This window comes from Monodelphis domestica, chromosome 3 (genome assembly GCF_027887165.1).
Source record: "Monodelphis domestica isolate mMonDom1 chromosome 3, mMonDom1.pri, whole genome shotgun sequence".
Lineage (NCBI taxonomy): Eukaryota > Metazoa > Chordata > Mammalia > Didelphimorphia > Didelphidae > Monodelphis > Monodelphis domestica.
Window position 1 is genome coordinate 40,214,780 of NC_077229.1, and position 288,358 is coordinate 40,503,137.

General features: G+C 43.9%; 1 protein-coding gene and 1 long non-coding RNA gene across 8 annotated transcripts; both read left to right on the forward strand.

Moving 5' to 3' along the window:
* Nucleotides 1–6,480: 6,480 nt before the first annotated feature.
* On the forward strand, nucleotides 6,481–183,789 carry RBM19 (RNA binding motif protein 19). Of its 4 annotated transcripts, none has more exons than XM_007489996.3 (25): nucleotides 6,481–6,651; nucleotides 12,432–12,614; nucleotides 13,802–13,921; nucleotides 14,731–14,769; nucleotides 15,264–15,456; nucleotides 16,775–17,004; nucleotides 17,420–17,482; nucleotides 18,420–18,498; nucleotides 19,001–19,072; nucleotides 19,501–19,704; nucleotides 22,182–22,312; nucleotides 26,394–26,512; nucleotides 28,765–28,861; nucleotides 30,679–30,789; nucleotides 34,375–34,575; nucleotides 35,387–35,507; nucleotides 46,095–46,270; nucleotides 47,536–47,596; nucleotides 50,935–51,014; nucleotides 52,205–52,260; nucleotides 54,501–54,617; nucleotides 109,491–109,596; nucleotides 129,239–129,359; nucleotides 149,197–149,323; nucleotides 182,970–183,789. In XM_007489996.3, exons 1-24 carry the CDS (start codon nucleotides 6,616–6,618, stop codon nucleotides 149,289–149,291), a joined length of 2,811 nt encoding a protein of 936 aa, XP_007490058.1. In that variant the 5' UTR covers nucleotides 6,481–6,615; the 3' UTR covers nucleotides 149,292–149,323; nucleotides 182,970–183,789. The 4 variants fall into 4 exon arrangements, with proteins under 4 accessions (XP_007490058.1, XP_007490061.1, XP_007490059.1 ...); XM_007489999.3 differs by lacking the exon at nucleotides 182,970–183,789 and adding an exon at nucleotides 169,031–170,160 and having other exon boundaries at nucleotides 6,486–6,651; XM_007489997.3 differs by lacking the exon at nucleotides 182,970–183,789 and adding an exon at nucleotides 149,502–149,733 and having other exon boundaries at nucleotides 6,486–6,651.
* Nucleotides 183,790–219,516: 35,727 nt separating this feature from the next.
* Nucleotides 219,517–236,763, forward strand: LOC103105872 (uncharacterized). 4 transcript variants are annotated; one of them, XR_008917309.1, is made up of 4 exons: nucleotides 219,517–219,666; nucleotides 221,193–221,328; nucleotides 221,439–221,500; nucleotides 236,366–236,763. It is a non-coding gene; the product is annotated as an uncharacterized LOC103105872 (long non-coding RNA). The 4 variants fall into 4 exon arrangements; XR_008917308.1 differs by lacking the exon at nucleotides 236,366–236,763 and adding an exon at nucleotides 233,134–233,500; XR_466012.2 differs by lacking the exon at nucleotides 236,366–236,763 and having other exon boundaries at nucleotides 221,193–221,338; nucleotides 221,439–221,582.
* Nucleotides 236,764–288,358: the final 51,595 nt, after the last annotated feature.

Sequence of the window (288,358 nt, forward strand, 5' to 3'; positions counted from 1 at the left end):
GACTTGCCCAGGGTCACACAGCTTGGAAGTATCTGAGGCCAGATTTGAACCTAGGACCTCCCATCTCTGGGCCTGACTCTCAATCCACTGAGCCACCCAGCTGCCCCCCCCCCCTTACCTCCCTTTTCGATCTACAAATGAGAAGCATGTGGTTTTCTAGAGCTTCAAGGGAGTAAGGTCTTAAGGATGTCCTGGCAGCAGCTGCAGATGAAAGAAATGATAAAAAAAAAAGTAGTGATAATCTCAAAGTCCAATTCATTGCCTGTGTAGGGGCCAGAGGGGAAGAAGGCCTTCATAGGGAAGTAGGAAAATACCAGCTAGGGTGATATCAAAAAGGAACTTTGTGTGCCTGAAAAACAGCCAACTGGACTCTAGTAATACCAGTGAATGGGTCAGGACCCTGGACAGAGTGATCCAACTAAGTGCTAAGAGTTTATGATGGGGCAGCACAGGGCTACAAAAGATGGTTTCAGTTGAAACTACCATGATGACTAGCTTCATAGCTGAGCTCTAACCTTACCTTCTGGGACTGCTTGGGTGCCCAGGTTACTCACCACTAAAGTCACCATGAGTGCTTGCAAAATGCACTGGAGACATGAATGCTTTCAATACATGTGCTAATATCATTTCATAACAAAATGACAAACCAAAGGCTGGAGCTTGACCCTGCCTTTTTCTGTCAACATATCCTTCAGCTTCAAATCACATAATGCCATATTTGTGGCCAGTGAAGGCCAATCAGAAGAAGTAGTTTTAACCCTAAATCTAAATTGGATGAAATCATCAATGAAATCAGGGAGATACTTAAGGCTAAGGAGGGGAAACATGAAGAATCTCAGTTTGTTGAAAATCTCTACTTAAGACAGAGCACAGTGCCTGGCACAACGTGGACACTTAATAAAAGTTTATTGATCTACTGTCTGAGATTATATTTTTAAGTGAATGAATAAAACAATGCTAATGCCTCAAAATGATTTTCAGAAGGAGATGAGTATACTTTGTCTTGAATTGTGAATACAGACTTTTGAATTTAATGGCATGAGGTATGTAAACAACCAATTATATGAAACTAGTGTAACTCCTAAGTTCTAAACTATCTCCTGACTTCTAGTATCATATCTCCAATTACCTATTGGACATCTTTAACTGGATATCTTGTAGATATTTTAAGTTCATCAAGTCTAAAAACTGACCTCATTATCTTTCCATTCAAATCCTTCTTTCTTCCTAATCCCTCTATCACTGTCAAGTCTATAATAATAATGATGATAATGATAATACACATCCTCACAGACACCCAGATTCATAATCTAGGTATCATTCTTGACTGTTCTTCCTCTCTCACTCTTTATATTCAATAAACTGTCAAATCCTATCATTTGTATCATTGTAACATCTCGATCCTATCCTACCTTTTCTCCTATGACATTGACACCACCCAATATAGGCCCTTATAACCACATTCCTAGACTATTTCAGGGAACACTGATTTCTCTGCCTCAAGTTTCTCCCCACTCCAATCCATCCTTCACTCATCTGTCAAATTGATCTTACTCAAATGTAAATCTGATCATGTCACTTCCATACTTAAAAATCTTCACTGGCTCTCTGTCTTCCTTTTTTTTAACACTGCATTTATTTCTTTTCCTTCTCTCCCCCCCCAACAAAACCCTTTTGTAGGAACTATTCATTAGAAACTCGTTACCACAGAAATAAAAATATAAACAAGTATACAATTTTACATTAGTAGTAACATATGTACAAATTCTTTACATGTTTAAAAAAATCATGGGGTCCCAGAGTGGGGATCCAATATAAAGTACAGGGTCCAATATAAAATCCTCTCTGGAGCTTTTAAAGACTTTCAAACTGGCCCCTTCCTGCCTTTCCAGCCTTCTTACATCGGTTCTCCCTTTCCCTGAATTCTGTGATCCAGTAATACTAGTCTTGCTGTTAAGGAATACAACATTCCATCACATGACTTGGGGCATTTTCACTGGCTCTCCCTCTCACTAGAATTCTCTCCCTCTCCACTGTTGCCTCCTGGATTCCTTTTCCTAGGGTGTAGTTCTTGGGTGGCTTCCCTAAGCTCCAGCTAAAGTCCTTCTTTCTATATGAAGCCTTTACTTTCTTCCCCTTTCATCTTAATGCCTTTACTCTAAGATCATCTCTGATTTACCCTCTATGTAACCTCGTTAATATTTGATTGCTTTCTTTCCCATTACACAGTGAGTTACCTGAGAGCAGGAACTGTTTGTTGTGGTTGCTTTTGTTTTCATTGCACTTCTATTGCTTAGAACATTTCCAGGAACATAGTGAACATTTCATAAATGCTTGTGGGGTCAACTTGATCTCAACTGAGATATCATTTGTTCTGACTCTTGTGGACAAATAAGAATACTCTCTCAGTATCTGACAGCATAAAAACACTTCAGGACTGATGTACAAATAACAGGATATGCAATGGTCATTACCACAGTCAATTCCCTGGGAGGGAAGGCGGAGTTAGTTATCTAGGAGGAATGACAGTTGTCAAATGCTTCCATAGCAGAAAGAACTTAGGAGAGCTATCAAAGATCTGTGCAAAGGAACTGGAAGATTGCATTAATATCCAACTGGGACATGCAGGAGGAAATCTGAATGATACATTGGCCAATAAAGGCAACAAAAAGGAACACGTTAAATAAAATATAAAAACATTTCAAATATTTAGAACAAAAGCATATCGGGGGCAGCTGGGTGGCTCAGAGGATTGAGAGCCAGACCCAGAGATGGGAGGTCCTGGGTTCAAATCTGGCCTCAGACACTTCCCAGCTGTGTGACCAGGTGCAAGTCACTTGACCCCCATTGCCTAGCCCTTACCACTCTTCTGCCTTAGAACCAATATTGAGAATTGATTCTGAAATGGAAGGTAAGGGTTTAAAAAAATGTATCTATTCTAGATTCCCTTAAGCAACAACTGAAAGCAAAAACCCCACAAAGCTTTACAAGGAGTCAGAGGACTATAAAGAATAAAATAAACAATTTGTTATCAATTAAACATTCTGTCTTGAGTATAATAATAAGAACTAATACTTGTATAGCACTTTGAGGTTTACAAAGCACTTTATATGTGTTATTTTATCATCACAACCTTGTGATAGAGGTGCTATTTTTGTCTCCATTTTACAGATGAGGAAACTGAAGATGAGAAATGTAAAGGGGTTTGCCCAGCTACTGTCTGGAAAAGGATTCAAACTCAAATATTTCTGTCCAAGTTCATCATTCTGGCCATCACATCACTTACAAAAACCAGAGAAAAGAGAGGATTACCAGAGTTAGACCATGTGAAAAATTTTGGTCACCTACAGTATAAGGCCCCAAGAAGTGCAAAACAATCATGATTCAAGTTGGATTGAAAGATAGAGAGTTATACATAATAACAATAATAATAATAATATAATTTATAGTGTTGAAGTTTACAGCAATTATAAATAATATTTCATTTTATCTTCACAACAATCCTCAAAGGAAGCTTTGTTATTATCCTTATTTTGTAGATGAGAAAACTGAGGCAGACAACAGTTAAATGACTTAGCAAGAGTTGCTCTGCTAAATTGAGACTGGATTTAAATTTAGCTCTTCCTGACTCTAAGGCTAGTGCTCTATCCACTGGGCCAATGAATTGCAAAAGTTATGTCAAAGAGTGTGGGTGGTGGTGGTGATGGTGATGATGAAAGTTAGCATTTATGTAACACCAACTATTTGCAAGCATATATGTGTCACTGGATGAAATAAGTGAAAGTGGTCTCCCTCTAGAAGGAGCCTAAGAAATGGCTAAGATTGAATCAGAAGTCCCCTTATGTGCAATACCTTCAGCATGGAAAGAAGCAGCTTGGCAGTGGATAGGGCATGACACTTGAAATCAGGAAGACCCAAGTTTGACACTGAATATCTCAGTGAACCTCTCCCTCCCACCTTCCCCTGACCAACCAATTTCTTCTTGGGAGCATAACTGGAGTCTTCTATCTCCATACTACTAGTTCTTGAATTTGCTGAGTCTAACTGGTTCACTGAGTTTATTCAGGCCCCAAAAGGTTTAGCCAAAACTCTCAACTGACCTGAATAGACCAACTCTGAAATATGATTCTAGTCCATCCAGTCAAAGACATCTATATTCTCAAAGTCTTTTCTTATTGAGTCTAAAGACTGATGGAGTGGTTGGTTGATTAATTCAACAGAGATTCTTCTGTCATGTGTTTCTGTGTAAATACCAGTGGAATAACACAGGGATCCACACAACAGGAGGTAAAGAAGACCTTGGGAATGCCAGGAGGACACTTGGAGGAGAACATGTGGGATGAGAACTATTGGATGGGTCACGAACTGCAGGGTTAGAGGACCCATCTCCATGGATGAAATCATAGATTTCTTAAGACGTATGATTTTTTTCTCTCTACCTAAATGGAAATCTCTCTCTAGTCAGTGACTGGATTTGATATCTTTTGTCTCATCCAGGGTGCAAAGAATCGTCTCTCATAGAGACAAAATAAAATAAATCAACAGATACATTTCTTGCATGGGATATTCAGTCTTTCAGGACTGGCATCATCTTGTGTAATATCTACTTACTCTGATGGAGTGGGAAGTATGCCAGATTGAGAAACAGTAACAAGGAGTGTTGGGCTCTTATTCTGACTATCTTTGTAACTAAAGGCAAGTTATTTTTGAAACTTAGGGCCTCTGTTTCTTTAAATGGTTGGTCTGTTACAATGGAATGGTTGGACAATATGTGTCTAAGATCTCTTCCAGCCTTGCCCAAAGTTAGGCTAATAAATATCTATTGACATGGCTCTTGGGGGGGTGGGGAGTATCCCCATGCTTTTAAATCTAATCTGCATTAATAATAGTTTCTTAAATCCAGATAATCAAGAATTAAACAAGTCCTGATTTGCAGCAATGTCAGTTTCCAAGGTACAAAGATCACATTGAAAATTTAACAACCAGCTCTTTCAGCTGGTGAGATCTGAACCCAGCAAACTCCTTGGCTCTGACGTTCTGTGTTTCTATGGTCCCTCCCAACCCTAACATTATCAGCCCTAAGGCCCCTTTAGGCTCTGAAATTCTCTAAGGGTTTTCCTAGCTCTGACATGCTAAGTTCTGGGGTCTCTCCCAGCTCTGATATTCTCTGTTCCAATACCAGAACCTCTCTTAGTTCTAATATTCTATATCCAGTAGTCCTTCCCAGATCTGACATTTTATCTTCTTTGGTCCCCTACAATTCTAAAATCTCCACTTCCACTCCCTACTCCACCTGTTTCTGTCCTCCTTTTCTCTCTCCTGTTTCTCCCAGCATCTCACCTTCCATCTGGCCTGTTTCTCTGGTTGAGGAGTTAATTGAGCCCAGGTGCTCCTCCTCATGAGCTAGGGTGTTACTGGCACGGGGACTATCACATGGGTCTGGATTATATTGGATCTTTCTCTCACATATAATTGGAGAAACTGGCTTGAAGGGATTCTGCCACTCCAGGGCAGGCTATGTTGGTGGATGTATAGTTGGCTGGGGAGGGAGTAGAATGACACTCAGGGAATGAGGGGGAGAGGAAGGGTGTTTGCTTCCCTGTTCCTAATATGTTAGAAGCCAGCTCGACATTGAATAGACTTAGGAAATAAAGTAAGTAAACTGTTCTTCATTGCTTCCACATAGAAGTATGCCAGAGTGCCAGAGCTGGGAAAGACCTCAGAGCATGGTCTGACAATCAGTCAGCAAACATTTAATAAGAGTGCCTGGCACATAGTCACCACCTAATTAGTACCTTCTGACTTTGTAGCAGACCTTGAGCTAAGTGCTGGGGATAGAAAGAAAAGTAAAACCAGGCCTCAAGAATCTTCCATTCTACTAGGGGAAACAATGCCTATCTAGGTATATAGATACATGGAGTGCTTCAGTCACAGCTGACTCTCTGTGACCCCCTTTGGCTTTTTCTTTACAAAGTTCCTGGACTGGTTTGTTATCTCCTTTCCCAGCTCATTTCACAGAGGAGGAAACTGAGGCAGCTGGGCAAAGTGACTTGCTCAGGATCACACAACACCCAGAACTGATGTCTTCCTGACTAAGAGAATATGTATAAAGGGCTTTGAAAACTTTAAAGAATAAATAAGTGCTGGCTTTTCTTTTCTTTCTCCTTCCTTCTTTCTTCTCCTCCTCTCTTTTTAGTGTTCTTGTTGCTGATAATTAAAAAAAGGGTTCGGGTCCAGCAATCTCAGCTCTACTCTCAGCTCCTACGTCCTCTTCTCAACCTGCTTTACGCACAAGTGAGACCGTTGCTCCATTAGTTTTAGCTTGTAACCACGCGCCCTCTGCTGGTCCTGCCTCCTCTACACACCCTCTGCCTCAGAGATTCTACGCCTGCGCAGATGCAGGTTCTTCTGGGCCACTTCTCGGCTCTACCCCTTCGTGCCCTGGGGGCGTGGCTTTCTTGTCTCTGTCACGCCCGCTTCCGGCAGAAGCGGGACACGTGACTGCATTCCGTGCGGAGTAAGATGGCGGCGCCCAGGGAGATAGCGTGAGCCTGTTGTGGGAAGCTCCGTTAAGACCAGAGTCATTGCCTTTGCCTAAATTGGAAGTCCGTCGCCATGTCCCGACTGATCGTCAAGAACCTACCGAGCGGGGTAAGCACAACTCCGGGGGTTCCCTTAGGGACCATGGGAGGATTCAGGATGCAGGGAGAGGTTTCATCTTGTAACCCACGTTCAATCTTACTGCGCCTGCCTGCAATCTCGGACTTCTCAAACCCATCCGGGAGCCCAAAGACCTGGGTTCGAATTCTTCCTTTGCCTTTTACTGTCAGGGCAGGCCCTTTCTTCTCCTTCGGTCTCAGTTTCCTTGGCTGCAAAATAAAGGGATTATACTTGATAGTCTCTGAAGCTTCTTTCACCTAGGATCTGTTCACTTCAGCTACCTCTGTAAAATGAGAGGAGGGAGTTGAACTAGGTGTACTCGGAGATGACAACACATTACCAAATTTACCCTGACTGAAGGCTCTTTCTGATGCCCTCTGTAGCCCGGAGTGATTGCGAAGTAGGCATTTGATTAAATGCTTGGTGATTGATTGCCCAATTTAGATAGTCATTAACACAGCCCAGGTTATCTTAACTCCAAATCTAGTAACTGATCAAACCTTTTGTTCTGATTATCTATAGTTAATCTTGTATTTTTTTGTACAGAATTTTTTTTTTTGGTCTTACCTTGTCTTTCTTCCCCCGTCCTCCCCCTCTCTCATTAGATGCTGAGCACCTCTGGGGTTAGGATTGTCTTTTTGCTTTACTTTGTGTCTCCAGCACTTAACTCTGTGTCAGGAGCTTAATAGGTTAGGGTTAGAATTAGGTTAATAGGTGCTTAATAAATCCTTGTTAACTTGATAAAACAGGTTTTGCCTAATTGTTGTTCTTTGCTGGTGTTGTTCTTTGCCTGTATTGTAGACTATTGTATTTGCTGAGATTGCCCAATCTACTCCTGTCAGTTTTGTCAAAAGAATATAATCTTAAGAGCAGGAGGCATATTTGTCTTTCTGTATCCCAACATAGTACAGTACCTATCACCAAATAAGGGTTTAATTAATGCTGGATGATTGGTTGATACAAAATTACATGTCTTGGATATTAAGTATCTACCTCATAGGATTAGTGTTTTATAGAAATGTAACTTTGTATTACTACCTTTCTCCCATCCAAATAACTCTGAATCCAACATGGCAGAATCTAGAGTTTAAGAGAAATCTTCAGCATCATTTAATCCAGTACATCATTTTATACAAGAGGATACTCCTGAAGATGACTTGATGAAAAGTCTGCTTCCATTAGTATAAGGTGCAGGCTTGGATGTCAGGAGTCTTGACTGGGAATTTTCTCCTAGTACTTTGGTTCAAATTTCTATCCCAGCCCACTGACTATGCTTTAATTCAAGACAAGAGTTCTCAGTGCTTCTCAAACATCTCAACCATAAGAATAGAGGGGAAGAAGGGCAGAGAGAGTGGATGATTTGAATGATGAAAAAAATGCTTTTTATACCTTTGGGGAGACATGATGGTGGGTCCTTTGGCAGAATGATGGTGCTCTGTTCCTGTGTCTCAGAGAGTTCTTTATCTCTTCTTTTGATTGGTCTCTGATGGGAGGAAAGCATCTTATTTGGGATCTCTTGGACATCTCAGTGCATTTTCTAGTGACAGTTTAAAACAATAAGGTGGATTTGGTTATTTCACAGATGTTCAGAGTATCATCATGTGAGAATAGCTGGATTTCCCTGTACAGATGGTTGAGGGTTGGGAGAGTTTGCCTACCAGGGACACAGTTTGAAGTCAGGCCACTTTCTATCTGTCAAGTATTCCCCATATCTTCAAATCTCTCAGCCATGGCTTCGCTAGGAGTCACAAATGATATTCCAGCCTTACATTCCTGGACCTACCTGCTGCCTATCGGGAGTTCTCAGCTAATGTCTAGAGGAGAGGGATGATACATAGAATATTAGGTCTAGACCTGGCAGAGACCCTGGAGATGATCTCATCTCATTGTGGCAAACTTATGGCACACATGCCAAAGAGGGTACATGCCATCACCTGCCAGAGGTCATGGGCTAAGCTACTCTCCTCCCCTTTTCTCACATCTGTGACAAGGAAATCACTTTTAAAAGACTGATATATATTAATTTAAGGTCGCCAAGGAATTCAGCTATGTAATTCCTAAATGAAAACTCAAGTCAGCCGTCAACCTTTTATGGAGTTTTAATTACAAACAGGAGGAAGAAAGGAATTAGAGATAGAGAGATAGAGGTAGAGAGAAAGGGGAGAGAAGGGAATAGGGCTTAAATACCCCTTCTGTTTAGGCTGGGCCAAAAGGCCCAAGCCCTTAGATAGCTGGGGCAAAGAAAAGAGATCAGTCCCTATTACTCACGTGACCAAAATGGAGAAACAGTCTCAGAGGCCCCCACTTTCAGCTTCCTTCAGAGCAAGCTTCTCAGAGCACACACCAACCACACTGACCAACTTCTCAACCACCTCGAGCCTTCCGACCCCCCTATCCTTCAGGAAACCCTCCAAGTTGCCTCCCCTCCGTTCTCACATCTACCAATCACCTGTCCATCAATTTCCCTGTGCCAATGGAGGCTCTAGCTTAACCCAGGACCACCCAGAGGCTTTGCACATGTCTGTTGAAGGTCATATTTTCAAATAATTAAATCTTTGCTCCTTTGCTACAGCCCTTTCTAAATCCTGTTAACCTGAGTAGGGTAGAGATTGGAATAATTAAATTTTGATCTAGGCTGCAGCTCTTACTCAATCCTGTTAGGACTGAATAGGGTGGAGATTGATTCCAAGTATCTCCATTGTATCAATTCTAAAATCAATCATGACTCAAAGAAATTCCTGTTCTATGCTTAAGCATAGGTCAAAGTCCTTTCCATTGTTCAGCAAAAGGTTTCTGTCCTAAAGTAATCTTAAGAAGGTAGGAGGGGGAAACTCTCATGCCAATGGGGTTCACATTCCAATAGCCAAGACCTACTATCAATAGGGAATTTTTCAAGTATGAAATTTCCCAATGGTGAAATTTCCAACATTTATAAGTCTAAGGAATTTTAAGGTTTACACATCACCTGCCCCTTGGTAGCCCAGTGGGAGCTCTTCTTCCCTCCTCTGTCTGGGGTAAGTGTCTCCACTTCCCCAACCCCCAAACAACACTCCATTCTGCATTGGGGAGGGGAGGCATTAGGTCTCTAAAAGATTTGCTATTATTGATCTAGTCTAGTCTCTCACTTTACAAATAAAGAAACTGACCCCGACTTGGCTATGGTATTATGGATCCTAAGAGTCAGAATCAATATGCAGATTTAGTTCCTGGAACTCCAAAGTCAGGAGTCTTCCCATGCCCTGTATTAGAGTCTAGGGGTGGTACTAGAGATTTGTAGCCTAAAGATCATGGTAAGCCAGAAGTTCTGTGACCTTGTTTTTTTTTTTTTAATAATTTTTGTTGTGATTGTTCAATTGTCTGACTTTTCATGATCACATTTGGGATTTTCTTGGCAAAGATACTAGAATGGTTTGCCATTTCCTTCTCCAACTCATTTGGCAGCTGGAGAAACTTGGGTCAGCAGGGTTAGTGACTTAATCAGGATCACAAAGCTAATAAGTGTCTGAGGCTGGGTTTGAACTCTCAGATCTTCCTGACTCCAGGCCTGGATCTCATCCACTCTCCACCTAGCTGCCCCTGAACTTGTTTTAAAAAAAATTTTTTTTTTGACAAATGCATTTCAATAAAATTGGTTTCCTTTACAATTCTGGGTATTTCATTTCATGCATTTAAAAGCTTTCTTAGTGTCATAAGTGTCTTCTGTTATGGCTTGAGCAATATGGAAATGTGTATTGCATGAAAGCACTGGTATAACCTATATCAGACTATTTACCACCTCAGGGAGGAGAAGGCAAAATCTGATCCTAAAATGTCAGAAGACAATTGTCAAAAACTGTTTCTACATGTAATTGGAAAGAAAAAAAATGAAAAACCTATAGGGGCAGATGATATCAAGGAAAAAAATGTATAAAGAGAGTCTTGGGATACACCTACAGTTATGGGGCATAATGATGGCAGTGGCGATCTAGCTTATGGATAGTTGGGCCTTGCCAGACCATAAGTGAGGCCACCCCTACCATCTGCCTGCTCAACTTCTATTCATGTGCTGCTGAGCATCAATGAAAGAAGTCATACCACTGTCTATACCCACTGAGTTCATTACAAATTGATGCTATTTATTTTCTGTTTTTTAAAAACCCCTTCCCTTCTGTCTTAAAATCAATACTAATTATTGATTCCCCAGCCAAAGAGTGGTAAGGTCTAGGCATGGACAGCATCCACAGGCCAAGTGGGGAGAGGGATTTCAGAGTTGAGGACAGTGTAGAATTGACCTGGACCATTATACTATTAAAGGGGAGTGAGACAGTCACGAGAATGAGTATTAAGACTAGGTTTATAAAGAATGAGGCAGTGACCAAGGTGGTAGGATAGAAAGTTGTGGTCCAAAAGAGGAATTTCAGCTTTCTGGATCATGCAGTTATAGATAATTAATTATGAGTATTCTGGGAATTTGTCTCTGAAAAAGAAGAGAGAGATGGGAAAAAAGCTCCTGGGGTTTCCAGGTTCCAGTGAAGATTAAGGTTAGCTGAAAATACAGGTTGTTGGAGTTGAGAAGGTTGCTGACAGGGGAGGCCAACATATTTTCAGGTCCCCCAATATGTATATCAGTGTCCCTAAGGATTGGGGTGAAGAGAAAGACTTTGAGCCAGGCACTAAAGTTCTTGAGAAAAAAGGGAGAATGACTTGAGGCCTGGTAAAGAGGAAAGCTTCTGGACGTGACTGTAAAGAGCGAAGAATATACCTACTCTTCCTCTTGCACCAACCTGTCCAGAGTTGGGAAAGAAGAAGACCCAGGGACTGGAGAGCAGCTAAGTGGCATCTGCAGGGAAAGGACTGAGGGAAGAAGAGCTCAAAACATTGTCTTGTGACTCCAAACCTAGTGCTTTCCCCCCTTGACTTTAATGTGTTTCTTGGTATCAGATTTTTAAAAACGCATTGGAATTGGATGTAAATGATATGGGCCTGCTAGAAATGGGGTGCCTATTACCTTATTGTAAAATTTGGGTTGAGTGTTTGGTCATAGGCTATATGTAGACCAATGTTAACATTTCTAGCCTTTGTAAGTGGCTGCTGGCTTTTGTATCTTTTTGTTAACTTTTTATTTAGCCTTAAAAAAGGAATTGTGTTTATTTATGGTTTTTAAAATTTGTTGATATTATATAATGCTATATGTATAGTTCATGTCTTTCTGAGTTTCTAAACTTTTTCTGTGTCATCTGCAGCTTCCACAAAACTCCCCAAATATTCCCATTTAATTTCTCATGCTGACCCACAATATATCAAAACCACATTGGGGAAAGTCATGTTGTGGAAAGGATATCTGTATTCAAAGTATTGGGGCGGGGGGCACATGGGACAGAAAGGATGATAGATTGTCCTGCCCTGTTATGTGATAGACATGCAGTCAAGGATCCTAAGTCTTTTTCCCACTCCCATCATTTTCCTTGTCATGGGACCTTATTCTCTTGAGGAACAATGCAGAGACCATATCTTCCTCATTGAGCTAATGTGGTCTAGTGGGTAGGCTTAACAGGTAGAGTGCCATACTTGAAGTCAGGAAGTTCTGGGTTCTAATCCTACCTCCTGACACTAACTAGTGGCAGGACTGTGCCCTGATCTCTCAGAGCCTCGATTTCTTCGTCTATGAAATGATAGTATCCTTCTTCACTCACAGGATTGTTGTAGGTCTCAAATGAATCTGTGGATGGAAAGTTTTCTGTAAACCCTAAAACACCATCAAGAAGTCAGACATTCTATCCTCTCTCTCTTAGATGAAGGAGGAGCGATTCCGGCAGCTATTTGCCGCCTTTGGCACCCTCACTGACTGCAGCCTCAAATTCACCAAGGATGGCAAGTTTCGCAAGTTTGGCTTCATTGGCTTCAAGTCTGAAGAGGAAGCCCAGAGGGCCCTGGACCACTTCCACCGGAGCTTCATCGACACAGCTCGGGTCACAGTGAGTTGGTGTGGGCTGCTGTGTAGCTCCTTAGAGAGCCCTACCTGTGAGCTGTTCAATAGGCTGATTCCTCATTTCCCCCACTGGTCATTCCAGAATCCCCATCAGGCTCTGAGGAAGTGGACCTGAATTTCCCTCTTTCAGATGATTCCCATATCATTCACCTGAACTTCTGGGTCCTAAGCATGTTCCTTTATTCAGCAAACATTTTTTAGACCCTTTTGTGTACCAAACTCCATGGAGAAACTACAGTGTACTTAAGCCCAAATCCTTGCCCTCATGGAGCTTAAAATCATACCCCAACAAGAATAACTGTGGTGACTAGTAATTACAGAAGATATGCTTTGGGTTTAGATGGGATGTGTTATTCCTTGGTCAATGGAATTCCCTCTATTCATGCAGGGTGGCACCTTTTCTGAAACTTAGAGGGTCAAAAGATCACATATTTGTCACCATAGGGTATAAATGGAAAACTGGAAGAGATCTTAGGGGCCATTTAGTCTTAACCCCCTCCCCCCTTTACAGATGGGGAAATGACTTGCCCAGGGTCATATGGCTTAAGTAAGTGGCAGAGCTGGAATTGAACTCAGGCCCTCTGGCTTCAGACCTCTATAATATTCTTAGGGAGTTACCAGGGGCATTTCACATAGGCTCCCACTGCCACTGTATCTCAGAGGCAGGACCTGAACCATGTCTCCCAGCCTCCAGGGCTGGCTCAATCCACTTACTCTACTATGCTTCCTCATAGTGAAGTCTAAAGAATTATGAAAGAAAAGTTCTTTGTGATATTTGAGGTTTCAGTGAGCCCAGGCCAGCATGACTGGAAGGTTGTACTAGTAAAGGAAAACCCCAACTATCTGCTGTCACAGTAACTGACTGCTGTTGCACACCAGTATTTTGTGGACTTGGTTGGCAGCAGTACTTGCTATCCCTAATATCACATTGAGCGTGCTTACTGGATGTCTCCAATCTTTGATCTAAGAATTAGTTCATTCATTCCTTACCTTTTGCTGCTGCCTCAACATCATTTTCCTAGTTTTTGTCCTGGGTATCTTCCCCAGTCTATAGTTGTGTGTGGGGAGTCCTGGCAGGGCGCCCTGTTCTCAGGAGGTATAGATTTTAAAGATTCCCTTTGTTTTCCTCACCCCCCCCCCCCATCCTTTCCTCCCTCCCTCCCTCTCTCTCAGGTGGAGTTCTGTAAGTCATTTGGAGACCCATCTAAACCTCGAGCCTGGAGCAAACACTCCCAGAAAACCACCCAGCCAGGGAAGCCTGAAAAAAGCCCAGTGGCCCCTGACACTAAGAAAGTAAGGACTGTGACTTCCTTCTTGTGCTTAAGAATTGTCAGACCCTGACTGTCCAGAGGGAGTATGTGAGATGATAAAGGGGCTTGAGGTCATACTATATGGGAATCAGTTGAAGCAGCTGGGAATATTTAGCCTAGAAAAAAAAAATCCTCAAGGAGAACAAGAAAACTGTTTCCAGCTCTTATGGAGAAGGGGAAGGGGATAGATTTGTTCTCTCAGGTCCCAGAGGGCTGGTCTAGCACAGTGGGTATAAGGAGAAGCACATTTAGGCTTCAGGTCACAGAAAACTCCTTAACCCTGATCCCTGCCCTACAGTGGTCGGGGCTACTTTGGAGATGGTAGTCACCTCCAAGTGGAGTCTTCATGTAGAGGCTAGCTGACTACATGAATGTCCTGCAGAGTGACTGTCAGACATGATATAAATGATCTCTGAGGGCCATCCCAACTTTGGAATTCCATGGTTCTGTGGCTTAACACTGCTTAGCTGGAAACTTCAGAAGGTAGGTAGTGCAGACCCAGATTAGCAGTTGCTAGCCTGAGAGTAATGTGACTGGGGATCCTGGACAGGAATTCTCTGCTCTTGGGTTATTGGCCCAGTGTGAGGGGAGTGTTACTTTTGCCAAGCCGACTGCCCCTCATATAAGGGAAGGCTGTGTTGGAAAGAGGAACTTGACTAGGTCTTAGTCCCATTACTGAAGTGGTATTTAGGAACAGAGAGTTCTAGAACAGAGCAGTCTAGACCAGTGTAATCCACCGTCCATGGGTTAGGTAAAGCATTCATTGTTATCCTCCATTCCTTCTATTTTTAGGACAAAAAGAAGAAAAAGGCAACAGGAGAACTGGAAAAGGTGAGTGTGGTCCATTTTTGGCAAGGGAAGGGGAAGCATGTGTGTGAAAGACAGGGACTCTAAAGGGCACATTAAAACAGGACGCTGGCTCACAGGAGCAGCAGAGGTAAGATCAGTTAGAAACTCTAGGTCATTTTCCTCTCTTATTGGTCTTTTTTTTTAACCCTTACCTTCTGTCTTAGAATCGATAGTAAGTATTGGTTCCAAGGCAGAAGAATTGTAAGGACTAGTCAATGGGAATTAAGTAACTTTTCCAGGATCTTCCAACTCCAGGCCTTCCAACTTCCAACTCTAACTCCTTTATTCACTGAGCCACCACGCTGCCCCCTCATTGATTCTGAGCAACTTCTTGGTGCCCCTTTTGTGGTCAAAGGGGCTGTCAGAGTCAAAGCTCTGACTTCCTTAATGACTAGTTAAATGACCTTCTTACCTTTAGAGGGATTGACACTGATCTACTTCAGACTCTGACCTATCTGTCTCCTCCATCCCAATAGCTAAAGAAAGATGCCGAGTTTCAGGAATTCCTGATGGTTCACCAGAAGCGAACACAGGTGGCCACTTGGGCAAATGATACTGTGGGGGTGGAACCAAAGAAAGAGAAGACCAAGAAGAGTGATGACTACTTGAATTTTGATTCTGACTCAGGGCAAGAGAGTGAAGAAGAAATCGATGATGAAGACTCTGAAAGTGAGTGTGCCTGTGTTGTGTGCCTGTGTGTGTGCATGCACGCATGTCTGTACATTGCTGCTGATGTGATATAGAGCTCATGTCACCAAAAAAGACTGTGTCCAGATACTCAAGGGAGTCCTCGCTTGGCCTCAGGGCATTGTTTGGCCATGTTGTTCAGAGAACAGAAGGCAGCTTCTTCCATCTTACTCATGATAGATTGTGGTCCCCACTGGTTCCTCAACAGTTACAAAAGTCCTTGATTCCAAGCAGCTGGTAGAGCTCCACCTGGAGATAACATGGCCCAGTGGAGCTAGGAGACTTGGACATAGGCTAAGTTCTGCCTAGGTGGCCATGTGTCCTGGATCCCAGCTTCCCTATTCAAGAAGGGAAAAGCTTGTACTAGATAAGCCCTAAGAACCCTCCTTCTCTGACACTCTCTCTTTTTAGCCCCCTCCTAGTCCTGAAACTCCCTGTTTTAAGGTCTCTCCCAGCTTTGACTTTTCCTGTTCTCAGGCCCCTCCAGCCCTGACATTCCCTGTTCTAAGCCCCCTCCAAGCTCTTACATTCTATGTTCTTAAACCTCCTCCAATTCTTACATTCCCTGTTTTTGGAGATCTCTCCCAGTTGTGACATTCTTTGTTCTAAGATGTCTCCTGTCTCCTCTGACACTCCCTATGCTCAGACTCCTCCAGCCCTGACATTCCCTGTTCTAAGCCCCCTCCCAGCTCTGACATTCCCTGTCCTAAGGTTCCTCCTGTCTCCTCTGACATTCCCTGTTCTCAGGCTTTTTCAGCCTTGACATTTCCTGCTCTAATAGACCCATATTCCACTCTTGACACAGTCTTGACAATATTCTTGTGTCCATTCGAGCCCTGGAATTCAATGGTTCTTGGCCCTGCTTCCTCTCCTCAGTGGGGAATGCTCCTACCTCTGGTGGTATCAGTAGAACAAGACAGGAGCAGAGATCCTGCAACTCCTGAGGGCCAGATGCAGCATTTGTCCCTGGGCTTCTGGCTCAGATGTCTGCTTTTCTTCCCACTGGATCATAGATGGCTGCTACTGTGAGCTGGAGCCCTTTTATCTTCTTGGCTTTGGCTCCTATGGCACTTCAGTGGGGCACAGAGTCTGGAGTGCTTTGAGCTCTTCCAGAGATAAATTTGGGGAGGTTGTGGGGGAGGTCATCACATTCAACTCATTTTACTGATGAAGAAACTGGGGCCCAGCGAAGGTAGATCAGTTTGCCCAGTCACAGTTTATTAGCATGGTAGGCAGGGTTCCTGACCTAACTCTAGGGGGCTGCTCTCTCCCTGACACACATCTCTTCTTCTCTGAACAGAAGAGAGCCCTGCAGTGAAGGCCGCAGAGCAGAAGGAGCTTTCTGATATGGACTACCTGAAGTCCAAGGTGGTGACAGCAGATTCCTCAGAGGAAGAGGAAGAGGAGACCAGTGAAGATGAGGCAATGGCTTGTGATGAGGAAGGCAGTGATAAGGAAGAGGAACAGCCAACACCTGGCCCAAGGGGCTCCAAAACTGGACCCAAGCAGCCCAGCCAAGCCCAGGGAGAGGTGAGGAATGCCCTGAGCACAGCAGAGGGAGGAGCAGCCCTTGGAAATCATGAGCCTCTGTTTTTATTTTAGAGAACTTAGAGATGGCAGTGACTTACCCAAGTCACACTGCAGCAGGAACCTGGTTTGAACCCAGGTGCTCGTTCCCTCCAAAGCTTCTGCAAGGGCCTTTTTGGTGCCTCCTAGGCCCTTGTGGCCCACATCGAACTGGGGAGCCAGGACCTACTACAAGTGGGAGGCTCATCTCCTGAGGCTCAGCCTTCTCCTGATTCCTATGTATCTGAGCCTCCTGCTGCTCCACAGGCTTGACCCATCCCAGACTTCCTGGTATTCAGCATCCTTGTTTCCAGCAGGGTTATTCGATCCTGGTACAGGGTTTCCATTTCACCTCCTCTTGTCCTTTGTGGCTATTCAGGTGACTGCACCAACCACAGCTTACACAGTGAAGCTCCGGGGAGCGCCCTTTAATGTCACCGAGGTGAGTGCTAGCGGGAGTCTGGGCTTTCTGGGCCTCCCTCAGGATCTTTGGGGCAGGAGGGAAGAGGGACTGATGGCCTCTAGGGGCTTAGGAGAACCAGAGGACCAGGATAATGCCCCCAGCTTACCTTCCTTCTTAGAATCAAGTCTGTGAGTTGGTAGAAAGTAGAAAAGCAGTAAGAGCTAGGCAATGGGAATAAAATAATTTGACTAGGGTCACATAGTTAAATTGCCCAAATTTATAAGAGGATCCCTTTTGTTTACTGATTTTTAAAATCACAGTTTGTAAAAGTCTAACCCTTTCTCCAAAACACCCCTGAAAGATGCAGTGAGGTCAGAGGAGTTATGTGTTCTGTCTTCTGACCATTTGGAAATCAAGTCCCAGGGGCAATTAGTAGCACAGTAGATAAAATTCCAGTCCCAGAGTCGAGGTTCTGGGTTCAAATTTGGCCTCAAATACTTTCTAGCTGTGCAATCTTAGGCAAGTCATTTTAACCCCCATTTGCCTAACCCTTGTTGTAAGAGATTTTTTTTTTTTAAAGGGAAGGGTTCATGTTAAGGAGTTAAGGCCACTCAGAACTGTAATTGGAAATGAACAAATCTGCAAAAATGAATAGAAGGAATATGAGGAATGAACAAGTCTGGGTGCTGCTCTAGGGTCAGGAAAGTTTTAGCCTATCTAGACTCGAAGGGACCTGGTGGGGGGAGTGAAGGAAGAAAGGAAAGAGGTGAAGAAGGACAGACAGACCCCATTTCCAGCTATTCCAGTGGGATCCTGCTTCCCACATGTCCTTTGTCACCACATGGAATCTACAGGTTTTCATCAGCCCAGCTTTCAGAAGCTCATCTCGTAGATACTCATGTTTTCAGCTTGCCTTGATTCCTTGAATTGAAATGATCTAAAATTATTTCTAAATTTTTTTCCTTTCTCTTTCCAGCAAAATGTTAGAGAATTCCTGCTGCCTCTAAAGCCCATGGCAATCCGTATTGTAAGAAATGCTCATGGGAACAAGACAGGTAATGGCTGGGCGGCTTTGGAGTGAGGTTAGGAGCCAGAGATTGAAGATAAAACAATGAACAGGAAAAATAAAACAGGGGAAGTAGGGGGGAAAAAGAAAACAAGAAACTATCCCTTGTGCCCTGTCTATGTTTGAGTAAATCATTCAGGACAGGAGTGAACCCCCACCTTTGTCTTCACCTGCCCCAAAATGCCTTTGAAAACAGTTGGTCACCCAAGTTCTCAGTGGCCATGGGACAGGGGATCGACCCAGGAGCTCCCTGAGGCAAATTTTCTCTATCAGAAGAGGTTGGTACCTTCCCTACAGTCAGAACCACTGTGGTCTTTAGAGAGCTGACCATAGCATTGCCAGGTAAAGTGACTTACCCAGGGTCACAAAGTGCACGCGCGCGTGTGTGTGTGTGTGTGCGCGCGCGTGTATTTTGTGATTACAGGGACACAAATACATGTCCACACCATGGCCCTGAGGGGACCTCCATCATCCACTTTGTTCCCTTTCAGGTTATGTCTTTGTCGATTTCAATAGCGAAGGGGATGTGGAGAAAGCCTTGAAGCGCAACAAAGATTACATGGGTGAGGAGGGTCTGCAGCCCCTGGCCTTCAGAGCAGGGAGTGTTGGGGCTGGGAGGAGCCTTTGATCTCTCCCTGGAGATCTGGAAACTGAAGCCTAGATGTGGGGAATGTCTTGTCAGAGGCCTTGACAGCTGGGGAGTTCCTTAGAGCCAGGATGAAGGAGAGCTCAGGCCGTGGTGGAGACAGTGTCAGGTGGCAGCATGAGGCCCATTGTCCTGGCGGGGTCACCAGTGGCCCTGGGGACCCTTCGTGGGAGGGGGATGACCAGCCCTCATGTGGCCACCTCTTGGTGCTTCAGCCTCCGTACTCCCCTCTGGCTATTCGTGGTCCCCAGGGCCATATGTCCCACAAGTTTGTCCTCTGTGTCTCCAAGATGGGGAGGTGGGTCCTAGCATCCTCTCAAACTCCCTCATTTCTCTGCTCCAAAGGTGGCCGCTACATTGAGGTGTTCAGGGAGAAGGGGACCCAGGGGACCCCAACGCACCAGAAAGGCAACCAAAAGGCTTGGCAGGGCCGAGAGCTCAAGGAGGATGAGGAGGAGGAAGACCTGGCTGACTCAGGGAGGCTCTTTGTGAGGAACCTGCCTTATACCAGCACAGAGGAGGACCTTGAGAAGCTATTTGCCAAATATGGTAAGTACTTCTGGCTCAAGTTTGCACCACAAACTCTCCCTCATTTGTGGTGCCAGACCCTTGAGGACAAAAGTCTGGCTTAGGAGGTCAGCCTGTGCCTGGACTTGGCATCAGAAGACCCAGAGTTATTAGCCTTTGACTCGATTCCTTGTTAACCATGTTATCTTGGCCAAGGCATTTGTCTTTTAACCTTTACTTTCTTTTTTTTTTAATTAAAACCCTTACCTTCCATCTTGGAGTCAATACTGTGTATTGGCTCCAAGGCAGAAGAGTGGTAAGGGCTAGGCAATGGGGGTCAAGTGACTTGCCCAGGGTCACACAGCTGGGAAGTGTCTGAGGCCAGATTTGAACCTAGGACCTCCCGTCTCTAGGGCTAGCTCTCAATCCACTGAGCTACCCAGCTGCCCCCTAACCTTTACTTTCTGTCTTAATATCAGTTCTAAGACAGGCAAGGCTAGGCAATTGGGGGTAAGTGACTTGTCCAGGTTTACATAGCTAGGAAGTATGTCTGACCCTGTATTTGAACCCAGGTCCTCCCAACTCCAGCCCTGCCACCTTGCTATTCCAATAACTTGTTTCCATGTGTCTAAATTAAGGGGAAAGTATATTTTCTTGTGAGAAATGCGCTTTATAAAACTTTAAGCTATATGCCGTTGTGAGGGATCATTATTTTTCTCAGGGCCTCAGTTTGTCTATCTGCAAAATGGTGTTATCTGCATAGCTTTCCTCTCTCACAAGATAGTTTGGAGAACCAATGGCATGGAAAGAAGGCCAAAGGGTGGGTGCTCAGAAGCCCAGGGATCCTGGGATCGCAGGGTCCTCCATTGAGTGCTAGAAAGTCCTTCTGAGACCCTTGAATCCCACTCCTGCATTATCCACAGGAGGATATGGAGGCCAAGAGAAGAAGGAGTGATCTGCCTATAGTCATACAGTAAGCAAATGGCAGAGCTAAGATTAAAACCCAGTACTCTTGATTCACAAACTAGCACCCTCCCCCTTAGACCAACCCCCACTCTCCTGCTCCGCTTCCCGCTGTGGGACTTTAGATAGCTCACCTTCACTTGCCTGTTCTGATTTTCCTCATATGGGAAGTGAGGACTTTGGGTCAGCGCTTCAGAGTCGGCAGGCTGGAATGTATTTTGTACCTATATGTGTTTGATAAGTCGGAGGGCCTGGGTTCAAAATTGACCTCAGATGCTTCCTTGCCACGTGACCATGGGCTTGTCACTCAGTCCCAACTGTTAATCTTAAAACAGAAGATAAGAGTTTTACAAAGAGCCTGTGGTATGCCAGGCACCATGCTAAGAAGACCATCCCTGCTCCCAGGGAGCTCTAATAGCAGAAACAAATGCAAAGAGCTCTGGATGGACAAGCTGTAAACAGGATAAACTGGCCCTGTATGGGATTGGGAAAAGCTCTCGTAGCAGGTGTGATTTTAGCTGGGCCTTAAAGGGAATCCAGGAGAGCCAAGAGGCAGAGATGAGGAGGGAAAGCATTCTTGGCATGGGAAGCAGTTGGAGAAAATGCCCAGAGTCCAGAGATGGAGTGTCTCATACAAAGAACATCAGAATGGTAAAGTTCATCAGATTCATGAGGCTATTGTCTCTGGCCTAGATAGGGGCATGCCATGTCCTCAAATAGCTGAAGCCTGAGGAAGAAGGGGTTGACTTGTTCTACTTCACCTTCCCTAGAAGTTAGCCTGAGGAACAATGGAGGGGAAGTATAGAGAAACAAATTTAGGATAGATAGATGAAAGAAAAGTACTCCTAATGGTGATGACTGTCCCAGAATACAGCAGACTGCCCAGGCTGAGGTAGCCTCCCCCTTCCTGGACATCTTCAAGCAAAGGGTAGATGAAAGCTTGGTGGGGAGGCCAGAGAGGGGATTCCTAGTATGATCTGAGCTGGACTCCTGGACCCAAGGTGCCATTCAATGCCTGGGTTTTATGAAACTCAAAGAGCTAATATGGGACCAATGAAAGGTCCTGCTCTCCCAAGAGGTGGTTGAAGTTTCATAACGGGCCATTAAGAGAAACTTGAAATCAGTAACAGCATTTAAACAGAACACTTTCCCCATAGCTGTCCTGTGTAGTAGGTAGTACAATTATTATTATCCCCATTTTATAGATGAAGAAGCTGAGGCTCAGATTACTTGCCACACAGTGCTAGAGGCAGGATTTGTACTTGGGCCCACCAGTCTTTTTCATGGAGCTCCTATTGGGGTATACTTCATTAACCATAGAAATTAATGTTATAATAACTATGTTCTCCCATGGCCTGGGTCTTGATTTGGAAAGGGTAGCCTGCCAGACGTGGTCAGAGAAATCTTATTGGGCTGGGTAAACTGAGGCAGAGTCTGGTTTCCAGCATTCTCATAAGTTCACCAATAGCCCTCATGAGAGGCTTCCCCCAGGGCTGGCTCCTAAAACACAGGCAAGATGAATGCCCTCCAGGACCATACCACTTTTACTCTTCCAGGTCCCCTGTCTGAAGTCCATTATCCCATAGATGGTCTGACCAAGAAACCGAAGGGCTTTGCTTTCATCACCTTCATGTTCCCTGAGCATGCAGTTAAGGCCTATGCAGAAGTGGACGGACAGATCTTCCAGGTGAGCCTCTGTCTGGGGAAGTGACCCCCACAGGTGCATTGGAGAGTTAGCCAGCCAGTTCTAAGAAAGAGTTCAGCTAGTCAAATTCTCATCTTCTCTGGTCTTTTTTAGGAATTGGGCCTGTTCTTATGGGCTAAAAAGTTCCCTCAGCAAAAGTTCTACATCCTTGAAGCTCGGTTCAAAAAGTTTGCCCGTTTCAACTCACACAAACATTAGTAAGGTTCAGTGCAGAAACAGGGCATTCTCTTTCACAGGGTCTCTAAATCCTGTGCAGTGAAAGATTTATGGACCTTCATATGAAGAACTCCTGAATCTTGTGTGAACTTTGCATAGTCTCTGAGAGGCATGATCTTTTGTGCCTCTGCAGCTCCCTCAGTTTGCATTGGTTCTATATTGGTCTGTTTTTCCACCATCACTTTCTCTGTGCAAATCCCTACGGTCAGAGCTGTTGTTCTTACTGTTTTAGTATCCTTGTTCTTGTCTTTGTCAATGTCATTGTTAGTCTCTGTCATAGAATCTTTCCCCATCCCCAGTTTCTCCATCTTTGCCATAAAGTCCTGGCACATGTCTGTCATGGTTGCCATCTGTGAGAATATTTTGTCAAGTCTGGTATCCAAGTTGTTAATGTCACCCTTGCCCAAGATTACTTTAAATCCTTTTCTAATTGTTGTATTAAATTGCCAAATCATCATGACAGATCCATATACCACTGGGAGCATTGTCCACAAAGCTGTCATTTTTATTTTCACCTGCTTGCAGTATTTTCCAATATTCATGGCTGTCCCCAGGAAATCATTGAACATGGTTAAAATTGCCCCAAAAAGCAAGTAGTTACCAGTGAGTCAGTATCACTAGTACCCGGCCAGTCCAAATTATTTTTGATACATTCTGTGTCTTTCTATGCCCAACCTTTATCCAGATATTATTCAAGCCTCCCCCAAAGGAAAAAAGATGTCTGTTTGAATCTCTGTATTATAAGCCCCTTCACTGCTATGTGTTTGTTCAGAGTTCTGTGCCCAAGATGGCTGCTCCTCCCAGTCTCTCTCAACTGCCAGTTGACTGTTGATGATGGAGTCTTGTTCTTTGTCCAGCTCACTGGGGTGCCACTGTAATATAGACCAGTAAGGGAGGTTACACTCCCCTACACTGATGAATTGGAGAGAGGGAGAGAAAAAGGTTGAGAGAATGAGAGGGAAGAAGAGGTTGATCTTCCCCTCGGTGAAGACAAGCTCAGTTTCCCTAAGGGACAGAGTATGTCTCCTCAGAGAACTGGTTTGGGAGGTAGAGATTAAAGACTGGAGGAGAGGTTTTAGAGAAATGACCCACTGCTTCCCTTCTTGGTCTTAGCTGTTGTTGAGAGATAGGATAGACATTCCTCTCTCTGGATCTTCCCAGTATTCCAACTCCCACTTTCCCTTTGAGATCTGGGTTCACTCCCCAACCCTAGTCTTGAGCTAATCCTCCTCTTTGGGGAGAGGTATGATTCTCCTCAATCTTCAATCCCCTTCTTTGATGTCAGAAAGTAGGCAGACCTGATCTATACAATAACTCTTTAATGGAGAATCACTCAGGAAAGGGGAAATAGGAGGCTTGGATAAGGAAAGTAGGTGGCAGAAGTTCCTAAAAACTGGCAGATTAACCCCCCTCCAAAAAATCTTGGGGTCCAGACTTTAAGCCTTGACCCTTTTTCTGGTCAGCCACTGGTTGTCCCTATTCTTGAGCTAATCTGGTTATGCTAAAGTCAGAACAATTGGGGAGAGAGGTGGAGAAAATCCTTGGGAGAGAATTTCCTCAGTAGATGGCTTTTTCCAAAATCCAATCTACTATGTTGAGTTGAGTTGAGCAAAAGATTTCCAGGGATCGCTAGGAAGTCATTGGTTTCCAAAGGGGGAATCTCCAGCCTTTGAGACCTTCTGGACAGGCTCTCAACTGAAGGACTGGAGTTGAAGTGGCAGTTTCTGAATTCCCTTCAGCCTCTGTTCTTTCCCTGGAATTCTGGGTCTCCTCCATTCTGTCCTTCCCCCACATGTGCTGTTCTTGCTTCATTGGATCTAATTCTCTCTTTTGCCATTTCTCCTTTTACATATTCCTTCCCTCTTACACAGGCAGCCCCTGGCCTTGGGCCCATCTGGGATTGTGGCCTCTCTCTTGCCCCTCAGGCATTGCCAGGTGTTGTATCTGCTACTTCAGCTTCATTGGTCATGTCCTGCCACTTTCCTGCACTCTAAAAGTTTCCACCCTGGTCCAAGCCCTTCCTGGCTTCTCCCTGATTTCAGCCCCTCTTTCCCCTCTCCAATCCATACTGCCATACGCATACTGCCATGTTGGTTTTCCTAAACCACAGACCTGATCTTCTCCTCCCCAACTGAGGAACTTTCACTGGCTCCCTGTTCCATCTGGGACAAAGCACAGAGCCCTCACCTTAGCATTTGAAGTAACCCATAATGTAGTTCCTACTTTTCCCAGATTTATTTCCAACTATTGCCCTTCCATTGCCATCAGACTGGACATACAATTCTCCATAACTGACATCCCATCTCCCACTTCCACTCCTTCGTGTAGATGTTCCTCCCATATCTGAAATTCATCTCTCCATTCCTACACCACATATAAGTCTATGGTAGTTTTTTAGTCATTTTCGGGCAGGTCCAACTCCTTTTGACTCCATTTGGGGTTTACTTGGCAAAAATATTGGAGTAGATTGCCATTTCCTCCTCAAGGAAATGATTCAAACAGTGTTAGTGTTAAGTAACTTGCCCAGGGTTACACAGCTAGTAAGTGTCTGAGGCCGGATTTGAACTGACACCTTCCGGGCTCCACGACTGGTGCTTTATTCGGTAAACCATCCAGCTGCCCTTCAAAGCACAACCCAGGTACCTGCCCCCTCCTCCTCCAGACCTTTCCTTATCAACATCCTCATTGTTGCTTTCCCCAGTATGAGAGTCCTCTCTGTTGACTTCTCTGGCTACACATTTTATTCCCTAGAACTGATGTTCTCAAAATATATTCCAGGAATCCCTGGGGTTCCTCCAGACCCTTTCAGGGGTTCCAAGAAGTCAAAGATGTTTTGATAATACTTAGATCCTTTAAATTCTAATATGGTAAATATTAATAACTGTACCTCACACAAAGTGGGCAGCTACATGGCTCAGTGGTTAGAGCACTGGGCATAGTCAAGAAGTCCTGAGTTCAAATGTGACCTCAGATACTTATTAGCCATGTGACCCTCAGCAAGTTACTTAATCCCATTTTTCTCAGTTTCCTCATCTGTAAAATGAGCCAGAGAGGGAAATGGCAAACCACTCCAATATCTTTGCCAAGAAAATCCTATAATGAGGTCATGAGTCAGACACCATTGAACAAAGCAATCCACATAAGCAAGAGTTCTTTTAGGTCTTTAATAGTTTTTAAGAAAGGGTCCTGAGTCCCAGAAGCGAGAGAACTGCTGCCCTAGTAAAAGGTTCATAATCTGGAGGACAGAGACTTGGTTCCTTTTGGTCTTCTTGACTCTGTATCTCATCCAAAGTAGTCTTCTTTTTTTCTTTTTAATGTATATTTGAATTAAGTTGAACTAAAGCTTGCATCAGTCTCTTGAAAAGTGATGGGCAGTAATGACCTGCCAGGCCACTCCCTTTCTGTTTCCTAATATGGAAGGTCTCTTAGAAGTTGGAGACATGTGGTCCCTCACTCCTTCCATAGCAACTTAATCCAGTGATCTTCCCTGGAGAGGCCACTGGGAGATGTGGGCAGACTCGCCTTAGAAGCCTTCTCAGTGGTGACACTGGGGGCAAGACACCGCTGCTGGAGCCCATTCCCTCATTTGTACGATGGGGATGTAGTGGCGCTTCCTGGAGAATGAGCCTACCTCTCATGGGTATTGCAGCTCCCATGAGAAGATTTTTGTAAGTCAGGGGCTTTGTGCATGTTAACAGGCAATCTAAATATCTGATTGCCAGAGCATAGTCAGGACGGTCAGGATGAGGTAAAGAAGTGTGCTAAAAAACCTCCCGGTGCTCTTGGGGGCAGGGGCTAAGGCATTGGGTTCACAGAGCTCTCCCTAAACATCTCTCTTTCCCATTAGGGCCGGATGCTCCACTTGTTACCCTCCACCATCAAGAAAGAAACCAGTGAGAGCTCAGACGCAGTGTCTTCTTCCTACAAGAAGAAAAAGGCATTGAAGGACAAAGCCAACAGTACCAGGTCCTGGTCTTTACTCTGTCAGGGTTTCTGAGGGTGGTGAGGTCCCCTGGCACAGAGTGTTAGGATTAGATCCTTGAAGACATGGGTTCAAATCCTGTTTTGTTTTGTTTTTAACTAATTAACCTGAAAAAATGTTTTTCTGGTTACGATTGATGTTTTCTCCCTCCCCAGGCCCAGGGTTGACAAGCAATTCCACTGGGTTATACATAAATATATTATCACTTGTACCCATTTCCATATAAGTCATGTTCGTAAAAGAGCAATCCTTTAAAACCAAAACCCCAAATCACATGCTTATGTAAACAAATGATAAATCATGTGTTCCACAGTTCTTTCTCTAGAGGTGGATAGCATTCTTTCTCTTAAGTCCCAAAGAATTGTCCTAGACTGTTGCATTACTATTAGTAGCAGATGAGGTCCATTTTAACCCTGCTTCTCTGATCCTGTAGTACGTGACAGACAGGGAGGGAAAGCTTAGATGTGGGATGTCAGAAATATTTTAGCACTGAGAATAAAAAGATCCCTCGCTCTCCAGCTCCTGGGCTAAAAGTAGATCAAGGCAGTCAGAGCACCCTGGGCAGGGTATCAAAGGGTGATAGTTCTTCTCTTACATCCCATAGTGATGACCAGGCTATGAAGGTTCCAGCCCCCTCCCCATCCTGCCTCGATTCTCCCAGTCTCTCTTGTCTCTTATGTTGTTCATTCTTTTCAGTCATATCTGACTCTCTGTGACTCCATTTGGGGTCTCCTTGGCAAAGATACTGGTTTCTCATTTCCTTTTCCATCTCATTTTTCAGATGAGGAAACAGAGGCAAACAGAGTTAAGTTATTTGCCCAGGGTAACCCAGCTAGTAAGTGTCTAAGGCTGAATTTGAACTCAGGAAGAGAAGTCTTTCTGCCTCCAGGCCCGGTGCCCTTTCCACCTCGATACCTCACTGTTGCTTCTAGCATCTCAGGGAAATGCAGAGTCAGATGTTAACTTGCTGTTGCTGTTTGGTGCTGGAAAAGCCTGTGTTGCCATTCTGTGCCTCATTTCTCCCTTCTGTAAAATGAAGGAATTGGACTCATTGGCCTCAAAAGTCCCTTTTGCTTGTCCTTCTATAACAGTGGGTTATATATCTCCTCCTGGAGATATCCTAGGGAAGGAGGGCAACAAGGAAACATGAGAACATGGAGGTTGCTCTCCCTCGTCCATGGTGGAGGGTCAAAGCCAGCCACAGGCCACACAGCACAATCCAAATCCAGCTCTAGGCCAGACGGTGCCAGGTTGTTAACGTGGTGGATCTTTGTGATCCTTTCTCGTGTTTGGATGAATGATGCCAAAAGTGGATGCGGAGAAGCCAGGAGCATCCTGGGTGCCAGTGGAAAGGACAATCTGCCTTGGGAGGGGGAGCTTTAACTGAATGTGGTGGGAAATTCCTGGGCTTCTGACCGAGTAGTGGTTCTTAACCTGAACCTTGCCTAAAGCCACATAGGTGACAAGATTGGAACACAGGTGATTTGGTGATTTGACTACTAACAAAAGAATTATATTTTAATATATTAATAAAATGATAACTGTGAGCATATATGCAGCCATTGAAACCTTGCAGAGGCAAATCCCTCATTTTATAGGTCTGAAAACTGAGTTTGAGAGAGGTTAAGGGACTTTCCCAGCATGCCACTGCTAGTCAGTAGCCGAGGTAGTCTTTGAACTCTTGCTTTCCTGACTCCCAAGTTCAGAAAATAGCAGTTATGCTGCCATCACACAGGTGGTAACGAAGTTTAAACCCAAGTCTTGTGGTTCTAGTCAGCATTCTTTGCATTATACTAGCTGTTGGGAAGTTTTGTGATTTTTTTCCATGGTTATTCAGTTTGTTTCACAAAGGCAGGACTTGAACTCAGGTCTTCCTGACTCCAAGTTTAGCCATCTATCCACTATTTCACATTCTCTGTCCTCTCAACTCTGAATTCATTCAGATAAACATCTGCCTCAGACACTGCCTACTCCAGGCCAACTAAGTGAATCTAGACCCGTGTCTATAAGTCGCAGATTTTACAGAAAAATTAGAATTCTTGGGATGAGTTAAAATTATCCCGAGGTTGCATGAGGAGGGGTTGCTGGTGTTCCTGGAGGTGGTTTCCCCTCATTCAGCCTTCATAGGCTCTTCCCTCAAAAGGAAGAATGCTTATGTTCTTCCCCTGGTGGTTCTGCTTTCTTAACTATCTTCCAGTTGACATGTGATTTCCTTCTCACCCTTCCATCTCCTCAGCTCTCACAACTGGAATACGCTCTTCATGGGTACTAATGCCGTGGCTGACGCTGTTGCACAGAAGTACAATGCCACAAAGAGCCAAGTGTTTGACCATGTGAGTGAGAATCCTGCAGGATGAGCACCAGCCGTGTAGGCCAGAGCCCCAGGGCTCCGCACGACCTCTGGGGAAGGGAATTGGCGAGGACTGGCCCAGGGTACAGAAGCTAGTCATGGTCACGATTTGTACCCTTGAAACAGATAATTCTGTAGTGGTCCTTGTGAACCAAACATCAGACCTAGGTGTTATTAAGGCCAAAACGACATTTTTTGCTGGTCTGTGTAAGGGATAAAAATCAAAGGGTTGAACTGCCCTGGCGTTACTCCAACAGGGCTCCAGAAGTCCCAGCCAGAGGACCAAGGGGTCAGTTAAACAAGGGTTTTAGCCACAAGGCCTCCTCCAAGATGAGGGGCCCCTGCAGAGGCTAGTATCTCTCAGAAAAAGCCAGGAAAGGAAGTCAGTCTTTTTCACTCACCCATGTGGTAGTTATAAGGGAAAAATCCAAGAGCTGTCCAAGGTCCCAAGCTGGAGCTCCTTCAAGATCAAGTTGAAGGCAAAAAACCTCACAGGAAGTTTTTGTCACTTTTAAAGACCCTCCTTTCGTCACTTCCTGTGCCTTCCTTCCAGCTTTGTTTAGCTGTAATTAGGACTTTGCTTAGGACTGCCCAGGGGGTGGTCAGTTGATTCTGATTCATCACCCACTATAGCACAAGTGAGTCACAGACCTCCCCATACTTAAGGATAAGTGGAGTGTATATATTTCAGGTGTTTAAATCTAAATATGGGCAGGGGAGAGTTAATCCCATCTTCACACCTGTATTGCTTCTAAGGCAGAAGAATGGTAAGGGCTAGGCAATGGGGATTAAATAACTTGCCCAGGATTCATAGCTAGGAAGTATCTGGGGTCATATTTGAACCCAGGGCTTCAGTTCTCCAGGCTTGATACTTTATCTACTGAACCACCCATCAGCTCCTACTTCATTGTATTTTTTTAAAACCACTTTTGTGGCTCCACATTTATATTCCTCCTTATTCAGTGAGCCATCTCTTATAACAAGGACATTTTCACTTTTTAAATTAATTAATTAATTTTTTTTGAGCCCTTACATTCTGTCTGGGAATCAATACTGTGTATTGGTTCCAAGGCAGAAGAGTGGTAAGGGCTAGGCAATGGGGGTCAAGTGACTTGCCCAGGGTCACAGAGCTAGGAAGTGGCTGAGGCCAAATTTGAACCCAGGACCTCCCATCTCTAGGCCTGGCTCTCTATCCGCTGTGCTACCCAGCTGCCTCCAACAAGGACATTTTTTAAAAAAAGGAAGAGGAAGAAAAAACATGGTTGTATAGAGAGCCAGATCTGGAGATAGGAAGTTTTAGGTACAAATGTGGCCCCAGACATTTCCCCAGCTATGTGACCCTGGACAAGTCATTTAACCCCTTTTGCCTAGCCCTTGTTGCCCTCCACTCATAGAGTGTTATTAGGCCAGACAATAAGAGTTTGGGGGGAGAGAGGGAAGAAAATGAAAGAGAAGCAGCAACAGTTCAGTGGTTTCAGAAGTCAAGCACATCTGACAATTGATGTGATATTCCACATCCATGGGCAGTCCCCACCTCTACTTGGGAGTTCTTCTCTGGGGCCAAACTTGGTCATGAGCATTGTCCAGCTCAGCCCCTCCGTTTCCAGTTGAGGAAATCAAAGTCCAGAAAAAGTCATGATTTGGTCACACAGGTAGGAAGTAGCAGAACCAAGATTTGAAACTCCAGATCCATTGATTCTCCAGTAAAGAGCCCAGATTGTTCCAGGGATGGCCGTGTAGGATTTTTGTCTGACTGGTTTTATGCCCTTTGTGATGTTCATCCTGTCTTCCCCTCTCCAGGAGACCAAAGGCAGTGTGGCTGTGCGGGTGGCCCTGGGGGAGACCGAGCTGGTCCAAGAAGTTCGTCACTTCCTGATCAAGAATGGTGTCAGCCTGGATTCCTTTAGCCAGGTAAGCTGGCATCTGGTGTACCCTGGACTTTTGGACCCTAGACAAGCGGTGTCAAACCCAGATAAAAACAAGGATCCCTGCCGCCCCTGAGCAGCTCAGGAAACCACAGCAAGGCCAGATTATCTGTGCCTGCGTGTAGTTTGATTTATTCGGGTAAATATTCTCCAGTAATATTTTAGCCAGGTTCAGGCCACACTCAGGGCTGGTTTGGGCCCAACTTTGGTGCCTCTGCTCATGATAACCTGATTTAGTGATTAGAATTGGAGGAAGAACAGAGTTGCTGCAATTGGTCCAAGGATTCGACACGGCTGAAGCTACCTTAAGATCCCAAGATGCTCCACCTGGCCTCAGATAGTCCCCGCCAGCCCCAGGCTCCAGGCAGAGGAGGTGGGGGGGGGGGGAGAAGGGAGGGCAATGGTTGCCCCTGAAATACCCCCCAACTGTCCCTTTGGGCATCCTTCCTTGTTATAAATGTCTAAAATTTCTGAGTCCTTGTTCCTCTCTTCCTAGAAACTGCCTTTCTTCTCAAAAGCCCAAGATGGTGCTGGATTTTCTGACCAATGTATCACTCTGTTGACTTACTTTGAGCTTGCAGTCCAGTGACACCCTCAGATCCTTTTCAGAACCACTGCTTTCTTTCCATACCTCTGCTGTCTGTTTTTGTCACTCACTTCCATTCAGTTGGTCCATAGACTGGGCTAATGACAAGATTTCTTCAGTTTCTCCTTTCTTGGACCATCACCCAAATGCTCTCCATGATGCGTCCCTGCTCAGTTGCTTGTTTGTTTTGTTTTTAAAATCCTGCTTTTCTGTCTTAGAATCAGTACTATGTATTGCTTCCAGGTAGAAGAGTAATAAGGGCTAGGAGATGGGGGTTAAATGACTTGCCCAGGGTCACACAGCTAGGAATTATCTGCAGCTAGATTTGAACCCAAAACCTCCTGTCTGTGGGTAAGGCTCTCAATCCACTGAGGCATCTAGCTGACCCTTTGTTTTTATTCTTTAACATCACATTTATTTGTTTCTTTCATTAAAGTTCCCAGATATACCCCTCCCTCTCTGCACTAAAGAAGGCATCATTTGAACAAAAAAATGTATATATGAATTATGTCTTGCTAATTTCTATTAGTTCTTTCTCTGGAGGTGGACATTATTCTTTAAACAGTATTTCTGTAACTGTATATAATGTTCTCTTGGTTCTCATTTTGACCTTCATAATTTCATGTGGGTCTTTCCATATTTTTTTAAATTAATCTGTTCTTTATTATGGCTCAGAAATATTCCATCACAATCATATGCCACAATTTGTTTAGCCATTCCCCAATTGATGGACATCCCTTCAATTTCTAGTTCTTTGCCACCACAAAGAAAGCTGCTATCAATATTTTGGAACATATAAATTCTTTTCCTCTCTCAGTGATTTCCTTGGGAAACAGACCCAACAGTAGTATTACTGGGTCTAATGAGAGAAACAGTTTTATAAAACTTTGGGCATTTTATAAATACTATGGGCCTAATTACAAATTATTCTCCAAAATAGTCGAATCAGTTTGCAGCTCCACCAACAGGGTATCAGTTTCCCCATTTTTTCACATTCTCCTCAACATTTGTCATTTTGCCCTTTTATCCTTTTAGCCAATCTGATAGGTGTGAAAGATAATATCTCAGAGTGGTTTGCACTTTAATAATTTATAGCATTTTTCCCCCATTTTAATATTTAATGCTCTTAACCCTGTCTTTTACCTGTCCTGGTTCTTCTGGAAAAAAATGTATCTCCATAACCAACTTTTATCCCACCACATCTCAGTGATACCTGAGTCAAATTTGTCCCCTTGTGTTAGGCCCTCTACTTCCTCACAATTTCTGCCTGAACCCTGGGCGTGAATACACCAGTACTTACAGGAGACCATGGATTCCACAACATAGGTTTATTCTTTGAGGTTACCGGCTATTTTTCTTCTCTCATCTTCCTGCTTACTCTGTCATGTCCAACTTGAGGAATATAAAGAAGCAGTCTTCTTCCTCCCCCATTTTTTCTAGTTTAAAAGCCCTCTTGATTTGATTGACAAGACACACCCAACAAACACATTCCTCCTAGCCTTTGTTACAGGCACTCTATCTCAGGCCAGGAATCTGTACAATCTCCATTGTAAAGTATGATCCAGAAATCCAAACCCCAGACAGCACCTTCTTAGCCAGCTATTCACTCCCCAAATTAATTTTTCTCCCTCATATTCCTTGCCTTCATTGGACTAAAATGAGAAAAACACAGTCCTTGCCTAATCATTTTCAGTTTCTTCCCCAAGACTTCATAATTATTGGTCACATTTTTAGGTTCCCTCTGGCTGTGTCCTTTGTGCCCACGTGAATCACCAAAAAATGAACAGTTATCCTTTTAAAAAAATGCATTTACCATCTGTCTTAGAATCAATACTAAATATTTGTTCCAAGGCAGAAGAGCAGGAAGGGCTCAACAATTGGAGTTAAGTGGTCACTCAGCTAGGAAGCATCTATGGCTGGATTTGAACCCAGGACCCCCCACCCACCCTCATCTCCAGGCCTGGCTCTCAATCCTCTGTGGCTGCCCCTTCCCTACTGCTTTTTTCCTGGTCCTTCTTAAGTCTACTTTTTCAAGTTGTACTTTTTAATCCTCCTTGTTTTGTTCTTAATCCTCCTTTATCCATTTATTTCTTCCTTTATTATCTTTGATCTCTTATAACCCAGAAGTGGGATCTGGGACAGTCTGGGCCTGCAAATTGTTCTCTTTCACGTTTTCTTTAATTTTTTCTCCTCCAGTTCAACATCTGACCTACTTTATCCTTCCAAACTCCTATGCTGACCTAGTTCACTCCTGCAGCCCCCTCATTTTATGGGTGACAAAATGAATGCCTACAAAATATAAGGGACTTGCCCAAGGACACACAGGCTGCAAGCATCTGAGGCAGGATCTGAACCCAGGGTCCCTGCCTTCAGGACTCTTTCCACTATATCATGTTGTTTTCCAGTGTCTGGACATGATATATTAGAGATTAAAAGTGTAATAAGAGTAGCTCACATTCATGTGGTGCTTACCGTGTGCCAGGCACTGTGCTAACTGCTTTATAGTGACCTCCTCTGATCCTCATAGCCAACCCTGAGAGACAGGTGCTCTTACTCTTCCTGTATCACAACAGGGAAAATGAAGTAAAGAGATCAAGTGACTTGTGTAGTCACATAGCCAGTAACTATCAGAGGCAGAATTTGAACTCAGGTCTTCCTAACCCCAAGCCTGGTAATCTTGCCTATACCTCCTCACTGCCTCTGGAGCAGGAGGGTCAGAGCCTGGAGGGGCTTAGAGAAGGGGGTCAGCACTTGAGGGGGGGCTTCCTCCGGGCCCCTTTCCCCACCACTCAGCAGCCCTCTATTAGCCTGGAGTGTCCTTCCACACAGCCTTCTCAGGAGACCTCTGCACGGGCCCACTGCCCTGGCTGTCTGCAAGACCTTGTCTGGGGGTTTCCAGGGCTTGGCCGGGGGTGGGGGGCCTCAAGTCTCAGCCTGCACCTGCCCCCTGGCGACCCCGTTAACCTCTCCGTCCCCGTCCTCCAGGCTGCGGGCGAGAGGAGCCGGTCAGTGATCTTAGTGAAGAACCTGCCGTCAGGGACGAGGCCCTCCGAGCTACAAGAGCTCTTCGGCCGCTTCGGCAGCCTGGGCCGGGTGCTGCTGCCCGAGGGAGGCATCACAGCGATCGTGGAGTATCTGGAGCCTCTGGAAGCCCGAAGAGGCTTCACCAGCCTGGCCTATTCCAAGGTAAGGGCTCCACCCCGCCCAGAGAGCCGGCCCAAGGAGGACGGTGCCCAAGAGAGCACCAGGGGCCTTGTCCAGGGTCACTCAGCCGGAAGCATCTGAGGCTATAACCTCGGACCTCCCTCCTCCAAGCCAGGCTCCATCTCCTGAGCCGCCCCCTGCCCCCACAGAGCGTAAGGTTGGCCCAGCCTACACGGCCTCATGTGGGCACGGTTCACCCAGGGACCTAGAGGCTGTCATGCCTCTCATTCTACCGGTGGGGAAGCTGAGGCTCAGAGGCAAGTCGTTTGCCCAGAGTCCCAGAGCCGGGGTGAGGGAGGGAGGTCAGAGGAAGGATTTGAACCCAGGACTGTCTGATCCCCACATCAGGCCCATGTAGCACACTGTATGCCCAGGTGCTGTAGTGGGGATGACGGCAGGTGCCCCGGACATCTTTACACTAGCTCAACCCTAACACCTCCCGCAGGAGAGAGCCCTAAGGAGAAGGTCCTCAGGGCAGAGAACCAGGCCCAGAGCCGGAGCCAGGAGGTTCTAGATTCAAACGTGGCCTCAATCCCTTCCTTGCTGTATGACCCTGAGCAAGTCACTGGACCCCCTCCCCTCCCCCCCAAAGTCTAGCCCTGACCACTCCTCTGCCTTGGAGTCAGAAGTCAGGGCTAAAAACCTTAAAAGAAGAGGAAGAGTCTTCCCTCCTGCATCCCACGGCCCTGCTGGGCTCTGGGTCCCTGGCCGCAGCCTCCACTCAGTTCTGGACTCTACACTGACCACCCACTCGCCTCGCTCCTTCCCAGCATCCGCCTGTCTCTCCTTACAGTTCCATGATGTTCCCCTGTATCTGGAATGGGCACCTATCGGGGTTTTCTCCAGCCACCCCTCCCCGAAGAAGGAACAAGGAGATGAGCCTGGAGGGAAGGAGGCCACTCAGAGTGAGGCTGGTAAGAATGGGGTCCTCGAGCGCTCCCTGAGCTCCAGCCTGGCATAAAGGTCCCCAAGTCACTCATTCACATTCCGTCTCCTTCCCCCTCCCAGGCTCCAATTCTGGGATCCCGCTCAGACCCGGAATGACCCCAGTGAGTCAGGGAGCCTCCAGGCCCTCAGAGTCATTTATCCCATCACCGACAGGCCACAGCCTGCACAGGCTTAGGGGGCCCTGACTGAGGCCACACACCTGCCCCAAAGTAGAAGGCGCTGGGTTGGGCACCGGGCTGTCTCCTGCTGGTGTCAGTCTCCTCCGAGCAGCGGTTGGGTTCGATGCCTCTGAGGCCATTTCCTGCTCCGGACCTACCGTCCTGTGACTAACAGTCACCGCATTTTGTCTTGGTTTTTAAACCCCTTCTGTCCTAGAATCTACACTGTGTATTGGCTCCAAGGCAGAAGAGCAGTAAGGGCTAGGCAATGGGGGTCAAGTGACTTGCCCAGGGTCACACAGCTGGGAAGGGTCTGAGGCCAGATTTGAACCCTGGACCTCCCCTCTCCAGGCCTGGCTCTGTCTATCCATGGAGCCACCTGCCTGCCCCCAAACAGTCCCTGTTTTTAAAGAACTTACACTGTATAGGGAGGCACAAGTCTACTCAGGGTGTGAAAGCTGGCTTGGCCCCTGCTATATGAGAGGCTGTGTGTGAGAGGACATCAGATTCTGGTCTCCTGCAAGAGAGTGAAAGTCAGAGATGTCCTGAGGTTGTGAGTGGCGGGAACTTGAGGCTTGCACCCTTCCCCCTCCCAGGAAGAGGGTGGGACTGACTGTGAGACATGGAGTGTCCAGTGAACAGATCCCCTGAGGTCCCCCCGCCACTGGGGCCAGCCTCAACTCAGAGCTGAGGAGGTGGAAGAAGAGGCAGGACTGAGACATCCCTCCTCCAAGCTATGCTCACTTGTGTGAGCCTGTGTGTGTGTGACTGTGGGCGCCTGTGTGTGTGGCTATGTGTGTGACTGGGTGTATGACTGTGTGTGTGACTGTGTGTATGTGTGTAACTGTGTGCATGACTGCATGTGTGACTGTACAGCTATGTGTGTGACTTGGTATGTAACTGTGCATGACTGTGTGGCTGGGTGTGATTGTGACTGTGTGCATGATTGTGTGACTGTGTGAGCCTGTGTGTACGTGACTGTGTGAGCCTGTGTGTGGGTGTGACTGTGTGACTGTACATGACTGTGTGCATGATTGTGTGACTGTGTGAGCCTGTGTGTGCGTGACTGTGTGAGCCTATGTGTGTTTGATTATGTGTGTGACTGTGTGCATGATTGTATGTGACTGTGAGCCTCTCTGTGGGTGTGACTGTGTGACTGTACATGACTGTGTGCATGATTGTATGTGACTGTGTAAGCCTATGTGTGGGTGTGGCTGTGTGGCTGTACATGACCATGTGCATGATTGTGTGTGACTGCGTGGCTATGTAAGCCTATGTGTGTGTGGCTGTGTTCATGACCACATGACTGTGTGCAGCTATGTGTGTGACTGTATGACTGGGTGCGTGACTGTTTAGCTGTGTGCTTGTTTATGTATGACTGTGTTGATGACTATGTGCATGATTGTATGTGTGACTATGTGCGGCTGTGTGTGATTATTTGCATGATTGTGTGACTGAGCCTGTGTGTGCATGATTATGTGTGACTGTGAGCCTCTGTGTGGGTATGACTGTGTGACTGTACATGATTGTGTGTGGCTATGCATGGCTGTGACTGCATGACTATGTGTGTGACTTTGTACATGGGACTGTGTGTGGCTATATGTGTATCTGTGTGACTGTGTGTGTATCTGTGTGACTGTGTATAGCTGTGTATCTGTGTGTACATGACTATGTATGTGTGACTGTGTGACCCAGCATATATGCATGTGTGTGTATATGTTGGTGACTCTGAGTGTATGTATTTTCCTTTCCCCAAAGGGCCAGGAATATGTTTTTCTTTAATCCTCATGATGGGGCCGAGTGCGAGTGGCTCTTTGAACAATTGGGGGGCAGGGTAAGACGGGCTGATCTCGTGGATTGCGGGTCACAAAGCGGTGTGTGTCTGTGTTAATTTCAAGGCCCAGTGCGTCCCTTGTGCGGGTGAATTCCCACAGCTCTGATCTCAAGGACACGGTCTTTCTTCTACGTGTATAGCCTTCTCCCCCGCAGCCCCTCCACTTTCTGCCCTTCTTTCCCTACCCCCGGCTTTTTATTATCTCCTCCTGCCAATGAGGGGCCCAACATGCTGGTTCTGCGAGGAAGGGTGAAGGCCAAGGAGGTCTCGCCTCCATCCCCATGGCCCCCAGTCTTCCCACAAGCCAAAAGGGAGTGTATTTTGCTGGTGGATGGTGGGTGTATGCAGGATTATTTTTTTAATTATTTTTTTCCCCTCCTCTGAAAAGCTCTCCTGTTCTGTGCATCAGTCCTGGGGGAGGGGGACAGCTTGTTTTATCTCCCCATAACTGAGACCCTCACCTCCAGATAAAGGGCTCAGAGTTGGGGGAGGTCGTGGAAAGCTGCTTGCAACTGATAACGGTCTTTTCTGTCAGCCCTGGGCACAGAGCGCCGGGGAGGCGGCAGTAAATTCCTCAGTCTGATTACAATACCACCCCATGTGGCTGTGCGTGACCGCATTTCATTGTGCTAACTACAGATGGAGGCATATTTTCCAGGGTCTCCCGAACCTCCCCCTCCCCTGCCTTTCTCACACATACACACACATCCTCTTTAAATCTTCCTTCTGCCTGGTTTTCTTCTTTCTGGTACATGATGAATTTGCTGGCAAAAGGTTTGTGACTTGAAAACTTTAAAAAAAATTTTTTCTGCTACTTTACCCAGGGTAATTGCCCCCCACACACACACACTTCCCTCCATCCTCCCTCCTACTTTGGCTGGGAACAGGCTGCTTTGAAAATTGTCTTTCCTTGCATTCTCCAAGCTCCTCAGTCTCCTTCATTCACTAGTTCCAGAGGCACTGGCCTGATCTTCTTGCTTCTGGGACTGTGGCTTCTTTCAGAGATTAGCTCTTTAGGTATAATCCAGGCAACGGTTCTTTTTGACCCACCAAGGTAATTCCTAAGTTGGGCATCTCTGCCCTTCCCACCAGCATGCAGCAAGGGACTCTTATTCAGGAAGGAAATTGGGAGAGATCTGTGGGAAGCACCTTGGCTCTTCCCATTGGGTTTTCCCTATCCTTGGCACAGGAGGCAGTGAGGTGCAGGGAAACAAGTGCTAGATTTGGAGACATAGAACCTGGATTCAAATCCCAGCATTTCCCCTTGCTGAAATGACCCTAGGAAAGTCCCATCTTTAGGCCCCATTCTCTTCATCCATGAAACAACAAGGCTGGACTACATGGCCCTTCAGGTCCCTGGTTGCTCTGAGTCTATGATCCACTGACGAGGAGCGATGTGACAACTTCTCAAAGCCTTTCTAGATCCAAAGCCTATGTTCCTTTGATCAATGAGTTCAAGCGTCTTCATTCCCAATTCCCCATCCCCAAGGAGGCCTTGATTCCTTTAGCATGTCTTCTATGCTGCCTACCATCATGATTCTTAGAGATCAAGCATTAGAACAGTAGTAGAGTTCTGGGGCTCAGCAATAGATGATTTAGAGCCAGAGGAGCCCCTAGAGGTCATCTAGTCTAAACCCCTCCTTTTACAGATAAGGAAAGTGAACCGTGGAGAAGATTTGGCCAAGGTCTCACAGCTTATAAGTGGTAGAGTCTGCATTCAACCCAGATCCTTTGATGGACCTCCTCCCACTCCCCTTGCCTCCTTCCAGGACTTCCTTCCAGCACTGCTTTTCCATTCATCTCATTCCTTTGTTCTTTCTCTTCCTCTCCCTGGAAGGAGCTGAGCTTGGGAATATCTGATCAGAAGCGCCTCTTGTTTCTGGTGAGCCAAGCCTTTGGCAAGTTGTGGTGGACATTTTGACCAAAGTCAGCATGTTGTAGAGATAGAAAGGTGTTTGACGCCTTCAAGATCATCTAGTTAAAGACTTTCAGGGTTGGAGAGGACATTGGTAGCCACTTGGTCCAGCTCCCTACCTCAGCAGGTATCTGCAGCATCCCTAAAAAAAAAGGGTTCATTCAAAGGGCCCCAGTGTGGGGAAACCCACTCTTCAGTATCCTGTGAATTCATTGTTTCAACCTGGAGGTGGGGTGCATTCCCCAAACTAACCCTGATTACCCATTCACCTTTATTTTATGGTCGAGGAAATGCCCAGCTTGAGGCTCTGATGTGATGGCTCTCTTCCAACTTGAGGTCTTCTACAGGAGACTTGACACTCCCGCTGGACAGAGTGGGCCATGGAGTCCTGGCCATGCTAGGAACAAGCCAGATTTCTGACTTGTGTTAATTGTGTTCTAGGAGGGTTGTGCTGTCTCTGCTTTAAACCCAAATGTCACGCTAAGGGCAGTGCTAAGAAGTAGTTCCCTTGGGGAGGAGCGAGGCAGTGCTCTTTGGTAGTGTTGGGTGCTTGGATGAAGTGAGGACACGGCAAGGACTTTTCAGCCAATTTACTTATTGAGTCTTCTGCCTATAGCCCTCGTTCTCATACTTGTAGAGATCATGGGACTCCTCTGGACATGTTCATATACTTCATACACTTTTAGACCTAGAACTATAAGGGACCCCAGAGTCCACCTAGACCAAACCTCCCATTTTACAGATTAGAAAACAGGCCCAGAAAGATGATAAAGTAGCTTTGTCATGGTCATACATCATCAGAGACAGGATTTGAACTCAGGTCCTCTGACTAAAAAGCCAGCAGGTTTCTCCATTGGATCCCATTGGTCTTCTTCCTCCGTCCTAGAACACCTACTACTGCCCCTATTTTGGTGTGTGGGGGGGGGGGGCATCTTGCTTTTCTGGGTTTCATTCTTTCTACCTATAAATTGGGCTCAGCCTTACCAAGCATGGTTGCCATGAGGACCTCCTCCTCTTTCACTCCTTGATTTTTCTATTTAGAAATCTCTGAGTCCATGGTGAGCCTGATCACTGATACAAATATGCAGTCCCTGAGGTTTTTCACTGCTGCTTACAATTGTTAAGATCCTAGAGACTGCCCCTCCCCTGAAGAGATTTCACAAGCAGGAAAGTGATTTTCACATTTTATCAGCGTCCCTCATTATGGTGTAGGGGTGACCCTGGGCTCCCCAAGGCTTGGCCCCCTGGAACCCTTGCCCTGTTCCCAAACTCTAGAAGGGCTAATTAAGCTGGAAAGACTTGGCGTACAAGGCTGTGGTAATGGACCAACCTGACACACTCATCTTGAGTCTGGCCAGAGTAATGAACCTGGCCCCTAAGGTAGGGAAACCTTGAACCTTGCAAGAGAGGAAGCAGTGCTTCTGGTTTTATTATTTAGAGAACCCCAGATAGTGTGGTGCAGGGCCTAAAGATCCGAGCCTGGAGTCAAAAAGGCTTGGGTTTCTGTCTATCCCACATCATCTATGGGGCATGGCACTTAACCTCTCTCTGGGAGCCTCAGTTTCCTCATCTACAAAATGGGGATGATGAAACGTGAATTATTTATTATGTACTAAGCTTTGGGGTATTCGGGTACCTCAGGGAACAGAATGCTGGGCCTAGAGTCAGGAGGCCTCTCATCTTCTGAGTTCCAATCCAGCCTCAGACACTTCCTAGCTGGGTGACCCTGAGCAGGTCACTTAACCCTGCCCACCTCAGTTTCCTCATCTGTCAAATGAGCCGGAGAGGGAAATGGCAAACCTCTCTAGGATCTTTGCCAAGAAGACCCCATATGGGGTCACAGAGAGTCAGACACAACTGAAATGACTGGAAAACAATATAAAGGTCACATCTAATCTTTTTCATCACTTCATCTCCTGCCTCAATAACTCCTGTCTCTCTGACCACCAACCTGACATTATCATACATAGAGCACTTTATAGGCCTTAAAACACCAGAAAAACGTGAGCTATTATTCTTCCATCTGATTTCATTGTAGGTTTCTGCTGCCTTGAGTAACTTGTTTTAAAATCACTTAAGACAGTTATGAATTCTCATTCCTTTTTTCTACATTTGGATTCCTACTATAAATGGCTTTGCTGGAGAACCCCTTATGGGGCAAACTCTGTGGGACTGGGGTGGGTGGGTGGGGGTCAGAGAGAGAAGCTTTTATGGGAAAAATGCAGATTTTCTCTCCCCCCGCCCCCCTCCCTGTGTGTAAATATATATGTATTTATACCTTTGAGGCAGAGAGATGGAAGGCTGTGTGCTCAGCTGATATTAAGGAGACAGCATTATCACTGTTACAATTTCCAGTAAAGGATAAAAGGGATGTTTCATGACTAAGCCCTTGAAGATTAATTAGGACTTGGATGTATTAAGTTTGTTTTTTAAAGGACGGATGGGGGTAGGGGGTGCTCTTCAAGAGAGAATTCAGTTGGCTTGAACCCCCCCAAGAAGCCCCTTTCATTCTTATCAAGGTTTAAAATGGCATTCCTAAAGGTGTGTGCAGGAGCCAGGGCATCTTCCTCATCATCTCTGGGATGGCATTGCCTGACATCCCTTAAGGTTAAACTAGGACAGGCCTGGGGACCTGAGAAACATCTTTCCCCTTATCTTGTTGGACCTGGCCTCTACTAGTGCCCCTGAACTGTGGCCATTTGGAGTCTAAAGAAGAGGAAACACACTTAGCTGTCCAGAAACAATCCCAGAACACATATGACTTGGTAACTGCTCCTAACTATGTTTTCTGCAGTTACTGGGGCCTTCCTGCCTCTACAGGGAAGACCATGCTGGTCTAACCCAGATGGAGCAGGGGCTGAGTTTCCTTGGGAAGGTTCATGATGATTGGAACTGGGCAGGGCAAAGAACAAGAAAGATTCCCTTAGCATCAGGAAAGTAGATGTCATTACTCCCTGGATTGTCATCCATTTATGTAATCTCTCTTGGAACCTCAATTCTTTTGTGATTTATATTAGATGCCCAGAGATTAGGACTCCCAGGAGTCACAAGGACTTGGTTCTTGTTCTTTCTTTCCACTAACTCTGAGTGACCCATAATGACCAGTGATTCCTTGTTACCAACAACATCAAGTACAAAATCCTTTGGGTTTTTTTTTTTATTTGTTCAGTTATGTGTAGAAATAATTTTTGACAATTGGTTTTTGACATTTTCAAATTTAGATTTTCTCCCTCCCCATGCCCAGATGCTGAATAGATATAGTTTTCCCATACTTTCATGTGCTACAAATTTATGTGTTGCTCATTTTATAGTAGAAGACATATTACACATTCAATAGAAATCTCATGAAGGAAAAATAGTGGAAGATGCACACTTTGATCTACCTCAGCCCCCCAACCATTCCTTCTTTGGCTATGGAGAGCATTTTCTTCATGATTCCCTTGTGGTTATCTTGGAGACTTGCTTTGCTATTAACATTTTAGTCCTTCACAGCTGATCATTGTGTATTGTTTCTGTGACCCTGTACAGTGTTTTCTTTGTTCTGCTCACTTCACTTTGCATCAGTTCATAGAAGTCTTTCCAGGTTTTTCTGAACTCATTCCATTCATCATTCCTTATGGTGCAGGATGACTCCTCAGTTTCCAATTCTTTGCCTTTTCAAAAAGAACTGCTAAAAATACAAAATCCTTCGGTTATTAAATCCCTTTGTAGCCTGGCCCCCTCCTGCCTTTCCACTCTCCTTATTCCTTACCCCCCAACACTTACTCTTCAGTACATTGACACTGACCTTCTGGCTGTTCCTAAAAGTAGACTCTCCTTCCCTCAACTCTGGGCTTCTCCTGAGGTTGGTCACCATGCCCAGAACACTCCCTCTTTACCCTGGCTTCTTTCACATTCCACCTAAAGTTCCACCTTCTGCAGGAAGCCTTTCCTAATTCTCCTCAACTTAGTTTTGTTTTGGGAACAGGGAACAGGTCATTCCTTTGCCAGAATCTATACAAAGTAATTACTTGGGGGTATCCAGAAAGATCTTGTGTAGGAGACAGCACCCACACTTGGAAGGGAGCCTGGGGTTTCAAGTTATAGAGGTAAAGAGTGAGAACATTCAAGGCCAGAGGCATAACTTGCATTCAACACTGTCCCTTACTGTCCCCCATTTACACTCATGAATAACAATAAAGACTAGCATAGACTGGGGTCCCATCCCCTGGTTTTCCCATGATAGTAGTCATATCTGTTGACAAACTAGACTTTTGTGAACAAGAGCTGGCCATTTCAGTGACATCCCCAAGCGCCTTTCCAATTGAATCAAGCATTGTGTGATGATGGTTTGAATTTTTCAGTGGATGCACCTGACCAGCCCCTCAGCCAAGTTTGTGATGGCCACCAAGTCAGACAGACCTAGTGAGGACAGTCCCTTGTTGGGTGTCCTTACAGCCACTGGGGTGTCCACACAAAGGCTGGGCAACCTCAGTATGTTGTAGCAAGGACCCCTTCTGGACATGAGGGGGACTCAGGGTTAGTTACTAAGGTTAGTTCTACCTTGGAAGTTAGGTAATTCCATGACCCTACTCTGCCAGTCAGTCTATCCACCAAGCCCACAGCAACTAGAGATAATAGAGGCCCAAAGAGACAGAGACAAAGCTTAGACTTCCTCTTGAGCCCTTGTCAACATACTGCAGCATGCCTGGTGTCATTCCCTCCCCACACCTCCAGCCCCAATACCACCTTTCCTTATGCCTCAACCAAAACCAAGGGGCAGCCCATAACAATCCATGTGAATAGGGACCTGGGGCTTTTTTCTTTTTCATTTAGAATTTCATATACACCAAATAAAATCAGAGCTTCCATATCCATAAAAGAACAGAAGGAGGATTGTACAGGAGCCTGCTGGTCTTTATTATGTATAGCTTTTTAAATAGATAAGTTCAACTTGTAGCTTTCAAAACTTCCCCACTTGTCTGCTTCTTTCTGGCTTTCCTTCAGTTTTTTAAAAAGATACCTCACTTGTCTCTGTCTCTCTCTGCCTCTGTGTCTGCCTGCCTGTCTGTCTCTCTCCCTCCTTCCCTCCCTCTCTGTATCCTTACTCCCTCCCTTTCATCTTTCTTTCTCTCCTCCTTACTTATCCTCCCCCTCTCTTGCCCCTGCCTATCCTGCTCCATAGTTGCTCAAAGTTCTTTCAGTGTTGTTTGTGTCATCTCTTGCTCTCCTGGGTCTGTCCCCTTCCCTCTGTAACAATTCATTCAGGTCTTCCTGGGCTTCCCTTTTGTCTTTGGGACAGTGGCATTCCCCTGCAACCACACACCGTGATTTCTTAGGTCATCATCCCCAGTATGTGGGTCCCCTCTTTGCCAGCACATGAAGAGCCACACTATAAATAGGTACCTTCCTGTGAGTTTGCTCCTCTACTCTACTTTATTTGGGGTAAATTTTATGGTTGAACTGAATATATATATTTTTAGTTGGTCACCAGGGATTTAAATTCTAAATCCCAATGAAATACTCAAGTCAGAATGGAATTTTTATGCTGGTTCATTTACAATAGAAGGAAGAAATTAAGAATGGGGGGGGGGGGGGAAGGAGGGAAGGATAGCTGCCCCAGCCTGGTCTGAACCCAGCAGGAGTTTGGAGGCCTCAGCCAAGGGGCCTTTCCAGAGGCTGGTGCCTCCAGAAAAGCCAAGGAAAGGGGAGTCGGCTTTATCACTCACCGTGTAATCATCTAAAGGAAGCAGTCTGAGGTCTCATGCTCAAGCTCCTTCACAGTTGAGTTCCATGGCCAAGTCCCTCTCATAAGAAGTGACACAAAATATATAGGCAGTTCTTTACATCACTTCCTGTGTTTCACATATGCCAATGGTGGCCTAAACTTGGCTTTTGGATGGGGGAGGGGAGTGTCAGTCAATTTCTGATTTGTCACTTGCTAGCACCCTAGGGTCATAGACCTTCCCCACACTTAATCCTTAAGTGGCAGTGTATATATTCCTGGTTGCTAAAATTTTAAAGACTAAGCAGGGTGGAGTAAATCTAAAATTTACACTTTGGGAGATAGCATTAAGGGGGGGGGGCAGCTGGGTGGCTCAGTGGATTGAGAGCCAGGGCTAAATTTGGAAGGTCCTGGGTTCATATATGACCTCTGACACTTCCTAGCTGTGTGACCCCGGACAAGTCACTTAACTCCCCTTACCCAGCCATTACCACTCTTCTGCCTTGGAACCAATACATCGTATTGATTCAAAGATGGAAGGTGAGGGTTTAAAAAAATTTTTCAGGGGACATTTTTCTGGTTGTTCTCCTCCTTTGCTCCCCATCATTCCACTCTTCTCCCTTTATCTCTTAGAAGTAGCTATAATTCTTCATTGTCATCCTTTTGTCCTTGGTTTCTTTCTTTTACTTTCACTACAGTTTGCCTTAGTCCTAGATAACTAGTAATCCATTCCTGAAACAGGGCCCCTGGCCTCCCTAGGAAGGTTTGGGGAGCGAATGGGGTGGGGGTGGGGGGTGGTCCCAGAGCTTCCCTCCAGTCGATTTAACAAGCTCCAACCCAAGCCCCTTCCTACTCAGCCCACCTGGACCCCCAATCCCCTGCCATTCACCTGCATTAACCCCCTGACCACCCTAACACTGATCTCCATTGGGTTGGGGCCAGGGCCGGATGGTGAAACCACAGAAGAGGCAGAGAAAAGAGCAGCAGTGGCTCCAGAAAAGAAGCTGGATGCCCCAAGCGAGGAAGACGATGATGACGATGATGAGGAGGGTCTACCCGGGTGTACTTTGTTCATCAAAAACCTCAATTTCTCCACCACAGAGGAGACGCTGAAAGAGGTGAGTCATTGATTAAGGAAGGGAGGAAGAAGATCCATTCAGCGCTATCAGTTCATAAGTTCCCTGTCACAAGAAGGCTTCAAGCTACAGCTAGCCAAGCTCATCAGGCATGTTGTCAGCAGGATTCCTACAAAGTCAGGATAGAGATGAGGCTTCCCTTCATCCCACTGCATGATGTCTAAGCTTCAGTTTGTTCATCTGCAGAACAGGGAGATGAGAGCAGATGGCCTCTGAGGCCCGCTCCATCCCCCTGCCCAGAACCATGTAGTTCTGCGGGTCCCAGGCCTCTCGTCCTCAAGCCCATCCTCCATTGAGCTCAGCCAGACGTCCCTCTGCCTGGCATTCCCCACCGCCCAGCCCACCCGCATGTTCTTTTGGTGCTTTGGAAGCTTTGCAGGGACCTCCCACTGTCCCCAGGCCTTGGACAACTGGCTCTGAGCCCAGAGACTGACCCCAGCTTGCCTGGATGATGGCAGCTTCAGACCCCCCAGCCCCCAGAAGCCTCCCCTCATTCCCCTGCCCCTAGCACAGGAAGACCATGGCTCAGGTTCCGGGGGGCGGGGGGGGGGGGCAATGTTGGGCCAGAGCAAGCAGGATTGGAGAGGGTGCTCTCGCTCCCCTTCACACCACCACTTTCTTCCTCAACCCCTCCCCATACACATCCAAGCCGGGCATGGGGCTAAGCATGAGGGATATCAGGAACCAAGAGGGCGTAGTGGTCCCCAGAGCCCTGGATCTGAAGTCAAGGAGACTCAAGTTCAAATCCAGATCCAGAGCCTTACTAGCCCAGTGACCTTGGGCAAGGCACCCAACCTTTGTCTGCCTGAACATATTCATAAAGAGCAGAAAGACGATGGAGATGGCAGTGGCAGCAGCTGCTTGTGGCCTTGTTGTAGGAGTGAAGGGAGCCCGCACTGCTGCTTCCTCCCTCTTCCTCCTTACCTCCTCTCTGGGAATCACCAGTCACTATTGATTCCAAGGCTGTAGAATGTAAGGGCTGGGCAATGAGGTGACGTGACTGGCCTAGGGTCACACAGCTGGGAAATGTCTGATAACCCAGGACCTCCCATCTCTAGACCTGACTCTCAATCCACTGAGCCCCCTGCTGCTGAGCTCCTCATTGTTGTTGTTGTTGTTATTGTTATACCAGTGCCAGGGCTCTGCAGGAGACTTTGGGAATCTCAGCAGTCCAGTCTGTTTCTCACAGACTCTTTGGGTGGTCTGGTCACTGTGGGAAGGATCTGAGATCAGACTCTCTCTTCTAGGCTTTCTCCAAAGTCGGGAAGGTGAAGAACTGTAGCATCTCCAAGAAAAAGAACAAAGCAGGTAAGCCTGGAAGCGGAAACCCATTCATTGGGCTCCAGGGGGTGCCTTTTGGTCTCTTTTAAAGGAAATATTCACTGGTTGAAACCTTCAGCCTGTCATCATCGGAGGAGGATGATGGTGATGACACAGTGGAAGAATTAGTATCTTTTCTTTCCTTTTTTTACCCTTACCTTCTGTCTTAGAATCAATACTATGCATTGGTTTTCTAGGCAGAAGAGTGAGTGGTAAGGGTTAGGCATTGGGAAGTAAGTGATTCAGCTAGTGTCCCACAGTTAGGAAGTATATTAGGCTAGATTTGAACCCAGGACCTTCTGACTCCATTCCTGGAATTGTATCTACTGTGCTGCTTACTTAGCTGCCCCAGAATTATTTCTAGGTTCCCTTCATTCATTCACTGTGACCCTAGGCAAGTCACTTAACCCTCTCTTTTGCCTTGGAACCAGTACACAGTGATGATTCCAAGACAGAAATTCTGGGTCAAATTAACAGGACTGAGAAGAGAGGGCTTGGAGGCCCTTGGAATAGACCGCCTTTCTCAAAGTATTTCATCATTGAAGGGAGGAGAGAGACATCCCTGGTTTTTGTTTCTAATTTTGATAGCTATATTTTAGCATAATCTTTCCTCTTTTATTTTGTGTGCTGACAAACATCATTCTGAGAAAAACTCCCCAGGCCCCACTCAGCTGGAAAAGGAGTCTGTACCCCAAAACCTCCCGGCCTAGCTCTTAGTGCCAGGGAGACTCCCATGGAATAGGCCAAGCAGTCCACAAGTATTGGGCACCAACTGTGGATAAGGAATAGCCCTCAGGCTGGGGATACAGGAAAAGGGGAAACAGATTGCTGCCCTGCAGTAGCTCCCACTTTAATGAGACAATGGGTGCACTGTAGGGATGAAGAAGAGCTCCTGAATTTGAAGTTTCTTGCTTGAGACGTGGGGAGGGCACAGGGAGAGCCCTTGGGATTTCCCACATATTGGCTGCTCAGGGCTGCCTCATGGGGATTCTTGGTTCAGCATCTCGGGGGAGCCTCCCCTGAGGCTGTGTTGTGTTTCTGAGTTAGTTCTTGTGTCAGTTACTGGGTAATTAACAGTCATTTGGGCCACTTGGCCAGGCTGGTTCTGCACAGGACAGTCTCAGAACCTTTCTGATCCTGGGCCTGTGACGAGCATCCTCAGCACCATCATGTGGGGCATGAAGTACAGGGTGGCTCTGGAGGAGGAGCAGCATTCTCTGTTCTGGAAGAAGCTTCTGGCTCTGGGCCAGGCAGATAAACGTGAATGCCAGCCCTGGGCCTCCCAGTGCTTACATTTGCCTTGAGCTACCCACATCGAGCAGTGAGCCTTTGTTAGTGATGTTTGGTCACCTCAGTCACGCTCCGTCCGGTGGGCGTCTGCAATGACGGGTCCTGGTGGGGAGAGACCTGGCCTTTGAGCTCAGTGGTGGCGGCGGTTGTTATTTGATGTTTCGGTCCTGTCTGACTCTCCTTGACCCCATTCATCGTTTTCTTGGCAGACACGAGAACGGTTTGCTCTTTCCTTCTCCAGCTCACTTTGCAGGTGAGGAAAGGAAGCAGACAGCTAAGTGACTTGCCAAGGGTCACTAAGCTAGTGTATATCTGAGGCTGGATCTGAGCTTGGGGCTTGCTGATGCCAGGCCCGGTACTCTGCCCGTCATACCCCCCATTAAGCATTCTTGTTTTCCAAGCATCATGCAGAGACATTTACAGCTTCATCCCAGCTTGGACAAGGGGCTGCCTCATGGAGCTTAGTGTTTCCTCCAGGAGGAGACAGATCCTGGACACCTTGGATGTGCTCTTCACCCCCCCCCCCTTCCTCTGGCCCCTTCCTCTTTTTCTGGTCTTCATCCACACAACTCCCCTCCATGAACTGTGGGGTCCAGACCTCATTGCTGCTTCTCGAACCAGAAGCTCCCCTTCCTCTGCCATCACTGTCCTGGCCATCTCTTATGCTTGATAGACTCTCCCTTCACTTCTGGCCCTTAGGATCCCTGGCTTCTGCATGAGGCTCCTCTGCTTCCCCCAGTGGTGGTCTTTCCATCAACTGGGGTGGGGAAGGCACCTTTTTTTCTCTGTACTGAGTATTAGTTCTAAGGCAGAAATGCTAGCAAGAAGGCCTAGACAGTTGGGGTTAAATGACTTGCCTAGGGTCACACAGCTAGAACTGTCTAAGGCTAAATTTGAACCTAGGTCCTATCTCTAGGCCTGGGCCTCTATCTCCTAAGTCACTTGCCGCCCCTGATCATGAAGATATCCTATGACTGCTACAATAGAGAAAGCATTGGGCCTGGAGTTAGGAAAACCTGAGTTCGTATCTTGCCTCAGACATTTAATAATCATGTGACCTGTGCCTGCCTTGGTTTACTCATCTGTAAAATGAGGCTCATGCCAGCACCTTCAAGGGTTGTCATGAAGATGAACAGCCTTAAAGAGCGCTGTCATAATGAATTCTTCTTCATTTCTACAGTGCACCCATTGCCTTTCATTAAAGTGGGAGTTCCTGGAGGGTTGTTTCCCCTTTTCCTGTGTCCCCAGCCTAAGGGCTGTTCCTAATCCACAGCCAGTGCCTAATACTTATGGATTGCTTGGCCTATTCCATGGGAGTTTCTATCTCCCTGGCCCTAAGAGCTAGAGGTTATTAAACATAGGCAGCCAATTTCTTTGTCTTGTGTTGTGTTTTCTCGTTGTCTTCTTTCTCTCCTGGATGCTAAGCTCCATGATGGACCTCCCCGACGAGAGCCTTTACTTGGGCCTGGGATGAAGGGAAGGAAGGGTAGACTCGAGCCTCAAACTCCCAGCTAACTTCCCCAGGGGGCCAAGCCAACCAAGCTTGACCCCTGCTTACTCAGGCAGGCATCGGAGAGAGGGCAAGGCCTTCCCCACCTACCTCCCCTCCTTCCTGTCCCCCCCAGCCAGGTGCCCCTTTCCTCCCCAGCATCACAAGTCCTCAATGAAGAGTCTTTGGTGGCAACAGGACAGATGCAAAGACTTCTTATTTCTGTAGACAATAGCTGTGATCTTCTAAGTCCTGGGGCCCTGCCATCTTGGGGGCTGGGTAAGGGGCCTTGGGTCAGGTTTGGCCCCTCTCCTCCCAGAATCATTTCTTGTCTTAAAAACAGGAGTTTTTTTCAGGTGACAAAAAAATTTTCTTGTCCTCAGAAAAATTTTCAAAAAGAAAAGGTACCCGGTCTGGGGACTGAGCCAGATGGCTTCTAACGAAGGTGTTCTAGACCCCTATTTGTTACTTCTCCTCTCAGTGCCTCACTGTTCTTATCATGGAATATCCACCTGAGGGTTCCAGTCATCCCATCTCTCTCTTCCAGGTGTGTCGCTGTCCATGGGCTTCGGCTTTGTAGAGTACCAGAAGCCAGAACAGGCCCAGAAAGCCCTCAAACAGCTCCAGGTAAGGAACTGCCACGACCTTGTACCTCAGGGGTTTTTCCGCAGATGGGGCTGGGGGTTGGTTGGCAGCATCCAATGGGGAGGAAATATGAACTCAGAGTGGGGTGGGGATCCCTGAGAACAGGCAGGCTCATGGTCACAGCCTGTCCCCCAGCCAGACCTGACTTGCCCACAGGAGAGCCCCTCACTGTCATCCTTAACCACCCACTGCTTGTGTGTTGTCTTCTCATTGCTGGGCTGGGGTGGAAGATGCCTTGACTTAAAAGCAGAAGGTCCAGGCTCCAAACCCAGTTAGACGCTTCTAACCGTGAGACTGAGACCTGGAGCTGTACTCTGTGGGCAGAGAGGGCTCCCTCAACCAAAGACCCTTCCTCTGGACCTGGGGCAAGTTGGTCCAAGTCTGGAGTGTGGACTCTCCATGGGAGGAGGCCTTGGACAGGACAAGCATAGCGTGGTAGAAGGAGCTTGGCTTTGGAACTGAAATCATTGTAATAGCAAACGCTGTTGCAGCCCTTGCACAGTAGTTTCTCATTTTAACTTACAAAGACTCAGTCAGGTCAGGGCTATCATCCCCACTTTACAGTTGAGGAAGCTGAGACTCAGGGACTGAGTGACTCTCCTGGAGCTCTTGCGTAAGATGGAACTTGAACCTGAGTCCCCCTGATTCCCCGCTCTCAGGCTCTACCAATATGGGCCCAGACCTGGGGCCCATTGCTTCCTCTCTGAGCCAGGCTGCTTTTCCTCATCTGTAAAATGATGAGGTTGGACTAGAATGCTCCCTGAACTTCCTTCTGCTCCTAAATCTTTTTGACTTCAGATAAGGCTGGAAGGGGAGAAGCTACTTGACCGTGAACATTCTCCCCTTAGTCTCTGCCAGTCCCTGTCTGGAGCTGGATGTCGAGGGAAGTAGCAGGGGCAGGAGGGACATAGGTTTTCCTTGGCCAAATGCCTGAGCAGAGCAACCCTTGGCACAGTCCCACAAAACCAGCTTTGTGGGAGAAAAAGCAGACGTGGTTCCCTTAATCCTCAGGCTCTGCTCTGGCCCTCCACTTGGGCAGTGAGTGATCCCTTGGTTTCTCTCCACACTAACAATCTCACCATAGACAGCTCAGGCCATTCTCCAGTAAACAAGGAGGACTGAGATGAGGGTTTCTGAGAGGACAAAATAGTCATCGGGTCTTCTTTTCCCAGGGCTGCATGGTAGACGACCACAAGTTGGAAGTGAGGATTTCTGAGCGGGCTGTTAAGTAAGTGTTGTTCCTACCTTCCTCCCCACTGTCCCCAGGCAGGCCCTAGTGTCCCCCTTTATCCTCTCGTACCTTCTAGTGCCCTCCTCTAACTTCTTGTACCCCCCCCAACCCTCATTCTCCCTAGTGTCCCCCTCTGCCCCCTGATACCTCCTCCATCTCCCCCTCTACCCTCCTACCCCCTCATACTCCCTCTACCCCATAGTGCCCCTCTCCTACCCACAGTGCTTGGCCCTTTGTCATTAAGTATGTGTGTTCCAAGCACACGTTCCTGTGATAAACCGGAGCCGTTCTGGTCCGTTGCATAAATGCCTGATACACATTTATTATAATAATGGGAAACATTCGAGGGGAAACGTTCCCCTAATTGCATTGGTCTGGGCACCGTAGGGGCCGGAGCTGAAATGAGCCGTATAGGGGCATAACCTGCCAGTGAGTGGGAGGTGGGGCAGGGATAGAGGCAGATCTGGGAGCCGAGCCTAAAGGTGGCAGCCAGGCCTTCAGTTTATAGGCCAGTATACAATATTATCTCATTTGAGTCTCAGAACCACCCTGGCAGCAAGGTACCATTGTCATCCCCTTTACAGCTAGGGAAACTGAGGCAGGCAGAAGTTTAGTAACTCACTGAGGAAGTGTCTGAGGCTGGATTTGAACTCAGGAAAGTAAGTCTTCCTGACTCCAGGCCTGTGGCTCTATCCACTGGGCCATCCAACTGCCCCTCACGCTAGTGATAGCTCATCTTTGTATAAGACTTTAAGGTTAGCAGAGCACTTTACACATATATCGTTTGATCCTCACAATGACCCCAGGTGCTGTTATCACCATTTTACAAAGGAGGAAACTGAGGCAGGGTAAGTCACTTGCCTGGGGTCACACCTCTAGAAAGTATCGGGCTAGCATTGAGCTCAGGAAGGTGAGTCTTGCTGACTCCAAGCCAGTACTCTATCCACTGAAAAACCTTGCTTCATGGCAGGCAGACAAGCAACAGACTTGGAGTAAAGAGCCCTAGCAATATTCTGCCTCCAGTACTTAGCTCATTGATGATGGCTGGCCAGGCTCTCAGCTTGTTGGGTCTTCCCTTTCTCAATCTGTAAAATGAGCAGTGGACAGCCTGGCATGCTGGATGGAGAGCCAGCCTCAGGATTAGGGGTCCTGGATTCCAGTCCTGCCTCTCATCCATACTGGCCACATGACCCTTAGGCAAATCACTCAACCCCTTCATGTTGCCTCAGGGAAGTTTTCTAGGATGGCAATCTGTGATCAGGGTGCCAACTTGCATTCCTGGAGGGATTCTCCTCACTTGGGCATCCCCCATCCCAGTGAAATTTCACATGCCCTTCCCATTTCCTAGCAGAAAATCAGACAGTGACTGCTCGTCCTGAGCTCTTTGCTCCCGTTAGTGCTTACTTGCTCCAGACCAGCAAGCCTCTGCCCATGCGACAGTGCCCAGTGGCAGGTAGAAGCTTACCCGCTCTGGGAGGGCAGGAATCCCGGGTGAGCACTTACCCCCTCTCAGCAGAGCCCAGGAGCACTGGTGCCAGGCCTTCCCTGGAAGAAGCAACTTTAGGATTTGGCACAAAGCAGGGAAAACCCTCCTTGTCCTTCCACATGAGGAGCTTGGGGGTTGTTGTCTTAGCCACACAGCCCTCTCTACTCCTCTGAAAATAAAGAGAGGAAAGGATCTGGCAGGGCTCTCTTCCTTGAACCCCCACAGGGATTCTTCAGATCTTCATCCTGAAAGATGTTAGCTCACTGGGGCAGCTGGGTATCTCAGTGAATAGAGCACCAGGCCTGGAGATGAGAGATCCTGGTTTCAAATCTGGCCTCAGATGCCCTGGGCAAGTCACTTAACCCCCATTGCCTAGCCCTTGCCCTTCTGTCTTAGAATTGTTACTAAGATAAAAAGTAAGGATTTAAAAAAAAAAGACATAACTCATGTCTCCAAATGATATGGATGTCATCCAGCCACCTATGATGGGGGAGAGGACAGAAGAGCTTCTTCCTCCCATAGACCCAGTCTGCCATAGTATAAGGGGAGGCCTGGCAGTCTTGCTCCAGCCCCAGAGGTCTCCAGGCTCAAGCGAAGCCTTTGTCTCACCTGAAGTGAGCCTGCGTGTTGGCACTACCCACCTGGTTTGGGGCTTGCCTGGGAGGCTGCTCCAGCAGGGGTTTGGGATGGGGAAGGAAGCCTTAAGCCCTTCTTCTGAATGATCTCAATCCTCTCCCACTCGATTCACTAGGCCAGCCTTGACATCAGCCCGGCAGAAACAGGTGGCCCGCAAGCAGAGGACATCTAAGATCTTAGTCCGCAACATCCCGTTCCAGGCCAACGTGCGGGAGATCCGAGAGCTGTTCAGGTAAGGAGAGCACCTGGCCCACCCCTGCACCGCCTGGCCCAGACTCCCTGGTGCAGAGGCAGCAGGGTGGCAGGGCCTGGATTTCCTCGTCGCATTTCTCCAGTATGATTTTTTTAAAGCATGTTTGCTGCCCTTGACCTCTCCTTCATCATCTCAGAATCTATTTCCCACAGCATCAGGCAGAAAGAGGCCTGAGCTGTCCCAGGGTTCCAAGGGGTTCTTGGACAGCTATGTCAGGAATGAGCATTCCTGGGGCTCCTCTTTGGAGGGGGCCAGTTATTGTAGGCTCTCTGCGAAAAATCAAAATGCTTGGGGTAGGATTCGAGTGATCAGCCCCCTCGAGTTGATACCTTGTCTCCAGAAGGCCCCTGCCCAAACGTGGGCTTCTTGGGAGGGGTCCATCCCCCCTAGAGCTCCCCTGTTAACACCAACTCCTTCATTGGTTAGTGGTCACTCACCAAGGCCAAGAAGCATGGGGAAGTGTGATGACTGCGGGAATGAGGAAAGAGGAAGGGCTGGAGGACAGCGGGGGGATGCTGCTCAAAAAGGAGTTGGATGGGAGAGAGAGGGTCGATTCTACCCAGGGCTAAAAGTCTGCCGAATGAGAAGAATCCAAGTAATCAGGATGAGGGTGCTGATGAGGGGGATAACAGCCAGCCTTTGTGGGGGGATTCGGAGATTTGCAGAATGCTTCCCATGTAGTCTCTCATTTGATTTGAAATTTAGCATATGTGAATTAAACACACTTGTTTAATCCAGAGTTGGCTGAGATCCCCAAAGCCACAGACCATGAAGATAAATTAAGGCTGTATCTATGTCAGCTTGTCAGGTTCTGGCAGAAAGCAGTGAGTCACTCAGCATTTATGTAGTGCCTACTGTGTGACGGGTGCTCCATTCCATGCCGTGGAGTGGGCAGCTTCTCCTGGCAGAAGGCCTGTCTCAGTGCCCTTTATCGAGCCCCCACAATGTGTGGAGCATGTGGCCCTGGCAGGGCTAGCAGACCCCTAGACCCTGAATCCTCTTGGGTTTGAGCTGGAAATGATGTCGAAGCATCCGTTCCAGCCTCACGCAGGGTCTAGCAATCATACAACATTTAGATAAGATGTGGTTTCTTTCCTCCTGGAGCTTCCCAGCCAGGGCAAGAAATCTGAGCTTTGTTACTTATATTTTCAGAACAGTGAGGGCCGGGCAGTGGAGTTCAGTGACTTGCTCAGAGTCACACCTAGCTAGGAAGTGTCTGAGGTCAAATTAGCACCCAGGACCTTCTGTCTCTAGGCCTGACTCTATACACTGAGCCAACTAGCAGTGCCCAGTTCATTACTTTACATATGTCAAGAATGACCCAGATGGTGGCCTGGCTCCAACAGGGTGGTTATCTTGACTCCTGGGCTCCTTATTCTGCTGCTCCTCACAAGCACACCATGAGGAGAATGCTATCATCTGCATTTTGTAGAGCAGGGAAACAAGCATTTATTAGGTATCTGCTGTATCTGAGATGTCATGCTTGGGGCACAAAAAAAGCTCAAGGACTGACTTTCCCTTGGGCACAGACTGGATGGTGGCATAGAGCACAATAGTGCATTGTGCACCAAGCTTGGGTGCAAATCCGGCCTGAAGACATGTTTCTCTCTGTGTGACCCTGGGGAAATCACTTCCACCTCCGCCTCAGTTTCCTTATGCATAAAATAGGCATAATTATAGCACCTACCCTCCAGGGTTTTGTGAGAATAATAGGAGATGAAGGTTTTCTTATTGCAGTCCTCAAAGAGAAATATAAGTGCTATAAGTGCTCCGTGGCAGCCTTGGAATTGAGGTCATTGTGTCTCCAGGAGTGTGGCCATTATGCCTTAGAGAGGTTTGGGAGGCCCAGAAAGGCTCATCCCCTTCCTCCCAGTCACACAGCGAGTGAGTGTTGGGGTGGGATTTTTGAACCCAGATCTTCTTGCTTCCCAGGCCAGCCCCTCTCTCTGCCTGGTCTCTGGGCTTAGTGACATCCTCATCACTTTAGATACACCGGCTTGTTTCCAAGCAATTCCAATCCCAACTTCAGAGTAGGTGTGCAAAGAACAGTGCGCATTGTCCCACCACAAGGACCCTTCCCCTTCTGTGCATACCTGACGTACTTCAGTGATCACTAGCCCAGAAACAGAAGCCAGCGATGCAAAAGACAAAGGCTTGATCCTGCTGAGACACCTCACACACATGCTCTCTTCCTCCTTCCCTCCCATTGGGGTAGTGTTTTTGGTAGATTATCTCCTTCAGCCCCTGGAAACTAAAAGCTTCCCTTTTGTTGTTGTTTTCCCCGTTATCTGGGAGCCAAGGCAGTTCCCAGCACACAACAGCAGGGGACACTCTTAACCTTCTCAGGGAAGGAGATTGCCATGGATGGAGCGCAGTCGGTGCGGTTCAGACAATACCACTGGTCATTTGGCCTGGGAAGACTTCTGGTTTTAGGGGAGCTTCCTCGTTCCTTCCCCAACCCAGGCAGCTGGAGCTCCCTCCTGCCTCAGCGTCAAGGGACAGTTCTGCTATATGCCAACCTACAAAAACTAGTTTTCTAGCAATTTGGAAATTCGTAAGGTTTCTAAGAGACTGCCTAGTCTGATAATAACAGCAATGATGATGGTGTTAATTATTCACCAGACTCTTGCTCTCCTTCATAAACCAACAAATGAAAAATCTCCATACTACAGATAAAAGCCCCCAAATCTTCTTGAGAACTCGGCCAATAAACTATACTGACTGTACCCGTGTGTCCTCACAGACCACAGTTAGCTTCCATCACCTGGACACCATATTGATACATAAAAATTTTAAAACAGCCTTTTATATAGATGTTGACTTTCCAAGCACTCCCAGCATCTCATCTCTGTGGCATGAACAGATCTCACAGCACAGAGACCCAGCAGAAAAAACCAGAACCCAATGGGATAGGAAGTGTGGCATGTATCATACTCATCAGCCTCTCTTTTTCTGAAGCTGTTCCAGAGATGCTTTCAGCGAGCCTGCAGAGGATCAGCATACATCCTAACACTTTAATTCAGTAACAAAAGGCAGTCATTTTATTTTCCTGAATGATAGTCCTCCAAATATTGGCCTTTTTTTCCCCTTTTTAAAACCTTTACCTTCCATCTTAGAACTGATATGCATTTCGGTTCCATGACAGAATAGCAATAAGGGCTAGGCATTTGGGGTTAAGTGACTTGCCCAGGGTCACACAGCTAGGAAGTATCTGAGGCCAGATTTGAACCCAGGACTTCCTGACTCCAGGCCTCACTCTCTATCCACTGAGCAACCTAGCTGCCCTCAAACATTAAACGTTTTTTTTTTTAAGTGGAATAACAGCCAGCCCTAGGATCATTTATATCAGAATTGCATCAAACATGAGACATGAATGTACTAGTTCCCATGAGAGGCAGTGTGGCATAGTGAAGTACACTGAATGTGGAATTTCTCCAAGTCCTCATCTATAGTATGAGGAAGTTGGAACAGATGGTCTTTATTCCCCATTCAAGTCTAAAAACCTCTTCCTGCTCTTTGACCAAATCCTACCTCTGTCCATGGACAGATCTCTCTGTGCCTTGATTCTCTCATCTGAAAAACTAGGGTATTGGATTCAGTCACCTACTCTAAACCTATGAGAATACCAACATTGATAATAAAAGCAGACAAGTAGCACATAGGGCTTCAACAAGATTCCTGAAGTGCTTTATATGTCTTCTCTCTTACTTCACAACAGAACTAAGCTACATTTGTTCTTGACATTCATTTTTTAATTTTAAGTTTCAAATACTCTCCCACCCCACCCACACCTACTCCACCCATTGCGAAGGCAAGCTAGATTGTACCCATTGTTCATGGGAAGTTGACGTAGCTACTTCCCCCGAGCCCCCTTTTTTATAGTCCTAGCCAATATAGTTCAATAAGCCTCCTTATATGACACCAAAGATAGAGAAAACACAAAGGAGTGTCTTCTTCCCAAAATATTTAGATTCTGCTAAAGTTGGGGTGCAGCCTGTCAACAAAGATATATCATTATTTGAATAAGAGGATGTTAGAGAACTAGGAGGATTGGGAGCGGCTTCCTATTGAAGATGGTACTTGTTGTTCATGTCTAACTCTTTGTGACCCCATTTGGGCTCACGGTCACCCAACTAATAAGTTTCCAAGGTCGTGTTTGAACTAAGGAAGATGAGTCTTCCTGACTTCAGACTGCCCTGGTGGAACATGAGCTGAGATTTAAAGGAAACTAAAAATTCTAAAGAATAGCAGGAAGGGAAAGAGTACCTTCCAGGCCAGGGAGTTAGCCTGTGCAAATGCAAGATCAGAGAGGTGGAGTACTGAAATCCCCTTAACTCTAGTGTCTTCCCTCTGTTGATTATTTACAATTTCTCCTAGATGTGGCTTGTTTGTCCATTCTTGTTTGCATGTTGTCTTTGCTATGAGACTGGGAGCTCCTTAAGAACAGGGACTCCCTTTTTCTTTGTATTCCCAGTGTTTAATCTAGTGCCTGGTGCATAGTAGGTGCTTAATAAATTTTTATTGACCCACTGACTGAGCAGCAAGCTGATCAGTTTGGCTGGCACAGAAATTGCATGAAAGGGAGTAATTAGCCAAGCAATGATCCGAGTTGGCTTCATGGTGTTAGATATAAACAGCCATCCTATATTGGGTAGAATTAAGAATGAGAGGCTCAGGTCAGCTCTTTTACTTCCTCCATCTGAAATACTTTTGAAGTCTTGTACAGAAAGTGGAGTGTCCTTTTGGGTATGTCTTCAGGGAAAGTATTCAGAGCTAAATTTCACCCTCTTTTTCCAAGTAACAAACAACTTTCATTTTGTTATGGCTAGAAAAAGGGAATGCCATTGGTTGAGTATTTGGTGGGATACATTTGAGGACTGTATAGACTCCTTAGATGTGTCCTAGAATTTGGGGACTTTGGGTTATCTGGTCATGTTCTATTGAGCATCTTGCTCCTTCTTTAAAGAGGAGATAGTTATGACTTTGCGATGGAAGTATACTTAAATCAAATTATATCCTTCCCTTCTTGGAAGGATTGTCAATGGCTGTGTATAACAACTTCATTTATCTCTCTTTTCCAGAAGGAGGGCAGCATTTGGCTAAGGTGATCCTTGCCTGTGTGTCTCTGTTCCCAAATTCTGTATGGTTTTTCTTGACCCAATACCTAATGGGACCACAGTGGCCTTAGGAGTTAGGAGACATGGATTCTTTCTTGGCCACTGACTGGTTTTGCCATTTTAATTAATTTATTTAACTTCTCTGAGCCTTTTTATCAAGGATAATGGCCTTAGAGTTCCCTTCCAGCTGAATCTTTAATGATATATGTGTGTTACTGTTTTAAAAGAATGAAGTCCTGTTCCAATATGTGTGTGTATGCATTGTTGTGTATATGTATAAAAGTGTATGCAAGTATATTTGTATAAGTAGATATATATTTACAAATATGTTTACAAAAGGAATTGGTGTTATTGTATTTGTGTGTAGAGAGAGAAGGGAGGGAGAGAGAAAGGAGGAATGGAGAGAGGTGGAAGAAGGAGAGGAGGAGAGATCCTCAGTCTTCCCAATCTCTGGATTGGTGAATCAGTCCTTAATGTTCTTTAGGGTTTGAGGTGATCCTCCAACCCTCTGTTCTGAGTTAGAAGGGACTAGATTATTCCATGTTTATGCCATTGCCTTCAAGCTTGGAGATTGCTTTTCAAACTCTGGAACTCACAAAACAGAGGAGGGGTCTGGTTTTTTTTTTTTGGGGGGGGGGGGGTTCTTGGTCAAGAGAGGCCAGTGTGGATTTGTTTTTTCCTTCTGGTTAGACAGGTTCCTATGGAATTCCTGGAACATGGTTCCCCTACCCCAACTAGTAAAGTGTCCATGATGATCAGTGAAGTGGGAAGAAGCAGACGGTGGTTTAGAATGTCTCTTTGACAGATAATTACATGTTTTTCTTCTTTTCATGGCATGGTTGTTTCAGATTTTTCTTCCTTATAGGTGTGAACCACCTGCTAGGGGTGTGAATGACAGAGTTCACAACAGGTGGCTGAAAGCCTTAATTAAGAGACTTACATTTTGCTTTTCCTAGTCTCACCTGTGCTTCCCTTCCCTCTCCTCCCTGCTCTCCTTCATTCTCCTCCTTCCTCTCCCTTTTCTCTCTTCTTATCTCTTTCCCTTTGTCCTCCCTTTTCTCTCCCCTTATCCCTTTCTCCCTTTCATCCTTCTCTCTCCATTTCTCCTTTCTTTGGCTGCTTCACTTTCTGATCCTATCATCTCCCTCTTTTCCCTCTTTCTCTCTTCCATTTTTCCTCCTGTCTTTCCCTTCTGTCCTATCTTCCTTTTCTCCTTTCATTCTTTTTCTCCTTTCTTGTCCCTCCCCTCTCCATCCTTCTCTCTTTTCTTTCTTCCTTACCTTTGTTTTTGCTCCCTTCCCCTTTTCTGCCTTGCCTCCTTCCTTGTCTCCTCTTCCTTTGCCCTTTGCTCCCTAAATCATGCCCTTTTTCCATTGTTTTCTCAAGAGTGTCCAGGGGCCAACTCCCCACCTCATCATCTACTGAGAGATTGACTTTGACCTTCCAACAATCACTTAAGCCTTTGTTCTGTTTTGTTGGAGGGACTTGGAGGGGCAGCCGCATCCTGTGGATCTGTATTTGGTACTTAAATAAGGGGGACAGATTGTCTTCTGGAGAGCTGTTCCTTGGGGCCAGCTGTGCCTGGCATTGTCATGTTGTGTTGGAGATAGAGCCAGAGCAGTCGGTGCTTGTCTCTGCATCCCACTGAGGGTGTGTGGTGGTATTAGGACCATGAGAGGAACTACTATGATTGTGAAAAGGAATTGATGTCAGCAGTGAGAAAGACCATTGGACCATTGTGTTTTTTCTTTTTTTTTTTTTGTGGGTGTGTGTGTGTGTGAGAGAGAGAGAAAGAGAGAGAGAGAAAATAAGAACACATACACATAACACACAACCTCTGATTCCAGACTGAGTGCACCGTGTACCATAGATATAGCCACTACTAGGGTGAAACTATATACTGTGTCACATTCTGTTTCTGCTTTTATTTCTCATGTGACTTTGAGTCCCTTCTTCCTAGGCCCCAGTTTCTCATCTATTAAATGAAAGAATTGAAACCCAGCTAATAACATCAAAGAATTTGAGCTATGGAAGAGCCCCCAGTGGCCATCTAGACTCCAACCCAGACCTAAACAAGAATCCCCAGTACTGTTTCCATGGACTGTGGTCATCAGAATTCCCTATCTCCCAAAGGAGTTCTTTGGTTTGGTTTGAGATCACTCCAGTTGTTAGAAAGTCTTCTGTTTTATCAAGCTTCAATTTACTCCTTTGACCATTCTTCCCATTGCTTCTAGTTTTGCCCCCTAGAAACAAACTGAACAAGTCCAGCCTTTCTTCTACATGGCAGTCTTTCAAATGAGAACTTCCATGTCACCTGAAGCCTTTCTTTGTCCAGGTTAAATATCTTCCCTTCTTTTAGCCCGTCTAGATCTCAGGCTTCTGCACATCCCGCTTGCTCTCCTTTGGACCCTCTACTCTGCATCAGTGTCTTATCTGAAAATGTGGTGCCCAGAACTGGCCCTGACTGTGAACACTCAACTTTTTAGCCTAAAGCAAAGGACACTGCCACTAAGATCTCACCTCCCTGGTCTTGGACACTCACCTTTTAATGTACCCCCACTGCCATATAGAGTTTCACTTAAATCTCCAGATTTTTTTTTTAACTTTGCCTTCTGTCTTAGAATCAAGACTAAGTATTGATCCCAAGGCAGAAGAGCAGTAAGGCCTAGGTAGTGGAGGTTAACTGACTTGCCTAGGGTCACCCAGCCAGGAAGTGTCTGAGGCCACATTTGAACCCAAGACCTCCCATCTCTAGGCCTGGCTCTCAATCCACTGAACCATCTATCTGTCCTCCTAGAGCTTTTTCAGAACTACTATCTAACCATGTCAACCTCCATCTTCTACTAAGGAAGTTAATATTTATAACCCAGATATGGACTTCACATCTCCTATCTCTATTCACTTTCACCCGCGTGGATGGTGCCTCAGTTATTTGTCCCCAATGTGCTAGTTTGACAAAATTTTTTTGAAATCCTGACTATAATCCTGGGTTAGCTGACCACCTCTGTGTGTTGCCATCTGTGTATTTTTATAAACATGCTGTCTATTCTTTTATTCATATCATTAGTAGAAATGTTGACCAGCACAAGACTGAGCACAGATTTTGGGACACTGCATTAGAGACCTTCTAAATGGACATTAATGGCATTTCTTTGCATCTGTCCATTAAACCAATCCTAATTTTGCCTAATTGTACTATTATCGAGTTGACATCTCTCCATCTTTTTCACAAGAAGAGCTAAGAAGCCTGTTCACATGATTTGTTAAAACCTAAATGGAGCATATCTACAGCATTCAGTCTAGTCTACAATTCTATTAATCCTGTCAAGAAAAGGAAATGTTATTAGCTTAACTTGCCCTGTGTGCAGCCACACTGGTTCTTTGTGATCACTATTTCCATTTCTAAATGTTCACTAACCATCCCTTTAATAATATGTTCAAAAATTTTGCCAGTCATTAAAGTCAAGCTCACTGGCTATTGTTTTTATATTCTAGTCTCTTCACTTTTTGAAAATCTGAACATTTACCTTTCTTGATCTAATGATCACGTAAGACTCTCTCTTGTCCAGATCTGTGTATAATCTAAGTTTGCTGCATCATAATCTAATGCTTCAAGAGTTATTACTGCAGAGTGGAATAAATGCTGGAAAGTTTGAGTCATTTATTAGCTGTGTGACCTCTCTGGGCCTCTATTTCCTCACCTCTAAATGAGAGGGGGTTGAACCCCCCAGGGGCTCTGAGTTTCTGAGATTCTTTGACTTAGTCCTCTTTCTTTCAGGAAGGGGTTACTGGATTCTTTTTTTGGGGGGGATTTGTCACTTCCTGAAATTCAATGTTTAGGCTTTTTAAAAATCATGATTTTTAAAAATCATGAACTTTGTTCATCCTTTATGTTCCTTTATGGTATGTTCCTTTATGGGATGTCGCCAAAGCCCCAGGATGACCAGCTGAAATAACCATGTGTCCTTTCAGAGATTTGGAGTTGGAAGGGGCACAAGTTCCTGTACACATGCTCTTTGATATTTTATAGCAAGAGCTGTAAGTAGTCAGTCATTCTGGGCATAATTGGTCTTTCCAAGGTGATCATAGATTTTAAACAGAGAAAGGTCCTTATGTAGCTCATATGGTTTCGGTCTTTTCTCCATTAGTACAAATCAAAACCCAATTCATGCCTGCCAATCAATCAATCAATCCTCCTATAAACTCACCATGGGTTCTGTCCAAGGTGCTGAAGACCTTCCTTTTTGAAAGCCAGCACTTCCTCACTTTTTTGATACCCCTTTCCTGGCATCCATCCCTCTCAATTTTTGAATATCTATTGCTATCATGCATTTCCTTGATGATGCTTTCTATTCTGGTTCTTCTTTGGAGTTCCTCAGTGGTTCTGTGATGCAACAACTCATACCCACCATGTGCCTCTCCATCCTTCTCTGCATGATCTCCATTTGTTCAAGGAGATAGAGCCTTTGTTTCCAGAAGTTTAGGGACCCTAAAGGAGCTTAGAAGTTCACTGAAGGCAATTTAGCCAACTCTTGATGATGATTACATTTAAATAGTATTCATGGTGGCCTAAGCATTGTGCTAAGTGCTTTACAATTATCAGAGTCAATCCTTACAATAATCTATAAGGAAATAGAGGGAGGCAGAGGGCAAGTGACTTTCTCAGGGTCACACAGCTGTTAGGTGTATGAGACTAAAATTATCAGTATAAAATGCAAAATAACACTTCAATTCTTGTCCTCCATAATCACTTCTAAATTTCTCTTGACTACTCTGTTTGCATTTTAGAGTTTCTACTTAGCTGTGTACTCTTCATGAGAAAACCTTTGAAAGTCCTTTATTGTATCAATTGTCCATTTTCCCCCAGGATTATATTCATCTTTGGAAGGCAGCTAGGTGGTATAGCAGATAGAGCGCCAGACCTGGAGTCAGGAAGACCTGAGTTCACACCTGACCTCAGACACTTACTAGCTTTTTTACTCTAAGTAAGTCACTTAACCCTGTCTGTCTCAGTTTCTTCATCTGTAGAATGAACTGGACAAGGAAATGGCAAACTATTTCAGTATCTTTGCCAAAAAAATTCCAATTGAGGTCATAAAAAGTCAGGCATAACCAAACAATAATAACATTGCAGAGTAAGTTATTCTTGGTTGTAGGCTTGTGTCCTTTGTCTTTGGGGATATCAGATCTCCTCTTGTAGAAGAGAATCTACCAGGTGTGGTACTAGGATCTGTTTCTTCCTAAATGCATTTAGTTTTGATTTGGTTCGGTTTTTTCTTTGACCTGACAGCTCTGGATTTTGACTGTCATTCTGTGAGTTTTCATTTGAGGGTTTCTTTCAGGAAGGGGTTACTGGATTCTTTTTTGGATTTATCACTTCCTGAAATACCATGTTTAGGCTTTTTTTTTTTTAGTCTAATTTTTTTAACTTTTGCTTTCCATTTTAGAATTAATATGGTATATAGGTTCCAAGGCAGAAGAACAGTGGTGACTTGCTCAGCATCCCACAGCTAGGAAGCATCTGAATTCAGATTTGAACCTGGAACCTCCTGCCTCTAGGCCTGACTCTCAGTCCACTGAGTCATCTAGCTACCCCGAGTCTAATTACTTTTAAATTATTGCTCTGTGATCTATTTTTCAGGCATTTGTTTTTAATCAGGTAGTTTAGTTTACATTTTGTCTGGGTTTTTTTCTCCCAAGTTTTTTATTTTGTCCTTATATTTCTTGACTCTTTTATGAAGTCATTGATTTTTGTTAGCTGTTTTCTGGTTTTCAAGAAATCCATTCCTTGGATAAGGTTTATCCCTTTCTCTTCCAAGCTATTTTTTTCCCCTCCTTCCAATGCTTTTTTTCAAGAGTGTTACCTTTGACTTCATTTCTTATAGGTATTTATGTAGTCTTTATAGAAAATCCATTTTTTCTTCAAATCTCTACTTGTAGTTATTTGGGGGTTATTTAGTCTGTCTTTCTCTTGGGGATTCTCTAGATTTGCAATACTTTTAAAATAAGTTTTTATTGATGTCTTCTTTCTCAAATCATCATCATCATCCCATGTGTCCTTCCCCATCCCTTTCCCAGATAGCCATCCCATAGAGCAAATAGTATTTGATCTGCAATAATTTATTGACACTGGTTGGTGTCTTCTTCGATTTCTTTCTCTCTCCAACTTCAGTTCCTAAATCAAGCTTTCGTTCTAAGGCCAGGCTGTTCTGTGCTGTTGGTTGGGGTGGTTGGCTTTTTTCAGATTTAGGGTAGAAGGAGTCACTTACTGTAATTTTTCATTACATGTCTTGATCAGCATTTGATCTGGTACAAATTTCAAGGTTTTGCTAGAATGACTGTGGAGGAGCTTGCTTGTCAGTTCCTGTTCAAGCCAGAAATCTTGGCCAGAAATCTGGAACAAGGATTGGAACCCAAAATTCTTTGCCTCCTCTTCAACTTCTCAAGCTCTTAAAATTCCATCTCCTCTCTATAGTGTAATCTGTCCTAATTAAAAGAGCTATAATGCTTATTGTTTGACCCTCATGCTTTCAGCTAAAATATGGCTCCTCCAGAGATCCCTAAGGAGAATACCCTTTTACCTGACCTCAACATTAATGTTAAACAGCCAACCCTTTCTCGTGGTAAACTCAGCTCAGATATAAACCATACAATCAACAGATTCAAAGCTCATTTAATAACAGCAATAACAACATGTATGTAGGGCTTTATATTTTGAAAGCACTTTATAAATACTGTTTCATTTTTATTCTCAAAAACACCCTTGAAGTTGTTCCCATTTTACAAATGGGAAACAGAGGCAGGCAGCAGTTAAATGACTTGCCCAGCTAGTAAATATCTGAGGATAGATTTGAACTAAGATCTTTCCTGATTTCAAAAAGCATTATGCAATGGTTTGTGCTAGGGGATAGAGGCATCAAGGCCAACCTCCAAATAGTTACCACAGTTTACATTCTGCTGAGTGATGCAGAATACAAATAGGTAAGTAAATACCAGGCAATACAAGGAGGGAGGGATAGAGCCACCGTGCCTGGTGATTTTGAAGATGAAGTTACTGAGGTCACCACTTAGCTAAAGACAGGGAACCCCAGAATCTGTAGGCTGGAAGGGATTTTCTCCATGTGACCCAACTGGTAACCAAAAAGGAATCCCCACTCTAAGGACAAGTCAGAATGCAGAGATGACATGTAAACATTAGGTACATACAGGATAGGACTGACTGATCTTCTATGATTCTAAGATTGTCTGTTCCCAGAATCAGAGCATGGCATGTTTAGGCTTCTTCTGGAGAACTCTCCATGCAACAACAGGTTAATTAATTATCTTCCCAGAGGCAGCTAATGGGTTGAGAGCCAGACCTAGAGAGGGGAGGTCCTGGATTCAAATTTGACCTCAGATACCTCCTAGTTGTGTGACACTGAGCAAGTCACTTAACCCCAGTGGCCTAGCCTTTACCACTCTTCTGCCCTTGAACCATACTTAGTATCAATTCTGAGGCAGAAGATAAGAGTTTTTCTTTTTTTTTTTAAGTTTTTCCTATCTTGCAAGCCATTCATAGCTTGACTCTAGCCTGTCTTCTAGACTTTGCATACCTGCCTTCCCAGCTATACTGGCCCTCTTACCTTTTCCCAACCCAGAATTTCCTTCTCATCCTTGGAAAGTAATGTGCCCCTCACCTCCATCTCTCACAATCCTCAGCTTTGTTCAAGGGCCTCCAGCCTCTTTGGTCCCCCTTGTTGTTACTGCCCATCCTTCTCAGATGATTCTATACTTACCCACATTGTTGTTATTCCCTGCCTTGAAAGCAGGAATTTTTTTTACTTTGTTTTTGTATTCCCACTGCCAAATGTAGAATTTTGCACATAGTAAATGTTTGAGTTTATTTGAATTGGAGGAAAGAGGGAAGGGGGTAGAGAGAAAGGAAGGTAGAGGGCAGAAAGAAGAAAGGAGGGAAGTAGAGAACCCAATACAAGTCAGGTAAAGCTTTGAGATCATTCTGAGCTAATTTGGCACTGAAGGCAGAAGTCATAGCAAAGGAGGAGCCTCACTTGGCTTGAGACTCTCCTCTTAACTGTTGCAGACTCAGAGATGCCCCTCTCTGCCACTGTTTTTCCCCATCTTGTATCATGGAACATTCAGATGTCCCTCTCCCTCTGTCAAGTCATTGTATGTGGCTGTGGGCTGATTGTTGTGCCTCTGATAAAGGCTCAGGTGATGAACAGAGACAGGGGCAGTGAGTGTGTCTGGGGATGGGTGTTGTTGAGCTTTCCCCATTCATCCCTTCACATTGGAAGCAGCCCACAGCTCAGTGTAACCTTGCCTCAGCGCCTAGGGAGCTTTATTCAGCCCTTCCTCCATCCCAAGGCCTCTATGCTTTGTTGGAGCCTGTAAAGAGGGGCGGATTCCATTGTGGGAACTCAGCATTGGAGGCTCTATTTCCAAGTCCCTTGGTGGCTTTGAGCACCTAGTGACAGCCAAGATGATTGGGGAGTGCTCAGGAATGATGTTTATCTCACTGAATATTCCAGGATAAGGTTTCCATTCTACTCCAACAAGCATTTTTTTCCTCACTAGGCCAGTGTTCTGGGCTGGGAAGAACTAAGCCCCTCCCCAAGAGTTGGTAAACTCAAGGAGTTTGAGTTGTCCCATGAGGGAGAGGACATGACATGCACAGGCCCTCATCCATTAGGTTATTGTGGCGACTCTTTGCTGGAGTGCTCAGACTGGACGGTCCTTCCTGCTGTCAGATTCTGCCCATCAGATTCTATGATTATGCAGGCCAGACCACTGGTCACTTTGAAAGTGGTGGGGCTCGCTCCAGTGCTTAGCTAAGCCACTATTGGAGTTTTCAGAGAACAGTCTGCTATAGGCCAAGAATCCCCCTGCCACACTCAGGCCTTCTCTGGGCCTTCCTGTGATGATCTCCTCCAGCCAGACAGCTGGAGGAGGTCTATTAAACTTGGGCAGACCTGACCCTGGATGGAGGGAAAAGCTTTCAGACTGAGGGCTGCCCCAGGAGGGAGTGAGCTCCCCTTCCTGGGAGCAGAAGATTGGACAGCCATTCATGAGGGATATCAAAAAAAGATTTCTGTTCAGCTACAAGTTGAGCTAGAGGCCCTCTGAGGTCCAACCAAGAGACTGCCTGAAATTCTTGTTTTCTCTAAAGTAATTAGAGGCCAGGTGGCTCAGTCCTAGGTTCAAATTTGGCCTCAGATACTTCCTAGCTTTGTGACCCTGGACAAGTCACTTAACACCCATTGCCTAGCCCTTACTACTCTTCTAGCTTGGAACCAAAACACAGCATTGATTCTAAGATGGAAAGGAAGGGTTTTTTAATTTATTTATTAATTAATTAAATATTTAGATACATCTTTTTTAAAAAAAAAACCTTACTTTCTGGCTTAGTAACAACTCTTAAGACAGAAGGGCAAGTACTTGGCAAACAGTGAAGTGACTTGCCCAGGGTCACACAGTTAATAAGTCTCTTGAGACCAGATTTGAACCCAGGTCCTCCCGACTCCAGGTCTATTATTATTTTTTTAATGCTTCTTAGTCTTGAATAGCTATCCCATTTTAACATCTTGCAAATAAACCTGCTTCTCTTTTCCCAGGAGTCAGTGAGCGATTTGTCAGAATCCTCCAAAGAATGCTGTTTTCTTTGGAGTTTTACAAGCTCTCCTAGGCTTGCTGGGATCTTTTCCTCTTCCTGTGACTTTGCTTACATTTTCAAATCTACATGACTCTCCCAGACTCTGTTCTTCCCAGCCTTGCCTGCCTCAGGGATGCTACTCAACAGAAGACTAAAGAGCTGACCTCAGAGCTGCGCTTTCCTGGGCTCTCTGTTCCCACCTGTCCCAATGTTTCCCCAGTATCTTCCCCAATGCCATGCTTTCCCAGCCCCTTTAGGCTCTGAGGCTTCCTGAGTAGCGAGCCACTTTGTGAGCCAAAACCTGGAGTGACTTTCTAGCAAAGGAACAGTCTAGCTCACAGGAAAGAATGGGGTACAGCAATGCTGTGGGCCTTGAGACTAAGGATCTGGGTTCAGATTCTGCCTCTGGCCCTTTAACATCTCTGTGTCACGACCAAATTTCTTCCCCATTCTGGGCCCGTTTCTTCCTCTGAAAATCAAAGGGTTCTCCTAGAGGCATCCAACTGGCCTAGCGGATAGAGTACTGACCCCAATTCAAATCTCCCCTCAGATACTTACACCTCGGGTGACCTTGTCTAAGTCACTTCTGTCTACCTCAATTTTCTCATCCATAAATGGGGGTTATAATTTCACCTACCTCTCAGGGCTTTTGTGAGGGTCAAATGAGATAATATTTACAAAGCACTTTGCTAGCTGTTGTTATTGTTACTATTATTTGACCTTGATTTTATGAATGTATCTGTATCTAGATTTCATTTTTCATGTTTTGGTTCTTTGCCTATTGTCTTGTCATAGAGCCTAGAAAGAAGCTCCAAGTGTCATTTAGTTACTCCCCTCTGTTCCTTTGGGCAGCTGGTAGATAGAGCACAGGACTTGAGTCAGGAAGCCCTGAGTGAGAATCCTTCTCAGACCCCTTCTAGCCATTGGATTCCCCTCTTTGTTCTTCAGGTTCCTCCTCTGTAAAATGGGAATGATAACAGCACCAGCTTACAGGGATATCTTGAGAATCACATGCATGGTTGACATTTGCAAACTTTGACACTTTGCAAACCCTGAAGCTTTTTAAATGCTAGCCATTGTTATTATTTACAGCTAAACCATCTCAGACACTCACCACAGATGGAGAAAGATACATATATATGAAATGAGGCTTTAAAATTGCTAGGCAGGTTCTCCCCTACTCTGCCCAAGAAGTCCAAGGTGTCCCCCAAAAGCTTATTAGCATCCTGTCTTTTCCCAACACTAGGATTTGGGGAAAATCTAAGGGTGGATCATATTCAGAGCTCCTTGGAACTGTTGTTTCCTTCCTCAGTACCAGCTTTTAGAAGGGCATTGAGAAGCTGGGAAGTGTCCAGAGGAGGGCAGCCTCTAGCTGGTCTGTGCCACATGAGGATGGACCTGGGGATTTGGGGCTAGAGAAGAAGAGTCTCAGGAGAGATGACTGCCGTCTCCAAGCATTTAAAAGGCTTTTGCAAGAGACACATTCACTTCTCTACCTCTGAACCCAGGACCTCCGGATTCTTTTTTATTTTAGAAGGCAGAACTAGAAGCAGAAAGTTCAGGTTGTCAAGGCCAATTTAGGATTTCTTGGAGGTGAGAGCTGTGCCAGTGAGGGGTAGGTTTCCTTCCATTGGAGATATTCAAGCAAAGGCTTGATGATCTTCATATTATGAATGATGTTAGGAATTCTTTCTCCTCTAAGTTTGAAACTTAAGTGCCATGGAGGCCCCTTCCAGCTCTGAAATTCTGCCATTTTTAGGCTGTGACCATCTAGCCTAGGCAGTCATCCTCAGGGTCAGGGCTTTCCTGGGGACAGAGTGGGGTGTTACATTGAAAGGAAACAGAGCTTGTGATCTGCTTCTTTCCTAGAATGAGAGAGTCATCGAATGTTAGTTAAGGCAGCCCCTCTCACCCCAGCCAATCCTTCTGCATTAAATTGCAAGCATCTAAATCAATGGATTCCCACCAGCTTTTCTACCCCTGTTGCATCTTCAGGTCCCTCAAGGGCTGCCCTGGAAGTTTAAAGAACCTCTTAGAATACACTGAATTCCCCTTCAATACCGAAATCACAGTGATTTTTAAGAAGGGAGGAAGAAGTAAGTAAGGATAATAGAATATTTGTCACATAATCAAAGAACTGAGCATCATCTCTGGCCACAGCCTAGGAATCACAGTTCTAGAGGGCAGAGATGTGTTAGTCTCACTTGTTTGAAAAATCCCCTTCCCCCTCAGTTCACTTGAGTTCTCCATAAACCTTCTATGTTTATAAAGCACCCTGGAGAGAAGTCCTCCAAAGCTTTTCCCATAGTCTGTCTCCATTGCCTGTGGCTGGTGTGTGTGATAAAGCTAGGGAACAGGAATGACTTATGGACATTTTCCGTTCTTCCCTATCCCTGACTCCCTGCACTTACCCAGGATCATGGGGATCTAACCAGGGACAGACTCTTAGGGGCTCATCTCGTGTAAGTGCTCTTCTTTTCTGACATCACCAGCCAAAGAAATGTTCTGATGGAGCCAATATTGAGGGAAGTCAAGAGTGGTTTTTGTATATAGATCACTTAGTTTCTCAATTTTTTCTTCTCTCCCTCTCACATCACCCATGACCTCAAAGGGGACTTTTCTACCATTTTTGGTTCCTTAAAGAATTAGCCTGCACATATTTTCCACACAGCCCGATCCCTCTCCTGAGTATAATTCAATGTTTTGGTGATTCCTAGGGTGTTTGTTTTATACCTTTCTTTAATATCCAATCTGAGACAGAAGAGCAGCAAGGGCCAAGCAATCAGGGTTGAGTGACTTGCCCTGGGCCACACAGCAAGGAAGTGTTATTGGGGTGGGATTTGAACCCAGGACCTCTCAACTCCAGGCCTGGTGCTCTAGATTCATAAAATGTTTAGGAACTTTCTGGACACTGGGGTCATTGTAGATGCAGAGTGCTGATGGGTAGAATGCAGGCTTTGCCAGCTGGGACTCAGGCATTGCTCCTCACTGTTCCCTCTGGATAGGCTGAGGAGCAGGGGACCTTATGAAGGTACTTAATGTGGGCAAAGGGGCAGTTAGCTCCCTGGCCCTGGGGAATGAGGCCTCCTTGGTAGGGGTGCTTCTCCATGCTCCCTGCATTTTGCGGGGCGCAGCCGTCACACACATGGCCTACCAGTAGAGAGAGTACTGGTGTCAGGAAGAACCAGATTTGACTTCTACCTCTTGATACCTGCTAGATCTGTGAGCTTGGTCAGCTCTTGTCAGCTTGCTTTGTTTCCTCATTTAGGCAGCTTGGTCCAGTCCCTGGGCCTCAGTTTCTTCATCTGTATAACGACTTGATGGCCTGTATGATCCCTCTACTTGGCCCTTTTATCCTATGATCTATTATTCTTCGTCTGACCCTGGTTAAGTCTTTCACTTTCCTCAAGTTCAGTTTCCTCATCTGTTACATAAAGGGGGGCGTGGGGGGATGGACTAGTTGGTCTTCCAGCTTCAGAGCTCTGACACTGTGATCTGTGATCCCTGGTCATCCCCCCCCCCCCTTCCCTCGGGGCTCTGAGATGCCAGTGAAATCCAGGGCCTGGCAGACTTTTCAGTGCTGTCGTGGTGCTGGTGTTATTTCATTTTGTGGCTGTGACATTCTCCTTTGCATGGACGTAGGAGTAGTTAATGAGGGTGAGTGCTGGGGAGGGAGCTGGGGGGACAGACACTGAGGACCAGCTTCCTCTGCCTGCATGAGACACTGTGTGGTGTCAGCATTGGGAGAGCACAACCGCCTTCTGCAGAACCCAGCGACACAGGGGTTAAACTTGCAATGGAGAGAAGTAAAAGGAGAAGGTACTTCAGACTCTCATTATTCACTGCCAACTTCCCCCCAAATCGTATTAATTTCACGCCGTCTCTCATCAGTGCGGAGTGTGGGACGGGGAGGGGAGTGTTGGCTTGTGGATGGAAGGGTGACTGGCAGTGGTCTCGGTCTCGCTCTGCCCACGGTGATGGGCTCATGGGGTGATGGGTCCCAGGGCCAAACGAAGAAATTGAAGGTGCCACAGAGGCTTCTGGTGACCCCTTTCTGCTCTGCTGGGGTCTTCAAGCCTCGTCAGCTTGGAGCCCTATAGCCAAGCCCAGCCCCCGTCTTCTTTTGACTTTTTCAGCCTCACTGCCTCCTCTTAGTACAGCCTCTCGGCCCTCTGGGAGTCTAGGTGAATCCTCATGGTTAAAGGGCTGGGGATGGAGGGGGGGCGGGGGGCACACCAGGATCTCATCGGATCTAGGAACAGTCTCGGAGGTCATATGATCCAGTGATTCGTTGTCCTCTTTCCTGGAAGAGGACCTAAATGGCATCATGAGATCCCAGTCACGTGTAGTGTGTCCTGCTGTGGCTGATCAGACCAGAAAGAGCTTAGAAGGTTCTACCACAATCAGGCTGAGAAGATGGAGACCCCAATAGACAAAATGCCTTGGGTTTCACCCATGGACTTGGGCTGGGATTCACACCCAGACCACAGGATCGTTGATTCAGACCCAGCAGGGCCCCACATTAGAGCTCAGACCAGTGAACCGTGCCTGTGGCAGAGCTGTGAGCAGCCTAGGTTCTCAGAATACAGACTGAATGCCCCTTTCCTGCATTCATGGGGGTGGATAACTCCTTTCTGATGATCCAGCAGTTTCAGAAAGAGGTCACTGCCTCTGGGAAGGGCCCTGTTTTCATTCCCTTCATTTATAATGTGGTAAGCACTGTGCATGGCTCTGCCCTCGTGGCATCCGGCCATCCACAGACACTGCTGACTCTGGGAGAGGCTCTGGATCCAAAGACACAAGTGGAACAGCCCTTGCCCTCCAGGAGCTTGCATACATCCTAATAGAGCTAGGTAGCATGTCTTCTTGTAAAAATAAACCACCTAGAGACAAAGTAAATATAAGGTATCGATAAAGGAAACTAGGGCTTCTAAGGAGCAAAAATGAGGACGGCGGGCATCACAGGCATGGGGCACAGGCAGTGCAAAGACAGGGAGACAGAAGGAACTCACTGACCAGTTGGGAGTTAAGACCCAAGCAGAAAGCTCTACTACAAGGACTCAGGGCTGAAATGATGATGACAGAGGCTCACTGTCCTTTACAAACTCAAATGGCAATCACCCTTCTCCCACCAAAAGCTCTCAGATCTCCTTGAATACCATCAGACAGTGGTGCTGGAGCCCCAAAGCATCATCACAGCCAAGACAGCCGCCTTCTTCACCCAGACAACACACAGACTCAGAAAAATTTAAGAATCGTGTTTTTAATAGATGTCTCCATCCCACACCTATTCTCCCATTTCTGTGGGTTAAGAACTCTCAAAATATGAAGACTTAGGAAAAGAAATCTAAGCTGCATGGGAACAAGATGCAGTACATGTCAGCCCCATGTGTGTCCATTACTGGATTTGGCTGGAAGATGTTTTCAGAGGATTTCAGAGAAGAAAGGGAGAAAGAGAAGGAGGGAAAAAGAGGAAAGAGAGGGAGGAAAGAAGGGTTTATTAAGAGCCTACTATGTGTGAGGCACTGTGCAAAGTGCCTTACCAGATATCTTAAAGAATTGCCCCTATGGTCTTATCCAGCCGGGGTCCTCCTTGACTAAGGCTGGCACTCTCCAGTGACATTGTGGATACTCTTCTAACCCTTCTTCAAGTGAGGAAGCAATCCCTGAGAAATTAAACTCTGTTCCTGTGACCAAGGCTTTCTGGGCCCACATGCTCTTCCCCCTGAGCCATTCTTAGGCCTTGGGAATGGTAGGAGCCCAGTCAGGGATTCGGAAAAGATCAAGTCCTGGAGTTGAGCAGGGACCTCCTGGAAAAGTGTTGGAAGGCAAAAACATATCCTAGTGATAGTGATCTAGTTATCTCTGATATGTGCAGTGCAGGCCCCTGCCTAAATTGAGTGAGCAAACGATTTACAGTCCTTACAGACTATGAGGGAAAGTGTGTCCAGAAGAGAGCTGTGTTTGGGGAGGATCCTACAGGGTTGTGGGGGAGTTCATTCACATAACTTGGCCATATTTCTTTTTATTATTCTTTTTCAGTTTTCCATCATCTTGGACTCTTCATAACTAAGTTTGGGGTGGTTGTTTTTTTGGCAGAGATTCTGAAGTGATTTGCCATTCTTTCTCTGTATTATTTGACAGATAAGGAAGCTGAGGCAAGCAGGGTTAAGGTACTTACCCAGGGTCACACAGTTAGTATCTGATGATTTTTCTTGGCTCCATGTCCAGTGTTCTATCGACTGCACCACCTAACTACCCATATCTTATCTCTCTGAAATAAAACAAAGTGTGTCTATTTCCTTCTTTACCCTAAAATGGATAAAGATTTTGGTGCCATTCCTCTAGGTAAAGAGTCAAGGATAGTTGGTTTAGGGACCTTAGAGAACATCTAGTCATTTTATAAATGAGGGAACTGAGATCAACTGAGCCAGTTGACTGGCCCCAGGCTACTCAGGTAATAAACCCCAGAGGTAGAATTTGAACCCAGGTCCTCAGACTCCTAAGGTAACAATCTATTCACTCCTTCCTTATCCTAAATCCTGCCTGACTTGTTCTGGGACCACTCCATTCAAAAGTGGCAGGTTCCATTTGCCTTTTCCACATAAGCACCAGGGACTGAGCTCAGCACTGAGGCATGGGTTTCAACCTCCCTGAAAACATAAATTCTGTCCATCGCACTCAGACCTTCCTCCTCAGGAAACCCTGGGGAAACACTGACCATGTCGTTTGTTCTCTGGGCACTCAGGCTCCTCTGGACATGCGTTAATAAAAATGCGGGTTCCTGTGGTGGAGAACAACAGAGGCAGGTCCCTACGGTGCAGGTGGTCAGCAAGCAGCCAGCTTACCCTGCTTTACACACACAGCCCCATGCACTCACTCTCACACATCCTTACCTTACATGTTCCTCTGCACTCTCTCACCCTAGTCTAGGTGGCTGTGTATGACGGGAGGGACCTCGTACCCTGCCCTGGTCTCTGCCATTTGTGGACTTTAGGGCAAGTTCCTACCAGTAGTTATTGCCGAATTCTCTTGTATCTCTTCACCACCAGCGAGCCTCTTTTTATCATTATCATTATTATTATTATTATTATTATTATTATTATTATTATTCATTTATTTGTTTGTTGGCACCTCAGAATTCCCAGTGTCTCCCTCCTTTCCCTGTCCTAGAGAAGGCATAGTTTGGACTGAAAACAATGAATATATAAATGATGTCATTCATGTTTCTGATCATCAGTTTTCTTCTCTGGAAGGGGATATTCACAGTTAATCTTCAGATAATATTTCTCTAACTATATACAATGTCCTCTTGGTTCTACTCTTTTCAATTTTCACAACTTCATGTAGATCTTATCATGGTTTTGGTTTTGGTTTTTTAATCCACGTGCTCTGAGAGGCAACTAGATGGCTCGGTGGGTAGAGAGCCATGCCTGGAGACAGGATGTCCTGGGTTCAGATCTAGTCTTAGATGCTTCCTAGCTGTGTGATCCTGGGCAAGTCACTAAACCCCCACTGCACAGCCCTTACCTCTTCTGCCTTGGAACTGATATACAGTATTGATTCTAAGACAGAAGGTCAGAGATTAAAAAAAAATAATTAATGAAGACATTTCTTAAGGAGCAATCATGTTCCATCCCAACCATATACCACAACTTGTCTAGTCATTTCCTAGTGATAGGGCATCACCCTCCTCTTGGATCCTGAAAACCTGAAGTACTTTGGCCTCACATTTAAGCCTCCTTGAGGACACAAAGTGGAAATAGTGGAAGACCTAGGATTGATCTAGGATCTGTCATCCATGTCTCCTCCCCCCTCCACCCTCCCCCCAGACATCCTTATACTACTGTTTCTTCACCCATAACATGAAAGAGTTGGATTAGAAGGCCACAGAAGTTCCATCCCTTTCAATCTGTGACCTTAGCCAAGTGACTGCTTCTCTTGGCCTCAGTTTCCTTATCTTCAGAATGAAAAAGTTGAATCAGTGGAGAAGCTAGGTGGCTCAGTGGATGGAGAGCCAGGCCTAGAGACGGGAGGTTCTAGGTTCATATCTGGCCTCAGACACTTCTGTGTGATCTTGGGCAAGTCACTTAACTCCCATTGTCTATCCCTTACCCCTTTTCTGTCTTTGAACCAATACACAGTTTTGATTCTAAAACAGAAGAAAAGGTTTTTAAAATAAAATTTAAAAAATCAAAGTTGAACCAGATGGCTTCTGGGGTACCCCCTAGTGACTTAAGAACCATGCTCCCTTGGCAACTACAGTCAAGGCCCTTCACCTCCCCAGCCTCAGTTTCCTTGTCTGTAACTAGAGATAATGATACAAAGAGTACCTCTTTTACAGGATCATGGGGGAATTTCTAAAATGATGTGCGTGGAGCACTCTGCAGACCTCAAAGCACTCTATGAACAGGAGCTATTAGCATCAGTATTTGTGGGCAGGATTCTTCCCTCCCCTCTTCCAGATCCCCATCTCAGTGGCTCTCGTTGCATCTGATTGTAGACTGGGGAGTGTACGAGCGGGCAGGTGGGAAGGATGGGGGAAGGGAGGCCAAAGCATTCCCACTCACGGAGAGTCACTCATTTGTATCTCATTTTCGCGTTATTATCAAGCCCCTGGTTGTGAGACTATTTTGACAGCATCTGTCAGCAAGGTGCAGGCGGCTGCCATCGCCTCTGATTGGTTGCAGACACCTATGGCAATGTGCTGAATATGATTAAGGCCCCAAAAAAGGGAAGGAAGGAGGGATGGGGGCCTCCAGGGAGGGGAAGCAGAGGAGGAAGAGAAAACACAACCCGAGAGAAAATAAAATACCCAAACCCACAGTGTTGGGAACAGCACAGCGGCCACAGCAACAACGATGGGCATGCAGTCCCAGAAAGCGATTAGCATTTTTCTGGCTCCCGCCAGTGAATGCAACCGTAAAAGGCTCAGATTGGGTTTCGTGTTTTATTTAATTTATTTTATTTGAGGTTTTGGGGCTGGGAGGAGGGAGGAAGAGAGAGAATCCATCCAAACAGCCATTTAGCCTCGTCAAAGTCCATTTATTAAATTAGCGAGGTTACCGATCGCAGGCTCACAGCTGCCATTACACCAGCTCGTGCCGCTGAGAGTACATTGCACGTCGATACACTGGAGCTGGGCAGAAAGATCTGTATCAAGGAATGGATGCGCTTGGATAAATCACTTTTTTTTTCCTTTTCTTCCCATTTGGAACAGATATTGAAGCATAGGGGAAAGAAAGAGAGAGGGAAGGAGGGAAAGAGACAAAAAGAGAGGGAGGAAAAAAGGGAAAGAAAAGAGAAGGGAGGAGAAAAGAGGGAAAAGGAGAGATGGAGACAGAGGGAGGGGAGGAAGAGAAGGGAAAAGAGAAGGGAAGGAGAGAGAAAGGGAGAGAGGAAGAAAGGGAAAGAGATGGAGACGGAAGGGGGAGAGAGAGAGAGAGAAAGGAAATAGAGACAAAGAGAGGGAGGGAAAGAGAACAGGAAAGAATGGGGGAAGACAGAGAGAGGGAAGGAGAAAGGGAAAGAAAAGAGAGATGGGGAGGGAGAGGGAGGGAGGGAAAAGATAAGAGAAAGGGGAGAGAGATAAAGACCTTGAGAGTGTGCCTGTGTTTTAACCCCTTTATTTGAAAATATCATTTCCCTCAAAACCATGCAGGTTTTTTCCCAGGTTCAGCATATCCAGGGGGAAAAGAAATAGAGCTCGGTGTTCTCTACCTTTTACTTTAAGCGGTTTAGCTTTTCACCCCCTTAAGTATGAAAAAGCCTAAGCAAACCCTGGAGAGCAGATGTTTTGTGATTCAGCAGAATGTATGATTCTGTCTTAAACTTGGGACCCATGGGGGTGCTTGTCACCTTGGTGGGTGGGATCAAATATTTGTGGCATGGGCAGGTTAGACTGGGTGCCAGGCATCTCCCCCCCTTCCCCTGCCCGATCTGTGTGAAGTATCTCCGGCCTCCCTGGCAGCATCCTTTCCTTCACCTCTCCACGTGGGGCTTTGGTTCCATGGATGTGGGATTACTAACATTGTTCCTTGGAGAGGAGGCAGCCACTTGTCCCACTTTTTATGTCATGGAGGATAAAAACCATCACAGAGGGGCTGCCCAAAACTTAAAGTGTTGAGTAAATGGGAGTCATTATTAATATTATGGCCAGGCTTGATTTCAGGAACCCTGGCTTCCACTCTCCTCCATGTGACTTGTTTAGGCTGCCTGAGCCCTGGGGTGACTGAGCCAACATTTCTCTAGCAGAAGACAGTTTTGGGGCATCTTGCATCCACTGTGGCCCTGTCGGGTCAGTGTTCTTCAACTGGTTTGTGCATTTTAAGCCTGAATCTCAGAGGTTAAGGATGTACCAGCAGTCACCCAGTGAGTATCAGTCAGGATTTGGGCCCCCTTTGCTCCAATCCTGGTGTGCCAGCTGTCCCCCAAATAGAGGGCCCCAGGATAATTGGCAAGGGGTCAGCATTGCCCCAGCCCTGCCCACATGTCACCTGCTCACTCTGGACTTCAGGGAGTTCTCCTGAATCCTCATCAGCAATTCAGTGAAACATCCATGTATTGGCACAGGAGCCAGAATGGTTCTTTCGAAACTTTACTTTTGTCATCTAGGAAATGGGGAAAAGAATCCCTTGGCTGATGGGGTATGTGCCCGTGCGCGGGAATTAAAGGAGTGTTTGGCAGGGAGATGGGGAAGCAGGTCTGGTCCTGACCGGCACCTCAGTTCTGTCCCTCTGACTTGTGAGGTCCTGAGCAGATCGTCTCACCCCCCCGCCAACCCCCCCAGCTTCCTGAGCTCTGATGGCCTTTGAGGATTCTGTTAGCCCAGGATCTCTGATGATGGGAGTGTAGGCAGCTGCTTGGTGCCAAGAGAGAGCCTGGCACCCAGGGCCCCGGTTTATGTGTGTCAAAAGCAGGTCAGACAGGCTTTGAGATCGCCCCTGCCAATGTGCCACTGCACACGGTGTTCCAGGTCATAGCACAAGGAGCCACAGGTACAAAAATGAAGCCCAGCCTCTAGGAACTTGGGACCTAGATGGAAGAGTCAAGATACTTGGCCAGGTGTCCCTGTGCCATGTCCAGGCGAGAGGAGATTCCTGAAGTCTGTTCCAAGAGGAGTTTCTCCACCCTGGGGACAGATATACAGGTCCAGCCTTGGAGTAACAGGAGTGGACACACCCATCCAAGGGCTTTGGAGTCCATGAGGACTCAGGCCTCTTCTGGGCATTGTGAGTTAATTTAATCTTCACAGCACCACAGCAGACCTTCAGGGGAGCAGCCACCCCTAGCCTTGGGATTCCCATTTCACATCTGAGGAAACTAAGGCTCCCAACATCCTGCCCTTCCCTCACTTAAGCCTCATGGCAGCCCTCCAAGAAAGATGCTCTTCTATGGTCCCATTTCACAGATAAGGACATTGAGGCTCTCTTGACTTGCCTTATGTCATCTGTAGCTGGTGTGAGCTTCACAGCCCAGTCTCCCTGACCCCATGACGCCGCCTCATTTCCCTTCCCTGGGTTGCTGAGCTAGCTAGGAGTTTAGGGCACAAGATCAGGTCTAGAAGCCTAGTTAGTTGGCTACACAGTGTGTTATTGGCCATTTGCTATGTGTGCCATCATCATTTTTTGTGGAGTAACCGCCCATCTGCCCACATCCAGGCTACAGGTATTTCTCAAACACTTTCTGGAAGCTGCTACCATACCAGGGGAGGCACAAAAACCAGAAGGAAGAGGTTCAACTCTTACAGAACTTGTGTTCTAGTGGGGAGACATGCAGTGGGGAGCCCCCCAGATACCTAGAGGCCAAGAGAAGATGCCAGTGTCTAGGAGAGCTCCCTGAGCCTCCTCCCCCTCACGTGCCAAGGTCTGGGCCTCAGGTTATTTAGGGATCTCTTCAACAAAGCTTAGCTCCTCCATGAAGCCAGACCTCAGCATTTCCCATTTGTCCTTCTGGTGGGGTTTTTTTGTGGTCCTCCCCATTTCTAGAGGATGACGTATCACTCTTTAAAACGATTCTCTCCAAAATCCAAGGATTTTGCATCTGAGGCCACACTGGTTCTCCCAATGGTCTCATCCTGTAAATAAGAAGACAGACATGTTTGACTCGGCATTATAGGTGGGAAAACTGAGACTTGGTGGTTTCAGAATGTCCTGGGGGCAGGGTTGACAAAGGTCATTCAGCCTCTCAGGCTCCTGATTCCAGCATAAGGATCATTCCCCACTGATCCTCCCCACCCCCCACCCCCCATCCCCATCCCTGCTTCTCTGCTTTCTGTGTAACGTCCTCCATTGCAGTGCACAGATCCTCATGGGCTGCCTCAGCCCAGCCATCTCACTTTACAGATGAAGAAAGGGAAGGGAGCCTGGCCCAAGGCTTAGGCCTTGGTGGATCATTGGACAGAGAGAAAAAGCTGGAGTAAGGAAGACCCGAGTTCAAATCCAGCCTCAGAAATTTATTAACTATGTGACCCTGGGCAAGCCATTCCAGCACATTCTGCCTCAGTTTCCTCAGTTGTAAAATTGAAGTAATAATAGGACCTCCCCCCTAAGGTGGTTAAAAGCAAAACAGTGAGGTAACAACTAGGTCATGGTCATTATCATTGTTGCTATTGTTATCATTATCGTCGTCATCATCCTCACCATTATTGTTACCAAAGGCAGGAAGTATCTCTGCCAGGGTCCTCAGATTCCACATATAATTGCAAAGAGTTTCTTTCTCTCATCCCTGGCAGTGAATCATTAGAAAAACTCAGATAGAAAAAACATGCCAGGTAAGCTCCACACATCAGTCAGCCCAGCCCAGGGGAAATCCCAGGATGTGTGTGTTCTTCTCTTAAGCCTCCAGCCTCCCAGCTGGCCAGAAGGTAGAGCAGTGGATTTCCTGCTTTGTCATGTGAACTTGTCCTCTCATCCCCAGTGGCTCGAGATCCTGATGTTTATGGAGGATCTGTATGATGGAGAGCTTAAAGGGCCATAGAGATCCCCTCATTCTGTTCCTTCATTTAACAGAAGAAGAAACTGAGACCCAGAGAGGAAAGAGGAAAGGTGACTTGGCCAGGGTCACACAGAGTAGAAGACAGAGACTTTAAACCTTGACCAGTCAAAGGCCTGGGTCTGCCGTGTGTCCTGTGAAGGTTTAAGGGGTGGCCTATGCCTCCTGAGTGGGATAAGGATAATGAACTAGTTCCAAAGTGTCCCATGGCCATTTTTTACTCTGTGGGTCATGTCACTATTTTTCTGGCCTATTTTATGAAAAGGTTGTATTTGTGAACAAACTTTTTTTCCTCACATATTTGGAAAGTAAGATTTCCTGATTAAGCCAGCATATTTTATGAATAGAGACTGATCACGTATCACAGATCACTTTTTTCTTCCCTTTTTTACCTCTCATTTTTGTGAATCTTGTGTTTTTGTATCACCTTCATGTCCAAATATATCCCTCTCCTCTTCCCACCCAGTGAGTCATTCCTTCTAGCAAAAGAACCAACCCAGGCCAGTCTTGGGTAATATCTCCTACCCACAATCCCCTATGTCTGCAGAGAAGGGAGGGAAATGCATCTTCCTCTCTCTGTGTCTCTCTGCCTCCCTCTATCGCTCTCTCTTCCTCCCCGTTTCTCTGTTTCTCTCTTCTTCCATGGCTTAGTCCTTATCTCATTACCCAGAATTCATTTTCCCTTTTTTGGTGGTGCCTAGTGAGTCCTGTGCATTATCTTCCTGGTTCTGCTTCTTTCCATCTGCAACGTGTGTCGAAGCCTTCTGATGCTTCTCTGCATTTCATCTAGTCACTGTCACTAACAGTCTTATTTCAATGCCTCTCTCTGAGCATACTTGCTCAGCCTTCCCCAGTCTCTGGGCAACATCTCCTCTGTCACCACAGACAATTAGCTCATGAATATTTGGGATTGGGCAGGGTCTCTCCAGTTTGGAGGTTGTGCATTAGGGCAATGTCTCTGGGTCATAATCTATTTCCCCAGACTCAAACTATAGGATTTCTATGAACCCTGGATTTCTTGAGTGTGGCTCATCATCCTTCCCTGGGGCAGACCTTCTCATTTCCAGTGATTCTCATCCCTTTCTTTCCTCTGCTTGGGTCATGTCAGCAAGCATATGTGAAGTTCCTGCTCTGTATAGCTCTGGGCTAACCCTGGACACACAAAGAAAAGTAAAAATTGCTCCCTGCCCTCTCTGGGAGAGGCAGCATATAAACACCCCATCTAAAGGACCCACAGAGATGATCACCTGAGAGAAAACACTGGCATTAAGGGAGAGACTTCCTGCACAAGGGAGGCCTTTAGCTGAGACTCAAAGGAGGGGGAGGCCAGGAGACAGAGAATGCTGGAGGTGGAGACAGCCAGGGAGGACTCTGTGTTGGGAGATGGAAGGTCTGGGTCACTGGGTTGCACCATGTGTAAAGGGAGGCAGAGGTCAGAAGACAGGAAAAGCAAGAGGAGTCTGGGTTAGGAAGGGCTTTAACAGACAAACAGGCAGGGGAAGCTGGGTGACTCAGTGGATAGAGAGCCAGGAGGTACTGGGTTCAAATGTTGCCTCAGACACTTCTTAGTTGTGTGACCCAGGCAAGTCACCGAACCTCAGTTGCTCAGCCCTTATCTCTCTCCTGCCATAGAACCAGTACTAAATGTAGAATCTAAGACAGAAGATAAGGGGTTTTATTTTTTTATTTTTTAATTAATTAATTTAGACAATTTTTCCATGGTTAGGTGATTCATGTTCTCTCTTTCCTCCTCCCTTCCCCCTCCCTGAGCTAACTATCAATTCCACTGGGTTTTACATGTATCATTGTTTAAAACCTAAGATAAGGTTTTGGTTTTGGTTTTTTTAACGAGCAAATTTGGAGTTGGAGAACCTGAATTCAGATCTCACACCTCAATTTTTCCTCCCCAGGACTTAAGGAAGTCACTTACCCTCTTGGGGCCTCAGTTTCCTTATTTTAAAAAGAGTGAATTAAACCAAGTTGTTTTTGTTGAGTCGTTGTTCAGTTGTGTATGACTCTTCCTGACCTGATGTGGGGTTTTCTCTGCAGAGATACTGTAGGGGGTTGCCATTTCCTTCCCTGGCTCATTTGACAAATGAGGAAACTGAGTTAAACTGGATTAAGTGACTTACCCATAGTCACCCAACTAGGAAGCATCTGCAGCTGGATTTGAACTTAGGGAGATTAGACCGAATGACCTTCCAAAGTCTTCCAATTCCATACCCAGGATCACCTCTCTAGTAAGAATCCACAGCAGGACTCCAAGCCAGCTATTGCTGAATGACAGTTTAGGACCTGTCCCCTTCAACATGCATACCTCCTCCTCCCAGGGATGAGCTGGCCATAGATCATCCAGTGCCCCCACTCCCCATCTTATAGAGGAGGAAACAATGCCCTGAAGATTTCAGTGACTTGCCTAAGGTCCTATGGGATTGATGCACTATTCCATGACAGGAATGCAGAGGAGACAGCCTCTCAGAACAGCAGCTTGGGTCAAGGGGGTTTGGGACCAACCTGGTTGCCTTCTTTCTGTCCACACTTACCTCCAGAGCTTTATCTTGAGAAAGACCGGTCTTTCTTGGTGATATCTGCCCCACTAGAAGGAGTGCTGTGTTCATTTTCTCCAGGGGAAGCATAGGGACCTTTTGGGAGGGTGAGAAGGTAGGTGGGGGGAGGTTTAGTATTTTTCAAACTGATGTTTCAAATAAAAGAAAAATGGAGCTCTGGATAGAGAAGTGTGGAATGGGATACCAAGGGGAGAAGGGATTTGCACCAGATGTCCCACCAGCGGGCCTCCCCAACTAATCATTTCTCTCCCACAAAGGCAGATAGTTCAGCCTCCCCCTCCTGTGTTTGGGCACAGTCCCCCACGTTCTCCAGCACAGAGAAGGTGGAGGATTGGGGGGAGGGGAGGGGTCATCTGGTGACCCCGGCAGGCTTCTCCTGCCTCCTTCCTTCCCATGACAGATTGCTAAATTATTCTGAGAGAGCGGCTGCTCTGAGGCTGAATTACCTCGACGGGCTGTGTTCATGGCAACTGTACCTGTCTCGTTCTGTCACTTTCTTCTCCAGCAGCGGCAGTAGCCAGGAAACTTGCTTGAGAAAAGTCATTATCAGGAACGGGCGAGTAATCCAAGACAATAAGTCTCCCCGAGCTCTCTCCTGTCTCTGCAGACCCACAGCAGGAGTGCTTGAGTTATACCCAGACCTCGCGTGTGGCACATAGGGAGGCGGAGGAGACAGGCGGGTAGGGGATGAGGAGCTTCTTCAGCCAAAGCCAGAGCCCAAGGAAACCTTTAGGAAATGAGGGATGGTGGGAGATGGGAAAAGAAAACGGGCTTGGGAGGAGGGGAGGTAAGGGGCCCACGTTACCCCTTAAGCAATAAGCCACTGCTGCAGCCCTCTCCCTTCAGAGGGTCCTGGCTCTAACCAAAGTTTTCAGTGTCAGAGCCTTCAGGCCAGAGTAGGGGGTCTCAATGAGGAGCAGCCTTTAAGTCTTCTGGGCAGAATCAGAGTTCAAATACTGACTCAGCCTCTTAATGTCACCTCAAGAAACTTCCAGCCCATTTACATGCCCAGCCTTTGTGTCATACAAGTACTGTAAGGGTCAGTTTTCATCTCTTGAGGGATTGATACTGGTGGTGTTGTGCTTGACTTGTTTCAGTGGTCTGACTCTTTAGGACCTCATTTGGGATTTTCTTGGCAAAGGTATTAGAGAGGTTTGCCATATCTTTCTCCAGCTCATTTAACAGATGAGGAAACTGAGGCAGACAAGGTTAAGGGACTTGCCCAGGTATTACTTACACAGCTAGGATGTGTCTGAGGTTATACACAAGATGACCTGATTCCAGAGTCAGTGCTCTTTCCACCATACCATCTAGCTGCCCTATTCATACGAATATGAATTCTTTTAATATACAAATACTACTGAGAGCAAGCTTGCTGAGGTGGCTTGAGGCCTGGACTGAGACCTAAAGCCCTCCATTGAGTCCTGCCTCTGACACATAATAATAATATGGTCCTGGCCAAAACCCTTCCCTGCCTGGTACTCCAAGCAGTCCTCTTAGGTTATACCTGGACAGGACGTACTTCTGAATCAGCAAAGGGAATTTCCACACTGAGACTTCCCCCAGCTGATAAAATTGCAGGCCTGGACTAGAAATCCACCTGATTCTACTGTTGAGGCATTGAGTTATTGTGCATGGAGAGGTGGCTTACAGAGAGGATGAGCTGAGGGTTCAGTTCCTGCCTCTGACCACCTCTAAGACTCACATGCAGAGCTCCTATTGACCGTCATTGAATCCGCAAACAGGCAGGATTTATGATGTGCCAGGGTTGGGGGACACAGATGTAGAAAACAGAACAATCTTCCTTCACAAACTCCTTGACTTTCACAGTTAGCAAGTCATTTCTTACCCCAGTGAAACCAGAGGCCCTAACCTAATTGCAGCAATGCTACTACTCAATATTATTATTAACAACAATAACCCCAAATTTGTAGTACTTTCAGGCTCAGGCAAGTCTCTGCTTGGCCTGGCCTTTTTTTTTTTTTAATGGCTCTAAAAGTAGGACACTTAACAATCTCTCCTGTGTAATACTATTTGTAAGTAGTCATTAATACCATAATGAAATACAAACTCCTGTTTAGAGGATAACAATGAAGATAACTAACATTTATAGAGTCCCCACTATGTGCCAGGCACTGTGCTTAAGTGTTTTACAAATATTAATCTCATTTGATCCTCACAACAAACCTAGGAGGGAAGTACTGCTGTTATCCCCATTTTACAGAAGAGGAAACTGAGGCTAACAGAGATTAAATAACTTTTCCCAGAGCCATACAGCTAGTTAATGGTGCTAGATTTGAACTCAGGCTCTTCTGGCTGACTCTGAGACCTACTGTTCACTGCCCCATCAATCTAACACTTAGTTTTGCCAAATTCATTACTGATGTATATTCTGTGGGGTGAGCAAGGTAAGCTTTGTTAATTCCCATTTTACAGGTGAGGAAGCTGAAACTCAGGTTATCTACTTACCCAAGCTCACAAAGGTAGCAAATATAGATCAGGCAGTAGAAGTAAGAGTTAAGCAAATGCCGCCACAGAAGGTGGGGTTAACTACACCAAAACCTTATGTGTTGAGATCAGTTCTTTCACTAGAGAAGCTGCTTTCCATCAATCCATTCACATGCATTTTTTAAGCTCTTACTTTGTGCCAGGTGCTAGAGATAAAAAGACAATGAATGAAACAATCTCTCACCAGTAGACTAGATTTTAATGGGAGAGACTGTGAGGACATGAATGACGATATGCAGAAATTATATAAATTGAATAAAGACAAGAATATGCAAGGTTGTTCAGGTGGTGGGGCATTAACCATTGAGATTAGGCAAAAGCATCACTGAAGGTAGCCCCAGAACTGCTTCTCAAAGAAAGAGGTAGATTGAGACATTCCCGACAGAGAGGGCAGCAAGTGCAAAGTCACAGAAATAGGAATCTACACAGCATGGATATGAAACAGGTCCGATCTAGCAGGATCACAGAATGCAAGAGGGGGAATAATGTCTGGCAAGGCTGAAAGTATAGGTGGGGGCAAGGTTGCAAAGGCCTCTAGATGCCAACCAATAGAATTTGTAGTTTATCCTGGGGGAGACAGAGTCTGGGGCTGTTAAGGAGGGGAGTGGTGCACTCAGATGGATCTGTGCTGAAAGAAACTCACTTTTTGGCAGCGACTTGGAAGATAGACTGAAGTGGGGAGAGATTCAAGGCAGGGAATTCATTTAGGAGGCTGATGCAGTCATCTAGTAAAGGGGTCATGGGTCCCTGTGTGTGAGTAGAAGTACTAGGTGGGGTATAAGAAATGTTTTGGAGATAAGCGTGGCAGGATGTGACAACTGGTTGGATCACTGGGGTGAGGGAGAGTGAAGAATCAAGGAATAATACTCAAGTTGTGAATCTAAGAAGCTGGAAGGATAGTGTTGACATCAACAGAAATAAGGAAATTTGAAAGAGGGCTAGGTTCTGATGGGAAAAGAAGTAATTCAGTTTGGGACATGTTAAGCTTGAGAGGTGTGACATCTAGTCTCACAGCATTTAGCAATGCTATATTGAAATTCAGGGAGGATACATAGACTGGATACATAGATCTGAGAGCCTATGCCATTGGAGTTGAGACTTAAACCCAGTGAGGAGAAGAAAGAGGGGGTTTAGTTGTTCCTTTGAAAACCTACCTAATTGCTATTTGACTTAGATTTTCTCAAAGCCTCTCTTTGTAAGTACCTCCTACCCCCCTTGTAAGTACCTGATCAAGGAGACCAAATAACTAACCCAGTGAAAGTGCAAACCTACCTACTTGGCAAAGTGAGTGTCTAAGAAGGAGGAGATGGTGACGGTTGGATATTTGATGGAAGGATTCCAGAGTCCCAGAAGGTTGAAAGAAACTTCAGTAAGCCATCTAGTCTGACCCATAGATGAAAGGAATACCCCCTATAACATATCCAACAAATGATCCATTCTCCACTGAATGGCCCCAAAGAAAGCTCTAATTGTTAGAAGTTTTTTCCTTATAGCAAACCAAAATCTGCCTCTTAACTTCTGTTATTATCCTTATTCTGCCCTCTGGTGCCAAAGAGAACATATCGAATCCCCCCCACACACACACCCCCACTACAAAATAGTCCTTGGAATACTTGAAGATAGCTAGCTATCCTGTCCCCTGGAGTCTTCTCTAGGTTAAACATCCCAAATTCTTTCAGCCAGTTCTCATATGATATGAACTTAAAAGACCTTTGCTATCCTGATTGCCATTCTCCACTTTATTAAACCATGGTACTCAAAACTGAACACAGAACTTCAAATGACGTCTGACATGGGGGGGGGGGGGGGCGGGGAGTACAATTGCCAAGTCCAATATCCCTATTGAATTCTTCTTAACAGATTTAGCCTAGTGCTCTGGCTTATCAGTAATTGATGATGGTGATACCTCACATTTTAAGTGCTTTACAAATATCTCATCTTCACAACAATCCCAATACAACAACACAAAGGTAGATGTTGTTTTGATCCCCATTTTACAGCTGATGAAATTGAGGCACCCAGGGCCACACAGCTTATAAGTGTCTGAGACCTAACCCTAATCCTAATTTGAACTCAGATCTTTCTAACTTCACATCCAGTGCTCTATCCAGAGTCACGTAGCTGCCAAGGTCAGATCCTTTTAGACTCTGACTCCATCACCCACTATTAGCTCTCTTTCTCAGCTCTGAATGAACTACACATTTGATGAGCACACCAACTATACCTTTATCCAAGACATGGATAAATTAATAGCCTAACAACAGGCCCAGATCCCTGGGGCTCAGCACTGGAGACCTCCTGTTACAATGATATTTAACTGTCAACAACTACTCTTCAAGTCTTAATTGTCCATTCAGTTTTCAGTCCATCTGATTATATCATCTTCTCATCCATATCTTCTTGTCTTCTCCAGAAGAATAGTCTAGGGATCTTTTATCAAAAGCTTTGCCAAAATCTAGGTAAACCATATCCATAGTTTAGCACATTAGCATATTAGTTTAGTAATTCTTTATAAAAAAGGAAGTAATGTTAGAGGAAAGAATGTTACTCTGGCAAAGTCCTACTGGCTCTTTGTAATCACCACTTCCCATCCTAGATATTCTCCAGCCATTCTCGAATTTTCTAAGTTATTAAAGTCAAGGTCATGACCTATTGACTCCTCTTCCTTTTTCCTTCTTTCTCCTCCTCCACCTTCTTCTTTCTCTTCCTCCCTTCTTCTCCAGTCTCACGGTAGCTACCCTAGGTCCCATATTCTCTGAGACACCTGCCAGGTATTTCAGAACCCAGGTTGTTCCTCTGGGCTCCTCTGATTTCAATCCCCCAAGGGCAATGAGGTGCTTTCATAATAAACTCTTTTCTCATTTAGGGGATGAATTCATGATTGTTCATTTTTGTTTTCTCATTTCTATTGTAAAGACCATTCTCAGAAAAATCAGTAACAAATTCAGAATTGAGCAACTCAGCCTTCTCTTATATGGGAGTCAGTTGAGGTGTTCCCTTTATATCTACATTAATCTCTTCTGGCAAATCTCCCTTTTCCTCCTCATTGGATTTTTGTTTCCCTTTGGGTCTTGATAATTTCCTTCTTTAGCATTTCCCCCCATGCCTCCTGACTGGACTTCCCCTAAATCCTTTTCCATGGTGTCCTATTCTCTTTTTGCCCTGAAGTCTTTGAAATGTGCATTCCTAAAATCTAAGGTATAGCTCAGACTTTGCCCAGATTTCTTTCCCTTCTTTGTCATAAAGATTGTTCACTTCCCTCTGCCTTCTCCCTTAGAAACAGGTCCTGAATAAAATTTTCCAGCATTGTTTCCTTCACCTTTGGAAAGATTTTTTGAACAAGAACTGGTCCTCTCAATCAGTCATTCAATAAGCTTATATTAAGAGCCTACTATGTTCGTGGTGTCTTTTTTTTTTAAACCCTTATTTTCTGTCTTAGAATCAATACTAAGTATCACTTTCAAGGCAGAAGAGCGGTAAGGGCTAGGCAATTGGGGTTAAGTGACTTGCCCAGAGTCATACAGCTAGGAAGAGTCTGATGTCAAATTTGAACCCAGGACCTCCCATCTGCAGGTATAGCTTCCTATCCACTTTTGCTAGAAGCTAGGGACAGAGATATAAAGAGGAAAACAATCTATACTTCCAAGGTATCTATGTTCTAATGTGAGAGACAACCACATTCCTATGAGTATGTGCAGAATAACTATAAAGAGGATAAATTCAAGTAAACAAAAAGTTGCTTAATATAACAGTTGGGGGGGGGGGGGCACTAGCTATTGAACAGGTTGGAAAAAGCTTTATATAAAAGGTGATCCTTGAGTTGATCAACATGGAAACTTTGATCCACTTCATTTCTAACCTTAGCAGGTTTGATCATCCTTAGGCAGCCAAATAGCTGCCCTCTCTCAGGAAGGAGGGCACCATGTTGGAGCCACACTTAATGTAGATACCGTATTGACTTTTAAGTCATACTGCATCTCAGAACTCCTGAACCCAAGCAATCCCCAGCCTCAGCATTGCCATGGCAAGCACCTCAGATGTGCACCCCCATGCCTGACCACCAGAATTATTGAAGTATTTCCTTGTCCAAAATGTCATCACAGGGATTTCTGCTTAGGTACAAGTTCAACTAGATGACCTCTGAGGACCTTTCTGACTGAGAAATAGTATAAACCAGCCTCTTGTCTTTTCCCAGCCCCAGTGAGATCCTAATGCTGAAGGATATCACGTCCCTCAGACAGCAGTGATCGATCCATACCAAGGGCCCTAACAATTGGAGCTGCTCTGCCCTGTGTCCTCCTCTGACTTATCTGAAGCTCATTTCATGGATGTTCAAATTCTCCCCTGCAGAAAATGCTTCCTCCTCTTCCATGCCAGAACATTTCCCAAATCCCATGGCCCTGTAATTCTGTTTGAGGTCTTGCTGCTCTTAAACCAATTATGCCCTGACCATCTCCCTGCACAGTAGCTGTTGGTCCTGTGGCACAGGCTGGTTGTCTAGGTTGATACAGACTGTTGGCTTTGCTCACGTGGCCATTGACGGATCCTGCCCGTCCCCTCTGTTGGAACAGCACACTGAGATGGGTCTCCCCCCCCCCCCTCCCCACTGCCAGAGGGTCAGGGAGGGCCATCATCCATCACATGGGGAGACGAGTACATCCGGCTCAAGCAGATTTTTGAATTCATTGAGGGTTAAAGGACCACCTTACCCTGCAGAAATAATAAGAGCCTGGTTTTAATTAATTTTTCAGATGGGGGAGTGAAAGCCTTTGTTTATTTTTTTTCCTCTCTCAACAATGATGCCCCTCTCCCTCCCCCTGTTGCCACAGGTCCGCTGGCACAGCACTACCTCTGCTACCTCTGAAAAACCATGGCCACACTTCCTTCTGCGCCAAGCTAGCAAAAGAGAAAAGAGGAGGGTGGGTGAGAAGGGAAAGAGGCTGAGGCTGGGGGAGCCAGCCGGAGAAATGAGCACAAACAGCTCCTCTCATGCATAGTGGAGAGAGAGGAGAGGGAGATAAAGCAAGAAGGGGGCTTTGTGCCTCACCAGCGACATGATAATTGGCTTTCCCTTCCTAGAGAACTTTGCAAATGAAGCTCTTTAACTGGCCTGTGAGATAAACAGTCTTCTTTCCTCCACCACCTGATTTTTCTCCCTCCCCTCCTTTCTTTCTCTCCCATTGCACCAAACGTCACACACATTACCCATCCTGCTTCTGCCTCTCTTTTCCCATAGTCAGCCAAGAAGTCAACATTTATTGAACTCTTACTGTGTGCCAGGCACTTGTGCTAAGCTCCTGGGATACAGAGTCAGGCAAAGAATAGATCGTGCCCTCCAGGAGCTTAGAGTCTAATGGTCGAGACATCATGCCAACAGCTACAAACAAGCATACAATAGACAGGAGAAACTGGAGATCATGCACAGAGGGAAAGAGCCAGCATGAAGGAGGATGGAGAAAGGGTCTGTCTGTAAGGGAAAAAAGACTCCTAACAGGAGGGAACTCCAGAGGCCATCTAGCCACATACCTCTGTGTTAAAAATGAGGAAACTGCTAGAGCCCACCAAGGGGTTTCCCAAGATAACTGGAAATGAGTGGCAGAAACTATCTTCAGTCCCAGGTCGTCTGGCTCCAAACTCCCACGCTGTCTCCTTTCCTTGGCCACCGAAGAACCAGCCCATATCCTTGATTTATTTCTGTAGTCGATGGATCTAGGCCATAAATGTGCACAGTGTGGTTGGCGAGCCCCACCAGGGCTGTGAACTCTTGATGGCCCAGACAATGCCAGAGGTGTGCTTGCTTCTTTTTTCTCCTTTATTTTGGCACTTGAATAGCACTCCATGTGCTGGTGTTTCCTCAAACAAATGGTCCTCTGCACAAATCCATTTTAACACTTCCCTGTATCTTAAAACTCGCCGACCTTCCGGAGCCAGATTTATCTTACTTTTTTCACTTTTTTGTCCCCCGACCTTTAAAAATAATATTTGTACTTTCTGGAGTGCGTTCCTTTCTTTCTCTTTGATGCTTTGTCAGGCTGGAAAGCATGAATCATTAGGCTGCTGGCCCACAGATGCTTCACACCCATTTAGTTCATGACAAAATGTGGGAGGGAATCCTGAGGCTTAGGGAGTCTAGACAAGATCCAGAAACCTATTCCACATTTGAACTCTGACCAGAAAATCCTTTGTTCACCAATAGATAATTCATTTTTTAGGCTCTTACTGGTGCAATGGATAGAGTCGTGAGTTCGAATCTGGTTTCAGTCTCTTATTAGCTGTGTGACCCTGGGAAATTCACTTTATTCTTTTTGCCTCCATTTCCTTCTCTTGAAAAAAGCTTGAGAAGGACCACTGCAGTGTCTTTGCCAAGAAAACCCCAAGTGGGGTAATGAAGAGTCGGACACAAATGTGCCAAGTACTGTGCTACTAAGATTGGTGATTTGGCAATATATTAGAGCGTGGGATAAAGCCAAGTGATGAAATGGACAGAGCACAGGAGTTGGAATCAGGAAAACCTGAGTTCAAATCTCCTGCCTCAGACACTGACCCTGGGCAAGTCACTTACCTGCTGGCTGCCTCAGTTTCTTCATTTGTAAAGTGGGGGTGGTCATAAGACCACCTGCCTTTGAGAGTATCAAACAAGATGCTGTTGTAAAGTGCATTGCAAACCCTAAAGCATGCTATCTGTCATTGCTATTGTTATTGTTTATAAGCAGTCACTTGTCATTCTGACATTGGAGCCAAGCAAAATAGGCCTAATCCTTCTTTCCTGTAACCTTCCTTCAGACAAATGAAGACACATACCCTTGCACCCCACCCCGTGTTAACTTCTCTAAATTAAATATCATAATTATAATAATAATTATTATCATCATTATTGTGGTGGTGGTAGTAGTTGTTTTTAGAGTACTAGCATTCCAATGAATTTAAATCCTCAGTAACAACAGAGAAAAGCAAACTCCCTGTGGCTGCAGCTTTTATTCACACACATCACCAATATCACAGACTTTTCCTTTTAATTTCCAGGAAAAGCTCCTTGCAAGCAGGATGAAGTCCTTGCCAACTTTCCCGTCTCATGCTCCTTACTGTCTGCCTCTTTCTCAGCCCTGCCTTATCCACTGACAGTTTCCCAGAATGGGTAGGCCAGGCTTCCCTGATCCCCATGGGCCACACTGCCTGGCCTCCCTGGTTATGGAAAGCCACTCCATTGATGACTACATCCAAGTTTCACTATGGCAGGTAGGGTGCCTTACTCTAGAGAATCAGAACCAGAAGGGATCTCAGAAGCCCTGGTCCAAACCACATCTGGAAAAGAATCTTCCCTACTATGTGCCCCCAGATTGGTCACCTCACCTCTACTCGAAGACTTCCATTGACAGAGAACTCACTACCTTATGAATGCAGTCCATTCTACTTTTCAAGAGTCCTTGTAGTTAGGAAGGGTTTTTTTTTTCCTTGTTTCAAACTTAAGTCTTCCTCTGTGTACCTTCCACCCACTGCTTGTCATCCTTCCTCTTCTGGGCCAAGCAGAACAGGTCAGTCCTTCTGCCCCAACTTTCCTTCAGACAAGTTAAGATGAATTTCCCCTCCTGCCCAAGTATTAACTTACCTAAGCCAAATATCCTCAGTTCTGTTTCCCCTCCCTCTTAATGATAACTAGCATTTATATAGCACTTTGATTTGTAAGACACTTTGTATAAGGTTATTTTTATGATGGTAATTATAATACTAACATGGCACCTACTATGCACCAGGCACTATACTAAGCATTTTACAATTATTATCTAATTTGATCCTCAGAAAAATCCTATGAGGTAGGTGCTATTATTATTTTTTCCATTTTAAAAATGAGGAAACTGAGGCACTCTATCCACTGCACTACCTGGCGGGTAGATAGCTTAATTGTGAGAACTTCCAGTTTAGGAAGTCTTTCTGCTAGTGCAGTTTTTACAGCCTGAGTGCAGCAGCTTAATAAATGCTTGTTGATTGATTAATTGGTTGTAATCATAGAGAATTGCTTCAGGTGCTGAGAGCTCACATAGTAAGTGTCTAAGCCTGGATTGGAACCCAAATCTTTATAGTCTCATGTCTAACACTCTTGATGCTGTTCAGCCCTTTTTCAGTCATATCTGACTCTTCATGACTCCTTTTGAGGTTTTCTTGGCAAAGATTCTGGAGTGGTTTGCCACTTCTTTCTCCAGTTCATTTGACAGATGTGGAAACTGAGACAAACAGGGAAAGTGACTTTCTATGTGTTATACAGCTAGCAAGTGTCTGAGGACAGATTTGAACTCAGGAAGTTGAGTCTTCCTGACTCCAAGTCTGGCACTCTATCCGCCACTGTGCCAGTACAAAACTCGTGTACTATCATAATCTGCTTCCTCTTTTATGGAGTTCCTCTAGAGTTGATAGTGATGATGATAACAATTGGAAGGTTCTATGGAAAGCAAATTCATTCCCTAACCAGACATAGGCTAACAAGAATGAGGTTGTTGTAGCTTTTTTTCCCCCCTTCATTTCAAACATTTCCTCTGCTGGGATATAATGTCACAGAAGAGCATGAAGTTGATTTCTAAATGTCCACCTCTGGCTGTCCATGTCTTTGTAATGATTTCATTAGTTGGAATTATCCACTTTATTTTCTTGTAATGGGATTAGCAGTCCTAGAGGCCACTGAGACCCTGAGGGGAAAGAGGTGGGCACTGGAGCAGAGAAGCTTCAGCCAAGTATTTCCGGAAACATCCTAGGGGGAATGAAGGTCTGTCTGGGCATCCTTTTCAGAAGGAGAAGCCATGTCCCTATAGGCTCAGGCCACAAATGGTAGATCAGAGGCTTCTGGGCTCCAGGAAGTGTTTTCTTCCCTGGTTTTGCCAAACTAGCAGCATCTGGACAAGATCATTATGAGTCACCACTGTGACCTGGCAAAAGAAGGGAATGCAACCCCAGGCTGAATGAAAACAACCATCATGTCAGAGACTAGGAATGGGGGTCGCACCACAGTTATCTATCCTGGTTACACCCTATCTAGAACAGAGTATCCAATTCTGGCAGCCCCATTGAGGAGGGACATTCTTAAGCTGGAAAATGTCATGGAGGGTGGCCACAATGGCAAACTTTGTGCTCTTTAAGAAATGGCTGGAGGCAGTTTGGTACAGTGAAACTGCCCTGGGATCAGGAATATACTGCCTCTGATGGTCACTGAGGTCAAACAAACTGGCTTCTTGAGGTATTCCAGCTCTAAAGCTGTGATTCTGGGAACTAAGGGAAAAAAGAAAATCTAAGAAGTCTCATAATGGGGAAGGGGTGGGTAGGTCAAGTATTCTCCAAATATCCAAAAATCTGAACTGCATAGAGAAACAGTTCGATTTGTTCTATAGATCTAGGAGCAATGGATGGAAGTTGGCCTAAGGTAAGGAAAAACTTGCTAATAATTTATTTGTTGTTGTTCAGTCCTTCCAGTCATGTCTGACTCTCTGTGACCATGTTTGGAGTTTTCTTGGCAAAAATCCTAAAGTGGTTTCCTATTTCCTTCTCCAAATCATTTGACATATGAGGAAACTGAGGCAAACAGAAGTTAAGTGACTTGTTCAGGGTCATAGCTAGTGCCTGAGACCAGATTTAAACTCTTTAGGAAGATGAGTTTCCCTGGCTCCAGGCCCATCACTCTATCCACTCAACTACCTAGCTCTCCTTCCAAAATGAGCTATCCCAGAGTGGAATTGACTGCCTCAGGACCCCAGAGGGATGGAGGTGTGCTTGATTAATGCTCAAGCAAAGGCTGGACAACCACATATTGGGGGAGTCAGAGGTAGGAGAGGGGAATCCAATTGCCCCAAGGTCCCACCTAACTGATCATTTGAGAAAGAGCCTGAAGAATGACTAAATCATGCTTAGTCTTTGCCCTGTAAGGTGCTACAATCTCCATCTCAATCCCCCCCCCCCACCCCCATACTCCTGGGTCCATAGGAGGCCACTTGAACTAGCTAACCAGTCTTCTTTTACTGCTGCCTGAAAGATAGCCAGATCTTGGCAGTCCCCAAACCCTCTCACCAATCCTGCTGACAAAACCACAGACTCTCCCAAACTCTACTGTGCAAAGATCTTAGCATAAATTCTTAAAGCTTTAAAGGAAATTCACCAGTAAAGTACAATCCCTTCATTTTTTTCCACATGAAGAAATTGGGGCCCAGTGAGATTTTAAAAACTGTCCAGGATTACACTGCTACCATATAGTAGAGTTGGGATTTGAACTGTGATCCCCTGACTTCAGAGTCATATTTAATTTATTTGTAACCTGTAGAAAAATTTTCATTGTGAAAATGTTATTTCCTCAATTTTGCTGCAAATTCTCCCAAACCATATAGAACCAAGGAATCTTAAAGACTTGGAGGAAAACTTTGTGATACCTTAGTAGATAAACTCCCTTATTCCGCAGGTAAGAAGCCTGAGGCCCAGATAGCAAATGACTTGACCAACATTTCATGAGTTACTGAGGCAGCTGACCTTGAGCTACTTGACTCCCAAGGTTCTTTGTGGTTTTGTTGTTGTTGTTGTTTTATTAAAATAACCCTTACCTCCCTTCTTACTTTGTATTGGTTCCAAGGCAAAAGAGCAGTAAAGGCTAGGCAATGAGGGGTTAAGTTGACTTGTCAAAGGTCACTCCCAGGGATCTTAGGTTCCATCCCAGAACTCTTTCTGTTTTGCCACACACGATTGACATTTAATAACCAGTACCTAAGGAATTGGGCAGCATTCCGTAGTGGCCAGGAGGCTAGCTGTAGAGTCAGTGAAAACTTGATTCAAGTACTACTTCTAGAATGTACTCACTATGAGAAAGTGGGCACCTGCAGAAAATGGAAAGTGTAGAATTTGACCTTAAGACTCTTCTGGATTTAAATCCTGACTTTCTTGCTTTCTATCTGTTTTGCCTTAGGCAAGTTATTTCTCCAGGTCTCAGTCCCCTCTTCAGTAGAATGGGGAGATAAGAATAGATAACTTCCTAAAAGGTCTTCCTTAGCTCAAAATCTAACCACAACAAGCTGGTAAACACCAACACTAACTACTTAGGCTCTCAGAACTCCTGGGTTCTTTCCACCCCAATGCCCCTCTGATCCTGAGATATCATTAAAGAGATTCCAGATATCTGGCAGTCCTAAATTTCAGCTGAGTTACCACTTGGCAATAGTGGAAGACCTTTAGATACTGGAATTAACCTACACCCATTAAATCCCAAATCCAGATCAAAAACAACCACCGCCATAACAAAACAAAATCCGAATTAGAGATTCTTTTCTCACCATGTTCCTTCCATTTAGCTGTTGAATTTTCACCTGCCATCTCCCCAGGTTTTTGATTTTGCTAAATTGCTTAAATGTTTCAGTAATTTGAAAAGCCAGAGAGCATGGAAAAGTGAAACAAACCCTGAATATGGGGGTTGGAGGGCTAGGTTCATATCACACCTCTGTCGCCCCTGCCTGGACCTGTCTTCTCATTTATAAAATCAATGAGGTTGTGTTAGATGGCTCCAAAGTTCTCTTCCCTTCTAAATCGACAGTCCTGGGCTCCATGATGACCTCACCCTTTCTGACTGAACAGATCCCTGTCCATTCAGGGCAGCTCCTCTTGGGATATTCTTGCCCAAGTTCTCCATAAATCCACACCACATATGCCCTTATTTGCTATAGAAAGCAATGCAATGCTATGAATTTCTTTCTTTTGGTGGGGGGTGGAGGGGTGGATGATAGCTGATTGAGTCCTCTAAGAAGTCATTTCCTTTTTTAAAAAAGGAAGAGAGGTGCAGCTAGGTGGCTCAGTGGATTTATTGCCACAGGTCCTTGGTTCAAATCTAGCTGCAGATACTTCCTAGCTGTCACTTAGCCCCCATGGCCTAGCCCTTAACCTCTCCTGCCTTGGAACCAATACACAGTAAAGTTTTGTTTTTTTTTAGTCTTGTTAATAAGAGTATTGTTTGAAATCAGTGAAATTCCAAACCTTTCCCCACTACAACCAATCCCAGAAAATAACTTTGATCTTGGAAGCTAGAGCTAGTACTAGTTTATCTTTCTAAAGAATGCCTCATTGTTCTAGCCCTTCTGATTCTCCAATATTCCATTCCTTCTCTCACCCCATCCCAAGCCACAATAAGCTGGTAAACACCAACGCCAAGCTGCATAGGCTCTTGGAGCTCCTAGATTCATTATGCCCCAGTACCAGTTCTGTTCTAGAAGTATCATTGAACAGATTTCAGACACCTGGGATTCCTCAGCTAGAGAAAGGCACGGTCATACTTGCTAGGAAAGTGCCCTGAAGGAAGGCTATTGAAAGGGGCCAAACACTGCTTGTCACCTCTCCTTTGGCTTAGAAACAGGCTGATTCTCAGGCTTGGAGGCACAACCATGAAAGGCAACATTCCCTGTAGATGTTAAGGAAAATAATTCTCTGGGTCCAGCCGTCTTCATCAGCTCTACACCACCCCGCAAAATGGAATATCTTTATCTTAAAGACTCCCTTTTAACGAAAAAGAAAACGAGGAAGAGAGGCAACCATTATTTCAGAAACCTTTGGCTGTACCTCCAAAGAAAACGATGTTGTAAATTCACCTTTGATATCCTTTCAGAGGAAAGAGCCTGGTTCTAGATATGCATCTAAGAGCGTTTTAGTACCTAACATTTGTACAGTGTGGTATAGTCTGCAAAACATTTCCCCTGTTATTTCATTGATCATCATAACAACCCTTTGAGAAGGGTAGTTTTACCAATGTTCCCATTTTACAGATGAGGAAACTAAGACTGATAGAGGCTAAATAACTTGCTCAGGTTTACAGAGCTAATAAATGTCTGAGACAAGACGTGACCTCAACTCTTCCTGAGTTCAAATCCAGGGTTCTATTCACTGTGTTATCTTACTGCCTTTTAAGAATGATAACTCACATTGCTATAATTCTTGACAATTCCAAATATTCATAGACCATGCCCCTGGCTGTCCTGAGTCATCTTCTCCATGTTAAATCTGCTCAGCTCCTTCAATCCTTAGAACCTCAGGGATCCTGGTCTCTTGTCTAATGCCCCCTTTGCTATCCTAGTCACCCATCCTGCCACAGGCTTCTTTCTGCCTCTGTGTGTGTGTTTTGTAGGGAGAGAGATACTGTTAGGGATTTGAGGAAGGATGAAGTAGCCAAAAAACAAAGAATGCATTTTCTTCCTTTATTTTTCCAGCTACTTCCCAGGCTTCCACATCTCTAAATATTCCAAACATACACCTATTATGAGCAAACCAAGACATGTGTGGATACATTTTTGTTCCTAGACTAACAGCATGGTTTGTTTTGCTTTAATCTCTGGAAAGAGCATTAAAAATTTTTCTAAATCAATGTTTCCCAAACCTGGTCCCTAGTACATGGCATAGCCATAGGATTCACACATAAGAGGGGTGAAAATTTTTCTCATCTCAGCTAAGTGCATTCAGCTCTTCCATTCATATTTGACTCTTTGGACCCTTTTGGGGTTTTCATGGAAAAGATACTGGAGTCAGTTGCCATTTCCTTCTCCAATTCATTTGACAGATGAGTTAACTGAGGCAAACAAGGTTAAATGACTTTGTCAGGGTCCCACAATTAGCAAATGTCTGAGACCAGATTTGGGCTCAGGTGGGTCTTCCTGACTCTAGGCCTAGTGGCTCTACCACTGGGCCACCTGGCTGCTATAGCTGTTGTTCCTCAGAGGAAAGTGAGTAGTTTGGTTGGGAAGAGAGGGAAGGGAGGATCTTCATAAGACGCTTTTCTCAGTTTGTTCACTGGATTTCTAAGTCAAGCATGTTTTATGTGGGTCTAACCAGCAGTAATGGCCTTCTTGGCGTCTTTCCCTATAATAGGATGGAACATAAGCTCCTTGAAGGCAGACTTTCATTTTGTCCCTTTTTATCCCCAGTGAATGGCTGATATTTAGTTCTAGAATTGGAATCAGTAAATGCAAATCTTGCTTCATAGCCCTGTAATCCTAGGCAAGTCACTTAACATCTCTATGCTTCACTTTCCACACCTCTAAAAATGAAGGGGTTGGATTCATTAGCTTTTAAAGGACCTTCTAGGGCTCAGTCTTTGTTTATTTAAGGGTTGGGAAATGAAAGCTGAAGACCTAGGTTCTAATCTTGACTTATTTTTTCTAGGCTTGAGATAAGTCTTTCAATAGAGGTGGTTCTGTCTGTTGTGAATCTCATAATGTCTTTGTGGGAAAGGGTGGTGTGTGTGGATGATACCTCTCCAATTGTATTTTTGAGGGCAGAGATTATGCCTTATATTACTTCTTTCATATTATGTACAGAAAAACAAAACACTGGAATACCATTTACCAAAAATATTTTTATACTTTTGCAGTCATGGGAAATTTAAATCCAAAAGACCAACAAGTCTTTTAAAAATATAAAGAATTAATATTTGTTAAAACAGCATGCAGGGACAACTAGTTGGCTCAGTGGATAGAGCGTTAGGACTTGGATTCATATATGGCCTCAGACATTTCCTACTTGTGTGACTCTGGATTAGTCACTTAACTCCTGTTGCCTAGCTGGTACAGCTCTGCCTTGAAACTTATACTTGTATTGGTTCTAAGACAGAAGGTAAGGGATTGAATGAATGGATGAACAAATGAAAACATCCAATTGAAATCAAAAGATCCTAGGGCTAAAACTGAAAGGGATCTATAGGATATCTGTTCCAATTCCTTCACTTTGCACATGAGGAAGCAGGAGCCACCGGAGAGAGCACACAAATAATTAGCCTCAGAAGCTGGATTTGAACCATATCCTCCCATTTCAAAGACAGAAGTATGGCCAGAAATGTAATTAATAGTGACATGTTAGTTTGGTTGAAAGACCATCAGGGCAGCTAGGTTCCTCAGGGGATAGAGCAAGGCCTGGAAACAGGAGAATCTAGGTTCAAATCTGGCCTCAGACATTTCCTATCCATGTGACCCTGGGCAAGTCACTTAACCACCACTGCCTAACCCTTTCTGTTCTTCTGCCTTGGAACCTATATACTTAGTATCAGTTCTAAGATAGAAAGTGAGAATAAAAAAAAAGGAAAGGAAAGGAAAGGAAAGGAAAGGAAAGGAAAGAAAAGAAAAGAAAAGAAAAGAAAAGAAAAGAAAAGAAAAGAAAAGAAAAGAAAAGAAAAGAAAAGAGGACTAACAAGGCAGGGTTGCCTTTGGAGGTAGTGAGCTTCCTCTCACTGGATGTCTTCAAACAGAATCTCAATGTCCTTGTGTTGTGTCCAAGTGTAGTCTGGGCAGTGGTCCCCAAGGTCCCTGCCCTGTCCAAGGCCCTAATCTGAGGAGTCAGCATTGCCTCTCCTCCCAGTCTGACCCTGTGGCCTTGGGTACCTGATTATCGTTCTCAGCCTCTCCTTCCCATTCCAACACAGATCTCCCCTTGACTTGCCTCTCTCTCAGCCTTGAGGGTTACATGAAATCACTTCCCTTTCTGTAGCTTCACCCACATACACACTTTTCTAATACCTCCATCCCCCCATCCCCACCCTGTGTGAGAGCCTCATTTCTCAGAACTTCACCGATTTACAACAGGAAATACCCACATTTTTCATGGAGAACCACTGCCCTGTCCAACTAGGGCAGGGACCAGAAGAGTGAGAGGCAGGGTTAGATGATCCAAGGGAAAGGAGTGGCAGGGCCAAATAGTTTAACACTAAAAGTTGCCCAAACCCATAAACATGTGTGGAGATGCAGTAGGTCTCAGGGATAGGGACCAAGTCAGAGGATGTCATCATTGCTGGAAGGGGTCTGAGAGGACTCTGAAGAGGAAATCCCACCACCAGGACCTCCATCTCCTTCCCCCCACTAGACCCCAGTTTCCTCCTCTGTAAAGTGAGGGGGGCTGGACTTGAGATTTACATGCTTTTGTTCCCTTGAACAGAACCAGTTATGGGGAAGGGGAGAAGAGCCTTTACTTTTCATTCCTGAGCGACTAGTGTCAGCCCCATTGCCGCCTTGGCTCAGGGTCCTCTGGACTTGCAGTTATTTCTCTCCCTCCTTGGTATAGATTTGTGTACAGGGGAGCTCTGGGTAATGAACACCATATACCTTCTCCCCCAGCATGCCACAGAGGTGTCAGAGAAGGTGGGGTATGAGTCATGAGATCAGTGCCCCAGAGAAGAGCAGGTCACGATCCTTGGTGCCCATGGGCTCCCGGGAGGACCCACCAGCAGCTGAGCATGTTCTCCCCTGTGCCAGAGAGGGCACAGAACCCTGGTGCCCTGGCACAGACAGTGAGACAGGTTTCTCTCTGTTCTAGAGGGAGATGTGGACCTGCCTCCTGCCCTCCCTCACCCCTAGCTTCCCAGGAACTCTGCTTCTAAGGGTCTTTGGGGCATAAAGAGAGAGGAGGATTTGTGGTGCCATTCTACCCTTTCTAGGAGCAGAGCCCAAAACCCCAGGCAGGTGGGAGCCAATCCTCCCTGATGCCAGTCCAATTTGCCAGCTCCCAATTTGCATGAAGTAAGGAAATCCCCATTCAGCAGCTACATCCCAAGCATTGTTTTTGCATTCCGGGCCTGTGTGCAAACATGATTTGCATACCTCAGAGTTGTTGACTGGAGGGCCTTGGCATAATTGGTTTGCAGATCTAGACAGCACCCCCTGGGCCCCCTCCACCACCCTCCCACCTCCCCCACCTCCTCAGCACCACCTCTACAGCCACCACACACCTCGAAATAAATTAGAAATGCGAAAACAATCCTGTTGTTGAAAACCCACAAATTCACAACAAATCATGATCTGGGGGGGGCAGGGGCGCTGAAGGAGTAATTGGTGAACTGGAGGTGAATGAAATAATTGGAAAAGTGAGGTGTGAGTTTGTTACTGAAGTGTGAGCATGGTGGGGGAGGGAAAAGGGGGCATGTTTAAAGGCCCAGTATGTCCTCTTTATTCACAGTTTCTGATACAGTAATTGCTATTTTGTGGTTTCTATTATCTACACAGTAGGGAGCGTGCGTCTCTCCTTCCCCGGGCAGGGAAGCCTGGGCCTCTGATGGGAGTCTGCAGCCGCCCTGTTATTTTACTTACCTTCACTCCCTCTCGGTCTTACCCCCTCTCAGCCTCTCCCTGGACGGAAGTCTCCATCCTTGAGGTGATCCAGTTCACAGGAGCTTCCGTTAAAGCCCTTCGGTGCTCCTCTTAAAAACTGTTTCATAGACCTTCCTGTCAGATAAGAGCCGTAATCATGGCTGGTATTTATGTATCGTTTATCTCCAAGGAGCTCAGGGTACTTTATCGATTTCTCACCAACCCTGGCCCTCCCTTTTTGTTATTTTTAATTCTTCTTTGGGGTTCCATTGAGAATTGTTTCTCTTTTCCTTGTTTTTAGAAGAGGAAACTGAGGAAAACTGGCTAACCCAGAGGCATTCCTTTGGAGAGGGAAGGTCCTTGAAACTGTTAGATTCAGCCTGATTTAATTCTGTAAACATTCAGAACCCCCAAATGCCCTCTGACCATAAGATGGGGTCTCTGCCCTGGAGGAGCAGGAATTCCAATGACTTGGTGGCCTTGGAGCTAAGAAGGCCTGGATTCAGTTCATGTCTCTGTCTACATTAACTGCATCCTTGGTCAAGTCATTCGTCATCTCAGTCTTTTTCTTCTTCTGCAGAATGAGGGGATTGGAACTAGTGGCTCTGAGTTCCCTTCTAGCTCCAGATCTATCATCCCATCTATGAACATCTGTAAAGAGACATGAGATAATTGGATGAAGGATCAGAAGCTCCTAGTTTTCAAGCTCTATTTACCCACCGCCACATGAGGGGTCAGGGAAGGGGCAGAGCCTAGATTTGAACCCAGCATCACCGACTCCAGTGCTCTCTCCATGGTAAGAGAGTGCTGAGAACTAGTATACTCAGGAAGGCTGGGCTTCTCATGGGAGATAGTACTGGCACCAGACCTGGAAGGAATGTAGGAAGCCTAAGAGGTCAGGAGGAAGAGCTTGTCCAACCTGGGCACAGACGGATGGGAGACAGAAACAGCAGGCACAAAAGGCCCTGCTTCGCCCTGTTCTGCCTCTGTGCCCAATGGTGCCTCAAATGGAGGAATAAGTGGATGGAAAAATCACCCACTCTGTGCCACACACTGGGCTGAGAGCTGTGGAAACAGATTCAAAAAAAAAACAAGCATTCCCTCAGGAGCCGACAGAGGGAGAGGGGAGGGGGCCTTGGCTTGGGAGGCCCGGCTTGACAAGAGGTGAGACCTCGGCCAGCCTTGAAGCAGAATGGGCAGAGTAGGCCAGTCAGCTGGATCAGGCCCAGGGACAGAAGCTACAGAGAAGAATGGATTAATTTGTTATCCCTGAGATTGGGGTGAGAATTTAATGGTAGTGAGAGTGGTAGTAATGGTGGTGGGAGGAGTTGTAGTGGGAGGAGGAGGAGTGGCAACAATAGCAGTAGCAATAGTAAGTAGTAGTAGTTGTAATGATAATAATTAGTATTTCTGTAGCTTCTACAAATGCCATACATGGCCAACTGCATTGCAAATATTCTCTCATTTGATCCTCACAACATCCCAGAAAAGTAAGTGCTGTTAAGACTTTCATTTTATGGATGAGGAAACTGAGATAAAGGTGAAGTGACTTGTCCAGGGTCACACAGCTAGTGTTTGCCAGATTTGAATTCAAGTCTTCCTGGCTACAGGCCTATGACACCAGGAGGACTTTGGCATGTAAAAGTGGATTATAGGAAAGAGGAAGATGGAGAACCAAGTCTAGAGACAAGAGGTTCTGGGTTCAAATGTGACCTCAGACCCTTCCTAGCTATGTGACCCCGGGCAAGTCCCTTAACCCCCATTGCCTAGCCCATACTGCTCTTCTGCTTTGGAAACAATACACAGTTTGGATTCTAAGGTGGAAGGGAAGTTAAAAAAAAAAAGGTAAATCACAGGGTGAAGAACCTAACATTCCCTACCCTTTAGGAGTTTCTATCTGGTAGGCATTGAGGGAAACAGGTTAATAATATAATCTAAGGAAGGAGACAGGACTCAGCTAGCAGGCTGATATCCAAAGAGGGGAAGGGGCTTGCCTATGGGTATGTGGTGGCTTTGGGAAAGGGAAGGGCCAGGGACCTCAGACCTTTCATTCTCCCCCTTTGAGCTCTTCCCCCTAGCCTGTCCATCATCACTGTGACCTTCTCAGATTTCCCTTCTCCAGGGAAAGTGAGCCAGTTCTTTGGGTTTCCTCCCAATACCTCTTTCCAACCTCATCATTATCTTCATTGCTGTCCTCTAGATCCCCCTCCCCTTGCTGTGCATGGCGCACCAGCTGCCTGCTGTGTGCTGGATCAAATATGGAATTAAACAACAGACTCCCCCCTTTATGCAGACACGCAAAGATGGGACAAGCTTAGGCCAGCCAAACTACCAGACATTGGCCTGGGTTGTTAGGAAATCTATGTGTGAAGATGAGACTGCCTCTAAAAAAGGAGGACGACAAGCCCCCAAATCCTGAGTTGATTCATGGACCAAACCACCAAATGGATATGAGCTCAGAAGCATCACAGCCTGGGAGGCCAGAGTTCAAATCTGGCCTCAGACACTTCCAAGCTGTGCAATTCTGGGGAAGTCACTTCATCTCGGTCTCCTTATCTGTACGATGGGGGGGGGGGGGGGGGGGCGTGTGAAAATAATGAGGATAAACTGAAATATCACGTAAAGGACTTTGCAAGCCTTAACATAGTGCTAGGGAAATGCTAAGTTGTGATGATGTTGGCAACGATGAAAATGATGACCCATAATGGAAGAGGAAGAAGCGGGGAGGATTAAGATGCCCAGTTTAGGAGTTTGGGGGTTTTTTAGTTTGTTTTGTTTTTCACAGCTTTGGTATATATTTTGGCAGTGCAGTCGAATGCTCTTTCCAGCCTCCATGGCCATGGGATCTGGCCCAGCCAGGCTCTTGTAGGATGGCCACACCACTGACTAGACTACCTGTGTGGTCTTGGTTAAGCCCTCTTATCTTCCTGGGCCTCAGTTTCCCCACCTTCAAATGAGGGAAGATTAGACCAGCATAAACTGGCTCTAAGATTAGGCCAGCCCTCCCCCAATAATTACCACAATGGCTGAGGCATTTCCAGATCATTGAGAGTGACCTTCGTTGAATATGTAAATGCTCTGAGTTCTTAAAGCAAAAGGTGCTGAATTAATTGGAGCCCATCATCACGACCACACTTCTCTCATTAGGTGCACCGTGGCTGTGACATTGTTAATTATCACAAGGGCGAAGAAAAGCCATTTGGGGTAGCAGGGGGGAGCGATTATTTGCCTGAACCTTCCTATGGGGGCTCCCTGAGAGCCACAGGGCTCTCAGGTAAACATGCTTCAGTGCCCACCCACACCCACACCCCATACAAATGCAGCCCAAACCAAAGGGGTGGGGGGCCTGGCATTGGGAAGGCAGAGGCTGGCTGGCTCATCTGTCTGCTGTGGGCAGAGCTGGCCATTAGGTGGCAGAATAAAGCCAGTCTTGAGAACTAGGGAGCCTGCATCCGCTTGACCTCCTGTTTAGATTCCCACCCCAGCCAACACTCAGCCATCCCCGGCAGGCCCTTTCACACCAACCTGACCCCCCATCTTCCCCCAAGCCCATCACCGGCTCCCCACCAGCACCCTGGATAAAGCCACAGCTGGGACAGCCCTGCGGGCTGCGTCCCCAACCCTCCATCTCCCTCCTGGGGAAGCTTCTGTTATTTTGCTGTCGCTTCCAAAGAAGAGAGAAGGGCTTGGGGGGGAGTGGAGAGGAGGGAGACGGGGAGAGCTCAGAGGAGACGTGCAGATTCATTTTAAGGATTCATAATGCTACATTTACACACCATACTGCCTTAGGAAATTGGGTAGATAGATGCCTGGTCATGCTGGCAGTACACTGGGTTAACTCTCTGGATTTAGCTTATATCATTTCATGAGAGCATTTATGGCCTTTACTGTGTTTATTCCCAATCGCTCTTTGGCCCTGCAGCATCTCAGACTTGTGTGTGTGTGCACACATGTGTTTGTATGCGCCATGCACACGGATGAGTGTGTGTAGATTTTCAAATAAAATAACAAATCTCTTCAGATGCCACGTGCATTAAATATTTATTGCCTGCAATTTGTGGGTGGGTGTGCATGTATGTGTAAGATAGATGGGCATCAAAGGGGGAGGGAGCAGGAAGAAGCGAGGAGGTAAAGAGGAGGATCTTAGGCACCCAGAAAGAATGGGCCCTTTGTCCTGAAATTTCTAAAGATGAGGAATGGAGGATCAGTGGCTGTGTTTACCTGTTTGATTCACTTCCGTTCCACCCAAAACCCTCTGCTCTCTGGAGTTTGTAACTGGCTTTGGCTTCAGGGTCTCCCTGCAGGTAGGAAGGGTGACTGAGGCTAGACTGGTGAACTATTTTGTCAGTGAGCCGCCTCTGAGTCCCAGGCTCGGAGCAGACCCCCACCCCTTTCCAAGGGAAACAAAGCCCTCTCGCTTCTTGCTAAATAGGGGGCACTCAGGCCATGCCCACAGAAGCTGATTTCTATGCTAGCTCCCAGAACCCCTAGCAGAACTGCCTTAGACACAGACCTGGTGTGCAAATTGAGAGGCCTCTGAGCCAGCAGCGGGGGCGCCTTCTAAGCCGGAGGATGCTTGGAGAGCTGAGTGTGCCTGTGTGTATTTACCACAATGGGGGAGGGAAAGGCCAGGTTGGCAGGGAGAGCTGGCTTCCTGCTTGTCAGATGAACTGACAAGACTCCCTCGCTGTCCTCAAAGAGTCTCCCTCATCATCCACTGCCTGTCCTCCAGGACCTGGGCAGAGAACAGGGATCAGAGGCTCTTTAACCCCACAACATGGGCTGTGGAGAAACCGAGCATTCTGTGGCTGCAGGTAACTCAAAGGGGATTATTTCAGAGGAGCCAGGGTCCAGCCCTTCCTTCCTCTGTTTCTCTCTCCCTCCCTCCCTCCCTTTCCCTTTTGAGTTCTTTAGCTCTAAAACTCCTGGGTGTTCTCTTTTGTTCCTAGCACCTTCGGGGAACTGAAGACAGTCCGTTTGCCAAAGAAGATGACGGGGACAGGCCCCCATCGAGGGTTTGGCTTTGTGGATTTCCTAACCAAACAAGATGCCAAGGTGAGACAATGGCGCCGTGCCTCTCCTCCCCACCCCTCCATTTTTTCACTTAAAAGGACTTTATTAAACCCCAAGGGATGCTGTTCAGGAAGGCCCTTTGAAAAGAAAGCATGGCTTCCCAGTAGTCAAGGTGGGGTCCCAACCACATGTTGGCTTTTTCTATTTTCTAGCATGACTGTGTTAATTGCCACAAAAGCCACAGGCGGGAAAGCAGTTTCCCATCTTACATTTGAGGACTGACACAGAGCTAGCCTAGCATGAGTGCCTTTTCCAAGTTCACCTAAGTCACTGGTGAAGATGGCATTAGAAACAAGCCTTCTAGCCAATCTGTTTGGCCACATTCCCCAGTACAGTCACATTGGCATATCTGATTTTTGTCTCTGCTCCCTGAGATTTTTTAGGTCTTCTGTGCCCTGTAGAAAAGTGTAGAGGTGCCCTCCTGCCTAAGGCAGCACTTGCAACTCTGGGACAGTTGTGGGGGGCCCTCCAACTCTCAATCCCCAATCCTTCTTGTTAGGATGTTTCTCCCAACATCAATCCTAAATTTGCTTCTTGACAGCATCTGTCTCACTGCTCTTGCTTCCCTCTGGGGCCAAGTGGGATCAGGCCAAACTCAAGTTGGGAATGAATGAAGCCAGCCCTTTCTGGCTTTCCATCCTTTCTCTTACTCTGCTCTGTGAATTGCACAATAGCAGTGCGTTGTTGCACATCGTACTGGCACTGTAAGTGAGTGGTATGTCTGCGTGTCTGTGTCTGTGTCTGTCCACACATGTGTACATACATACCCATTGCAAGTATCCATGCACATGTGCCTTTGAGGAGCCTCTGGAGAGTCAGAGCTGCCTCCTTTTTCCCCTTATAGTGAGCCAATCTGCCTGAATTCCTGTTTGGCTTCATCAGCCGCAGCTTCTTCCTTGCAAATGAACATCTGGCTCCACAGAGGCCTTTGGGGGTGAACAGCTGGCTTAGCTGCTGCATCTATTTCTATTGGTCGGGGAATGAGCCGAACATTTACTGACCACTCCAGCACACTGTGCTCTGGCTCAGGGTTCCAAGAGGAGGGGAGGATTTTGTTGGGAGGCCCTGATTCTAGTCCAAATCCGTCACCAAGTAGCTGTATGACCTGGGGCAAATTGTACCACTTCTCTGAGAATCACTTTCCTCCCATGTAAAGTAAGGAGAGGTTTGGAGTAGAGGATCTCCAAGTCCCCTCTGAAGTCTGACATGCCATGCCACAAGGGTCCCTCCTAGCAGTGACATTTTCTGTTCCAAGGTCTCTTCTAGCTATGCCATTCTGTGTACCAAGGTCCCTTTTAGTTCTCGGTCTGCTCTTCAAGGTCCCTGCCAGCCCTGACATTCTGAGATTCTAAGAAAGGCATTCTCTTTTCTCTTGAAGAGGTGAATCAGCAGCCCTCCAGCAAGAGGGACTTCCAAGAGCCAGCCCCTCCCTGTTGGCCCAGCTGTGGGAAACAGGAGGAGGCAGCTCAGGGACCCATCTGCTGCCTTTGTAGGCTGGCCATGAGACCTTGTAGGGACGTCAGTGTGGAACCCTCAGTGAGCCTTCCCAATATCCTTTGTCATCCTTGCTTGTGTCTCAGGAACTAGAGCTCAAGTGTTTGTTTTGTTGACATTTTCCCGATGTTCATCCAGACATCTGCTCCAGTTCCATCCTGTTGTGCAATCTTTCCTTGTCTCCACTGAAGGAAACAAGCATCAGGGAGAGAGTGCTTGTAGAATGGCCACTGCATGGGCCAACCATGGCCAATGAGACCAAGGCAGGAACCCTTTTTCGTTTTATTTGCCCTCCTCTAGAGAGGTCATTAAAATATCCCCTCAGAGCCACTCGTCTATCCAACAAGAATATCAGAAAGCACTTTCCATCCTTATTTCCCCATTACCTTACCCACAATAGATGGACCTATACCATCAGTGTAGATTGATCCCATAATGCATAGTTGGAAGAGTCCTCAAAGCCCATTAAGAGACCTTCATCCCTAACCAAGAATCCTTTCTACCTAACAAGTGGACTTAACAGCCTTTGTGTGAAGAAGGGGAGCCCTCCTCAACATAGTAGCCCCTCAACTATAGTTTTAAAGTCCTCACTGAGCCTTCTCTAGGCTGAATGTTCCCACTCCTCCTGAGTTTGCTCAATGGGTCCTCATATGGTTTGGCCTTTGATTGTCCTCAATCCCTCCCTCTGGATGCTTCTAGATATTCTTTCAATGCAACAAACACTTAATAAGCAACTGCTGTGCATTATGAAGCACTAGGACAAGTATTAGGGATACCCAGACAGAACAGAAACATTCTATTCCCTCAAGGTCTCCCATTCTACTCAAATGGTGTCTCACATATACAAACAAGTACCTAGAAGACACTCTGAGAAGGGAGAACAGAATAAATTGAAAATCAGAAAGGCCTGGAGGGGATAGCATGAGAGTCAAGTCTTCAAAAAAATTCATGGTTCTAGGAGGTAGGAGATGATCAAGATATTTGAAAACAGAACTCATTGGCTTTTCTGCTAAACCCTCTCCCCCTCCCACCTTCCCTATTACTGTCAAGGTCACCATCATCTTCCTCATCTCCCAGGCTCAAACCTAGGAATTGTCCTGGACACCTCACTCTCTTTCAACTGGTGGGGGCACCCCCATATTCAGGCTGTTGCCAAGGTCTGTCAGTGTCACCTCTGCGACATCTCTCAAATAGGAAATGAAATACTGAGAGTGGAGGTAGTCTCAATTTGACCAAAATGTAGAGTATGTAGATAGAGAGTAAGGTGAAAGAAGACTGGAAGCATATGCCAGAGCCTGATCACCGATGGCTCCAAATGCCAACCTAAGGAGTTGGTAGAAGCAACTAAGTGACACAGTGGATAGCCTGGCTTTCAGTTCAAACCCAGCCTCAGATACTTTCTAACTGTGTAACCCTAGGCAAGACACTTAATCTCATTTGCCTCTGTTTCCTCTTCTGTAAAATGAGCTGGAGAAGGAAATGACAAACCACTCTAGTCTATCTGCCAAGAAAACTGGTCAGACATAACTGAATGACAAGACAAGTTGGTATTTTATTCTCAAGGCACCAGGGAACTGCTGAAGGTTCTTGAGCAGGAGGACATGATCAGATCCCAGCCTTGGGAACGTGGTTTCTTTAGCTGTGAGAAAGATGAATTGGAGAAGGAAGAGACTGGAAGCCTGGGGGGAACAATTAGGATTCTATTGCAATAGTGCAGGGGAGAGGAGTCCCTCCTAAAAATGAGCTGTCCAGAACTGAGTATCCCATGTATGACTGGAGCAGAGAAGGATTAGAATACTGGACTCTGTGCCTCCCATTGCTAGGGAGAAGAGTCAGAGAAGATTTATCTGTTTAAAGAGTGATATTTGCTAATGAGTATATAGGTCTTTGGGATCATTGCTTATTTTTCAAGTGGAAAAGCCAGGTGAAACCAGCCCCAAAGAAGCCTTGTGCCATTTTTAAGGGGGAAAAAGACTCATTGACTGTGCAGACTATTGTCTCTGGCTTCCCATTTTTCCAAAGCTTAAGTTAGCGTCTGAATTGAAATGTCACTTCTGATCTTTGCCAGGGAGGTGGGGTCTCAATCTGAAGAAGTCAGGGGAGCCTTTCCCAGCTTTCATTAAGGGATCTTGGGGAATTTCTGTAGTGTTCAAGTCCTTTATTCTCATTCAGAGGTGAGCCCAAAAGCATTATTTCTGGAGCCCAGTGTTTTGCCATCACCAAGATTTACTCTGACGTGGTTTTATGGGGGTTGCCACCTGCCTAGCCCTATCCACTCCTCCCCACCTGTGTTTCTGGCTACCACAAGGAACAAAAGCAGTTCAAGAGAGGATTGCAATAGTGTGTGTGGCCCCAGGGGGAGAGGGTCAAATTCGATAGACACGGTACCTCCTTACCCGCCGTACCTCACAGCAGCATCTCTCCACTCTAGGGCCAGATCTTATCGCATTGGGATTGGGTCCCTTTATACAACACGTCTGAACAAGCTGGTCTTCCGTAGAGTGAGTGCCTCACTCCTAGCAAGAATCCTTTGCTCTTTTTCCTCCTGTGGAAGCCTCTGTTGCTTTTTCCTCTCTCCTTCTCTGAGTCTATCTGAAGAACCTGATTGTCTTCTGAGTGGAACATTTAGTGCTCTCCGATGACCCATAGAAAAGCGCACACTGCATATTGGTGAATAGAACTCTGAATATTGTAAATATCTAGTTAGCTCTAGGGCGGGAGTGAATTTGAAGAGGGAGCATTAAACTGCTGAGACATTGGGCTCAGAAGCAACAAAGCTATTTTTCTATCAGCAGAGGGAATTCCAGAGACATCCCCTCTCCACCAGAGAACTCCTGAGATCATCAATTCCCCTAGGCAGTTTCCCTAGGCCATTCTGGAAAGTGATTCTCTATTCTGTTCTCCTTTCATGGATGGTATTTGGGGTCAATGCCTTGGCCTGAATAGGACCATAGGAAATTCTCCTTTGTATCCAGTTTGCATCCCTCCCTGAGATTCTGCTCCAATGTCCTGTTCTGTCCTCTTAGAAGGGAGTCTCTTGTTCACTGTCTTCTTCATCAAGAGGCATTTACTGAGTAAGCCTACTATGTACCAGGCACAACTTCAGGGGTTGGCAAATGCAGTGGCTCTGAGAGTCCCCTAGCAGAGCTAGGTAGTGGGTGAGAGAGATCACTGTCAACATTGAGGCAAGAGAAGAGGAAAGAGAAAAGGAATGGAGCCATGAGAAGAAGAGGGGAATAGAAGACTTTGGAGCCCAGATGCATCACTTAAGGAAGTCACAAGGCCAGAATTCAAACCCAGTTCCTTTGTCTAGCTCTAGACTATGATGGCCTAGAATCTGGCCCTAGATAATGAGATAATGAGATCTGAAAAGAAACTTAAGGATCTTCTGGACCAACCTTCCTTATTTGACAGTCAAGGAAGTTGAAGCCTAGAGAAGAGATGAGTCACTCAGAGCATGGAGATCCTGAGTCCGAGACCAGCACTCCCACTGCCCCATTGCCTACTCCTCCCTTCTTGATGGAAAGCTGGAGAGGCAACCTCAACATCATATGATTGGAGTGACAGCTGTCATTAGGTAGCATTCTGAAGACTGGCCAAGTGATATCATTGAGGGGGTGTGGGAAAAATGGTCCTATGCATCTGTATTTGGTGCAGTGGAGACATCAGTGGGCCTGAAAGTAGGAAGATTCAGAGCAACCATCTTCCTGAGTTCAAATCTAGCCTCAGACACTTCCTAGTTGTATAACCCTGGGCAATTCTATTAACCCTGTTTATGTCAGTTTCCTCAATTAAGGTACCTTCTACCTCTAAATCTTTGATTCCATAGGTACTTAAAGCTATCATGATCTCAGAAGCCATCTCGCCCAGCCCCCTCACTTTACAGATAAAGAAACTGAGGCTTAGAGCCATAGAGACTTGCTCAGGAGCACCGAGATAATTGGTGACACTTTTCTTCCTTTTATTTTCTGTGAAATTTGGAAACCTTTGGGAACCTTCCCCCAACAAGCCTCCCACCCACCCCTCCCCACCAGAGGCAGATTCTGTCACCAACATGATCAGTCTTGGCTATGGTGGGAGGAAGCAGAGTAACCAGGCAACTGCTCAAAGAGCTACAGTGCTCAAAGGCTCAAAACAATCCACTCTCCCTCCTCAGATTATCTTGTACTTGTTTATCTTTATAAATATTTTATCTCTAGCACCTAGTCCAGAGGGAGGGTGAGAGAGAAAGAGGGAGGAAAGAAAGAAGGAAGGAAGGAAAGAAAGAGGGGAGAAAGGAAGGGAGGGGGAGAGTGAAAGGAGAAAGGATGGAGAGAGGGAAGGAAGGAAGAAAAGGGAGATAAGAAGAACAGAAAAGAGAGGACAGAGTTGATATACTTTTCCCAAGGTCACACAGATTATAATAGTAAGTAGAGCAGCCAGGATTTCAGTCCAGATCCTTCAGCTCCAAATGCATATAACAACTCTCTCCATTCTACCAAAATAATAATGCTCTCAAGTGCTCTAGTGCCCTAGGTTTGCTTCCAAATTTCTCTGCACCCTTTCAAAATATGAAACAATACAGACCATGTCTTCCTATTCAGGATGGGTAAGAGGGCTGAATTTGGAGTGCAGTATTCTAATCCTGTCCTTGCTGCTCACTCACTGTGGCCTTGAACAAATCCCTTAATCTCCTTGGGCCTCAGTTTCTTCAACAGTAAAATGAAAGGATTGGACTAGTTGGCCTCTGAGGTGCTTTCCAGTTCTCCCAGATCCTTTGGGAACAAAGCCCAACTTCAGATGGCCTGTGTTTTTTGCCTCTGGTCTCCCCTGATGCAGGTTGTAGGTCTTCCAGGTGTTCACAGAGTCATTCTACCTACCAACCACCCACCCACTACCTACTAACCCTAACCCCCCCCCACACACACACACACACACGCACACGCACACGCCTCTGGTAACAAGCCTGTTGGAAATAATTGGGCCAGTCCATTTGTCAGGCACACACTGGGCCATCCTCAAAGCCCTTCCAACTGAAGGAGCCCCACTCCTACTTCATGTTCAGCTAGTGGAGCCTTTAAATAAGAACTCAGGGTCACCTGCTATCATGATGGAAGGCACTGAAGGTGAACACTAGTGGAGGGAAGAATGGGCCGTATGCCCCTGGATTCTAAAGTGCCATTAGGACATAGAGCCCCTCCACTCTACAGGCAAGTTTAGACTAGAAAAACTTCAGAGGGAAGCTGAGAGGCTGGCTCAGGGGATATCAGCACTCAATGTAATCTGCCTTTCCCAGCATGAACAAGGGGATGATGATGGGGGGGGAGGGGGGAGAGACACAGTCTTTCTTGCCCCCAAGATGCCCAGTTGAATCATCTGATGATTGCTGTCATCTCCACATTTTATTGGGCTGCCCCTAGAGTACAGGGCAGGAGCAGCCGTGTCCCCCAGCCAGGCTTCCTTCCCAGGTGAGAGGCGGGCTCAGGAACCAGGTAGATCAGTCTGTTGTCTAAGCCACTCTATTCAGAAACTGGCCTTGCTCCTTCTCCCAGAGAGGTCCAGGCAGTGAGGGAGGAAAGCACCTAGCCTCAAAGCCATGGGGAAGGGAATATTAATTCTCTTTTGAGTGCGCCTTTAATTTTTTTTCCAGAGTCTTCCATTCTTTTGTACTTTCGCAGTTACAGCTGTTTTTATTTGCCTCGGCTGCTGTTGTTTTAAAGGCCTATTTTCACATGGAATGTTATCCAATTAGTAGAGCAATGTGTTGGCTTAAATAAACACTCGGGGGGGAGTCGGCAGTAGGGAGACGGGATGGCTGTTTGCATTGGCAGGAAGAGCTATTCTGACTGTGGTAAACAACTGCAGCTTTAATTGCAGGGTCTCGATGGTTAATTTCTACTTTCTAATTTCTCACTTTTCTGCAATGTGATAGTGGGGAACTCGGGCTGGACATTGTGCCCCAGTGTCCTAGCCAGCCTCTGTTGAGATGGTAGGATTTTAGATGGGTATATTTTGGCTGGTTCAATACAGCCTACATTTATTAAGCTCATGCTAAGTGCCAGGCACCATGGTAGATGGACAACAGTCCCTACCCTCAGGGAGCTTTCTACTAGGGTCACAAGGTAGGGACAGATCTGCCAATAGCATTGTCAGAATGTTTGTAATTAATGTTTGTAATTCTGTAAAAGGATTGATTTCAGATACTTCCTAGCTGTGTGATCCTGGGTAAGTCACTTGACCCAGTTTACCTCAGTTTCCTCATCTGTAATATGAGCTGGAGAAGGAAATGGCAAACTATTCTAGGATCTTTGCCAAGAAAACCATAGAATGGGGTCTCAAAGAATGAGATTTTTTATGACTGAAAAACAGCTGGACAACAGAAGAAGTTCAAAGACTTGGCTATTCAATTCATAATGATTTTTTTTTCATGCCAGGACCTAGAGTATATCTCCCAAACCAGAAGAGCCAAGTAGAGTGTAAACTCCCCAAGGGCAGGATAGTGCCTTATATACTTGTTTAGAGTGTGAGGAGTTGGTAGTTTCCCCCTCGATATCAGAGAGCTAGGGACAGGAAAAACATTGCTTGAGAGCAGAGCCTTTAGTGAGGCATTATGGGGAAGCAGCCCCAGCCAGTCTGTCCTCAGGAAGCTTGCCCATCAATTATCAATTATTGGAGGGGGGGGGGGGATCAATCACTGTGACCTGAAAGCGTAGAATAAGAAATTAACTGTTCTCCATCATAAATAATTGACAGTAAGGAGGAAAACCTAACAAAATCCTTTTTTTGCACACTATTCTTACTTTTTAATTAACACCATTTGTGTACACGAGTGAATGAAAATGGATTAAAATGTGTGGTCTTGCATTGCATAGCCATGACTTGGGTTCAGCCAAGTCATTTATGAACTGTGACCTGTCATCAGAGTCTGCGCTTTTGCTTAAGCTTAAAGCCCAAAACAGGGCAGATGTTGGCAGAATCCCCATTCTTGAATGGCTGACATACTCCCTGCCCATTTCCAGTCTGGATGTTAGCTGCCAAAGGAGAAGAGACCATAGTCTAAGAGGAGAGATTTAGGTTGGTATCTCCTTGTTCCTGAGTGACCAACCAAAAGAGACATTCTTGGAAAACCAAAGATTCATCAGTGAGAAGTGGTCTCTCTTCAGGCCTTCAAGTCTCCTTGGGCAGTACTATTTACTGCCTGGTATTTTGAGTGGCATAGGTCTTAGAGTCTCAGAGACTTGAGTTCAAGTCCCACCTCTGACTCACCTAACCCTCTTTGATCCTCTGGAGGTTCTTAAAGACCTAGCTCCTGAGTTACAGATGGCTTGTGGGTCCTGCTGGTAGAGAACATCACCAAGAAAATCACAGATCCTTGATTTCCAGGCTGTGTTCTTGTGTATTACTTGTATCTTTCCGACTGGAAGCAAGAGACAGCCCCTCAGGCTTCCTTAGAGCCCACTCTTGTGCCTAGCACTAATCCCTAGAGAATGTTCAGTATTGACTGATGATGGTCAATCAATCGATGATTAGTGATGTTTAACTCCCTAGCAACATTTCAAAAGAGTATTGTTGGTACCTCTAGTTGTTTGGCCAAAGCAATAAGTAGACCCTAGAGTTGGAGTCAGGACCTGGATTCAAATCCTGGCACTGAAAGTAACTCTTTGGCATTTGGCAAATCCCATCCTCTTTCCTGGTCTCACTTTCCACACTAGTCAAATGAAGGGACTAAGTAAACCCATCCTTGCAATAAGTGCTTGGTATCCTGGGTACATCAGTGCCAAGGTGATACTTGGGAGGGAACAGAATCTGCCTTTTGCTAGATAGTGTCAACAGCAATGCCAACACAATGTAAGCTTCTTGGGTATAGAGACTTTTGCTTGTGCTTCTTTTTCTTTTTTTTCTGGTCTCCTTAGTGGCTAGCACCTAGAAGGCACTTAGTAAACCAAAACAAACAAACAAACAAACAAACAAAAAAACCAATTAGGTACCTTCCAGGACACTCATCCAGACTAGTTTAGCTTTGCCTCTGCCTTGACCAGACCAGCCTTATTGGCTCCCCAGCATTCAGCCATAGCCAGAATGCAGCTTGTTGGGAGATTAGTCTCAGACGTGGTTTGTTGGGAGTCATTCAGAAAGAAGAACAAAGTCCTCATGTTCCCTGGCTGGAATGGCGGCTTGGTGTTTGGCCATCATCCCACATCCCAGAGATTCTCGGCTGACTCCAGCAAGGGCAGCCTCAAGGACGGGGATGCTAGAAGCCCTTTGGGGGAGCAGCAGTGAGTCAGCAGGAAATTGGGGACTCTCTACCCACCCCGACCCCCCCAAGGAGATCTCCAGTGTTCTGGGAGACTCATTAGCATTCTTAGGTTTATTAACTAGGAGCTGGAAGGGACCTTGGATGTGATCTAGTCTGACCCCTTCATGTTGTGGAAACTGAGCCTCAGAGACTTGTTAAGCAACTTAATCCATCCAACCCAGTATTTATTTAGCACCTGCTATGTTCAGGATACACTGCTCTAGACACTGGAGGAGATGCACCTTCAGGATAAGGGATGCTCTGCCCTTCATAGAGCTTAAGGGAAACAGCTAAAAGCACAGAGCTACAATATGCCATATTACATGATGAAGCCATTAGATATGGAAAACCAGATTAAAGGTTCAAAGGGGAAAGCCATCATCAGCTTGTTGGAGGCAATAATCAGGGAAGGCTTCCTAGAAGGGATCATATTTTTATTCTCCAAAAAAGACAGGAAGAGAAAGAAAAAAGAATGAGCAAAGGCAGGAGAAAACAGAAGATTTTTATAGGGAAGGCAATAGGAAAGCAGAAAATGAACGTGAATAATATGAGATAAAAAAGGAAGGAAATAGTAATTTATTAAGCACCTGCTGTGTACTTAATTAAGTAATTAGTAAGTGCTTTACAGCTACATTTGATGCCCCAACAATCCTGGGAAGTGGGTAATATTATCCCCATTTTACAGATGAGGAAACTTGAGCAGATAAAGGTTAAGTAACAACAATATTAATAGTAGCTAACAGATTCTGTGTTAAGCATTTTACAGTTATCTCATTTGATCCCCACAACACTCCTGGTAGATAGGTGCTATGATTATCCCCACTTTGCAGACTAGAAAACTGAAGCAAATAACTTGCCCAGGGTCACCAAGATAGTAAACAGTCACTTATGTCTAAGGCTAGATTTGAACTCCAGTCTCCTTGATTCCAGGCCCAGCACTCCATACTCTTTTTCAATTAGCTACTTCTGGAGTATAGTAGTGCCAAACTGTGATGTTCCTTGAATGCCAGGCAGAAGTGCTCCTCCTTTTCTTAATAAGGAACCATTGAAAATCTTTTTGACATGGAGTGATGTGACCTCATCTATGCATAAGAAAGATTATTTTGGCAACTCAGAAAGATGGATGGAAGGGGAAGAAAGTGAGGCTGGACAGCCTGAAGAAGAGCTCTACCACAGTGTTCTGGGAAGGTCAGAATGAGGTGCTGGATGAGGGCAGTAGAATTGGGGTTAGATAGGAAGAATGCTACAGAGATGTCATCATAAGGACTTGGGAGCAGATAAGCTGTCAGAGAGAAGATCCAGGCTTAAATTATCGAGCAAGAAGGCACAGGGAAGGCAGCTCTGTGATTCAGTGAATTAAGAACCAAGTCTAGAGATGGGAGGTCCTAAGTTCAAAACAGTTCCTCAGACAGTTCTTATCTATTTAACTGCCTTAGTGCTCTTCTGCCATTGATTCTAAGGTGGAAGATAAGGGTTTATTTTTTTAAAAAGGGGGGGTGGCATAGGAATCCAGGTAGATAGAGGGTCTTGTCATGGACTGGCATCCCCTTGTCCTTGTGTTAATCAAATCAAGTAAATGTTAATAATAACAATGACACATATAGGCATTATAGTTCATAGAAGTGAAGAATTGGGTATCTTTTTTTATTTTACCTAGATCTAAGTTGCACTAGAACTTAAACTGCGATGATAATTTGCTATTGATCAAATACAATGGAAATTTAAGTACTTTGAGCTGTAATAGTCCCTAAGAAATCATCTAGTGCTATCTCTTGACTTTCCAGATGAAGAAACTAAAGCCTAGAATGTTGAAATGACTTCCACAAGGACATATAATTTGTTAGCATGAGACAATACTAAACCCCAGAACTTCTGAATCTGAGCTTTGTGCTCTTTACCAATGAAATGCTGTAAGGTTGAGTAGACATACGAGGTGAGGAGGAGAGTGGATAGTCAGAGAGAAGATCCAGGCAGATGGAAATTAGGAGAAAGAATGGGTATAGGAGGAAACAACAGCCTTGCCTTCTCACCCTCCCTCTTAGTCATTTTTGAATTCTGTAATGTCAGAGCTGGGAAAGGTCTTGGAAAGAATCTAGCCTGACTCCCTCCTTTTCCAGATGAAGATCAGAGAAATATAGTAACTTAGGCAATGTCACCCAGTGGCAAAGCCAAGAGTGGAATCCCTGGGTCGGGCCACCTGTGCCCAGCCTTCTCTATTCTTTGGGAGTAAACAGAAGAAGAAAAAGTACCAATGGATCTCTTGGGATTTGCATGCAGATTTTCTTTTTCTGGGACATTCTACCTGAAGGTTCTTGTTATATGAAAGACATTGGTAAAATGAGAGCAGGGGGATGTGGACGTGGTGGTCTCATGAGGCCCTTCCAGCCCTGTCTAAGATCCTATGATCAATGGAGGCCTTTTGAAGCAAGATGCCCAGCTCCTGGGCTTATATCTTGCCAAAGGCCTTAAATGGCATTTGTTTCTAGGCAAGGGAGTCAGGTCCCAGAGGAGAGCTGCAAAAGGTCAGACCCAGAGCTGGGCTGGCAGGGCTCCTGTGCCTTCTCTCCACTTGAGAAATGGTCTCAGAGGGACAGTCACTCTCCAGCCTCAGGCTAGCCTGACTTTTTTACCAGATCCCATTCCTCCGAAACCAAAGAGCAGAGTCAGATTCCAGAGCCAGCACGAGAAAGGGCTGATCCCAGGAGTTCATCAGAGTAGGACAATGAAGAAGGCTGGAATCCAAGTGCAAGCAAGAGTCAGAAGCAAGGTGGTGAACAGGGCCAGGGAAGCAGCCATTGGCTTCTCTGAGTTCGCTGCCTGACAAACCCCAGAATCCTTGCCCAAAACCCAAGGCAAGAGGCCATCCTAGGCTAGAAGAGGGCCCACAGTCTAACTGAAGAATGGAGTAGGGAGACAGAAGGCCAACACTTTGTCAGAAAATGTTAGGGCTGGGGACAGCTGGGTAGCTCAGTGGATTGAGAGCCAGGCCTAGACACGGGAGGTCCTAGGTTCAAATCTGGCCTCAGACACTTGCTATCTGGGAGCCCCTGGGTAACTCACTTAGCCCCCCTTACCTAGCCCTTACCATTCTTCTGCCTTGGAACCAATACACAGTATTTTCCAAGATGGAAGGTAAGGGTTTAAAAAAGAAAAGAAAATGTTAGGGCTGGGAGTAGCATCTTCAGGATCATCTAATCCAAGTGCCTAGTGTATAGGCATAGATTCTGAGACCCAGATAGGAGGAATGAACTGGCCAGGGTCACACAGCGAAATTTACTGAAATGTGGGACTTTATTTTGTCCCCAAATGTCAACACCCACCCTTTATGGCTGAGCTGGCCCCAAGTGTCTATATTCCTTACACTTGTGGTTAAAGAATAGGCTAACTCATTTATGCTGAAGCCCTACAGCACAGTGGGCCAACCATGAAGTCCTTCCTCTAACACTTATCAGCTGTGTAACCTCATTCCAGTTATTTAAACTCTCCATGTTCCCAGTCAACTCCCTAAGATACTTAAGCTGAAACAAAGCGACTGGCCTGCCCCCGTGGAGGAGGGTTTCCACACTGGAAATTCCCAAATAAGAGAATAAAGTTCAGTTTTTTAAAGGGCTCTGCAAACCTTAAGGCACTTTATCAATGTCAGTTGTAATGCTGATGATCCCATATCATCAGAAAGAGATACTTCATGGAGGTAGGCACTAGGCCAAAGAAATCCAAAATGTCTGGTTCATCATAAACATGGCACCACCTTCTACCAAGGCTGCCCTCGAGCCCCGTCCTGAGACTCTACAGACAGTCTACAGGCAGAAGGGTTAGGAGCCCTATACCTGAAGCTGCTATGAACTCAGAGGGGTTATAACCCAACCCCACTCCCCACTCCCCCACAGGACAGTTGAAGAAACTGAAGCCCAGAGATGTTAGTGACGGTCACAAAAGCCAAGACCTTTGCCCTGCCAGATTGCACATCCCACTATGATTATTATTCTATTCTTGGGACCTAATGAGAGTGAGTTATTATAGACTGGCCTCTCCCCAGTTTGAGAACTAGCTCCTCTGATCTTATAGCAGTTTGGGAAAGAATAACAGAGGCAAGAGGAGCCTGTTGGCTAGGAAAAAGCATCCATAAGCAACTAAAAGGTCAAGGGAGAAAACAGAGTTTCTAGGGTTCCAGCTCTAGGCTAATGGGTGACAAAGTCAGCCCATCTCTTCCTCACCATCTCTAGGATCCCTTCAAGGCTCATGGGCCATCTGTGATCCCCCTAGCTGTTAAGGCTCCCTCCCTTCCCACTCCACACTACTCGGAATATATTTTGTATTGTCTCGTTTGTCTCCACATTGTTTCCCCTGGTGGAATGGGAGCTTCTCAAGGGCAGGGGCTGCCTTTCTTTTATCTTTGTAATCCCAACACCTAGCACAGTGCCTCATCAGTCAGTCCATCAATCCATAGGGATTTTGTAAATGCCTCCACCGATACAAGTACAAAGAATGAAAAAAAAATTCTCCAGTGACTTGACATATAACAGACACTAAACAAATGAATTTGGCATCTATCTCTTCCAACCCCCTTCATTTTATAGGGGAACGGCCTAGAGAAAGGTCAGCTAGCTGGCACACAGGATAGAGTGTTGAGCCTGAGTCAGGAAGACTCAAGTTCAAATCTGGCCTCAGACATTTACCAGCTGTGTGACGCTGGGCAAGTCACTTGGCCATGTTTGCCTCAGTTTCCTTGTCTATAAAATGAGCTGGAGAAGGAAACTGCTCCAATATCTTTGTTAAGAAAACTCCAGTGGGCAGCTAGGTGGCTCAGTGAATTAAGAGCTAGGCCTAGAGACAGGAGGTCCTAGGTTCAAATGTGGCCTCAGACACTTCTAACTGTGTGACCCTGGGCAAGTCACTTAACCCCCAATCCCTAGTCCTTACCACTCTTCTGCCTTTAGGGTTTAAAAAAAAAAACAAAACTCCAAAAGAAGTCACAAAGAGTTGAACCCAAATGATGAAAATAACTGAATGAAGAAGAAAAAAAAAGATCTAGACATTAGCCTCGGTCACAGAGAGCCCTGAACCTTCGCTTTCTGACTCAGAGCTGTCATTCTCATAGGTTGCATCCCTGCCACCTCCTTCAGAGGGAAAGACTAGGTTTAGAGGTGGTCTATGGTTCCCTTAGTTTGTGGAAACTCCAGGTTCTTTGCCTGGGATCCATGGATAGATTTCAGAGCAGTCCATGGATTTGGATGAGAAAAAAGAAAAATTAATTATGTTTCTATTCTCATCTCTAACTGAAATTTAGCATTTCCTTCCATTATGTTTTTTAAACATTATTCTAAGAAAGAGTCTATAGGTTTCCCCAGATTTTCAAAAGGAGTCCATGATAACAAAAAATATTCTACCCTTATCTTAGAGAATTACCCAGAATACTAAAAAGTGAAGTGACTGTCCCAGAGTCACACAACCAGTGAGTCAGAGGGAGGATTTGAATATCTTCCTGGTTTCAAAGCCAGTTATGCCATGTTGCTCCAATGGGAAAGACAGAGGCAATAATAATAATAATAACAGCAGCTTACCTTCCTCTCATATAGCCCAATGAAGTAGATAGAATGTTTTGTTATTATTGCTGAGAATCAGCATATTAGAATGGATTGACTCAGAACAGGGTCAGAAGACCTTTCAAATTCTGCCTTGGGTCCTTATGGATTGTATCACCCTAGGCAGGTCACTTGACTTCATCACCTCAATTTCCTCATCTATAAAATGGTGGCAGTGATGATACTTATGCCCCTGCCTTACAGAGTTATTGTGACAGTATAGCCAGGTGGTCCTAAGCTGGTTCAATCAGCCTCAGACACTGATGAGCTACATGACCCTGGGCAACTGTTGACCTCAGTTTTCCTCTCTTTCAAATGAGCTGGAGAAGGAAATGGCCTACTAGCTGTGTGAACCTGGTCAAGTCACTTAACCCTGTTTGCTTAGCAGCTAAGAATTGTTACTAAGACGGAAAGTAAGCGTGTTTTGTTTTTCAATCCCTACTCCAATGAGGAAAAAGCCACTGAGCTTCCTCATGCACTCGCACCAGCTGACTTGTTACCATCCCTTTGAATCACCCTCCCTCATTATTAGGAAGTTTTTCCCCAAACTCAGGCTATATCTGTTTCTTCTCACTGCACATCCATTGCAGGTCTACAGAACAAGCCCAGCCCCTGACCTTTGTCAAGTTCAGTCAAGATTAGTGGATTGAGTGTGGGAGGGATCCTGAAGATGAGGCTGGAATGAATGAGGGACGATGTGTTCAGATTGTGTCTAGGGAAGAGAACAAACCCTGTGTGCTGGCCCTGAGTCAGAGCCAAGGTTAAAGCAGGGAGGGGCTCTTGGATTGAGGTGGGATCCCCTCATACCTGCTCCACAAGAAAGGACTTAGGTAACTTGGAGGTGGTGCCTCTTAGCTTTCCCACCTCCTGTCCCATACTGGGGATTGAATTTCCTCAGGGGACCCCCCCCCCATCCCCAGAGTATAGGGAGCTAGCAACTCTGGGCTACTGATCGGTTTTTCTTCCCCATCTTGAAACTCAAGCTCCCTCCATCAAGCCATTCGCCTGCTGTGACAGCTGAGAGCGAGTGGGTTTTAAAACTCTGAATGGGCCATTTTGGTTTCAAGTCCAGATGCATTTTTATGTCCGCCTGGGAAAAAAGTGGGGCCTCTGCTGGCAGCCAGAAGAGTTTTTAAAATTAAAAAAAGAAAGAAAAAAGTTTGCCGTACCTATCCCTTCTAGAAACACAAGGGGTAAAGTGTTGCTTTAACCCAGTTATTTGACTACTTTTTAAAAGGAACGGGCCTGCCTAGCTTCTCCTTCTTGTCCCCTGAGCATCCACCAAGAAACAGTGTAAGGTAATGGAAAGAACTCTGAATGCTGAATCAGAAAGGAGGAGACCTGGGCTCAAATCCCACATCTAGTACTGATCAGCTGTGTGACTCAGAACAAGTCATTTCATCAGTCAATTGGCATGCCTTTATTATGCTTCCCCTGGCTGATCCAATGGATAGGGCCCTAGTTCTAGTCAGGAAGAAATCAGTTCAAATCTGGCCCATTTACTAGTTGTGAGGTCCTGGATAGGTCCTTTCACCTCCATTTACCTCAGTTTCCTCAACTGTAAAATGGCAATTATAAAAGCACCTGCTCAACAAAGTTATCATGAGGATCAAATGAGATAATCATGTGTAAAGGAATTAGCACAGATCCTGGCACTTAGATGCCAACCATCGCTTTAATAATAAGTTCTATAATTGTACCAGAAATTAAACTTGAGTTCACTTGGCTTCTAATATGCAGATTCCATTCTCTTCCCTTTTTAGAAAATTGGGACAATATTTGCCCTCATTTACCAGCCCTGCAGTGCTTTCTCCTGTTCTCTGATTTTAAAAATATCACCAAAAGTAGTTCAGTAGTTACATTTGCTAGTTGTTTTCCTCTCCTCCCCACCCAATGTTGGAGGATACAATTCATCTGGGCAATGAATACATCTAAAGTGCCTACAGAGCCTCTTGCTCTCTCCTTTCTGAGATGTGGGTTATCAGATCCTTAATAGCCATTTTTAATCTGTTCTTTCCAACCCAACAGTCCTTCTCCTTAGCACAAATGGCCTAGCAAATAAAAACTGATCAGCTCTTCCCTCTGTCATCAGAGATGACCAACCCAAAGTGCTGGCCACATCGCTTCTTGGATCCTCCTCTTTTCACTATTCACAGTTCTAAAAACCAAGAAACAAACATTTGTTGTAATACTTTAACAACCCCTACCCATTCTTAAAGGATGAAATTATCATTAAAGCATCCAGAAATTATTACCTTCTCTACTTTTGAAGGAAAGAAAGCCTCCAGTCTGTCAACTTAAAGTTCCCACATCACTGATGTATCTTGACTTTGTTCCTGATTTGTAATCTGTTTCCTGGACTCTTCATCAATTTCTTCTTTCTGTCCTGGTGGGCTATGTTATACTTTGATGGTACTACCTCCACTAATGTTTTTCTAAATATTTTACCTGCCTTAACCTCAGTTTTCTTATTTATAAAATGGGATGATAACAGTTGTATTATTCACTTTATTCAGGGCTGCATAGTAAACCTTCAAACACAACAGAAATGCCAGCTACCACAGCCACATCACTCAGACTAACCTTTGGTTGCCTGGCCATACTGCAGTGTCCCCAAGAGCCTCTGCTCTAGGCAATCTATTTTAATGGGAAGAACTCTAGATGTGGAATAAGGAATCCTCTATTCATATCCCTGCAGCTGTTTACCAGTTATAGGACCTTTAGCAAGTTATTTCCCTCTATTAGTCTCCCTTTTCTCAACCTTAAAATTAGTCAGACTAGGTGACCCCTGAAGTTCTTTATCTGTGATCTTACAGCCTCGTTTTGCCTCTTATTCGCTTTGTCACCTAGGATAAATCTCTTTTTTCTCCTCCATCCCTCAGTTTCCCCACTAACCAGTGGCTCCTTGGACCAGGTAGTGGGTTAATGAGTGAGTATGCCACACCTGCTCACCTTTGCTCATCCCTTAATCTAGCCCTCCTCTCTTCCTTCCTGCTTATCTTCTATCTATTCTTATTCAAATCCTCAGGCCCCTTTCCATCTCAGTTTCTTATAGTGAAGCTCCTCCCTTTACATTGAGCCCTGTGAGCCCTCTTCCTAAATCTTTCATGGCCATTGCTTTTTAGGATCACCTAGGTAGGGCCATGATTGCCAAGCTTTTCGAAGGGCACAAGGAACCCTCATGAACATCAAAACAACAACATCTTAGGGACATCCTACATGGTAGTGATTGTGTTATTAATATTCTGTATTTTGAACAACTTCATTATGACAAAAACTCCTGATAGTATTCAGAAACTTGCCTCTCTCTTCCTCAGGATTATTCATAATTCCCTGCATGTTTCATACCTCCAACAGGATTTAAGTGCCTATCTCTTTAGTTTTATCTCTGTGTTCCCCATGCTGAGTGCCTGACAAATATCAGGCATCAGGGTCTGGTTACTGACAAGAATGGTAGAGAGAGAGTATATAGGCTTTGGAGCCCAAGAATTCCTTTGCAATACTGCCTCTGATGCTTGCTTTTTCACCCTGACCCACTTGACATTTCTTAGTCCTCAGTTTCTCCTTCTGCAAAATGATAGTGTTAGAACAGATGTCCCTTTCCTCATCTAGTCCCATGATTCCAAGAGGCAAGATTTGTTTGTTAAAAGAACTCAGCCCTAGAAGTCAGGGGACAATCCTCTTTGCCATCCGTGCCTCAATTTCCCATGTGAAAAGTGGGAGGTAGCAGCCCCCATTCACTCAGTCTGCCTTGGACTTTCTGGGATAAGAGATACTCTGAGCCCCTCAGAAGGAAAAGACTTCCTAAAAATGGCAGTTGTCCATGTTGCAGGGGAACATTTAAGCACAGGTCATGCTCTCTCCTGCAGCCTGCGCAGTGTTCAGTTGCCCAATGCAGCCTAGCAGCCCTTCCCCAGCAGAAGAGCTGAGCTAATGGGGTCACCTTCCGTGGCTGGGATTTTAACATAGAAAATAAGGTGATTGCTTTCGAGCAGGCACCAATTACAGGCTTGGACTGTGGATATATTGACTGGTCAATCAGTCACTTGCAGTTCTCTCTGTAGGAACATAAGCAGCTAATTAAATAGATATGCCCAACCATTCCCCAAACCCTCCGTGGAGATCCAATGTCATGAGAGCAGGAACTCATGGCGGGCACTTTGCGGAGCTTTCTGAGGCATTGAATGAAGGTTGAAGCAGAGTAGGAAGGAAAGAGAATAAATGGGGAGATGATGGCTTTGACCTAATAGTTTTCTCCTCTCCCCTGTTACAGAGGGCTTTCAATGCCTTGTGCCACAGCACCCATTTGTACGGCAGAAGGCTGGTCCTCGAATGGGCAGACACAGAAGAGACGGTCCAGGCCCTGAGACGGAAGACAGCTCAACATTTCCACGGTAAGCCATTGTGGCCTTCTTGTGCCGGTGATTTTTCTGGCCGAGGGATGCCCATCTTTTGCTCCTGATCAAGGACAAAGCTACACTGACCTGGGTCAGAAGAGGAAGGTCCTCCAAGGTGGAGAGTAGCCCAAGAGGTGTAGAGGGCTGCCTCAGGGTCCCAGTGGCCTGTGTGATGGTGGGCACTGGCCGTGGTGCCAACCCCAGAGGAGGAGATTTTCTAGGTCTATCTGCCCCTTGCTACCTCCCTGGCCATAGAGAAGTCAGTCATTTCTCTATGAAACAGGAATCCCAGTACTGACCAGTCTCCCTTCCAGGACTCCAGCAAGAACCAGATGGTACAATGGCTGTTAAGGCAGGCTCCAAAGTGCCTTAGAAACATAAGAGGGCCTGAGGAGGATAGAGTAGCAGGCTGGAGTCAGGAAGACCTGAGTTCAGATTCATCTTCAGACATTTACTAGCTGCAAGACCCTGGGCAAGTCACTTAACTTCTGACTGCCTCCGTTTTCTCATCTGTTCAATGAGGGTAATAACAGTATCTCCCCCAGGGCCTAACGTATAGTGAGTGCTCTGTAAACATTAGCTTAGCTGATGATGACAGTGTCAAAAGTGAAATAGTGTGTTCCCCCAGGAAGCTTACATTTTGTCTGCTCTGTGCCTCACACTGTGTCCCTGAGACTTGCGGCCAGAAAGGGACGGGGCAGGGGGGAGTGCAGGTGGTCCCACTATGCTGAAATTGTACATCTTGTGAGTGGTCGGGTGCCTGATAGTGGACAGATCGCAAGGACTTGATGTCCGGAGCCTCGTATTAGAATGCCAGCCCAAGCACGTACCAGCTTCCTAACTTGGGCTCTGAGCTTCAGTGTCCTCCTCTTTAAAGTGGGAGCGCTGCTCCCTGAACCCTCCACCTCGGCAGGGTTGTGCCAGCACAGCGGCGTCATTCTGGCTGGGCAGGGCTGGGCAGAAGAGAGCCGACCCCTCAGAGATGCAAGGCAAAAGCAACGGCTCAGATGGAATAGCGGGCTCGGTGGTCTCCCTCCCCATGCTGGAGCTCAGGACGAGGGCCTTCCTTTCCTTTTATTGACAGCCATTGACAGGCTCACATGCAGTCGTTGGCAAATATTTGTGTAAGGGACGGTCCCCGGAGCAGAGGTGTGGGCTCCAGATCGATGGCCGCTTCCCGCTTCCCCCTTGGTGGACCTCAACACCAGCCATGAAAAGCCCATCTAAGCAGTTCTGGCAGGTCTGGAGAGCCGGACCCTTCGATAAATTGAACACAGAAATGGGATTGTTGCCTAAACCCACAGGAAAATCTCCCAGGTGAGCATTTCTGTGAGACTGGGCCATCTGCAGCCTTCGAGGAGCTCAGACACAAAGGCCTGGCCACCAGGAACCGTGCAGCAACCTTTCCTCTCGTCTGACATCGCCCAGAAGCCTCTGCTCTCCCCTGGCCTTCACTCAGACCGTTACTTGACTGATAGACCCTGATCTTGGAGTTGGGAAGTCCTCTCTACAAATCCCACCGCCATGGACCCCAGACAGGCAGTCCAGCTTCTCTCAGCCTCCTCCTGAGTCATTTGAATCAGCAGCTTCCAGAGGCCCTGCCGGTTCTTGAAAAGAAGCAACAATATGATTGAAGAGAGCCTGGGTTCAAGTCTTGACTTTGCTTCCTAGTCCTTGGGCTGGTCACTGCTTGTCCCTTGGTCTTTGCTTCCTCCTCCATAAGATGCAGGTTCTTCCCCACCTTTATGAATCTTTGAAGATTGTGAACTTCACTATTCACTGTGGAGAGCTTGGTGGTGCAGTGGGTAGAGGACCAGGCTTAGAGTCAGGAAGACTGAGTCCAAATCCAGCCTCGGACATTTATACTCACCATGTGACCCTGCGCAAGTCACTTCATCCTGCCTGCCTACGTTTCCTCCTTTGTAAAGTGACCCGGAACAGGAAACGGCAAACAGCTCCTGTAGCTCTGCCAAAGAAAGCCCCAAATGGGGTCGCAAAGAGTTGGGTACAACCGAACAATGGCATGCAGACATTCCTGGTACAAGGATCGGAGGACCTCCGGGAGCCGCGGGGCTGTGCTGCGCCGCCTCAGAGAGGCGAAACCTTGTCCGGGGAGGGAATGTTCCAGTGACCCCGATCTCCATTCTTCTGTAGCTCCTCAGTGGTCTTCAGGCACGGCATTAGCAGAGAACATTGTGATCCACATCCCTGGCCGGGCTGGCAAGCCCGAGACTTGGGGGGGGGCACCCGCTGTCCTCTGGAGCTTCACCCCCGTCCCGAGCAGTCCCAGAACTGGCTGGGGAGGGCAGCCAGGGCAGCGTCTTCTGGTGGATGATCTGTCAGACACGGAGTCTAAGGATCCAGGGCTGAATCTCGGGCCAGGCCGCTGTGACCTCATGCCTGGAGCCTCTGCAGTCTGGCCCTGGATGACTGAATCCCCTGGAGCCAGACCCAGGCCCTGCCAAGCGAGGAAATCTGCTTCAGGCAGCAGATATTCATTGTTTACCTGATGTGTGTACATGGCCCGGCCAGGGGGCAAAGGGGAAGGCTGGACCCGACCTTGGACTTTGTTGGTTCAGGAGTGCCCAGTCGGGAGAGTGAAGGACCTTCCCAGAGCTGCATGGCCAGTGTAGGACACAAGCAGGGCTCAAGCCCGAACCTTCCTGACCCAGGGACCCACCACCTCCTTGATGCTATTGCAAGGCTGTTCTTCGCTTCAGAAGAGATTGTGGGGGCAGCCAGATGCTGTGGATGGAGAGCAAGGCCTAGAGATGAGAGATCCTGGATTCAAATGTAGTCTCAGACACTTCCCAACTGTGTGACCCTGGGCAAGTCACTTCACCCCCCATTGCTCAGACCTCATCCCTCTTCTGCTTTGGAACCAATACACAGCATTTATTCTAGATGGAAGGGGAGAGAGGGGAAGGGAGGGAGCTAGTTAGTGTCTGATGGGGGATTTGAACCCACATCTTCCTGACTTAGAGTCCTCCATCTCCAGCCTTAGCCTGAGAGGTCCCTAGAAAAAGGCAGAGCAGAGTAGCCTTCCTGGACGAGTTCGTGGTGCCGCGACTAGAGACCGGAAAAAGGACACGTGAAATTCTTGGCCTTAAAGAGGCCGGATGTGAATTATCAGAGAGAGGCTGTGTATGTCCTGTGATCCCCTCGAGAGGAGCCGCCGTTGCTGACATCTGGGCTCTCAGGGCAAAGGCCACAAGGGGGGAGATTCCCCAAAGGAGTCCCACCACAAATTTTTCCGTCTCTTTCAGACACGCACGCAGTCATAAGGAAGGATTCTGGGTTCGTGTGTCCCTGCATCTGTGCTTTGTTCTTTCTGAGGCGTGCGTGTGCGCGGCCTGTCCTCGGAGGAAGGGCCCCTCCCATGTGCTTCTCTGCCTTCTCCTTCGCTGCCGCCCTTCACTTCTCTTTCTCTCCTCCCCAGCCTGTGGGCTCTCAGGGCCTCGGCTCAGCCTGTCACTAACCGCAGGCCGCGCTCCACGTTCCCTTTGCCCTGGATGGGGAGGGACATCACTGATAGCGAGGCTCGGCCTCCTATTCTGGCTGCAGGGGCTGCCCCTGAGCTCTCGACAGAGCCCCAGAGCAAGAGGGACAGGGCTGGAGTCCCTGGGAGGAAGGCCCAGCATTGGGTCTTGGGCCCGGGTCTGAGGGTCACAGGTTAGGCCTGGTGGGGAGCCCGAGGCCCCTGAGATAAGTGACTCCCTCAAGGTCACTCTGATGCCCATAGCTTCGCCCAGAGGAGGCGGGGCAGCCCCTCGTCAGGTCTTCCTGGGCCAGATTCACTTCTGTTTGCCCACTACTCCTCCTGTGTCTGCTGTGTGCAGAGTGGACAAGCCAAGCCTTCACCTCCTTCCCATTCTGCCCAGGGTGGGCCTTTATCCATGTGTTTCGCTGATTCTGCGACTGGGGCCGAGCTAAGCCTTTACCTGCAGATCGAGGCTCAGGGGGTTCCCAGAGCTTTCTCGGGCCTGTGTGCTGCCCTTCACTCAGAGCTGAACTGTTTTCTCTGTCCACAAGCTGCTTTTAGATCCTAAGACAGGCATGGGGCTGTATTGTCATCATGGGGTATCCAGGGGCCCTGAGGGGCTGCCTTTCCCAGAGAGGTACGGAATCGTGGGGTGTCCTAGAAGAACACTGGACTCAGAGTTGGTGGACCTGGGTTCAAATTCTGTCTCTGCTGCCTGAAGAAGTCCCATGCTTCTCTATTTCTTCTTCCTCTGGGCCTCAGCTCCCTAATAAGGGGTAGTTGTACTAGACAACCTCTCTGGTTCCTCTTCTGGCTACTTGGTTCAGGGAATAGAATACTGAGCTTGGAGTCAAGAAGACCCAAGTTCAAATCCTGCCTCAGACCCTAACTGTGACCCTGGGAAAGTTGCTTAACCTGTTTGCCTCTCTTTCCTCATCTGTAAAATAGGGATGATAATAATAGCACCTACTTCCCAGGGTTGTTGTGAGAAGCAAACGAGATGTATTTGAGGAGTGCTTAGCACAGTGCCTAGAACATAATAAATGCTATAGAAATGTTAGCTGTTAATATTTTTATTGTAATATTTCCCTGATTTAATACAGAAACAATTTTTAACATTCATTTTCTGGCATCTTGCCATCAAAATTCTCTCCCTTTCCAAAGTGTCAGGCAATATAACTTATATACGTGCTATCATGCTCTCCCTACTTCCCTATTTGTCATGTTGTGAAAGAAGACACATATCACACATTCAAGAAAGGAAATTAAGTGAAAAATGGAATGTTCGCTAATAATAGTCCATGCTGGTGAAAAGTAAGACCTTTCCCTCCTTCTCCAAGCAGAGTAATACTTCTCAGATCAGTCTCGGTGCCCCAGCTATGAGGAAGAAGTGACTCCGCCATGCCTGTGGGCAGGCGGGCAAGCCCAGGCAGACAGACGGACAGAGGCAGAGAGAAACAGACAGAGAAACAGAGACAGATAGAGAAATAGAGACAGACAGAGGGACAGAGAGAAACAGAGACAGGAAAGACAGACAGAGACGAAGGGCACAGACAGACAGACAGACATAGCCCTGGCCCCTTATTTCCAAGCACATTACCCCAAAGTCAGGTCACGGTGACCAGAAGCTCCCTGATCTCATAAGTGTAACCGGAAGATGGAGGGGACAGAAGGAATCCAGCGTCCCCAGCCAGGGAGGCCAGGGCCATAGTTCTCCTTGGGGCATGAGCAAAGCTGCCCAGCTCCTAATTCCCTCCCTGGAGTCTGGGCGGCTGTTTCTTGCCTTTTCTCTCCTGGGCCGAGGGCTGACACGAGACTCGTGTACCCAGTGACTACCAGGGGGGTCAGGTACATAGGGGGGTTGGATTCTCACCCAGAGCCCACTCAGGGCCAGGAATTGTGAAGGTGGCTCAGTTCCTGGAATCATAGATTCAGACTGAGCACAGGAAAGGTCCTTAGAAGCTTTGAAGGCCTCCTCAGTCATTTTTTCAGATTAGGAAACTGGGGCTGAGAGGGCTTGAGTAAATTACTTGGCTAGGCTTATGAAGCTAATAGGTATCCAAGGCAGGATTTGAACCCAGATCTTCCTGACTAAGCCAGCACCATGTCCACTCCATCACACTTCCTCCCCAGTTCAGCAGGCATGACCCTGTTCTGGGGCCTATGAAAGGGGCTTCAGACACACAGAGGGAAACCCTTGGGATTCAGCCTATGGAAGCACAGATTTCACCAGGTCGTCCCCACTCAACCTCCCCATAACCTGCAGTGGCTCCTGATCACGTCCAAGACCGAATAGAAACTCCTCTGGCACTCAGAGCCCTTGGTAACCTGACCTCCACTCACACACTTTTGCAGCTGCCTTCTTCCTTAGGCCCCATCACCCCCTCCATCCCCTGCGCCCTAGTGGCTCCTCAGCCAGGAAATGAACATTTATTTTATTTTATTTTTAAAAAAGCCTTACCTTCCATCTTAGTATATAGTAGATTAAAGAGCCAGGCCTGGAGACAGGAGATCCTGAGTTCAAATCTAGCCTCAGGCACTTTCAAGCTGTGTGGTCCTGGGCAAGACACTTAACCCCCATTGCCTAGCTCTTACCACCTTGGAACCAATACACAGCATTGATTCTAAGGCAGAAGGATAAGGGGTTTTTTCCCCTTCCATCTCCTGCCTGGGCCTCTTCACTGGCTGGTCCCCCACGCCTGAAATGTTCTCCCTCATCTCAGCCTCTGCCTTCTTTCAAATTCCAGCTAAAATGCCACGTTCTGTAAGAAGCCCTTCCCAATGCCCTTTAGTGTTGGTACCTTCCCTCTGTGGGTCACGTCCTGCTTATTCTGCCTGCTTCATGTTTGGGCATCATTGTTTGCATCTTCTGGGATCCTTGAGAGCAGGGCCTGTCTTTTGCCTTTTTCTGTTTCCCCAATACTTAGCCCAGTTCCTAGCATGTAGTAGGTGCTTAATAAATGTTTATTTATTCTAATTTATTTCTAACTGTGTTATCCTGAACAAGTCGCTTAAACCCCAGTTGCTCTGCCCTTGCCATTCTTTTCTCTGCCATAGAATTGATACAAGATGGAAGGTAAGGCTTTTAAAAAATAAAATAAATGTGTATTTACTGACCAAGGAGCAATAGCAGGTCAACAGATAATCAGAAACCGTAGGTTTGAAGGGAATTTGCAGTTGCCACCTGAATGACCTTATGTCTCATGTAGCCCCTCTGGGCCTCAGTTTCCTCCTCTGTAAAATGAGGGAGTTAGACTAAGTTCTGGCTCCCTTCCCTTTTGTGTGCCTTGACCTACTGAAACAGTCAGTCTGGAGAAACCCATAAACCCCTTCTCAGAATTAATGCCTAAAACAAAATATATAGATTACAAAGGAAACTATTCAAATAAGTTACCAAAACTTTTTAAAAACAAGCACCCAGGTTAAGAATCCATGGACTCCATTTCTTAGGCTCCTTCAAGCTCTAAATCTGCAATTCTCAGGGCACCCAACACCTGGGTATCCCACTCTTTCCATCACTTCCTCCTTCTAACAGATCTTTTCTTGGTCTTGATCATGAGCTGAGAATACCATCCTTAGCTGGGCAAGTTCAAGCATGTCAGCCTCAGAATTTGTTATTTAAATATCTTTTTGCCTGAACTCTTTCTAGCTGCCTAGAATCTTAAGACCCTCTTCACTACCCCTGCTCATTGGCTTCTCTTTCGAGCTTCCAGAACTCCAGGATTAGCCTAGGGTGAGGTGGCTGTTAGATGAAGAGGACCAGGAAGGAATCTGTGCCAACTGGAAATGTTTCCTTGAGCTTTCCCTCCTATCTCTGGTGTTGCCCTCTGGCCTTGAGTCCTAGAACACAATAGCCATCGAAAAATAGGGGACAGAGAGGTGGCTCAGTGGATAGAGAGCCAGGCCAGGAGACAGGAGGTCCTGGCTTCAAATCTGGCCTCAGACACTCCAAGCTGTGTGACCCTGGGCAAGTCCCTTAATTCCAATTGACTAGCCCTTCCTATTCTCCCACCTCAGAGCTGAAACTTAGTATTGGTTGTAAGATGGAAGATAAGGATTTTTTTTTAAAAGAAAGAATAATAGGAGGATCACAGAGGGCAGAGTTGAGGAGTATGGTAGATGTGAGCATAGTAAAGAAAATGGGCACAGAGGATGTCATCAGAGCAATGGCTAGTCCAAAAAGATGGATGGGTCACCCTGTGAGAGGGAAAACTATCCAGCAGATGCTCCACAAGCCCCACCAGTGTCCTCAGGACGTTAGGAGAAGTTGTGGGGGGCTCCCCCTCAGCCTCAGCTGGCACCCCTCTAGTTGACGTGGGCGAGAGTCTCACCCACTGCTCAGGCACAGATGGAGGGCATGCCCACCTTGCCTATTCCTGGTCCACAGGGACTTTGGAGGTGCTGAAATACATGTCTTCTCCTGCTCAGAAGTGTTTCTCCCCCAGACTCAGTGGGCAGTGCCAACAGAGGGAGATGGATTGGGCCAGTCGCCATAACGCCTGCACACCCACACCCAGTCTCCTCGCCAGCACAGTTGGCAGAGGCAGAAGTGGGAAAGGAAGCTCAAGAAGCCAGGCTCGTTTGGGTGCAGACAGGTGGCAATGGGGCAGGATGAAGCCATGGTCGGAGGTGACTGAGCTTACAAGAGGTGCTTGGGGCTCATGCTGGCAGCCTCTCTCTCCATCTCCATCCTCTGTGCCCGGCCCATCTCCCATCCCCCTTCCCCTCTGCCTCATTGAGTAGTGTTTGGAAATATTTCCAAGTGATTCAGTAATATCCTGCACACTCTCCCGCTCTCCCGGGAGTTTCTGTCCGTGCAGGGAAGGTACTTGCTCCCAATCCCGCTAAATTACTATTGACTTGTGTTCTCTGCGCTCCACAAACATTTCACTCAGCCATCACCGGCAGGGCCAGCAATCCCCTGCTAGGGGTAACGTGGGAAGCCAGCTGCGCGGGGCCATTTTTCCTACTCTTCCCCATCGATCAAAGAATTAAAGTGGCAGACGGAGAAATTTCAGATGGACCTAGGAGGGAAGGGAGTAAGTTGGGATTGGAGGAAGCCTCAGGGACCTGGGGACAGGGAGTTAGGAGGAAGGGTAGAGGAAGAGCGAAACTTCCCTGTGGGGTGGGAGAGCATGGTGAAGGGAGAACTGTGTCCTCTCTGCCCAAGGCAGGCTAACAAAACATTGTGTCCCCTCCAGCACCAAATGGGGACCCACCACACAGATAGACTCATAGTCTCTCTCTCTCTCTCTCTCTCTCTCTCTCTCTCTCTCTCTCTCTCTCTCTCTCTCTCTCTCTCTCTCTCTCTCACACACACACACACACACACACACACACACACACACACACACACACACACCAAGTCAAACCAAGTTTTGCAGATTTTTAGAAAGTGTGAGGGACATTGGGGGTACCTTACTATCTCCAGTTGTTTGGGGGTTTGTCTTTCCCAAGAAATGCCCCAAATCTCCAGTTCTTGGGTTTTGCTTCTTTTCCCCCAACAGCCAAACTTTCCTTATGCATGACTTTTGGCCTCTGCTTTCCATAAATTTATTTTTGCATTCATTCATCCAGGTCATTTTCCCACCAAGGTACCCCCATCCCTATCTCCCATCATGACACTTTCCTCTTAGTTCCCTAACCAGAGTTGACATTTGTATTTCCTCTTCCCTGGAGTCAAGTGCCTGGGTTCAAATGCTACTTCCGATACCTCCTATCTATGTGACATTTGGGGAAAAAGACTCCCTGGGCCTCAGTTTCTTCATCTGTAAAATGACTAATAGTATTGCTGATATGACAGGAGTGTTTTGACAGTGAGTATAAAGCAGACTGAAAAACTGGAAGGAGAATGGAAATGGAACCACTTATAAGCTCTTTGATCTTGAAGGCCAACCCCTTCATTTCACACGAAACCAAAGCAGAGAGGCTCCATTTTGTACAAAGTTACATAGGTAGGAAGGGTCAGAAGTAGAACTTTAACACAGACCCCCTTGCTTCAGAGCCAGTGGGATCTTTCCACTGGCATCAAATATGTGAGCCAATATCATGTCTCTCTCTGTCCTTATCTGTGGGATGAGAGAGAAAAAGTAAATTTCAGGACTAGGGCATCCTCATCTCAAAACTCCAGTCCCGAGACTCCATTTACTTGACCTGCCAGAGCAGTAGAGGTAGGCAGAGAGGAAATATAGTCAATAGAGTAGGAGCACTGAAGTCTGGAAGGCCTGAGTTCAAATCCTACCTCACATACTAGCTCTTTATCTCTGGGAAAGTCACTAAACCTTATTGGGCCTCAGTGAGGAAAAATGGAGGGAATACTTACTTCAACAAGGGGTGGCTCTGAGGAAAAGATTCAGTAACCCATAATATGTTCTAGAACTCAGACTCTAATGATTAAACATGCAACAATTGTTTTTGTTTTGTTCAGTTTTAAGCAACGCTTTCTCTGTGCTGAGCACAAGAGGCACATTTTAAAACACAGGATTTAAAGTCTGATAGACTCTCGTTGAATCCTGCCTCAGGTCACTTAGCCTCTCAAAGCTTCGAAGCCTCAGTTTCCCTGTTTATTAAATGGAGATAAAAATAGCACCTGCTCCCCCCTCTTGGATTGTTTTGAAGACCAAATGATTTAACACAAGGCAGGAGCTTTCTAATGCTAATACTAATTAGTATTGTCATTCGTTGAGGGCAAGGGTAACAAGTGGTCATTAGGGAAGGGAACAGGATGAATGACCATTAGGGGAAAAGATTGACATGACCCATCGAGGAACAGTGGCAGAGTTGATTTCATCCTGCTTACAGAACCTGTGGGGAAGTTGGAAGCTCAGCTGGCCCACCACTTGGAGAGACTGCCAAGATGATAGCCAGGAGCTGGAAATGAAACAAGCATGTCTGTGGCCCACCTGGAGTAGCGGGCTAGGCAGGACAGTCACTAGGCTGGACAAGCGGCCCTGGCCCAAAAGGTCAAGGGTGAAAGCAGTTAGAACTTCCCTACTAAGGTGGCATCTGGCCACAAAGACAAGCATAGGCAGTCCCTCCTTCTGGGTCCTCTGTCTAAAGACCCAGGATGATCATAAGCACAGATCACAGAGGTCTCTGAACATTTTCAAAGATGAGGAAAGAGAAGCCCCAGGAGGAAGGTATCCAGGAAAATGCAGCTAGCGTCTTCCCTGGCTCCAGATCCCTGGAAGAGAGAACTCTTTGTCCTCTCCCAGCTGGGCCCCAGTTCTTAAAACTTCCTGGAAAGGTCTCTGTGGCGGAGGGAAAAGACCACTGGCCTGGAAGTTAGATGACCTGGGTTCAGATCCAGGTTTAGGGAGGGGGTGACAGAGAGAATAGAGAGTATAGCTGGATGGGGGGAGAGAGACAGAGAGAGAAACAGACAGACATAGGAGAGGGAGAAAGAGATAAAGGAAGGGGGAGACAAAGAGACAGAGGAGAGAGGCAGAGACATAAAGATAGAGACAGACAGGAGGGAAGAGACATAGAGAGAGGAGAGAGACAGACAGGAGGGGGGAGAAAGAAAGAGAAAGACAGAGAGAGAAGAGGGAGAGGCAGAGAGGGAGAAGCAAGGAGAAAGGGGAGAGAGAGTTGAGAGAGTGAGCAGACACATGACACAGTCTCTTCCCTGTTGAGCCTCAGCTCCATTCTCTGTAAAACAAGAATCCTGGCCAAGAGGCCTCTGCAGCTCTGCCAGCTCTACATCTAGGGTCCTTTGAACTCAAGGTCAGCGCTCCCCCTACCTCGCCCCTGCTTATCCCTGTGCCCCACATGTTCCATAAAGGGCCTGTTTTCATGTCAGGTCCTGTAACTGGCAGGTTGGGGGGTAGCAGGGCCCCCACAACCTTCTACCCCCTGGCTCCCCTGACTTGCCCCCCTCCTGCTCCCACTTGCCTTCTTTCCTGGGCCTCAGAAATGACACAGAAATCTCTCCCTTGCCCTTCTCCCCACAGAGCCCCCTCTTTTCCCACCTCTCCTCCAGCCCCCCGCCCCCCCCCCCCCAGCTCCTTCCTCCGCATGCAGACAGCGACAGTGTTGGGGATGTGGGGGGAGAAGCGACATCCTGGCATTCTGTCAAGGAATTAATTGAAAAATAAAATCATTAGATGGGAACTCCAGAATTGCAGAATGGTTTGTGGGGGGGAGAGGGAGGGAGGGGGCACGAGGGAGGGGCCAGGCGAGCTTTTTGTCAAGTTAATTTCTTGTGTATTGACGTTTGCTGACATTCTCTGGTTGTTTATCTTCCAAGGCAGCTGTAGTACTCAAAGAGAATGTACAGCTCGCACTGTTTGTTTATTTTACACCTTTCTCCGGGTTCTGCATTATGTTTGTTTGGTGAAAACCCACTGAGGCTTTTGATGTCTGGGAAGTGGGATTTCAGCAGCTGTTCCCTGGAAGCAGGGTGTGCTTCTCGCAGAGGCAAGTGAGCCAAAAGGAAAGGGAGGGAGGAAGGGGGATGCTAGGGCTGTTGGGCACCCTCCTTCCCTTCCCCTCCCACCTTGGAGAAGGCTAAGCCCCTTCTGGGAGTATGTCAGCCAGGAGACACAGAGACTGTACCTAGAGACAGAGGACCTGGGTTCAGATGCCACCTGGGTGACCTTGGGCAAGTCCTTTCCCTATCCTCATCTGTAGCCTCAGAGTCTTCATCTGTAAAATGAGAATTGGGCTAGATTTGGCCCCAGGGTTTGGTAGCTGAGCCATAAACATAGATCTCCAATTTGGAGTCAGTTTACCTACTGTGGGATGTCACAAAAACCTCTTAACCTTCATGAGAGCCTCCCCTTCCTCATCTACCTAAGAGAGAATTAGACTAGCTGGTGGCTTAAATCCCTTCAGGCCTAAATCCTGTGATCTGTTAAGAGTTTGCAGTCCTGGGTGCTCAATTGCCAAGAAGTTAGCCAAGGCATGTGTCTGCCTCTTGCTATAAAATCAGTGGCTTCTGGGATGTCAGGAGAAGGCAGACTCCCTGAGGGCAGGCCTTTCTCACTTTGACTTTGCATCCCCAGGGCCTCCAAATGTAATATCAGGTGCTTAATAAATGTGTGTGGACTGATCCTAACCAACTCCAAATCTATGATCTCAGACAACTGCCTTCAAGGCCTCCTGAGGCTACTATATAAAGAGCCTTCAGATGCACATCTCCTCCTGGCTTTGCTATTAAAAGAGTACTTCCTCTCTGGGACTCAGTTTCCCTCACCTAAAAAATGGAGGAATTGCACTGGAAGGAATCCACAACCTCTTCTAACTCCAGAATTCTATAAATGCCCTGTAAGTCAGGGTTATGTTTTTAAATTTCCCTTTGCCTCAGTTCCCTGATCTTTAGGTGTAAGGCAGAAATAGCCCATTCCTTTCTAAGAATAAATGGACCAAGTCAAGCAGACTGAAGCATCTTGTTCTCCTTAGAAAAGATGGCATAAAGATTCCCAATTCCATTCTTATTCACTGGATATAATACAGTCTCAAGCGGCCTAGTCACAGACCCCAAGAATTGTACCTTAGATACAGAGTGATTTCCCCTGGACCAACAGAGAAACAGTTTCAGTCCAACAGGCCTATTCCCCACAACATGTATTCTATAAAGTAACCTTTTGTTTCTACATAGCCTAATGCTCCCTAGTATTCTTCCTTCCCTTCCCTCCCCTAGAGCTATCCTCTGTAGCAAAGAAATTTTGTTTAGAGGAAGAAAACAGAGGAAGGAGAATAAAAAAATTCAGCAAAACTGAACATATAGAAAAAAAAATCTGATGCTGCTATATTCCATTGGATTCTTATGTCTTCCTCAGGGTCAAATTTCTTCTTGGTCATTTGGCAGTATTCATTTTCAATTATTTCATGGTTTTTCTTTCCATTGACACTGTCACAATTCTCATTTCTGTTGTTCTGCTGCTTTATGCTATACTTTGCATCAGTTTGGGTTAATCTTTCCATTCTTCTCTTTAAGCATATCTTTAAAAAAAAATCCTTACCTTCTATCTTGGAATCACTACAGTGTATTGGTTCCAAGGCAGAAGAGTGGTAAGGGCTAGTCAATGGAGGTCAAGTGACTTGCCCAGGGTCACACAGCTGGGAAGTATCTGAGGCCAGATTTGAATCTAGGATCTCCCATCTATCTCTAGGCCTGGCTCTCCACTGAGCTACCTAGCTGCCCCCATAATAAACATCTTCTATATGCCACGCACTGCACTAAGTAGTAGAGATAAAAAGAGGCAAAAGATCACTCTTGCCTTCAAGGAGCTCACAGTCTGATGGGGAAGACAACATGAAAACACATAGTTACAAACAAGCTCTATACAGGAAAAATAGTCAATAATCATTTAAATGCCTTCTGTGTTCCATGGAAGCTAGATGGCACCATAGTACACAGAGCATGGAGTCAGGCCGACTGTTCTTCCTGAGTTCAAATCTGGCCTCAGACTCTTCGTAGCTATGTGACCTTGGGTAAGTCACTTAAGCCTATTTGCCTCAGTTTCCTTATCTGTCAAATGAGCAATGAAGGAAATGACAATCACTCCAGTATCTTTGCCAAGAAAACTCCACAGAGTGTCACAAAGGGGCAGACACAATTGAAAAACAACTCAACCAAAAACAGTGCCAGGCACTGTAGTAAGTGCTAAGGATTAAAAAAAAAAAGGCAAAAGATAATCCCTACCCTCAAGGAGTTTATAATCTAATGGTGGAGATAGCATGCAGACATATATATACAAACGAAACTCTATAGAGGATAAATACAAAATAATTAACAGAAGGAAGGCACTAAAATTCTTTGTGTCCATGTGGCACAGTAATATTCTTAAAGCACAACAATATTTAGTCTCTTTGATGAACTGTGGTTTGTTTATCCATTCCAAATCAGTGGTTATCTACTTTGTTCTTAGTTCTTTGCTACCACTAAAAATGCTGCTATTAATATTTTGGTGCATACCGTCAGTGGCCAGCTTGGGCCATTGCCAGGTATAAGCCTAGTCTCTGGGTCAAAGGATATGGCCATTTTAGCTAAATTGCTTTGCAGAATGATTATACACATTCACTTGTCAACCAACAAGATATTAGTTTAACTTTCCATGATTCCTTTAATATTGATTACCCCTATCTTTTGTCATCTTTGCTACTTTGCTAAGAATAAGATTTTGATTTGCATTTCTTTTATTATTAATGATCTTATTCTTTTATATGGTTGTTAAGAGTTTGTAATTCTTTTGAGAATTGTATGCTCATAACCTTCTGACCACCTGTGTACTGAGGAAATAGCTCTTAGTGATACAGCTAGATCTTTGTTGTCTAGAGAGCACTGAGAGAACATTTCAAGGGTAACTTCATCTTACATTTACAAATGAGTAACTCACACTCACAGAGGTTAATTAACTCACCCAAGATCAAATAAGAAATTAGTGGAAAAGGCAGGACTTGAACCTAATTCCTTTAACTTCAATTCCAATACTATTCTCCTTCAACACATATTTTCATTTCTTATGCTTCCTTCCTCTCCATCTTCAGTGTTGCTTATTCACCACAGAATCTCTTTACACAGTCACCTTCTACCTTTCCAACCTGCTTCTACTTTAAAGCATCCTTACATGTGCTCTTCATTTCACTGCCACTGACCTCCAGCTCTTCCTTGCATTAGGCTAACCACCTAAATTCTGGACTTTTCCTCTGGCTGTCACCCTTCTCTCCTCATCTCTACCTCCTGGCTTCTTCCAAGTCCTGGCTACATCTCACTTTCTTTCTACCAGAAGTCTTTTGCACCCCATCATAATTTTAGTTCCTTTTCTGACTTATTTCCTCTTTCTCCAGTATCTGATTTGTTTGTAAATACAGTATCCATTTGCATGTTATCTCCCCTCACTAGACCTTTTATCTTTCTTTGTATCCCTAGCTTTTAACCTGACAAAATCGGGCCTATTGACTGGCTTAATAGTACTGTGATGGTAACAAGTCACCTAAGCTCTTAGAATGGCAGCTGTCTTTGCCACCCCAATGTAGGTCTGTTGTGGGAATAGTTCCCTACAGATCTCCTGGTGATATGGAAGTGAGAACTGTTGCTATCACTCTTTTGCCACTTCTCCATCCACGCCCACTCCTTGACCCTGAGAAAACTCAAAATTGGAGAAATTGGATGTTAGCACCAGGGATAAATTAGCTGTTGGTCATTCGTGTTCATGCCAAAGTTTTCATATTTTCTCCTCCAAAGACTAGACTGGGAACAGGAAATTAGCAATTGCAGATCTATGTTGGGAATTTATCCCAAGACACCTTTCTGTAGCCAGTTCTCCTTACACATTTAAAACACGATTCCTTTTATTAAAAAAAAAAATACCACTCATACCCTGATTTCCCAGTAATGTTCCCAATTTACTAATGTAAAGATGGACATCTTAGGGATAGTTGACTATGGGAACACAGAGACCTAGTTTCTAGAAAGTTGTTTGCTTTGGTTTGGTTCCCCCTCCCCTACCTTTGACTAAAGATGGTGGCATGTAAAACTTCAGTGCTGCCCTGACTGTGGCAACTTTGTAGATAGACAGATGCCTAATGGCCCAAGGGAGTGAAAAATGAATAGCCTTCCTTGGGATTCTACATGTCCTAGCCTAGTACAATGACAAGTTGCCATTTTTGGAGTTAGCATTTCTTGGTTCTAAGACCCCTCCAGCTCTGACACCCCCTTTTCTAAGCCCCTTCCCAGCCCAATCCATGTTCTAAAGTGCCTCTCAGTTTCCTAAGGTCCAGCCTTATAACCACTGTTAACTGTGATGAGGTTTTGACCTAGAGGATCTCTGAGGCCTTACCAACAGTAAACCCTCTGATCCTCTCCAGGGGCTTGTGTGGCCTAATCTCATTTGCTAAAGAGTGTTAACAGTTGGATATTTGTCTTCATTGAGGGGAGACCAAGATTAGGTAGTTGGCCCATCTGGATACCTAGTTTCTGGAGAGGAAAATTCAAGAAGCAAGCCCCAAACCCAGCTCTCCAGAAACTCCTGGTCTCAATGGGCACCCTAGTCTGAAACTTAGGAGGAAAAATTATGAAAATGAGAGATCAAAATTTTGTCTGGATGGATGGCAGAGGTAAATCACTGAGGCAATGCTCTGTAAGTGATTTTGTTGGGATGGCTAAATGAAGGAATGAATGGGAGGAAGTTTTGAGGAAAGGAGGGATCAGTAGATGCTTTGGAAGTCCAGGTAGGCTTACAATCTTAGAACTAGAAGGGGCCTTTGAGGCCCCCTAGGTAGTCCAGCCCCCACATTTTGCAGACGAGGAAACTTGGAATTGGAAGGGGCATGTTCAAGAACATACTAGTGGTCAGTCACAAATCTGGTGTTCAAACCAACATCTGCTGGACCCTGAAGGTACATAGCATTGGATAGGTAGAGGACTTGTAATTCTTGAGTGGAATGAATTTGATTTGGAGTCTCAACATCTGGGTTTGAACTATGACTTGTGTCCTTCTAACTACCAATTTGGCCTTGGTCAAATTGCTTCCCCTTCTGGGTCAGTTTCCTCATCTGTACAATGAAAGGGTTAGGGGTCATCAGGTCCAACCCCTTCATTTTGTGATTCAGAGTAAATATCTGAGGCAGGATTAAAATCCACATCTTTCTGATTTCTAAATCTAGCATTCTCTATACTATACTCTCTCTGGATTGGACTAGACAACATCTAAGATCCCTTCCAAATTTAAATCCACAATCCCAAAAGGGCTTTATCTAGGTAGAGTGTAGCAGTAAGAATCTTTCCAGGGGTAGTATTGCCCACCCTTCTTCCTCTCCTCCCTTTCCCCACCAACTCGATCATCTCAGATAGACATTGGGCTGGGGCACTGGTGATTGATTGACAATCACTAATTCAGGCCTGGCAGATTGCCAGAATCTTGTGCAGGGCCTAGCCCCTGGGGGGTCTAGGTGAGTCCTTGATGACTTGCCAACCTCCAGAGCTGCCCTCTGGTCCATCCAGCTCTGGGAAAGAGGAGAGGGCTTTGGGTTCCTTGCCAGCTCTCTCCCCATTGTTGGAAGCAATAGCTACTCTGACAGGCTCCTCATTCCTACTTTGTCATTCCTGCCCTTCTATTTCTGACCGCCGCTGCCACAGATCCCATTACCTTCCCTCGAATTCAATTTCCGGAGGCCATTGTGTACCACCCGAACCTGATGATTATGAAGAAGCAAATGAGAGTTGAGGCCTCTGATGGGGAGGGGAGGGAGAAAACGAGAAAACAAGCCATGTGTGGTATCTGGCTCCATCCAAGAGGACTGAGCTCTCCTCCTGATTTCTTTCTGGTGCTTTACAACTGGTCACCACAAAGATAAAGGTGGCCACTTCCCCTGCTTAAGGCAGGACCCAGAACCTACCTCTGCCCTTGGGAGCTAGGGAATTCCCATCTGTTTCCCATCCTTCCGACTCCACCAATTGACATTACCAGTACACTGAGATGTGAATAGAACCTCATTATCAAGGACTTCTGGATGCCCTTTGATTCTGAGCTGGGATCGCATGACCTGCCTGACTTACAGATCTAATTTCTACTGTGCCACACTATCTCCAGTCTTACCACTCAACTTGGAGTCAAGAAAACATATATTCAAATTCCACCTTATATATCTACTAGCTGTGTGACCCTAGACAGTAATAATAATAATAATAATAATTTCTGGCATTTATGTGATGCTTACTATCTTATTTGATTGTCATAGCAACTCTACAAGGTAAATGCTATCATTATCCCTATTTTACAGATGAAGAAATTGAGGCAAACAAGGATTAGGTTAAGTGATGTGCTCAGAACTACACAAGTGTTAAGTGTCTGATTCTGGATTCGAATTCAAGTCTTCCTGGCTCTAGATTCAGTGCTGTAAACAAGATATCTCACCTCTTTTAACTCAGTCTCCTTATCTGTAAAATGAGATGGCTGGACTTGATGGCCTCTGAGATCTCTTCTGATTCTAAATCCATGGTATAATACCATGGCTTCTGCCAGAGACTGGTGTTCTGGAAAGGAGGCTTGGGCACTAGGCCTGAGATCTCATTGATCTAGGGAAGCCCTAGATTTGGACTAGGTCAAATGCAGGTCATTGTCTTCGCTGTAACTCAAGAGTCGTTTTTTGCTCAGCTCCCATATTTGTCAGAGGCAGGACTTGATCTCCCTACTTCAAGGGTCAGCTTTCTGCCCACTGTGCCTCTCATGGAGGGGAAACTGGTGAGAAAAGGTGGTTTTGGAAAGAATACGCTTTCCTATGTTGATGATGAAAGGTGAGAGAACAAGGATCCCAAAGGTAAAGGTGGAGAGGACCTCAGGTCACCCACACTCCAAGCCAAGCCTTCATTTTGGAAGAGTTCAGGGATGCAGTTAAGAGGGTGGAGTTCAAGAGGTGCCCATATCAGAAGAGTGAGGAAAACCAGGCTTGACAGCAAACTTTGGATGGAATCCCTAGGCTCAGGAAACTTTTTTTAGGAGCTGCTATGTCTTATCCTCCATATCTAACACATGCTAGATTTGGGGTGGAAGGACATCAATTCAAATCCCATCTCTGCTACTTACTACCTGTGTGACCTTAGATAAGTCATTTTCTTTCTCTATACTTCATTTTTCCTCTACAGAGGAAATTTAGATTTAGATTTAGACTAGATGACAATCCTATCCAACCCTAAATCTGTGAACCCTGGCTACAATCTTCTAACTCCCTTGACTATTATTGAACTAGTGAAAAGGCAGCCCTTTCCAATCCTGTCTCCCCATCCTGGTCCCCTGTCACTATCTGTAGAGTAGCCCAGAGTTTCCTCTTCCTCTCAAAAAGAAACAAGAAATAGCCAGGCCATGCCTCCCTGTTGGCTGAGGCTATCCAAAGAAAAATTCCTGGGCATTCCCAGGGGTCTGTGACCAGAGCGGCCAGAGTTCAACCCTCGGACTCTGAGCAGTTGTGTGTAGTGCGCAGCTCTGTCAAGGCCTCCTAGCACTGAACCCCTTTTGCCCTTAATTAAAGAGTGATTTTGACTAAAAAAAAAGAAAGAAAAGAAAAGAAAAATTCCTTCCTTTGTTCTCTCTAATCTCCAACCATCCTAACTTTAGTTTCCCTTCAGTGTGATAGACCTGAGAAGGATGCAATGAGAACATGAGGGATTTTCTGCCTGGTTTTTTAGAAAGAGATTACTTTTCCTGAGGGCAATAGAACTCTGAAAAGATGCTTAGGGGACCACCCAGGCATTGGGTCGAAGGAGAAGTTGTGCTCTTCACTGTGATGGGCTGATGCCTATCTTACAATATTCATTTTTTTTCCTCCCCTTCTTTCTGCCTTTTCTGTCTTCCTGCCTCCCAACCCTCTCGGCTGTTCATTTCTTCTCTTCTGCCATCTGGGCTCCTACAGATTCCCCAAAGAAAAGGCGGTCTGTGGTGTTGGACGAGATCCTGGAGCAGCTGGAGGAGGGCGAAAACGAGGGCGAAAACGAGGGCGGCGAGTAGCAGATACTTCAGCAGCTCCCTGGTGGAGAGAGGTACGCCTTCCCTATTTCTGCCGGGAGCTGGGGATGAGGGGCCTCTGGGCCTCCGAGCCTCTGGGAAAGGGATGCATTTTGGCCTCAGCGGGAGAGGGGCAGAGGGGAGAGCAGATGGCCACCAGCCTCTGATGAATCAAAGTCGAGGGAAATGGGCCCATCATTCCCCATATCTTAGGCAGACGTATCAACAGATCAGTGCACCAACGACCATAGGAGACCCAGGAGATGAATGGCAGATTTTCAGAGTCAGACCCAAGAAGAGACAGGCTCACAGAACCTCAAGACTGGCAGCGATCCCCAAGGACTTTTGCAAGAATTCTTCTTCCCCCTCCCCACACACACACACACGCACATCCTTGAGAGTCACTTTTAGCGCATAGTAGGTTCTTAATAAATTCCTGCTGATTGATTGGTCTCTGGCCTCCACTCAACAGTCACTGTTGAGGAGAATCTAAAATCCCTTGAGTCGGTTTATCTCATTTTCAAACAGTTTTCATTGTGAGGAATTCCTTCCAGCCATCAAGCCCAAATCAGCCTTTTCAACTTCCACCTGTTGTCCGTAGCTAAGCTTGGCCCTTTGGAGCCAACCAGACACTCTTTCCATCCCTGGGGGCAGACCAGTTCTCCCAGAGCCATTTTTCAGTGGTTCCCAATTTACTCTCCATCCTGGATGCGGTCCATTTTGGGGGCACTTCTAGAATCATAGCCCAGAACAAAACAGAGTCCTCCAGATGTGGCTTGATCAGAATTGAGTATAGTAGGCTCTTCTTCCTACTTAATGTTCTGACCTTCAGTAATACAGCCTTTGTCCAAGGACCTTTTTTTGGCCCCTGTGCCACATCATTAGCTCACTAGGTTTGTGGTCCCCTTAAAAATCATACAAGGTATTGGTTAGCCACCACTCATAAATCCCAAGTTCCTGCTTCCCAGTCCCAGGACTCGGGCCCTGACCCCATGTGGCATTCTGGTCTGGCAATTGTCTCCTGGCCCCACTCTTTAAGTACTCTGGCACCTTCCTGTCTTGGAACAAAGACAGGCAATTCAGAGTCAAAGGCAGGACCTCTGTTGTACTACCTAGAAGTAGGGGTTAGTTACGTTATTATGGGCTGGAAAAATCGGAATAAACAGAGCCCTCTAAGGTCCCCTCCAGCTCTGAGCCTCTGATCCCATGACCAGTGGCAAAACAACAGATTGTACGTCATGGTCCCAGTTTCTAGTCTACAGGGTCATTTGACTTGCAAGCAAAACTTGCTAGTAGGGGTAAAAAAGCTTGGCTTCTGGCCCTACCACAACCACCTGTCCTCATGTTGGTCCAAGGAACCAAGCCTATCTCACTGGGCTTTATCCCTCCATATGCTCCTCCCTTTCCTGAGTTGGGGGAGTTTTGAAGGGCCAGAGGGCCCTCCTTGATCTGGCTATGACCCCAGGCCTTCAGGTCATGTAGATGTGAGAGGGCCTGACAAAGCTCCTCAAGAGCTGTAGCATTCGTTGGACTCTTCTACCCCAGACCCCACTGTTAGCTGAGCCTAGGCTGGTAATAGCCGAAACTAACACTCTCATGTTCCTTTGTGGGTGACTTTTTGTGAAACAAGTGAATGGGTTCAAGCACACTATACACACGCACATACCCATACGCACACAAGTTGCCGTGTCCTGTCAGTTCATTCTCACTCATCAATCAACTAATTAATCCACATTTAATAAACTCCCACTCTATGCTAAGCCCTGGGGATATAAAAGGAAGAAAGGGCTGCCCCTCCCCTCGAGGAGCTCATGGTCTAATAGGGGAGACAGGAAGGAACCAAAATCGTACAAATAAACCATGTTCAAGATGAATAGGAAACACTTAACCGAAGGAAAGCACTAGAATTAAGAGGATCCTGGAAAGTTTTCCTCACGAAGGTGGGAGTTTAGCTGGGCCTTGAAGTAAGCAAAGGAAGCCAGAAGGCAGAGACAAAGAGGGAGGGCATTCCAGGCCTCAGAGTTGGCCATAGAAAATTCTTGGGAGTCTGGACTTGGAGAGTCTTGTTTGTGGAACAAACTGAAGGTCATACTCTCCATGTCCCCCACCATCCTGAAGACGTCCTTTGGTCTACACTGCTGCTCTTCCTATTCTTCCAATGCATCCCCCCAAAATAGTTACCAGAGTGATCTTCTTAAAATAAAGCTCCAATCACATCACTCCTTCATTCAAGGACCTTGTGTGACCCACTCTTATCACCTATAAAACAAATCACAGACTCTTCCCCTGGGGGTTTAGAACCCCTCACAGTCTGCCTTTCTTTTCCAAGCTTATTGCACACGTTGACCAGTCCGCCTACTTGGGAGCCTCTGAACTCAGCAGTCTGTCTTCTAACTGCTGTCTCCTAGATGCCTGAGCTTTCTTCAAGGTTCAGCCCACTCAGCACTTCCTTCAGGAAGCCTTTTTTCCCATCTCCTGCCTTCCCTCAGTTAGATTGTATTTAGAAAAATAAATAAGCTTAATTTTATGTTATTTGTATATATAATATATATTCTATATGACATATATGTCATAAAGAATAGTTATAGACCTAAAATGTAAGCTCCCTGAGGACAGAAACTATTTCTCATTTTGTCTTTGGATCTCCACGATCCAATTCTAACCATTTCTTTTTCTATAGACCTACAATTGTATCAGCATCAAGTACCCCCAGTATTCACCCTTTTTCCACTCATTTAAATTAACAACTTCTATGCATGTTGTGGTGGCCTGGGCACTGGGTAAGCAAGCAGTTTTCCCGTAGTCACAGAGATGTGTCAGATGCAGGACCTGAATTCTCGACCCTTATATCTTACATATAGCAGGTGCTTCTTAAATGCTTCTTGAATAAACTCCAGGATCTCTCTCTTGTCTCTAGGATCAAAAAGAAAATCTTCTCTTTGGCATCCCTTTTTAACCTGGTTGTTCCTCCCTCCACCTTTCTTCTCTTCTTATACCTCATCTGTCCCCTGTTCCCCCAGCACTCTGATCCAGTAACGCTGACCTCCTTGCTGTTCTTCCATATCTCACCTCTGGGCGCTTCCATTTGCTGTCCCCCATGCCTGGTGTGTTCTCTCTCCTCACCTCTGCTTCCTCCTTCCTTTGTCCTTCAGACCTCAGCTAAAACCCTACACTTTACAGGATGCCTTTCCTGAATTTCCTTGATCCTAGTGTTTGGGGTTTTTTTTTTTCTGTTGCATATCTCCTGTCTACTGCTTGTTTGTACATAATTGTTATTTACTGCATTCATTTGGGAGCTCTTGAAGAGCAAAAACCATCTTTGGCTTTCTTGATATGCCCAGCATTTAGCACAGGGCCTAGCATGCAGTAGGCACATACTAAGTGTTTATTGACTGACTAATCCCAGTGTCAATGGACACCTCCTCCATGAGGAAGCCTTTGTCTATAGTTTGGTGCATTCAATATCACTCAGTGGGGCTTCTATTAGTCTTAATTAAAATAATGTGTGTGTGTGTAAGTGTAGGTGTATGAGAGAGAGAGAGAGAGAGAGAGAGAGAGAGATAAGGAAAGAGAGAAAGGGAAGGGGAGAGAGAGATGGACAGACAGAACAGATGCAGATGGACAGATGGATCAATATAGGTAGACAGACACCCCATCCTCCTAGTTATCCGTTGCATAGCAAAGGTATACTTTAAAAAAAATGGTGTTTTGTTTTTTTAACCCACAAACCAAATACGATTAGGCATAGGAGCCAAATGGTAGACTTATGGCAAATTTCATGCTGGAATACTTCTGGGGTCTCAACAGATCACAACCCAACCTGTAACTTCTCATCCTAAGTAGTTTGTAACTGTGTCTTTCTCTATATCTCCCTTTGAGGATCCATTAGGGGTATCCTGGGTATTTTCCCAGGGCCTTCATTTTTCAGGAATGCCAATGTAATATTTCATCTGTCCTCACTCTCACTTACTGACCTGTCAGCTTACTTCCTTTTCCAGATATTTATGACCTTAAGGATGCCTTTGGTGACAGTGACTCCCATATTCTAGACCAGGGGTCATCAAACTATCATATTTTTAAATGTAAAAGTCATTCTTGACTCTTGAGCCTTATAGAAACAAGTGGTGGCCAGATTTGACCCTTGGCTCCAGTTCAAAGATCTCTCAAGGCACAACAGAGTCATTGGGAGAGGTCTGCAAATCTCTACCAAACATTGTCATTTAGCCTATGTATGTTTTCTTGGTTCACAGGTACTAATAGTCTGCTATTTCTATTAGAGGTGGGGAGAGAGGGTGAAATTGTTTGACGTTAAAAAGGGGGGCTTCATCCTCAGAAGGAAGATTGGGAACCACATTTCTCATGCAAGTCATCATTATTCACATTTTACAGTCTACCTTGGCCCACACAATGCATCTTTCCGAAGGTAAATGACAGAGACATCCCTGTCAGTGTCTCCCTCACTGAGCTCAACTTAAACCATTCAGATATGCTTTTGGCCACTGATGTGTAAAGAAGACCTCAGCTAAAGAACCAAACATGGGGTAGCTAGGTGGCTCAGCAGATAGAGCGCCAAGTCTGGAGGTGGGAGGTCCTGGGTTCAAATATGACTTCAGACACTTCCTGACTCTGTAGTTCTGGGTAAATCACTTAACCTCAGTTGCCTAGCCCTTACTACTCTTTTGGAACTGACACTTAGTTTCAATTCTAAGTCAGAAGGGTTTTATTTAAAGAAAAAAAAAAGGAACTAAACACAATTCCATACTGAGAACAGGCCAGTCAACATAAGCATCATGTACTAATTTGCTGATTGTTGATAAGCTTTAAGCAATTAGCAACCATCCAGAAGTGAAATACAGCCCAGGACTCATTAGGGGCTCTGGGATCTGTGGGGCTAAGGAATAGAACTTGTAGGAAACTATAGAAAATGCTAGAAACCAGAACACCTGAATTAAATGCTGCCCTGTATAACCTTCTCATCTCTTAGCTTCGATTTACTCATTTGTAAAATGAAAAGATTAGGTTCAATGAAGGTGCCTTCCAGCTCTGGACTTCTGTTCTCCAGGACAGTGATCCCCCAAATTTGTTGATCATACACCCATATCAATTTTTTAAAAAATAAAAAATTCAAGCATACATCTCCCAATATATACAGATTTACTTGTATAATATAATAATAAAATACAAGTTTTATTTCTTCATATGTGTGTATAATAACTATATACTTTACAAAACCTACATGGAAGCAAACTTTTAAAAGAATAAGAAAAGGATGGAATAATACTTGATCTTAAAGGGTAATAGAAGGGCCATTGGAATTTCTTGAGTAGAGGAATAACAAGATATCCTTTTGGCAGCTATGTGGAGAGACCTGGTATAGGGATGACACCATTGAGGACACCATCCCAGTAATCCAGGCAGGAGGTGGTGAGGGCCTAAACTAGAATGATGATTCCATGAATGGAAAGGAGATGGAGATGAAAAATGCTTTGGATCTAGCAACAACAATATTGGGCACTGCTTGGGTGTTTAGGTTATAAGAGTGTTATATAAGAGGTTATAAGAGGATCTTGGGAACTTTATTGAGTGCTTTTACCTTTGACCATAACAGGGAATTTTGGAAGAAGAAAAAAGTATCAAGGTCAACCTAGAGAATTCAGTTCCACTCCACCTAAAAAAGGGTTTGGGATGGGATGGTACCTTATTCACCTGCTACTATCCTGGAGTACAGAGTCCCTGAGGGTACTTTGGATAGGTTAACCCCCTCCAGCCTCAGTTTCCTTATCTGTAAAGATGAGAGCATTAGAAAAAATGGCTTCTGAAGCCCCTTCCAGCTCTACGTCTGTGGTCTTATAAGGTCCCCTCCAGTTGTAATGTTCTTTGTCCTATGGTCCCTTTTGGTTCTAAAATCCTCTGAGTTGATTTTTGACCATCTCATTTGCCAAAGATCTGGTACTACAACTCTTTCTGCCGCCTTCAGAGGCTGGTAGACCAGGACTTTCTTTTTTTTATTTTATTTTGTTTTTTCCGCCTGACTTCAGAGGATAGACAACAGAATTCTTTCTGAAAGAAGGCCATGATAACTGAACAGTCATCTTCTTGGGCACCTGTCTGAATACCAGTTATCAACACTGTGTGTCTAAATACTGTGACCATCAGCTCTATCTCTCCGCTCTGTACCATTCTGCCCCGCCAGTCAGCAGCAATCACCAGCTTGTGTGGGTCAGGAATTAGAAGCTTGGAGACCTGTATTCTATTTCCACTCTGTCAATCTCTGGCTGATTTCAGGAAAATACACTGTGTTTCTACCTGCGTTATTTTTGATCTGGAAAATCAAGGGGTGAGGGGGGAGATATTAGCTTATCCCATTCACTAATTTTGAGAATAAATAGAATCATTGGATCATGGGTTTAGAATTAGAAGGGACCTTGTCTAGCCTAACTCTCCTCCCCCTTTTCGGAATATAGAGCTCTGACTTGTCAGAGGGGAATGACTTGCCTAGGGTCATACAAGGAAATTAATGGCAGAGCGGGAACTCAATCATAGGTCCTTCCTGATTCCAAAATTCAGTACTTATGGAACATTAGCATTAGCCTCTAGTGTTCAGTAGGTAATGTGTTATTCAGTTATTTCTGTCATATCCAACTTTGTGACCCCATTTAGGGTTTTCTTGGCAGAGATACTAAAGTAGTTTGCCATTTCCTTCTCCAGATCATTTATAGATAAAGAATCCAAGGCAAACAGAGTGAAGTGACTTGCCCAAAGTCACATAGCTAATAAGTATCAGAGGTCAGATTTGAACTCGGGAAGATGAATCTTCCTGACTCCAGGCTCAGATAGCTGCCTCCATAGCAGTGACCATATTCAAATCCATATCTTCTGACTCTTAATCTAGTGCATCAAATTGGCCCTCCAGCAGACCAGCCCCAGCTATGAAAAAGTCCTGTCCTTTCTGCCTCTAAAAATATAACCTATGTATAGCAGGCAATGGTGAGTATAGTTTCTTTTTGGAACTGAGTGTGAAGAAATCAGTATCCCCATGCTAAAGGGAAAATGTCCCACAGAGCTTTTAGAATAGTGGATATGTATAAACTGTTCATACGCTTACTTACGATTTTTGCAGCTGTTTGTATTATAACTACTTGAAAGCATGACCTTGGGCAGCGCCACCCCAAATCCAGCCTTTGGCTTGTAATTGTCTCCCATGTTGCTGCCAGACCATCTGGGATGACCAAGTTGGGGTCTTCTCCCTCTAGCTGGGTCCTTGGTGCTATTTCATGTTCAATGATTGCGTGGATGATTCTGTTTGGGAGCAGTGTCCCTCTGAGCACTGTTTGCCCATCATCTCCAACACCTCAGCACCTCCAGGGCCAAGAGCTTGACAGATTATTGCTGTTGTTATCAAGCACTGGATTTTTCACACCCGGATGACTGAGTAGGGAAGGCAAAGATCGGTTGACACAGATTTGACTCAGAACACCCTCCATCTGGATGTCACATGAGGAGCTTGGCTTCCAGTAACATTTGTCCACCATTTGTAATCCCTACTGCTTCTGGAAAATTTTTAGAATGTACATATACATGTAGACAACAGGTAGTGTGCAACAACCCTACCTGCAGATAGGAATGCTCAGGATAAACTGTAATCACAGAGGATGCCCACTTCAGGCATGAGCACACTTTTTACTGTGCCCTCAGCACCCGGCATAGGGCCCTACACCTGGCAGGTGCGCAGTAAATGGAGATTGATGATGATTGTATTTTTCAGGATTGAATTGCTCATATATGTTCATCTTCATGGAACAAACCTTCAGGCAAATAATTCAGTTTTATCCAGCTAATGTCCAGCATTAACCATTTGTTCAACATTACTCATAATGTTGATTATAACCAAAATAATATTAATCACTCACAGTTTTACAGCCCCTCCAAGTTTATAAAATACAGTCTTCACAACCATTCTCTCAAGTAAGATAGTATCATAAATCAGCATAGGACAAGGAAGCACCAACCAGCATGGAGACCAGCTACATACCTTTTGTCCCTAGAACCACCCTTCTTTTAGACTTCTCTCCATTACAGCCTAACTGGGAAGAGAAGAGAAGAATCCCACATAGAACAGTAAGTGACCATTCAAAGCCATGAATTTTATTAAGATGTAGGGTGGAAAGAGTATTAGATCTAGGGTTCATATTTATATATATATATATATATATATATATATATATATATATATATATATATATATATAATAGTAGTAGTAGTCTCTCGGTAACCGAGGATGACAATTGTCTTTGTGCGTTTTTGTGCACAAAGACACTTGTGCATGAAGATTTAAGTGGAAAAGTCAATGCACAGAGACAGTCCCACTCTCTCGGTGTTGGAAGCCTGGGTCCATTGGCACGAAAAATCATTACACCTGGAGACTTCCTCAGCTGCATTGGATGGCCATGTTGTCTTTTGTGCTCCAACACGCCCTAAGCACTCCACAGTGCTTTGCTGCATCGCCCTCTCAGCCGTTGAACCTTCTTGTTGGTTTCTTCCGCCTGTTCCGCCGAAGCAGTCTTCACATGCTGGGTGAGCAAAGCCCTGGTTCACCATGGGTCGATGACCCGATGGCTACCCTCACAAGGTTTAGACAGCCTGTTGAAGCTGTTGCCCAGGGTGTGGCCGCTGCCGCATGCTAGCAGCTACTGGGAGCTACAAGTGAGAGCTGGGTGTCAGGTGAGGGTCAGAGGCTGGAGAGCTGCCCTAGAAGGGCACGACAAGCCCTCCATACCAGAGATACTACTCCTCCCTGAGGACCCCATACACCCCATATATATACACCTGGTATATACACCAAATCCTATCTGACCTTATTCAACTTAGATAGCATCTCTGGCATTAAATTTCCTTATCATTGAAATTAGAGTTGATCTAAATAATCTTTGTGATAATAATATAGATTTATAACTGGGGACCTCAGTTGTCATCTAGTTTAATGATGTCAAACTCCACTAAATCCTCTATAAAGGTCTCTGCGGGTAGCATATTGTCTTAGAAACCACATATTAACATTATCTATGTTTTATGTTTATTTTGTTAAATATTTACCAATCACATTTTATCTGGTTCAGGCTGGCATAGTAGGCCAGGTACCTGACCTTTCTAATCTAGTCCAACCTATAAGATGAACAGGAATCCCCTCTACGTTGTCCCTGACAAGAAGTCATTCACCCTCTGTTTGGTATTCAAAGCCTTTCACAACCTGACCCCCTCCTGCCTCTCCATTCTTCTCACACTTCATTACTCTCCAGGTGTTCCTCAGAGGTGTGATGCTGGCCTCCTGGCTACTCCTTGCACAAGATGAGCCATCTCCAAATTCTGAGCATTTTCTGTTGATGTTGTCCTGTGCCCAGAACATTCTCCCTTCTCATCTCTGCCCCTTTCCTTTGGTTCTTCACTAAAATTCCACTTTGTACAGGAAGCCTTTCCCAATTCTGCTTGATCTTAGTGCCTTCCCTCTGAAATCATCTCCAGTGTGTCCTGTCTGGATCTTCTTAGGACACACCTGGTCATTTACATGATGTCTCCCCCATTAGACTGTGAGCTCTTTGGGAACAGGGACTGATTTTCATTTATTTAGCTTGGTTTTTATCCTTCTTCATCCCCAGGGCTTCTCTTAGTACTTGATACATGGTAGATACTTAGTAAATGTCTGTTCACTTGACTTCATTCTACCTGAAGACTTCTTTTATGGAGAAATACAGCAACTGGAAGGAGGCAGCCCATCCCACTTTGGGGCAACTGCAATTGCTGGGAAAATTTTCCATGAACTGACCCAAAGTCTTTTTTTATAACAGATAGACGGATGGATGAGCAGACAGATAGACAGATAGATAGATGGATGGATGGATGGATGGATGGATGGATATATGTGTATATATACACATGAACATTGCATTTGTATATGTATACACATATATGTGTGCATTTGTATGTTTATGTGTATGTGTGTATATTTATTAAATCTTTATTGATTACCAAAACAAAAACAAAGGAAAACCATTTGATTGAACTGCACATATATTGGTTGCCATTGCTTGTAGAAAGACTTAGACATACATAAACTGTTGCTGATAGCAATTTGTTTAAAAAAGATATAGGGAAGTTATAGGGAAGGGAGGGTGGAGTATAAATTCAATATTAATTAATAGCATATTATAGGAGCCAAGGAAAGGTAATGGGACCTTGGCTTGTATTAAATGAAACATCACTTCCAGGACTGAGTTTCTCTCTGTTCTAGTCCTGCTGTTCTCTGCCCTGGTCCTTTTGGTTTGGGTCATATTATAAGTGTCTGGAGAAGGATGAGCAGAATGGCAAAGTATAAGGATCAGTTAAAAGAAGTGGGGAAGGGGGCAGCTGGGTGGCTCAGTGGATAGAGAGCCAGGCCCAGAGATGGGAGGCCCTGGGTTCAAATTTGACCTCAGACACTTAGCTGTGTGACTGTGGGTAAGTCCCTTACCCCCCATGGTCTAGCCCTTACTACTCTTCTGCCTTGGAACCAAAACACAGTATGGAAGATAAGCATTTAAAAAAAAGAAAAGAAATGGGGAGGTTTAGCTTGGAGGAGAGACTGCTCAGGGCAGGAGGACTTGATCTTTGGCAAGTGTTTGAGACACTATCACCTGAAGAGGGTCTGAACTTGTTCTGCTCTGGTCCAAAGAGCAGAATCAGAAGAAGTGAGTGTGGTATGGCAAAACAACTAGTTTAAGTTCATAACCATAAGAGCCATGCCAGGGAGGGGAAGGAAACGTGCAGGCTGCCAAGAAACAACATAAAAGATGATGATGAAATTCTCATTTCCTCTAGAAAGCAATAGGCTTCTTTTCTGGGGAGTAGTTCTTCAGGGGAAGGCTACAGGACCCCTCATTGGGCACAGCCAAAGGGGAAATTCCTTTTTCTAATCTGAATTGACTAGATGGCCAGTGAGATCTCTTTGACCCTAGAATACTGTGTGATTCTGTGACCCTATTCACATAAGCTAACTATTCAATTTCAGGGGATCGGGGCTTTTTCATTTGTTTATTATTTCTTCTGCTTTACACCCCCCTGGATCCTTGGGGATTCACATAAATCAGGGACCCAGTTGAGACCATTAAATGGCCCTTTCTCCTTTTGACCAAAGTCAGGATTCGAACTCTTTGCCCTGAACTCCCAGACAAATCCCTAGACTCCCCTAGTCTAAAAAGAAGGTCAGTAGCAAAGGGATGATTTCCACGTGTGAAATTGAGAGGACAAGCCTGGCAGTGATATGGCAGTGATGAATCTCCCCATCGGAAACTTTCCAATTGACATTCTCCCGTATGATTTACATACTGGGGTTGGAAATACCAAGGGAAGGAGGGAGGAGTGGGGGGGGGGAGGGGCAGAAGACAGGCATCCATCGGCGGGGAAAATATTGTAAAAAATAAAGCTCTGATTCTGACTTGAGCCCTGCAATTCCAATAAGAGGAGTGGGATTCTCTTATTGTTTAAAGGGAGAGAAGGGGTAAGGAGAAGAGCCTCAGCGCTCTCTCTCTCTCTCTCTCATTTGGGAAAAGAGGGCAGGCAGAGCAAAATTCTAGGGGCAAAAGACTAATCCTCCCTACATACACGGTTGGTTTTTCCTGATGATAGACCATGTAAGGCTCTGACTCCGGCCCTCTAAGGCCCGAGTGTCAAAAAGAAGACAATTTCAGCAAGGCTTTTTTTTTTTTAACCCACATGCTTTTTTTTTGCTTTTTTTCCCCCCACCTCCTCCCTTTTTTTTGTCTTTTGTGGCGGGGCAGATTTCTTGCTGAGCCTCTCAGGGCTCGGCAGCAGCAACGAAAAGGATTAGCGCTAGCCGAGCATGTAGGCTTTGGAGAACAGAGCCGAGTTTGGTTTCAACATCTAATTCAATTTGTTCTGCCGAGATTGAAATATGAAATGGTTGCCAGCCTAACGTTCAGAGGCACCGGGGAAGGGGCAGAGGAAGGGAGGGGAGAAGGGGAGTGTTGAAAAGCTGGAGTGAGATCGCCTACTGAAATTTAAATTTTAATGAAAATGACTTTAACCCTTTGGTGCTCATCTTTTTGGAGGGGAGGGGGGCAGGAGAATGGGTTCATGCTCTCCCATCCTGGAAGTCTTGTCTTTTGTCCCCACCCCTTAATGAAGGGCTCTTTCACTCCTTTTTCCCCCCTTAATGATCCTTTTCTTGTTCAGCAGCTTGCTACAGGACAATTTTTCAGATAATTTAACTCAAAAGAAATCTAATGTGTTTTTTTGTCTTGTTTTTAAATATCAAATGCAATTAATCCCAAGTGGGTATTTGTGTAACAGATAATTGCTAGAGATGGCAAGGAGAGCCCTTTGTTAGTGGCCCAAGGCTGCTGGCCCAGGAGACTAGGCTGAAGGATGTGGCTGATGCCATAGTAGCTAGGACCACCTGAAGATGCTATAGTTGATATTGACCAGAAAGCAAAGGATGTAGGACTGTAAGCATCATTGCTTCAGAAAACTTAATATAGATATAACACACAATGAAGAGACTTCTGGTGGAAGAAGCATTGGATTTGGACTCAGGGGACCCAAGTTTTCATCCTGGCCCTGTCATTTGCCACCTGTATGACCTTGGATATGTCACTGGATCTTTCAGTTTCCTCCTCTCTAAAATGAGGGCCCTGGCTCTATGAGGTCCCTTACTGATCTAAATCCACAAGCCTTTGACTTTTTTTTTTTAATCCTTACCTTCCATCTTAAAATCAATACTGAGTATTGGTCCTAAGGCAGAAGAGTGGTATGAACTAGGCAATGGTGATTAAATGACTTGTCCAGGGTCACACAACTAGGCCAGATTTGAACGTAGCTCCTCCCATCTTTAGGTCTGGTTCTGTTCACCAAGCTCCCTATTAGCCTCGAATCCATGACTTTTAAGCCTAGCTTGCCTCAGAAGTGGCAAAGATCAAAATATGTTAGAAAGAAAATGGAGAAGTCATCTAATCCAAATTCCCTTCATTTTATACAGGGAGCCCAAAGAATGAAGGCAATTTGTCCAAGAGCACAAAGCAAGCCCCAGGGCCCCCAGTGCACTAACCTGCCCACTCCTGCTTCTAGAGGAGCTTTCCCATAGAAGACAGGCACTCAGTAAGCATCAATTAAGTGCCCAGAATGTTCCAGGCAGGAGTGAAGGAGTGAGCATGGCCTACCCAAGTGCTTCTTCAAAATTCAGATTCCCAGGAGAACTTGCCAATTGGAGGAGCAGACCCTGGGACAGAGGGATCTTCCAAAGTAGGAAGGCTGCTGCCTAGTGGAGAAATCACAGCAAATATGGGCAAAGAGTGAATGAGTGAGTGATGCCAGCCTGAGTCTTTCCTGAAAGTGGAGGTTCCAGGATGACCTTACCAATCATAGAAAAGATGTGCCTTCATATCCTTCCTGTCTATGTGACTCTGGGGAAGTCGATTAACCTTATCTGTAAAATCAAGGGGTTGAATTAGATGGCCTCTGAGGTGCTCTCTCATCTCAGTATCTACAAATACTATATTCTGCTTTACAAGTGGTAATCCAGGTTTTGCTTAAAGATGCCCCCCATTCTGCTTTGGAACACAACCTCTTTGTTATCCCAGATCAGCCCTGATTTATCTCCACAGCCTGACTGCAAGGAGGGAGCAGGGTATAGGAGGTACTCCAGCAGAGTAGCTACCCCCCCCCCCTTTGCTATTTGCTCTGTCCAAATAAATATTCCAAGGACCGAGGCCCTTACCATCAGAGACCCCAAGGAAGCAGTATTGCTCCAGCACCATCCACTAGGCAATAAGTCCTTGTGACTTAGTGGCTAAATCAAAGGGACGTTGCAATCTAATTATGCTGTTTACAGAGAATTCATTCTGGCTTCCTTAATAACCCCTCACTTTGGCTTAATTGCAGCTTTTGTGCAAATGATCTTTTGGGGTTGGAATGTCCTATCCTTGGGCTTCAGCCAAAAATAAGCAATTTTTTTTTTGACGGGGGGAAGGTAGTCATGTAGAGCTGGAAACAGCAAGTGCCTCTGAGCTCCCTAAGAAAAAAGAGAAACATTTGCTTATTCTTTAAAAGTAGACTTTCTCAGGGATAGCTCAGTGGCTAGAGAGCCAGGCCTAGAGAACAGGGTCCTAGGTTCAAACATGACTTTGGATACTTCTCAACTGTGTGACCTTGTTCAAATTGCTTAACCTCTGTTGCCTAGCCCTTACTGTTGTTCTGCCTTAGAACCAATATATAGTATCGATTCTAAAAAATCCCAATTCTTTCCCAGTAGAATATAAGCATCCCAAAGACAGACTGACTTACTTCCCTGTCTATATATTCAGCCTCTAGCATGGTACTTGATACGTAGTAGGCACTCAATAAAAGGCTTAGCAAAGGAGGATTCCTATCAGAATTTCTTAGATCTCTTAAATGCTGGAATGAAGAGAATCACTGGCACCAGAAAAATTCAGATTTCTACTCCATCTTCTCTCACTGCTGGTGGATTCAGAGAACATTCCCCTTTATGTGTGCTGGGCTTTCCAAGGGACCATATTCAAACCTTGAGATTCAGGGATCACAACCTGGGATAGGAGAGCAGCTTGGTGACCATCTGGAGCCATAGAACTTTAGAACCAAGAGAGAAAAGAATCCACCCCCTCCTCATTTTACTAGTAAAAAATCAAGGATGAAAAATGGAGTCATGACTTGGCTGGTGGTCCCACACCAGATCAGTGGCTGAACCAGGTGGAAGGAAATGCCCAGGCAAAGCAACAAATATTTCTTTAGTACTTACTTTGTGCCAAGCCCTGTGCTAAGCACCAAGGACACTAAAGAGAAGCAAAAAGATAGTCTTTGCCCTCTAGGAGCTTACATTCTACTGGAAGAAGACAATAGAGCAAAGAAAGGTGAAAGAGTTGGAGATAGGGAGGAAATATCTTCCAAGGAGCATGGTAAAGAAGTGAGAAATCATTTAACTGCCAGTCACTAGGCTAAGCACTGAGACTACAAAGAAAGATGAAAAACGTTTATAAAACAGGCCTTGCCCTTGAAGAGTTTGCGATCTAATTGAGGGAAGACAACATAAAAACATCTAGGTACAACCAAGCTATACATGGAGCAGTTAGGTGGCACAGTACACAAGAGGTAGAGCACCAGGCCTAGAATCAGGAAGACTCATCTTCCTGAGTTCAAATCCAGCCTCAGACCCTGGACAAGTCACTTCACCCCATTAGCCTTGGTTTCCTTGTCTGTAAAATGAGGTGGAAAAGGAAATGGCAAACCACTCCAGGATCTTTGCCAAGAAAACCCCTAAACAAGATCATGAAGAAATGGACATGACTGAAATGACTCAAAACAAACTGGCCATATGAAAAATAAATTAGAAATAATTCACAGAGGAAAGCACTAGAATTACAAAGATATGGAGACCAGTATCACAGCTACTGGTGAGTTATAAAATATAAGAAAACTTGGAGGGAGGCCCAAGGTCAGTCAGGCTTTGAAGGGCTTCAAATGCTAAACGGACTGAGGTTTTTATATTTGAGCCTGAAGCTGATAGAGAACCTCTAGTATTTACTGAATTAGAGATCACATTAGGGAGATCCTCTCCTTCAGAAAGATCACTTTGAAAGCTAATTAGAGGATGGACTGGGGTAGGAGGAAATTTGTGTTTGGGAGCCCCTTCAGGCAATTGCATGATGTTATAAGGGCCTACATGGAGTCCCAATCCAAAAGTCCAGAAGTCCCGATGCCCACCCAAAAGAGGAGAGAAGGGGGCCAGGATAGGAGTTCCCCAACAATTTTTCTTGCATTGTACCATCCTGCCTAAAGGGCTCACAGACTTGAATGTCGAAGGCACCTTAGAGATAATTTGCTTAAATCCCTTCATTTCACAAAGGAGGGAAGTGAAACCAAAATGATCTTCCAAGGATCACAGGGGTGGTAGCACAGATGGCAGAATTTGACCCCAATTCTTGTTCTTCCCCCGATCCCTGCTTCCCTTAAAGATCTAATGCCCACTGAGCCTCAGATTCTTCCTCCACAAAAGCCAAGTCATCAAGCTTTTATTAAATGCTTCTTCTGTGCCAGCCACTGTGCTAATCAGTAAACATTTATTAAGCACCTACTCTATGCCAGGCACTGTCCAAGTGCTGTAAAATGAAGGAATCAGATTAAATATATGAATTCTTATGTCCCTTCCATCAGTTTATTGAGCATTTCTATGCTAGGTCTGAAGAATCACTGTATTTGAGAGTTAGAAGGGAGCTCAGTAGCCAATCCCCACACAAAAGAATCCCCACTTTGATGTCAGATGAAGGAGAGGGTTCTCCAGAAGTAGATGACAGCCTCATGAGGTTTAATGCCATCTATATCACTTGTTGTTTAGTTGTTTTCCTTCATTTCCAAATATCCATGACTACATTTGAGGTGTTCTTAGCAAAGATAATGGTGATTTACCATTTCCTCCTCTAGCTCATTTTACAGATGAGGAGCCTGAGGCCAACAAGGTTAGGTGACTTGCTCAAGGTCACCCAAATACTATGTGAGTGAGGTTGGGTTTGAACTCCGGAAGATGTCTTTTTTGTGATTCCAAATTCAGTGCTCGATCTACTGCACCTGTTGGCTGCCCTCCTCGTGGAGTTTATAAACAAGTTTGGGAGCGAGCACATGGGAAAAAAATATATATATACAACAGTATATATGTTGCCACAGGGTGCCATGTTATTGTTTTTCCAAATGAACGGTACAGGCAATCAGTAAGTGTTGTAAATTTAGAATGGGAGAGGAGTTGCACAGGAGCCTGAGCAGCCTTCACAGAGGAAGCAGGCTTGACTTGAACATTTAAGGATGGATATGAGTAGATAGAGAGGATGGAAAAAAGTATCTTGGCACAAGAAACAATGAGATAGGGTGAGTGTCAAGGTCTGCCCCAAGCCTATCAAACATTGTATTCCCATCCTCAAGATATTCTGATCCACAACCCTTGAGGTTTACAAACCCTCTTCTACCCAACAACTCTAGAACAGGCACACCATGGGTGTTCTTCCCACTTTAAAGATGAAGAAGATGGTTCAGTGGCCACAAAACCAAGGCAGAGAGCCAGGATTTGAACTAGTCCCAACTCCAAATGCAGTACTCTTTCCACTAGACTCATTCCTTCATCCAAAATGCATTTATTAAGTCCAATAAAGGTCTGAGCCAATGCTGACCAGTTGTCCCTGCACCTCTCCGTTGGCCTCAGGCAGTTCTCAGGTTTTAAGTTGCAGAGCAGCTGCTGATCTTCATGGGCAGGGAGAGGTTTCCATACCCAGAGTCTCCTACAGGGATGAAATCACAGATCTTCACCATCCACTTCCTCCACCACACCTCCACACATACATGGATGGATGGAGAGTAAAGGGCAAGCTTACACTCTCCACTGTGTCTCCATCACCATTGAAACCCATATCCTTTTAGGATTTGCAGAGCACTTGGCTTACATTCTCTCATCTGATCCCAACAAAAAGTGGGATTTGTCCCATTCTGATGATGGGGGTGGAGGGGTTGGGTCTAGTTTGCTATAGGTGTCTATGGAGAGATTTCAGGAGGCCCATGCAAAAGGATGGAGGGGAAAGTGAAATCTTTGTTTCTTTCCTTGATTGCCTTCCTATGTAAGCCTACGGACTTGATTTTAGCATTTAAAAAACATGATTCTGAGAAGGGGTCCATAAGCTACCCCAGACATCCAAAGAAGTCACATAAAAAATGTTGAGATTTCCTGCTCTGGTCCTTCTAGAAAGAGGAAAGGGAGGAAGGAAGGGAGTTAGTCCTCCCCTCAAGGAGGTTTAATGAAAGTAATGGCCATTTTTTTCTTCTTCTTTTCATCTTCTGAGATTCTCAGGCCCTTAAAACCTCCCTGTAGGTGAAAGGCCAACACCTTTGGTGGCAGCAGTTTAAGATTTGGGATTAGACTCTGAAATTTAAAGGGGTCTCTTTTGCCAGGGAAACAGCCTTTGGTTGGTCTTTGACCAGGGAAGTTTGCAGGGCCTTTAAAAAAGGAGAGTTCATTGACTGTACTCTTGGGAACATTCAGTGCCAACGTGTCGACAGTAATGCTGGATGAATAGTCTTTACATCTACTCTCTGAATGCTGAGTTAGATTGTAGGCTTGTATTCTTGGGTACCTAATCCATACAAATGGGCACCTGAGGATCCCTAACCCATATTGCCCTTGGAGCATCAGATAGTGAAACACCCTGGACATAAAAACACATAAACTGAGAAATTGATCTGGGAGCCTTAATGGTGGCCAGCTCCTGTTCTTTGAATGCACTTCTTCTTGGTCTCCCCTTCTTGAAATTTCTGGCCTTTTTTTAGACTCCCCTCAGGTACCACTTCCTACAAGAAGCCTTTCTTAGTTTCTCCAGTTATGTTCTCGTCCTCAAATTGCCTTGTGTATATGTGTATGGGTTTTCCCCCTCCCTAATAGAATATAAGCTTCTCAAGGGCACAACTGTTTTGTCTCTGTTTGGACTGCATTACATTCACATACATAACCCTTCAGGGCTGACTCCCAGAGGCTGGATGGATAGAACTCTGTCCTTTAGGTATGTACAAATAGCATATGGATCAGAGTAGCTGTGCCTCTTAATTCCCACTGAGCTCCAGAATTGCTACATAAGATCATAGATTTAGAACTGGAAAGGACCTGAGAAACCATCCAGTCTGCCCGTGTCCCTGTCCATTTTACAGATAAGGAAACCAAGGCCAAGAGGTTACATGATTTAACAGAGCTCACAAAGCTAGTAATATCTGAGGCAGGATTTGGACCCAGGTCTTTTCAACACCAAGGCTAGCATCTCTGTCCATTATGCTACACTGTTTCTCAGTAGCCATCACCACTGTCACTACATGCTGTCCATAACTACCACTTCCCCCAAGACCCACCCAGGGGCAACTATGGAACATAGCAGGCCTCTCCCATCCAAAATGTCACAGTGGATAGAACACCATGCCTTGAGTCAGGAAGAACTGAGTTCAAATTCAGCCTCAGATACTCAGAAGCTGTGTGACTGGATAAGTCATTTAATCTTGGTTTGCCTTAGTTTCTTCAGTTGCAAATTGAGGAAAATAACAGCATCTCCCTCCCAGGTTTGTGATGATCAAATGAGATAATAATTGTAAAGCCCTTAGCAATATTCTTGGTCTATAGTAGGTTCTTAATATGTTTGTTTTCTTCCTTCCCTCTGTTCTTCTCTCTTCCTTCACCCTCCCTTCTTTCTCCTCTCCCTCCTCCTTCCTTCCTTCCCTCCTCCCTAGCTCTCTTCCTTCTTTCCTTCCCTCCTTCCCTTCTTTTCTCCTTTTCTCCCTCTCTTCCTTCCTCCCTCCCTTCCTCCCTCTTTCTGTCTGGGAGCCCCTACATTAAGACAGCCACATGGTACAGTGGGAAGCACATACTGTATTTGAGATCAGAGACCCTGGGTTCTCATCCCAGCTCTGCCACTTAATATCTGCATAGTCTTGGGCAGATCACTGAACATCTGTCAGAATCCTCACTTTCCTCATCTATAAAATGAGGAGATTGGACTAGGTGGCCTCTAAGGTTCCTTCCGGCTCTTAATCTACGTATCTGTTGTTAATTTTTTTGGCGTTCATTTATTCCAGCCACGTCCAATCTTCATGACCCTATTTGCGGTTTTCTTGGCAAAAATCACGGAGTGATTTAGCCTTTTCTTCTCTGACTCATTTGACAGATGAGAAAACTGAGGCCAGCTTGCTCAAGATCACACAGCTGGAAAGAGTCTGAAGTTGGATTTGAACTCAGGAAGATGAATTTCCTGACTCCAGACCCAGTGCTCTCTCCACTGCGCCACTTGGCTGCCCAAGTTTCCATTTTAGCCTTCTTCTCCAAACTTCCCTATGACATGGGCTCCACCTTACAACCCTCTGTTTCCCAAGTCTCATTTGTCCCTAAAGCAGCTGCTCAGGCAAACATTCCACAATGATTCAGGATCTTGTAAAAGAGTATTTATGATAGCCTCCCTGCTCTGATAAAGGGGATCGATGAAGACTATGTGACCCAGTGGAAAGACTTTCAAACTCTGGGGCTCAGGAGATCTGCTTTCTAATCTCAGTTCCTCTATGGGCTCATTTTGCCATCTTGAGCACAATAACTTCATTTCTACAAATAACTATTAAAGACCTGCTCGATATAGACCACTAAACTAGGTATGGAGAAGATAAAGACAAGACCCTCCTATCAAGGAGCTTACATTAGTCTGTAAGAAAAGCAACACTGAGAAGTTGAAGTATCATGAAAAAGCTTTGGATTTGGATTCAAAGGACCTGGATTCAAATACCACCTTTGCCACTTAGACATTGAGCAAGGTCATAAGCTTTCTGGGTCCAGGTCGCTTATCTATAAAATGAGGAGGTCAACAGCTGAGGGCCATCCCTTCCAGCTCTAAACCTATCATCCTATGAATGCTGCCTCTACCACTTCCTGCCCTTGTGCCTTTGGCCAAGTTACTCCTAAGTCTTTTTGAGCATCAGTAAATGTGAGTTGGACCAGATCACTTCTAGGTCTTTTCTTGTCCTTGAATTTGAGACCACGTTACGTACAGAAAGACAGCCCCAAATTCAGGTTAAGAATTCAGGCCAAGAAAAAATGGCAGGCTGAGCACAGAGAAGCTTCCCTCATTGATTCGATTCTGGGCCCTTCTCCTTTGGAGAACCCCTTTGGCCAATAATTATTCCCCTTGAGCACAGTGAGACTATGAGTCAAGAATCAGCAGTTTAAAGGATTGGTTCTGCCATACCTGGCCCAAAGACCCTTGACAGATAACTGAAGCTGTGGGAAATAAAAGATACTTTGGAAACACAATCCCCTTCATTATTATTCCTGTTGATACTGCTAGATACTCTAGGCCTAGAATTGGGGGTCCCACAGGAGCAAAAGCCTCCCCCTATTTTCTAAATTGGAGAGCAGCAGCCTGACAGGCTAATGAGGACTAGAGCAGGTATGTAGAGGGAGGCCTGGATCTTCCCAGGTAGTCCTGAATTTGTACTCCAAGGAAACAAGATATTCAAAGATTTCTTGCCAGGGGAGCCCCAGAATTCCCCTGCTATTAAAAATCAAATTCTAACTTGGAAGGTGAATTTAATCTTCCTGATTGCTGTTGTTCTCAGCCAGTCTTCAGGGAGTGTCAGACACTGCCAAGGGACTCAGATGGCTTTCTCCAGGCACCCAGGTGGAAACCAGCTCTGGCAATCTAATTTCCTCTTACTTGGAGGGCTCAGCTCTCTTTGTCTCTCCTGTGTTCCCTAGTCCATCCTAGCTCCCATTCATACCAAGTGGCCCAGAGAATTTTGGCCAACTGCTCAGGTCCGTCAGTGCTGTAGTCTTTTAAAAATAGCTCCAAAAAAAAAGATTATTATTATTATTATTATTATTATTATTATTATTATTGAAATACAGTGTGGCATATTAGCTTGAGGTTTAGTTTTAGAGACAAAGTGGGTTTGGTTTAAATCTTGCCTTTGATTTGTGCTGACTGTGTGACCCTGGACAACTTTCTTATCCTTTCCAGTACTGAGTGGTAAAATTGTTCCCAGTCTATATTGAGAGAGAGAGAGAGTTTCCTAGCAGATAGTAAAGAATAGTTTATATTACAGATCTCTTTCTGTGGGGGAACTTTCTCAGCCCTGAATTGAACTATCACAAGGCTAGATGAAATTAGGGTTATTGTTGATGCAGCCAACATTCATACACCCACTGATCTGCACTGGCACAAGGCTTCCCACCCTAAGACTTTCCTACCTAGCCCTCCTCCCCCCAATGGAACAATATTGCATGGCCAAACTGAAACTTATTATCTTAGTTGCTATCTTCCATGTTTATTTAATATGGTACTATTTGCCAAGTCCTTTGCACACATTGTTTTCATTAGAGCTTTCTCACAACCCTTGTGAATAGGTGCAGGTTTTAGTATCCTAGTAGTATTTTACTAATAAATAGTAATATTTATATATAAATGTAATAGATAATAACTATATAATATATAAATGTAAAATACTAAAAAAATAGTATTTTACACATGAAGAAACTCAGGCTCAGAAGTTAAAACACTTGGCTGTGCACATAGCTATTAAGTGCCAAAGGTGTGGACAGCTGGGTGGCTCAGTGGATAGAGAGGCAGGCCTCTCTAGAGGCAGGAGGTCCTAGGTTCAAGTCTGACCTCAGACACTTCCTAGCTGTGTGGCCCTAAGAAGTCTCTTAACCCCATTGCTTAGCCCCATGGTGGCGAACCTATAGCACACATGCCAGATAGGGCACTCAGAGCCCTCTCTGTGGGCTTGCACATCATCGATCCAGTACAGAGTTTGTTACTAGAAATCTAGAGGGACAAGGGGCCAGGCTGGCATCTGAGGACATTTTTCACTTTACCCTCCCCTTTAAAAGGTCCGCCATCACTCACGTAGTCCTTTCCACTCTTCTGCCTTAGAATCAATACATTCATATTGATTCTAAGATGAAAGGTAAGGGTTAAAAAAAATGAGTGTCAAAGCCAGGATTGGAACCTGGGTCTTTATGTCTTTAAGGGCCACCTATATCCACTACAAATATTAGCTATCAATTATAATATCACTGTCATCATTATTATTGTCTAGCACTGTGGCACCTTCTTGGTTGATCAACATGTGGGTCTCCTCAGTTCTTTCCCAGTGTTTTGGACATCCCAGTAGATGCTTATTTCAACACCACCTGGACCACCCTTCAGGCTCTTGTAAGAATGGGATGAGTCACATGTTTTTCTCCTGAAAGAAATCTCATCTTTCAGCTGATTTGGGGATAGTCAGTGACCACATAGTAGAAGGAACCCCTAATTTGGAAATCAAGACTTGGGCTCAAACCCAGAATTCCCTGCTCTTAAAAATCAAATTCTAACTTGAAAGGTGAATTGAATCTTCCTGATTGCTGTTGTTCTCAGGCTTCCATCGCCTCTGTATGTATCTTGTCTATGTATAGTAGTGAGCCCATTGTAGATGGAATATGAACTCGCTGAGGGCAGAGACTGTATTCGGACCCTTCAGCACAAAGCCTAGCATGTAGCACTTGGACTGACTGCCAGGGTGACCTGAGCCTGGTGAGTTCCCTTTCCTGGCCCTCTCCTCCTCTCTCTAATAATGAGCTGTTTTCTCAGCGGGTTCTAAGGGCCCTTCCAGCCCTCTGGCCTGTGACCTTCCAGGTTGCGGCCCAAACTCAGTAGCTGGGATCTGGGATAGCTCATCACGGGAAGCCTGGACTGCCAAATCTCCAGTTCCCATGCTAGCCCATTGTTTCTCGATAAGGCTATCAGATGAGCCCCCAGCATTGCTGTCTAGTTCAAGCTGTATGCATTTGCAGCTGAGTTTGTTTGGGGCTCCTGTTCTCTCCCCACCCCTGTCCCTCACATTTTCTGTATAATGAGGTTTCACCAGACTCCAGTTCCTTTCCAATTTCCAGCCCTCCCTGCCCTCTCTTGTCAAAGTGGGCACCCCACAGCAGCCCCAGACACTCCTGCTATCTCACCCTGTCAGATCCTCTCATCATCCCAGACATCCTCACTGCCTCTTCCTCGTGGTGTTAGCATTCAGAGAGCACTGGGAGGGGGGCCGGGGGTGTCGAGTGCACCCCCACCTCGGGATCTTCTCCTCCCTTATCTGCCTCCAGCCACCGCCACTGAACCCCTCGTTTTCTGGAGCCCACCCCCTCCCACCCAGCACCTCCATTTTGCCATCTCCCTGACAGTCGGCGCGGAATTGAATTATAGCAGCGAGGCAGCCACTTTCAAAAAGATATCCCTGTCTACGGAGATTGATACAGCGTGTCAAGGCTACGCGAGCCCTCCTGTTTTCTCTTGAGTCTTCTGCATTCGGGAGACAGAGGAAATCACATGGCAGCCGGCTGAGATTTCAGATTTATCCACTCATGAATAACAATCAAGCTAGGTAATTCGCAGTAAATGGGGATCCAGATTGACTAATAAGGAAGGCTTTCACCCCAAACTGGGACTAGGGGAAAGAGACGAACAGCCAGCATCAGCAGGGGCAGGTGTGGGGAGGATGTGACTGGAATGCCTGAAACTTGCCAAGCGGAGCCAGCCCGGCGAGGTGCCTGCCCCCAGGCCCCCCAGAGCACAGGACACAGCTCAGATGGGGGGGGGGCCAGAGAGGGGCAGGGGCAGAGCCTTGGCTGGTACCCCCCCCCCATCCATGGGGCACAACCAGGCCAGAGCCCTCTGCCTAGATGTTTGGGCAGATGTGGCCAGCCCTAGCCAGGCAGCGGAGTGATTTATGGCCCTTCTTGCCGTTGTTTTCGTCAGAGCGTGGCATGGGAGGAGGCAGCTAGAATACACACCCCTCGGGCATTATCCGTGCCCTCTGGAGGCTTGTCTCTCCTGCTCAAGGGCCAGGCCAAAGGGGAGTGGGTGGACTTTCACCTGTTTAGAAATTCTGAGCTGGAGGAGCCTCCAAGGTTGTCTAGTCTAACCCCTTTGTTCTACAGTTAGGGAAATTGAGACCTAGAATGGCTAAGGCAGTTGGCCAAGGTCACCCTGGCCGCAGGGCTGGGATTTGAGTAAAGGTCCTCCGACTTTCTCTTCCTACCACCCTGGGCCTCCTGTGGGTGCCAAAGGATGGCAGCAGGCAGGGGCTTCTCAAAGGCACAAGGAAATGGAAGTTTGCCGTATTGGGAGTGGACTCCCTAGAGGAGAGTCATGAGAGCAGCAGCAGTGGACGTGTAGAAGAGACACATTTTAGCTTAATACTGAGAAGGGGAAAAACAATCTTGAGCAGAGCCGACCAAAAGAATGGGCTGCCTTGGGAGACAAGGGACTCTCCCTCCCGCAGCTCTTCAGGCAAGAGCCACCCATGACCGCTCAAGGGAGTGTGTGTAGAGAGGCTCCTTGGCCAAGTTTAAATCAAACTAGATGGTATCTGAGATGATTCTGAACTGGAGATTATCTAGCCCACTCCCCCACCTTCAAGAGGCCCCCAGAGATTCACAGACACACCGATCTAGGTTTCAGAAGGATCCTTGGGCCATCGAGTCCAACTGAAACCAAGAGCTAAAGTGGTGCAAGCCCAAGATCACACACAGGGATTAAGGGGCAGATCTAGGACTTGAACTCAGCTCCTCTGACTCAGAAATATACTAAGTATATTTAATATAATATATGATATATATTACAGTGTATGATATGTAATACAATACAGTATAATATATATGATGTGGTGCAATATAATATAAATGTATGCATAGAGTATCAGAAACCACCTTGGGCATCCCAAGAGAATGAGGGAAAGAGAATAAGTCAGTAAGATTCAGGGAAGCCTGATAACTGCCTGCAATGTTGAGAGCATGGAGGAATCTCCCAGAACCCCCATTCGGTAGATGAGGCCTACACTGAGGCCCAAGGAAATGACTTCCTTGCCCATAAAAGATCAGAGCTAGTTAGTGGCAGACCCAAGACTGGGTCCCAGGAGATGACTCAGCACTTGATTCCAACCGGACCCCTTGGAGGCTTAAGCAAAGAAGAGAACCCAAACTTAGAAGCCTTAAGTGACTGATCAGTCAACATTTATTAAGCACCTACTATGTGCTAAACACTAAAGATTTAAAAAAATAGGCAGTCGCTGCCCTCAAGGAAAGTGTTGTGGGTGCCAGTCTAGGAAGAGCTGATGGGATGGGGGCAGAGTCTTTCAGTGAAAGGACCCCCATAAGACCCCCCCCACCCCATCTCTAGGCTTCCCTTGCCTCCAGCATGCTGGGGCAGGGTGTTTCCTCTCCCTGTCAGACTGGAGAGCTATGTTTGTGTTTTTAACAGTACTTAGGGGGGATTAGCACAGGATAAATCATACTTAATCCTTTACCTTGCCTGTATAATGCTACTTTCTTTACTGCATTCCCTAATTGTTTTGGGACATTTGCCTTAAATAAGCAGCTTCTCCCTTTCTTTCTTCCCCTTCCTGCTCCACTGGGGCCTTTGATCTGGCAGTCAGCTTGAGCTGGACCTGGGACCTGGGCATGGCACCCTTGGGGAACAATCATACTTAGCCATCAGGTCCCCGAGGGAGAAAAGCTGATTCAAACTGTATCTCCCTACATGACAGGCCCTTCCTCTCTCACAGTCCTCGCCGAGGCAGGCTCTTCCTCCTCTTCTATCCCTGCCTGAATCTCTCATCACCCTCCATCCACTTGTCCACATCAGCATGTTCAGGCACTATGTTAGAAGCATATTCCATTCCCCCACACTCTGGAAGGCAGGATTTGAGGATGGAAAGATGGCCAGGATTGCAGGCAAAGGACCAAGCTTTGAACCCCAGCTGCATTTCTCACTAACTCCTGACTCTTTGGCCAAAAGGAAGACCCAGATCACCTTTCTGGGCCTCAGTTGTTGTTCAGTCTTTTTTTTCAGTTGTGGCCAACTATTTCTGACCCCATTTGGAGTTTTCTTGGCAAAGTGGTTTCCCATTTCCTTCTCCAGCTCATTTGACAAATTAAGAAACTGAGGAAGGCAGAGTTAAGTGCTTACTAAGAGTCACACAGCCAGTAAGTGTCTGAGGCTGGATTTGAACTTAGGAAAAGGAGTTCTCCTGACTCCAGCCCCTCACTATCCACTACGCCACCTAGATGCCTCAGTTTACTTATCTCTAAAATGAGACTGTGGGATTAAGTGGCATTGAGATCCCTTCCAACTCTAAGTCTTTGTCATTTTTTTTTAATCTGTGTATCCCTAGCACCTGCCACATAATAGGTGCTTCATAGGCACCTGGCATATAGTCAGTCCATAATGTTTATCGATTGAATCAGTCAGAGCCATCATGCTTCCGATTGGGAAGAAGCCCATTTTGGGGAAGAAATGTGTTCTTGAAAGGGAACTTCTGAAATGAATGTGGGTTCAAGACATCCGTCCCTCCAAGTCTTAAGGCAATATGGAGCTTCGATCGATTAATGTGAGGCTTTGGGGACACTTTGTGTATCAGAAGTCACTTGACGTGCACCAGAACTCTCCATTTAAATTGTGAGGTTTAGATCATCTAGACAATATGGTGAATTGAAAAGACAGCTCAAGGGGCAGCCAGATGGCTCAGTGTATTGAGAGTCAAACCTAGAGATGAGAAATCCAAGGTTGAAATCTGGCCTCAGACACTTCCTAACTAAGTGACCCTGGACAAGTCACTTGACCTCCATTGCCTAGCCCTTACTGCTCCTCTGCGTTGAAACCAATACACAATATTGACTAAGACAGAAGGAGATGTTTTTGTTTTGTTTTCAAAAGAAAGAAAAGAAACTGATTTTGGAATTGGAAAACTCGAGTTCAAATCCCACCTCTGACAGTTATTTTATGACCTTGAGCCAAATTACTTCTTCTCCCTAGCCTCAGTTTCTTTTTTTGTAAAGGTGGCTTCTGAGTTCCTTCCACCTCTACATCTGTGGCCTTATGATCCTTCCTGACCTTCTCATTTCATAGAATTTTTACAAGTAATCTCAGGAGGGAAGAGGACACATCTTGAAGGAATCTGTTTTCATTCTGAGGGTCCAGGGGGGCTTCATTTCTGCATCTGGGAGAGGCAGAGTAACTGCTTGTATTCCCAAAATGTAGCCGTCGGGAATGGGGAGGTCTGTATCCTCACAGTGACCGACGAGGGTGTTCCTAGTGTGGATAGTCAGGGTGACGCCACCTTCACACCCATCACAAGAACCGTGTTCTCCCTACTAAAGGACATGGTCACTGCTGCTTAGTACACTGACTAGAGTACCCACCCTCCACAGATGTCCTCCAGGTGTTCCGACTCGCTGAGCAGCCTCCCCAAACCACACGGGTTGTCTTCCAGCGACAGGTTATTTTTCTAATAGGAGAAGTCCAAGGGTAGTTGGCAGTCACCGAACGCCAGGGAGGTGACTAAGGTCAGCTGCCTGTCATTCGCTACAAGACCCAGTGCGTGTCGACCCGAAGGCTGGGATGTCTCGAGCACGGGATCACCCACGCCTGCAGCCTTGACATCAGGCGGGCACCAACAAGCCAGCGGCCCCGTCTCCAGGGGGCAGATGGAGCAGCTGAGGCATGGGCAGGTGAGGGGCATGTAGCAGCCCACTTCCCTACCTGCTCTGCTGCCTTGGCAGAAGCGGCCACTCCACAAAGGCTAGCTCTGTATTGGGACCTGAAGGGCAGCCTGGAGGGGTCCTGATGACATAGAAGGTCAGAGCTGAAGGGGACCTTAAAGACCATTCACCCACCCCAAACTTCACCCATGAGAAAACAGGACCAGGGAAGATGAGTGACTTTTCTAAGATCACACAGCAGGTTCCTTAGCAGCAGTCCCAGGAGTGGAGTTCCTGCCTTCCAAACACTACCCGATGATTTAAGAAATAAGTCTGCTACTAACTCTTAACGTGACAATGGGCACACCACTTAATTCCATGCCTCAGTTTTCTGTCACTGAAGATTTGCAGCCTCGTGGAAATCCCATGAGCCTTCACAACATGAAACGGTCCAAGTTTTCTTAGGGGCAGCGCATGGCACCTGGAAGCAGCAGGCACAAACCATCAGTCTGGTTCTCCCAAAAGGCAGAGGAAGCATCTTACTTCCTTTATTGTTCTCTTTGTGCCTCAAGGACTTGGGAAATGCTGAATGGCTACCTTATCTACATCTTTAAGGGGTCTTCGAGGTCACCGATCATCCAGCCCCCTCATCGTCCAGCTGAGGGAACAGAGACCCAACTATGTCGAGCGTCTCGTCCACAGCTATAAAACTACTAAATGTCTGAGTTGGGGTTTACCTGCAGGACTTCAAACTAAATCTCTCCTGCTTTTCCCATGGAGCCCACCCCAGTTTTGAAAGGGCTTTTGTCCCCCCTCATATGGCATCCCCCCAGAACAAAAGAACTCACAGATCTTTTTCCTCTGCCCAAGTTCCTCCTGTCCACTGAGATTATAGTTATGGAGACAGTATGGCGACCAGGCATTGGTCATGGACGGAGTCAGGGGACTGGAGTTCCATTCCTAACTTCTCCACCTACCAGGTGTGACCCTGGACAGATCCCTTCCTCTTTCTTTACATCAGAGTCCATGTTTACCTGCACTGGGTAACACCAAACCCAACGGGCATACGGGCGCCTCAATGAGGTGGTGATGAGTGACTTTTCTAAGATCACACAGCAAGTTCCTTAGCAGCAGTTCTTTGTTGGGGATAGAAGGAGTTTTGTTAACTTTAAAGCCAAAGGGAAATCTATGTAAATGTCAGTGAAGGCCATCTAACCCAATGCTCTCTTTTTATAGAGAGAATCCCCAGCCCTGCCCAAAAGAGAACTGACTTGCCCATGTTCACACAGGTAATGAATAGCAGAGTGGGGATTTGAACTCAGGCCCTCTGATCCCAAATAGAGTGCTCTTCCCATAGTCCCATAGATCTGGAATTAGAAGAGACCTCATATGCTGTCCAGTTTTAACTCCCTTATTTTGCAGATGAGGAAACTAACTTTTACTATAACAGTAAACTAACTTTTTATAGATGAGTCCCAAATGGGTATAAGTGACTTGCCTAAGGTCACAGGAGTAAGCAATAAAGGTAGGAATGGACCCCCCTGTCCTCAAAATTGAGTTGGCACGTGTCTTTTCCTCTGTCCAGGCTGTCCCTTTTGCTGGTGGGCCATGGAATCTGGCCCTCCAAGCCAAGCAGTGGAGGCTAGAGATATTCATGAGGGCCTTGGAGAATGGATGACCTCAACTTGTTGTTGTTGTTAATAATTTTTATTGTATTAGAAGCGGAGAGCTTAGTCTTTGTGATATATCCCCGGCAGCCTGGAAAGGATTCATTTGGTGCCGCCTGTGTTCGCCTGCAGGTCGGAGGACTCACTATTACTCTTCCTCATCTAGCACTGAAGAGAGTTTTACGTGGGCACTCAAAAGGACTTGTCCGGCACTTCCCAAGAAACACCAGCCAGTTTCTCATTTTCCCCTTGAGTAAATCCCCCCCCCCCCCCCCCCCTTAGTTAGACCTGGTAGGAAAGGTTTAGTGATGGAAGCACCAAACTGGGATGAAGGGTAGATAGTCAGGATCACCTATCACTGTGATGTGGGCTCCCTCCTCCCCCCAAAAAAATATTAACCAAGAAAGAGATTAGATGGGCATTCATCTGAAATATAAATATACAGAGAGAGGGAGGAGGAGGAAGAAGAGTGAGAGAAGGAGGAGAGGGGGAGAGGGGAAGGGAGGGAAGGAGAGAAAGAGGGAGAGAGGGGAGTGCATGTATATGTTATATATGTATACATATATGTAGATATATGGACACATAGACTCACACACACAAATGGCCAACTACCCATGACTTGGATTGTAAAACTAGGGCTAAGAGGAACTTTAGAGACCATTTTTTCTAGTCTATCTTCTTTATTAGTGAGGCTAATGAGTGTCTGGGGCCAGAAATGAACTTAGGTCTTCCCATCTCCACCCTGGCACCTTGCTAGCAGGGACTGAGGGAAAGGGAAGATGATCTTATCCTGAGTTCTTTTATAAAGCAAAGCTTCGCCCCTTAATTCATTTTGTGTCTAAATCTTCATCGTCTTATATCGGGGTCATATAAACCAAGAGATGCCACACACATGCTAAACATCCAGCGGCAGGCTTCTGCTCAGTTGGAATTTGATGATGAAACAAGTGGTTTCCATCATCTGGTACTTGGAAGACTTTGTTTTTCTGGGGGTTTTACTCGAGGAGGATGGGGTCTATCATTAAGCAAGTCCCTTCTTTCTGGGTCTCAGTTTCTTCATCTGTCAAATGAAGTAGTTGATCGAGTGGCTTTTTAGGGCTACCCCCACCCCCCACCTCCAGGCCTGTGTCCCAGACTGGAGATTGACAGGCACTGGCATATAGTCAAGGAAGGCTCTGCCCAGCCTCAGCTGGTATACGGGAGAAGGGGGGGAGCAGGCTGCAGCAGCAATGGCAAGAGGAAACTTTGGAGAACATTGGCTTTCAACCCATGCTCCAGGCAAGCCAAGAGTTCCTGGAAAACATGTAATGACAGACACTCTCCCTTTGGGAGGCCCCCAACCCATTATTCCCTTCAGAAAAATTTTTAATCAGAAAGAGTGAATGAAATGAGATCCTCCCCTTGAAAACTATGGCATGTGCCCAGGGGCAAAGCATCAAATGTGAGCATTTCCTGGCTCCCCTCTCCCTCACCCCTCCCAGCCTATGCCATTTCAAACAAAAAGTCTAGGCATGGCAAGAGCATCTCTCTAGGACACGGGTCAGGAGACTGACTCAACACAGGTGCCATGCACATAGTAGGTGCTTAATGAATGTTGACCCCTTGTTTAATGGTCACAGGCACACCTGACCCTTAATATAATAGAGTTTCCCATCAAGTAAGGGGTTTGGGTCAGATGAATTCTGATAGCAAAGGGGGTGGGGCACAGGCATCAGAGTCAGGAAAGAATCCAGTTCAAATCCTACCTCTAACTCCGCTTTTAATGAGCCTCAGTTTCCCTAATATTACCTGGAGCACTGAACCCCCTGGGGATAATATGAGGGTCAGATTAGACTACATGAAGCACTTTGCAAGAATTAAACACTAAGCAAATGTCATTATTGATAATTATTAATAGTATTGATTAGTAATATTGTTAATCTTGTGATTGGGATTCACAAGTTGGCCTGTTGCCTGGATAGAGGGTACAGTGGGGACATAAGCAGACTGATGCTAAGGGCAGAGCCCTGAATTGGAAGCTAGGCAACAAAATCTGGATTTTTCCCCCCCTTATTTATGTTCTAGACCCATTCATTGGGTAGTCAGTCTGGTGAAACCTATAGATGCCTTCTCAGAATCATGTTTCTAGAGGCCCAAAGTACACAATATTACAAAAGATGCCAATTATGCTGAAAAAGTTATAATTTTTTTTCAATTCCTGGACCCCAGTTGAAGAAGCCCACCTCTTCTTGAATGTCAGATTCCCAGGGGCACGCATGCTTTCGTTTTTGTCATGGTATCTCGTGGTACCTAGGTGCCCAACCTAGAATGTAGTAGGTGCTTAATAAATGCTGATTGATTGATTCCATTCATACTCTGGCTCTGTGACCATTCCTGGGCCTCAGCTTCCTCATTTGGAATACAGAGATGTGTTGGATACAGTGCTCTCCAGATATTCATCAGGCTTTGAAACGATGATCCTAAGAAATAGTAGAAACCCATTGAATTGTCCTTTGGTCAGTAGTGTGCTCTCCTGAAAATCACCTTTAGTCTCTGGGGGTTGGGGGGGAGGCAGAGCAAAAAAAGCTGAATAATAAAACATGCAAAGATTCTGAATTTTTAAAAATTGAATAGGGATTTTTTTTCCTAGTGAAAAAGGGACAGAAAATAGATTATTATTCTTTGGAGGGGAAATAATAAAATTATATTAAATAAAGAAAAAATCTTAAAGCAGCACCAAAAAAAAAAATCCATTGGGGAAAGAGAGAAGTTACAAACTTGGGTTCAACTATGGCCAGCTCCATTCCAAGTCCCTCCTGAAGCCACAGACGGTCTGTGCCTCTGATAAAAAGAGAGGAAGGTGATTGTGGGGGGGAGAGAGGGGGGATGGAGTGAAGGGGAGATGATAGCAGCCGATGGGGGTGGCTGAAGGCAAGAACATTGGACTTACTTAGAATTCCGCGGTTTAGATCTTTTCCTTCTCTCTGATGGCTGTGTGTGATTGACACTTACAAATTACCCAGCCGAGAGTGTGGAGTCTTTGACCCCTGAGTAACATCTTTGGCAAGCCTGAGATTTGCAGGCATTTTGTCATCTAATTACTACAAATCCCTTGAAAATTCACTGGCTGGTGAATTTTTAATGCGGGACAATTTCAATGTGATGCATTGCCCAGATGGGCTCACTCGTTTCCACCTCTCTTTTTTTCTTTTCTTTTTTTTCCCCCTCTCATTTTTCCATCCTGCTTTGCCTCACTTTCTCTCTCTCTCTCTCTCTCTCTCTCTCTCTCTCTCTCTCTCTCTCTCTCTCTCTCTCTCTCTCTCTCTCTCTCTCTCTCTCTATCTCTCTCTCTCTGTCTCTCTCTCTCTCTCTCTCTGTCTCTCTCTCTCTCTCTCTCTCTTCTCTCTCTCTCTCTCTCTCCTCTCTCTCTCTCTCTCTCTCTCTCTCTCTTCCTACTATTATTTTTTTCTAATTCCACAAACTTTTTCATGAGCTTAAAGAGAGATCCCCAACCTGCTTGTCTGTGTATGTTTTGGGGAACCAGGGAGGAGAGTGGTTGTTTTAATCGAGAAGTTGTTCGGTTCTGTCCCCAGACCTGTTCATACATGTGCCTATTTGGAGAGATGCTCGTGGGTTAGGATTTTAGAGTGACCAGCCGCTTCTGCTGATCGCCCAGAACAGACCTCTCTGTCCTGTCAGTTTCAGCCATGCTGGGGTGCTTTTCTTTCAACCTCACCAAAACACAATATTTTGATGGGGCCAGCCCTCCAAAGAGGTGCATGGGTAGCACAAGTAATAAACATGCTTCCCTTTTTTCAAGTCACTTGTTGGAAAGAGCTTCTCTTGGTGGGTAACTGAGCTAATGGTTGTTTCCAAGGCTGGGCACTTTCTAACTAGCTATGATCAATAATGGTGTCTAATCTCATCCTTTTTCTTTTTTTTTAAACCTCTGCTTCTTAGGTATATAGCTGGTCCTCAGCCAGACTCTGGTCCCTTCCTATCTTCCAGCCCCTGACTTGTTTGAAATGAAGAGGAGGCCATTTTTGCTTGTTACAATCCAAATTCAACCCACCTCAGCCTCCAGAGGCCATTCTTCCAGAAACAGGTGTAGAAGACCAAGTTTCTCAACTCAAGAGCCACACAGCCTCCCCACTTGGAGCCCCACCCTTGGAAACTGATTTTACAGAGAGGAATTTACTCCCGGGATAAAAAAAAGTCTGTTAGCAATGTAAGAATTAAAATTAGGAGATTGGCTGTAGATTAATAATTTATTAAATCAAAAGTAAGAGGGAGAAGAAGAAGGAAAAATAGGAGAGAGATATAAAAGGTACATAGCTGGCTAATCTGTGGTCGCCATTTTGGGCCCCCTAATCACACCAACACTGAGAAAGCAGTCACCAGCAAGAAGAGCAAAATGGGGTCTTGAAATTCACATTTTTGGATATGGCCCTTTAAGCCAAGGTATGGACCCTGTTCATGGAACAAGTTCAAACCCTAAAGGATTCTCTCTTATATTAAAAAAAAATAAGCAAATTAAGTGAATAGAACACTGGGCGTGGGGGTCAGGGGAAGGACCTAGACCCCAAATCCCACCTATGACACTCATTTTGCAATGCAAGTCAAAGGAGATCAGATTCCTCCTTTGTAAGATGGGACTTAAAAACAATGCCTACCTCACAGAGTTGTTGTGGGGATCAAATAAACGAGTATGTATAAATATCTGTGTAAAGCTTTTAAAGTGATAAATAAATGTCTATTTTTGTTGTTATTAAATGTCAAATGGATTCCTTTTTTTTTCATTAGAAGTCAGAGCTTTCTTATCCTATGTCACTTAAAGCATTCATCCATGTGGACTTTCCCTTCTGCACTTGACTGAAAGGGTGGAAATATTGTCCACTGGGCACAAACTGGTTGTTCACCCCATGTAGATAAGCTCCCTCCTATACCCTCCACCTCTTTGTCCCTCCCTCTTTCCTCCTATTCAGAGGAAAAAAGAGGTTTTGCTTTTCAACCAGGCTCTTGTACATATGTACACAGCTGATAAAATATTCCACTTCGCCCCTTCTCCCAGTGGGACCTGCTGTCTTACGGGAAAGGGTATGTATGACAGCAACAGATTACATGTGTCGCCTGGATACAGTGCTGGGTGGGTTTCTCTCTCTCTCTCTCTCTCTCTCCCTCCTTCCTTCCCTCTATCTCTCTCTCCCTTTCTCTCCCTTCCTCCCTCTATCTCTCCCTCTCTCTCTTCTCTCTCTCTCTTTCTCTCTATCTTCCTCTCTCTTCTTATCTTTACTTCTCCTCTCTCCTCTTTTCTCTCTCTATCTCTGTATGTCTTTCTGTCTCTCAGCTTCCTCTCTCTGATTTTAATAATAGTGCCACCACAAAGAAAAAGCTTGTCCCTCTCTGGGGTGCTCTACATCACAATAAACCTTCTTCATGTGTCCTTGAGATGGAGAAGATACTACAAGCACAGATTCTCCACCATTCACACTCATATATTTGGGGAGGGGTGTGGAAAGGGAGGGGGTGGCTAGTTAACAACATTTTCACCCACACTGAGTGATTTTTTCCAGGGCTTCTAAGAATGGCTCCTATTCCATGTTAAGGCTAGATTTCCCCAGATTACAATTCTGGCTCATGATTGAGATTCTTTAGTGTACTGTCTAGTGTAACCAGATTACCCATGTGCCAAGACATCCTGACTTTCCATGTTGAAGTTCTTAAACTCTTCAGGATTGGCCAGAATTGGTGACTTTAGTAATATAGAAAAGAAAAGGACTGGATGAGGGGTGGAGGGGAGAGAGAGAGGGAGAGGGAGAGGGAGAGGGAGAGAGAAAGAAAATAAAGAGAATAAAGTCTTTGGAGAGGCAGTGGGGTTGGTCTCCAGGAAAGTTGCTTACCCTCCTCTGTAAAGTGGGTAATAGCACCTACCTCTTAGGGTTGTTATGAACATCAATGAGATAATACTTATAAAGCACTTTACAAACTTTAAAGCACTATATAGGTTAATTATTTGAATTATTATAAGACTGCTCCAGGGCCACCCTTCTAGCTTTCAAGCAACTCTGAGCAGAGTAGAAAGATAAGGACCTGGAAATCTGAGTTCAAATTGACTCCCCAGCATATATTAACTATGTAATCAGAGGCAATGCACCTTAAGTAAGAAAACAATAAATGTTATTTGATTGACCATTCTGAGCCTCAAATCAAAATGGAAATAATATTTGCACTTTAGAAATGAACAATTTCCTTATTTTCACCAGGATTGTGGACAGCATAAAGTCCTCTCTAACCAATTCCATCCCTGGGCTCAGAATCATAGTTTTAGAAGTAGAAGGGGCCTTAGAGGCATCATTCTAACCCCTTCATTATTATTATTATTATTATTTAGCTCTTACTTTCTATCTTAGAAACTACTCTAAGAAGGGCAAGGGGTAGGCAATCAGGATTAAATGACTTGTCCAGGATCACACAGCTAGAAGTTTCTGAGGTCAGATTTGAAACACAGGTCCTCCCATCTCCAAACCTGGCATTCTATCCAATGTGCCCTCTACATGCCCCCCCTTATTTTTTTTAATAAGGAAACAAGTCTAGAAAGATTCTGCATTTCTCAATTTGAACTCAAGCCTTCTGACTAGTTCATTATGGCCATATACTCAAGATAATTAAAATAATGATAAATTTATAAGTAAGATGAGAAGGCAACAGAGTATAAGTGTGAGGGACCTGCCTAGAAGCTGGGAGGACCTAGATTCCAGTCTAGCCTCTGACATCCTAAAAATGTGACCCTGGACAAGTCATTACTTGAAGGCCCCCAGACACCTCTGTAGGTCCTGAGCTATGCTGGTGGAAGGAATTTCTTCCCTCATGAAATCCCAAGTCCATCCTAGCTGTGTGACTCCAGGCAAGTCACTTTCCCCTGATTGCCTAGTTCTTTCCAAATTCATCTTAGAATTGCTACTGACAGAAGGTAAGCTCCGTTTTCTTTTTCAAATCTCAAATCCAGTCCCCCAAAATAAAAGCCAACACATCTTTGTCAAACTAAGAGCTCAGTATCTCCTGATATTCACAACAGCCCTACAAGGTTGGTGCTCCTATTAGACTCATATTCCAATGTCAGGAAAGAGCCCCAGAAAAGAGTCAGTGGCTCAGTTGGGGTTGGGGGGGATGAGGGGGGGAGAGGTTGGCTGGCACAGATAAAAGATATCAGTGATAGAAGGACTCAAGCCCAGCCACATTTTACCAACTTCAAGTCTAGTCTAGCATATTTTCCACCATGCTGCTACTTGCCAAGTAACCAAGAGAAACAAGTGAAACCTTGTGTTATACCCAAGGTGAGATTGGGAGTGGAGAAGGTCAATGCTAACTGGAGACATCAAGAAAGGCTTCTAGAAAGAAGCATGGGACAGCTAGGTGGTTCAGTGGATAGAGAGTCAGGCCTGGAGATGGAAGGTCTGAACACTTCCAGCTGTGTGACCCTGGGCAAGTCACTTAACCCCCATTGCCTAGCCCTTACCACAATTCTGCCTTAGAACCTGTACTTAGCATTGATTTTAGGACAGAAAGTAAGACATGGGAAAGAAAGGGGGAGGAAGGGAAAAAAAGGAAGGAAGAGAGAAAAGGAGGGAAGAAAGGAAAAGAAAGAAAGAGAGAGAAAGAGGGAGGAAGGAAAAAGAAAGGGAAAAAGAAGGAGAAAAAGGAAGAGGGGGAAGGAAGAAAGAGAGAGAAAGAAGGAAGGGAGGGAGGGAGAGAGGGAGAGGAAAGAAAGAAAGAAAGAAAGAAAGAAAGAAAGAAAGAAAGAAAGAAAGAAAGAAAGAAAGAAAGAAAGAAAGAAAGAAAGAAAGAAAGAAAGAAAGAAAGAAAGAAAGAAGAAAGAAAGAAAGAAAGAAAGAAAGAAAGAAAGAAAGAAAGAAAGAAAGAAAGAAAGAAAGAAAGAAAGAAAGAAAGAAAGAAAGAAAGAAAGAAAGAAAGAAAGAAAGAAAGAAAGAAAGAAAGAAAAGAAGGGAGGGAGGAAGGAAGGAGGTAAAAGGCTTTTGCATTTGTAGAGTCAGTAAGTTTTGGGGAGTGGGGAGGGAGGTGGAAAGGGAGAAAAGGGACAGATTCCAAATACAGGGAATCTAACTGCTTAGATTCTGGAGTGGGAAAAGCCTTCTGCCACTATGTAATCCAGCCAGTTTGCAGATGAGGAATCCAAAATCCAAGGAGGTACAGTGACTTGCCAAGGTCACAGATAGGATTCAAGATTGAGAGCTGAAAGGGGACTTAGAGGTCAGTTAGTTAAATTCCCTCATTTGACAAATAAGGAAACTGAGTCCCTAGTTTCCATGGATACTAAATATCAGAGGTAAGATTTGAGCCCAAGTCATTATTCTTCTTCCATAATACCACAGAAAATATAGTTATTTGTTTTTTAATTGAGGACTCCTGAATTTGTTGCTTTTTTTTAATTTGTCTACAAGAAGCAAAACAGAAGACCATGAGGAAAGAAGACCATCGACATCATCCAGGTGACTTATAATTGGATGGTTTTGCTTAATTGTTTTTCTCTGTCACCAGGGAATGGGGAGACAGGGACCATAAAGTGATTGATATAAAGACAAAGGAATCAACCAATACAAGTAGTTTTAATTGCCAGCAGGGGAAATTTAAATCATTTAATCAACCAATTAGTAAACATTGAAGTGCCTACTATGTGCTTGGTACTATAGATATTTATAAGCATTCAATTCCCTAATATATACATTTGCATATTTTGTGTGTATATAATATATGTGTATATTATACACACATGTGTAGGTGTGTTGTTCATTTGTTATTCAGTCACATCCGACTTCTTGATCCCATTTGGGATTTTCTTTTTTTTTTTTTTAATTAACATTTATTTAGAATATTTTTCCATGGCTACATGATTCATGATCTTTCCCACCCTTCTTCCCTCCCCCACTCCATTTGGGATTTTCTTGGCAAAGATACTGGAGTGGTTTGCTATTTCCTTCTTCAGTTCATTTGAGGCTGGCTTTGAACTCAGGAAGATGAGTCTTCCTGCCTCCATACTCAGTACTCTGTGCGCTATGGTGCCACTTAGCAACCCCCTGAGGTAGTAAATAGCAGTGCCGAGATTCAAATCCATATCCTCTATCTCTTATTCCATTGCATCGAACTGTACTGGAGTGGTTTGCCATCTCCTCCAACTCATTTGACAGATGAGGAAACTGAGGCAATCAGAGTGAAGCGACTTATCCAGGGTCATATAACTAGTGTCTGAAGCTGACTTTGAATTCGGGAAGATGAGTCCTCCTGACTCCAGGGCTGGCACTCTGTCCACTTCAGCACGTAGCTACCATGGAGTCATTGTATTTGTTTATATGTGATGTAAAGGTGACCCTGGTTCCTCTGAGCCTCCTCTGCCATTTGAGCAAAAGCCCTGGCACTTTTGACTTAGTTAGCAAAGTTTCAGTGAATCAACTCATAAGCCTGAGTTTAGGAAGGACATAAAGCTCTGTGCCAGGCACTGTCCTGGGTCATGAGAAAACCTAACTAAAAATCAGACCAGAATCCCCAACTCAAGGTCCACAACAAGCTCCAAATCCAACGGAAGCCATGGTCCTAATGTCTACACTTTTGTGATTCAGTTACTTTTAGATGTGTAACCCTCCTGGTTAGGAAACTCCAGTGGCTCCAGGAGTTTACATTCTCCTGGAGGAGACAGTAGGGACTTAGACAAGAGAGGAGGGAAAGGGGATGGGGCTGGCTTATTCATTGTCTGAGGACCAGCCCAGGAAAGCCCAGAGAGGCTCACCAGAAACCTGGCCAGAGCAACACTTGCCCTCCACCTCTGTGCAAGCTATAGAGGGATAGAGACCTGTCAGAATGGAGACAGTACTCACACCAAGATAGTCAGGGATGCTTGAAACATTAAAGCCATAACCCCAGGCTATAACAGGATCCTAGAATCAGAGCAGGAAGGGATCTCAGTCCAATCTCTCCATTTTACAGAGGAGCAAACTGAGATTTGGAGATATTATGACTTACTCATGAAGATAATAAAGTATCAGAGGTAGAATTTGAACCCAGGCCCTCTGACTTCAAAGTCAGTGCTTTTTCCACTAAAGAGAATTGGAATGCCACCAGGTATTGTTGGTCCCTCATTTTCTTTTTTTTTTAAACCCTCACCTTCCATCTTAGAATCAATACTGTGCACTGGTTCCAAGGCAGAAGAGTGGTAAGGGCTAGGCAATAGGGTTAAGTGACTTGCCCAGGGTCACACAGCTGGGAAGTCTCTGAGTCCAAATTTGAACCCAGGACCTTCTGTTGGTCCCTCCTTTTCAAAGAGGACCAATGACATCAAGTGGTAACATCTTAATTTGTGTATGAATTGCATTTAAGTGTGGCAGCGTTGCACAACATCATTGGCCTCCCTCTCTTTCAGAATCATCAAAGTCTAGTGGCACATCAAAAATCAGAATGACTGGCGATGCCACCAAAAAGGGCAATGAATAGCCAGAAGTTGTTGGGGGGTGGGGTTAAGTGAGGGATGCTTGCAGGGGAGGGAGGAGTTATAAAGATGTAAACTGAAGCTGGCTATTAGGAAGAACTTCCAAAAAGGAAAACTGTCCCAAAGTGGAAAGGGCCACTTTGAAATGTAGTGGGTACTGGGACAGCAAGATAGCTCAAGGGACAGAGAGCCAGGCCTAGAGATGAGAAGTACTGGGTTCAAATCTGGTCTCAGACACTTCCTAGCTATGTAATTCTGGGCAAGTCATTTAACCCCGTTTGTCTAGCACTCTTCTGCCTTGGAACCTTAGTATTGGTTCTAAGACAGAAGGTAAGGGTTTTTTTTTTTAATTTTCAAAAAGTAGCAGGTTCTCCTTCACTCTAGATCTTGAAACAGGGACCATAGGACCACTTGTAGGGGCTGTTGTACAGGGGATTCTTTGGGGAGGTTGGGAGTAAGCCAGACTGCTCAGTGAGATTCTTTCCAACTCAAAAATCCCATGACTCATTGGTGAGTGCCAATAGGAAGAAGGAAAAGAACAGCAATAACTTGGACCTCCTTCTGAGCCACCCCATCAATGCTGAGGGCACCATCATCCATCCTAGACCCCTCATTCTCGCTTACCCCACATGTCCAATGAGTGGCCAAGTCGTGTTCATTCCACCTTTCTAAATCTCTCGAATGCAGCCCCCTTCTGTGCTCTGACACTGCCCTCACCATCACCTCCCCCTGGATTACTTCAATAACCGCTGGTGGGTCTGCCTGCCTCAAGGCTCTCCCCCCACCCCAACCCAGCCTCCAAAGTGATCTTCTTAAAGTCCACAGTTGATAAATAGGGTTACTTTTAGCCATGTAATCCTCTCTGTCAGAAAACTCCAATTGTTCCCTATTAACAACAACAAGCATGTCTTAAGCACCCTCTAGGTGCTAACTGGAATATAAAGAAAGGCAAGATGAGAGGTCCTGGGTTTAAATCTGGCCTCAGACATGTCCTAGCTAGAAGACCCTGGGCAAGTCACTTGACCCCTTTACAGTTCTTCTGTCTTAGAATCAATACATAATATTGGTTCCAAAATGGAAGGTAAAGGTTTTTAGAAAGAAGGAAAAGACAGTCCCCGCTCTCAAGGAACTCCCAACCTAATGGAGGAAATGACATGAAAACAACTCTGAACCAGCAAGCTATACCTCCAGGATCAAATATTTATTTACTGTTATTCCAGGATCAGACATTTGTTGTTGTTCAGTTGTGTCTGACTCTTCGTGACACCCATTTGAGGTTTTCTTGGCAAAGATACTGGAATAGTTTGGCATTCCCTTCTCCAGTCCATTTGACAGATAAGGAAACTGAGGCAAACAGGGTTAAGTGACTTACCCAGGGTCACACAGCTAATCTGCTGTTTCCTTCTTCATCCCATGTAACAGATGAGGAAACTGAGGCCAAAAGGGTGAAGTGATTTGCCCAGATCACACAACTAGTTTGCCATTTCCTTCTCCAACTCATTTGACAGATGAGGAAACTGGGACAAACAGGACTGAGCAGCTTGCCCAGGCTCACACAGCTACTAGGTGTCCGAAGCTGGATTTGAACTCATGAAGATATGTCTTCCTGATTCCAAGCCCAGCTTGGAATCTATCCACCCCACCTCTAGCTACCCCTGAGGATCAGACTCATAATCCTGTGTTTAATACTTAAAGCTCCTCCCAAGCTGGCCCTTTCCTAATTTTCCAGACTTCTTACATTTTCTATGCCCTTCACACTCCATGGTCCAGATACACCAGCCTTTCTCTGTCTTTGCACTGAATGCCCCCAATTCTTTTTTGGGAACTTCCCTGACTTCCTTCAAGACTGGAGATTCTTACACCTTTTCTGTGTTGTGGGCCCCTTTGGCAGAGTCTCCAGAAGCCGCTGCATCCCCTTCTTGGAATAACACTTTTAAATAATTGAAGAAAATGTGAAATTTCAATGAAAGGTCAAAGGAAATTAAAACGTCATTCTTTCCCCTTCCAGTTCATGGATCCCCTAAAAGCTTTCCCCTGCATCTGTAGGGCCCAGGTTTTTCCTCCCTGTTCAGAACTAAGCTCAAAACCCTCCTTCAAGAGGACCTTGCCATTCCTCCCAGGTGTCAGCATCTTCCCCTTCCTTCCATCTTCTCAGTGCAAACAGTGTAAATGCTGAGTTATTTTCAGTTCTCCCCCCATTAGAAGAGATGCTTCTTAAGGACAAGAAGCACTGGTTTTGCTTTTTCTCTGTATTCCCACTTAGCATATTATAATCACTTAATAAATCTTAATTGACTGAATGAATTGATGAACAAAGAATAATACAAAAGACAAGATTGCCAGGATTATAGAATCATATACCATACATGTCCCCCCACTCCATGTTAACCCAGATGCCTTAAATAGGTAAGAATATGTCTCAGTCAAGCCAGGGATTGTTTACAAATTATCAATCCAGTTGAGAAAAGAGGAAATTCCAGAAACTGGACACCGTGTGGAATTCTAGCTAAACTCTCCCTGAGTAGAACCCAACTGGAAGGAAAGGTCTCAGCCAGGTCTCCTTTGTCTTTGAGTGGAGATGGACTATCCAGCTTTAAAGAGACTAAAGCATGTTGGACTTAACATCTATCCCAACATGATAGCCCCTGGGGAGAGCTTTGGGTCCCATCTTCCCAACAAGGTCATAAATGGCATCCCTGGATCATCTAGCACATTGGACTAAGGGTCCTACAAATGGCACAGCAAAGAGATTTCCTCACACCTAAGGAGGATTTCCTAAATAAGTACTCTATGAATGAGAGAGAATAACTTCTAGTAGCCAGGAATTATTATTCTCCATTGTGCATTCTACGGTTGAGCTCACTTTACACATACATACCTATGTATGTTCTTACAAAACGGCATGTCACAGACTTTTGAGGGGATACAAACTCTTTGTGCCAATTATACCACTTAAGTAAAAAACCCTTTTTAAAAGCTACTGAAGAATGGCTTACTAAATATTTCTCAGTTGATAATCTTGGAGAAAAGTGCACCAATGATGGCTCAAGCCAATGATATTAGAGAAAGCCACCCTTTTCCCCCTTGAGGGTGCCCCTAAAACCCTGTGGGGTAGATGTACGAAGCCTAGTTCTGGGAATCTGATTCATCAATAGAGGTGGGAGCTGGGAAAAGCATCCCTCAGTGTTTTATAGGGCTTCGTGGGACTGGATCAGAGTGAGGCAAAACAGATGAACAACTGAGTGCTATCCTAGAATTCACAAAGGACACAGAGGAGGGCCTCTAAGTGCTAGTCACTAGAGCGACAATGAAAAATCAAATTCTCTCTTCCCTCAAAGAGCTTATTCTCTCCTGAAAGTGAACTAGAACCTCCAGAATATTCCTCTGGTTCATAGACCTGGAAAGGACCTTTGAGGCCATCAAGTCCAACTCCCTCCTTTTACAGATGAGGAGGCTAAGACCAAGAGATATGAACTGATTTTACATACAGGTAATATGACACAGTGTAGTCTATTACAAATAGGGTTTTATTTTTAGCATATTGAATTTTACATAGTAGTTCTAACATTGTCCTGCTTATCCATCTCTGCTTTAACTTCTGAGTGTTACTTTTAATGTTTCATTGGTTCTCTTTTATGTTTTTAGGGAAGGTATAATTATAACTATCCCCCAATCCTCTTCTCCCTAGCCTCTGCATATTTTGTATATTTACTTATCTGTGCACAGACTGGCACAGCAGAATGTAAGATCCTTGACAAAGGGGGCAATTTGGAGCTTTGTCTTTTTTTCTAAGACCATACCTTCTGTCTTAGACTCGATACTATGTATTGGTTCCAAGGCAGAGGAGCAATAAAGGCCAGTAAATGGGAGTTACGTGATTTCCCAGGATCATACAGCTAGGAAATGTCTGAAACCATATTTGAAGCCAGGACCTCCCATCTTTAAGACTAGATTTCAGTCCACTGAATCACCTAGCTGCCCCTAGGTTCTTGGCTTTTTGTCAACCAGAGCAACTAGAAGCAATTAGGTGGCCCAGAGGATAGAACACTGGGCTTGGAATCAGGAAAATTCATCTTCATGAGTTTCATTTTAGCTGCAGTCACTCACTAGATACCCTGTTTACCTCAGTTTCCTCATCTGTCAAATGATGTAGAGAAGAAAATGGCAATTCACTCCAGTATCTCTGCCAAGAAAACTCCAAATGGGTTCATGAAGGATGGAATTGACTTTGACAGCAATAACAACATCAGCCAGCACCTAGGACAGTGCCTAGGGCCATAGCAGTAGGCATTTAATAAACCTTTTGTTGAATTAAATTAAATTGTCAAGAATCTTGTGGTAAGAGAAGTCTAGAAGGGATTGAAATCTTCACCAGAAAGGGGAAAACCCTAGTTGATGAAAACATGAGTTCATCAGAGTATTGGAAGATTACATAGCAGGACCTGCCAGTAATTCAGGAATCATCATTCATTGTGGAATATGACAATTTCAGAGTTGAATGAGAGCTTGGAGACCATCCAGTCTGATTTAGACAGGAGCAAGATTCCCATCCCTATCATATCTTCAGCAAGTGGCCATCCAGTTTTAGTTTGAGGAACATAGAGTCTTCTGCTGCCACAAGGTTGGGATTCATTCATTAATTCATTTGTTAAAAAACATTTATCAATTATACTCTGGGTGGAAGGAGTTGGGAAGGAACCACTTGTACACAGAGGCTGAATCTCCTTTTGGACAGCACTAATGGTTAGAAAGCTTTCTCTTACATAGAGCCAAAATCTGCCCATCTGCCACTTCCACCCACTATTTCTAGTTCTACCTTCTGGGACCAATCAGAGCCAAGCTACTCTTTCATTTGAGGACTCTCCAAAAAACTTGAGCACAGCTATCATGTCAACAAGTCAACAAACCTTTATTAAGAATTTACCAGACTGAGGGTAACCAAAAGGCCTCAAGACCTCAAACCCTCAAACCCATTGATGAGTTAGGGAATGTCTACCCCAAGCATGTGAAGATTCCCCCCTGGCAGAAGGGATAGATGAGAACATGTTGATTCAATGGCCATGAAGGCAACTGTGGAGTGCTTAGAGCTTGGTCAGATATTGAAGAAGCCAAGGTCATCCACTGCATCCCAGGCCATCACCAGTCATCTAGAATTTTGTCTTGCCATTGGACTTTGATGACTCTAAAAGAGAGAATGAGGCTGAGGACTTTGTGCAACTCTGCCTTGTTTAAATCCAAAGCATGAGCAAGCCAAGGTCTCACCCTTTGCTATCATTGGTCCTAGGCATTGGACTAAGATTGAGGCTACAAATACAACCAAAAAGAAAGAGCTTCTGTCTTTTCTGTCTCTCCTATTCTCAAGGAGTTTGCATTCTAATGGAGAAGACAACAATGGGGGACAGTATGGCAGGAAAGTCCATACAATAAAAGATGGATGATATAGACCATCTCTCAGAATGGAGGTTATGGTTCAGGGAAGAATTCATCACTGGGAGAAGGAGGCTGCTGGGATGAAGAAAGAGGCATGGTACAAAGTCCTCTGAAGTCTTCTGGCTTAAACACCCACAGTTACTCTAACCAATGCTCTTATGACATGAAATCAAGGCCCTTCAGCATCCTTGGTTCCCTCTGAATGTTCTCTGATTTGCCCATGTCCTTCCTAGAGCCCAGAACTCAATCATCACTCCAGACAGAGCAGAGCACAAAAGGATGGTCATCTCCTTTGGGCTGGACATGGCTTTTTAATGCAGCCTATAATTGAATTAAGCTCCTTGGGCTGCCATATCACACCACTGCTCCTCAGTGGGACAGCGAGTGCCCCACTCCATTCATAACTGTAGCATAGAGGCTAGAGTATACTATTGAAGCATTGGGTGACAGTGAAATAGAGCACTGAACTGGAGGCAAAAAGATTTGAATTTGAATCCATTCTTAGACACTTACTGGCTGTGCACCCTGGGTGAGTCCCTTAACCTTTATTTGTCTCAGTTTCCTCATGTGTAAAAAAATAAGGATATTATTTACTCCCACCCTTCAGAGTTATGTTGAGGATCAAATGAGATCATTGTAAAGCCTTTAGCACAATGCCTGGCACATAGCAAGTGCCGTATATGTGTTAGCTGTTAGCATTTAGAAGCATGGAACATTAGAGCTAGGAGCCTTAGAGAACATTTAAACCAATCCCTCATTTCACAGGAGAGGAAACCAATCATAAGACCTACAAAGTCCTTACTTTGCAAATATTTTGTATTGATTTGCTTGTGGAGAGCAGGAATTATTTCATTCCTTGTATTGTATCCCCACCTCCAAGTGCCATGCCTGGCACAGAGTAGGTGCTTAATCAATGTTTATCGATTGATTGATTTATATTCGTACAGAGTTGCTTTCCCCTCTCCCACAGAAGGTCAGTTCCTTGATGGCAGGAATTCTTTCATTTTTGTCTTGGTACCTCTAATATTCGGTATAAGATCATAAAATCAGATATCTAAAGATGGAAGAGAATCTCAGATCATACAGCCCACCCACCTCATTTTGCTGATGGGGAAACTAAGATCCAAGCAAGAGAAATGGCTTGCCCAATAATCATGCTGTTTTCTATGGCATGTTAAAAGAGCCAGAGAGAAGTTAACAGGGGTTCAAATGGTTCCTCCCAGTTCTACCATTCCAAGGTCCATTCCACTGTGACATTCACCATGCCCCCAGACTCGGGGGAGTGAATGTACTCATCTTTGGATTAGCCCAGCAGCTAATCTGTCCTTATTGGAAGTTAATGTAATACCACCTATCTCACTACATCCAGTTGGTTCCAGAATAGAGGAAGCTCTCCATCTAGGCCATGTTCCCATCTGCCCTGATGCTTTTCTATTTCTTCCACCCCCTTCCTCCAACAATAATCAATAATACCATTGCCTCTGGAGAGGACAGCATTCATCAACTGCCCCTTTGGATCAACTCACTCAAATTCCCTTCTTGACCACCTCTCTCACATCCCTTCATTAAAATGTAAGATTCTTGGGGGCAGTTGGGTGGCTCAATGGATTGAGAGTCAGGCCTAGAGATTGGATGTCCTGGGTTCAAATCTGACCTCGGAGACTTCCTAGCTGTATGACCCTGGGCAAGTCACTTAACCCCTACTGCCTAGTCCTTGCTGCTCTTCTGCCTTGGGGTCAGTACACAGTATTATTGATTCTAAGATGAAAAGTAAGTGTTTGAAAAAATAAATAAAATAAAATGTAAGATTTTTGAGGTCAGGGACTATGAAACTTTGGTATTTCTATCTCTAACTCTTAGCACATGCCTCTCATGTCTAAGTGCTTAATATATATGTGTTACTCATTTAAAACCATCCATTCTACATTCCAAGGTTCCTCCCAGCTCTGATGTAGTAGTAGGACAAATTAGAATTCATATTCTCTATAGCCCAAGTCCTGCTGACTATCCCTAATCATTGGTGGTTTTGAAAATAAGGTCTATCTCATTGATGTTTATGCATTTAGATGTTTATGCATTTATGCACATTGTTCAAGAGGCAAGATCAAGCACTGTTGATTAGAATAAGCTTGATCCACTTTCTGCCACTGACTTGCCCCATCTGTAAAATGGGGATAATACTTGTACCATCACCTGGGACATTGTTTTGAAATTGTTAAAAATAATTAGCTAACTGATATAGTGGTATGCTCAGGGCCATTTGCCTTCTTTTCTTTGCCTGTTTCTTTGAACCCTGCTCCCACATATTCATTTCAATAAACATTGTGGTAGGAACTAGAGATCCAAAGGCAGACGTGAAAAAAATAAGATTAGGCCCTCAAGGAGTATGCATTCCACCCAGGAGTAGACTACATTGAATAGATACATAAATACAAAACAATTTGATGGGAAGGGAAGCACATCGAAAACTTAGGGGAGGAAAATCTAGGAAGACTTCCTGTTGGAAATGGCATCTGAGCTGGATTCTAAGAGGCAGTGGAGGAACTGTGTAACTATGGACATGTCAACTCATCTTTCTTTTTCTCTCCCTCCCTCCCTTCCTCCCTCCCTCCTTTTCTCTCTCTCTCTCTCTCTCTCTCTCTCTCTCTCTCTCTCTCTCTCTCTCTCTCTCTCTCTCTCTCTCTCTCTCTTTCTCTCTCTCTCTCTCTCTCTCTCTCTCTCTCTCTCTCTCTCTCTCTCTCTCTTTCTCTCTCTCTTCCTTTCTCTGTCTTCTCTCTCTCCTCTCTGTCTGTCTCTGTCTGTCTCTGTCTTCTCTGTCTGTCTCTCTGTCTCTGTCTCTGTCTCTCTGTCTGTCTCTGTCTGTCTGTCTGTCTCTCTCTCTCTTCCTTTCTCTGTCTTCTATCCCTCTCTGTCTTCTCTCTCTCCTCTCTGTCTGTCTCTCTTCCTTTCTGTCTTCTCTGTCTGTCTGTCTGTCTCTCAGTCTGTCTCTCTGTCTGTCTGTCTCTGTCTCTGTCTCTGTCTCTGTCTCTGTCTCTGTCTCTCTCTCTGTCTCTGTCTCTCTCTCTCTCTCTCTCTCTCTCTCTCTCTCTCTCTCTCTCTCTCTCTCTCTCTCTCTCTCTCCACTCTCTGTCTGTCTCAGAATGCTTGCCTATCTCAGCAAGACTTCCTCGGAAGGGAGAAGAAAAAGATGATATATTTGGAAAAGAAGGAAATATAAGAACAAAATAACTCTGTAAAAAACTTAAAGATCAAATAAATGCCCATCTGAATGGATACCCAATGACTCCCAACTTGATTAACCCCTAGCTATGAGACCTATTAGCTGTGAAGACCCCCCCTCCACTGAACTTATATGCCTTCTTCTTTCAAATGACTAAGTTGGACAAGATGGTGCTCTTCAAGGTTTCTTTCAGCCTGGATCCTATGAGTTCCATGACACATTGACCACATCCTGAATACTCAGGGAAGGAGTGGCCCAAAGGAGGAAAGGCCAGGAAACTGGGGGACTCCTTTCCTTTGATGAACCCCTAAAGGTGTGTGATGCAGAGAAGAGGGTCAAAGGGAAGAAGAAAGCATTAGAAGGGGGAACCCCCAGGCCATTGGAGCCAATACTCTGTGTTCCCTGGTAGAAATCAGTCCCCTCCAACCTCTGGAAGCCACTGGAGACTTTGGTGCAAGCTCAGAGCCATCCTGCACGTGTGAAACCTGCAAAGTCCCTCCGGATCTCACAAGGTAGAAGATTCTCATTTTCACCCGAGAGACAGGCTGTCGGGATGGTGAGGAGCTCGGAGTTTTTTTTTTTTTCTAAATGATAATTTTTTTTTTGTAGCTAAAAATCACCCAGGCTTGTCCAGACAACGTGAGGGCAGAAAATTATGCGGTGAAGGAGAAGGGAAGATAATTTTTATGGGTCACATGCATTCTCACTTGTCATCTGTCTGCAGGAGGAAAAGTGGAAAGAGAGAGGGAGAGAGAGATGCAGAAATCAAGCTGAGAACTGTAAGGCTGAAAACCAAGGCTGAGCCAAATCCATCACTGTCCCTCTCAGCTCCCTCTCATGGGTAAGAACCTTAGGAGGGGGGAGTGGAGGAGGAATGGGGAGGGGGTGAATTGGTTCTCCATGTAAGTTTCAAGTACTGCGCTGATGTGAATCATGAGAATTTGAAACCGAAAGGGTGGAGCACACAATCCAGAGGATGAGGTGGGGTGAAATCGTATTGAAAGCCCCAGGGATGAAAGTAAGGAAGGCTGGCTTCTCTACCTATTTCTGCCACTAGCTTCTTGCATATCGTAGGGCACATCACTTCTCATCTGCAAAATGAGGGGAAACTGGCAGGATAAAGTGAAGGGAGAAAAGAATTGGATTTTAAATTGGAGGCACTGGGTTCAAATTATGACCTAGGGGTTCTGTCTATGTAATATAAGGCAAGTTATTCTTTGGGTCTCTGTTTCCCCATCTGTAAAATGAGGTAACCTAATTCAGATATGCTCTAAGACCCTTTCCAGCTCAAAATTCAATCAAATAAATGTTGGACATTTATTAAGCACCTAAGTGTGTATGCAAGAGGGCACTGTAGAAATCACTGGAATATACAGAGATAAAGTAAAAAGATATCTCGTTCTCTGGTCTATTCTTGTTATCATGAGATGATAACACTCTGGGAGGGGCAATAAATAGCTCTTCAGAGCCAGTGGTCTTGAGTTTGGATCTCTGAGGACCCCATTTTCTCCATCTGCAAGATGAAAGTATGGCCTAGATGTTCTTATTCAAGATCCAGAGCTGGGAAGTACCTCAGGACCATCTAGACTGATATAATTTTACAGAAGAAGAAACTGAGGTTCAAAGAGGTCGAGTGTCTTCTCCAAGACTGCACAGGTTGTAAATGACAAAGGCAGGATTTGGACTCAGTTCCTGGAGCTCCAAGTTCAGCACTGCATCATACTGCCTTCCCCTGGCTAAGGTCCCTGCAACTCTAAGTATAGATAATTGGGTCTGTTATTACATCTCTCACTTCTTTACCTTTGTAGAGGCTGTGCCTCCCACCTAGAGTATACTCCCTCTACACACATGCCTCTTAGAACCTACAGCTTTATTCAAGTCTCAAGTCACAGAGAGGGAGGCCAACATTTTTGTGCAATTCTGCCTCTCTTAAATCTAATTCACAGGCAAGTCAAGGCATCACCCAGTGATGTCATCAGTCCTCTTCAAAAATGAAGAACTTGGGGGCAGCTGGGTAGCTTAGTGGATTGAGAGCCAGGCCTAGAGATGGGAGGTCCTAGGTTCAATCTAGCCTCAGACACTTCCTAGCTGTGTGACCCTGGGCAAGTCACTTAACCCTTATTGCCTAGCCCTTACCCCCTCTTCTGCCTTAGAAACAATGCACAGTATGGATTAAAAGACGGAAGGTATGGGTTTAAAAAAAAAGAAAAAGAAAACAAAGGACCAACAACAATAACATGTGAGATCTCCTATGGGAAATTTTTCCTGGTCCCCCTAGTTGCTAGTCCTGTCTCCCTCCTTAAATTATGTACAACATTAACTCTTTACAGGTGGGCAGCTAAGTGGTGCAATGGATAGAGTACCTTGCCCAGAAAAAGGAAGACAAACTTCTTGAGTTCAAATCTGGCCTCAGACACATACTAGCTGTGTGACCCTGGGCAAGTCACTTAACCCTGTTTGCTTCAGTTTTCTCATCTGTCAAATGTGCTGAAGAAGGAAGTGGCCAACCACTTCAGCATCTATGCCAAGAAAACCCCAAATGGCAAGTCCCTTAAGCCCCATTGCCTATCCCTTATTGCTCTTCTGCCTTGGAACAAATACAAAGTATTGATTCTAATACAGAAGGTGAGGGTTTAAAAAAAACAAATGAGGTCATGAAAAATCAGACATGACTGAAATGATTGGACAGCAACAACAAACTATTTAAATGTATATAAAAGGCAGTCATCATTAATATTTGGTTGCAACACTGACTTCATGTGTAGAAAGCTCTCTGGTGAAGACCACCGCTCCACCAAGACTGTTCAGTAATTCTTCTGTACCTGCTATTTCCTTGGAACATTGAGAGGTTAAATGACTTGCCTAGGATCACACAGTCAGTGAATATCTAAGAGAAAACTTGAACCCAGCCCTTCATTAATCCCTCTCCATTATATCATTATGACTTTTATTAATGGCATAGTACATATTGGAATGTTGTAAGTTCTTTGTGAAGAGTGGTTGTTTCATTCTTTCTATCTGTATCCCCAGCCTGGTGCATAGTAGGTGTCTAATAAATTCTTGGTGAATCGACTGGGCCATATTAGACTGGAACAGATTATTAGAATTTAGAAGTTGTTTTTGGAGCTGAAAAGGGCCACAGAGATCATCTAGTCCATCTCACTTATAAATAAAACAAAACAAAGAGGAAGTGATTCATTCAGTATCACGATTAGTCATTATCACTAGGGATATACCATTAAAATCACATTCACCTCACTTGGGAGGCAGGTTTTTGCCATTCTGGAAATGGGGAAGGTAGGAAACACACAAAACAACTATCTTGCTAAAAATATGTGAGATGCACATAAGATCATGAATGTAGATGGAACTTGGAGACCACCTAGACTGGTCCTCTCACTTTATAGAGGAGGAGACCTCCAGAGCTGTTAAGTAACTCATCGAAGGTCAAACAGCTAAGCTGAAAAGCTAGGATTCAAATCGTGGTCCTCTGACTCCAGATTATCACAAATTCTTGAGATCATGTTGCCTTTCAAGAGAGATAGTCCAGCTTCTTCATGGGGGTGGGGGGCATAACATGGTGTGGAACACCATATGTAATCAGACTTTTGTGTGTTGAGTAATTTGCTGAATATATATATATATATACACACATTCATAAATGTTTCTTTGTCTTAAAGTATAAATCTTTTGGGGATTAGAGGGTACATTGGGAAATGTAAGTGATGTAAAAACAAAAGATATCAGTTTCTTCAAAAAGAAAGGAAAAAGATGCAAAATACTAGGTGAAATCTAAGGAGAGAAAAATCCTTACTGACTTGAGAGAAAAGATTTAAAATTAAGAAGTGAGAAAGGGAAAGAGAGAAGGAGGAAGGAAGGAAGGAAGGAAGGAAGGAAGGAAGGAAGGAAGGAAGGAAGGAAGGAAGGAAGGAAGGAAGGAAGGAACGAAGGAACGAAGGAAGGAAGGAAGGAAGGAAGGAAGGAAGGAAGGAAGGAAGGAAGGAAGGAAGGAAGGAAGGAAGGAAGGAAGGAAGGAACGAAGGAACGAAGGGACGAAGGAAGGAAGGAAGGAAGGAAGGAAGGAAGGAAGGAAGGAAGGAAGGAAGGAAGGAAGGAAGGAAGGAAGGAAGGAAGGAAGGAAGGAAGGAATTTAACATAATGAATAGAGAACTGACCTAGAAGCCAGATGATACCTATAATAATAGAAAAGCTTGAAAATAATGGGAAGCTCAATTTTCAGGGAACGATAAGGACAATCACATTTCTATTTTAGATACATTGCATTTGAGATAACTACAGTTCATCTGATCTTGCCTAAAGTCAGAGGTCCAGGACTTCAAGGAGCCATACTCACACAGCCATTCAATGATGATATATTAAATTGTACTATCTAGAAGCAAAAATGGTTTTGCTTTCCCCTCTGCATAAGTTCAGACAAGTCTTCTCAGGTTTCTCTGAGTTTTTCTGTCATTGCTTTTGTCTTTCCCTGTGTTCCCAGTGCTTAGCCCAATATCTGTCACAGAGGAACAAGAACTAGTACTTTTAGGATTGTAAAGAAGTTTATCTTTTGATCCTCACAACAAAGCTGGGAGCTAAGTTCTATTATTATCTCCATTTTGCAGATGAGGGAAGTAAGGCAGATAGAATAAAGTGACTTGCCCAGGGTCACATAATTTGTAAGTGTCTGAAACAGGACTTGAATTCAGGCCTTCTTGACTCCATGCCCAACACTATCCACTGTGCTGCCTTGCTGTTTAACTGCCCTGTAAATAAACACTCAATAAATGTTTGTTGACTGTTACAGAACAGTAAATTTGCATCATATTTGTGTACTACATTTTGTCTACCTAGAACCATTGGTGATAGTTTGGGGACGAAATACCAAGTTTAGATAAGACATGATTCTTGCCTTTTGGAGTTGACATTGACAAGGAGGCTGAGATGCTAGAACTATTTAGAAATAGAAGAGATTAACTCCCTTCATCAATCAGTTGGCATTTTTGAAAGCATTTACCGAGTCAGCTAAGGATGCCCAGTAGATAGAGTAGAACCAAAAAGATCTGAGTTCAGATCTGATTTCAGACACTGTGACCTTGGAAAAGTCTCTTAACTCTGTTTTCCTCAGTTTCCTCATCTGTAAAATGAGCTAGAGTAGAAATTAGCAAACCACTCCAAGTATCTTTGCCAAGATAACCCCAAATGTGGTCATGAAGAGTCAGACATGACTGAAGTTACCGAACAACAACAAAAACATTTACTATTTGCCAGGTCCTATGCTAACTGTAGGGATACCAAAAAAAAAAAGTCCCTGTCCTCAAGGAGCATCCATTCTAATGAAGTTCATTTTACAGAGGAGGAGATGGGTCAGTAATGTTTTGACTTGCCCCTAATCATACAGATAGTAAGTGGCAATTTGCTAATGCAAAGGTACCTTACTACTATACCACACTACTCCCTAATGACACTTTGCCATATGACATGATGAATCCATTAGAATGGTACCCAGGAGTGCTCTGTGAGTATCTTCCCAGGGACCATTCCTAGAAGGGGATAGTAGGTTAAGTTAGACTTTAAAGGATGACCAGATCTCAAGAGGTAAAATAGAAGAAGGAGGGCACTTCAGAGGGGTCAGCTTCAAGGGGAGTCTCTCCTCCATGGCCTTTTGTAATCTTTTCATGTTCTTTGCTCTTTCCAACCCCAACTCAGGCTCATTATCTATATCCTCACTGTGTGCGTATTCCCCCCTTTCTCTTCTCTCTCTAAACCCTCTTTTTCAATTATCTGAGCACCTCCTAAAGACTCAATTGTCAGCTCTGTACAAGTGATCCCCAAATCTATAAATCCTGCTCTTATTTCTCTCCTGAGCTCCAGTCCTAGCCTACCAGTTGCATCTTGGTCATCTTCACTTGGATGAACTATAGACAACTCAAACTCAACATATCCTATACAGATACCTTATGACCCTTATCTTTCCCCTAAAATTCAGCTTTCCTGATGGTTTTTTTCAAACTTTCAAACTTGCCTACTATTATCAAAGGCAACATTATCCCTCCAATCACCCAGGTTTGCAGCCTTGACTTTTATTCTCCATCATCCTCTATATCCAGTGTGTTGTCAAGTCCTGTTTATTTTATTGCCACAATACCTCAGCCAATGTATAGCTCCTTCTCTCCACTCAAACAGACACAACCCTAGTTAAGACCCTCACCACCTCTTCCTTAGATTGTCACATCAGTCTCTAAATTCATCTCTTAGCCTCTAGTCTCTTCCGTATCAAACTCCAATGTCCATATAGTTATGAAATTGGTTTTCCTAAAGCATGTTTCTGATGGGGTCACTCTCCTGCTTAAGATTCTTCAGAGGCTCCCTAATGCCCCTAGGATGAAATGCAATATGCCTCTTATTGTCCATTAAAATCCTTCACAATCTGCCTTCAGCCTCTCTTTCCAGACCAATTTCATATAATCAACCCTCTTTATTCTATGGTCTAGTCAAACTGTCCTACTTACTGTTTCCTCCCTGAATTCAGTTTCCCATCCCTGCACCTTTGCAGAGGCTGTGTCCTCTTTCTGGAGTTCTTTATTTATCTTTTAGATCCCCAATATAATATAAACTCTTTGAGGACAATAGACTTGCTTGTCTTTCTATCCTCAGAACCTAGTAATGCCACCTACTATCAGCATCACTTTGGGAAAGTTTATGTGTCTGACCCTCTGGGGTTTCATCTGTCAAATGAAGGGGTTTCACCAGATGGCCTTGGGAATGACTTCCACCTCTTGATCCATGAAGAAAGTGGACTAGATTACCTAGAAGGTCCTATGACCTAAAGCAGGAAAATTACCAGAGACTACCATTAGGATAGAGAATAAAGTGGTGTGTGTGGGGGTGTAGTATTGGACCAGCTATTTGGCACAGTGAATTGAGTGCCAAGTCTGGAGTCAGGAAGGCATGAGTTCAAATTCAGCCTCAGACACTTTCTAGCTGTATGAACCTCATAGTCATTTACCTTGTTTGCCTCAGTTTCCTCATATGTCAAATGAGCTATAGAAGGAAATGCAAACCACTCCAATATCTTTCCCAAGAAAACCCCAAATGAGGTCATAAAGATTCAGACATGACTAAAATGACCCAAGAATAAAATATATTTTAGTTTGCAAGGAGCTCAAAACACATTCTCTCACAGGTTCACAGAACTTGGGAAGGAGCTCATTATAGCCATCAAGTCTGACTCATGCATTGAAAAGAACACTAAACAATGTGCCAAATAATGGCCCTATGCTGAAGGGCTTCCAATAAAGGGGAGCCCATTCCTTCCCAAAGCTCCCATTCAATTTTGGAGTGTTCTTTTGGTAGTTTTTCCTCATATTAAATCTAAAAGTAGTTTCTACCCATAGCTCCTAGTTCTGCTCTCAAGAACTAACCTCTCTTCTTCATGTTAGAGACAGATAAGTAGTATAGTGGATAGAGCACTGGGTCTGAAAGACCTGAGTTCAAATTCTGCCTCAAACATTTGCTCATTGTGTATCTCTGGTTGACTCACTTAATGTCAGTTTCTTCAACTATAAAATAAAGATAATAATAGCCCCTACCTCCTAATTGTGATGTGAGGATCAAAGGAGATAATATTAGAAAAGAGATTAGCACAGTACCTGGCACATAGTAGGCACTCTGGAAATACCAGCTATCATGACAGACATGACAGTCTTACAAGATTTTGAAGATGTTCTGATGTCCCACCTCTTCTTCTCTTCTCTGGGCTAAACACCTCCAGTTTCATCAATGACTGTTCAACCAAGGTTCCTTATCATCCTCACTAGTAGTTCTCTTCTGGGCTGCCATGATAGCTTCTTAATTATTCTCCCCATCTCAAGTCTCTCCCCACTCAAATCTCTACTTTACTTAGCTGCCAAGGAAATCTGTCTGAAGTGTTGGGCTGACACTCTCTCTGTCTCTGTCTCTCTGCCTCTCTCTGTCTCTCTGTTGCACACACACACACACACACACACACACACACACACACACACACACACACACCACAAAGCTCCAGTGGCTCTCTATTATTTCCAGAAGCAAATATGCGCTCCTTTGTTGGGCACTGTGGTGTCCATGGTGACCACTCCCCTATATTGAAAGCTCTTCAAAACCTGACCCTTCCTAGGTTTCCATAATTCTTACTCCTCCTTCACCTTTATATCAGTTCAGTCTCTTTTTAGTAATTTCCAACTGTCCATGACCTCATTTTTTTGGCTAAGATGCTGGAGTGGTTTGCCATTTCTTCCTTCAACTCATTCTACAGAGGAAGAAATTGAGGCCAACAGTTAAGTGATTTTCCCAGGGTCACAAAACTAGTAAGTGTCTGAGGAAGGATTTGAATTCAGGAAAATGAGCCTCTCTGACTCCGGTCCTGATGCTCTATTCACTGTGCCACCCAGCTGCCCTTGCACCCTCATCTACACTGACCTATTTGCAGGTCCTTTAATATGACACTCCATCTCCAATCTCCATGTATTCGTACTGACTCTACCCCATGCCTAGAATGCTCTTCGATTTTGCCTTGACCTCCTGGCTTCCCTTCCTTCTTTCAAGACAACTTTTGTTGGAGGGCTTTCCAGATCCCCCACACCACCAGAAACTCCTTTCTCCTTTCAAATTACCTTCTATACTCTGTCTCTGTTTCTGTATGTGTGTCTTTCTGTCTCTCTGTGTCTTTCTGATTCTCTGTCTCTATCTGTCTCTCTCCATCTCACCACCAGAAGCCTCTTCCTCCTTTCAAATTACCTTCTATACTGTCTCTCTGTCTCTTTCTGTCTCTCTGTCTCTGTCACTGTCTCTCTGTCTCTGCCCCTTCCTCCTTTCAAATTACCTTCTATACTCTGGCTCTGTTTCTGTATGTGTGTGTCTTTCTGTCTCTCTGTGTCTTTCTGTCTCTCTGTCTCTATCTGTCTCTCTCCATCTCACCACCAGAAGCCTCTTCCTCCTTTCAAATTACCTTCTATACTGTCTCTCTGTCTCTTTCTGTCTCTCTGTCTCTGTCACTGTCTCTCTGTCTCTGCCCCTTCCTCCTTTCAAATTACCTTCTATACTCTGGCTCTGTTTCTGTATGTGTGTGTCTTTCTGTCTCTCCGTGTCTTTCTGTCTCTCTGTCTCTCTCTGTCTCTCTCCATCTCACCACCAGAAGCCTCTTCCTCCTTTCAAATTACCTTCTATACTGTCTCTCTGTCTCTGTCTATCTCTCTCTGTCTCTGTCACTGTCTCTCTGTCTCTGCCCCTTCCTCCTTTCAAATTACCTTCTATACTCTGGCTCTGTTTCTGTATGTGTGTGTCTTTCTGTCTCTCTGTCTCTTTCTGTCTCTCTGTCTCTCTGTCTCTATCTGTCTCTCTCCATCTCACCACCAGAAGCCTCTTCCTCCTTTCAAATTACCTTCTATACTGTCTCTCTGTCTCTGTCTATCTCTCTCTGTCTCTGTCACTGTCTCTCTGTCTCTGCCCCTTCCTCCTTTCAAATTACCTTCTATACTCTGGCTCTGTTTCTGTATGTGTGTGTCTTTCTGTCTCTCTGTCTCTTTCTGTCTCTCTGTCTCTCTGTCTCTATCTGTCTCTCTCCATCTCACCACCAGAAGCCTCTTCCTCCTTTCAAATTACCTTCTATACTGTCTCTCTGTCTCTGTCTACCTCTCTCTGTCTCTGTCACTGTCTCTCTGTCTCTGCCCCTTCCTCATTTCAAATTACCTTCTATACTCTGGCTCTGGCTCTCTGGCTCTCTCTGCAAAAGCTTTATAGAGAAGGTAACCCTCGAGCAGAAATTTGAAGTAAACCAGGGATTCTAAGAGGTGGGGAGGGTACAAGTTGCAGGCACAAGCATCAACCAGTATGATGGGAGATGGCAAATCATGTATGAGAAGTAGTAAGAAAGCCTGTTTGCCTGAGCCGTTGTGTCAGTTTGGGACATGTTGAGTTGAGCTGCTATCGGACATCCAATCCAAACAGTCCAATAGGGAATTCATGATATGGTAGATATGAACAGGTGCTTAGCCCAGTCCCTATCACATAGTAAATATTATATAAATGTTAGCTATTATCATTATTATTACATTTCCTGCCTCTAGGTCCAGTGCACTATTCACTGAGCCACCTAGATGCTTACTCAGTGTTATCATTTTAATTCTACATTTTGTGAATGGCATCCCCTGAATTGCTTTTATTGTGTTTTGGTGATCTTAATAGAAGAAAGGAAAAGGGGTGAGGAAAGGAATACATGAGGGAAAGGAGAGAAGGAAGGGTAGAGATTTACTATCTCACTTCTATACATTGCTTTCTTGGTTCCGCTTACTTTTCTTTGGATCTGTTTGTATAAATCTCCCTATACTTCTTTGAAATTTTATATTCATTATTTGTTAAGATTCAGTAATATTCTTCTATCTTCATGTGCCACAATTTGCCTAGACATTCCCAATCCATTGTCCATTTCTTGGTTACCACAAAAATATTTTGAGCATTGAAAACATAAGATGTTAGAAGTAGCTAGGTAGATCAGTGGAGAGAGAGCCAGACCTGGAGGCAGAAGTCCTGGGTTCAAATCTGGTCTTAGACACTTCCTAGATGTGTGACCCTGAGCAAGTTACTTAACCCCAATTGCCTAGTCCTTGCCTGTCTTTTGCCTTTGACCCCAAACTTAGTATTGATTCTCAGAGAAAAGATAAGAGTTTTTTTTTAAAAAGAAAATGAAAGATGTTTCAGAAGGCACTCCCCCCTCTTCTATATAACTCTATGTCACCCCCAAAGTAATCATTGAGAATGGGCTACAGGTACTAGCTTAGATTTTCAGATACTTTATCAAAAGAGGATTATGAAGACTTAAGAAAGCACCTAACTTCTCTGGATCTCAGTCTCAACATCTGTGAAATGGAGGATTGTATTTGATGTCCACCAAAGTTACTTCCAATTCTAAATCTTTAAGCCTATGATATCAGGACTCTTAGTAGGCACAGATGGGTGAAGGGATTTGCCTTGGTCGCCCACCAGGTGGTCAGTGGCAGTGCTGGACTTTGAACCCAGGTTCCCTAAATACCAAATGAAGCACTTTTCTCACTTTACCACATTCTCCCTGATCCTGAAAGAGGAAGGCAAGTATACCCACAAGGATAGACTTCCCAAAATATCAGAAGCTCTTCTCTGATACTACTCAATTCTCTCCCTACCTCAGTCTCTCTATCTGTCTACTGGGGCTAAGAAAACTATCTCACTATATGTAGTTTATTTGTTTTGTTTAAACCTTACCTTCTTTCTCAGTAACAACTCTAAGAGAGAAGGGCAAGGACTAGGAAATCAGGGTTACATGACTTGCATAGGGTCACACAGGTAGGAAGTGTCTGAAGTCAGAATTGACCGCAGGTTCTCTCAACTCCAGGCCTGGCACTCATTCCATTGTGCCACCTAGTCACCTCTGACCCATTTATTTGTGCCCACCTGTATGTATGCTTGGCTCCTCTCCAAAGTAGTACCTAGCAGAGAAAGAGCAAGCTTGGGATAGCTTCAAGGAGCCCGTCTGCTGTGCTCCACCTTTGGTTGAAGTGAAGTGATATGAAGGTGAAGGATTCTATGGGCACATCCAGAAAGCTGCTCTCATCTTAGCCAAAATGGTCAATGAGAAGAAAGAAGTGTCCTTCCTCCTCTTCTCAGGTTGAAATAAGTAATCCAGTTCCATAGAGTTTACGTTGATAGGAGCCATTGCAGTTCCAGCCACAGGAGAAAGCCCTGGGTGTTATTGAAATGGAATCTATCTAGAAAATTCACTGAGGATGCAGGAATAAATGCCTCTGGGATGTGGGGCACAATGGGAGTGTTCAGGGGGAGAGGCTCCATTGCACAGACAGAATATCAAGGAGCCTGGGCTTTGCCCCAGTGTCCATTTTCATCTTAGACCTCATCTCATTCTTCATTTTTCCCATCTCAGATATACAAGGTTTTATCCACTGCTAGGTGGAAGGGGATGGTCACTGCAGAGTAGGAACCAGCACAGTTCTTAACCGTGCGTGCGTGCGTGCGTGTGTGTGTGTGTGTGTGTGTGCGTGCGTGTGTGTTGGTGTGTCCATCCTACATTCCTATGGTGCTCTGGTGAAGCCTATGGATCCTTTTCTCCCAATAATACTTTAGAATGCATACAACAAGATACATAGTATTAGAGAATCCAATTATGTGACGATATTTTAAAGTGTTTTGGTTTGTTCTGTTTTGTTTGCTGAGATCTCTTTATTTCACCCAGGCTGGAAATAGAGCAGCCATTCACTGGTGCAAGCCTACTGCTGAATGATAGGGGTTTGGACTTGTTCTGTTTCTGACAGAGGGCAGTTTGCCCCTCTTTATGTAGCCTGATGACTCACCTCTCCCAAGGGTTAACCATGGTGCCAGGCAGTGTGGATAATTCATCAGCTTTTGCCCTACTCTACCTCAAAATTCCAGAGCTCAAGAACTCAAACTCACCTCAAGCTCCCTACTACTACTAGATGGATTCAGCTGTACACCAAGACACTCAACGTCTTTTTTTTTTTAGATTGATGATCTAGGTTAAGCAGCCCTGCTCTATGGACCTCATTTTACTCATTTGTTAAACAAGGAAGTTGGATGAGATGACCTCTACAGTCTCTTGTTGTCAGTTGAACTCTTATGATCCTGTGGGATCGCAAAACCATGAGTTGGATTTCAAATATGCTAACACAGAATCACAGAACCACAGAGTTGAAAGAGTTCTCTGGGGTAATCTCCATATTAGGGAGGAATAAATTCTACAAAATAGCCAATGAGTAGTCATCATGTCTTTGTCTGGAGATTTCCAGTGAATGAGAAGCCCACGATCTCCCGCCACGGCAACCCTTTCTACTTTGAAATAGTTCTAATGGTTAGGAAAATTTTCTATAGCCTTAATTCTGCCTCTCTGTAACATACAACCTTCATTTCTTGGTTACCCAGTGTAGTCAAGAGAAATGGCCAAAAACAGATGGATCTGAGAAGATGGACCCAGGAGAGGAAGATGAAACATTTGGGAAGCTTGCAGGGGAAGGGAGGATTGAGAATTCCATGGAAGATTCAAAAAGCTGAAACTGTTGGCCAAAGCTAGTTCTAGTCACTCTCTTACCAAAGACTCTGACAAGAGCTAGGGAGGAGAGCTGCTCTTCTAATATCCCTTCTACCTGGCTGAGCTGAAAAAAGTTCTGGCCCAATGAAGACACCTGCTGATTTAAACCTAACTTTCCCTTAGGGGAAAGTCAAACCATTTCTCTGAAGGGACTTTGTGATCAAAATCTTCAACAGTTGATAGGGAAAAGATATTCGGGACCTCCCATCTCTTTCCTCTACCCCTCTCTCTCCATATCTTTCTTTTCCAAGAAATAAATTAGGTATCTTAGTTTCCAGAGGACCGACTCTAAGTTTTGTAATAGGAGGGAGGATTTCAAAGTCAAAGAAGAAAGTTGGGAGGGGTTGACTCACCTTCTAGTTAGGTCAAGACTCCATTAAAGTTGTCCAGACTAGTGGAAGAAGAAGGAAGGCTCTACCCAGAAATTAGTCCCCAACAACTGGTTTCCTGGTCCTAGCATTTTAAAGCCCCTCTGTCTCACCCACTATAACACCAGCTAATAGGAAAGCTCAGCTTTAAGTGAGTAACAAGCAGAAAGTCAAAGATATAGAGCCTGAAAAAATCTCATCATTGCCATTGATGTCTTGGGATGATGCCTTGACTTGAGTATGAATTAGATTTAAGTGAGACAAAGTTGCACAAAGTCATCAGCCTCAACTCCCTCTTGCAGTCATCTAAATTCAGTGGCAGGACAATAGTCAAGACTACTGGTGATAGCCCAGGATATTGTGGATGACCTTGTGGTCTTCTGTCTTATGAAGCTCTAAGCACTCCACAATGACCCTGGGCAAGTTATTGAATTTTTCTGGATTTCAGTTTCAGAATCTGTAAAATGAAAAATGTTGGATTCGACACCCCCCAAAGCCACTTCTGGTTCTAAATCTATGACTCTATGAGCCTCTGATGTTGGAACTCTAAGTAGGCACTGATACATAAAGGGATTTGCCTCAGTCACCCAGGTGGTTGGTGGCAATGCTGGGATTTGAACCCAGGTTCCCAAAATATCAAATGAAGCATTTTTCTCCCAGTATCACACTTTCCTTGGTACTGAAAGAAAAAATCAAGAACACCCACAAGGATAAACTTTCCAAATTAGGAGGAGCTCTCCTCTGAAGCTACTTACTTAACTCCCTCCCTACCTCAGTCTCCCAATCTGCTTGTGGGACTAACAAAACCATCTCACCCTACCCCAAGAGTTCTTAATATTTTTTGATTCATGAATTCCTTTGTCTATCTGGTGAACTCTATTGACCCTTTCTCAGCATGATGCTTTTAGATTCATAAAATAAAATGCGTAGATCTACAATGGAAACTAATTACATTGAAATACAGTTACCAATGTGTTAAAAAGAAAGCAAAAAGTTCATAGGCCCCAGATTCAGAGCCTCCACCCCACAGGGATGTTTGGAAGTCAAGCAAGGGAGCAAATGCATTTTCTATAGAAGCTGCAAAATCCAAGAATCAGTCATGAAGATGATGGCAAATTGGACCCAGTCACTTGGCTAAGAGGTTAGACCCCATCCCTGTAGCTATATGCCAAGCCAGCTGGCTGCAGACATGACTAGAGTCCTAACCCCCCCCCCCTTTGACTTACTGGGGGCCCAAGAAGATGCTCAGAAGGACCAGTCCCACAGAACTCCATAAAACCCAAGTGGGAGTTAAGTCAGCCTCGTGAGTGACCAGGAGTAATTAGCGGCACTCTCCACAGAGAGTAAAACTCAAATGTCAAACAATACCTGAGCCATTAAAGCCATCTCCTTTTATTGCTACTGCCTGGGTCTCCATTGAATCGCCAACCTTCCCTGTGGCTACCGACCTGGAAAGATGTGGGATGTCATGTGAAGGGCAGTAGTGGACAAAGCAATGGACCAACTCTGTGTGACTGGAGCAAGTCACCTCCCTCTTGGGGGTGATTTCCTCACTGTAAAAGGAAAGGGTGGATTAGATCAGAGGTGTCAAACTCATTAACCCATGCAGCCAGCAAAACTCTGAGTGCTACAGAATGAGATTTAAATGTAATTGGGAAATGTTTAGCAAAATGATTAAAAATACAATACAACATAGATAATGTTAAATTGTGATGTTCTAAGTCAACGTGGATGTGTTTCTCTTTGAGTTTGACACTTCTGGATTTAATAATATCTAATTCTAGAAAAAGTTCTGTAAATTCTCTGTGCCTTAATAGCTTGGCATATAAAAGAAGAAGGTGGGCTAAAAGTCATTTAAGTTCTGTGATCTGACAGTCAATGGCCATGGACTCAATTCAGTTTAATCATTGTTAACCAAATGTCTATCAAGTATCAGACAATGTGCTAGAAATACAGTGACTGAAAAAAGGTCCTGCCTTCAAGGAGTTCTCCTGAGAGTAATGTGTACAAATAAATAAACACAACACCTACAAAGTAATCATTACTTACCACTTGTGTGACCTTAGATAAGTCACTTACCTCTCTAGATTTCCTTCTTATTCCCTGCTCTCCTCCTTTGTCAGCTGAGAAGATGGGACTAGAAGATTTCTAAGATTTCTACTTCTTTTTTAAACCTTTACCTTCTTTATTAGAATCAATACTAAATATCAGTTCCAAGGTAGAAAAGTGGTAAGGGTTAGGCAATGGGAGTTGTTAAGTGACTTGCCCAGGGACACACAGCTAGAAAGTGTCTGAGACCAGATTTGATCGCAGGATCTCCTGTGCCTGTCCCTTTATCCACTGAGCCAATTGTCTACCCCCTTCTAAGGTTTCTTCTTGTTTTAAATCTATATCCCAGTATACAATCATGGGCATAATGGACATCTGGGAGCTGTGTTTTAAAGCTACCAAGGGAATAAGGACTGCCCGTCAAATGGTGCCAAGGAAGCTCTGAGACTTTCTTCCTGAAGTTTCCTACCACAGACTGAGAGTGTTCTATGCAGAAATAACCTTCCCTATTAACCCCTGGGGATTTAGAATAATAGAAATCATTTTTAAAAATCATCAGTGTTGGATTTAGACCTCAGAACATGGAATAGCAGAACTGTGAGAAACCTTTGAACATGGAATATCAGAGCTGGGAGGATCTTTAGACAGGCTGCCAGAGCTTGGGGGGAGTGGGCAACCTTAGAGCATAGAATATCAGAAGTGGGAAGGGTCTTAAGACATAAAATGCCAGAAATGGGAAGGGTCTTAGAACACAAAATATTGTTGTGTTCTAAGAGCTGGGAGGGCCCTCAGAGCTTAGAATGTCAAAATAGTAGGTAGAACAGAGAAAGTCAGAGCTGAGAAGGGTCTTAGAATATTAGATGCCAAAAACTAGGATGGGACATCCACCTTAAAAAGTGAGAATGTCAGAGCTGGATTAGAATAGAATATAGAATGTCAGAGCTGAGAAAGACCTAGAACAGGGAATGTCAGGGCTTAGAAGAAGGCTTAGAACAGAGAATGTCAGGGCTGAAAAGGACCTAGAACAAGGGGTGTCAGAATTGGGAGGGATCTTAGAAAAGGGAATGTCAGGCACCCAGTGGAATCGCGCGTCAGCTATGGGGAGTGGGGGGGGGAGGAAAAGAAAATGATCTTTGTCTTTAATGAATAATGCTTGGAAATGATCAAATAAAATATTATTTAAAAAAAAGAAAAGGGAATGTCAGGGCTGGAGGGGCCTTAGGGAACAGAATGCCATCATCAAGGACTTCGGACTCCTAATCAGAATTTCTTCCCCCTCAGCACACCAAGTTTTCACAAGTCTATTGTTCACTGTTGCCTTAAGGAAAGCTTCCCCAATTGTGCCACTTAAACTTCTGATGATTTGTACCCTACTCAAGGAGTCCTCTGCCAGTTACATCCCTCAGCCCCATCTAACTCCCCTCAACAACCATTTATTCCCCAAATATTTACTGAGTATCTGCTACACACATGCCTTGATAGGAAACCCTCCATAGGCATTTTATTTCTTATGATTCTCCAATTGTGGGCCTCCCTACAGCCAGGGAAAATTTATGCCATGTGGCCACATGTGTCTCCTTACTGTCTTTCATACTATTTCTTTGCCCTCAAAGGGACCTTCTCTCTAGTGATACTTTCCTTCCTTCCTTCCTTCCTTCCAAATCTAGTTAAAGGCTCATCCTGAGCATGAAGCCTTCACTGATCAATCCTACCTATCCAGTAACATTCTATTTTCTCTGACTTCCAGGAGAGACACATCTATTACTTAGCTTTTGGTGGTGACAAATTTTATCTTCTGCCCTCGGATCTTTAGTCTCCTCACTTGGAAAGTAAGATGGTTGAGTTAGCTAATATTGAAGGTGAATTTAGCTCCAGTTCCTGACTTGTTGGTGCTGTCTAACCTGAGCTGGTTCTCCAAGGTTCTATGGCTCTGACATTCCCTGTTCTAAGGTCCCTCCCAGCTCTGATAAAATGTGTTTTAAGTTCCCTACCAATTCTGATATTTAGTATTCCAAGGTCTCTCCTAGCTTTCACATTCTCTTTTTCCTTTCACATTCCAAGTTCTAAGAATCCTACCAATTCCGAAACTGTGTTCTAAGACTCAGTTCCAACATCCCTGTTCTAAGGCCTCTTCCAGTTCTGACATCTCCTGATCTAAGGAACCTCTCAGTCCTGACATTCTTTGTTCTGAGCTCTCTTCCTCATCTAATACTCTTGTTTTCTGAGCTCATGAGGGCGAAGTAATTTACCCACAAGGATACTGTTATCTTTAGGACACCCATTAAAGTGCAGAACTGGCATTTCATCTGATGAATAAGCTGTGGATCCATTTTGGCTGGACCACATTCACCAGCACCTATCTCTGATTTGTTTATCTGAGAAAAGAAGACAGTCAAGAGAGAAAACCACATCAGGTTCACTGATATAACTTTACAGAAGAGGCAGAATTTACCATTAGGCAGCTTTTGTGTGTGTGTGGGGAGAGAGAGAGAGAGAGAGAGAGAGAGAGAGAGAGAGAGAGAGAGAGAGAGAGAGAGAGAGAGAGAGAGAGAGGAGAGAGAGGAGAGAGAGAGAAAGAGAGAGAGATAGAGAGAGAGAGAGAGAGAGAGAGAGAGAGAGAGAGGGGAGAGAGAGAGAGAGAGAGAGAGAGAGAGAGAGAGAGAGAGAGAGAGAGAGAGAGAGAGAGAGAGAGAGAGAGAGAGAGAGAGAGAGAGAGAGAGAAAGCATGAGCAGATAAGGAGTGTGAAACTCATTTCTTTTGGGATCATTGGTTAACTTTGACCCAAGCCCTCAGTGATAATGACCAGGCTCATTGTCTTATCTGAAACTAAAATGATTGGAATTGAGCAGCTTCCCCAATTCTGCAGTGGTTCTTTGTTTTCAACTTAGCCACAACTTCAGGCCCTGCTTAGCCAGGCTGGAAGAAGACTCCCTCCTCCCAAAGCTCATATTCCCAGAAACATATTCTGGAGGGGTAAAGGAGTCATCTAGTTCTACCCTCTCATTTTACAGATGAAGAAACTGAGGTACAGAATTTAAATAACTTACCCAAGGACACACTGTAAGTACCAAAGATAGAATCTGAATCCACATCCCCTGAATATAGAGGCAATGATCTTTGTTGTGATTCAGGCTATGTGATTTCCTTAATAGCAAAGGAATCAGCTACTAGGAGAAAGGATTTAGAGAAAGATTGACACCTAGCCCCAAGAGAACCCAGGTTATAGACTTCTCTAGCCCATCATTGAGTGATGCCAGGGATCTCTTCAGTTTCTAAACTGGACCTGGAGTTCCTAGACTTAAAACAGGCATAGTAGACTTGGTGTCAATGAGAAGAGATCTTAGAACACAAAATTTCAATATTTGGATCCTTAGAACATAAAAGGTCAGAGCTGAAGGGGACCTTAGAACAGATAACGTCAGGGCTGGAAGAAGCTTAAACGATTACCTTCTCAACGCCATCATTTTGCAGATAAGACTAAAGAATCAGGGTTTAGAATAGGAATGGGCATTAGGGTTCACCATCATCAAGTCTCACTTTACAGACGAGAAAACTGAGACCCAAACAAGTTAAATTATTTTCTCATAGTCACATGGGTGATAATTAACAGATCCAAGATGCAAATCTAGGTCCTAACACTAATTAACTTACCCAAAATCATCTCATTAAACAGGACTTTAGTTGGATCAATAGATTCACCAATCAATGAGTATTTATTAGATTCCTACTGCATGCCAAGCATTGTGCCTGGCACAAAAGCACAACAACAGTCCCTATCCCTAAGGTGGGGTGGGAGGGGGAGGAGGAGGGAGGAAGCACTGCTTGCAGAAATATCAAATGAAATAATCCTTTCCCTCAAGGACATTCTAGCAGGAGTTCTAACCCTTTACTGTGCATGTCCTGGACCCTTTGAGCAGTCTGATGATGCCTGTGGGCCCCTTCTCAGAATAATATTTTCAAGAGAATAAAATAAAATGGATGATGCTACAAAAGAAATAAAAAACCAAGAACAATTTCAAGGTTTAATGACAAGGGGGCATGAGATCTAGGTCCTAGTCAGATCACTAGTTAAAATCTCCTGTATATGACCTTGGGCAAGTGACATACTATCTTTGACCCTCAGTTTCTTCCTCTGTAAAATGAAGGGGAGTGGACTAGATGGTCTCCAATTGAAGCTCTAACATTCAGTGACCCACAATCACAGCATAAAAGCTGGAAAGGACATAAGAGACTCTCCAGCCTTTTTTATTGTTTTTTAATTGTTTTCAGCCATGTCCAACTCTTCATGACCCCGTTTGGGATTTATTTGGCAAAGATATTGGAGTGAATTGCCACTTCCTTCTCCAGCTCATTTTGCTGATTAGGAAACTGAGGCAAATGATGTTAAGTGACTTGCTCAGGGCCATACAGCTAGTAAGTGTCTAATATTGCACTCAAACTCAGGTCTTTCTAAGTCCTGCTCTATTCACTACATCACATTCCCTCATTTTACAAATAGGAACCTGAGACCAAAGACAGATTATACATATACATAAATATATATTAAGTATCAGTTCCAAGGCAGAATAACTGTAAGGACTGGGCAATGGAGGTTAAGTGACTTGCCCAGGGTCACAGAGTCACATAGCTAGGGTGGGTCTAAAGTCACATTTGAACATAAGACTTCACCATCCCAAGGTCTGATACTCTATCTCCTGAGCCACCTAGCTGCTCTGACCATACATTTAATTTTGTGCATTTAAAAACACTATTCTGAGAAGGGCTCCACATGTAATAAAGGGTTAAAACTTCCGCTAAAATGTTCTTGAGCGAAAGGATTGTTTCCCTTTTGTCTTCATGGTACATGGCACATAGCAGGTGTGTAATAAATTCCTATTGCTGGATTGATTTATCCAAAGTCATCAAGAGAGTCTTAATAGTTGAGGATTTGAACCCATATCTGATAAGTCTAAATCCAGTACTCTTTCCACTATACTAATCTGACTCCTACTACCTACTATAAGACTGGCACTATCCTAGGTGCTGAAGCTATAACAGAGACTGAAGAAATAAAACACAATTAACAGGAGGAAAAAAGAATGCTAGGAAATTATAATGATCATTGGCCCTAGAGAAGAGATGAGAAAATGCACTTCCTTGCCTCCTTTGAAGAGGTGAAGGACACTACTCAAGGTAATCCTAGAACCTATATCTTAGAGGAAACTGGGCTTCTCATCCTCTTCAGGCAGCAAAAAATCTTCCTAACAGTCTAAGTTGTCCAAACAAGAAATGGGCTGCCTCAAGGAGATTTGGGTGCCTCTTCTTTAGAAGTCTTCAAACAGAGGTTGGACCATCACTCATTGGGGGTTCTGGTAAGGATTCCTTTTTAGGTGTGGGTTGGAGTGGATGGCAATTAAAATCCCTTCCAGCTCTCAAATTCTGTAATCTGTGAATCCTACCAAGACAGGGGCAAGGCTCTCCAATCTGATCTGAGATATTAAATGTACTCCCTCTTGGTCTAGGGCTAGGACTTCAAGCTCACTTACTCCAAAGTGTTTCTCAAATTGAATAAAATGGAATTTTTAAATGCCCCCTCCCCAACCTCAGTCTTGTTATACATGATTATACTTTTTTTGCTCTCAGAAATGTCCTTGCCCATCTGTGCCAACAATGTCCTCCAAAGCCAGGCAACAAGCCTTGGGCTTCCATCTCCTCTAGACTGACACCCAGGCACCTGCACAGAGCCTTGTGACAGCCCAAGCCTGTTGCCATGGCAGTGAGCATGATGTCACAGACAGACACAAATCACTGGCCCCCTCACCCCTGCCCTATGGCTTTTCCCATCCAAAAAGCATCCCCCCTCCTCTCCACAAGGGTGAGTACGATGGGTGGAGGTCAAGGTGGGCGAAGTATTGTCAGGTGTCCTTGGAGCCAATAGTCTGGGGATGCGATTTTGGCCTCTCCTACTGCTGCTGAAGGGGAGGTGAGGAAATATTGCAGGTGGCGGGTGCCTGATGGAGGGAGGCTGCTACATATCTTCAACTTGCCTGGGTACTCTCATGTGGAGTTGGCAGGCTCCCTTGCATACTGAGTAGCAGCAGAGAGCTAACCTTGTCTCTCATCTGCCTGGCTGGAAACCCTGCCATTCTACCCACCCCTCTTTCCCTTTCCCCCATCTTCCTTTGTTTCTATTGATTTCTCCATTCTTCCTTCCCTGCTTCAAGGCCTTCTTGAAGTTTTACTTCCATTTTCCCAACTTGGATTTCTTTTTGAGTCAGATTGCCTCTGGGGGTGTGATGGGAGTGAGATGGAGAACAAAGTATTTCTAGGCCTCATGGGGAGTCCTTAAGGCCAAGGGTATCAGTACCAACTTGAAGCTTTATTTTGAAGGAGAGAAGAGTCAGCCAGAATCAGTGGTAGCAACTTTATAAATTGAAAACTCAAAGAATCATAGAACTTCTGAGATGGAGGGAAATTTAGAGGTAAGCCCAGACTAGCCTCTTTATTTGACACACATGAGGAAAACTGAGGCCTAGAGAGGGAAAGGGACTTACTTAAGATTAAACAACAGAACTGGGACAAGAATCTTCCCCCATCTCTCTCTATCTCTCTCTGTCTCTTTCTCTCTCCCCTCTCCCTCTGTCTCTGCCTCTCTCTATCTCTCTCTCTCTGCTTCTTTCTGTCTCTGCTTCTCTTCCCCTCTCTCTCTGTCTCTGTCTCTCAGTCTCTCTTCCCCTCTCTCTGTCTCTGTCTCTATCTATCTATCTATCTATCTATCTATCTATCTATCTATCTATCTATCTATCTATCTCTGATTCTCTTTCTGAAGAGAAGCACTTCTTTAAGCACTTGCCATATGTTAAGGCTCTGTGCTAAGCTCTAGGGATACAACAAAGGCCAAAAAAAAAATCTCTTCATTCAAGGAGTTCTCATCTAATGAAACAGTCAACATACAAACAGTTATGTACATACATGCTATATAATATGCTTTTAATTTGTTTACATCACAATAATTTCTGGAAATACCTACCCTAGAACTGAACATTAACAATCAACAATTAAGCAAAATGCCTGATATATGTCTGACTCTGTGTACAAAATTTGGACCTAGGCAGCCCCTTCTTCACTGCCAAAAAGAGGATGAGTTATTTCATTACCTGTTTTTCACCATTATTACTGGCTTTTCAATTACTCAAACTAGAAATCCAGGTCTCTAGCTACTCTTTCTACAGAATAGAAGGGCTTCTTTCAGAAGGGAGATTCATAAGATGACAGCTCAAAAGCTGGAAAGGACCTCAGAGGGCCATAAGTCCTATCTCTTCATTTTACAAGTGAAAAAAATAAAGCCAGGGAATAATTTGTCCAAGGGCCCATAACTAGGAACTATTGGAAGTGGGATTTGAATACAGGTCATCTGACATCTGAGTCAGTCCTCTTTCCACTATAAGCTTCTGTCCTCAATTCAACTCACTCATTGAAGTACCTACTACAAGTCTGGCACTATCCTAGGTGCTGAAACTACAACATAGCCTGAAGAAATGAAACAAAATTAACAGAAGGAAAAGAAAGAATGCTAAGAAATTATAATGACTATTGGCCCTGGAGAAGAGATGAGAAGATGCGCTTCCCTGCCTCCTCTCAAGAGGTGAAGAATGGTACTTATGGAACACTGAATATTATACCATCAGACTTATTTGATGATCTGGTAATTTTTTTCTGAACTGCTTTTTCTTTGTTTTTCATTCTTTGTTACAGGGATAGTTTGCTGGATGGGGAAGAGGAGAGAGTCATTCAGAAATGAACGTTATGTAAAAAGTGTAAGCCATAAGTTAAGATTTTAAAAATACATTAAGGCTTTTTTTAAAAAGCCCAAATCTCTCCATCCATATAACAAAACAATTCCTGCTCTTAAGAAGCTTACATTCTAAAACTCAGCAGGTAAAGTAGGCAAATACTAAAAGTACCTATATCTTTGTTAAACAACAACAATAATAGCATCCATATGGAATTCTAATGTTTTATAAAGTATTTTACAAATATGTTATCCTCACAATCAACCCTATGAGATAGGTTTGTTAATCCCCACTTTTTAAATGAAGAAACTGGAGTGGACAGAGATGAAGTGACTTGCCCAGGATCATATAACAAAAAAAGTATCTGATGCTGGATTTGAACTAAATTTCCTGAATCCAGGTCTAGTCTTCCATTCTGATTAGTTGCTTCTAAGCTACTCAGAAAAATCTAAACTAGCAGCCTGGATGGGTAGTCTTCGTTATTCTGAAATTAAATTCTATTAGGTATTCATTCACATGAGCTCTGCCAAGAGCACTTAGAAACTGGACATAGAGTTAGGAGAGTCCTGTGTTTGAATCCCACCTCTGATACTTAGTAGCTGCATGACCAAAGGCAAGTTGTTTAACCTCTCTGAGCCCTGGTTTTCTTGTCTGCAAAAAAGAGATAATGCCTATGATACTTGCCTCACACTGGGAGTTATGCTGAAGGTTGGGGCACAAATGAGATGACTCAAGACTTTAGGCACTTTGTAAAGCAGAAAAGATGGGCTATATAAATGCCATTATTGTCGTGACTTTGATAAGAACATGCCCAAGCCCAGAGAGTGGAAGAGCCCAAGTCCCACAGGCCCAGAAGGATCATTGCTATTGAACCTCAAGACTTTTGGTTCTACTTTTTAGAGAAAATTAGTTCTCAAATTTAAGCAGTGACCTCATCTGAAGGTGAAGCCTTTGAGAAATCGAAGTGCTACCCTTTAAAGCAAAGGATCATAGGAGTCTTATATAACATTCCAGACAGGACAGGACAACTTCCCAAGAGGGAATTATTCAAAGTGCTAAGACTCTTGGCTGTAAGGAAGTGAGGAGGCATGAGAGATGGATCATGTGCTTGGAATTAGGAAGACCCAGATCCAAACAAACATCTTGCCTCAGACATTATTGCCTGTGTGATCCTTGTCAAATCATTTGACCACTCAGAAAATTAGTTTCCTTATCTGTAAAAAAGAAGATAATAATAGTACCTACCTTACAGAATTGTTGTGAAGATCAGATGAGATAATGCATGCACTTTAGAAGCCTTTAATCACTATATAAATGCTAGTTATTATTATTATTATTAATTTATTATTGTTGTTATTCCAAGACCTTGAGAAAGAGTCCCTGGCTACTTGTTGTGCCCTCCTCTAAGAGGTCCACATAACATGCAGAAAATAACAGTAATCTCTGTTTTAGAAGCTGAAGTCTCCTTTGAAATAATGATAGGTACTGGATCTATGATTTCATTGGTATAGGGATCTCCTGGGTAAGTAAACCCCTTCTATTCTCTGCAACTTTTGATCCCAGACAGTTGCATGAGGCAATGAGAGTAAGTGACTTGCCCATGGTCACAAAGCTAATAAATGTGTCTGGGCTGGATTTAAACTCTGGTCCAGGTTCAGGGTTCTGTCCACTGTGCTACCTAGCTATAATTGCAGCTTACTCTCTAAGGTTACTACATTGCTAGTGAGCATAAAGAATGTGTATATTTATCTAAGGCATATATGTTTATATGGCTGTTATCAACATGTAGTTCATGAGGAATCATGGATAGAAATATTCTGCAGTCTTGGTCAAGTCTGAGAAGAAGAGATCCAAATTTGAACTCAGATCTTCCTGATTCCAGGCTTAGCATCCTTCTCCACTGAGCCACCAATCTGCCTTCAAATGCTGGTTACCTAAAATATAATCACAGATAGAAAATAGTAAACCAGTTAATCCAAGCACATAACAAACAGGGAATTTGAATAGGATCGCCAGAAGATATATAGGGTGAATAAGCTCTCTTGATAAGACTGAAAAGGAATTCTAACTCAACCACGAGAGAGACCAAGATCTCACTCAAAGAGAAATTCCCCATAATTTCTAAGAAAGGAAGCTGGAAATCAGGCCTAGGCTCATTGTTTCCAAGGAACATCTCTCTAAAGCTCTGTACCCCACACAAAGGCATGTAGTGTTGAGCAAGCATTCTTTCCACCAGTTCCTCCCTCCCAAATGTTCATATGGATTATTTGTGCCCAAATAATTGTGGTAGAGTCTTCTGAGCTCATATTGGTCTGATCAGGCACAGTTGAACATACTGTACATTCACCCCAATATAGTGATGTCATTTTGGTCCTCTTCAATATATAAAGAATGCCAACCAACCAACCTTTTGGTCAGTTTCAAGATTATCATGCAAAACATCCTAGATTTGACTAGAAAACTAGATTGCATAAGTATCTGAGGCAAGATTTGGGACCAAGTGTGGACTGCTGAGAAAAGGAGAAAGTGGCCAGATTCCAAAGGGTGAATCTAAAACCCAAAATTGTATTTTTTGTTTTAGTATCTTCAACAATCAGTAGAGATCATGAAGGTAAGCACTAAGGAAGCAGACATTCAATGCCTACAAGTTTTGTGCCCCCACGCCCATATCCCCAATCCTATTTCATACTACTAACTCTTCAAAGTACTCATTTTCTATCCAGAGCAGGTGGGTCCCCATACTCTCAATTCCCCCTACCTCTTCCCCTGTTTTTGTTTATTCCTTCTTTTTGTTGTATTCCTACCCATTCTTTAAAGCGCAACTCAAATGCCACCTCCTCAAATTGACCTTCTATAATTCTTCACTCACTAACTACACTCTTCCTGGATCTCACCTAACTCTCTGCTGCATAAATCTTTAATGTGCTTCTCCTTTAACATTATGCAGTATCTTTACAGATTTTTGTTATTGCCCCTGCTATATTGCGATGCACATGTCTTATCTAAATGTTATATTTCATTCAGTGCCTAGCAAAGCAATCTGAGCACTGAATAAAGCTTATCATTGATCACCCAAGGGCAGTAGAGAGGTGCAAAGTGGGCATGAGTCAATCAATAAGCATTTACTAAGCACTTACTAAGGACTAGGCATTACACTAAGTGCTTGTGATACAAAAGCAAAAATGTGGACGCTGCCCTCAAGAAGCTTACATTCGAATGAGAAAGACAAATGCAAACTACTGGGCATATAAAGGCTAGAGACAGTATAAATGGGAGGCAATCTTAAAGGGAAGATACTAGCTGTTTGGGATGTGGAGATGCCCTGGAAAGGTCTCCTGCAGAATATCAAAGATGAGTCTTGAAGAAAGCCATCATAAATCACAAGGAATTTTTTGGAGCGATATAAATTATACCATCAATGGCAAGCAAGAACAGAAGAAAATCTGGATTGGCCATATGGCAGTAGCAAGGAATAACCAAAGGACAACCTGTGAGTATATATGATCCTTTGCTAATCTATACAGGGTCAAGAAAATTCAAAGAGGACTCTTCCTCATACATGTATTCTTCAAAACTTATTCCTAATTCAAATCACATTTTGGGTCAGTCTCAACACAAAATTGTACTTGGTGAACTCCCATTGATGCTTCTTTTATCAAAATAATGAGAAACCAACTTCATTCAAAGAAAAGTATATTTAATTAAATGCATAATTAAAAATGACACAAAAATTCTCCCTCAACTTCATGCACATGAAGTATTTTTTCCTATAGATTCCTATACCACTACATCATGAAAAACATAAGAGAGGACAAATATCTAGGAAATATATGTGACCAGGGCGTATACATAGAGTGGACTTAAGGCATGTGGGCATCCAGAACCACTTACTCTTAGAACTTTGTTCCATTTAAAACCTCTTCCTTTATTATGCAGAACCAATGTCACCTGCCATAGGGTGCTGTGCTGGGCTATTCTCCACTCTTCCCCCTGCCATCTGCTGGTACTTTATTGCCTGGGATGCTCTGTACCACTTATGACTTAAACCTGCTGTGTTGTATTTTTTTCCATATGGGGAAAGATCTATCAGCACTTTTAGCTCATAGTCCCAAGAGCTATCTTAGCTCTTTTGTGATTCAGATCTATGTTGTAACCAGCCATTAGACATTAAGTCAGTCTTGAATTTTGCCAAATCTGTTTAAGTTATTATTTCTTGAACTCATATGATATTTTTATTAGAGTACAAAAATTCCTTTCCATTCCTATCTTGACAATCATGATTCATGTAAATAACTATGTAGGAGTAAGGGTAAAGGGGGGATTGGTTGGAGCTGATGAACACTGACTTGCCAATAGCAAAGTTGCTGACCTCCACACATGACTTTTCAGGTCCCTACCAGGCCTAAAGTCTGTGAATTCTACTACATATGATTATTAAAGTGGTTAATATAATGAGTAGCCACCGGGGCATATATGGTAAAATGTACTAGCATAGCTGGGAGACCAAATCTGACTCAATTTGTGTCAAATAGTTGAGTTAGAGTCATAGATTAAAAAGAAGAAGCATTCAAATGGGTGCTGCTTTTGGAATCATCAGAGACTTGAGTTCAAATTCTGCCTCTGATAATGGGCCAATTATTCTATCTTTCTGACTCAGTTTCTTCATCCATAAAATGAAGACAAAATTCATGCTACACAGGGTTGTTTCAAGGATAAGATAAAAATCATTTATGTAAAAATAAAAAAGGGAAGGGAACAAGCATGTATTAAGCACTTGCTATGGGCATAGGAACTATGCTAAGTACTTTACAAATATTTTATCCTCCCAACAACTTTCTAATCCCATTTTACAGTTGAGGAAATTGAGGTGGCAGAGATTTAGGGCCTTATCCTGGGTCACACACATTGCACTTTGCAAACATTAAAGTACCATATAATTGATATCTACCATTTTCTTCTTATAGTATTAATATACTATATTATATATACTGATATAATATTATTAACCTGACCTCAGCTCTAACTTTATGTGACATTAAGTGAGTCATTCATCTATGTCCAAGTTTCAGTTTTAGGTGGAGAAACCTAGTAGCCGAATCATAGGATGATGGGATTTGGAATTGAAATGGACTTAGCCAACTCCTCTTTACTTTGCAGATGGGGAAACTGAGGCCCAGAGAGGGTTGATATTGGACACTAAATGTTTGGTATAAGAATGGATACTGAGTCCACTAACACAAATGTCAATCCCTCCATGCCTTACTAAGTGACTTTCAAGAATTGCTACAGGACCCCATCACTTCCAAAGTTAATTCTCCTTTGGCCCAACTCTCTCTAAATTTATCATGGCCAATCCTCAGGTGGCAAACACATAATCTTTCATCAGACCTGCACTCCACAGCTTTACAGCTTGGCCAGGCCAGCCAGAGCTTACACTTGGCTGACATCCCCTTTGAGAGCCCAGGGTCCCCTCCATGCCACAATAGAGCCCCATGGAAGACAAAGCAGATGCCCACCCCAATAGCCCTGGCACTTCTTAGCCTTCATCAGCCGATCTAAAAGAGGTAACTGGGGTGAGGTTGCCAAGTCTTAGCCCTTTTGTTCACCTCCACTTAAAACCAGCCCCTGCTCTCTGAAAGGATAGCCCCTGGACCCTGGGCATCTTCCAGTAAGGGCTGGGGGCCAAGAGGTAACTGTCGGTAGGGAGAGAGAGTGTGTCAAGAGCGAAAGGCCGTGTCAAATCAATCATATTTAAACAAAAGCCTCTCCAGCCCAAGGGCCCTTTTAAAAGCTGCTTATTTAATTAAAAGTCCCATTTTCCATATTTATGGCCCTTATTCAGTTAAATATTAACCGCCGGGGCCAGGGCTGGTTTGTTCTTTGAAGAGAGGCGTGTTGGGAGGTTCATTTCTACTGCCTGGATTTATCAGATAGTGAGCTTGGAGACAGACGATCAATGAGAAACTCACTCTCTACAAACAGGCTAACGTTGTGGGTGGGGATGAGTTGGGGGATGGGGGAGGGCAGGAAATGCTTTGCCTACATTGCTTTCCCTGGGTCTCCTGATCTTACAGCCTGTGCCGCACCCTCAATCCCACCCTTCCGTGGCCCATTGGATTTAGGACCACCGAGTCTGACTTTCATAGTTGGTATACAGCTACAAATGTAGACAAATTAGTCGACCCCTTGTGAGCAGCCTCAGTTTTCTCAGCTATCAAATAGCAACAATCGTACCCAAGATCATCAATTTAGAGTTAGAAGAGAATTTACAGATCCTCTCGTCCAACTTCCTTATTTTACTGATGAGAAAACTGAGGTCCAGAGAGGTCCAGTGATTTGCCAAAGGTCACACAGGTGTAGGTGAAATAGGTCAAGATGTGAACCAAGAACTAATCCAGTGATTTTGTTAATGTACCACATTGCCTCTCATCACTTGTGAGAAGCAGCTTTGAAGCAGTCAATAGAGAGTTCTGATCTTGGATTAGGGGTGGTGGTAGTGATAACTCACATTTACACAGCATTTTAAGGTTTGCAAAGCACTTTGATCCTCATGACAACCCTGTGAGATAGGTGTTACTATTAACTCTTTAATAAAGGTGGAGAAACTAAGGATCAACGAGTTCAGGTGACTTGCTTATGAAACCAGGAAAACCTGGGTTCAAATCCCATCTCTGGCATTATTAGGTGTGTTACCTTGGTCCAGTCACTTTGAGACTCAATTTCCTCATCTATAAAATAAGGAGATTAAACTAGATGGCTTCTTAGGTGCCTCCTAGTTCTAAATCTATACTTCTAAGCTATTTAGTCTCTTAGAGGACCAGACAAGAAAGACATACTGAGTTAGAGGTCTTTGACATGACACTCATGCCAGCTAGCTCATTGGTCCAATGGTAAGAAAGTACATTATAAATCTTTACATTTCACCAAAATGTTCCTGTTGGCCTTATTTCTTTTCCTTCCTTTGTGGAGTGAAGTGGGAGTAGCAGATGGAATACTCCTGCATTTTAAGAAACAACTATGTCAGATTCAGAGAAACAAGGGAAGTCTTAAATGAACTGATGCAAAATTAGTGAAGAAAACCAAGGGAAAATATATAGGAATACCACAATGTCAATGGAAAGGAAAAAAAAGAAACCACCAAATGGAATGTTATATAGTTAGAATGATCAAACTTGGCCCTGAAAGAGAATTCATAGAATCATAGATTCACCACTGGAAGAGAATGTAGAAAGCATCAAGTCCAACTCCCCCATTCTGCACTGGCTTTTCTCCATTTGCATATAAGAAAGCAGAGTCAAGAAATGTTGAGTGACTAACCTAGGGTCAAACAGTTAAATAACTTTCCAAAGCAAGATTTGAATCTGGGTCCTCCAGAACCCTAATCCAATATTCTAACCATTATGCCATGTTCCGTCTCTAGAGAGAATATGCTTTCCTTGGGATATGGAATATTGCCCAAATTGACAGACACCACTGATGTGGTGTTAGTTTCATTGAAATGCATTCATCTTTACTTTTTAATCTTTGTCACAAGGGATGGCTTTGATGCATAGGGGAGCGGAAGAAAACCACACAGAGGTGAAGACGGTATTAACAGCACAAGATATTGATAAAAATAAGATTTTTAAAATAGTAGCAGAGTAAAGTACTCAGACTCAAGGAGGATGAGGAAAGCCAGGCTGGAACTGTATGTCCTAGAGTCCCAGGAAATGTTATAGAGATTTTTAAAAAAGAAGTTAGGGAGAGACTTCTTAGCTGGTTCCTCAATGCTCCTAGACATAGCCCAGAGGGAAGTCCATTTGGACTCCATTGGTCTCTTTTTTTAACCAAGCCCTTAGAAGCAGAGGAAAGAGAAGCCAAAATATGGTAGGAAATGGGTATCCCTCTGGTATCATTTTCCATGATTAATGGAGGTTCTGCTAAGGCCGTGGTTGCTACCAAATAAGGTATGTTGGAAATAGAGTGAAAAGGCAGAGTTAGAAGGGAAGAAAGGGGGCAGCTGGGTGGCTCAATGAATGGATAGCCAAGCCTAGAGATGGGAGGTCCTGGGTTCAAACCTGACCTCAGACACTCCCTAGCTGTGTGATCCTGGATAAGTCACTTGACCCCCATTGCCTAGCCCTTACTACTCTTCTGCCTTGGAACCAATACATAGTATTGATTCCAAGATGGAAGGTAAGGGTTGCTTAAAACAAAAGAAAGGAAGAAAGAATCACTTGGGTACAAAATAGAAGGCCATTTCTAGAACCCATTGGCTCAATTAATGAGGGTACTCTGACCTTGAGGCCACTGGAGGAGGGAAAAAAAAGGATATGGAAAAAGTTGCCCTTGGACAAAGCATTCCTAGGCTACATATAGAGGAAATTGCTTGGGTCTTTCTGCACCATTATGAAAGGCAATCTAGAAGATTTTTATGAGTGTTATGACTGCTCCTTTCTTGGACCATCCATTTTACTTCTCAGCTCTGAGATCTCCAGAAGGGAGAGCCCAGTGACCGGACATTGAAGACCTTCTCTACATATGAGAATGAAGTAGGGGAGTTTCCGGGCATGGGAGAGAGAAGCAAAAGAAGAAGTAGCCTACTATAGGAAAGAATTGATCCAGGCAACTCTAAATTAAAAATCTGTACTGAGGGAAGGAATTTCCTCACTGAAAACTCTGATGAAATAATAGGTCTGGACTACAATATGCACAAATATATCTATCATATTACACAAATAATCCAGACTGAATTGCTTGTCAACTTCAGGAGTGGGAAGGGAAAAAGGGAGGGAGACAAATTGGATCATGTAACTTTTGAAAACTCAAATGGAAATTTATTAAAATAAAGAATTTAAATACAAAAAAAAAACAAATATATCTATCAATAGTTCTCAGCCTTTCGGATCTCAAGACCCCTTTACACTCTTAAAAATGGCTGAGAATCTTTTATACTCTATAAAATAATCAAGAACCCCAAAGAGCGTTTGATTATGGGGGTATTATACCTATTGATATGTACTTTCTTTGAAATGAAAACTTATCAAATTATAAAATATTTGTTATTCCATTTTAAAGGACAAAAATAAATCTATTACATGTTAACCTATTTGTTCTAAAATTTTTTAGACAAATAACAATTCAATGAGAAATGCAGAACTATTTTGCATCTTCTTGAACATCTCTTTAATGTCTGTCTTAACAGACATAAAACTGAATTCTCCTATCTGTTTCTGCCCTCAATCTGTTGCATTCTGTGCTTTTGGTTGAAGAATATGAAAAAAATCTGGCCTCACAAATAAACAGTTGGAAAATGGAGGAGAATTTTAGTAGGGAAATAATGTCAGCATTATTATGGAAATGCAGACGCCAGTGGGCGCAAGGACCACGTTTTGAGAAGCACTACTCTAGATGGAAAGGTATGTATATAGAAAAAATGGTGGAAACTTTCAGAGAACTTTCAAAAAAGAAGGAACCTTTCAGAATTCCTCATTATTTTCAGACAATATTGAGTGTGATGAATAAAACAGACCAATTAATACTGATTCTGTTTCATGAAAGTTACTAGAATATTATTCATTCCATCTAGAATGTCAGAACTCTGGACTTGAAATTCTAAGTCTAGGTTAGAAAAAGGTACCTACCTTACATGGTTGCTGTAAGATTCAGATGCTCTAATATAAATAAAATGTTTTGCAAACCTCAAAAGCACCAAAAAATGTCAGCCATGAGTCAGGTAATCTTGGTTCAAATCTTACCTCTTATGCTTATTACCAGTGTGACCTTAGGGTAGTAACTAAACCCCTGTTAGCCTCAGTTTCCTCATCTGTAAAAGGAAGGCTAGCTTTAAGTCTATGATCCCATGAGGAGAACAATGAGTACTAATTCTGAGAAGATAGATTGGGTTCAATCATGGTGGACCTTCAATGTCATGTTATAGAATTTGAACTTCATCTCTATTTGACAGGTGAATAATGATAATTAACACACTGTACTTCGAGGTTAGCAAAGGATTATATATTTCATCTCACTAAATTGCAGTAGTTTTATGGGATAAACACTTCAGGTGTTATGATTCCCATTTTATAGGTAGGAAAATTGATTACTCTGCCTCAGTTTTCTCATCTGTAAAATAGGTATTGTAACAGCACCTACTTCCCAGCATCTTTGGGAAAATCCAACAAGAACATACTTATAAAAGCAATTAGCACTGTGCCTGGCACATAGTAGGCACTATATAAATGCTTCTTCATTTTTCCTTTCCTTCCTCCATTAAGAAAAGAAAGAAAAATCTTCAGGCTTGTATGTGTGTGTGTGTGTGTGTGTGTGTGTGTGGTCACCATGCTAAATACCTACAACTGACCTTATCAGCTTGACCCTTGCTAGCTAGTAACCCTGATTCTGGATGGTGGTTTAATAATTCTGTGTCTCCTGCTTTTTTGCATTTGTTCTTCATTAGCTCATTGGTTCTGACCCTAGACTGCTTCAGAGAATCATCAGCATATTAAAGTTCAATACAGAATGTCTAGAAAGGGGGGGTGCAGCTGGGTGGCTCAGTAGATTGAGAGCCAGGTCTACAGATGGGAAGTCCTGGATTCAAATCTGGCCTCAGATACTTCCTACCTCTGTGGCCCTGGGCAAGTCACTTAACCCCCATTGCCTAGCCCTTACTGCTCTTCTGCCTTAGAACCAATAGAACCAATACATGGTATTTGTATGGCACCTAAGGCAGAAGGTAAGGCTTTTAAAAAAGAATGTCTAGAAAAGCCTTAGAACAGAGAATTCTAGAGCTATTTGGATATTAGCCCTTAAAATTCAAGTCTCCTCTGTTAACTTTTTTTCCTAAGTATTCAATAAAATTGGTTATCAGAGCAGGGAAGGGTCTATAGAAGAGAATGTTGGAGCTAGAAGGGGACTTCGAACAAGGGATGTCAGAAGTAGAATGGACCACAGAAGCCATGCAGTCCTAGCCCTGTGTTTTGAAATAGAGACCAAAAAAAAGATGAATCCCCAAGGTGACACCAGATCTGGCAAAGCCGGAATCTTCTCTCTTGTACCCACCACATTCAGGGTTCTTTCTCCTCTTGATGCTTCCAGCCAGCTCCTCAGGCCATCCTGTCCTGCTCTCACCTCCCTGAGTTAGAAACTGGGATGGAGACCCCCCCCCAAGCTTTTGGCTCCCTCCTCAATAAAGTAGTACAACTCCCAGATGGGGTTTGGAGCCCTTCTGGATTCACATTGTCTAGTAGTAAAAGGTGGTCTGTTGTCAGCCTCCATCAGATTAGGGACATGGTTCAACCTGGACCCCCTTCCCTTTTGATCTTCTCTTTGATAAATGGGGCATAGTAGAAAGAGCATTGACTCTGGAAGAGCTAAGTTCAAATTCTACCACTGATGTTTAGTCCCTGAGTGACCTGGGGCAAGTTCCTTAACATTTCACTGGATGACCTCTGTGGTCCCTTCCAGTGCTGTATTTGGGAGCCTATTATCCCAAATCCTGCCTCTAACACATTCCCAGTGACCTTGAATAAAATGCCTTAGTCTCTCCCAGCCTCAGTTTCCCACTTTGTAAAATGGGACCAGATGGCCTCCAAGTTCCCTTCCAGCTCTAAAGCTCTGACTCTGTAATTGATATGGTTGTGATCCATTTCTGATCCCTCTGTCTCTTTGTTCGTCAGTCCCTCACAGGCTCTCCATCCTTCAATGAAAAGTGAGAGATCAAGGCCTGCCTAGAGGGTTGCCCTGTCCTTTTCAGGTGAACCCAAACCCACCTCAGTTCTCCTTCTCTTCCTCTGGGAGTTCTCCCCACCAGCCTCCAAACTGCCCCCCCCCTCAGCTTTTCCTGGGATGTCATGGTCCATGGATTTGGCTTACAAACTGCCACAATTCTTCCCCTTCTCCCTCTACACACACACACACACACACACACACACACACACCGTGACATGACCTGGGCTCCCCCCAACCTGAAAAGGCAGACTGAACCTCCCCATCGCATCTCGGGAAAATCTATGTCTCATTTTCATATCTAGCAAAATAAAATGACATCAGAACTCTTCACCAAACCCCCAGAGGGGATGTGCGTGCTCTCAGTGGCAGAGGCGGAGGGAGGGGGTGGGGAGAGAGAGGACACCTTCTCCAAAAGGGGGAATGGGGAGGTGGGGGAGGGACAGGCACCAGAATCGAGGGGGGGGTTCATGGCCCAGGCTGGGGGGCTGGGATGGGTGAGACCAATAAAGGAAACTGAGCTGACCATTTTCTCCTGGGGGTTGGGACCAAAGGTTGAGGGGGGACAGGGTTGGGTTGGGGGGGACATCGGTGAGCTGGGGGAGGGGGAGAGAAGAGAGAAATAAAATGCTTGGATGTTGGTGTGAGAGAGGGAGAGGGAGAGAGACACCAGGTTATCAGAGAAGTGTGAAGACAATAATACAATCTGACATTTCTGAAACAAGACCCCCTGGTTGCCATGACGACACCTCATGTGGGAGCAGCTCCCAGGAGACAGCTCCGAGATGTACTATAAATGATGTTTGATTAGAATTTAAATCATTTAGGCGGAGAGAAGATAGGCCTTTTGTCAGCAAGGGGACCTGGAAGGGGGGGGTCAGGCAGGGAGCGGGTGGGCTCCAGTGTATTAGCCCAGGCCCATGTAACGCTGGGGAGGGGGCCAGAGGTCAGTCAGGGGGTTGATTACTTCTGCCCTCGCCTCCGTTCCAGTTTACAGTAACCTTTTCAGGCAGGCCGAGGGGGAGCTGGAGGGCAGAGAAAATAGCCTATGTGGGGGTGGGGGAGCAGTGAAAGGGGTTCCAGCCATAAAGGGGGGAGGGAAGGGCTATAGGGGGATACCAGCCTGGAGAAGAGAATCTTTCCTTTACCCATATCCCACCTTCCCCCAAACTCTGTGTGGCAGAAAGTAAGATGGAGGGATTATTAGGACATGGGATGTGGCTGGGGAAAAAAGATTTCATTTCTCCCTCCCCAGCCTCCCCAACAAGTCCCAGAGGGGACTGGACTCCATGGTCTCGAAGGTTTTCCCAGCCTTGGCATTCTATGTGCCAAGAGTCCTTTGAGTAGGATGCTCCCTTTGGTCCTAGAGCCCTCCCAAATCAGATATTCTCTGTCCTAAAACCCCATCTAGCCTTGATATTCTAGGTTCTAAGTTCCTTCTTAGCTCTGAGTTTTTGTGTTCTAAAATCCTTTCCAGCTCTGGCATTCTACGTGAAAAGATTCTATGTTCTAAGGACCCTTCCAGCTCTGATAGTCTGTGTTCAGAAATGACCTTCCCAACTATTCCTTGCAACCCTGACATTCTCTGTTTATCTATCCCTGACATCCTATGAAAGAATTTGGGTCAGTATTTGATTCCCAAATCTGTCAAGAGATTCAGATGCAAATCCTTAGCTCCAGCATTTACCAATCTCATGACAAGAGGAAAGTTGGTTTCCCCTTTGGGATATTGGAGTAGATCATGAATCAGAAAAGTATGATCTGAAGATCATATTGTCCATATTAGAAAAGCTCCCTTCCAACATCCTGTATCTCTGAGGTCTTGTTGAGTTATAGTATTCTCTATTCACTAAATTAGAAAGTAGCTAAGTGGTACAGCACAGGACCTGAAGTCGGGAAGATTTGAGTTTGAATCCTGTCTCAGACACTTGCTTTGTGACCCCAGCCAATCCACTTAACTTTTCTTAACTTTTTTTGTGCCAATTTTCTTATCTGCAAAATGGGAATAATAATAGCACCTACCTCCTAGGATTGTTGTGAGGCTCAAATATATGTAAAGCATTTTTAAAACTCCACATGCTAAAAATGGGAAAGGGCCATTGTTGTACAAAAATATTTACAGCTGCTCTTTTTGTGGTGGCAAAGAATTGGAAAATGAGGGGAGGTCCATCAATTAGGGGATGGCTGAACCAGCTGTGGTACATGATGGTGAGGGAATACTATTGTGTTATAAGGAATGATGAACAGGATGATTTCAGAAAGAGTTGGAAAGCCCTACGTGAACTGATGCAGAGTGAAATAAGCAGAACCAGGAGAACATTATACACAGTAACTGAAACATTGTGGAACCATCAAATGAGATAGACTTTGCTACTAACAGCAATACAATGATCCAGGACAATCCCAAGGGACTTATGACAAAGAATGCTATCCACCTCCGGAGAAAGAATTGTTGGAATAGAAATGCAGATGAAAACATATGATTTATCACTTGTTTATTTGGGTATATGATTTGGGATTTGGGTTTTATAAGATTATTTACTTAAAAATTAATAATATGGAAATTTTTAAAACTTCAAGAACTATAAATACATGAGAAATATTGTTATAAACAAAAATAAGGACATTTTTCTTTTTTTTTCTTTTTTTGTTGGTAACAAAGAATCAACCTCAACTCTTAGATGAAACTGAGCCCCATGACTGTGTCTGATGACCTTGAAATATTTCTCTGAAAACCAATAATGATGGTCATTTCTCTTCTTCTATGACTTTCCAATTCCTATTGACTCCTTGGGAAGCAAAACTGTCAGCAGCCTGTCCCACCTGTAGATCAAACAACAATATGTTCTAAACCTTCTTTCATGTTTATTTTCCTCCATGTTAGCACCTTATTGGCAATGGATCTTCCCACCTCCCCAAAGCCTAATAGGTGATCATTAATTTAGCATGCCCTTCCCAAAAATGGAATTCCAGGATTAAAGATCTCCTTGGAGGATGCTTAGAATCAATAAATACACATTTATTAAGCATCTACTGTGTGTCAAGGAGAGGCAGCAAGATGACTCAATGGATAGGGCACAGGGCCTAGAGTCAGGAACATTTGAATTCAAACCCAACCTCAGACACTTACTAGCTATGTGGCCTTGGACAAGTCATTTAACTTTTATTTGCCTTAATCCACAGAAGGAAATGGAAGTCTCTTAGCCAAGAAAACTTCATGGGCAAAATGGTCGTCCATGAGATAGTGAAGAATCAGAGCAACAATAAAAATATTCCTGGAACTGGCCAAGGTGCTAGAAATAAAAAGATGAAAATGAAGTCTCTGCCTTCAAGGAGCTTACGCCTTAGCTACTGTTTCAGGAGACAAGTATTCAAATACAAGCATAAATAAGATACACACACACATAAATATATATACCAAATACATATATAGCTGATAGAAGGTAATCCTGGAGGAACAAAGGAAACCAGCATTTATTATGCATCTAATACTGTGTATCAGGCACTGTGTTAAGTACTTTACAAATATTATCTCATTTAATCTTCACAACAACCCTTGGAGGTAGATACATGTATTATCCCAATTTTACACATAAGGAAACGGAGGCAGGCAGCAGTTAAATGACTTTCCTAGGCTTACATAGGTAGGAAGTGACTGAGGCTAGATTATGAATTCAGATTTTTCTAGCTCCTGACCCAGAACTCTAATCTACTGTGCTACCTGGCTACCCTGGAGGAGGTAACTAACAGCTAGGTGGTACCAGGGAACATCTCATTCAGAAAAAAAGGCATTTGAATCCTGAAGGAAATCAGACATTCCAAAGAGGCAGAAGGAATGGAGGAAGAGCATTCTATGCCTAAGGCACAGTCAGTGTCAAGGCAGGCATATGAGAAATGGCAAGTAGACCATGATAGATGAACCACCATAAGGTACTTTGAAAAGGATGGGTAAAGCAGGCTAGAAAGGAAGGAAGGGGCTGGATGGCAATGAGCTTTCAATGACAACCAGAGGAATTAATAGTTGATCCTAGAGGTAGCAGGGATCCACTGAAGAATATTGTGCTTTAAGGGAATGCCTTTTTCAGTCATGTGAGGGATGGATTGAAGTGGGGAGAGACCAGAGGCAAGAGACCAAGAAGTCTATAACTTCTACCTGTGTGAAGAGAAAGGGAGGAAGGAGAGAATGAAGAACTACCTCAGAAATCATACCTGACTAGTTTACCAGTCCAGTTTTTTAGGACATGCTCCACCATTTCCAGATTTTTAACTGAGGAAATGACAGTTTAAATGATCAGTCATATAGGCCTGGAAAAAGGGAAATATATTTTCAGTTTGCAAAGAAACATGAGGAGCAATTGGGAGAGTGAGAAAGAATAAGCAGTTTGGAATGTAAGCAGGGCCTGGGAAGGAATTCTGTTGCATACTGCTTATGGAATCCTAGGGAAATCCTTTTACCTCCCTGGGCACCCATTTCCACCTTTCATAAGACTATGGGATCATATAGACAGTTGGCATGTCCAACCCTGAGGTAATACTACCCAAGGCAGTCAGTGGCTCTCTTTTATATTCCATTGGAGGAGATAACTCCTCCAACAGGAATCCATCCCCAACAAAGTCCTAGCCTTGAGGCCACCCCTGTCTCTGAAAACCAATCAGAAGCTGTACCCTGTCATCTTAACTATATCCATAAGGAGATGCCTTTCAGCTTCTCCAAGGGCTCAAGGTTCACTGCCCTATGAGCCCATCAAGTTAAGTGGGGAAGGTCATAGAATTGATCAAAGAATGTCCCTAATCTAACCCCTTTACATATAAAATGATGGGATCAGATGAAATGATCTCTAAGGTCCCTTACAGCTCTAGATTCTATTAGCCTTTAAATCAGGGGTTCTTAACCCTTTTGTAACATGGAACCCTTTGGCAGTCTGGCAAAATCTGCGGGCCCCATCTCAGAATAATTTTTGTTGCTTAATATTCATAACTGAAAGAAATGCTACATTTTGCTTAGATTTTAGTAAAAATCTAAATGCATTTTTTCCAGTCGTGTTCATGGAGTCTGTGAAATCTTTCCACAAACCCTTTGGATGGAGCACAGGTTAAGAATGGGAGGGGAAATAGAAGCTAAGTGACTTGGTGGATTAAGAACCAGACCTAGAGATGGAAGTTTCCTGCATTCAAATCTGACCTCAGACATTTCTAAACTGTGTGACCCTGGTCAAGTCACTTAACCCCTTACCACTCTTCTGCCTGGAAACCAATACATAGCATTGATTCTAAGTTGAAAAGTCATCATTTAAGGGTGGGGAAAGAATGAGAGGCAAGGCAAGGGAACAAATATTTATTAAGTGCCTATTAAATGCCAGGCATTGTGTCTAAGCACTTTACAAATCATTTTTATTTTGATCCTTACAACAATCCTGGGAGGTAGGTGTTGTTGTTAATCTCATTTTACAGTTGAGGAAACTGAGATAAACTGAGGTTAAGTGATTTTGGCAGACCACACTGAGTATCTGTAATCATATTTAAACTCAGGTCTTCCTGACTCAAGGCCACCTGCTCTATACACTGTGCCACCAAGCTGCCTCAAGCTGCTTCAAATGAAATTCCCAGAAGGCATAAAAAATCCAAAATGGTAACTGATCCAAAATCTTTTCCCCCCACAGAAATTGGAACTGTATGCCAAAGTATACATGAAGAAATGAAATTAGAATCATTCTTCAGGCAGCAGACTAGAAACATTTGGTAAGAATAGCAGAGAAAGATCAGCCCCATGTAGTACCAGGACGGGAAAAAAAAACCTTCCTAACCATAATAGCTATCTTAGAGTGGAATGTGCTGCCTTTAGAGGCACTAGACTGACTAGTCTTGAAGCAGAAGCTGGATCATCAATTGTGGAAATTGTTGTCAAGAGGGTTATTGTAAAGGGCCATCTTTTGAGGCCCTTTATGAGATCCCATGATTTTGGCTCAGCCTGCCAAAGAAATTGAGAATCCTTCCTTTACATGGCTATCTAGAACTGTCCAGCATATTCTTCGCCAAAGAAGAGCTGTCCAGCATATTCTTCTCCAAAGAAGAGCTGTCCAGCATATTCCACTCTAAGAAGAGCTGTCCAACATGTTCTCCTTCTGACTTAGACTTTTAACATTCTAGATCTCAAAACCATGCTTTCCCTACCTCTACCTTATCCTGAAACTGCTCTCAGTTCCTGGGGTCTCTTTACTCTGGACCTGCTATATCTCTAGTCTGCTCACTTTGGAATATCCCTCTATAAGGCCCATTCCACTTCTTCCATTGGTGAATTCTTCCTAGAATCTCCATTTTGTGGAGATTTTCAGACAACAGTTGGATTAGGTCATCTCTTTTAACTTTGAGATTTAACCCTCCAAGAAAGGAAACCTATAGATACCTCACTTGTAACTGACTCAGTGACCTTTAAACTTTTTAAAGACTCACTTAAAACATCTCTGTGATCCTCACTTACCCCTTAGCCACTCATCTTTTTATTTTTTTTATTAAAACCCTTACCTTCCATCTTGGAGTCAATACTGTGTATTGGCTCCAAGGCAGAAGAGTGGTAAGGACTAGGCAATGGGGGTTAAGTGACTTACCCAGGGTCACACAGCTGGGAAGTGTCTAAGGCCAGATTTGAACCTAGGACCTCCCATCTCTAGGCCTGGCTCTCAATCCACTGAGCTACCCAAATGCTCCACCCCAAGCCACTTTTAAAGGAGGATCATGCATCTAGAGCTAGAAGGAAACCTAGGGGGTCATCTAAAAGATGACAGGTAAGTTTCTTGCCCAAGGTCACACAAGTATTAAGTGATAGGAAAAGGGTTCAAACCAAGAAATATATAGAAGAACAACTTAAAGGTCAGTACTGAGGTCTTAACAGTATTCAATCACTTTCACCATTCTAAATTAAGCCTCCTTCCCCCCACCCACCATCCTGTCATTGTAAGAACATTGGAATAATGATTAAAACTTTTCATTAGTAACTGAATATATCTTGGACTTTCCAACCTCCATATATTTGTTGTAACCATTCCTAGAATGCCCTCTCTCCACCACTCTCCTACTGTCTCCACCTATCAAAATACTTTCTATCCTTCAAAGTTCAGCATGGATGAACTCCCCAGCTATCTTCTCACCAACATTCTTTCTACTCACACAAGAGACCATGCATGACCTTTTCAGCTCCAAAAGTCTTACCCTTGAGGCCCTGCTGTCTTAACTGGTGAGGTTCCTTTATGGCCCACCATATCTAGGCCATATTGAATCATGCTTCACTGACATTCTCATCAGCTGCCTTGGCCATCATCAAATCAATACTACCATTGCTCCTGAAAACAGCATGTCAGTCTTCTCCCTTAGGGTTGTTCGACTCATCATCACCATGATGGTCCAAATCAAAATACTACTCCTTGGCCACAACTTCCATATATGTGTTAGAATATAAGCTTCTTGAGAACAGAAAATACATCTTCATTTTTGTTATTCACAACTCCATCAATTAGCACATTTCTTGGCACAGAATAAGCACTTAATAGATGGACTTTATTTATTTAAACCTTCTCTGATCTCTACTATTAGAAGCCCAAGACCCTGGGTTCAAATGTGTGACTTTGAACTCTCATGAACTTCCAGAGCACTTTCCTTTTTAACATCATCATCATCAATAACAACCACAGCAACAGGCATTTATTAAGCACTTAATGTATGCCAGGCACTGTCCTAAACACAGAGGATACAAGGGAAGGTAAAAGATGGTCCTTGCTATTCAGAAGCTAAAGAGGGAAACAAATCTCTTATAACTATATACAAACAAAATATATACAAGGAGAATCACTATACTCATATTCTATTTTGATTAGCTCATCAAGTGTAATGGACAGGACAGTGGGATTAGGGTCATAAACACATAGGTTCAAATCTTGCCTCTAACATTTATCAGCTATATAGCTTTCAACCAGTCATTCAATTTCTATGCGATTCAACAACTAGTACTCCTCTAGTAAGTCATAGATGGGTTGTGATTTCATATCTAACACCAGGGATTTCTCACATTGGAGAAAACCAGAGCTCTTGTGCATGTGTGTGTATGTGTGTGTGGAATGTATCATACTTAATCATGTACTATGTGCCTTATCCCCTTTCTAAGGCTATAAGCTGATTGAAGTCAAGAACTTTATCTTAGGATCATAGGATGTAGAGGGGAAAGGGGCCTTAAAGGTTATCTAATTCGATTGCCTCATTTAAGAGAAAAAGAAATGAACATGAAGGTGGATGAAAGTTCAGGATTCCAGGATTATTTCTCTAAAGTTGGAAGAGACCTTAGAGACCATCTAGTCTATTCCCCTAATTTTATAGATGAGGAAACTGATGGACAGGGAAATTAAGTGTTAATTAAGCCACCCAAAGTTATATAAGTAACAGAACTGATATTTGAACCCAGATTCTCTCTGACTTCATTCCACTTCATACTGTTACCACTTAGGCCAGGCTACCTTCTGGGCTTATTATATTTGTATATTCTCTAAAGTGGGTCAGCCTCAGTTTCCTCAACTTTAAAATCAAATTGATAACAGCACCTATCCTCAAGGATTTTTGTGAGGATCAAATGTAATAACATGATAAAGCACAATGCTTGGCACATAGTAGTCATTGAATGTGTGTTCTATTCTCCGTCCCCTTCCTGACTCTAAGGCTAGGTCTCTTCATAAGCCATTCAATGTAGTCTTACCTCTGACATCCTGGATGGGCAAATCACTTCATCTCACAGTACCCATAGGAAACTCTTAAAAACTATACATTTCAGAGCAATGCTAAGCTACATTGGTAGAGGGAGTTTCCTCATTCAGGTAATTACCTGATGTAATCATAGTCTGACGTAAACAGACTTCCTGAGACAAATGAAAGAAACATCATGGGTTTGAGTCCATGGTAAAGTCAGAAGGCATGGTGGATAACTTTTTCTCCTGAAAAAAATATGAGCCTACCAAGTAGTCAATCAACAAAATTTTTGGCATCTTCCAAGTGTTAAGCACTGGAGAAATAAAGTGAAACAGTCTCTACCTTCAAGGAACTCAGAGCCTTTCAATGGAAACAATACAGACAATGGATAGATTGATCCATAGATAGACAGATGGATGCACAGAGATAGATAGATAGATAGATAGATAGATAGATAGATAGATAGATAGATAGACAGACAGACATAGAGATATGTTTATATGTATATGTTTGTACTAAATGTCAACCAAGTGAATACAACTCAGATTTTAAGCCTAGGTCATTTTGCACAAGATGCTTCTAATTGATGGAGTTGGCACATGAAAGATGGCAAGATGTGGTACATAGGGTGCTATATCATGATCTAGGAAGACTTGGACTCTATGTGCCTGAATAAGGGATAGAGTTGGGGCAGGGTATTAAGAAGATAGAAAGAGAGAGACAAGAGGTGCTAGGGAGCATCACAGGAACCCTGACTCATCAATCTCTGAAATGGATTCTAAGGTCTTGGTCCCCAATACAAAAAAATTGAAAGGATAGTTTGAGGCTGAAATTTTCCACATATATCTAAGTATGTAGACAGCTTGAGGGGATATACTTCCCATGTGGATATACCCCATTTACAAAAGCAACACATTTTATATAGATGTAAGATTTTTAGTTAAGGAAGTTCTAGGAGCTGGGAGTTGGGGAGATCAGAAAAGGCCCTCTCTAGGTAGTAGAATTCAGTCTAAGCTTGGAAGGAAGCTTTGGATTGTGGAAGAGGGTAGGGTGACCATTTTGGATATCAGGCAGAGCAAGACTATTTGATCTGGAGATGGGGAATGAAGTGCAATAACCTTGGAAAGCTAGGTAGATGATGATTTGTATGTGAGAAGAGGTGGTAAGGATATAATCAATATATAGTGTTTAAGGCCAACAAAGGAATAGGGCTAGGAGTGAGACTTAGGAAGGGCAGATGGAGAAACTAAGGACTTCAGTTCCATTTACAAGATGATAAAAAGAACCAGTTAGTTTTACAGCAAGTGGAATGGATTCTCTTTAGAGAATTTATGGAAAGTCAGTGATAAGAACAGAAGAATTGCTAAGAATGAGAACACATGGAAGGACTGTGATTAGCATGTGAAAGATAGCAAGATGTAGTAAATAGGATGCTATATCATGATCTAGGAAGATTTGGGTCCAAATTTTACCTTCAACTTAGAGTAGGACCAAGCCCAAGTCACTATACTCCTCTGATCTTTGATTTGCTCATCTCAGAACTCTAGTCCCAATTCTACTGAGTGTTGGAAGATAATGAGGTGAAAGTTGTATATGTTGAACACTTTTCAAACTTAAAGTTTATTTCAATGTCAGTTACCACAACTGTGAAAAGGAAGAAAATAACTCATATCTTTCGGTGATTTTAAAACAGTTCTTCAAGGCCTCCATGATTGGTGAGTCTCTTCCAAGAATGATCATATCTTGAGGATAGCACTTCCTGCTCACTGTCTTGGGTACTCCAACTGCCCTTCAACTGCCTTGTCCTCATAGTCTCAGCTTTCCAGTTCCTCTTTATGTTTTGGATTCTCCTGTTCTAGTATACACTCCTTGAAGGAACGTACTGCATTGCTTGCTTATATTTGTATCTAGAGCACTGAGTCCAGTAATTTGGCACTTAGTAAGCACTTAATAAATGCTGTATCTATCCATATGTCCTTCTGTCTCTATTTTTGTAAAGATAGCTTATTTTACTAATTATATATAGTAATACTTTGCTACTTAAGTTTTCTGAAGTTATATGATCCAAATTATCACTTTTCTCCCCCTTCCCAGAGCCTGGTAAACAGTTTGATTTGGATTAGACATGTATTATCATGTAAGACTTATTTCCATATTGTTCATTTTTGTAAGAAAAGACCCATGAAAAATCTAAACCCCAAAATAAAAATCCAACTAAACTAAGGTGAAAAATCATATGCTTTGATCTGCATTCTGACTCCAACGGTTCTTTCTCTGGAAGTAGAGAGCATTTTTTGTCCTAAGTTCCTCAGAATTGTCCTGGATCATTATATTGCATAGAGTAGCTAAGTCTTTCATAGTTGATCACCACACAATATTGCTGTTACTGTGTATAATGCTATTCTGGTTCGGCTTATTTCACTCTGCATCAGTTCATGTAGGTTCATCGTTTCTTATAGCACAATAGTATCCCATAACCATCATATACCACAATTTGTTCAACCCAGTTGATATACATCCCCTCAATTTCCAATTCTTTGCCACCACAAAAGAACAGCTATAAATATTTTTGTACAAATAGGTCCCTTCCCCTTTTATGTCTATCTATTTAGTACCTTAAGGTTTACAAAGTACTTTACAAACATTATCTCATCCATCCATCCATCCATCTATCTATCTTCCTACCTGCCTATCATCTTAAGGTTTGCAAAGCACTTGACAAATATTATCTCAGAAATATATATATATTCATATATATATATATATATATTTGGTTTCAGTAAAGGACTGAAAAGAAATCAGGTCAAAGAGCCATAATTTAAACAATTGTCAAACAGTCATAATTTGATGTGGGCGAAAGTGGTTGTCCTCATTATTTGAGCTACATTGCCCTGTGAGGTAAGAACTTTTATTTTCCAGTTTATAGATGAGGAAACTGAGGAATAGAGAGATTACTAAGTGGCCTGCCCAGAGTCCTAGAGCTAGCAAGTCAAAGGATCAAAGTCAAATTCTAGAAGCCATTAGTTCAAATTATGCTTCAGACATTTCTTTGTGTGTGGCTTTGGCTGGACAAGTCACTTAACTTTTCTAATCCTCAATTTCCTCATCTGTAAAATGGATAAAAATAGCTGTATGAATGAAGTGAACTATGTAAAGTATTTTACATATCTTAAAGCACTATATAAATACTAACCATTTACACAGATGCATAGATTTATGAAAACATGCCCCTATGCATAGAATAAGCATAGTAAGTGTTTAATAAGTATGTATCAAATGCATTATTAGCAACTGGACGAATAGAATGAAGGACTATATCTTTTCATGTAGAAAGCTGTCTTATGGCATACTATTCATATTCAGAATGAATCTAGAATGAGGACTCACTGTAACTAGCTTCCTGACAACTCAGTTGCTCCTTGATTGCTTCTGTGCCTATCATCTTCACTCCCCTTTTGGAAAGCATCTAGTTGGTTTAGTGAATAGATGAAGCATTGGCCTTGGAGTAAGAAAGAACTAAGTTCAAATTCTGCCTCATGTTTATTAGCTATGTGACACTGGACAAGTCACTTCACCTCTGCCTGCCTTGGTTTCCCCATCTATAGAGTAGGGATAATAATAGTACCCACCTACAAAGTTGTTGTGAGGATCCAATGATATAATATTTGTATTTGTAAAACACTAAAGTGCTAAACAAATGTTGGCTATTATAATTGGATCTACTCACTCACTTTGAGGGTCCCCATATACACACCACTAGAGAAAAATATGCTATAAGAAGCTAGTGGAGATATTAGCCATAAGGAAGTCTCTTAAGAAAGAACAGTCAGCCACCTTCAATAGGGTACAAAGCAAATAAGAAATGACACTTGGCATCAATGTCCTCATCCACATCTATTTCAGATTGGCAGAGACGTTTTGTGACTTGCCTAAGAACATGTAATGATATATTTAGAGCTGGGGGTGGAGCATATTTGAAGCTGTACAATACAGTCTCTTCATTGGACAGTTTGTTGTAGAAGTAAGGTCTTCATATCAGCATCAAATACAATTAAAGGGTTTAGGTGAGTCCATGGGTTTCCTCCCTCTTCTAGCATTCCTCTCTCACACCACATTGGTAATCTCAGCAATAACTTCAGTTTAGCTCATGCCTAACCTCTACTGCCAGTGTCCCTAGTGTGGCTCTAGAATGTGTCCACATCCAACTGTCAACCTCTGCCCACAATCATGCCAGCTCCACACTCCATTCAGTCAGAAGATCCATCTTCCTCTCTCTGCATCAAATTGCTTTCCAATCTGGAAATTCCCTACTCAAGGATTCCATGTGATCTGTCTTTAGGTCACTATAGCCAGTACAGAGAAGAACCTGCACTTAGCAAAAATTTTTCATTGACTATCTCCCTAGGCTTCCTGTCTGTTGTTAGGTTCTATGGAAACATGTATGTTGAGAATGAAACTGTGTGTCGAGTAGATGTATGATCATGGAGGTATAAAATAAAGCCAGGCCTCAGCCAAGGTGGAGCAGTTTATCCTGTGAAACCTGTGCTGCTGGTTGAATGTGAAAGTTGTGTTCCATCAATCATTCCATCAACACTGTCCCACCTCCAAGACCCCATCCCCTGTGGGAGGCTGGTCCACCCCACAGCATTGCCCTCTAGCAACTTCACATATCCTATCCATCTCCAGTTCTTGCTGTTTCTACTTTCATAAAGCTTCTTTTATGTGTCCTCTTCTCTCCCCTCTCACATCTGTCTTCCAAGTTCAGATCTTTATCACCTCTCACCATGACTATTATAATGGCCAGCTAGATGGTCTCCTTGACTCAGTTCTTTGCTCCTTTGATTCAACCTCCATTCAGTTGTCAAGTTTTGACTATACCATCTAAGTTTCAGTAACTCCCTATCACCCTGAGGATCAAATATAAACTCCTCTGGCATTTAGATCCCCTCATAACCTAGCTCCTCCTACTTTTTCCAGTCTTCATACACTTGAGTCCTCTTCATGATTCTAGATTCAGCTACAATGACGTGTTTTCCTCAAACACTGTATTCATCACCCAACTCTATACTTTTGCACTGGCTATCACCCACATCTGGACTGTTCTGCCCTTTCACAATTACCTTAGGTTCAAAGTTCACCTTTACTGCCCCAGACCTGCCAAGTGCTACTACTTTCCCCTCTTAGAGTGCTTCCCATCTATTCGGTATATATTATTGGATAACTAGTTATTAACATATTCTCTCCCCCATTAGAATAGGAGCTCCTTGAGAGTACAAATCATGTATTTTCCTTTCTTGGTAACCCCTAGTGTTTAGTACACAATGGTGTTGTTGTTCACCCTTCATGTTCTTTTCTTTTTTAAAAAACTCTGGTCTTTTATCTTAAGAGTGGTAAAAACTAGGCAATTGGGGTTAAGTGGCTTGACCAGAATCACAGCTATGAAGTTAAATCTAAGTCCTCCCAACTCCAGCTCTGGCTCTCTTTCTACTGAAACACCTAGCTGCCCCTTCAGCCTACATTTTCAAAGAAGACCAATGACATTACAGAGTGATGTCTTGGTTTGCACATGAATTGGATTTAGATGAGGCCGAGTTGCACAAAGTCAGGTCAGTCTCTGTCTTCCAGTTATTAAAATCCAGTGTCAAGGTAAAAGCTATGGATGAGTGGTAATGTCTTAGGATGCAGTAGATGACCTTGGCATCTTTGATGACTGACCAAGCTTTACACACTCCATAACACCTGATTCATTTGCCTTCATAGCCTTTGAAACATACCACCAAGTGAAGTCTTCACATGCCTGAGGTAGACACCCTCCTAACTCACCAATGAATGGGTCTGAGACCTCTCAGTTACCATCAACCTTGTTTAGTCCATCTGCCAAGACAATTTTACTAGAGTTTGGCTGCTATGCATACTATATAGCTTCTGAGACCCAAAACTGGACACCAAAAGTGGATGAGCAGCCCTGAAATAGACTTGGCAAAAACTCACACCAGAGATACTGATCCTCCAGGAATGACATATTTATGCCTTAGCACACAAAAATCACTTAATAAATGCTTATCAACTAACAAATATCCATACTTTCAGTCATAGGATCACATCTAGAGCTAGAGGAGAGCTTGGAGACCACATGTTCCAACTCTCTCATTTTATAAATGAGAAAACAGATCCTGAGAGTTTGTCATTTACCCAAGGTTGCATCAGAGGCAGAACCTGAACTCAGATAATAAAGACCCCAGAGTCAGACTCTTTCTATAAGTAATAATGAAAATTACTTTCCTTAAATAATAATGAACACCTCCCTCCGCTCTCTCCATATATGTGTGTATGTGTACACATACATATTTACATATTTTTCTTGTGATCTCATCAGCTCCCATGAATTCAACTATCATCTCTATGCAGATGCTTCCTAAATTCATATTTCCCCAGTCTCTCTCTGTTGTGCTCAAATCATGCATCACCAGCTGCTTGCTGGACATCTCTACCTGGAAATCCCATAGGTATCTCAAATTCAATATATCCAAAACAGAACTCATTATCCTTTCCCCTAATCCTATTCCTCCCCCTGAAACTTCCCCATTTCTGTCAAGGGCCCCATCATTCCTTCAGTCTCCCAGGATCACAGCCTCAGAATCATCCTCAGCTCTTTCTTCTCAGTCCCCCCACTCCCCATATCCAACCAGTTGCCAAAGCTTGTCAATTCCACCTTGATAATATTCTTCACATTGGTCCCCTTCTATCTAGTCATAACACAACCATCCTAGTTCAGGCCCTTCATCATCTTACCTAGACTATTATAATAGCTTCACAGTCAGTCTCCCTGAATCTTGTCTCTCCAATCCATCCTCCACACAGCTGCCAAATTAACATCCCCAAAGTACAGACTCAACCATGTCAATCCTCTGCTCAAGAAGTTTCAATGCCTCCTTATTGCCTCTAAGACAAAATGTACCCTCCTTTTGGGATTTAAAACCCTTTCCAAACTGATTCCAGCTTATCTTTTCAGAGTAATTACTATAAATCCTCTTCTATCCCTAACATGCACACACCATTCCTGTCAAATTGGCCTTCTTGCCATTTCTTCTTGCCATATATAGATATGACCTTCCATCTCCAGCCTCCACTATTTTGCACATACTGTCCCCATATTCCAGAAATCCCCTCTGTCTTCACCTCCACCTCTTAAAACCTCTAGTACCCTTCAGAGCTCAGCTCCTGCTCTTCTAGAGACCATTTTCAATTGTTATTACCCTTCTTCCAAAAATCACTTTGCATCTATTTTGTGTCTATCTTGTTTTCTATATACCTCTCTCTGATCTCACTCTTCACAAGTAACCTGACTACATCACTCCAGTCAAGATTCCATTCAACCATTTAACATCAGTCTCTTAAACTGGGGCAGCTAGGTGGCTCAATAGATGGAACACTGGATGTAGGATCAGGAAGACTAATTTTCCCAAGTTCAAATCTGGTCTCAGACACTTCCTGACAGTGTGGTCCTGGACAAGTCATTTAGATCCTGTTTGTCCAAATTCCTCATCTGTCAAATGAGTTGGAGAAGGAAATGGCAAACAATTCCAGTATATTTGCCAAGAAAACCCCAGGTGAGGTCACAAAGAATTAGACATGACTGAATAACATCTTTTACAAAGCAATATTTACTTTAAGGACGCAGAAAGAACAGAGGTACAAGCATTTTGCCCAACATCCTGAGGACGCACTCTTCCTTGTTCCTCCTAAGTCTTTGGGAATAATGGGCTCCCTATTAGCACACTTTCTACACAGAACTGGTCCTGCCATGCTCCTGTCCAAATTAAACATTGTGGAATGATGAGTCCTTAAGCCAGCTACAACTGAGCTGGGGCACCTAGGGTCCTCAATCCTTGGGACATTGGCATTGATATGGCTATAAAATCCAGAATGAACTATGGGATCTCAGATTCCCATCATGAAACTCACAAGATTCTTTATGAAACTCAGAAAGTTAGAGCCTCTAAATTGCTCTTCACCTAAAATAAAATAACAAAAGGCATGCCAAAACTATTTTCATGGGGCCACATGTCATCCTTGGAGTCAAACCTAAAGCAAAGACCAACCAATCAAGAAATCAAAGAAGAATGGCCTGGACTCCAGTTAGCTAATTCCTTTTGAAGGCATCTCCATTTTTAGTTGTGTGGATGAATGAGAAGGCTAATGGTTAGCAAACCAGAGTCAGTTTTAAAATGTCTGTACGTCTTCCAAAATACATGATTCTCCTGACTTTCCCACATCTAAACAGTGACCTTCTCACACTGGAGGTGCCTCTCCCCCTTTGGACCCCTCCTCTGATAAGCTATTCCTGCCCAGAATCACCATTTAAGCACTGCCCAAGTTATCCATGATCACTTCTCTTCAGGCTCATGAGTCTAGACTTTTCTACCTTGCCTCATCATGGGAATCCTTTCCTCCATTCACCTCTCCATGCCTTTCATCTGCTTTTTACATGTTGTCATTATAAAGTAAACTCCTGGAGGCCTGGGCCTGTCTTATTTGTTTTGTATTCCCCAAGTTTGGTGATAGTAGCTAGCTATCATCTCTCTTCATGTTTATCTATCAATTTATCATCCCTCTATATCTCTCTCCATCTTTTAGCTCCCTGTTTATTCTTCTACCATCCCTCTTTATACTATCCATCTATTATATATATATATATACACATATATGTTGTCTCTATATGTATCATTCATCTATTATCTCTCTATCTACCATCTCTGTTCGTATCTGTTCATCTATTATATATCTATCATAACTCTCCATATCTATCTTCTCTCTCCATCTATATGCATGTATATATGTGTCCATCTAAAGCATTTCCATTACTTATCACTCTTGTTTTCCCCAAAACAGGCTCCCTAGCCTCTTCCATGTGAGAAGAAGCATCAGAGGCTCTCCCTGCATGTGCCCTTCCCCACTTAGGCTCTGTTTACTTATCAGAGTATATAAGCACCACAATTCCAGTCAAATGTAGGCTCCTTGAGGGGATGGACTATATATCACTTTATTTAAAAATCTTACCTTCTGTCTTAGAATCAATACTATGTATAGGTTCCAAGGAAAAAATAGTCATAAGGGCTAGGCAATGGGGATTAAGTAACTTGCCTGGGATCACACAGTTAGGAAGTATCTGAAGCCTAATTTGAACCCAGGACTAATTTTAGATTTGGCTCTTGATCCACTGAGCCACTTAGCTTATCCTTAATATATCATTTTTACAGTTGAATCCCCAGGCCTTAAAATAGAGAAGCATTTAATGAATGTTTGTTGGTTGATTGATTGCAGTGAAATGCTTCCTCATTAGCCCTCTGAGGATGGGCAAGTCTCTTCACCTGTCTAAGCCTTAGTTTACCCTCTGTGTGAATTGGAGGAAGTCTAGCCCATGAAATCATGGAGAGAAAACAGGTTGTGTATAATCTGGGTCTGGGCCTCCTCTCCAGCTGTTTACAGGGTGTTAGAAGCTCCATGGACATCTGGGGCAAAGGGAGTGGCTTCTCAAATGATGGAAGAGGTGCAAGCTGGGGCAAGCTGCTCGGAGGTGGGCTCGGCAGTGTGGAGAGGGCACTTGAGCTGGGCCCCATCTGCTCAGAGGCACGCTGTTGATGGCCTGAGTGCTGGTTAATTGGGCACTTGATAAAAGTGTAAACCTGTTACAGAAATGAGCTTGCTGTGTCCTAGGCACCCCTGCAGTGTCACTGGAGGCAGGCCTTGGGTAAATCACCCAGACCCGGATTTCCCAATATGTGGTGCATTAGAGGCAATATGGAGTCTCTAATCACATTCAGTCCTGCTTAGCCACCTGAGGAAATAGTCCGTGCATGGCCCTTCTTTCCCAATAAACTCTACCATCTGTCTATGGCCAGAGGACCTGTTCACAACTGCCTGAATCCAGAGGCTCTCAATTGCCCGATACAAAATAGATCATTCCCATTTCACAGATGAAAAAAACCAAGGCCTGAATTTCCTCTCAAAGTTAAGATCCAGCTATTATAACTGAGTCAGGCATCCTTTCCTGTCTTGAGGGTAGGCAGTGTGAGTACATCTAGTCAAAGATAAATTATTTAAAAGAAATTCAATGTCCCAAACCCACACATGCTAATTAATAACCATTTTGGTGCCAGATGCTCTGTTGGGTTCTGGAGACCTAAAGACAATAAGTAAATGGCCCCTGCCTTCTAGGAGCTGACATTCTAATGGGGGAGAAATAATATGTATACAGAAAATTAAATACAAAAAAATAAATAATATTCAAAGTCATTCTCTGGACGAGGGTCTAATATGAAAGATATTTTGTTAATAAGAGCTCCGGGGAGCACAATGGAAGGGTAAGATAGATTGGGATCAGGAAACAAAAGGCATCATTTGTTTCTCTGTATCCTCACATAGTAGGTGCCTATTGGTTGATTTTTTCCAAATCTTAGTGCATCCTGGAATATAGTCAGTTCTTAATGCAAGATTCTGAATTGAGCTGAAGCTAACCAAGGGAGGAAATCACATCATGTCATTGTTCATAAGGCGAAAGGGACCTCAGAGGCCATCTGATCCAATCTTCTCATTTTATTGATAAGAAAACAGACCCAAAGTGTTTGTGCCTTATCCAAAGTCACAGTAAGTGACTTTGTAAGTAAGGCAGTAAGTGGCAGAAACAGGATTTGAATCCAAGATTCCTGTTTCCAGAACCAACAGCTTTCTTTCCCCCTGAGCCCTGTTGACTCCCTTATAGAACTCTCTCTTCAATACCTTTGATTTGTGTCAAAATGGTAAAGAATGTCACTCTTATAGGGAGAAATATGGTATAGAACCATACGGCACATGTACTATGGGGGGTTTCTCCCTTCCCTCTCTCCACCACACCTAAGGACATTTTTCATATCACCCACCTCTCTGCACAGCAGCCCAATAGGATAACTTCCTTCCTTCCATGTCTGGGGTAAGGAGGAGGCTCACATTTGGCATGAGGGTGCAGTTTGGGCACTTGGTCTCTAAAAGATTTGTCATCAATGGTATAGAATAACCTAGGGTGAATTTCATCTCTGTTTCTTACATAGCTCTATGACTTTGGGTCACATACCTTTGTCTCTGAGCCTTTGTTTCCTCATCTGTGAAATGGGAACAATGATGTTTGTACTCCCTAAATCCCAGAAGCATTGAAGGAAAATGCTTCATAAACTTTAAAGAGCCATAGTCCAATCAGTCAACTAGCATTTATTTAGTATCTCCTATGTGTCAGGCTCTGGACTGAGCACTTGGTATGTAAATAAAGGGAAAAGAACAAAAACTGGTCCCTGTTCTTTAAGAAGTTTATAATCTGATGAAAAAGACAACATTCAAATAGCCATATCCAAACAAGAGGAATTGGAAGGACAGTATATATTGTAGGTGGTATCAGAAAGAAGGTACTAAGATTAAGGGGGACTAGGAAAGTTTTCTAGTACACATGAGACTTCATCTAAGATTTTAAGGAGTCCAAGGAAACTAGGAGGCTGAGATGAAGAGGGAGAGAGTTCCAAATATGAGAAACAACCAGGAAAAATGCCTACCATCAGGGCAGCTAGATGACTCAGTGGATAGAGTGCCAGGTCTACAAATAGGATGTCCTGGGTTCAACTCTGGCCTCAGACATTTCCTAGCTGTGTGATCCTGACCGAGTTACTTAAACCTATTTGCCTAGCCTTTGCCACTATTCTGCCTTGGAATTGATACTCAGTATTGATTCTAAGACAGAAGATAAGGAGAAAAAAAAGAAAGAAGAAAGAAAGAAAGGAAGGAAGGAAGGAAGGAAGAAAGAAAGAAAGAACGAATAAAGAAGAAAGATAGGAAAGAAACAGAAAGAGAAAGAAGAAGAAGAATCGAAAGAAAGAAAGAAAGAAGAAAGAAAGAATAGAAGGAAAGAAAGAAGAAAGAAAGAAAGAAAGAAAGAAGAAGAAAGAAAGAAAGAAAGAAAAGAAGAAGAAGGAAGACAAGGAAGAAAGGAAGAAAGGAAGAAAGGAAGAAAGGAAGAAGGAAGAAAAGAAAGGAAGAAAGGAAGAAAGGAAGAAAGGAAGAAAGAAAGAAAGAAAGAAAGAAAGAAAGAAAGAAAGAAAGAAAGAAAGAAAGAAAGAAAGAAAGAAAGAAAGAAGAAAGAAAGGAAGAAGAGAAGAAAGGAAGAAAGGAAGAAAGGAAAGGAAGAAAGGAAGAAAGGAAGAAAGGAAGAAAGAAAGAAAGAAAGAAAGAAAGAAAGAAAGAAAGAAAGAAAGAAAGAAAGAAAGAAGAAAGAAAGAAAGAAAGAAAGAAAGAAAGAAAGAAAGAAAGAAGAAAGAAGGAAGGAAGGAAGGAAGGAGAAAGAAAGAAAGAAAGAAAGAAAGAAAGAAAGAAAGAAAGAAAGAAAGAAAGAAAGAAAGAAAGAAAGAAAGAAAGAAAGAAAGAGAAAGAAAGAAAGAAAGAAAGAAAGAAAGGAAGAAAGGAAGAAAGGAAGAAAGAAAGAAAGAAAGAAGAAAGAAAGAAAGAAGAAAGAAAGAAAGAAAGAAAGAAAGAAAGAAAGAAAGAAAGAAAGAAAGAAAGAAAGAAAGAAAGAAAGAAAGAAGGAAAGAAAGAAGAAAGAAAGAAGGAAGGAAAGAAAGAAAGAAAGAAAGAAAGAAAGAAAGAAAGAAAGAAAGAAAGAAAGAAAGAAAGAAAGAAAGAAAGAAAGAAAGAAAGAAGAAAGAAAGAAAGAAAGAAAGAAAGAAAGAAAGAAAGAAAGAAAGAAAGAAAGAAGGAAAGAAGGAAAGAAAGAAAGAAGGAAAGAAAGAAAGAAGGAAAGAAGGAAAGAAGGAAAGAAAGAAAGAAGGAAAGAAAGAAAAGAAAAGAAAAGAAAGTTGCTCAGTATAAGAAAACTGGAATGGGACCAGATTTTGGAGGGCTTTCTAGGTCAAACAGAAGATTTTATATAGGATTCCAGAGACAATAAAGAGCCACTGGGGTTGATTGAATCAGGAGGTGATATGGTCAGGCTGGCCTTTAAGAAGATCAATTTTGCTGAGTGTAGAACGAACTGGAGAGGGCAGACTTGAAGCTGGCAGAACTACCAGTAGGGTTTGCAAAAGTGCAGGCATGAGGTGATGAGGGCTTGGACTAAGGCTGTGTTAGCAAACCTATGACATGAATTCCTGAAGGACTGCTCCCTTCACCCTCTCCATGTGTGCCTGAGGACATTTCTCACATCAACCACCACTCTACCCAGAAACCCAGTGGGAGCACTTCCTCCCTCCCTGTCTGGGATATGTGGAGGGCTCACATAAGGCATGAGGGTTGCAATTTGGGCACTTGATCTCTAAGAGGTTTACCACCACTGGACTAAGGTGATAGCTACGTTAGAGAATGAGAAGATGTATGTGAGAGATATTACTAAATTTTAATCAATAAGACTTGGGAACTGGGGGGTTACTGGGTAGCTCAGTGGAGAGCCAGGCCTAGACTTGGGGGATCCTGGGTTCAAAAATGGTCTCAGACACTTCCCAGCTGTGTGACCCTGGGCAAGTCACTTAACCCATTGCCTAGCCCTTACCACACTTTTGCCTTGGAACCAATATACAGTTTTAGTTAAAAGATTAAAAAGGAAAGACTTCGGGATTGATTGAATATGGGTCTGGGCAGGAGGAGACAGACACAGACAAAGAAAGAGAGACAGAGATAGAGACAAGGTCAGAGAGACGCAAAGAGAGAGGAAGAGGGAGACAGAGAGACAGAGAAAGAAGAAGAGAGAATCAAAGAGTTTCAAGTCTCATTACCAAAGAATTGGAGACAAAGTAGATGCCCCCTATATTGTTATAATGAGAGAGTAGGGATTATTTCATCCTTCATCTTTGTATCCCCAGCATCTAGTTTGGTGCTGGACACAGTAAGGATTTACCAAATTCTTGTTGATGGATTGATTGACTTCAGAATGATTAAATAGGTTGTGGTACATAAATGTAATGGAATATGATTGTTCTTAAATAAAAGAAGAGAGACACAAGAAGACTCATATGAACCCCTTCAGAATAAAATAAGCAAAGCCATGGGTGAGGGAACTATAGAGAATGGCTACAACATTGTAAATGAAAAGAATTTTGTTTAATTAACGTCATGGGGACAGCAAGGTGGCTCAATGGATAGAGAGCCAGATCTGGAGACAAGAAGTCCTGGGTCCAAATCTGACCTCTGACACATCCTATCTGTGTGACCCTGGGCAAGTCACTTAACTTCCATTACCTAGCCTTTATTGCTCTTTGGCCTTAAAACTACTACATAAACAGAAAGTAAGGGTTTTTAAGACAATACTTTTTAAAAATTTAAATGAACGTCCTGTCATTATATTGACCAATTGTCCAGAAGAAGAGATGAGAAAATATACTTTTCCCTTTTCTTTGTGGAGATGTGGGACTTGGATGTAGATCACTACATATACATACCATCAGACTCAGCAAATGTGTCTGTTAGGTTCTTTTATTAAAAGGGATGGCTCAATGGGTGGGAAGGGAGGGGAACCCATTGAAATGAAGACAAGGTAAAAATAGAACATAGCAATAACAAAAGCTTTTTTAAAAAACAAAATCAAAGCACTGTAGGACTAGTATTGTCTCTAGCTATTATATTTTCAGCTTCCCTCTATGAGCAAGGGCAGAAAAGGGAGGGAATGGAGATACCAGAAGCCATTTAAGTCAAGCTATTTGCAGCATGAAGTCCCATTTTCCATATTCTACTGCCAAGGCTATGGAAGGGCCTTTAAGGGGCATCTAAATGCATTTTTCTCTCCCCTAAAGTCATGTAATCCAATCAGTGCTGCTTTGGCCTCAGGAAGGGTAGTCCCATGGGGAGAGTGATTCAGAAAATGTCAGGAGGGGAGGGGAGTATCAGGGGGAATCGAGAAATACTGGCCAGCAGTTCCCCCCAGCTCAAAGTCCCCCTTCCTTTTCTTCCCAGAAAAAAAAAGAATAAAGCCCCAACAATAACCCAAGTGCTGGGTTCCCAAGTGAATAAGGGTTAATCATGTGCAACCTGTCCCCCAGCTGAACAGGGGCTGAGTTAATCGTAATATTTTAATCACATCCATGTGCACTCCTGATCGTGCTGATTGTCTTTCTTCTGAGGGGCCAAGGTTACTGGGGGAGTGGGGTCCCCCCTCCCTGCTTCCCTCCTATCCAGCCCCAACCCCCTGGGATGAGCTAAATTCTCTACACAAAATCACAGAATCTCAGATCTGGAAGGGACCTCTAGTCCAACCCATTTCTGAACAAGAGAGTTCTCTCTACAACCCATAAGACAAGAGGTCAGGCAGCCTTTGCTTTAACGGTTCCATGGAGAGGGAACCCCCTCCCTCCTGAGGAAGCCCACCCCATTTTTGGGTGACTCTCATTGTTAAGAAATTTTCACCAAATCTGTTTCTTTGCACTTTTCATTCATTCTTATTCTTGGTCTTGCTCTCTGGGGTCAGGCAGAACAAATCCAATCCTTCCTTCATAAGACAGTCCTTCAAATACTAGAAGGGGGCAAGCCTATTTCCCACTGAATTCCTCTCCTCCCAAGGAAACACAAGCATTGCTTCTTCAACCAATCCTCAACTGCCATGGACTGAGACCCCTTTACCATCTTGATTGCCCTCTCATGGATACTGCCTAGTTCATCCATACCCTTCCTAAAATGTGGAGCCCAGAATTAAACATGATCTTCCAAAAAGGCTCTGAGCAGAGCTGAATTCACCTCTCTATTCCAGGAAGCAAAGCCTCCCTTAATGCAGTTGAAGATTGCATATCATTTCTGGCTGTCATCTCATACTGTTGCCTTCACTCATGATCCATTAAACCCCAAATATTTTTGAAACACTCATCTTCCATCTTAGAATCAATACTGTAGATGGAAGCAGTAAGGGCTAAGCAATGAGGGTTGTGCCTTGCCCAGGATTGCACAGCTGGGAAGTATCTGAAGCCAGATTTGAACCCCAAATCTCTCATCTCCCATCAATTCACTGAACCACCTAGCTGCTCCCTGCCCTCCCCAAAAAATCTTTTGAAGGAAAACTACCATCTCTCCTTATCTCCCTGATCTTGTACTTGGGAAGTTGTTTTCTTGAATCTTAGTAGAAAACTTTACATTTATCCTGTTAAATTTTATCTTACCATATTCAACTCAATGCTTTAGCTTGTTAAGATCTTTTTGGATCCCACATCTGTTATCCAATTTGTTGCTCATGTTTTTTGGGTGTCATCTACATTTGATAAAGATGCCAGCCAAGTCTTTATCCAAATCACTGAAACAAGTATTCAATGGCATGAGGGAAAGCACTGATTGCTGGGGTATTCCCATAAACTCCTTTCTCAATATTGCAAAATTGTTGACAATGGCTATTCAAACATTCTGAACCCTCCTATTTTGACTATAATCTACCCCATATTCCTATGATTCCTCTACTTCTTTATAAAGTGCCAACCATACTTTATCCCTTTCATCAAACTTTCTTTCCCTCCTCATCCTCAGAAAAGAAAAAAGCAAATTAGCTGAAAGTTAGAAGTCTTGGCTCTTGAGTCATCTGTTCTGTTGCTCAACTGGAACTTTGAATAAATATTGTAATAACCTGGTAATCAATCAGCAAATGGACTTCTTGAATCTGCCTCCTCTCACAAGACTCACCTAAAACTAAGGTGGCTCAGAGAGATCATGAACTGGACAAAAAGTCGCACAGCAAATTAGTGACAGAGCCAGGAATTTGAATCCTGTGCAAATCTGACCATTTTTATACATTATTAGAAAATTATTAGAGTTTCTCAATGATCCTTTTACACTTTCAGAGTACTAACCATGAAAAAATAGAGTTATCTTTGTTAACAAGAAGCAATTATAAAGTTGCTATGGGCCAGGAACTGAGGATACAAAAAGAATGATTACAAAATGGGGTGGGGGGGGGCAACTAGGTGGCTCAGTGGATAGAGAACCAGGCCCAGAGATGAGAGGTCCTGGGTTCAAATCTGGCCTCAGATACTTCTTAGCTGTGTGACCCTAGACAAGTCACTTAACCCCCATTGCCTAGCCCTCACTACTCTTCTAGTATTGATTCTAAGACAGAAGGTAAGGGTTGTTTTTTTAAATGGTAAAAAATAGTCCCTATCCTCAAGGAATATACATTCTAATAGGGAAGACAACTTGTAAATTACTAGGTACATACAAGATACAGGCAGAATCGGATGGAAGGCGATCTCAGAATGAAAGGGACAAGTATCTGTAGGGATCAGGAAAGATCTCTTGCAATGGTGGGATCTAAGCTGAGCCTAAAGAAAGTCAGAGAAACTAAGAGGTGGAGATGAGGAGGCAGAACACTCCAGGTATGGGGCACAGTTGGGTTAAAGGCATGGAGTCAGGAGATGTAGTGTGGTAGTTAATAAATTTCAGTAGGCTGATGTAACCAGATCATAAAATGTGTGGAGGCAGGAGCAGAAAGATCAAGCAGGGGCCAGGGAAGGAAAAGCTTTGGGCGGGGATAGGCATGATCATTGTTTTTAGATATTGGGTACAAACTGCTTCACTTTTATCTTCATGTCCCCAAAGTCTAGCCCAGTGCCTGATGAATAGTAGGCACCTAATAAATGCTTAGGTAATTGGTAGATTGATCCATCTAAATGACTATCCAGTAGAAAAGAGAATAGACTTATTCTGCTCAGCCCTAAAACACAGAACTTGAACCACAGGGTGGAATCCTAGAGGTTGATTTTGACTCAATATGAGGGAAGAAAAATCCCAATAATCAATGTGGGTTCCTGGTGGAATAACTCATTCCCACCCACATCTCCAACCCCTGGTAGTGATATTCCGAACATTCTTCAAGCACATGTTGAATGATTCCTTGTAGAGAGGCTCAGATGAAAGGGTTGAATTAGATGATTCCTAAACTCTCTTCCAAATTGGAGATTTTCTGGCTTTCTGGTTTGATGGCTTTTGCTGTAAGGTAGGCTCTCTCCAGAGTTGGTATCATATGGGCCCAGAGACTTAGGCTTTGCCTTTTTTCTAGAGAAAGTATAGGTGCTGGAGTAATTATCCCAACTCCTACTCCTATTAACAAGTTGGGTCCCCAGAGAGTAGTTACTATCTCCCCTCAGAGTTCTAGGGGTAGCCCAGATGAATCGACAGTATCTAACTAATGCTATAGCTCACAAGCCCCAACTAACGTGCTTCCTCCATGAATATTAGCTGACATCAGTCAGCCAATTAATGTTTAGTTACAGGGCAGGAGTATTTTCTAACACAGTAAAAACAGTGAATATAAAACATCTCCCCCCAAATTTTTAAGTCTATGACATCCTGTGGACAGAATTTTTCTAGGAGAAAATAGGCTACATTATATGGCATATAATATAAAATGCATATTATATATAAACATATGGCATATATAATGGGCTATTATATATGATATATATACTTATACCTATTGCAAAGTGGCAACTCAGTTCTTGGTTGCTAGAAGTTCCTTTTTTCTTGGAAAGCTAATGAAGATACCTTACCAGTGATGGTGAACCTATGGCATGGGTGCCAAAGATAGCATGCAGAACACTTTCTGTGGGCATGTGACTGCCCCCACCCCCCACCCCCACCAGAGTTCATTACTAGAAAGGCAGAGGGACTTGGATGGAGCTGCTCCCTCCCCCTCTCCACCATGCCAGATGACATTTTTTCATATCACCCACTCCTCTGCCCTGCCCAGCAGCCCATTGGGAGTGCACAGTGGGGGTGGGATAAAGTGGCAGATCACAGGTGGCAGAGCTGGAAGGGAGCAGAGTGCTGGGGGTTCTCCCCTTCCTCTCTCTATACTGACTGAAGACATTGCTCACTTCAGCAGCCCAGTAGGAGTGCTTTCTCTCTCCCCTGTGTGGGGTAAGGGATGGGGGACATGGAACATGGTCTCTTGGGGAGGGCAGGAACAGCACTTGGTCTGGGCAAGGGGGTCCAGCACTCCATCTCTAAAAGGTTTGCCATCACTGCTTGGGATATGGTGTAGTTTTTATTTTGACCTCCTTGTAGGTTTTTGAAGCTACCTTTTGACAATGCATCTAATTTGTCCTTGACTCCCAATACAAGCACTGCATCAATTGTTCTATGCCTGGGGCTGAGGTTCTCCTCCCCAACATCACTAAGGGATTCCTTCTCAGGTGCTTGGCTGGAAGGCTTCCTCCCTAAACTGCCAGATGCTTGAATCTTTGAATTCCAAACTGTGTTGTGATTTGATACAAAATCCGCAGCATGTGACCAAGTTTCCTCCACCAATTCAAACAGACTTCTTGCATTATGTAACTGCTCATCTAATGGTTTTGAAGGACATCTAAATTAATCAAGGACTTTTTCCACTCTTAGTCTAGAGCTTAGCACCTTGACAATTATTTTAAATAGGATTGGATGATTCAAATGACTCAATAGACTCCCTATCCTTATGATAACAAAGAATAGAGTATAACTGAAGCTTCTTGAGAGCAAGAACCATTTTATTTTCATCTTTGTATTCCCAGAATTTAGCATAGTGCCTAAATTTATTAAAGAAAAAAATCTAATGACTATCTATTAAGTGAATTGGGAAAAGATAGACTCCCTCACTCCCTAGTTAATGAAGCAGAATCAGTCAACTGGCATTTATTAAACACCTACTATGTGTCAGGCATTGAGCTAAACACTGGGGATAAAAAGGATGGAGGGGAAATAGTCCCTTCACTGGAGGAGCTCACAATCTACTGGAAGAGACAACATACAAGCAATTATATATGAACAAGATGAAAGGGATAAATTGGAGATAATCAGCAGAGGGAAGACAACGAATGAGGAGGAATAACAGGGAATGTTTCTTATTGGCATTCAGTTTGCCCCCTGTCCCAAAGCCTGATCTCAAACTTCATCTCCCATCAAATAGCATTACAGATTTAGACATGAAAGAGATTGTAGATGTCTTTGAGCCAGCCCCTTCTTTTCACAAATGAGGAAACTGAGATCCAAAGGCATTAAATGACTTGCTCAAGGTCACCCAAGCAGTATGATGGCAGAACTGGGATCTGCACCTAGGTCTTCTGATTCCCAATATAGCCCTTTTCCCTATACTTCAGCATGGAACTCTAATGCTGTCTGGTCTGCTCATTGTCCCCTACATCTGTCATGATGAAATGTCACAAGGATAAATATAAAGACCTCACTCAGCTTGGGTTAAAAATTAAATGTCAAATATATAAATGTGGGGGACATAGGGCTATATGATGGCAGGTCTTCTAGAAAAAAAAGGTTCAATTTAATTCAACAAACAATGATTTTTAAACTGTTGAATAAAGGGCAGCTAGGTGGACAGAGAACCAGGCCTGGAGATGGGAGGTGCTGGTTCAACTTTGACCTCAGACACTTCTTAGCTGTGTGGCCCTGGGCAAGTCACTCCATTCCAATTGTCTAGCACTTATTTCTCTTCTGCCTTGGAAAAAAATACTTAGCATCAATTATAAGACAGAAGGTCTTATAAAAAGAAGGGTTTTACAGATCATTGAGTGAGATTAAATAAAAAAAGATTTGGAGGTTTTAGTGGTCTTCAAATTCTGTTAGTTGAGAGATGAAGGGAGGAGAGAGGGGGAGAGGAGGAGGGAGGGAGGGAGAGAGAGAGACAGAGAGACAGAGACAGAGACATAGACAGATACAGAGAGAGACAGGGAGTAATATAGACCTCCTTAGGTGTTAAATATTATATATATGCATATATGTGTAGATATGTATATGCCAATATATTAGACACATGTGTGTGCATATATTTATTGTACAGAATTCCAGAATTTCAGAATTGGAAGAGCCATCCTCAGAAGTCATCTGAATCAATCAATCAATACTTGAAAAACATTCCCCATTGAAACACAGTGGCCATGCCACATTTGCCTGAAAACTGGGATGAGGGTGGAGTGGGAAGGCTGACTCTCTAAAGGAAGCCCATTCCATTCTGAGGAGTCTAATGGGGAGAATGGTGTTTTTCAACTATCTAGCCCAAATCTGACTTTTTGGCAACTTTCATCCATCCCTTCTGGTTCCACCCTCTTGGGTTAAACAGATCAAATCAAATCCCTCTTCTAGAGGATTGACTTCAAAACACCTGATGATCACTCTCATGCCCTCTCTCCTTTCTGCCTCCTCACCCATCTTCTTTTTCTAGCCTTCTCTTCTGCTCCTTCAAGAGACCCTCATATGACATGAAAAATAAGCATTCACTGGCCCTCATCTGCATTCTTTGCATGGTCAAGATGCTATCATATAGATAAAAAAGTTAGCTATAATAGGAACAGTGTAACATAGTCAATGGAACCAGAAAGAGCTGAATTCAAGTTCCACCTTTGACCCAAATTGACTACATGACCCTGGACAAGTCATTGAATTTCTTAGTGCCCCAAGAAAACACTATAATTATTATCTCCTTTTACCCTCACAACATCCCTAAGAAAAAAGTAATATTTTCATCCTACAGATGAGGAAACTGAGGCAGAAGGCAAGGAAGTGACTTGCCTAGGGTTACAAGAAGAGTAAGTATCTGATGTCAGATTTGAACTCAGGTCTTCCTTACTCTAGGCCATTGATTGCTCTATATACTTGTTCCATATGAATTTACAGTATATGAAATGTTATGATATATAATAGTATATTAAAAGAAATCTATACTAAATGAAAGTATATATTAAAAGAGACATATACTAAATGAAAGTACAAAAAATTGTTAGATGGAGGAAAACAGATTGAAAAGTCTGATTCCAAGAGTAATCACTAATGATTTGAAGTCAACTTTGAAGAATCCCAATGGAGCATTCCAGGAATTTGTGCTTAGCCCTGTGCTGCTTACCATTTTTAGCACTGACTTGGAATATGGTATAAATGGTATGTCTAACAAATGCATAGATGAAACCAAACTGGGAGGGATAGCCAACCTGCTGAATGATAGAATCAGGATCCAAAAAGATCTTGTTTGGTGAGTATATTGGACCAAACCTAAAAATGATAGAGGAAAGGACCTGGATCTGTTATTAAATTGATTCAGGGTATTCCCAGCTGAGGAAACTCTCTCTACAAGTCCAGAGTGGCACCTTCTCTGCAACTTTCAGTCTTAGAAGATGTCTAGTACAGAGGTATTGTAGAATGCAGAAGTAAAACTCAAGTCATAGGGAAAAGATTAAGGTGTAATGGGAAATGTTTAACAAAATAAATAAAAATCAACATAGATAATGTTCTTTTATGGTTTTTGAGCCAATATATCTTGGCAAAGATCTATGTATTTCTATTTAAGCCTGACTCAGTTCAGCTAGAGAATCAAATGGTTATTTACCAAAGGTCACACAACCAACATATATTAAATACAGGATTAGAACTCAGGTCTTCTCAAGAATGAGGTCTAGCTCTCTACATATACCACCACCTAAAGTGACTTTTTAAATGCATAAAATACTGAACTATAACAAGGATAAAAAATAAAGTTTTATACTCAGGATTCAAACAAGCCAGCTTCCCATGCATAGGATAACTATAAAAATAAGAACAATAAACTGCTGCATATATACCTATATGCTATGCAGCAGTTTATTGGAAATTTATTGGAAATAATGTCTAAGGGTTTATCTGACAGTACGTTAAATATCAAGTCAATGATGTGATATGAGAGCTAAAGAAGAGAATGGAATATAGGGAAAAGTATAAAGTCCAGAACCAGGGAAATCATAGACCTTCTTCCCTGACCATTGGACAGACCACATCTGGGCATTTTGTTCAGTCTGGGATTCCACATTTTAGGAAGGACTTGGATGAACAGGAGAGTATCTAAAGAAGTTCAACAATAATGGAAAAGGGCCTTGAGATGATATTGAGTGAGAATCATTTGGGAAGAACTCAGCTTTCAGCCGAGAGAAGAGATGACTTGGGAGGAATGCAACAACTATCTTCAAATGTTCAAAGAGTTTTCAACTCATGTGGAAGAGAAATTAGATTTATTCTGATTGGTTCCACAGATCAGACATAGGAACATTGGTTAAGAATTACAGAAAAAAGAGACTGAAGACTAATGTGAAGAAAACACCTCCTGACAATTGGAGTGCTCGGTGGTAGTGAGTTCTTCCCACATTTGACATCTTCCAAGCTGAGGTCTGATGTCCACTCCTGAGAGATGGCATAAAGGGGATTCTCATGAAGATATGGATTAGACTAGATGACCTCCATGGCTCCTTCCAACTCTGAAATCCTGTGACCTCCATTTGACATTCTGCTGTCATCTCAAATTTCACAAGTCCAAAAGGGATTTCATCATATTCCTCCTTACAATTCTCTTTCCTTTAACCCTCCCTATTTCTGTTCAGGAAATCATCATCATCATCTCATTCACCAGTGTTCATAAACAGGGAGTCATCATAAATTCTTTCCTCTCCCTCACCCCTAATCTATTCAATTGCTGTCTTATTGTTGAACATGTCAATAAGCTAGATAATAACCTTCAGGGACCCTCTATCATCTCTAGGATAAAATACAAACTCCTTATCTGGCATTCAATGACCTTTATTGTATGGCTTCAATTTACCTTTCCCTCTTTATTTTAATTATTCCTCTTTGTGTCCTCTATATTCTAGCCAAACTGGACTATTAACATTTCCCTGAATTCATAGTTCCATTTCTTTTCTTCATGATTTTGCACAAATAACTTTGTGAGGATGGGGATGGGCCAAGTCAGCCTTCATTCCCTTCCTAGTTCTGTTCCTGACTTTGAGACTTCAAATCCATGACCCCATGCAATGTTCTGCCATCTTCCTTGGCTTTCTCCTCCCCTATTTGTCTAATGTGTTTTCATCTCATGTTAGAATGTAAGCCTCCCTCAGGCAGGGACTTTCTTGTATTTGCATCCCTGGTGTTGTGGGCAGCACATAGGAAGCACTTACTGAATATGTGTCTCCTTAATAAATATTTCTTTACTTCCCCTCCCAGAATGTACTCCTTCCTCATCTCTGATCACCACAACCCTGATATGTCTTCAAGAGTTAGTTCAGATGCTGATTCTTCCATGAAATCTCCTCTGATTTTCCACTTGTTAATATTCTTTGTCTCCTCCAATTACCCTGTATTGCACCGAGCACTAGGATCTTACCATACCGGCTAAATGAGATCTGCAACCACTCAAAAGAGTTTGATCTGACCATCCATGCACGGATGGCCAAGTGGATAAAGACTGTCCTTTGGCCACACCTCTGACATGGAGTTGGATAGAAAATCGATAGAGCTTGTCCTTCGGTATGTGTGCATGTCTGAGTGTGTCTACAAACATACATATAATACATACACATATAATACAGATGGTAGGTATATATACACACTATATCCATCTGCATGCACGTGTCTTATATGTATATATCTATATCGAGATACATAAATATATTGCATGCACAGTGTGGCAATACATGTATGCTACATGTAGCGATATGCATAACACATGTTATATTGTACATGTGTGTACTGTATACATGTATGCTGTGTATCTGCTTATACACATGTATATGCAAATGTAAATATATGCTTGATCTATATTGCATAGATGTATAAATATATGCATATATAGAGGTAAATATACGTATAAATACATATAATATACATAGTGTGTTACATATACATTTATACTGTGTATATCAACATATGCATATACTATACACTTGCATATATAAATCTATACAAAGATACACATAATCTGCATGGCATTTGTGTGTGTGTATATACATACACACACACTGTATCTGTATACCTATAAGATGCATGGTATGTATCTATGCATATATACTATATATCTATATATACCTATACTATGTACATTTATGCATATAATAAGGATATAGGTATCCATGCATAGATACATATAATATGCCTGATATGTATCTCTATGTCTGCTATGTGTATCTACATAAATATATAATATATACATCTATTCAAATATATTTATATTTGTTAGGTAGATATACCATAAGTGAAGTAAGAGTCCTGGGGGAGAAGCAGTAGGAGAGTAGTAGACTAGATGCCTCAGGGAAAATTATCAATTATTTTAATAAGCCTAAACTTCTCCTTGGAAAATGGACTTCTCTTTTTTTAATTCCAATATTAATTTTGTTATATGGCTGTCAGTCTGAGAAGTCACAGCGATGGTAAATGGAGTTAAAGAACAAGTTGGTTGAAGCAATGGACAACCAATTTGATTATTACTTCTAAAGCAAAAAATGGAAAGTGGGCCAAGGGTCCATGGAGCAACATGGCAGGAAGTTGGTTGGGAAGAGGTATGGTCAAGGGTCCATCTGGCACTCCCAGCACAGGCAGCATGGTCCCAGTTCTCTGGTGATGCTTCTGGGAGAATACAGTCAAGGTGGCATGGAGGAAAGATAACCAAGAAGCAGGAATAGTAGAAGTGAAAGCATCCATGAGCATCCTCAAAAGTCTAGGAAGGAAGGGAGGGAGGGAGGAAGGAAGGAAGGAAGGGAGGGAGGGAGGGAGGGAGGACAGGAGGAAGGAAGGAAGGAAGGAAGGAAGGAAGGAAGGAAGGAAGGAAGGAAGGAAGGAAGGAAGGAAGGAAGGAAGGAAGGAAGGAAGGAAGGAAGGAAGGAAGGAAGGAAGGAAGGAAGGAAGGAAGGAAGGAAGGAAGGAAGGAAGGAAGGAAGGAAGGAATCTAACTTCTTAAATCTTATCTCCCTTATCTTATAAACTTCTGGAGAGTGGGGACCCAGAGTTTATTCAGTTTTGTATCTCCCAGGGCATTCAACACAGTTCTAGGGACATTGGAGAGTTTAGTAAATTTTCAATGAATCCATCAATCTATGAAATGCCTGACCTCCTCAGGCTCCCAAACTTCTCCCCTAGCCCCAGGCAATGTAAAGCCCAGAGTGACTTCTTAAGGTTCACACACCTGTTAAAGGGTACACATGGGCTTCCCTAGTGAACAGGGGAAATACAGGCTCATGTAGATAATTTATTTGTTGTACTGCTGCCTCTAGAGAGGCATGACACATGTCAAATGGATCCACTTCACTTTCTTTTTCCTCAGCCCTAGGAGTATTACAGTGGCCTCCTTAGGTGGTTCGGTGGCTAGAGTGCCTGGCCAAGAGTCAGGAAAACATGAAAAGCTACTCTGGCCTCAGATACTTCCTAGCTGTGTGACCCTGAACCAGTCACTTCACCTCTGTCTTCCTCAGTTTCCCCAACTGTAAAATGGGGATATAGCATCAACTTTCCAGGGTTGCTGTGAAGATCAAGTGAGTTGATATTTGTAAAGCATTTGTTTAGGACTTGGTACATAGGAGGTGCTTCATAAATACTTGTTCCCTTCCTACTCTAGGGAAAGAGGTTCAAAGTGGATATATTCTATACTAGAGGATAAGAGAATGGGACCAGATGCAGGGGGAAGTTACTTACTTGTGTGTGGCTTGAGGAACTTACTGTGACTTGAGGAACAATGGAACAGTTCATCAGTCAATAACTATTTTAACCCCTTATCTTCCATCTAGAATTAATACTCTGAATTGGTTCTAAGACAGAAGAGTGCTAAGACAATGAGGGTTAAGTGACTTGCCCCCAGGGTCACACAGCTAGGAAGTATCTGAAGCCACATATGAACCCAGGACCTTTCATCACTAGGGTTGGCTCTCCATCCACTGAGCCATCTAGCTGCCCCCTCAACAACTATTTAAGTGTTTACTATATGCTAAGCACTCTACTAAGTTCTGAGGATGTGGGGGGGGGAGACAGAAAAATAGCCCCTGCCTTCAAGGAGTTCACAATCTAATGGAGGAGACAACATGCAAACAACTATAGACATGCAAGTTGTATACATTGTAAATAAGAAGTCATCTCATATCTCAAAGACAGTTATTTCCTCTACTGTTGGCTTTCAGGAACTTTCAATGAGGGGATCCTAGATTGGGGAGGGCAGGGATCAAAGGATCCTGGTTCATATCTTGGCTCTTCTAATTACTATTACTTTTGTGTTTTTGGACAATCCACTTTACTTCTCTTGACTTCAATTTCATCATCTGTAAAATGGGGAGGAAGAAAATTGGACAAGATAACTTCGCAGCTCCCTTTGATCTATTGATCTATGATATTATAATAAGTCAATCCATCTGGCTGTATCATGTAATGACCAAAAAATAAATAAACACCTGGATGTGGAGTCTCAAGCCTTGAGTTCAAATCACAACTTGACAACTTGCTACTCATATGACCTAAAGCAAGTCATGGCATCTCTGGACCTCAGTCTCCTCATCTGCAAAATTATATCACTAAATTAATTAACAAGCATTTATTAAGCATATACTAAGAATCTGGCATCTTCTAGGGATTCAAAGTCTGAAACAAGTCTGAAATGACTGCTACCCCCAAAGAGTGTATATCCTATTGAGAGAGGTAATATCTAACATGTAGACGTATATACAAAATGAATATAAGATGATCTCTAGGGTTCTTTCCAACTTCTGTCATCTTAAAGCATTTTTCTCTCTCTGATTTTTGTTTCCTCCTTTGTAAATGAGAGGATTAGACCTGATGACTTCTAAAATCCTTCTCAGTCTAAACCCAGTGTTCCTAAATTTTAAGGGGGCACTGAGAGCAAGATCTGAACCTGGGACTCTCCCTTATATAACCCTGTAGACAAGCCTTCACATAAAATCCTCACACCTTCCCTAATGGCAACCTGGTGTCATGAAAGAGCTCTAGATTTGGGGTCAAATGACCACACTTTGAATCCCGACTCTGCCCCCCCAGCAGCAGAGAGACTTTGGGCAATTTACATCCTTCTGTACCTCAGTTTCATTTTCTATAATATTGTTTCCCCATGCCAACCCAAGCCAGCTATCCTGGGTGGCCCTCTGTACCTCTGGTCCTGGATTCAAAGATGGTAGATGGATGGAAGTAAGTGATAAGAAGATATATGAATTTCTGATGAATTAGTAGGGGTTGGACCAGATGGCCCTTAGAAATCCCTGCCATCACTAAGTCTAAGATCTCTTAGAGGTAGGCATGGAAGGAATTCTTATTCACATTTGACAACTGAGGAAACTCGGGCACAGAGAGACAAAGGCAATTGCCCAAGGTGCCACATTTGGTCAACAGAAGAGACTAGACTAAACCCAGAGCATATTAGGCTGAGTGTCATGCTCACACATACCAAGAGCCTCAGGAATTCCCTTTTTCGTTTGGCCATTTAGAGAGATTGGTCAGGGGATCTGACCTGCCCAAACCCACATGGTCTGGTATTTAAGCCCAAGGTCTCCGGGGCAGGGAAGGGGAAGCCCACAGGGAATCCAGCCTATAAAGGTTAGTGAAGCTGTCTTCCTAAATTTACACCCAAGCTCCCTACCAAGATAAAAGAAAGGAGGGGAACCACACAGGGACCGTTCCAGTGCCAGCTTGATGGTCTTATATATCACACTGTATAAATGGATCCGTTCGGGGAAGTATCGAGCGGTGTTTGTAAGGAGACAGTTCAAGCTGTATCAGCTCTGACTCGTTCATCAATGCCCCAGAAAGCTCTGGCAGGAGAATTGGAGACTCCAGTATGGTCAAAAGGCTATTCCAGTCCAGAGTCCAGCTCTCAAGCTATTCCTTCGTGGTTGGGATGGAGATGGTCTGAATTGGCTTCCAGACTTGTCGAATGTGCCCTTTTTGCTATTCCCACACCATCCCAAACCAGATGCCTTGGGCAGCCCTCTCTACCTCCAGTCCTGGAGCTGCAGATGGTGGATGGATGGAAGTTGGTGACAGGAGGACATATATATTTCTGATGAGCCGATAGGGATCAACCAGACAGGTGGGCTGAAGTGGGCAGAGCCAGAGAGACAGTTCAGAGCAGTCAATTATGCTTAAGGCCGATAGGATCTGGAGAGGCTCAAGACAGATAGCCCCAGAGCCAGGGAGACAGACAGACAGTCCCTGTTTGAGAGAGCTCTGATCTTTGGTGGGGGAAGATAGGCTACCCCTTTGACAGATGACTAGCATTCCAGACAGCCTTGGTCCTCTCATCTTGCCCTGATCTCTAGTGTCCTCCCTTCCCAGGTACCCAAACTCAAAACCCAGAGCTATCTCTGACTCTCTTTTTACCTTCATCCTCCTTTTCTCCTCAACCAATCAAGAGCAGCTTGGAGAAAAGACAAAGATGCTGAATCTTAAGACCAAACCCTGGCTTCCAGTCTTGCCTCTGATACTTGTATCAAATGTGGCTTTGACTAAGGCAACTTCCCCTAGTTAGGTCTCTGTTCATTCATTTATAAAATCAAATGGTTAAGGTAAAGGACTAAAAGAAGGAAGTTGGGCTGAATGACCTCAAAGGCCCCTTCCAGTTCTAAATCTAGGCTCCCATTGATACTATCTCAGTGATAACTATAATAACAGATGACATTTATAAAATGCTCCAAAAAGTTGTGCAAAGCATTTTCCACACACCATCTCATAGGTTCACAGATGTAAAGCTGAAAAGGATGTAGGGAATTGCTTTTTACAATAGGGGCAGCTAGGTAGCTCAGTGGATAGAGTGCTGGACCTAGAGTCAGAAAGACCTGAATTCAAATCTGGTCTAAGACACTTCTTAGCTGGGTGACCCTGGGCAAGTCATTTAACCTCCGATTGCCTGACAAAAGATCCATTAGAAAAGGTCATGGCAAACCACTTCAGCATCCTTGACAGGAAAACCCCATGAATAGTTGTGGTCCACAGGGTCATGAAAAGTCAGACATGATTCAACAACAACATTGTTTTTATAGATGAATAAAGTTATTCAGTCATTTTCAGTTGAGTCTCATTCTTCATGACTTCATTTGGGATTTTCTTGGCAAAAATACTGAATTGGTTTGCTCTTTGCTTACAGAGGAAACTGAGGTAAACAGGGGTAAGTGACTTGTCCAGGTCCACATGACTAGTAAGTGTGAAGGATGTAACCCTCCCCCCTTCAGGGAAGGTTAGGCTACTTGCTAGAGCTCATACTGTCCTGATCCTTGTTTTATAGTTGAGACTCAGAGAAGTTAAGGCAGTGTGATCCAGGGCAAAGAAAATGGGATTTGCAGGCAAAGGACCTCTGTTCAAATCCTGACCCTGCTACTTACTGCCACTGGACAAGTCACTTTGCCTGTCCAAGACTCAGTTACCTCAACCGTAAAATGAAGGTGTTGGATCTGATGGCCTCTAGGCCCTCTCCAGTTCTAAATCAGTGATTTTATGATCCTAGGACTTTCCCAGGCTGCCCAGCTAGTAGATGTGATTCAAAACCTAGTTACTCCTGATTCCAAGTCCAACCTCTATCCATTCATTAGACCATATTGTGCCACTTCTCAGATGTCTCCCTTCCTTTTTAAATCACCTGTATTTGCCAGTCTAATCCTGCTGCTCTCTTTCCCAAGGAACCAACCCTTATAATAAAGAGAAGAAAAAATCATAAAACTAACCAACATTTTGAAATTTGTTTTATATTTATAACATTGTATGTACTGTTGCACACTGATAGCCCTGTACTTCTTCAATGAAACAGAGAGATCCCTTCATATCCTTCTTAGACCCTTGGCCACCACCCCAATTCTGATCCTCTTCACATTTGCCTGGACTGTTAAAAGAGCTACCAAATTCTTCTTAGCATCTCTCAACCTCAGTTTCATCATTTGTAAAATGGTGATAATAAAACCTACCTCACATGATTATTGTGAGGATCAACTGAAATATTTGCAAGGCACTGCAAACCTTATAGCACTATATAAATGCTACTTATTGTCATTATTGCTTGACTCCACATCCTTGCCCTTTATAATGCTTTCCCCACAGCTGCCAGACTAATCTGCCAATTAAAGCATAGTTTTGATGAGCTTACTTCTCTGATCAAAAACTGTTGGTGAGGAGCACCTGGGTAGCTCAGTGGACTGATGAAAGTCAGGTTCAGAAATGGGAGGTCCTAGATTCAAATCTGGCCTCAGACACTTCCCAGCTGGGTGACCCTGGACAAGTCACTTAACCCCCATAGCCTAGCCCTTACCACTCTTCTGCCTTGGAGCCAATGCACAGTATTGACACCAGGATGGAAGGTAAGGGTTTTAAGGGGAAAAAAAAACATCAACAGGGGGGCAGCTGGGTAGCTCAGTGGATTGAGAGCCAGGCCTAGAGACAGGAAGTCCTAGGTTCAAATCTGTCCTCAGACACCTCCCAGCTGTGTGACCCTGGGCAAGTCACTTAACCCCCATTGCCTAGTCCTTACCATTCTTCTGCCTTGGAACCAAAACACAGCATTGATTCTAAGGTGGAAGATAAGAGTTGTTTTTTTAAAACTGTTGGTGGCTCCCACTTTATGGAAAAAAATACAAACTTCTTCACTTGGCATTCAAAGCCCTCTACCATCTATCTCCAATATAGTCATATCAGCCAAAATAGATCTGTTACTATTTTTAGTCTAGTCCTTCCTTTTCCCTCATCTATGCTTCTATGTATACTCTGCCTTGCTTATCCTCATGCCTGAATAGCTACCTCTTCCTCTTTCTCTTTCTCCTTCTCTTCCTTCTTCTCCCTCTTTTCTTCCTCCTTCTCCATTGACTGAAATCCTTCCATCCTTTCAAGAAACATCTTCTCCAGGAAGCCTTCACTAATCCTCCAATGATCTTTTTCTCTTTGAATCTCTCATGTCCCTCTGTTTAGACCTCTTTTGTACATTTCTATTAAACTTTGTCTTTGTATTTGCCTTTTGTCCATATTACATGTTGATAAAATTTTAATATTCATTTTCTGATTATTGTAATCCATATCCTCTCCCTCCATCCCACCTTTCCCCCTCCCCAAGAAGGCAATATGATATAGGTAATATGATACAGCTTGTATATATATATATATATATATTATCAGATAATATATAGTTCCATATATATCATGTTTTGAAATAAGACATATTACTTACACTAGAGAAAAGTTCATGGGTAAAATAAATTGAAGTATAGTATGCTTCAATCTGCATTCAGATTCTGTTTCTTCTGTGGCAATGGATATCTTTTTTCATCATTGGAGTTATCCTACATCTCTGCCTTGTTAATAATAGTTAAGGCATTCACAGTTGTTCATTATACTTTTTAATTTATATTTTTATTTATTTTTATATTTTTATTATTTGTTATATTATTTTATAATATTACTTATCTATTTTATCTTATTTCTAGCAACATACATCATTGTTATTGTATACAATTTCCTCTTAGTTCTGCTTCCTTCCCTTTGCATTATTTCATATAAGTCCAGGTTTTTTGGTGTTCATCTTATTTGTCATTTCTTATGACACAATAGTATTCCATTGCAACTATATACCACAAGTTGTTCAGACATTCCCCAATTGATGGACATCCCTTCAATTTCCAGTTCTTTGCCATCCCAAAAAGCAGTGCTATAAATATTTTTGTGCATATAGGTTCTTTTCCCCTACCTTTAATGTCTTTGGAATATGAACCTAGTCGTGGTATTCCTAGATCAAAGGGTATGCACAGTTTTTATGACTCTTGAGCCTCTATATTTGTCTTAATTCTTTCCATGATACTGTTCTTCTTGACTTCTTTGTAGACTTTGACTCTCCTTTCTCAGAGTACTCTTTCCTTTTTGGTTTTGGTGATATTGCTCTCTCCTATCCTCCTACATGTCTGACCACTCTTCAATCTCTTTTGATGACTCACCAGCCATGTCCCATCCCCTAACATTCCACCAAGCTGCCCTGGGTTCTCTTCTGCCCTCATCCTCTAATCTTTCTTTTGTTGGTTTCATCAGCTTCTATGGGTTCAATTATCTCCATGAAGATGATTCCTGTATCCCTATGTCAACCTTAATCTCACCCAGATTCTATCTACACAGTATTTACTATCTGTTGGACATTGGACCGAAATCACTAGAGAAATCTTTGACTCTTCCTTTCTCCTTCAGCACCATGGCCAAACCATTAAAGCATGGGTCAATAGAGAGCTGGAGAAGAGAGACAGAGAACTTGGGTTCAAAAACAGAGGACCCATATATTCCATAGGCATCTCAAATTCAACATGTACCAAACAGAACTCATTATTTTTCCTCAAAAAATCTATCTTTCTTCTTAATGCCTCTATTTCTTTATAGGGCACCACTATCATTCCAGTTCCTAAGTTTTCAACCTTGGAGTCATCCTCAATTCATCCTTCATCCTGTCCCTACTCCCACCATTCTCCCCACCACACACATATCCAATTAGTTGTCAAGTCTTGTCCATCCTACCTTCACAACATCTGTCATATCTGTCTTCTTCTATTCATTCACACAGCCAAATGACAGGATGAGAAAATGATGGATAAATAGATATGCTACAAGGAGAAATAAAGGTCATCACCTCTCACTTGGACAATTGCAAGAGCTTCCTAATTGGATTTCCAGCTTCCAAGCTCTCTCCTCTCTAACTCATCCTCCACATAGCTACCATATTGATATTCCTAAAGCACAAGGCTGACCATGCCACTCCCCTGCTCACAAGTCTTCAGAGGCTCCCTATCATCTGTAAGATAAATTACAAAATCCTCAACTTGACATTTAAAGCCTTTCACAATCTGGTGCCAGCCTATCTTTATAGACTTGTTCCATATTATTCATAACATTACAGATCTATAAAAGACCTTAGAGATCAACTAGTCCAAACCTCTCATTTTAACAGATGAGGAAACTGAGTTCAAGAGAGGAAAAGCATCTCACTCAAGGTCATAGTAACAGTCAATATCAGAGGTCAGATTTTAAACCAGATCTCCTAATTCTAAGGTGGTACTCTTTCTGCTGTATGATAGAATCATCCTTTATGGGCAGTTAGGAGGAGCAGTAATTAAAGTACTGGACCTGGAGTCAGAAAGACCTAAATTCAAAACTAACCTCAGACACTTCCTGGCTATGTGACCCTAGGCAAGTCATTTCACCCTGTTTGCCTCAATTCCTCATCCATCAAATGAGCTGGAGAAGGAAATGGCAAACCAGCTCCAGTATATTTGCCAGGAAAACCCCAATTGGAGTCATGAAAAATTAGACACAAGTGAACACACAGAGAATGAAAACTCTTCCCTTTTATATATTATATTTCAGCCAAAGTAATCTTGCAATTCCCCAGATTCAAAATTCCATTTTCTACCTCTCTCCAACTTAGCCCAATAAGCATTTATTAAACACCTACATTGAAATGATTGGAGACATTGATTGGAACATTCCCAGTACATTTCATCAAGGCCAAGGACATCTCTTTAGATCTAATTGACTCTGGGTATTAATAGATTGACTTGGGTTATTGTTGGTAGAAGTTTATAAAAGGGAACCAGCTGAAGAGTAGTCTTTTTTTCCATAAAGAGTCTAAGAGAGCTTTAAGTTTGCAAAGCATTTTATAAATATTATACCATTTTAATCTCACAACAATCTTCAGAGGTAAGTGGGTACAGATGAGGAAGCTGAAGCAGGCAGTGGTTAAGGGACTTGCCCAGGTCACATAGCTGAGATTAGATTTGAACTCATCTTCCTCATTCCAAGTCCAACATTCTATCCACTATGATACCTAATTTCCCCCATCACTTCATGCCTGAACTATTACAATAGCCTTATAGTTAAATGTTCTCCCTGACTCAAATCTCTCTTCATTCTAATCCATCCTTCATTCAGCTTAAAAAATGATTTTTCATAAAAGACAGAACTAACTCGATCAATTCCCCACTCATAAAACTCCAATGACCCCCAGGAAAAAAATATAAAATCTTTTGTTTTCAATAACTGGGAAAAATAATTTCAGCAAGTTTCTCTGAGAAAGTTTCATTTCCAAAATATATAAGAAACTGATTTGGATTTATAAGAACTGCATCCATTCCCCAGCTGATAAGTAGTAAAAAGCATATGAACAGGGGCAGCTAAATGGATCAGTGGATTAAGAGCCTAGCCTAGAGTTGGGAGATCCTGGGTTCAAATATGGTCTCAAACACTTCCTAGCTGTGTGACCCTGGGTAAGTCACTTAATCCCCATTGCCTAGCCCTTACCATTCTTCTGCCTTGGACCTAGGCACAATATTGATTATAAGATGGAAATTAAGGGTTAAAAAAAGCATTATGAACAGGCATAAATACAAGCTGTCAATGTCCATTTGAAAAAAAATGCTGCAAATCATGAATAATTCAAGAAATACAATTTAAGTTAACTCTGATGTTCCATACCACACCAATCAGATTAGAAAAGTTGGCAAAAAAGAGAAACGATGAATGCCAAAGACACTGTGGGAAAATGGGCATATTGATGCTTTGTGAGTTGAGATGTGAATTGGGACAGCTCTTCAGGAAAGTAATCCAGGACTGTGTCCAAAAAGTCTTTGAGCCATTTCTACCTTTTAACCTAGTAGTAATACCACTAATTAGACCTCTACCCTAAAAAGATCAAAGAGTATTTAGAGCAGTCCTTTTTATGTTAGCAAAGAACTAGACACTAAGAAGGTAGACATCATTTGGGGACTGGCTGAACAGATTAAAATATATGAATGTAATGGAATATTGCTTGTGAGTAAATGCTAGAATGTATTGATTTTTTTCTACTCATTTATTTATTTATTACTTAGAATCACACAGTCAATATCTGTCAGAGACTGAACTTGAAACAGTGAAAGAGATGGCTTCAGAGAAATCTAGGAAGATTCATATGAATAGACGCAGAGTTTAATAAGTGGAAATGGTAGATAGAGCATCAAGCCTGAAATCAAGAAAGCTCATCTTCCTGAATTCAAATCTGGTCTCAGAAACTTACTAGCTACTAAATTAATTAATTAATTCAAAAAAATAAGAATAAACTTAAAAAAGAAAGACAGAAAGAAACTTACTAGCCATGTAATCCTAGAAAAGCCATTCAAGCCTGTTGCCTCAGTTTCCTCATCTGTAAAATGAGACTGGAAGAGGAAGTTGCAAGCCACTTTGGTATCTTTGCCAAGAAAATGCCAAAAGGGGTCACAAAGAGCTGGACAGAACTGAAATGATGGAACAGAAATTGAGCAGAACCAAGAGAACAACTTATGTGATTACAAAAACATTATAATAACAACTTTGAAAGATTAAAAAACTCTGATCAAAACAATGATTAACTATGATTCCAGAGGACCAGAGATGATAGACTCAGGTTACAAGAAGAGACCCAGATTTGGGAACATTACTAATGTGTGAATTTGTTTTGCTTAATCATGTATATTTGTTACAAGGGTTTTATTTTATTTTTCATTGTTGAGAGTGGAGTGTGGAATTGGGGAGATAGGAAGGAGAAAAACAAATACCTGTTAATTGAAAAATAAAATTTAAATTAGAAAAAGAATTCTATGCTAACCAGGCCATAGTCATGGTTTAGATCTCTTTAGGGGTCACAATTTTTACTACCTACCAACACTTTACTGCCCCTAATTATGAACTGCTATCTCTCAGGTACAAGGGACCAGGGGCTAGAGTATGAATAAGCCCAACTGGTCTCCACCTTTGGAAACAGTTCAGAGCAGAGACACATAATACAGCATCATCTTCAGCCCACATTTGTCCATGGGGACCCTGACCTTTTGAGTCCAATCCATTATCCTCCAAGGAAGACACTGCTGCTTTCCTCAGACCTGCTTTGGGATGAAGTCTCCGGATTACCGAATCAATTATAACAGAGATAAGAGGGTCCTTAAAAGAGAGGATGTAGGGGCTGGGAGAAGCCTTAGAACAGATAATATGAGAGTTGGGAAAGGCCTTAGAACAGGGAATGTCAAAGCTGGAAGGGACCTTAGAATAGATAATATCAGAGCTGAGAATAGAACCTCCATGTTTTCTCTCTTTACTCTAGACCTTCATTCACACTATCTCCCTGTCTGAAATGCTCTTCCTCCTCCCTCTTCTCCCATGTCATCTCTAGCTCTCAGAATTCCTTCCAAACTCTGCTGAAGTATCACCTTCTGTATAAAACCCTTCCTGATCCCACTGACTTTTACTGACCTTCTCTGAAAACTTGTACTTAGTACTAAATTATTTGAGTGTAATTTCTCCTCTGGCTAGAATGTCAGCTCCTTGAGGACAGAAATGGTTTCATTGTGTTTTTATCCCCTACATGATATCTAGAATATTATAGGCACTTAATAAATGTTTGTGGATTGATGGATTTAGTCCAACCTCCTCATTTTGCAGCTATAGCCCAATGAGAAAAAGTAACCAGGTACACAGTCTGCAAGTGTTAGAAGTGAGATTTGAATCTAGGACTTGTGATTCTAAATTCAAGGCTCTTTAAAAACATGTCACTTATAACAGCGATTGTTTTTTAAATCAGATTGGTAATGACATTGGTAATGGAACTCCCAGTCTCTCTTTCCATGGAGATGGGAATCTACTTTGGAAGGTATAGTCTCAAAGAGCTGCCCAGAACCCTGAGCGGTTAAGGGATTTGCAGCTATGTATCATAAACAGAGTAACTGATTTGGAATCAGGAAGACCTGAATTCAAATCTTTTGAATTCAAAATGACCGTGGGACCCAAGGCTAGTCATTTAACTTCTGGACCTTAATTTCCTCACATAAAATGGAATAATAAAAGGCTTAACTGAGATAAATATATGTAAAGTGCTTTGCAAACCTACTTAAATGCTAGAATTTATTGATTTTTCCACTCATTTATTTACTTATTACTTAGAATCACACTGCCAATATCTGTCAGAGACTGAACTTGAAATTACATCTTCTGAATCTGAATTCTATTCTTTATATGCTATGCTATATTAACTATCCTGTCTTTCTATAACATAAGACTAAATAGGAAAATAGTGAGTAGATGATAAAAGCTAGCATTTATACATCAATTTACAAATCAATGTTATTTTATCCTTATAAAAATCTTGAAAACTCAGTGCTATTTTTATTCTCATTTTATAGTTAAGGAAACTGAGGCAGACAGAGGTTAAGTGACTTATCCAGGGTTACAAAGCAAGTTAAGTACCTGAGGCCAAATTTGAACACATTTCTTCCCCAACTCCCTCAATACTCTATCCATTAAGCTACCTAGTTGCTAGATCAAAAGTAGATCAGGCAGGACTAATCAAAGACCACTTCTTGGAGAAGTCTATCATCAATAAGAATTTATTACATGTCTGTAATGAAACAGACATTGTGCTAAGTGATGGGGATACAAAGCAATTTTAGAACAGGTGAGCTGAATTTATTGTACTCTGAGTTGCTCTCTGGGGGAGCTAGGCAGTAAAGTGGAAAGAATGCTCTGCCAAAAGTCAGGAAGACCCGAGTTCAAATGTGATCTATGTAATTCTAGACCAATCACTTACAACCCTATTCGCCTCAGTTTCCTTATCTGCAAAAATGAACTGGAGAAGGAAATGGCAAATCACTCCAATATCTCTGTCAAGAAAACCCAAATGAGATCACAAAGAGCTGGACACAACTGAACAATACCTATTCTCTGACAGCTTGTAAATTGTACGTTACTGTGCCAGGCTTTAAATTTGGTTCTTGCCTACAAGCCAAATTTGCAAAACATTTCTTGGCTCCTAGGAAAGGTTTGTTGAAGAGAGGATACTTATTAAGGTCAGGGTTGCACTGAATGGACCTGGAGGTCCTTTCCCAATTCTGAGTCTGTAATTCCACAGTCTCCTGGAATTCCAAGATGATTATGATCTCCTCTCCAGGAAAAATACCCAGTTATTAGGAAGTTCATTAATAAGTTGGAAAGCATTCAAAGAAGGGAGGACCAGGAGGGTTAATGGCCATGGATCTATTGAAGAATATGGGAAGTTCTCGAACCTGGGGAAGAGAAGACTTAGGAAGGAGACATAATAACTATTTTTAAGATTTTGAAATTCTGTTATATGGGAAAGGAATTGGACCTTTTCTGCTTAGCCCAGAAGGAAGAATTGGGAGCAATGGGTCAAATTCTCAGGGGCAGATTTAAACAACTCTGACTCAAGAAGGAAAAAAAATAATTAAAGCAAGCCCAAAATAGAGTGGGCTGTCTTGGGATGGAGTAGCCTCTTCCTCTTGAGAGGTCATTAAACAAGAACTGGAGGACCACTTCTGGGGAATGTTGTTCAGGAAATTCTTCTTCAGGTCTGAGCTGAACCTCTGAATTACATTCCCATCCTGAGAATTTGGACCCAAGCCTGTGGACTGAGGTTGCTTGCTAGCTTGGCTTCCTGGAACTGTCCAACAAACTTTTTCTTCTTGAAACTCTGTGTTAGAATGATAAAAATTATCGGTTCCAAGGCAGAAGAGTAGTAAGTACTGGCATTAGGGTTAAGCATCTTGCCCAGGATCATACAGCAAGGAAGTGTCTGAGGCCAGCTTGGAATCCAGAACCTCCCAACTCCAGATCTGACTCTCCATCCACTGAGACACCTAACTGCCCCTAGCAATCTCTTGTCTAAGAGGGGAATCCTCCTCTGGTTGCAAGTAGAACTCAATGGCCTCTGATGCCCTTCTCAATCCTGAAATGATAAATGTGGTTCTTCCTTACTAGCCTGCCAGAAGTGGTCCTCCAGTTCCTACTTAATGACCTTTCAGGAGAATAAACTTACTTCCTGCTAAGACAGCCCATTCATCTTGGGATAGCTTTGTTTGACTTTTTGCATTGCTGAATTTGTATATATGTATAATCTCTTGGTTTCTCTTCTTTCACTTTCTTGGAAGAAATCAAGCCTACCTATTTGCTAGACTTGGAAAAAGATGGAGAAAAAGAGGTAGATCTAGAGCCAGACATATTTATACCTGGAGAGAGAGAGAGAGAGAGAGAGAGAGAGAGAGAGAGAGAGAGAGAGAGAGAGAGAGAGAGAGAGAGAGAGAGAGAGAGAGAGAGAAAGAGAGAGAGAGAGAGAGAGAGCCAGACTGACAGACAGAGATAGAGAGATGGTAGAATCTTAAAAATAGGGCCATCTAATCTAACCCATACCTGAACAAGAACCATTTCTACAATATGAATGAAAAAAAAAGACTTCCTAAACATTTATTTTGTGTTGTGCTAACTCCTGGGGATACAAATAGAAAACTAAGATAGTCTCTGTTTTCAGAGTTTGCATTCCAAACAGGCAAGACAACCTATATAAGCATTAGCTTCAAGTCAGATGATAAATCAGTTGATCAACATGCATTTCTCTACCACTGACTATGCCAGGTACTGCTCTATGTGCTGGGGTTATGAAAAAAGGCCAAAACATAGTCCCTGCCCTCAAGAAGCTTACAGTCCAGTGGGGGATTCCCATATAGATTACTTGCATATACAAAATGCATTGAGTAGATGGAAGATGTATCAGTAAAGCAGATAATAATTCATCTTCTTTACTGTTATTTCTTTTGATAGAATCATCTCTGTTTTGAGCATTGGATACTTGGACAGAACCAAGGATTCGGATGTCAGGAACCAAGATTTGGCAGATAGATTGTCAGTGGTTGCTAAAGAAACAAAGGTCTTCAGTCCATATAGAGGCAGATGACATCACGTTTACAAAGGGGTTGCTCTTGAATATTTGGGGGCTGGTCTATTGGACTGGGGGACATTGCTATTCCCAGGCCTCTTAGACACAAAGTTCTGAATTATCTCATGTGTACAAGCCATTATCTAAGCTTTTCTTGAATACCTCTAGGGGCCAGGAGCTCACTACCTCCAGAAGTTGCATATTCCATTGTTAAGTACGTCTGCCTTATGCTAAATTAATATCTGCCTCCCTATTACTTCTGCTCATTATTCTTAGTTCTGCATTCCAGAACCAAGCAAAATAAGTTTAATAATTCCCCACGACTTCCACAAAGACATTTAAAGCTGGTAAAATCCTTTTACATCTTTTCTTCTCCAAGTTAAGCACAAGCACAATGTTTGTAAGACACCTTTTCCAGTTCCTTACCCACCCTAGGGCCCTTCCCAAGATGTGAGCATGCATGCAGGCATGTGTGTGTTTGTACATGATTGCATGATTCCATTCTAATGTTTCTTCCTTCCTTTTCCTCTCCCTCCATCCTTCCTTTTTTCCCAGTTTGCTTTTTTCCTATCTTTGTCCCAGGTTTACTGGCTCTGCCTCTACCCTTCCTACAAATTCTCCTTTCTAAAGAAATCTATTTGGTTTTCATGATTCCCCAGAGCACCTTCTTCTAGGAGCCCACAGTGACAGGGTGATGCTTAAGACCCAGCAGTTGATGGAACTCTGAATTCTTAAGCTAGGAAATAGTCATTTCCACATTTATAATTGAAGGCAGGCAAAGGGCCTTTTCAAACAGGCCCATCACACAAGTCCCTATTGTTAGGTTTTGTCTTGTTGCAAATGCCTCATTTGATCATGGCAAGATCAGACATGTCTCCGAGTCCCTTTGGGACTGCCCTGTGTCCATCCTCAAAGTAGTCTAGAGGAAGAGGGCTTAGTGTTCATCTCAGAAAGAATCAAAGAAATGAGTTTTTTTAAACTGAAAGAGGCATTAGATACCATTTCTAACAGCCTTATTTTACATATGAGGAAACTGAGGCCCCTAGAGGGGAAAGGAATTCATAAGATCATAACTTGAGAGCTTGACAGGACCTTAGAGGTCAGATAACCCAATCCCCTTTTAATACTCTCTTGAGGTGCCTAGTGGTTTGCCCTACTATTCCCTTATTGAATTTTCTGATGAGCTACCTGACCCTGTGAAAGATAGGGCCAGACTTTGACTGGCAAGCCTAGCCTCTTTGGCCCTGTCAGTCACCAGATCAATTGACTAATCAAGCAATCAAAAAGCATTTATTAATGACTACTATACTATTAAGAGCTATGTACCAGGCACTGTGCTAAGTACTGAAGATACAAAGAAAGGGAAAAAACAGCCCTTCTTCTCAGTAAAGGCAGGCAGCTAGGCTGCTCAGTGGTTAGAGTGCCAGGTCAGGAGACAGGAGATCCTGGGTTCAAATTTTGACTCAGACACTTCCTAGCTTGGTTACCCTGGGAAAGTCACATAACCCCCATTGCCTAGCTCTGTTGCTCTCCTGCCTTGGAACTGATATGAGAATTGATTTAAGATGAAAGGTGTTGTGTGTTTTTTTTTTAATTTATACCAGTAGATATAAAATTATGTCAGTGGGAAAGGTACTAGAATTAGATGGGGATTAGGAAAGGACTTCTATGAAAAACAGGATTTGAACTGAGTATTGAAGAAAATCTAGAAAATCTAAGTAAAGATGGGGAGCCATAACATTCAAGGCCCAGAGAAAAGCCAGTGCAAAAATCAGGCTAGTTCTCCAAGGTACTGTGTAGGAGGATCTCAGGTTGCTTTCTGGCTGACCCAGCAGGCAAGCCCTGACTGCCTCAGACCTTAATTTTACAAATGAGGAAACTGAGGCAGGCTCAGAGAAGTTTCATGAGGTGGGTATCAAGATGCTGAACTGGGATCTGAGTCCAAGTCCTGTGACCCCAAATCCAAGGCTCTTTCTCCAGTCCCACAATGATGGCACAGTTACTGGCAGGTAGGATGGAAACTTGGACTTTACAGATAGTATCACCCAGTTCAATTCTTTTTTTCTTTTACACCCTACTACTGATCTTTGGAAGCCTCACCATCTTTTACTTGATACACACCCTCAACACCTCCTATATATTGCATGTTTATAGACCAGATGTGGAAACTAAAAACAAAATCAGATTTTTGAATCACTCAAATACTCCTGAGACTCTTGGGAATTTTTGTGTAAGGGACCTGGGAATAGAGGAGAACCCAAGCTACCTCATGCTTTCTTGGCAATATTTCTCTCCCTCCTCTCCCACCAACCCATATTTTACTTCATCCAAATGGAGAGAAAAGAACAGAAGCTATATATATTCTGTACCATTCTCATTGTCAGCTGAACACAATGACTGAAGGTCAGGAAGGTTTTTCATGTCACCAACTGAATGACCTTGACAGCAAGAATGAGTAGAAGAAGGGTCAATGATTTAAAGTAAAGGGTTGGTATTATTATTATTAGGAGGAGGAGGAGGAAGAGATAGAAGAAAAGAGAAAGTAGAGCAAGAAGAAATGGATGAGAAGGAGAAGTGATGGAAGAAAGAGGAAACATAAAGGAAGAAATGAAGATCAAGGGAAAGAAGGAGGCAAGAGAGAAAATCGAAAAAGGGAAAGAAATGGAGGGAAAGGAGAAGGAGGAAGAAGAAGAGAAAGGGATGTAAGATGGAGAGAAAGAGGAAAATAAGAATGATGTCAGAATCTTAGAACCAAATAGTCTTGAAATTGGACCAGAATTCTTGGAGCTGGAAAGAAGTTCAGAGACTACCTAACCCCACCTACATCTGAGTAGGAATTTCTATAAATATTTATCTAATACTCATCCAGTCTGTACCTGAAAATTTTTCACGTGGAGGAACCCACTACGTGTCGGGGGAACTAATTTCATTTAAGGATCACTCTCACTGTCACAAAGTTTATATCTTTAGGGGGACTTAATTTGAAACTCTACATCTTCCATCCATTGTTCCTTGAAGTGACCTTCAGGTCCAAGCTGAATATGTTGATAAAAGAGCAAGGAAGATGATGAAGGAGGAGGAGGCAATGAAGAAGAAAGAGAAAGGAGAGAAAGTGAGAGAAAGAGAGCATGCACTTACTCTGTGCCAAGCAATGTGCTAAGTGTTGGAGACACAAATACATTTTGTAAGCAAAGCAGTCCCTGACTTCAATGAGTTTGTATTCTAATGGAGAAAAAGCACATATGAGAATTTGGGGTTGGGGGCAGTTGGATAGTTCAGTGGATTGAGAGCCAGGCCTAGAGACAGGAGGTCCTAGGTTCAAATCTGGCCTCAGATACTTCCTAGCTGTGTGACCCTGTGCAAGTCACTTAACCCCCATTCCCTAGTCCTTAATACTCTTCTGCCTTGGAACCAAGATTCTATGGTAGAAGGAAAAGGTTTTAAAAAGGAATTTGGGAAAGCAGGGGGTGGAGAAAGGGGTGGAGAAAAGGGGGGGCAATGAGATAGTCTCTAAGAAGTGGCAGGATTCAGGAGAACCCCCTAAAATTGCAGGTCTGAAGAAAGAACCATCAATGAAGAAGGGAAATGATTTCTCAGGATGGTATTGGAGAGAATGATAAATGCTTAACAAATGTCTCAAAAGCAGAAAGCTGAATGATGACCTGATCTCTATGAATCTTACCTGTTGCCATTTGAGAACCAGGAAGGGAAATATCCCAGAAGCTATGAAGAAAGCCCACTCATATCTGGAAGGCCACTCCACTGCTAAGAACAGCGCCAATGGGAAGCAGATATCCTTCCTTGTGTAAAGGAAATTCGATTTTTTAAATGCTCCTTTAAATACATAGCTACAAATTATAATATCTCTAAAGGTATTTGGAAAAAATTAAATTTGTCTCATCCTATCAAACCTTATTCCTGTAATGAAATGCAGTCAGTTACCCTGTAATTCACTGGGGACTGATGCAGACACTAAATACTTAATACCACCATAATTGACCCACCCTAACAAAGCCCTCTAAAAGATTGGGAGGCAGCTTCTGGATGGAAGGTCATTGACAGCTCCTGATGCTATGTGGTGACCCAGCCCTCATGAAGCCTGACCTCTGGACTAGTTTATTTGAACCAGCTCTGAGCTGGCTGTGACTCTGACATTGCTAACCAGGCCCAGGCAGAGCTCCTCAGGGTTCTTTTTGATCACTTCAGAACCTGGAGAGGAGCTGTCCATCCTTGGAGTTCTGACGTCACAGAGGGAGGCAGCCGTCTAATAACACTGCAAGGGAAATAAGGCCATTGGCAGTCCTTCCATTCTCCCAGATCCTTCTGGCTGGCCCCAGTTTTATTTATTTATTGGCAATTAGCTCCAATGACAAAAGTAAAAATCTCACCAATGTGGACTCCACCAGATGGCACTCTGACTGGTAGGATGTAGGATTCTCCTTTCCACATTGGCACAGATCTCAGAGGCATGTCACCAAGCAGGCAAGGTGTCCTGACCCCAGAGGTGAGAAAGTCTAGGTCAGGGGTTCTTAACTTGTGATCCATTGATGCCAAAACAGTCTCTGGATAAATTTAGGGGGCCTTTGAACTTGAGTGGAAAAAATTACCTCTTTATTTTTACTAACCTCTAACCGAAGTTTAGCATTTCTTTCCATTATGAATATAGATTGCAAGCATAATTCTGAAAATGGCTCTATAGTCTTCATCAGACTGCCAGAGGGTTCCATGACATAAATAATTTTAAGAGCTCCTAGTCAATGTATTGTCATTAATTTCATTAGCAACCAGTGTGTATATAAGAGAGTTACTTAAGAAGAAGCCATCTATTCTAGTACATATCTGAACAAGAATGCCCTCTATAATTTCTCTAGGAAATAGTCAGCCAGCCTCTCCTTAAAGATTTTCAATGACGAAGAACCCACGAGTCCCTGAGTCAGCCTGTCTTGTTTAATATGGCTCTAATAGGACCCCAGCTCTAGAGATGGACTATCTCATCTAACCCCATAACTTTACAAATGAGGAAACTGAAGCCCAGAGAGATTAAATGGCTTTTGCAGAGTCACACTGCTAAAATGTGGCTTAGGTGGGATTTGAACCCAAGTCTACCTTATTATGTGGCTTTTGTAGGAATGAGCTTGGCACAGAAAAAGACCATTTGGAATGTTGCAAGCAAGGACAGAAGTGACAGTTGGAAGAAGCAGAGAGGCTTGTGGGAAATAGAACAAAAAAGGGGGTCTTTTCTCTCTAGACTCTGAGGGAGACAGGAGTGGAAGACCTGAGCTCAGGACCCAAAACTGAGATACCTAAGATTTGCTTCAATTTCCCCTTGTGTTGAAGGAGCAGAGAGGATTCCCTTCTCCTTCCCCCCTGAACTGTTATAAACATAACACTTTTTTCTTAGTCCCTTTCATCAAACCTAAATTACCTGGTTCATAACTTCCATCTATTTCCCCCAGTTTTATACTATGGGACTAAGCAGAACTAACTTCATCCCTTCTCAATTCTAATGCTTTCCATTTGTAATTTATTTCCTATTTATTGCATATAGCTTGTTTATATATATTTGTTTGCATTCAATTTTAAGTTCCTTGAAGGCAAGCACTTTTTTGTCTCATTTTGTATCCTCAGAATGCAGGTATTTAATCAATGTTAACTGATTTATTGATCCTTCTTCCACAAGACAATCCATCCAAAGACTTGAGGACATTTAGAACAATAATCTCAGCTCATGTTTATAAAGTATTTTAGGGTTGGCACAGCAATTAAGATGCATTTTCTCATTTGATCCTCAAAACATCCCTGGGAGGTAGGTAGTACGAGTTATTTTTCTCCCAATTTTTCAAGGGAGGAAGTTGCAAAAAAAGAGTAACTTGCCCAAGATCATTTTGCTAATAAATGTCAAAGGTAAGATTCAAACCCAGAACTTTCTTCCTGACTTCAGGTCTAGCATTATATCTGCTATACCA

What these genes read in the sequence shown, in the direction of transcription:
- RBM19 (XM_007489996.3), top strand. Translation starts at nt 6,616, where the DNA reads ATGTCCCGACTGATCGTCAAGAACCTACCGAGCGGG. An exon ending in CGCCCTTTAATGTCACCGAG is followed by an intron (nt 17,483 to 18,419) that starts GTGAGTGCTAGC and finishes TTCTCTTTCCAG; the next exon opens with CAAAATGTTAGAGAATTCCT. An exon ending in GCCTGGATTCCTTTAGCCAG is followed by an intron (nt 30,790 to 34,374) that starts GTAAGCTGGCAT and finishes CCCGTCCTCCAG; the next exon opens with GCTGCGGGCGAGAGGAGCCG.